The sequence below is a fragment of the Pseudophryne corroboree genome, chromosome 5 (genome assembly GCF_028390025.1).
Source record: "Pseudophryne corroboree isolate aPseCor3 chromosome 5, aPseCor3.hap2, whole genome shotgun sequence".
In the NCBI taxonomy this organism is placed as follows: Eukaryota; Metazoa; Chordata; class Amphibia; order Anura; family Myobatrachidae; genus Pseudophryne; species Pseudophryne corroboree.
Genome location: NC_086448.1, coordinates 611,032,736 through 611,321,093, shown reverse-complemented (window position 1 = coordinate 611,321,093; position 288,358 = coordinate 611,032,736). Strand labels below are relative to the sequence as shown.

The 288,358-nt window shown below is 45.5% G+C and overlaps 1 long non-coding RNA gene and 2 pseudogenes across 5 annotated transcripts; 1 reads left to right on the top strand and 2 right to left on the bottom strand.

Annotated features, from left to right (window-relative positions):
* Positions 1-68,247: 68,247 nt before the first annotated feature.
* LOC134929260 (uncharacterized) lies at positions 68,248-251,666 on the bottom strand. 5 transcript variants are annotated; one of them, XR_010178423.1, is made up of 7 exons: positions 251,585-251,666; positions 117,195-117,276; positions 72,567-72,607; positions 72,440-72,482; positions 69,932-70,039; positions 68,700-68,759; positions 68,248-68,610 (listed from the first exon to the last, which is right to left on the bottom strand). It is a non-coding gene; the product is annotated as an uncharacterized LOC134929260 (long non-coding RNA). The 5 variants fall into 5 exon arrangements; XR_010178424.1 differs by having other exon boundaries at positions 72,455-72,482; XR_010178422.1 differs by lacking the exon at positions 72,567-72,607.
* Positions 142,237-142,355, bottom strand: LOC134930272 (5S ribosomal RNA; annotated as a pseudogene).
* Positions 144,410-144,528, top strand: LOC134930270 (5S ribosomal RNA; annotated as a pseudogene).
* Positions 251,667-288,358: the final 36,692 nt, after the last annotated feature.

Below are 288,358 nucleotides of genomic sequence, written 5' to 3'. Positions count from 1 at the left end.
TATACGTCTAAGTCTAGGGGAGTAGTTATTATGTCACGACGTACATTACCATGTGAACTGACAAAAGTGGTATCAGATATTGAAGGTAGATATGTTATTGCTAATGTTTTACTTACCTCCCAGCCCTACATGTTGTGCAGTGTCTATGCCCCGCCTGTCTACACTACCAAATTCTTTAGTACACTACTTGCTGAACTGACACCTCACATGGGAGGGGAACTGATAGTATGCGGGGATTTTAATCTACAAATACCTTGACAGATCCTCTGCCCCCAAAAAATCATTTTCTTTACCAAAATTTGGGATCCCTCAATTCCTATCCCAATTATCCCTAGTTGATGCTTGAAGGGCCGTCAACCCTACCACCAGGAAATACACTTGCCTCTCCTCTGTTTATCACACTCTATCGAGAATCGACTATTTAATGGTCTCCCAGACTTTGTTCACAAGGGTATCAGACGTCGAGATTGAGCCGATATCATTATCGGATCACTCCCTGCAGCGATTTTCTTTGCGTGTCTCTGATGAACCGTCTCCCAGACGGATCTGGAGATTTCCTTCACATTTATTGGTCTCTCCTGAATTTCAAACTATGCTAGTCGAATGCTGGGAGGAGTTCTGCTCCAACCCTCCTCTATTCTGGCAAACAGCGAAATCGGTCTTGAGGGGCGCAATTCTCTCATATATGGCTAAACTAAACAAAGCCTATGCTTCTTCCTACCTCAGGTTGCAAAATCAACTGTCCTCTACTTACTCTGCTTACTGCCGTAGCCCTACTGTGTCCAATAAGCGTAATTACACCATCGCTAAGTCCCACTTTAACGAATACTTGACCAATAGGGGCAATAAATCTATCTACAAGGTCAACTATAAATATCACCGTTTTGGAAACAAAATGGGAAAGTTACTAACTAACATACTGAATGGCACTAGGCCGTCTGCTGTCGTCCACCCCCTACAGAGAGAGGATGGCACACTCACCTCCTCCAACGCACAGATATTGCAGATCATGACTGATTACTATTCCGCTCTTTACTCTCATACGTATCCAGCTCCTGCAGCGGATGTGCACTCTGACCCTATGTGTGACCCCTCTGTGCCTACGGTCCCCTCCCCGCAAATGAACTCTGCACTGGAACCTGCACTGATTGGTCCTGTCACTGCTGCGGAAGTCACATCTGTAATTAAAAATCTGAAACACGGTAAAATTCCTGGCCCAGATGGGTTTGGGAGTAGCTTCTACAAATTCATGCTTCCCCATTTTCTAGACACACTGGTGGCTACCTTTAACCATATGTTACGATCTGGCCTCCCCCCTCTATACTTTAATGCAGCCTATGTTAAAGTTCTGCCTAAACCGGGTAGGGATTTCACCAACCCAGGATCTTATAGGCTGATATCACTACTGGATTCGGACTATAAGATCTTGGCAAAAATACTAGCGGACAGGCTTAAAGTGGTACTACCGTCTATTATTCACCCTGACCAACCGGGGTTCATTGTGGGCAGACACTCTGTGGTCCATGTGAGGAAGGTCATTGTTGCTGTCCAACATCTCCAACAATCTGTTGACCCCTCCCCTCCAGGTGTCATTTTATCCCTAGACACCGAGAAGGCCTTTGACCTGGTGCTTTGGCCCCACTTATATTCCGCCATGGCCCGATTTGGTCTTCCCCGACTTTTATTTCCTATGTCAAATTGCTGTATTCCACCTCACTTTCACAAATTATTTGCAATGGCCAAATATCAGACTATTTCCCCTTGTACAAAGGCACTAGACAAGGATGTCCTCTGTCACCCTTGCTCTTTGCCATCACCATTGAGCCTCTGGCTATTCTGCTACGTAACTCAACTGAGTTTCATGGGATCAGGATTGCATCGAATGAATTGAAGGTATCACTTTTCGCAGATGATATGCTGCTATTTATTACTGACCCCCTGACCTCCATTCCTCACATTATGGCATTGATTGATGAATTTGGTAAATCCTCAGGGTATAAAATCAATGTCAATAAATCTGAACTTCTACCAATAGGCAAGTACTCACTAGATCTTGCTTCCTCCCCAATTTTTTCACGTTTTAAAATTAGTACCTCAATGATTAAATACTTGGGTATATCTATCACTAACAAAACTGAGACATTATATAAGGCCAATTTCACCCCGTTGATACAAAAGATAACCACATTAATGTTATCCTGGGATGCGCTTCCACTCTCCCTACTGGGTAGGGTCGCAGTAGTTAAATCAATTATCTTCCCTAAACTGTTCTACACTATCCAATCGTTACCACTTGCTTTGACTAACTGATATTTTGCGAATTAACTCCTCTATTTCCTCCTTTCTTTGGAAGGGCCAACGAGCTAGAATTGCGCTCCCCAAGCTAATGCTTCCTCGGTCACTAGGTGGGCTGGGTATACCAGACTTTAAATCTTATACCGTGTCGGTATTCTTTCGCTATGCAGGGGATTGGTTGTTGGACAGATCTACCTACACTGATATAAGTTTGGATCAAGCAGTCCTTTCACCTTATTCACCCTCAGCATTGCTGCATCTCCCATCCTCAGTTATTCCGAAACATATCTATTCTAATGTACTTTTCCATGATACTTATCTCCTATGGATTAGTTTAAATAAGAAATTGAAGAGAGACTTTCGTTTCTCTCCTTTCCTTAACCTTTGGGGCAATCCCGCTTTCCCCCCTTCAATTTGCAGTCCGTTGCTCCAAGTCTGGAAAAGTAAAGATATCGCCCTTGTGAACAAAGTCTTTGACCCAGGGGGCACAGTTTGCACGTTTGCTGACTTACAATGCCGACATCACCTCCCCAACAGCCACTTCTACTTATACCTACAGGTGAGGCATTATGTTCAGTCACTCCCCTATGCTCAACTCACTGACTCTATGGCACAGGGTTCCCATGTTATCCTGAAAGTTTTACTTCATAGAACCTCCGCAAAGTACACTTATACCCTTACTTAGTAGAGGCCAGGATTGATATACCTTTATACTCACGTAAATTACTCACTCAATGGACATTGGATTTGCCCACCATTTCCAGTGTCTCAAATGATCTTCTAGTGCAATATAATAAATACACTAAAGGTTTACACTCCGCCTATCTACAGGAAACGCACCTCAGATTTTTCCATAGGGCATATATCTCCCCTGCCCAGCGGAAGTATATGGGGGGTGGGGACACTGGGTCCTGTACTAAATGTACTATGCAAAATGCCAAGCTACTTCACTGTTTCTGGGAATGTTCTAAAATACGTAGGTTCTGGTGTAAATTAACCTCCTTTCTGAGCTCTATCCTTCATGTGCCCCTTACTCCCAACCCTGAGACTTGCCTTTTGCTCCACTTTCGCAAATGGCAGTTTGGAAAGCACTCTCCTTGCTGCATACCGCTTATTGTCCTCATACTGACTCTTGCCAAGAAATTGATACTAATACACTGGACCAAGAAATCTGCACCCATGCTTCAGGAATTGAAGGTTCGACTTCTAATGTTCTTGTACTTTGATATGCGCTCTCTTTTGCTGAACGAAGTCTTCTCATTGAGGACTTTCCACCACAAATGGGACTTATATATTCTTACCCTGGTTGCTGATTCCATACATACTATTTCATCTTATTTTGGTACTCGTGACTGGTCGAAAGTGAAGCTCTGCCTCGCTCCTTAGATTATCCCCTTAATTTCCAGTTACCTGAATGTGGTTTATTTATCTTAGAAAATGTTATTATGTTATTTGACCTTCCTGCTGTAGGACCCCATACATGTTTAGCAGCTATGTGAAATGGTACCCATGAGCTTTCTTTCTTTTATCTTTCTTTTATCTCCCTTTCCCCTCTACCTACCCTTGTCTTATTCCTTTATGTGTGTGTCTTGTTTGTGTTTATGCTTATTATATGTTATTACTAGAATGGTCAGAAATGTAATGATTATTCTGATTTGTTGAAATTTGTTGATTCGTTGTACTCCTGACCTTGATTGTACACCTCCCCTTGATAAAAACTTCAATAAAATGTTATAATAAAAAAAATCTTGTCTTCCTCTTGGAATTAGTTTTATCTTCCAATTCTTTACTAGGTTTAATTAAAAAAATTATTAATTTAAAAATCTGTTAATTTCCTGGCCACATATCATCAGTATTACTGTGGAAAAGATCTTCTGTCAAGGAGCGGTTTACTCAAAGTGCACACTTTTAATTTATATGCCCCTGAAAAAAAGGCAGTTAAAGATAATATGAGACTGTGAACATTGAAAAAGGGTTAATCAGACCTCAAGATCTGCACTGGATGCTGGACTATTCTTCATGGCCAAAAAAGATGGTGGTCTCAGCCCTTGCATAGTCTACAGAGGTGTCAACAAAATAATGGTCAAAAATAGGTATCCATTGCCTCTTATCTCTAAACTTTTTGACTATCTGAAGGGTACCTCCATAATTATTAAAATTGATTTGAGAGGCACCTAAAATTTTGATGTGTATTCGCAAAGGGGATGAGTGGAAGACCACTTTTACTAAATATATGGGACATTAGAAGTGCGCTGTGATGCCTGTTTCAGTATTTTGTTACTGATGACTTCCATGAATTTCTAGGGAGGCTTGTAGTTGTGCACTTAGATGATTGTAGATTCCATGTCCATCAGGTCCTGCAAAATCTCTGTGCGAACTGCCTTTATGTAGTTTATGCAAGTTAGAGAAATTTGAATTTATTCAAGTCCCAGGTCACTTTTCTTTCTTTTTTTGCCATTACTCTATTAACTCATCCAGACTTGGAGTTGCCCTTTATTATAGAGGTTGACACTTGTTGAAGCTGAAGCAGTACTCTCTCAGGTTAAACCTTGTGACAACAGGCTTCATCCTTGTGCTTTCTTTTTAAGCAAAATTTCTGTATCAGAGATAAATTACAATGTAATTATCCATGAGTTGATATCTATAAAAATGGCATTGGAAGAGTGGAAACACTTGCTGGAAGGAGCTAAGTATAGTGTTGCCATTTATACACATTACAAAGACTTTCAATATACATGGGAAACCAAGAGGTTGTATTTTAGACAAGCTAGATGGGGAGTTTTTGGAATGCCCTATCTCAAAGTTTTTGCATATACATCCTGAGTCCCTACTCAAGACCGCAATTATTCCACCCTATAAGATCTTAGTGGGTATGACAAAAGAATTAGCTGAATGGTTACCTTCTGTCCTGTCACAAGTTCCTCCTGAGTTTCCTGCCAACTAGCTTTTGTTCCAGATCCTTTTTGGATGGCGGTTCTCCTTAAGGTACACTCTGCCCATCTTGGTATTTTAAAGACTTTAAAAAGCTGCTGTTATTGCAATTTCTGAAGGTAAATAATCACACTGACACTTTGGAGAAAATATTTTTGTTTGTGAATCGAGTGGTACTAACCTTTTGAGATAGGACAGCAATGATGGATGGTTGACCAAATTAAAAAACAATATTGCCACATTTAATGCTGAATTACTTGTTTTTATTTCAAAAATATTTTTTTATTGAAACATTGTAGATAATAAACAAGCAATACATAACACACAAAGTAAGTCTTGCACAGGACAATAGTATGTCAGTCACAGTTAAACCAAATACATAATAGTATACAACTATACATGCAGTAAGTATAGTTAAGGAGTTGCAAAACAAACGATTTTTTCATCATACTACAATACCAAAATTCATTAACACATGAATTTGTAGAACAGATATGTAAAAACCAGACCATTTTGGGAAAAAGAAAAAGAAATACATGAAATAAATCAAATAAAAGAGAAAAGCAATATATATATATATATATATATATATATATATATATATATCTACTCCCCCCCAGAAATTCCACAAAACCCATCACTCAGGCATCATTTGAGTTAAGTGCAATAGATGGGTCATTATCCATCAGGCATAACGTGTACCAAGAGGTATTATGGAGGGATGGTCTTCAGTATGCCGCCGGCCAGGATCCCGGTGACCAGCATACCGGTGCCGGGATCCCGACCGCCAGCATACCGACACATATTCTCCCTCTTGGGGGTCCACGACCCCCCTGGAGGAAGAATAAATAGCGTGGCGTGCGTAGTCCGCCACCGTGTCCGCAGCATGGCAAATGCAGCGAGCCCGCAAGGGGCTCATTAGCGCTCGCCCGGCTGTCGGTATGCTGGCAGTCGGGATCCCGGCGCCGGTATGCTGTCCCCTGGGATCCCGGCCGCCGGCCAGTCATACTACATCCATTATGGAGAACATGGTCAATTTGGTGTTTCATTTTAATAGATATTGTGGCGATATAATTCTCCCACATCTTAGAACAAATTTCCACCTTTTGCTCCTTTTCCAAAGTTACCTCCACCCAGTCCATACAAACAAATAGAAAAGCATTGACCTAGATAAGGATAATGATGGGGATGATAAAAAGATCCATTCATGCAGTAATTTTGCGAGAGGTTGCGCTAATGGTCAGGAGTAATCGCCTACCAAACTACTTGCTTTTAAAAGCTAAATACAAGAGAGTTAGACAGTTACGATTAACTGTGAAAATATCCTTGGCTACCTAACTTGCTATAAAAGAATATTTTATGACCTCAACCAATTCCTAATAAAGAGAAATTGACTGTGGTACAGATGGGTTAGACTAATGGATGGAATGATGTATATTTTGCCCAAAATAGATAAATAATTGACCCAGCCTTTCAGCAAACATATTATCTCTTCATGGGGTTCTCTGAGTCAGTCATTGTCTCAGTATGTTGATTTTTTTTTTGCAGCCAGTGGTTTAAAACACTCCAGTAATACCTCTAACTTTCTTGTAAAATTAAGAAATGTTGGTTCACCACTCATCAGTTGCTTACATGTGACACTTGATATCAATAGTTTGTATACCAGTATTGCTCATCAAGAGGGATTGGACAGAGCAACTGGGACAGGGTCAAATATGGCCCCATTATATGCCAATTTGTTTATGTCTAATTATGAGAAGGTTCATATTACAGAAAACAAATTGTTTTAAAAATATATTGCATTTTATGCACGATTCATTAAAGACCTATTTTTTGGGTGGACTGAAGATTTCAACAAACTCAATTTGTTCAAAGCCTCAATAACATTCCAACATTTCTATCTTTATGAATATTAAAAAAAAAAAAAAAAGATGAATAAATTAGTGTTGGCCAGCAGTTTTCATCCACAGCCTCTCTACAAATCTTGCCATTCTCATAATTAGTTTGTGTTGTGACAGTTACATCCAACAGGAATGAGCTCCCTAAGGCTCTCAATAAAATGGGACAGAACTTTAAAAATAGAGGATGCTGTGCTATCTGCAAATAATAATAATGATTTTTAGGCAGATTCATTTTTGGACAGTTTTTGCCAGAAGGCAACTTAATTAGCTTCTTGCATCAATAGGTTGCAGAAATAAGTCAGGAGGTGAGGGGAAATCCTCTATTGTGGTCCACTAGGAAATTATGACATATATATCACCATCAGTACAATTTAAATGCACATATGTCCTTGTTCATGAAATTCCTGAACAACCCTGATTTTCAAGATGGACTTGAATCCTCTCCTTTTCCATTATGATGGAGGGAGGGAGTGAAAGATGTGGGTAACATTGTAGATATAGCTAACAAACGTCTTCTGACATTTGAGCAAGCCAGAGTATCTGATACTCTGATAATTTCCCTTGGCATTCTTTCAAGCGCAACATTACGTTCTGTTATCAGGGGGTTTTCGGATCAGGATTGATGGAATAAGATTGATGTGACGCTTAGATCTCCTCCACCTGCTAGGAAGGCTGCATTGTTACATAACACTATTCTGAGAAAGCAGATAGAAGAGCAGATTACATCAGGGGTCAGTCAATTGTTGCCCTCTTTTCCTTCACTAATGTGTGAGATTTTGCTCAAATATCTGTGTAGCTTATGTAATGAATTACTTGCAATGCAATACCAAGAAATAATTATAAATATTTTTCACAGGTCCTACTTTACACCTCATAGGCAATATCAAGCAGGTATGACCTCTTCACATAACTGTCTATGATGTCAGGCTACACAAGCAGATTTCCTCCATTGTTTCTGGTACTGACCATTATTATGTCAGTTTTGGCGCTTTATAGGGATGATATCAACTACGCAAAAACGAGATTTATGGTAAGAACTTACCTTTGTTAAATCTCTTTCTGCGAGGTACACTGGGCTCCACAAGGATTGGACAATGGGGTGTAGAGTAGGATCTTGATCCAAGGCACCAACAGGCTCAAAGCTTTGACTGTTCCCAGAATGCACAGCGCCGCCTCCTCTATAACCCCGCCTCCCTGAACAGGAGCTCAGTTTTTAGTTAACCAGCCCAATGCAGTAGCAGGAAAAGAGACGACAATGGTTAGTAGCCACATACACCACACTCTCATGACAAGAGAAGTGTCAGCGGCTAATGCCATATCAACCCAAAGAAGCTAAGTGCGCCAGGGTGGGCGCCTTGTGGAGCCCAGTGTACCTCGCAGAAAGAGATTTAACAAAGGTAAGTTCTTACCATAAATCTCATTTTCTGCTGTGGGGTACACTGGGCTCCACAAGGATTGGACAATGGGGATGTCCTAAAGCAGTTCCTTATGGGAGGGGACGCACTGTAGCGGGCACAAGAACCCGGCGTCCAAAGGAAGCATCCTGGGAAGCGGCAGTATCGAACCTTATGAACGTGTTCCCGGAGGACCACGTAGCCGCTTTGCACAATTGTTCAAGGGTCGCACCACGTTGGGCTGCCCAAGAAGGTCCAACAGACCGAGTAGAATGGGCCGTAATGTGAGCAGGAGCTGACAGACCAGCCTTCACATAAGCATCTGCAATCACCATTCTAATCCATCTGGCCAGGGTCTGCTTGTGAGCAGGCCAGCCACATTTGTGAAATCCAAACAAAACAAAGAGAGAATCGGATTTTCAAATAGAAGCAGTTCTCTTCACGTAGATACGGAGAGCCCGTGCCACATCCAAAGACCGCTCTTTGGGAGACAAATCAGCAGAGACAAAGGCCGGAACCACAATCTCCTGATTAAGGTGGAACGAAGAAACCACCTTAGGTAAATATCCGGGACGAGTCGTAAGTACCGCCCGGTCACGGTGAAAAATCAGATATGGGGAACTACAAGACAAGGCACCCAGATCTGGCACTCTTCTAGCAGAGGCAATAGCCAGCAAGAACACCACCTTAAGGGAAAGCCACTTAAGGTCAGCTGAACCCAGGGGTTCAAACGGAGGCTCCTGCAACGCCTCCAAAACCACCGACAAGTCCCAAGGAGCCACAGGCGGGACATAGGGAGGTTGGATACGCAACACACCCTAAGTGAAAGTATGAACATCAGGTAAAGTCGCAATTTTTCTCTGAAACCACACCGACAAGGCTGAAATATGAACCTTGAGGGAGGCCAGACGCAGGCCTAAATCTAGGCCCTTCTGCAGAAAAGCCAAAAGTTTGGCTGTACTAAACTTGGAAGCGTCATAATTATTAGATGCGCACCAAACAAAGTAGGAATGCCAGACCCTATAGTAAATCTGAGCAGAAGCCGGTTTCCGGGCCCGCAACATAGTTTTAATGACCTCTTCAGAAAAACCCTTAGCCCTCAAGGCGGAAGCTTCAAGAGCTACGCCGTCAAAGACAGCCGGGCTAGGTCCTGGTAGACACAGGGGCCCTGAACGAGGAGGTCTGGACGTTGTGGAAGCAGAAGTGGACGCTCTGACGATAGGCCTTGCAGGTCTGAGAACCAGGGCCGTCTGGGCCACGCCAGAGCTATGAGAAGCAGATTTCCTTTTTCTTGCTTGAACTTCCGAATTACCCTGGGCAGGAGTGACACCGGAGGGAACACGTACGGCAAGCGAAACCTCCACGGCACTGCCAGCGCATCCACGAATGCTGCTTGAGGATCCCTTGTCCTTGCTCCGAAGACTGGAACCTTGTGATTGTGTCGAGACGCCATCAGATCTACATCTGGAAGACCCCACTTTTCCACTAGGAGTTGAAACACTTCTGGATGGAGGCTCCACTCCCCGGCATGCACGTCCTGATGACTGAGAAAGTCCGCTTCCCAATTCAGGACTCCCGGAATGAATATTGCCGATATGACCGGTAGATGGCATTCCGCCCAACATAGAATCCGTGAGACTTCCTTCATTGCCAAACGGCTTCAAGTGCCGCCTTGATGATTTATGTAAGCCACTGTGGTGGCATTGTCCGACTGTATTTGAACAGGACGGTTCTGAATTAAATGCTTGGCCAGGTTCAACGCATTGAAGACCACCCGCAATTCCAGAATGTTGATCGAGAGGAGAGATTCCTCCTTGGTCCACTGACCCTGAAGGGAGTGTTGCTCCAGCACCGCGCCCCAACCTCTTAGACTGGCATCTGTCGTCAACAGGACCCAGTTGGATATCCAGAAGGGACGGCCCCTGCACAACTGTTGGTCCCGTAGCCACCAAAGTAGCGACAGACGGACCTCCGGAGTCAATGAGATCATGTGAGACCTGATCGGGTGAGGCAGACCATACTACTTGGCTAGAATCAGCCATGTCGAATGCTGAGACCATGAGGCCCAGCACCTGCATCGCCGAATGTATCGACACTTGCGGATGAGAAAGGAAGCAACGAATCCTGTCCTGAAGCTTCAGGACTTTCTCCTGAGACAAGAACAACCGCTGGTTGTGAGTGTCCAATAGTGCTCCCAGGTGCAGCATGCTCTGAGCAGGGACCAGGGAGGATTTCTTCCAGTTGATGAGCCACCCGTAGGCTTGTAGAAACCAGACTGTCATATCCAGATGACACAGAAGAAGTTCTGGGGAATTTGCCAGGATTAACAAGTCGTCCAGGTATGGCAGTATCCTGACCCCTTGACGGCGGAGTACCACCGTCATCACCGCCATTACTTTGGTGAAAACTCGCGGAGCCATTGTTAAACCAAAAGGTAACGCCCGAAACTAGTAATGAAGGTTGCCAATAGCGAACCTCAGGTATTGCTGATGTGACGCTGCTATAGGAATATGCAGGTAAGCATCCTGTATATCCAGGGAGACCATGTAGTCCCCAAGTTCCAAGGCCAGAACTATAGAGCGAAGGGTTTCCATACGGAACTTGGAAACCTTCACAAACTTGTTCAATGCCTTGAGGTTGAGAATGGGCCGGGAGGACCCATTCGGTTTCGGGACTAGAAACAGCGGGGAATAGTACCCCCGGCCCCTCTGAGCAAGAGGCACCTGTACTACAACTCCTGTATCCAGGAGGGTCTGTACCACCGAATGCAGAGTGTTTGCCTTTGTCTGGTCCGACGGGACGTCTCTCTGGCAAAATCGATGAGGGGGTCGGTTTTTGAAGGCTATGGCGTAACCTCGAGTGACGACTTCCCGTACCCAGGCATCTGAAGTGGTCTTCAACCATTCCTGGGTATATCCTAGAAGCCGGTCTCCCACCCTGGGATCTCCCAGGGGGAGGCCCGCCCCATCATGCGGCAGGCTTATCGGTCTTGGAAGCTGGCTGACGGGCAGCCCAGGCTCTTTTGGGCTTCGGCTTACCAGGTTTGGAAGTGCGGGCTTGCTTGTGGTACGCCTGACCTTTTGCTTTACCTGAAGGGCGAAAGGACGTACCTTTAGCCTTTGACACAGAAGGAGCGGTATTTGGTAGACAGGCAGTTTTAGCAGTAGCCAAGTCAGCAACTATCTTATTTAAGTCCTCCCCAACCAGAATATCTCCCTTGAAAGGGAGTACCTCCAGGGTTTTTCTAGAGTCCAGATCCACAGACCAGGATCTCAGCCACAATATCCGGCGAGCCAGGACTGACGTAGTAAAGGCCTTGGCTGCTAGGATACCGGCATCCGAAGCCGCCTCTTTAATATAGCGAGAAGCTGTGACAATATATGACAAGCATTGTCTAGCATGGTCAGAGGAGATTTCAGTATCTAACTCCAAGGCCCACGCTTCAATAGCCTCGGCAGCCCACGTAGCTGCAATAGTGGGCCTTTGAGCAGCACCCGTGAGGGTGTAAATCGCTTTCAGACAACCCTCCACACGCTTATCCCTGGGCTCTTTTAGAGACGTGACAGTAGTGACAGGCAGAGCTGAGGAAACCACCATCCTGGCCACATGTGAGTCCACTGGAGGAGGCGTTTCCCAATTCTTAGACAGCTCTGGGGCGAGGGGATAGTGAGCCAGCATCTTCTTGTGAGGCACAAACTTCGTACGCGGGTTTTCCCAGGGTTCCTGACGTATATCCACTAGGTGGTCAGAGTGAGGTAAAACTTGTTTAACCACCCATAGGGGTCCCATAGGGGGTGTTAGTTTATGAACTAGCGTATGCAGAAGCGTGGAAAAAGTGGCCCACGGTGGGTCAGTATGTGCCTCCGTTGCCACAGTCCCACTGGGGGGCAAAGAGCCCCCAGAACCAGAGCCCACAGCTGCTATATTCTCCTCATATGGGTCTGTGGCTTCAGCAACAACGGCAGTGTGTTCAGCCCCAGAACCGTTACCCTCAGAAGCAGACATGATATAACTTGCAGTATGAGGTAACGCAGTACAATTATCAGCAGCACTATATCTCTAAACCCAAACCCCTGCGCAGTGTAGTCAGCACTAGCAGAGATAAAGGAGAGATATGGTGACTAAATCACAGAGAAAAATACGTAATACAGTATATCTTTGTGAAAAGCCTATATTAGATAAAACCTGACGAACCAAGCCCCCTCAGGTTATAGAATATAGGGATAGCAGGTTGAGTGAAAGACACGAAATGGACACCACTCAGCTATCAAATGCACACACAGATAGTCACAGTTTGTACAATGCAGAGGTTATTACTGACAATAATACTGCACTGGACTAGCTTACACAGCTATATAACAAATGATATAACAGTACACAGTAAGAACTGGATGTATATCACAGGGTAATTGTACTAGAAAACCCTGACTAAATTCACTCTTTCTTACTAACACTGACTAAAAAAGGCAGGTAGAATACTTAAGTGTCATGATTGTAAAGTCACAGCACTGACAACCAGGCGGCTTTACATAGGAGGATTTGCCCAAGCAGTCCCAGGAACAGTGAGCTGAGGGATAATGGCGCCGCAGACACTGACAGGGAGTGAGGAAAACACAGATGTGCAGCTCCAGGGCGAGAACACTTGCTAGAAATGGCGCCCTGGGGCTGGGGGAGGGGCTTCAGGTCTAAGCCTTATCCCCTATGCTGGCAAAACCACCGGGTACTGTGGGCGATATAAGAATTGGTTTAGAGAGAAAACCTGACCTGCGCCCATGCCCTGGTGATCTAGTGGGATTGCCTGTATCCACAGTGTCCACCGCCAGCGCACGCGGCCCGCCTCCCACTGACCGCACCGGATCGCGATAAAGACCGGGTCCCGCAAGCGGGACCCACTTACCACCTCCCGAAGCGTGGCCACGCGATCCTGGAGAGCCCCAGCCGTGTGTGTCTAACGTGAAGAAAACCGGAGCCTCCGCTGTAGGTACCCGGCAACCAGGGCTCGGGAGTGTACAGCGCCGCTGGGGAGAGCTGGAGCTGCAGCAGTGAATGTCACAAGACATTTACCACCGCTGCTGCCCTTGAAGTCTTCACTTTTTACCTCATAAAAAGCTTTTCTTAGGGCTGCCTGGAGCAGCCCCTCTGTTCAGTGCCTGCTTACTGCAGCACCAACTTACAAAACTGAGCTCCTGTGCAGGGAGGCAGGGTTATAGAGGAGGCGGCACTGTGCATTCTGGGAACAGTCAAAGCTTTGAGCCTGTTGGTGCCTCGGATCAAGATCCTACTCTACACCCCATTGTCCAATCCTTGTGGAGCCCAGTGTACCCCGCAGCAGAAAGACTGCTAAGGGATGTAGGAAATTGCTTTTAGCCATTAGTGCTGCTGTCCGAAAATACATTTTGCAGAACTGGATTTCAACTTCTCCGCCATCCTTGCAAATGTTTCAGAGTAAATTATTCCATGTTCTTAACGTAGACTGGATAGAAACTTCTTTGAATAAGGAGCGCTTAACTCCACAATTTTTTAATCCACGGGAAAGCTATATTTTCACTTTACCTGGGGATTTTCATAGAGATGTGCACTTGAAATTTTTCGGGTTTTGTGTTTTGGTTTTGGGTTCGGTTCCGCGGCCGTGTTTTGGGTACGACCGCGTTTTGGCAAAACCTCACCGAATTTTTTTTGTCGGATTCGGGTGTTTTTTTCAAAAAACACTAAAAAACAGCTTAAATCATAGAATTTGGGGGTCATTTTGATCCCAAAGTATTATTAACCTCAAAAACCATAATTTCCACTCATTTTCAGTCTATTCTGAACACCTCACACCTCACAATATTATTTTTAGTCCTAAAATTTGCACCGAGGTCGCTGGATGACTAAGCTAAGCGACCCTAGTGGCCGACACAAACACCTGGCCCATCTAGGAGTGGCACTGCAGTGTCACGCAGGATGGCCCTTCCAAAAAACACTCCCCAAACAGCACATGACGCAAAGAAAAAAAGAGGCGCAATGAGGTAGCTGTGTGAGTAAGCTAAGCGACCCTAGTGGCCGACACAAACACCTGGCCCATCTAGGAGTGGCACTGCAGTGTCACGCAGGATGGCCCTTCCAAAAAACACTCCCCAAACAGCACATGACGCAAAGAAAAAAAGAGGCGCAATGAGGTAGCTGTGTGAGTAAGATAAGCGACCCTAGTGGCCGACACAAACACCTGGCCCATCTAGGAGTGGCACTGCAGTGTCACGCAGGATGGCCCTTCCAAAATACACTCCCCAAACAGCACATGACGCAAAGAAAAAAAGAGGCGCAATGAGGTAGCTGTGTGAGTAAGATAAGCGACCCTAGTGGCCGACACAAACACCTGGCCCATCTAGGAGTGGCACTGCAGTGTCACGCAGGATGGCCCTTCAAAAAAATACTTCCCAAACAGCACATGACGCAAAGAAAAATGAAAGAAAAAAGAGGTGCAAGATGGAATTGTCCTTGGGCCCTCCCACCCACCCTTATGTTGTATAAACAGGACATGCACACTTTTACCAACCCATCATTTCAGTGACAGGGTCTGCCACACGACTGTGACTGAAATGACGGGTTGGTTTGGACCCCCACCAAAAAAGAAGCAATTAATCTCTCCTTGCACAAACTGGCTCTACAGAGGCAAGATGTCCACCTCATCATCATCCTCCGATATATCACCGTGTACATCCCCCTCCTCACAGAATATCAATTCGTCCCCATCTCAGCTCCCTGTGTACTTTGTGGAGGCAATTGCTGCTGGTCAATATCTCCACGGAGGAATTGATTATAATTCATTTTAATGAACATCATCTTCTCCACATTTTCTGGAAGTAACCTCGTACGCCGATTGCTGACAAGGTGAGCGGCGGCACTAAACACTCTTTCGGAGTACACACTTGTGGGAGGGCAACTTAGGTAGAATAAAGCCAGTTTGTGCAAGGGCCTCCAAATTGCCTCTTTTTCCTGCCAGTATAAGTACGGACTGTCTGACGTGCCTACTTGGATGCGGTCACTCATATAATCCTCCACCATTCTTTCAATGGGGAGAGAATCATATGCAGTGCCAGTAGACGACATGTCCGTATCCGTAATCGTTGGCAGGTCCTTCAGTCCGGACCAGATGTCAGCATCAGCAGTCGCTCCAGACTGCCCTGCATCACCGCCAGCGGGTGGGCTCGGAATTCTGAGCCTTTTCCTCGCACCCCCAGTTGCGGGAGAATGTGAAGGAGGAGATGTTGACAGGTCGCGTTCCGCTTGACTTGACAATTTTCTCACCAGCAGGTCTTTGAACCCCAGCAGACTTGTGTGTGCCGGAAAGAGAGATCCAAGGTAGGTTTTAAATCTAGGATCGAGCACGGTGGCCAAAATGTAGTGCTCTGATTTCAACAGATTGACCACCCGTGAATCCTTGTTAAGCGAATTAAGGGCTCCATCCACAAGTCCCACATGCCTAGCGGAATCGCTCTGTGTTAGCTCCTCCTTCAATGTCTCCAGCTTCTTCTGCAAAAGCCTGATGAGGGGAATGACCTGACTCAGGCTGGCAGTGTCTGAACTGACTTCACGTGTGGCAAGTTCAAAGGGCAGCAGAACCTTGCACAACGTTGAAATCATTCTCCACTGCGCTTGAGACAGGTGCATTCCACCTCCTATATCGTGCTCAATTGTATAGGCTTGAATGGCCTTTTGCTGCTCCTCCAACCTCTGAAGCATATATAGGGTTGAATTCCACCTCGTTACCACTTCTTGCTTCAGATGATGGCAGGGCAGGTTCAGGCGTTTTTGGTGGTGCTCCAGTCTTTTGTACGTGGTGCCTGTACGCCGAAAGTGTCCCGCAATTCTTCTGGCCACCGACAGCATCTCTTGCACGCCCCTCTCGTTTTTTAAATAATTCTGCACCACCAAATTCAAGGTATGTGCAAAACATGGGACGTGCTGGAATTTGCCCATATTTAATGCACACACAATATTGCTGGCGTTGTCCGATGCCACAAATCCACAGGAGAGTCCAATTGGGGTAAGCCATTCCGCGATGATCTTCCTCAGTTGCCGTAAGAGGTTTTCAGCTGTGTGCGTATTCTGGAAACCGGTGATACAAAGCGTAGCCTGCCTAGGAAAGAGTTGGCGTTTGCGAGATGCTGCTACTGGTGCCGCCCCTGCTGTTCTTGCGGCGGGAGTCCATACATCTACCAAGTGGGCTGTCACAGTCATATAGTCCTGACCCTGCCCTGCTCCACTTGTCCACATGTCCGTGGTTAAGTGGACATTGGGTACAACTGCATTTTTTAGGACACTGGTGAGTCTTTTTCTGACGTCCGTGTACATTCTCGGTATCGCCTGCCTAGAGAAGTGGAACCTAGATGGTATTTGGTAACGGGGGCACACTACCTCAAGAAATTGTCTAGTTCCCTGTGAACTAACGGCGGATACCGGACGCACATCTAACACCAACATAGTTGTCAAGGCCTCAGTTATCCGCTTTGCAACAGGATGACTGCTGTGATATTTCATCTTCCTCGCAAAGGACTGTTGGACAGTCAATTGCTTACTGGAAGTAGTACAAGTGGTCTTCCGACTTCCCCTCTGGGATGACCATCGACTCCCAGCAGCAACAACAGCAGCGCCAGCAGCAGTAGGCGTTACACACAAGGATGCATCGGAGGAATCCCAGGCAGGAGAGGACTCGTCAGAATTGCCAGTGACATGGCCTGCAGGACTATTGGCATTCCTGGGGAAGGAGGAAATTGACACTGAGGGAGTTGGTGGGGTGGTTTGCGTGAGCTTGGTTACAAGAGGAAGGGATTTACTCGTCAGTGGACTGCTTCCGCTGTCGCCCAAAGTTTTTGAACTTGTCACTGACTTATTATGAATGCGCTGCAGGTGACGTATAAGGGAGGATGTTCCGAGGTGGTTAACGTCCTTACCCCTACTTATTACAGCTTGACAAAGGCAACACACGGCTTGACAAATGTTGTCCGCATTTCTGTTGAAATACTTCCACACCGAAGAGCTGATTTTTTTGGTATTTTCACCAGGCATGTCAATGGCCATATTCCTCCCACGGACAACAGGTGTCTCCCCGGGTGCCTGACTTAAACAAACCACCTCACCATCAGAATCCTCCTTGTCAATTTCCTCCCCAGCGCCAGCAACACCCATATCCTCCTCATCCTGGTGTACTTCAACACTGACATCTTCAATCTGACTATCAGGAACTGGACTGCGGGTGCTCCTTCCAGCACTTGCAGGGGGCGTGCAAATGGTGGAAGGCGCATGCTCTTCACGTCCAGTGTTGGGAAGGTCAGGCATCGCAACCGACACAATTGGACTCTCCTTGTGGATTTGGGATTTCGAAGAACGCACAGTTCTTTGCTGTGCTTTTGCCAGCTTGAGTCTTTTCATTTTTCTAGCGAGAGGCTGAGTGCTTCCATCCTCATGTGAAGCTGAACCACTAGCCATGAACATAGGCCAGGGCCTCAGCCATTCCTTGCCACTCCGTGTGGTAAATGGCATATTGGCAAGTTTACGCTTCTCCTCCGACAATTTTATTTTAGATTTTTTAGTCCTTTTTTTACTGATATTTGGTGTTTTGGATTTTACATGCTCTGTACTATGACATTGGGCATCGGCCTTGGCAGACGTCGTTGCTGGCATTTCATCGTCTCGGCCATGACTAGTGGCAGCAGCTTCAGCACGAGGTGGAAGTCGATCTTGATCTTTCCCTATTTTTGGAACCTCAACATTTTTGTTCTCCATATTTTAATAGGCACAACTAAAAGGCACCTCAGGTAAACAATGGAGATGGATGGATACTAGTATACTTATGGATGACGAGCGACTGCCGACACAGAGGTAGCTACAGCCGTGGACTACCGTACTGTGTCTGCTGCTAATATAGACTGGATGATAATGAGATAAAATTAAAATATATATATATATCACACTAGTACTGCAGCCGGACAGGTATATATTATGTAATGACGGACCTGCTGGACACTGTCTGTCAGACTCAGCACTGCAGACTCCTAAAGTAAGCTACTAGTATCAAGAAGATAGAAAGAAAAAAAAACCACGGGTAGGTGGTATACAATTATGGATGGACGAGCGACTGCCGACACAGAGGTAGCTACAGCCGTGGACTACCGTACTGTGTCTGCTGCTAATATAGACTGGATGATAATGAGATAAAATTAAAATGTATATATATATCACACTAGTACTGCAGCCGGACAGGTATATATTATGTAATGACGGACCTGCTGGACACTGTCTGTCAGCACTGCAGACTCCTAAAGTAAGCTACTAGTATCAAGAAGATAGAAAAAAAAAAAACCACGGGTAGGTGGTATACAATTATGGATGGACGAGCGACTGCCGACACAGAGGTAGCTACAGCCGTGGACTACCGTACTGTGTCTGCTGCTAATATAGACTGGATGATAATGAGATAAAATTAAAATATATATATATATCACACTAGTACTGCAGCCGGACAGGTATATATTATGTAATGACGGACCTGCTGGACACTGTCTGCAGAATGCGTTTATAAAAACACCACACGACGAGTGTTTAACTTTTTCAGGCAGACAATCACAATATACTGGTGGTCAGCAGACAATCACAATACTGGTGGTCAGTGGTCACTGGTCAGTCACACTGGCAGTGGCACTCTGGCAGCAAAAGTGTGCACTGTACTTAAAATATGTACTCCTGCTATAACTGCTCCCCAGTCTCCCCCACAATTAAGCTGTGTGAGCAGTGAGCACTCAGCAAAGTCAAATAATGATATACAGTATTACATATGATGCAGCACACTGGGCTGAGCACAGATATGGTATGTGACTGTGTCACACTGTGTATCGTTTTTTATCAGGCAGAGAACGGATTAATTAAACTGGTGGTCACTGGTCATACTATCAGCAGCAAGTAGTACTCCTCCTAATAATATGCTCCCCAAAATTTGTGTCTCTCTCTAGTACTCTAGTCTAAACGGAGAGGACGCCAGCCACGTCCTCTCCCTATCAATCTCAATGCACGTGTGAAAATGGCGGCGACGCGCGGCTCCTTATATAGAATCCGAGTCTCGCGATAGAATACGAGCCTCGCGAGAATCCGACAGCGGGATGATGACGTTCGGGCGCGCTCGGGTTAACCGAGCAAGGCGGGAAGATCCGAGTCGCTCGGCCCCGTGTAAAAAAACCTGAAGTTCGGGCGGGTTCGGATTCCGAGGAACCGAACCCGTTCATCTCTAGATTTTCAGCGTACAATTGAAAATTATCTCAAAAATACCACTTGGTGTCAACAAAAGATAGTTTTGGGAGATCATCCAATAAACAATAGTTGTTTTGGATTCTAATCTCCTTTTTGGCCCTGAGGAGACCTTTGGGATCATGTCTTATTGTGCTCTATGGCTCCCCCATTACCTCTGTGTTTTGGCTTTTTGACACTCATACAGTATTAACATTGATGCTGTTAATATTACAACAATGGTCCTTACATGATTATTCATTGTAATAATTTCTGATATATGGCTACCTGTATTTTTGTTTACTATGACTATATGTAGATTGATATTATTGAATGTCTATTTTAAATTCCGGTCAAATTCTTAATGATAATTAGCTAGTTATGTGTATGCCAATGGTCATGAGCATGTGATATCTTTATAGCCTACTGGACTGTATGTCATTGGTACTTGTTTTGTGGTGCTTTACACAATATAATTTTTTTTTTTTTAATTTGAGGATGCAATCCCAAAGAGGTAAAAGAGGCAATTTCAAAATGTTTACCGCTAAATAGAGATGAGTTACTCAATCCTAAAACTAATAATGATGAGATGGAGAGGGACTTTTTTTCCACTACATATTTAATATCTTCCAGCATAATACACAAGGTCAAACTGAAATTTTGGCACATCATCAAAACTAATTCAGTGTTGGGTACAAAAGTAGTTGTCGAATGGACCCAATATTTTGTTATAAATGAAGTTCCAGTAGAAAAGATTGCATTATTTATGCCAAGATTAGATCAAGGGTCAATTTAAGCTTCAATTAGTTAAAGCTGAAAAATGGAGCATTCAAAAAATAGGATTTTGGTTACCTACCAGTAAATCCTTTTCTCATAGTCCGTAGAGGATGCTGGGGTCCACATTAGTACCATGGGGTATAGACGGGTCCACTAGGAGCCACTGGCACTTTAAGAGTTGAGAGTGTGGGCTGGCTCCTCCCTCTATGCCTCGAGGAGATGGACATCTTCGAGAGAAGGATTTTACACAGATAGTGGCGAGATTCACACCAGCTCACACCAGCTCTCACACAAGCTAACAAGCTTGAAACGCTGCAACCGCTGAAACATTACCTACCAAGTAACAATGCAGCACTCAACTAAAATTAACAAGAAGCAAAAACAAAAGATTGCCAAAAAGCGCCTTAGATAACGGTGCCGAGAAATATTGTTAATATAATTAAAATTGCTCTGCCACGTGCGCTGCCACAGAACACTGTGTGCGTGTTCAATATAAAATGAATAAGGTAAGGGAAGGGAATGGCTGCGCAATGTGTTAGAGCAAATTAATACTAATTAGGAGCTGACGTGTAAAAATTCAAAAGGTTTTATTGTTTAGATAACATCAAGTTTAACACATAGAAAGAATAAAAGTAATATAATAAAACCAAAGTTAGAAGCAAGACACCTTGAACTTGTAAATATATATATACTGGAGATAATACCCTCCGATTTTGGTGAGGAAACAGATCCAATTAAATAGCCATATGGAGATCCACAATCAGGTAAGCAGCTGATCCACAAGTGTCTATTAGTGATTGCCGTGGTGAGGATCTAAGTGCGGCAATGCAAGAAACTGCTGTAGGAATGAATAAGTACCTCTCCGTGGGCTGGTCCCGACCGAGCGTCCTCGGTCGTAGGTTCCTGCAGTGCCCAGTGCTTGACAATACAGCAGAAGAGGGGACGTACTTATCCCTGGGTTGGTGATGCAGTTTATCAGCGGCGTGCTGGCAGGGGTCACCGGCAGCGACTGGAAAGGCCGGGACGGGAGCCGAGGTATCTCTATGGCTCAACCTGATGGTAGAAGTCACCGTCGGCAGATGGAGTAGCCGGGACGGGAGTCAGAGTCTGACTGGCTCAGCATGCAGGTAGAAATCACCGTCTGTGAACGGAGAAGCCGGGGTGGGAGCCGAAGTGTCACGGGCTCAAACAGCAGCTTGCTACCTGTATGGTAGGTGAAGTCAAGGTGTGTAAACAGGCTGGGTCCTAACGCGTTTCGTCACAGACCATGTGACTTTATCAAAGGTGTATCCCAGCCTATGAGACTATCAGTATTTAAAGCCCAAATGTAATAGGCAACATGTGTAAACAGTTGACAATCAATTAAACATAAATTATACGTCAGCTCCTAAAGACTTTATTGATTACTGATCCACATAAAGAAATAAATCATCAGTAAATATATATATATATAAAAACATTATACAATAAGAAATAAATCTATATAAATTAACATGACATAATCTAAAATATATATAAATGATTTCACTTTATATCCTTATTAAGGGTTGAGTCCCAGTTAAAACGGTAAATGAGTTTTTACACAGAGTCAGCTAACATGATGGATGAGAGGTAAATGGCTATAACACCTCCAGAAGTGAGAATATATAATAATAGTATACCAAAACATGACTACAACATATGAAAATATATTAAAAGATGCAAGACAGCATAAAATAAAAAAATAAAAAATAACAGATAGCAGCTAAGGATCGAACACCCGGCCACGCCGGAAAAATTAGAGTTCACGGAGAGGGATTAGTCGTCCAACACGTTAAGCCACAAGGCTTACTGATAGGTTACATAGTGCAATAAAAATATTTAAGGTAGACAGAGAACCCGCAAATGCTCTAAATCTATAGTTAAGAGTGGACTAGTAAATATAGCTTATGTAACCTAAAGGGAAGCTTCCGAAACGTCTGCACACTTGAGACAGACTAATATATATTATTTACTAAATGATAAATGATAAAGGGACCTCTCGCTAAGATGGATGTTAATAAAATAATGAATGGATTAACTACCATATGTAGCATAGACACAAGAATAATAAATAAAAAAATGAAAAAATATATAAATGTAATAAATGAATAAAAAAGGGGAGAGGATTACAAAAAAAAAAAAATTACAATATTATGTACTGCGATGGATGGTGTTTATGAGAAACAGATGAAAAATACGGTCATTAATCTAATGAAGAAAGTAAGTAATTCATCAATATAATTAAAATTTGTTCAGGTTATCTGATGTGTTTCAATTTTATTATGAGATGAAAGAGAGGACCAGATTATATAATTATACAGGAAGAGGAGGACTGCAGGAACAGTATCAGGGTTAGCATAAATCCATTTCAATGGATTCATTCAGTCCCTCGGGGACAAGAGTTTTGAGTTTATGTATCCAATAGTTTTCCCTGAGGCATAGCCTTCTATATCTATCACCGCCACGGGCGGTGGGAGATATAGTCTCAATGCCAATAAGTTTAATTTCCTCGGGATTTTTCTGATGTATTTCAGAGAAGTGTCTTGAGACACTATGAAACAGGAATCCCTTGAGAATATTCCGTCTATGCTCTAGGAATCTAATACGTAATTTGCGTGTCGTTCTGCCTACATAAATGAGATTGCAGCTACAGATTAATATATATATTAAGAAAAGTGAAGGTAGTGTGGGTTAGATGGCGCTATCGCTCAAGCAGTGATGGTAAAAGTGAGAGTGCTGGATAGATACTTAACTTTGCCGTTTCACAGTGGGTGATCAATGATGTTCTATGTTCAATATTTGTTGAAAAAACTCGCCGTATTCAAGGATAGGAGAAAAGGAACAAAAATAGACAATGTGTATTATCGTCATAGAAAAAAGGAAAGATGGAGGCAATTTTCAATGTGAACTGATGAACTTTCCTAATTAACGTGACGGGAATTCATGATTTATTTAATGAGAACACACCTGACTTACACGTAAGGCAGGCATAAATAGGCCCATAAAGGTATCTTTTCAAAGTGTGATATTCTCTTTATCTGTGAATGAATGTTTTCTAGTATCAACAGGAGGCGTACCTAACACTCACGTGAAAGGTAGTGGTTGTCCTCATGTAGCGGTTTCTTTCGGAGACTTAGTTCCGAAGGAGTTATGACCAGGCGATTATGCTCGTCCAGATATATGAGAAATGAGAAGAGTACACAATGTGCAGTTCCGTCGTACTTCAGAGAAAATCCCACCCTGTCGAACCATAGGGTTCCTATAGACACACCTGACTCACATGAAGGCAGGTGTCTAGACGTTCATAAAGGTATCTTTTGTAGGATTCCTGATTTTCTATCATTAAACACAGAATGCCCCAAGCTTTTATAAATGGAGGGCGTACCTCACACTCACGTGTTCGGTGGTTGGTATCCTCATATAAAGGTTTCTTTTAAAAGACCTCGATCCAGACGTAGTAAAAAATATATATAAATTTATTTCGAAGTGTATTACATAAAAAAAAACTCGTATATCCCAGCATCAAAATCCGGCTCTGTTGGAAGTGAGAACCGTCTTGGAACAGTAAGTGGCCAACTTTTTAGGTTCCAAAAATAAATAAATATGACAAGGTCCTACCTTCCTTCAGAGTTCAAAGACAGATCTGCTGCGGTAATAGTCCCTCCAAGCCGACGCGTTTCGAGTCAAGAGACTCTTTTTCAAGGCATGAGGGTCTGAACAAACAGGATGCTCTATTTATGGCAAAAGTGTGGTTACATCACTTCCGGTCACATGACCGGGACTTACATTGTGAAAATGTCTAAAAGATGATAAAAGTCCTCATTGCAATTAAGATTGCAAATATTTAAGTACAGAGCATCATTAATTGTAAAATACTATGTTAATCCAAAGAGATAAAAAAGTGAAAATTTGTTAGCACAAAGAATTCTGGGATGCATAAACAGTTGATTGGTCTAAAACTACTCCGTGACCGGAAATAGATAAGTCTCATAGGAAATGTAGTCTTTTGTGATTAAACTAAAAAATTCCAAGATTAAGGTTAGGATTCTGAATAAAATACTAATCTATGTGATCTCCCCCATTTAGCAGATTCCTTTTTACTGGGGATAGCTAAGTGGTAAATATACAAACTTATTACTATAATTGCAAAGCCGTCCGTGACCGGAAGTTGCTTTGCCTGCTGGGTAATGTAGTTTTTGCATGCGCTCTCGGTAGCCGGAGCGAAAAGACTTTATTCAAAGAGTTTGAGAATTCACCTATATAGAGAGCGCATGCAAAAACTACATTACCCAGCAGGCAAAGCAACTTCCGGTCACGGACGGCTTTGCAATTATAGTAATAAGTTTGTATATTTACCACTTAGCTATCCCCAGTAAAAAGGAATCTGCTAAATGGGGGAGATCACATAGATTAGTATTTTATTCAGAATCCTAACCTTAATCTTGGAATTTTTTAGTTTAATCACAAAAGACTACATTTCCCATGAGACTTATCTATTTCCGGTCACGGAGTAGTTTTAGACCAATCAACTGTTTATGCATCCCAGAATTCTTTGTGCTAACAAATTTTCACTTTTTTATCTCTTTGGATTAACATAGTATTTTACAATTAATGATGCTCTGTACTTAAATATTTGCAATCTTAATTGCAATGAGGACTTTTATCATCTTTTAGACATTTTCACAATGTAAGTCCCGGTCATGTGACCGGAAGTGATGTAACCACACTTTTGCCATAAATAGAGCATCCTGTTTGTTCAGACCCTCATGCCTTGAAAAAGAGTCTCTTGACTCGAAACGCGTCGGCTTGGAGGGACTATTACCGCAGCAGATCTGTCTTTGAACTCTGAAGGAAGGTAGGACCTTGTCATATTTATTTATTTTTGGAACCTAAAAAGTTGGCCACTTACTGTTCCAAGACGGTTCTCACTTCCAACAGAGCCGGATTTTGATGCTGGGATATACGAGTTTTTTTTATGTAATACACTTTGAAATAAATTTATATATATTTTTTATTACGTCTGGATCGAGGTCTTTTAAAAGAAACATTTATATGAGGATACCAACCACCGAACACGTGAGTGTGAGGTACGCCCTCCATTTATAAAAGCTTGGGGCATTCTGTGTTTAATGATAGAAAATCAGGAATCCTACAAAAGATACCTTTATGAACGTCTAGACACCTGCCTTCATGTGAGTCAGGTGTGTCTATAGGAACCCTATGGTTCGACAGGGTGGGATTTTCTCTGAAGTACGACGGAACTGCACATTGTGTACTCTTCTCATTTCTCATATATCTGGACGAGCATAATCGCCTGGTCATAACTCCTTCGGAACGAAGTCTCCGAAAGAAACCGCTACATGAGGACAACCACCACCTTTCACGTGAGGGTTAGGTACGCCTCCTGTTGATACTAGGAAACATTCATTCACAGATAAAGAGAATATCACACTTTGAAAAGATACCTTTATGGGCCTATTTATGCCTGCCTTACGTGTAAGTCAGGTGTGTTCTCATTAAATAAATCATGAATTCCCGTCACGTTAATTAGGAAAGTTCATCAGTTCACATTGAAAATTGCCTCCATCTTTCCTTTTTTCTATGATGATAATACACATTGTCTATTTTTGTTCCTTTTCTCCTATCCTTGAATACGGCAAGTTTTTTCAACAAATATTGAACATAGAACATCATTGATCACCCACTGTGAAACGGCAAAGTTAAGTATCTATCCAGCACTCTCACTTTTACCATCACTGCTTGAGCGATAGCGCCATCTAACCCACACTACCTTCACTTTTCTTGTTCTATTTTTTGGACTGTTTGGGATAAGTCCATTGTGGGATTCAAGAAGGCAGCAATCGATCGTCTAGAAGCGCCTAATAGGATTACATCCCTTGTTTTTTCCTAATATATATATTACATGGGTGCTGTTACAGTTAATGAAAGAACGTATGTTAAATTGTAAGTTATCGGATGAAGAAAACATCTTGGAGTTATTCTGAATATAAGAGCAAGAAATGCATTGTCTAGCACTGCATTTAAAGCAGCCTGTAATTTTAGGAAGCCATTGTGACGTTTTGTCTGTGATAGCAGAAGTTTTGGAAGTCCTTTTATCTATAAAAAAACTAGGGGCAAGATGTCGCTGGAGACTGTTCGAATTTTTAAAGATGACTGACGGAGTGTCACTTAATTCAGTTCTTAGAACTTGATCCGTAAGAAGAATGGAATAATTATTATGAATGATCTTCCTAATCCTTGAGAAGGAACTATTATATTGTGACATGAAATGTGGTTGGTCATGGTCAAATCTTGAATGATTTTTCTTATTATAAGTTAGCAACTCTTTTCGATCTAGAGCATCAACTTTTTCACGAGCTTTTTGGATGAGAGACAATGGGTATCCTCTGTCACAAAGTGAAAGAGAAAGATCGTCTGCCTGTGATCTGTAATTATCTTCATTGCTACAATTGCGTTTGATACGTCTTAGTTGACCATAAGGGATATTGTTTATCCAAGGTTTGTAATGTGAGCTATCATAATGTAGAAAATTTAAAGTATCGACATCTTTCCTAAAGGTTTTGGTAGAAATTTCACCATCAATTATGGTCAAAGAAATATCCAGAAAGGAAATAGAGGATTTATCCATAGTGCTAGTGAAACACAAATTGAAAGCATTGTCATTAAGTATGTTGGCAAAATTAGAAAATAGTGAAATATCTCCATCAAAAATAAAGAAAAGGTCATCTATGTAACGGCCATAGTAGACGAGGTCCGCGCCGAAGTCCCGCCCCCACACATGGGCAACCTCATAGGCGCCCATGTACAGGTTGGCGAAACTCGGCGCGAACCTCGTCCCCATGGCCGTTCCAAGTGTCTGTAAATAATATTGTTTGTTGAAAATAAAATAATTATGAGATAATATAAAAGAAATAGAATCAAGAATTAATTGCTGTAGTTCCATATCTATGGATTCTGATTTCACAAGATAATCAGCAATAACAGAGATGCCCTTCTGATGGGGGATATTGGAATAGAGCGCCTGAACATCGCAAGTTAAAAAGAAAAAAGAATCTTTCCATTTATTATTAGAAATCGCATTTAAAAAAGAGGTGGTATCTTTGATGTGTGAACGGAGTGAAGATGCTATCGGTTGTAAAAAGTGATCAACAAAACGTGATAAATTAGAAGTGAGGGACCCAACACCAGAAATAATTGGTCTCCCTGGGGGTGCAGTGAGTGATTTGTGAATCTTGGGTAAATGATAATAAGTGGGGGTGATAGGGTGAGTAGGTAATAAATATCTCGATTCCTGTTTGGATATAGTTCCCTTAAGTAGAGCATCATTAACCATTGTAGTCAATAGTTTATGAAATTCCTGAGAGGGATTAGTAGACAGCTTGACATATATTTTATCATTGCCAAGCTGTCTAAGGGCCTCCTTAAGATAATCTTCCGTATTTTGAATGATAATGCCCCCACCCTTGTCAGCTGGCTTGATGACAAGGGTGGGATCATTGGCCAACTTCTGAAGAGCGAGTCTCTCCTGAACAGATAGATTAGTTCTATATTGAAATTTTTTACTTTCTTTCTGACACAGAATATTGAAGTCATTCAGTGTTTTTTTTATAAAAGATATCAATGGGAGGACTTTTGTGGTGTAATGGAAAAAATTAGGACTTGTTCTTAAATTTTAACATGCATTCACTATTGTGTTAACATGCGTTCACTATTGCCGCACTTAGATCCTCACCACGGCAATCACTAATAGACACTTGTGGATCAGCTGCTTACCTGATTGTGGATCTCCATATGGCTGTTTAATTGGATCTGTTTCCTCACCAAAATCGGAGGGTATTATCTCCAGTATATATATTTACAAGTTCAAGGTGTCTTGCTTCTAACTTTGGTTTTATTATATTACTTTTATTGTTTCTATGTGTTAAACTTGATGTTATCTAAACAATAAAACCTTTTGAATTTTTACACGTCAGCTCCTAATTAGTATTAATTTGCTCTAACACATTGCGCAGCCATTCCCTTCCCTTACCTTACTCAACTAAAATTAAGTTGCACTGAACCAAATAACGATAGCAGGAAAACGAAGCACTGGGCGGGCACCCAGCATCCTCTACGGACTACGAGAAAAGGATTTACCGGTAGGTAACCAAAATCCTAATTTCTCTTATGTCCTAGAGGATGAGGGGGTCCACATTAGTACCATGGGGATGTACCAAAGCTCCCAGAACAGGAGGGAGAGCGCAGAGGCTCCTGCAGAACTGATTGGCCGATGAGGACCGGAAGTTTGGTCAAAGAATCGAACTTGCAGAACTTTGCAAATGTGTCTGACCCAGACCAAGTAGCCGTTCGTCAAAGCTGTGATGCCGAGACAACCCAGGCAGCCGCCCAGGAAGAACTCACCTTTACGAGTAGAGTGGGCCTTAACAGACGTAGGACACGGCAATCCTGCCGTAGAATACGCATGCTGGATAGTGAACCTGATCCAGCGAGAGATCGTCTGCTTAGAAGCAGGACACCCAAGTTTCTTGTGATCATAAAGGACAAACAGAGAGTCCGATTTTCTGTGACGAGCAGTCCTCTTCACATAGATTTTCAGAGCCCTTACAACATCCATGGACTTTGAAGAAATTGAGGAGTTAGTAGCAACTGGCACCACAATAGGTTGGTTGATATGAAATGCTGACACAACCTTCGGAAGAAACTGCTGACGTGTCCAAAGCTCAGCCCTATCTTCATGGAAGATCAAGTATGGGCTTCTACAGGACAAAGCCCCCAACTTCGACACGCGTCTAGCAGAAGCTAAGGCCAACAAAGTGACAGCCTTCCACGTGAGAAATTTGACCTCAACCTCCTGTAGAGGCTCAAACCAGTCCGACTGGAGGAACTGTAACACCACGTTAAAATCCCAGGGTGCCGTAGGCAGCACAAAGGGAGGTTGGATGTGCAGAATTCCCTTCAAAAAAGTCTGAACCTCAGGAAGGACAGCCAACTGTTTCTGAAAGAAAATGGGTAGGGTCGAAATTTTGACCTTTATGGATCCCAACCTCAGGCCCATATCCACACCTGTTTGCAGGAAGAGGAGAAAATGTCCCAGTTGAAACTCCACCATAGGAAACCTCTTGGACTCACACCAAGATACATATTTTTTCCAAATGCGATGGTAATGTTTAGACGTTACTCCTTTCCTAGCCTTGTTCGGAATGCCCTTTCGAGCTAGTATCAGGCGTTCAACCTCCATGCCGTCAAACGTAGCCACGGTAAGTCTTGATATCTTGATAGGCGAACAGCCCCTGCTGCAGCAGGTCCTCCCAAAGAGGAAGAGGCCTCGGCTCTCCTTGCAGTAGATCCAGAATATCCGCGTACCAAGCCCTTCTTGGCCAGTCTGGAGCAATGAGGATCACTTGAACCCTTGTTCTCCTTATGAGCTTCAGAACTCTTGTGATGAGTGGAGGAAACACGTACACCGACTGGAACACCCACGGAGTCACTAGGGCATCCACCGCCACTGCTTGCGGGACCCTCGACCTGGAACAATACCGCTGAAGCTTCTTGTTGAGACGAGAGGCCATCATGTTGATCTGGGGTATGCCCTAAAGATCTGTTACTTCCTTGAACACCTCCGGATGGAGACCCCACTCCCCTGGATGGAGATCGTGTCTGCTGAGGAAGTCTGCTTCCCAGTTTGTCTACTCCCGGAATGAAGATTGCTGACAGCACCAACGTGTGTTTTTCTGCCCAGAGGATGATTCTTGTTACCTCTGACATTGCTGCTCTGCTCTTCTTTCTGCCCTGTCGGTTTTTGTAAGCCACGGTGGTCACATTGTCCGACTGCACTTGAACGGCCCGATTTCCCAGAAGATGGGCCGCTTGGAGAAGACTGTTGTAGATGGCTTTTAGTCCAGAATGTTTATCGGCAGGCCGGCTTCCAGACTTGACCACCTTCCTTGGAAGGCTTCCCCTTGAGTGACTGTGTCCCTGCCCCAGAGACTTGCATCCGTGGTTAGAAGGATTCAGTCCTGAATCCCGAACCTGCGGCCCTCCAGAAGGTGAGGCAGTTGCAGCCACTGGAGGAGTGAAATCCTGGCCTTTGGTGACAGACGTATTCTCTGATGCATGTGTAGATGGGATCCTGATCACTTGTCCAGGAGATCCAGTTGGAAGGCCTCCACCAACTTCTGGACAGCTTTTTGCAGGACAGTCCTTTCCGCCAGCAGAGCTGGCAAGCCTGATTTTAAAAATCGGTAAGGAGGGAGATCTTGAAATTCCAGCTTGTTCCCCTGAGACACAATATCTTGCACCCAGGGGTCCAGGCCGGATGACACCCAGACGTGACTGAAATGCCCGAGTCTTGCTCCCACCGGCCCCACCTCCGGGGCATGCAGTCCACCGTCATGCGGAGGACTTTGGAGTACCTGAAGCAAGTTTCTGTTCCTGGGAACCTGCAGCCGCAGGTTTTCTTGGACTTGGGCCGACCTCCCCGAAAGAAGGTGTTGGACGGTTTGGCCTTTCTGGGCTTGGTAGACAGAAAGGGCTGTGATGCAGCTGAAGAAAAGGGTTTCTTTGGAGCAGGTGTAGCTGAGGGAAGAAAAATAAGAATTTACTTACCGATAATTCTATTTCTCGGAGTCCGTAGTGGATGCTGGGGTTCCTGAAAGGACCATGGGGAATAGCGGCTCCGCAGGAGACAGGGCACAAAAAAGTAAAGCTTTACTAGGTCAGGTGGTGTGCACTGGCTCCTCCCCCTATGACCCTCCTCCAGACTCCAGTTAGGTACTGTGCCCGGACGAGCATACACAATAAGGGAGGCATTTTGAATCCCGGGTAAGACTCATACCAGCCACACCAATCACACCGTACAACTTGTGATCTAAACCCAGTTAACAGTATGACAACAGAAAGGGCCTCTTAAAGATGGCTCCTTAACAATAACCCGAATTAGTTAACAATAACTATGTACAAGTATTGCAGATAATCCGCACTTGGGATGGGCGCCCAGCATCCACTACGGACTCCGAGAAATAGAATTATCGGTAAGTAAATTCTTATTTTCTCTATCGTCCTAAGTGGATGCTGGGGTTCCTGAAAGGACCATGGGGATTATACCAAAGCTCCCAAACGGGCGGGAGAGTGCGGATGACTCTGCAGCACCGAATGAGAGAACTCCAGGTCCTCCTTTGCCAGGGTATCAAATTTGTAAAATTTTACAAACGTGTTCTCCCCCGACCACGTAGCTGCTCGGCAGAGTTGTAATGCCGAGACCCCTCGGGCAGCCGCCCAAGATGAGCCCACCTTCCTTGTGGAGTGGGCTTTTACAGTTTTAGGCTGTGGCAGGCCTGCCACAGAATGTGCAAGTTGAATTGTGTTACAAATCCAACGAGCAATCGACTGTTTTGAAGCAGGTGCGCCCAACTTGTTGGGTGCATACAATATAAACAGCGAGTCAGATTTTCTGACTCCAGCCGTCCTTGCAATGTATATTTTTAAGGCTCTGACAACGTCCAACAACTTGGAGTCCTCCAAGTCGCTAGTGGCCGCAGGCACCACAATAGGTTGGTTCAGATGAAATGCTGATACCACTTTAGGGAGAAAATGCGGACGAGTCCGCAGTTCTGCCCTATCCGAATGGAAGATTAGATAAGGACTTTTATAAGATAAAGCCGCCAATTCAGATACTCTCCTGGCAGAGGCCAGGGCTAGTAACATAGTCACTTTCAATGTGAGATATTTCAAATCCACCTTTTTCAATGGTTCAAACCAATGGGATTTGAGGAAATCTAAAACTACATTTAGATCCCACGGTGCCACCGGAGGCACCACAGGAGGCTGTATATGCAGTACTCCCTTGACAAAAGTCTGGACCTCAGGGACAGAGGCCAATTCTTTTTGGAAGAATATTGACAGGGCCGAAATTTGAACCTTAATGGATCCCAATTTGAGACCCATAGATAATCCTGATTGCAGGAAATGTAGGAAACGACCCAGTTGGAATTCCTCCGTCGGAACCCTCCGATCCTCGCACCACGCTACATATTTTCGCCAAATGCGGTGATAATGTTTCACGGTGACTTCCTTCCGTGCCTTAATCAAGGTAGGAATGACTTCTTCTGGAATGCCTTTCCCTTTTAGGATCTGGCGTTCAACCGCCATGCCGTCAAACGCAGCCGCGGTAAGTCTTGAAAAAGACAGGGACCCTGCTGTAGCAGGTCCCTTCTCAGAGGTAGAGGCCACGGTTCGTCCGTGAGCATCTCTTGAAGTTCCGGATACCAAGTCCTTCTCGGCCAATCCGGAACCACTAGTATTGTTCTTACTCTTCTTTGCCGTATGATCTTCAATACCTTTGGTATGAGCGGCAGAGGAGGAAACACATACACTGACTGGTACACCCAAGGAGTTACCAGTGCGTCCACAGCTATTGCCTGTGGATCTCTTGACCTGGCGCAATATTTGTCCAGTTTCTTGTTGAGGCGAGACGCCATCATGTCTACAATTGGTCTTTCCCAACGGTCTATTAACATGTTGAAGACTTCTGGATGTAGACCCCACTCTCCCGGATGAAGATCGTGTCTGCTGAGGAAGTCTGCTTCCCAGTTGTCCACGCCCGGGATGAACACTGCTGACAGTGCTATCACGTGATTCTCCGCCCAGCGAAGAATCTTGGCAGCTTCTGCCATTGCACTCCTGCTTCTTGTGCCGCCCTGCCTGTTTACCTGGGCGACCGCCGTGATGTTGTCCGACTGAATCAACACCGGCTTTCCTTGCAGGAGAAGTTCCGCCTGGCTTAGAGCATTGTAGATTGCTCTTAGTTCCAGAATGTTATGTGAAGAGACTTTTCCAGACTCGTCCATACTCCCTGGAAGTTTCTTCCTTGTGTGACTGCTCCCCAGCCTCTCAGGCTGGCGTCCGTGGTCACCAGGATCCAATCCTGAATGCCGAATCTGCGGCCTTCTAATAGGTGAGCCTTCTGCAACCACCACAGAAGTGACACCCTTGTCTTTGGTGACAGGGTTATTCGCAGGTGCATCTGCAGATGCGACCCTGACCATTTGTCCAACAGATCCCTTTGGAATATTCTTGCATGGAATCTGCCGAATGGAATTGCTTCGTAAGAAGCCACCATTTTTCCCAGGACTCTTGTGCATTGATGTACTGACACTTTTCCTGGTTTTAGGAGGTTCCTGACCAGATCGGATAACTCCTTGGCTTTTTCCTCTGGAAGGAAAACCTTTTTCTGAACCGTGTCCAGAATCATTCCTAGGAACAGCAGACGAGTTGTCGGGATTAAATGGGATTTTGGAATATTCAGAATCCACCCGTGTTGTCTTAGCACCTCTTGAGATAGTGCTAAAGCTGTCTCCAGCTGTTCTCTGGACCTTGCCCTTATTAGGAAATCGTCCAAGTATGGGATAACTAATACGCCTTTTCTTCGAAGAAGAATCATCATCTCGGCCATTACCTTGGTAAAGACCCGAGGCGCCGTGGACAATCCGAACGGCAGCGTCTGAAACTGATAGTGACAGTTTTGAACAATGAACCTGAGGTACCCCTGGTGTGCGGGGTAAATCGGAACGTGTAGATACGCATCCTTGATGTCCAAGGATACCATAAAGTCCCCTTCTTCCAGGTTCGCTATCACTGCTCTGAGTGACTCCATCTTGAACTTGAACTTTTTTATGTAGAGGTTCAAGGACTTCAGATTTAGAATAGGCCTTACCGAGCCATCCGGCTTCGGTACCACAAATAGAGTGGAATAATACCCCTTTCCTTGTTGTAATAGGGGTACTTTGACTATCACCTGCTGAGCGTACAGCTTGTGAATGGCTTCCAACACCCTCTCCCTTTCGGAAGAGACGGTTGGTAAGGCAGACTTCAGGAAACGATGAGGAGGATCCGTCTCTAATTCCAACCTGTACCCCTGAGATATTATCTGCAGGATCCAGGGGTCTACCTGCGAGTGAGCCCACTGCGCGCTGTAATTTTTGAGACGGCCCCCCACTGTCCCCGAGTCCGCTTGAGAGGCCCCAGCGTCATGCTGAGGTTTTTGCAGGAGCCGGGGAGGGCTTCTGTTCCTGGGAAGGAGCTGCCTGTTGGTGTCTCTTCCCTCTTCCTCTGCCTCGTGGCAGGTACGACAAGCCCTTTGCTCTCTTATTTTTGTAGGAGCGAAAAGGCTGCGGTTGAAAGGTCGGTGCCTTTCTCTGTTGGGGAGTGACTTGAGGTGAAAAAGTGGATTTCCCGGCAGTAGCCGTGGCCACCAAGTCTGATAGACCAACTCCAAATAACTCCTCCCCTTTATACGGCAAAACCTCCATGTGACGTTTTGAATCCGCATCGCCTGTCCACTGTCGTGTCCATAAGGCTCTTCTGGCTGAAATGGACATAGCACTCACCCGAGATGCCAGTGTGCAAATATCCCTCTGTGCATCACGCATATAGATAAATGCATCCTTTATTTGTTCTAACGACAGTAAAACATTGTCCCTATCTAGGGTATCAATATTTTCAATCAGGGATTCTGACCAAACTACTCCAGCACTGCACATCCAGGCAGTTGCTATAGCTGGTCGTAGTATAACACCTGCATGTGTGTATATATTCTTTTGAATAACTTCCATCTTTCTATCTGATGGATCCTTAAGTGCGGCCGTCTCAGGAGAGGGTAACGCCACTTGTTTGGATAAGCGTGTGAGCGCCTTGTCCACCTTAGGGGGTGTTTCCCAGCGCGCCCTAACCTCTGGCGGGAAAGGGTATAATGCCAATAACTTTTTTGAAATTATCAACTTTTTATCAGGAGCAACCCACGCTTCATCACACACGTCATTTAATTCTTCTGATTCAGGAAAAACTGTTTGTAGTTTTTTCACACCATACATAATACCCTGTTTTACGGTATCTGTAGTATCAGCTAAATGTAACGTCTCCTTCATTGCCAAAATCATATAACGTGTGGCCCTACTGGAAAATACGTTTGAATTTCTACCGTCGTCACTGGAATCAGTGCCCGTGTCTGGGTCTGTGTCGACCGACTGAGGCAAAGGGCGTTTTACAGCCCCTGACGGTGTTTGAGGCGCCTGGACAGGCATTAATTGATTGTCCGGCCGCCTCATGTCCTCAACTGACTGTTTAAGGGAAGATAAACCATCACGTAATTCCACAAATAAAGGCATCCATTCTGGTGTCGACCCCCTGGGGGGTGACATCTGCATATTTGGCAATTGCTCCGCCTCCACACCAATATCGTCCTCATACATGTCGACACCACGTACCGACACACACCGCAAACTCACAGGGAATGCTCTAATGAAGACAGGACCCACTAGCCCTTTTGGGGAGACAGAGGGAGAGTCTGCCAGCACACACCACAAAGCGCTATATATACAAGGGATATCCTTATATTAAGTGCTCCCTTATAGCTGCTTTAATATATATATATATAGCCATTAATGTGCCCCCCCTCTCTGTTTTACCCTGTTTCTGTAGTGCAGTGCAGGGGAGAGACCTGGGAGCCGTTCTGACCAGCGGAGCTGTGACAGAAAATGGCGCCGTGTGCTGAGGAGATAGGCCCCGCCCCTTTTTCGGCGGGTTCTTCTCCCGCTATTTTTCCAGTCAGGCAGGGGTTAAATATCTCCATATAGCCCCTATGGGCTATATGTGAGGTATTTTTAGCCTTGTATAAGGTTTATATTTGCCTCTCAGAGCGCCCCCCCCCAGCGCTCTGCACCCTCAGTGACTGCCCAGTGAAGTGTGCTGAGAGGAAAATGGCGCACAGCTGCAGTGCTGTGCGCTACCTTATGAAGACTGAGGAGTCTTCAGCCGCCGGTTTCCGGACCTCTTCACGCTTCAGCATCTGCAAGGGGGTCGGCGGCGCGGCTCCGGGACCGGACTCCACGGCTGGGCCTGTGTTCGATCCCTCTGGAGCTAATGGTGTCCAGTAGCCAAGCAGCAAATCCACTCTGCATGCAGGTGAGTTTACTACTTTCCCCCTAAGTCCCACGTTGCAGTGATCCTGTTGCCAGCAGGACTCACTGTAAAGAAAAAAACCTAAACTAAACTTTCTCTAAGCAGCTCTTTAGGAGAGCCACCTAGATTGCACCCTTCTCGTTCGGGCACAAAATCTAACTGGAGTCTGGAGGAGGGTCATAGGGGGAGGAGCCAGTGCACACCACCTGACCTAGTAAAGCTTTACTTTTTTGTGCCCTGTCTCCTGCGGAGCCGCTATTCCCCATGGTCCTTTCAGGAACCCCAGCATCCACTTAGGACGATAGAGAAAGGTGACTTACCAGCCATAGCCGTGGAGATCCACGCATCTAATGCTTCCCCAAAGAGAGCCTGACCTGTGTAAGGTAGGGTCTCCACACTTCTCCTTGATTCCGCGTCGGCAGACCACTGGTGCAACCACAGTCCTCGACGAACTGAGACAGACATGGAAGAAATTCCTGCAGCCATGGAACCCAGGTCTTTCATGGATTTTACCAGAAATCCTGCCGAATCCTGAATGTTAAGTAAAAACAATTCAACATCACATTTCTCCATAGTATCCAAGTCTTCAAGTAACGTGCCTGACCACTTTACTATAGCTTTGGCAATCCAAGCACTGGCAATAGTGGGACGTAGTATTTCCCCAGAAGCCGTGTAAATGGATTTGAGCGTATTATCAATTTTACGATCAGCCGACTCTTTCAAGGCGGTAGATTCGGGAACCGGTAAAACCACCTTTTTTGAGAGTCTGGATAGTGACGTGTCAACAATAGGCGGGTTTTCCCATCTTTTCCTATCCCTTACTAGGAAAGGAAATGTCACCAGAACCCTTTTAGGTATCTGGAATTTTTTATCCGGTTTTTCCCAAGCCTTTTCAAAAATAGCAGGGAAGGTTAGCGAGGCTTTCTTATTTTCAGTGAAGTAAGCCTCCTCAACCTGCTCAGGTGTTGTATCAGCAATATTCAACACATCTCTAATAGCCTCTATCATCAACTGCACCCCTTTAGCAAGCGATGCTGTCTCCCTCAACACATCCCCATCACCGTCTGCAGTGTCAGAATCTGTATCCGTATCATCCTGCATGATCGGCGCAAGAGCATGTTTATGTGAATATACAGTGGGGAGCCCTGAGGTACCAGAACTGGGCCAGACTGCCATAGATTTCTGTAAAACCTGAGCTGCAGATGCATTTTGTGCAACCCTATTTGAAATCTGAGAAATCATAGATTTGATAGAGGATAACCACTCAGGCTCCCTTGCTGGTATCTGTGCTAAACCAAGGCAATCCTGATTACATGGAATGAGATCATCCTGAGAGGACATATCCTCTGCAGCATATGACACAGAGTCCCTGGACATTGCTTAATGGAGACCACAGACACTCCACACACACACACACACACACACACACACACACACACACACACACACACACACACACACACACGGGAGGACAGAGAGTTTCACCCCCAAGAATGGCAAGAGAGACACAGAGATTGGAGCCAACCCACACACAGCGCTTATAATGTAAAGGGAGACCCCTACTAGCGCTGACTTTGCACCTTAATAGGTTACACAGTCTTAATGCAGCCTCCCCCCCCTTCTAAAACCCCCTGGTACTGTGAGGGATAGCTGGAGTTGCTGTGGAGGGACTTGCTCTTCCTGGACAGCGCTGTGCAGGCAGGAAAATGGCGCTGAAACGCTGCTGGGTCCGCTCTGAGGAGAAGCTCGCCCCCCAAAATGGCGCTGTCTTCCCGCTCTTCACAAGGATTATACTGGCCTGAGGTAAAATGCTGGCTGAGATCCACGGACCCTGACAGGATTGCTGACCAGTGCAGGGTTCAGGCGCTGGATCAGGGCGCCCCTCACAGTGCCGCACTAAGTACCACTGAGACTCCGGAGAGCAGTTAGTACTGCGCTCCTACCCTGTTGCCGCCTATTTCACACCGGCCCCCCACTTGTTAGGGGGGTTGGTGACTCACTCGCCACTGATCTTCAGCTCTGTAAGGGGGTGGCGGCATGCTGCTGGGGTGAGCGATCCCCTGTGGCGGGGAACGATCTATCCCCTTAGGAGCTCAGTGTCCTGTCAGTGGAGATAGTGGCTCAGACCCCGCAGGACGGACACTACTCCCTCCCTTAGTCCCACGAAGCAGGGAGGCTGTTGCCAGCAGCCTCCCTGTAAAATAACAAACTCTAAAATAAAACTTTACTAAAGAAGCTCTGTAGAGCTCCCTTAGCTGTGACCAGCTCCTCCGGGCACATTTTCTAAACTGAGTCTGGTAGGAGGGGCATAGAGGGAGGAGCCAGCCCACGCTCTCAAACTCTTAAACCGCAAATGGCTCCTGGTGGACCCATCTATACCCCCATGGCACTAATGTGGACCCCAGCATCCTCTAGGACGGAAGAGAAAAAGCCTCTATTATTGCACGGGGAACACCACCTACAGCTAAACATTTTGCTACATGCAGCCATACAGTTAACGCCAGTGGATCATATTCCTCCTCTAAGCAGATGTGAAGACAGACATAAATTAATTTAACTACTGCAAGTGGCAATGGAAACATAAACTTAAGTTAACACTATCTTGTACTCTTTTATATTTACATTTTGAAGTAAACTTACTAAAGCTTCTAAAACAGAAAATTTGTGATGTTGCCCATAGCAACCAATCAGATGCTGTCTATCATTTTCTTAAATAGAGAAATAGATGGACAGCATCTGATCGGTTGCTATGGGCAACAAGAAGCTTTAGCAAATTTACACCTTTGTGTAAAGAGTAGGGGTGAGTGGGTTTAGTTCTCGGTGAACCAAACCCACCCAAACACTGCGATCCGATCCGGGACTTCCCACCTTACGTGAATCCCAAAGCGAGGCCGAATGTCACCTTCCTGCAGTCAGATTCTTATGGGTTTTGGATTCTATATACATGTGTAGAGTGTACTGGATGGATGTGTCTGTCTCCAGTACTGTGTTGTCTGGAGTGGCGTGGGGCAAGGGTGCTCTGTCTACTGTATCTGAAAGGGATGCTCTCTCTGCTGTATCTGAGAGGACTGCTCTCTCTGCTGTATCTGAAAGGAGTGCTCTCTCTGCTGTAACTGAAAGGGGTGCTCTCTCTGTCTGCTGTATCTGAAAAAGGGGTGCTCTCCCTGCCTGAGATATCTGAAAAAGGGGTGCTCTCTCTGCTGTATCTGAAAGGGGTGATTTGTCTGTCTATCCAAGGGCTCCGCCCTAGTGTAAAATTAAAATAAAAAAAGCTAAAAACAAAAAGCCAATTTGACCCAACTTGTGACAGGGCAGAAGGTAACCATTCAGCAAATTCTTTTGTGCAGCCACTGTACATGTGGGTATAACTTGGTGCACACTATGCACCAAGTTATACCCACATGTAGCAGCACCACAAGCCACACAGCAACCTGCCTGGTAATATTAATAGTAATAATGCCCCTTCCATTACAGTGATCTGATATACTCAGTGCCATCCCGGGTCAAAATGTGCACCAAATTCTACCCACATGTAGTAGCAACACAAGTCACACAACAACCTGCCTGCCAAAAATTATGCCCCTTCTATTACAGTGTTATGTATACTGTACAGAGCACCATACCCTGCCATCCTGATCTGTACTAGTACTGCTCGGTGCCGCTGAGGAGCCCCAGTGTATGTATATATACTGTATATATATATCCCATATATTGACATTTATACACTATATACCCTTATCTAATTGTAGAGACAATGACATTTTTGAACAATAATAAAAAATAGCTGTGATTTTCCTTTTTTATTTATTTTGTTAAAGTTAAACAAGTTTGTGGTTGTTTTTTTTAAATGTATAAATAGCAGTCACCGCTAGTATAACTTAGAATAACACACTACTGTACTTCTTTCAATTAAAAAAACTCCCGCACCCCACCCATGAAACCCCCACATGCGCCACACACAGTGCAGCTTGATGCATGCGCTTATGTGTTAATTTTGGGCGCTATTATATTCAATTACTCAATTATGTCACCCTATATATCAACACCAATACAATATAAATTGAAAAAAAAAAATAGAATAGGTGTATATATATATGTACAATATGTGATTATACACGCATTATAACACTATTTCTCTATTTTAATTGCATTTCATTTTTGTATCACTTTCTCTATAGCTTCGGCTTCCTAAATACTAATTTATTAACACTATAGTTTTTTCACTGGTATGCTACGCTGGGCTTTCTGGCTTATGCTGGTGTTTTGGGGTGCCACACCCTGCACCTAGATATAGCGCTAGGGACCCCAAATATACAGAGACGCCTTGATGCGGCTTTGGGGCTTATTCACACATTTGCGCAAATATGTGTAATGAAGATCTCTGAATTCTATTATCATGTGGAATTTATATCTGGTTACGGTTATCATTCAGGGTGCTGGGGGAAACAAATGCCTTTTTTTCTTGTTTAGAAATACCCCTCCCTTTCGAGCACCTGAATGATATCACTAAGCTAATTGAGCATCTACCAATATATATGTTTGTTGTGAGAGGCAGAGAGGTTCCTGCATTAGGAGGAGGTGCAGGCACTGACATGCCACATGGAGCATTATGGGGTTGCTCCAAGGTAAGTAGCTCTTAGCTTAGACATATTGTAGTAAGGAGCCATTATCATGTGGCTCCTTGCTGGTTAATCTTAGACCCAGATTGGGGTAATGGAGGTGTGAGGTGTGGTGCCTCTGGACTGGCTGAGCTGGATGGCCTTAGTGTGGCATACCTTTACATTCTATTAACACTTTTCACATATTAATTTTTTAACACTATTTCTCTATTTTAATTGCATTTCATTTCTGTATCACTTTCTCTATAGCTTCGGCTTCCTAAATACTAATTTATTAACACTATAGTTTTTTCACTGGTATGCTACGCTGGGCTTTCTGGCTTATGCTGGTGTTTTGGGGTGCCACACCCTGCACCTAGATATAGCGCTAGGGACCCCAATTATGCAGAGACGCCTTGATGCGGCTTTGGGGCTTATTCACACATTTGCGCAAATATGTGTAATGAAGATCTCTGAATTCTATTATCATGTGGAATTTATATCTGGTTACGGTTATCATTCAGGGTGCTGGGGGAAACAAATGCCTTTTTTTCTTGCTTAGAAATACCCCTCCCTTTCGAGCACCTGAATGATATCACTAAGCTAATTGAGCATCTACCAATATATATATGTTTATTGTGAGAGGCAGAGAGGTTCCTGCATTAGGAGGAGGTGCAGGCCCTGACATGCCACATGGAGCATTATGGGGTTGCTCCAAGGTAGGTAGCTCTTAGCTTAGACATATTGTAGTAAGGAGCCATTATCCAGTGGCTCCTTGCTGGTTAATCTTAGACCCAGATTGGGGTAATGGAGGTGTGAGGTGTGGTGCCTCTGGACTGGCTGAGCTGGATGGCCTTAGTGTGGCATACCTTTACATTCTATTAACACTTTTCACATATTAATTTTTTAACACTATTTCTCTATTTTAATTGCATTTCATTTTTGTATCACTTTCTCTATAGCTTCGGCTTCCTAAATACTAATTTATTAACACTATAGTTTTTTCACTGGTATGCTACGCTGGGCTTTCTGGCTTATGCTGGTGTTTTGGGGTGCCACACCCTGCACCTAGATATAGCGCTAGGGACCCCAAATATACAGAGACGCCTTGATGCGGCTTTGGGGCTTATTCACACATTTGCGCAAATATGTGTAATGAAGATCTCTGAATTCTATTATCATGTGGAATTTATATCTGGTTACGGTTATCATTCAGGGTGCTGGGGGAAACAAATGCCTTTTTTTCTTGCTTAGAAATACCCCTCCCTTTCGAGCACCTGAATGATATCACTAAGCTAATTGAGCATCTACCAATATATATATGTTTGTTGTGAGAGGCAGAGAGGTTCCAGCATTAGGAGGAGGTGCAGGCCCTGACATGCCACATGGAGCATTATGGGGTTGCTCCAAGGTAGGTAGCTCTTAGCTTAGACATATTGTAGTAAGGAGCCATTATCATGTGGATCCTTGCTGGTTGATCTTAGACCCAGATTGGGGTAATGGAGGTGTGAGGTGTGGTGCCTCTGGACTGGCTGAGCTGGATGGCCTTAGTGTGGCATACCTTTACATTCTATTAACACTTTTCACATATTAATTTTTTAACACTATTTCTCTATTTTAATTGCATTTCATTTTTGTATCACTTTCTCTATAGCTTCGGCTTCCTAAATACTAATTTATTAACACTATAGTTTTTTCACTGGTATGCTATGCTGGGCTTTTTGGCTTATGCTGGTGTTTTGGGGTGCCACATCCTGCACCTAGATATAGCGCTAGGGACCCCAAATATACAGAAACGCCTTGATGCGGCTTTGGGGCTTACTCACACATTTGCGCAAATATGTGTAATGAAGATCTCTGAATTCTATTATCATGTGGAATTTATATCTGGTTACGGTTATCATTCAGGGTGCTGGGGGAAACACATGCCTTTTTTTCATACTCAGTGCCATCCCGGGTCAAAATGTGCACCAAATTCTACCCACATGTAGTAGCAACACAAGTCACACAACAACCTGCCTGCCAAAAATGATGCCCCCTTCTATTACAGTGTTATGTATACTGTACAGAGCACCATGCCCTGCCGTGTCATCCTGATCTGTACTAGTACTGCTCGGTGCCGCTGAGGAGCCCCAGTGTATGTGTATATACTGTATATATATATCCCATATATTGACATTTATACACTATATACCCTTATCTAATTGTAGAGACAATGACATTTTTGAACAATAATAAAAAATAGCTGTGATTTTCCTATTTTATTTATTTTGTTAAAGTTAAACAAGTTTGTGGGTTTTTTTTTTAAATGTATAAATAGCGGTCACTGCTAGTATAACTCACTACTGTACTTCTTTCAATTAAAAAAACTCCCGCACCCCACCCATGAAACCCCCACATGCGCCACACACAGTGCAGCTTGATGCATGCGCTTATGTGTTAATTTTGGGCGCTATTATATTCAATTACTCAATTATGTCACCCTATATATCAACACCAATACAATATAAATTGAAAAAAAAAAATAGAATAGATGTATATATATATATGTACAATATGTGACTATACACGCAGCTCCAAGGAGACACGCTGGTGTGTCAATAGCAATAAGATAAATAGATATCCATATAATACAATATATAGAGAGCAGGGAGCGCATAAGATTACACAGTTGTTTTAATATTTAAAAAGGTTATAAACATACTGTACATAAAATGCCAACATAATAACCAGTTTGCAGAATGGTAATAGGTGTGCTGGAAAAAGTCCCATGGACCTTACACAGGGTTGGAAATAACGGGGTTAAACTTCCAGATGTTCACTTAAGCTGTTCAGTATTCACCCTATGCTCCAACCTCTATGAACTCACTGCTTCTCTGTAGTAATCACTAGACTGGAGACACCAAGGTGTTGTTGTTATAGTCTCTGCATACCTCCCAACATGACCCTCTCCAGGAGGGACACAATGCTCTGCTTCTGGACTTTTCTCTTAATTTATGATTGTCTGCACCTGTTTTGAACAGGTTAATGGATACGAAAGGTGTTTCAGCACAGGTGATGGCAATCATACATTAAGAGGGAAGTCCAGGAGCAGAGCATTGTGTATCATCTGGTGAGGGTCATGTTGGGAGGTATGGTCTCTGTATGATTCAGACAGCAGGAGGAGATGCATGCGCTTCCCTACTGTAGATATCGAGCGGGACAGACTGATAAAGAGAGTGCTTCACTAGGTCGTCTCTCACAGCCCCATAGGAAATGCTTGGGAGGAGGTACGCACTGCAGCTCCCCCTAGCTTCAGCTAGCTGCCATTGCCAGCTGTCTCTGTGGTTTCAAAGAGGCAGCTGCATCATAACCATACCTCCCAACATGACCCTCTCCATTAGGGACAGAATGCTCTGCTCCTGGACTTCCCTCTTAATTTATGATTGCCGACACCTGTGTTGAAACACCTTTCTTATCCACTAACCTATTCAACACAGGTGCAGACAATCATACATTAAGAGAAAAGTCCAGAAGCAGAGCATTGTGTCCCTCCTGGAGAGGGTCATGTTGGGAGGCGTGGCATAACTCCTCGGTCGCCAAAAAAACCCCAAACATCGGACAGCTGCGGCGATGAATGGGTGGCCAGTGGGGTTTCTAGGTACTCAAACCCCCCCTCCCCCCCCCCTGCGTGCGCTAGTGCCGTGGGGTATGAGAAGACATGTGTAGGGTAAGATAGGGACAGTTTGCCACATTACATGCGGGCTGGAGTCCAAATTTTTGTTTAAAGAACCTAAACATTGTTATTACATTTTATAAACGTATTTTAATATTTTCACGCAATTTTCTACTTCATTATACTTTTTTTTATATAATATATACATACACAGATTTTATACATGATCTTCTACCTCTTTTATATTTATGCACCCCTTATATGCACATGATGCAGGGGTGGGATGTTTGGAGGAGCGGATGATGAGGGGGGGAGCTCGAGGGCAGTTATGGGGGGCCCCCATAGATATCAGTGTACCGGGCCCCAAGCTTTCTGTTGCCGGCCCTGAGTGTCCCTATAGACCACCTAATTTTGATAAATGTGTATAACACATGGAACTTTGACATGGAAGGTGGACCCCTCTCAGCTCTGGGCCACATAGCAACGGTCATCCCTACACCTATGGTAGCTAACAGAATATAGGATCAGGAAAGAATAATAAAAGTAAACATAGTAACATAGTAACATAGTATCTAAAGTTGAAAAAAGACAATTTGTCCATCAAGTTCAACCTATTTCTGATCTCCTATGCAGGATTATTTTGGTCTAAATTTGGTCTGATGCTGATGTCAGCTGTTGTGTTTTATTCCTCTTTTCATAGTAACTATAGTGCATGACTACGCACCATAACCCTGGATATCCTTATCCACTAGGAATTTATCTAACCCATTGTTAAGGGTGTTGACTGAGTCCGCCATTACAACTCCCTAAGGCAGGGAATTCCAAACACGTATTGTCCTTACTGTGAAAAAACCTTTACACCGCATTGTGCGGAATCTCCTCTCCTCTAACCTAAGCGAGTGTCCACATGTCCTCTGTGCTGACCTTACCAAAAACAGGTCCCGCGCAAGCTCTGTGTATTGTCCCCTTATATATTTGTAGATGTTGATCATATCCCCTCTTTTCCAGTGTAAACATGCCTAGCCTTGCAAGCCTTTATTCGTATTCCAGCGTCTCCATTCCCTTAATTAGTTTGGTCGCCCGCCTCTAAACCATTTCTAACTCCAGGATATCCTTTTTGTAGTAAGCCACAGAACTTTGTTCCATGTCTATATTCAAACAATCTACTGATACCAAGTCCATGCTGCTGTGTAACTGGATCGCATAGCCTTGCTAAACAATTTTTCCATTGCAATCTGGCTGTACCAGTGTACAATCTATGGCAATGAGTTGCTTGTATCAAATTCATATTTTCCTATACATTTGAAACTTACAAGCAGAACCCTCATTGTCTGTTTGTTATTACCCGGTCTTGTTTTATTACTGTTTTCTCTTATGTCCTAGAGGATGCTGGGGTCCACATTAGTACCATGGGGTATAGACGGGTCCACTAGGAGCCACTGGCACTTTAAGCGTTTTAGAGTGTGGGCTGGCTCCTCCCTCTATGACCCTCCTACCAGACTCAGTTTAGAAAATGTGCCCGGTGGAGCTGGTCACAGCTAGGGGAGCTCTCCAGAGTTTTTCTAGTAAAAGTTTTCTTAGAGTTTATTATTTTACAGGGAGACTGCTGGCAACAGCCTCCCTGCTTCGTGGGACTAAGGTGGGGGAGTAGTGTTCGCCCTGCGGGTTCTGTGCCACTATCTCCACTGACAGGACACTGAGCTCCTGAGGGTGCTGATCGTTAGCCAATCCAGGCGACCGCTCACTCCCGCAGCATGCCGCGACCCCCTTACAGAGCCAGAAGACTTCGTGGGAGTGAGTCACTGGCCCCCCTGGCAAGCGGGGAGCCGGTGTGAAGATGGCGGCAACAGGTTAGGGAGCGCAGTACTAACTGTGCTCCGGGGCTCAGCAGTACATAGTGCGGCGCTGTGAGGGGCACCCTGAGCCAGCGCCTATACCCTACACTGGTCAGCAAGCCTGTCAGGGTCCCCGGATCGCTGCCAGCAGAAATCCTCAGGCCAGTATAATATAATGAAGAGCCGGAAGCAGCACCATGTTCAGGGGCGGAGCTTCAGCTCAGAGCGGACCCAGCCGCGTTCAGCGCCATTTTCCTGCCTGCAGTTCCTGTACAACAGATGCTGACAGGGAGAGCTGTCCCTCCAAGCAACTCCAGCTATCCTGTGCGGTACCAGGGGGTTGTAGAAGGGGGTGGGGGGAGGCTGTGTAAAGTCAGTGTAGTCTATTAAGGTACACAGACAGCGCTGGTAGTTTCATTAGTTCTACCTCAAAAAGCGCTGTGTGTGGGTTGGCTCCAATCTCTGTGTCTCTCTGTGGCATACTTGGGGGGGAAACTGTGTCTGACATTTCCGTGTGTGTGTGTTTAATATTTCACATAGCCATGTCTAGAGACTCTGTATCATATGCTGCAGAAGATGTTTCCTCTCAGGAGTGATCCATTCCATGTACACAGGATTGTAATGCTTTGTCTCAGATCCCTATTGTTGAACATGAGTGGTTAACCTCTATCAAAGGAATGATCTCTCAGATTTCTACTAGAGTAGCTAATACTGAGACTGAAACTCAGGTGTTGAAGAAGTCTATGGCAGTTTGGTCAGGCTCTGTCCCTATTCCTGCAAAATCTCCTAGCCGACCTAGCATGTTCCCACAGAAATGTGCACTTGCCCAAATTATGCAAGATGACACGGATACCAATTCTGATACTGCAGATGGTGATGGGGAGGTGCTGAGGGGGGCGGCATCCCTTGCTAAGGGGGTGCAGCTCATGATTGAGGCCATTAGAGATGTGTTAAATATTAATTACACCACACCTGAGCAGGTTGAGGAGGCTTACTTCACTGACAATAAGAAAGCCTCGCTAACCTTCCCTGCGTCTAAAGAATTAAACGCTATATTTGAAAAATCCTGGGAAAACCCGGAGAAAAAAATCAGATCCCAAAAAGAGTTCTGGTTGCTTTTCCCTTCGCTGAGGAAGATAGGAAAAAATGGGAAAACCCACCCATTGTGGACGCATCTGTCTCCAGACTGTCTAAAAAGGTGGTTTTACCTGTCCCTGGATCTACCGCGTTAAAAGAACCGGCTGATTGTAAAATTGACACTACGCTCAAATCCATTTACACTGCTTCAGGAGTGGCATTAAGGCCCACTATTGCCTGTGCATGGATTTCTAAAGCCATAGTAAAGTGGTCAGGCACATTACTAGAGGATTTGGACACAATGGATAGAAGAGACATTGAATTGTTTTTACGTAACATACAGGATTCTGCGGGGTTCATGGTGGAATTCATGAAGGACCTCAGTGGCAAACGCAGGATTTGCATGGGGGGGTTTCCAGAACTGGGCGGAGCCAATCATGGGGGTGCGGACTGAGGTGACCCAGTATATGCTGGGTCCGTAAAATTAGTGTGTGTGTGTATATATATATATATATATATATAATGTGTATATATCTATATATATATATATATATCTACACACATATATACATATATATACATACACACACATACATATACACATATACATAGCATATTAAACATATATATATATATATATATATATATGTACACACACATACAGTATACATATATATACACATGTATATATATATATATATATATATCATATGTGTGTGTGTTTATATGTATGTATGTATATATATACATGTGTATATATGTATGCACATGGATATATATGTACTATAATTAAAATAAAGTAAACTTTTATTGCACTTACAAGTTCCACCAGGAAGACAGCAGGCTGCAGAGGACGCTAGACAGCCATTAATAATACTCATGCAGCTAAAGAAAAGAAAAAAAATTATTGGAGGGGGGTTTCTGGGTGCTCGGAACCCCCCCCCTGGGTGCGCCACTGACCTGGGTACGCTGACTGCACAGATATCTTCCATGTCGGTCTCAGCCCGCAGGGGACTCTTGCTATGCCAATGGTCTGCAGACACGGAATCCAGGAGAAGTGTGCAGAACCTACCCTACACAGGTCAGGCTCTATTTGGGGAAGCGTTGGATGTGTGGATTTCCACGGCAACCACGGGTAAGTCACCTTTCCTTCCATCTACTACACCTTCTACGAGGAAACCTTTTTCTTCAGCTGTGCCGCAGTCCTTTCGGACCACTAAGGCAAAAAAGTCCAAGCCTCCTACCACTTTCTTTAGAGGTGGTTGGGCAAAATCCAAAAAGCCTGCACCCGCAGGCTCCCAGGACCAGAGACGTGCTTCTGGTTCCTCAAAATCCTCAGCATGACAATGGACATAAAAGCCTGGAGGACGAGCTGGTGGGTGCGAGACTCAGACATTTCAGACACGTCTGGGTGTCGTCCGGCCTGGATCCCTGGGTACAGGCTATTGTGTCACAGGGGTACGGACTGGAGTTTCAAGAACTCCCGCCTCACCGATTCTTCAAATCAGGCTTGCCAGCTTTGCTGACAGACAGGGTTATCCTACAGGAAGCCATCCTAAAATTGGAAAAGTCACAGGTCATTGTCCCAGTTCTACCTCATATGCAAAACAAGGGTTATTATTCAAACCTTTTCGTGGTACCGAAACCGGATGGTTCGGTCAGACCGATTTTCAACTTGAAATCATTGTACCCTTACCTGAGGGTGTTCAAATTAAAAATGGAGTCTCTCAGAGCAGTGATGTCAGGTCTGGAGGAGGGAGAGTTTCTGGTATCCCTGGATATCTAGGATGCGTACCTCCACATTCCGATTTGGCTGGCTCACCAGGCTTATCTCAGATTTGCACTGTTAGACAGTCACTATCAATTCCAGGCACTGCCATTCGGCCTCTCCACAGCACTGGGGGTGAAAATAAAGGCATCATCCAGGGAGAAGTTGTTGCAGTCCATTGTTCTCACGACTCATCTGTGTCACTGACCTAGGTTGGGGGTGTTGTGAACTCTGGGGTTCTCCGGATGGTAGGGGAGATGAACCGCAGTTGGGTCGGAACAGGGATGGCTTGATATAGGTCTTCCTCATACAGGACACTGACAGAAAAGCTTGGTGAAAATATTAAAGGACTTTATTGCAGGAAGAGAGCAACACAATGTCACATAACAGAGAAGGAGCGTATGGAGAAATGTCCAGGAAGTACTTGTGAGTGATGGTAAAAGATACTGGTGACTGAAGAACTTGAGAGCGGTGGTTAAAAGACACTGATGATTTGAAGAACTTGAGAGCGGTGGTTAAAAAACACTGATGATTTGAAGAACTTGAGAGCGGTGGTTAAGACTCTGATAATTTGAAGAACTTGTGAGCGGTGGTTAGAGACACTGATGATTTGAAGAACTTGAGAGCGGTGGTTAAAGACACTGATGATTTGAAGAACTTGAGAGCGGTGGTTAAAGACACTGATGATTTGAAGAACTTGAAAGCGGTGATTAAAGACACTGATGATTTGAAGAACTTGTGAGCGGTGGTTAAAGACACTGATGATTTGAAGAACTTGAGAGCGGTGATTAAAGACACTGATGATTTGTATAACTGGAGAGCGAGGGTTAAAGACACTGAGGACTTGTATAACTTGACAGCGAGGGTTAAGACACTGAGGACTTGTATAACTTGAGAGCGAGGGTTAAAGACACTGAGGACTTGTATAACTTGAGAGCGACGTTTAACCTGCAGCCCACGCTGACTCCAAGGAAGCACTGGTGACTAGAGCGCAGTGGAACCCAGCAGCGGCAGGGAACGCTGGAAGCTGTGCAACAACTGACACCTGGAAATGCCGGAGACACTGGGGTATGCTGCAGAGAGATCCGCCGAGGACAGAAGCACTGGCATCCACTTCAGGGGAAAAGAGGATACTCAGGCACCGAGGCGCTGCCCGGCGTCTGCCTTTGAATCTCCCGCCTCTGCTGGATTGGCGGAACAGTCTGATGACATCACCTGCTCCCTGCCCACGTGATGCCGGGTGTCATGGCGGCGCCCCTGCCCCGGGGAACCGCCGGGAGCCGCGCCAGCCAGGCACCGGAGCCCGTGGACCACCGAAGGCGGAGGCCGCAAAACACAGACCAGCAGGCACGCAGGGGTAAGCGCGGTGAACGCCGCCTATGGCATGTGACAGTACCCCCTCCTCCAGGAGTGGCCCCCGGACACTTTCCAGGTTTTGTTGGATGTCTGGAATGGAAAATCCGCACCAGTCGGGGAGCCATAACTTCAGTAGCCTTGACCCAGCTCCTCTCCTCGGGGCCAAAACCTTTCCACTCCACTAAATACTGTAGATTCTTGTGAAGATAACAAGAGTCAAGAATAGCTTTGATTTCAAAGTCCGTTCCAGCTTCAGACTCTGCAGAGGTTGGCCTCGGGGACTTTAAATGGAACCGGTTTAAAATAAGGGGGCGAAGGAGAGAGACATGAAAGGAGTTTGGTATCCGGAGGTGGGAAGGCAATCCCAATTTGCAGACAACCGGATTCAGGACTTGTAACACGGGGTAAGGACCAATAAACTTTGGGGCGAACTTCATAGTGGGCACCCTTAACCGGAGGTTGCGGGTGGAGAGCCATACCCTTTCACCAACCTTGTATTGGGGAGCTGCTCGTCGCTTCCTATCCGCAAAGAACTTATAGCGGCCGGAGACTCTCTTGAGATTAGCATGAACTCGACTCCAAATTTGGCTGAAGTGCTGAAGAGTAGAGGCTGCAGCAGAAACCTCCTCCGGAGGACAAATGGGTAATTCAGGAACTTGAGGATGGAACCCATAATTAATGAAAAATGGGGACTCACCAGTCGAAGAGTGGTACAGATGATTATGGGCTAACTCGGCCCATGGCAACAGTTCCACCCAATCATCTTGCGAAGGAGAAAGATAAACACGGAGAAAAGTCTCTAAATCTTGATTGACGCGTTCAGTTTGCCCATTGGTTTGTGGATGGTAAGCGGATGAAAACTTGAGTTTTATTTGTAAGGCCGTACAGAGAGCTCTCCAGAATCTTGCAGTGAATTGTACCCCCCGGTCAGAGACGATTTCCTGAGGTAAGCCGTGCAGGCGGAAATGTTCTCGGATAAATAACAAAGCCAACTTGGGAGCTGATGGTAACCCAGTCAAAGGTACAAAATGTGCCATCTTAGAGAAACGGTCGATAATTACCCAGACAGTATTGTGACCCTTGGAGAGGGGCAATTCGGTGACAAAGTCCATAGAGATATGGGTCCAAGGCCTCTGAGGAATGGACAGTGGATGCAATAACCCCACAGGAGGCAAACGAGGAATTTTGTGCTGAGCACACTGAGGACATGAGTTGACATAATCTTGAATATCCTTCTTCATAGTGTCCCACCAGTAAGACCTTCGTAGAAACTCCCACATCTTTTGAACTCCAGGATGACCGGAAAACTTGGAAACATGAGCCCACTGCAACAACCTTGGTCGAAATTTAGCTGGCACAGACATTCTCCCAGGAGCAGGACCCAAAGCGGTGGGAGCCGCTGACATAGAAACTGGACTGAGAATCAAAGCCTTCTCGATGGAATTCTCCTCATCCGAAGCTGTTAAGGAACGGGATAAAGCATCAGCCTTGGTGTTAAAAGTCCCAGCCCGGTACTTAATAACAAACGAAAACCGGGTAAAGAAGAGCGCCCATCTAGCTTGACGGGGATTCAAGCACTGGGCCGTCTTGAGGTACAGCAAATTCTTATGATCAGTGAAAATTGTAATTAGGTGTTTAGCACCTTCCAAAAGATATCTCCATTCCTCCAAGGCAGATTTTATTGCCAAAAGCTCTTTGTCTCCAATGGTGTCATTTTGTTCCGCAGGAGAGAATTTGCGAGAGTGGAAACCACATGGATGTAACTTCCCATCTGGAGCGTACTGCGAAAGTACGGCACCTATGCCTACCGAGGAAGCATCAACTTCCAAGAAGAATGGTTTTGAAAAATTTGGTTGTTGAAGGACTGGAGCGGACATAAAGGCTGCCTTTAACTGAGCGAACGCTGCTACAGCTTCGGAGGACCAATGACTTGGGTCAGAACCCTTCTTGGTTAGGGCAGTAATGGGTGCCACGATGGTAGAGAATCCCTTTATGAATTTCCGGTAGCAATTTGCAAAGCCCAGAAATCATTGTACCGCTTTTAAGGAAAGAGGCTGAGTCCAGTCCCGGATGGCAGTGAGTTTCTCTGGATCCATACGAAGCTCCGTGCCCGAAATGATGTAACCAAGAAATGGAATAGAAGGAACCTCAAAAGTACATTTGGAAATCTTGCCATAAAGATGATTCTCTCGCAATCGAAGAAGTACCTCTTTGACCTGTATTCTGTGCTCTGTGAGATTTTTAGAAAATATCAGAATGTCATCCAAATATACCACTACACTTAGGTATAGCATATCCCGAAAGACTTCGTTAATGAATCCCTGGAAGACGGCAGGGGTGTTGCTGAGGCCAAACGGCATTACCAGATACTCGTAATGCCCGTCCCTGGTATTGAAGGCCGTCTTCCATTCGTCCCCCTGTCGGATACGTATCAAATTATAAGCTCCCCTTAAATCAAGCTTGGTGAAAACTCGGGCTCCGCGAACTCTATCAAAAAGCTCCGTAATGAGCGGCAAAGGATACTTATTCTTAATAGTGACATCATTTAGACCACGATAGTCAATACATGGTCTCAGCCCTCCGTCCTTCTTCTTCACAAAAAAGAAACCCGCCCCCGCCGGTGAAGTAGAGGGGCGGATGAATCCTTTCTGTAGATTAGACTTGATATAGTCCGACATAGCTTGTGTCTCGGGCAATGATAAGGGATAAGTGCGACCCCGAGGTGGCATTTTCCCGGGAATGAGCTCAATGGGGCAGTCCCAGGGTCTATGCGGTGGTAGCTGATCACCGCTTGCTCCAAGAACACGTCAGAAAACTCCCGATAGGCCTCCGGAATGAGCCCTTCATCTGACTTGGAAGATACACGGAGCGGATAGACTGGGGTGAGACAATTTGAATGACAAAAAGAACTCCAAGATGTTATTTGTGTCGAACTCCAGTCGACGTGAGGGTTGTGAAGTTTAAGCCAAGGAAGGCCAAGAACCAGATCGTGGGGCATCTCCCGAATCACTAGGAACTCTAGGTGTTCTTGATGCAGAGCTCCCACTTGCAGTTTGATTGGTACTGTACAACTTGAAATCAGACCGTTAGAAATTTGGGTACCATTGATAGCAGTCAACGTAATAGGTCATTCGACCGACCGTAGCTGACAACCCAGATCCTGGGCACAGGAAAGGGAAATAAAATTCCCTGCAGCCCCTGAGTCCAGCAGAGCCTTAATGGGTTTGGCTATTGACTCGGAGAACAGAGACACGGAGAGTAAACAGTCCACTGGCGGAGAAGGTTTAGAGGAAACTCCTAGCTCGACTCCTCTGGAACAAGCTAGGACTGCCCGTTTCCCGGGCGAGACTTGCAAAACTTGAGAAAGTGATCCGCGGCTCCACAGTAGAGGCAGAGTCTACCCTCACGACGACGCTGACGTTCTTCTGGGGACAGGCGGGATCGATTAATCTGCATGGGTTCATCAGGACTTGGAATAATCGTTTGCTTAGACGGAAGAGATCGGACCCTTGATCGATCTGACCGACTACGTTCGCCACCTCGTTCCTGCATGCGAAGATCCACCTTTACACAGAGCGAGATCAACTGTTCTAAAGAATCCGGCAAATCTCTAGTGACCAACTCGTCCTTTAGACGATCGGAGAGCCCGTTCCAAAAGGCAGCCCGAAGGGCATCATTATTTCAGCGCAGTTCTGAGGCTATGGTCTGAAAATGAATCACATACTGTCCCACTGAACGAGAGCCTTGTCGGACATGAAGCAAGTCTGCAGAGGCAGCGGTCGTCCTGCCGGGCTCATCAAAGATCCTCCGGAATGACGTAATGAAATTGGTGTAACTAGAAACCATTGGATCAGATCGCTCCCATAACGGAGACACCCAATCCAACGCTGAACCCTCGAGCAAAGAAATAATGTATGCCACCTTGGACCGATCAGTAGGGAAGTTATGTGAAAGCAGTTCAAAATGTACCTCGCACTGATTGAGAAAACCACGGCAATTCTTTGGATTCCCATTATAGCGAGAAGGAGTAGGGAGCTGAAGGCGTGACCTGGTTCCAGAGGAGGATGGAATATTACTGGAGACAGCCACTGGAGCGGGTACTGGAGCTGGGGCCGGTACTACTGAAGCCAGAGAAGTCTGAATTTGATCCAGCCGGCCAGATAATTCCTGGAGATAATGCATCACCTGGCCCTGTGCTGCTTCCTGACTTTGTACTCGAGAAATCAAGTCCTGGATGCTACTTGCCTCTGGGCTCCGATCCCCCGGATCCATGAGGCCTGAGTATACTGTCACTGACCTAGGTTGGGGGTGTTGTGAACTCGGGGGTTCTCCCGATGGTAGGGGAGAGGAACCGCAGTTGGGTCGGAACAGGGATGGCTTGATATAGGTCTTCCTCATACAGGACTCTGACAGAAAAGCTTGGTGAAAATATTAAAGGACTTTATTGCAGGAAGAGAGCAACACAATGTCACATAACAGAGAAGGAGCGTATGGAGAAATGTCCAGGAAGTACTTGTGAGTGATGGTAAAAGATACTGGTGACTGAAGAACTTGAGAGCGGTGGTTAAAAGACACTGATGATTTGAAGAACTTGAGAGCGGTGGTTAAGACTCTGATAATTTGAAGAACTTGTGAGCGGTGGTTAGAGACACTGATCATTTGAAGAACTTGAGAGCGGTGGTTAAAGACACTGATGATTTGAAGAACTTGAGAGCGGTGGTTAAAGACACTGATGATTTGAAGAACTTGAAAGCGGTGATTAAAGACACTGATGATTTGAAGAACTTGTGAGCGGTGGTTAAAGACACTGATGATTTGAAGAACTTGTGAGTGGTGGTTAGAGACACTGATGATTTGAAGAACTTGAGAGCGGTGATTAAAGACACTGATGATTTGTATAACTGGAGAGCGAGGGTTAAAGACACTGAGGACTTGTATAACTTGAGAGCGAGGGTTGAAGAAACTGAGGACTTGTATAACTTGAGAGCGACGTTTAACCTGTAGCCCACGCTGACTCCAAGGAAGCACTGGTGACTAGAGCGCAGTGGAACCCAGCAGCGGCTGGGAACGCTGGAAGCTGTGCAACAACTGACACCTGGAAATGCCGGAGACACTGGGGTATGCTGCAGAGAGATCTGCCGAGGACAGAAGCACTGGCATCCACTTCAGAGGAAAAGACGATACTCAGGCGCCGAGGCGCTGCCCGGCGTCTGCCTTTGAATCTCCCGCCTCTGCTGGATTGGCGGAACAGTCTGATGACGTCACCTGCTCCCCGCCCACGTGATGCCGGGTGTCATGGCGGCACCCCTGTCGGGGAACCGCCGGGAGCCGCGCCAGCCAAGCACCGGAGCCCGTGGACCACCACAGGCGGAGGCCGCAACACAGACCAGCAGGCACACACGGGTAAGCGCGGTGAACGCCGCTTATGGCGTGTGATAATCTGCTCAGGGAACACGGTTGGATCCTGAATCTTCCAAAATCACATTTGGAGCAGACCAGGAGGTTGTCTTTTCTGGGAATGATCCTCGACACGGAAGGGTGTTTCTCCCAGAGGAGAAAGCATTGGTAATACAAACAATGGTCCGGGATGTCCTGTAGCCAGCCTGGGTTTCGGTTCATCAGTGCATTCGCCTTCTGGGGAAGACGGTGGCCTCTTACGAGGTTCTGCAGTACGGAAGGTTTCATGCTCGGCCCTTCCAACTGGATCTCCTGGACATGTGGTCGGGATCTCATCTACACATGCACCAGAGAATACGTCTGTCACCGAAAGCCAGGATTTCACTCCTCTGGTGGCTGCAACTACTTCACCTTCTGGAGGGCCGCAGGTTCGGGATTCAGGACTGGGTCCTTCTAACCACGGATGCAAGTCTCCGGGGCTGGGGCGCAGTCACTCAGGGGGAAACCTTCCAAGAACGGTGGTCAAGCCTGGAATCCAGCCTTCCAATAAACATTCTAGAACTAAGAGCCGTCTACAACGGTCTTCTCCAAGCGGCCCATCTTCTGTGCGATCGAGCCATTCAAGTGCAGTCGGACAATGTAACGTCAGTGGCTTACATAAACCGACAGGGTGGAACGAAGAGCAGAGCTGCAATGTCAGAGGTAACAAGAATCATCCTCTGGGCAGAAAAACATGCGTTGGCGCTGTCAGCAATCTTCATTCTGGGAGTAGACAACTGGGAAGTGGACTTCCTCAGTAGATACGATCTCCATCCAGGAGAGTGGGGACTCCATCCGGAGGTATTCACGGAGGTAACAGATCTTTGGCGTGTACCTCAAATAGACATGATGGCCTCTCGTCTCAACAAGAAGCTTCGATGCTATTGTTCCAGGTCGAGGGACCCTTAAGACGTGGCAGTGGATGCCCTAGTGACTCCGTGGGTGTTCCAGTCGGTGTACGTGTTTCCTTCACTTCCAATCATTCCAAGAATTCTAAAAATCATAAGGAGAACAAGAGTTCAGGCAATCCTCATTGCTCCGGACTGGCCAAGAAGGGCTTGGTACGCAGATCTTCTGTATCTACTGCTTGAAGAGCCGAGGCCTCTGCCTCTTCGGGAGGACCTGCTGCAGCTTGGGTCATTCGCTTATCAACACTTACCATGGCTACGTTTGACGGCATGGAGGTTGAACGCCAGATATTAGCTCGGAAGGGTATTCCGAACATGGTTATTCCTACCCTGATACAGGCTAGGAAAGGAGTAACGTATGTATCTTGGTGTGAGTCCAAGAAGTTTCCTATGGTGGAGTTTCAACTGGGACGGTTTCTCTTCCTGCAAGCAGGTGTGGATATGAGCCTGAGGTTGGGATCCTTTAAAGGTCCAGATTTCGGCCCCATCCATTTTCTTCCAGAAATAGTTGGCTTCCCTCCCTGAGGTTCAGACTTTTCTGAAAGGGAGCTCTGCACATCCAGCCTCCCTTTTGTACCACATACGGCGCCCTGGGATCTTAACATGGTGTTACAGTTCCTGCCGGAGGTTGAGGTCAAATTTCTCACGTGGAATGCTGTCACTTTGTTGGCCTTAGCTTCTGCTAGACGTGTGTCAGAGTTGGGGGCTTTGTCTTGTAAGAGCCCCTACTTGATCTTCCATGAAGATAGAGCTGAGATCCGGACACGCCAGCAGTTCCTTCCGAAGGTTGTGTTGGCATTTCATATCAACCAACCTATTGTGGTGCCAGTTGCTACTGACTCCCCAATTTCATCAAAGTCCTTGGATGTTGTAAGGGCTCTGAAAATCTATGTGAAGAGGACTGCTCGTCACAGAAATCGGACTCTCTGTTTGTCCTGTATGATCCCTAAAAACTTGGGTGTCCTGCTTCTAAGCAGACGATCTCTCGCTGGATCAGGTTCACTATCCAGCATGCGGATTCTACGGCAGGATTACCGTGTCCTACGTCTGTTAATGCCCACTCTACTCATAAGGTGGGTTCTTCCTGGGCGGCTGCCCGTGGTGTCTCGGCTTTACAGCTTTACAGCTTTGCAAGGTTCTACAAGTTGAATACTTAGGCCGCTGAGGACCTAAAGTTTGGTCAATCAGTTCTGCAGGAGTCTCCGCGCTCTCCCTTCCATTCTGGGAGCTTTGGTACATCCCCATGGTACTAATGTGGACCCCAGCATCCTCTGGGATGTAATATAATTAATAATAATTCATAATAATAATAATAATAATAATAATTTTATTTATATAGCGCTCTTTCTCCAATAGGACTCAAGGTGCTTAACAGATACATAGCATAATATAGTACAGAAAAGAATGAAGCACATTTTCATAAAATACAGAAGCATGAAGATACTAAAAGGGACACTATGGAAATGCTTGAGTAAACTGGAAAGTCTTGAGTCTACTTTTGAAGGATTCTATAGTTGGGGCCTCTCGCACTGTGCGGGGAAGTGAGTTCCATAGAGTCGGAGCCGCATGACTAAAAGCTCGACCCCCAGATGAGTTACGGGAGATTCTAGGTACTGCTAAAAGTCCTTCATCTACAGATCGCAGTAATCGAGTGGGGCAGTATGGGGTCAGAAGCTGCTTCAGGTACCTTGGGCCCTGGTCATGTAATACTTTGAAACTCAGTAAGCCAATCTTGAAGATGATTCGCCATCTTACAGGCAGCCAGTGAAGGGAGTAGAGGATGGGTGTTATGTGGCTAGAACGGGGCTGGTTGGTTAACAGCCTGGCAGCTGTGTTTTGCACCAGCTGTAAGCGTTGCAATTCTTTCTCTGGGAGACCAAGGTAGAGGGCATTACAGTAGTCTAATCGAGATGATGTAAGAGAAAATAGGATTTTAATTACTTACCGGTAAATCCTTTTCTCGTAGTCCATAGAGGATGCTGGGCACCCGTCCAGCGCTTTGTGATCCTGCAGTGGTTACTTAGTTCAGTACTGCTTAGTTCTTGGTTAAGTACTGTTTTGTTACTTGGTTAAGTAATATTGTTCAGCCGTTGCTGATGTTTCAAGCTAGTTAGCTTGGTTTGCCTTGTGTGTGAGCTGGTGTGAATCTCGCCACTATCTGTGTAAAATCCTTCTCTCAAAGTTGTCCGTCTCTTCGGGCACAGTTTCTAGACTGAGTCTGGTAGGAGGGGCATAGAGGGAGGAGCCAGCCCACACTCTCAAATTCTTAAAGTGCCAGTGGCTCCTAGTGGACCCATCTATACCCCATTGTACTAATGTAGACCCCAGCATCCTCTACAGACTATGAGAAAAGGATTTACCGGTGGGTAATTAAAATCCTATTTTTTCCCAATTGTAAAGTACTGCATAGTATGTTGGTGCTATATACCATAAATGTTAATTATGTAGAAACAGGTCTATATGTGACATGACTTACATTCATATCAGGTATGCATAGAAAGGCAATAAAAATGAATGCATATAAATGTACACAGCACTCGAATAAAAAATTAGCCTTTAATGTCTGAAATCAGTATTTAACATGTATTCAAACAAATTGTGCATTCACAATTTGTATAGAAGTGCACTCAGAAAATTTTGCATCTACAAAAGTAGCATTATAAAACATTTCTATGGTATTTACAGCATTGCCGGGTTTTCTTATATGTAACCATTTTAGAAATGTATCACTGAATGACATGCAATTTAATATAATGCTATTGTAATACTAAAAAACAGTTCCAGAGCTTTTCAGTTTTTTACCTGAAAAAAAATATTACTACCGCTGCTATTGAAATATGTCCAACATAGTTTTGTAAGTGCTGCTTACAATTAGTTGGAAATCATTTATTTAGATATCAGTTGAGTGTTTCATATTATGACAATGGCTATATCACTGCAGTCCCTTACATTTTAGTAGCTTTTGAGCTATTTTATGTCCTGTTTGTCTGTTTCCAAGCAAAGCCAAGTACAAAATGTCAAAAATCACATTTATATATGAAAAATTGCTTACAACCTTTACTTTCTTTTACTGTTGATACATTTCCCTTTTCAAACCACCGGCGAATGACATACACCAATGAGCTTCTCTCTGACCAACACAAACTATTTCCAAATTCACATATGGATGTCACCAAATTAGTCAGACCTCTTGACTCTAAGGCATACTTGCCTACTCTCCCGGAATGGCTGGGAGGCTCCCGAAAATCGGGTGACCCTCCCGGCCCCCCGGAAGAGCAGGCAAGTCTCCCGGAATCAGGGGTCCCCCTGCCAGTCCGCCCACTTAGTGTGTAAAGTGGGCGGTCCGGGCAGTTGATGACGTGATTCTTGCTGAATCGCGTCATCGTAGCAACGCCCCCTGCAGTGTAATGCCGGGGATCGTGGCATTACAGAGTGGGGGGCGTGGCTTAAAGGATGTGCCACCGAAACTCTGCCCCCATCCCGCCCCTGATCCACCCCCGTCCTGCCTCCCGGTCCACCTCCTCCCCACCTCCCCTGCGCCCTTGCTGAGTCAACCTGGCTGCTCTCTCCCGCAGAGAGCAGCCAGAATGTCGGCAAGTATGCTCTAAGGCAGCAGGACTTCATGAAGTGAAGTTTTATTAGAGCTGCTGATGAACAAGCAGACAGGCAGTAGTCATCTGAAAACTACAGCTATGGGCAATTATTTTTGTTTATCACACCTATTTTGGGGCCAGACACAATGGTAATGGGCTACTGCAAGATAAAGACTGTGCGTCTTATGCGTTACACGAAAGTCTGAATGATGATGCATCATGTGATTTGTAGCTAACGATGCATGCATTGCAGCTTACATACAGTATGCATTTCATAAGCATGCTAGGAGCGATTGTAAGAAATACCGTATGCATCTCAGCCATTTCTCACGGATGGCTGATATACTAGGTGGCAACTGAGAGGTAACGGGACATTCACACAATAGAGAAACATTCCGTGGGCGTTTACCCAGAGATGCCACCTATACATATGCACAAGTCGCACCATTTTAAGAATCATCTTCTGCGCCTAGCATGGGGTAACATAGTAACATAGTATCTAAGGTTGAAAAAAGACAATTGTCAATCGGGTTCAACTTATTTGAGGTCTCCTATGCACGATTATTTTGTATAAAATTTTGACTGAAGTTGCTGACTGCCATTCCGATTAACCCCTCTTTTTTATAATAACCATAGTGCGTGACTATGCCCCGTAACCCTGGATATCCTTATCCATTAGGAATTTATCTAACCCATTCTTAAAGGTGTTGACTGAGTTGGCCATTACAACTCCCTCAGGCAGGGAATTCCAAACACGTATCGTACTTACCGTAAAAAAGCCTTTACGCCGTATTGTGCGGAATCTCCTCTCCTCTAACCTGAGCGAGTGTCCACGAGTTCTCTGTGTTGATCTAACCAAAAACAGGTCCTGCGCAAGATCTGTATATTGTCCCCTTATATATTTGTAAAAGTTGATCATGTCCCCTCTTAATCTCCTCTTTTCCAGTGTAAACATGCCTAGTCTTGCAAGCCTTTCCTCGTATTCCAGCATCTCCATACCCTTAATTAGTTTGGTCACCCGCCTTTGAACCTTTTCTAGCTCCAGGATATCCTTTTTGTCGTAAGGTGCCCAGAATTGTACACAGTATTCAAGGTGTGGCCTCACAAGTGATTTATATAACGGGAGTATAATACTCTCGTCCCTAGCATCAATTCCCCGTTTTATGCATGCTAATATCTTATTAGCCTTCTTTGCTGCAGTCCTACTTTGGGTACTACTGCTTTGTTTGCTATCTATGAGGACACCTAAGTCCTTTTCCAGTACTGAATCCCCTAATTTTACCCCATTTAGTAGGTAGGTGTTATTTTTGTTCTTGTTACCACAGTGCATTACCTTACACTTGTCTGTATTGAAGCGCATTCTCCATTTCGCTGCCCAAGCTTCTAATTTAACTAAGTCATTCTGAAGCGACTCAGCACCCTCCTCCGCATTTATATCTTTACACAATTTGGTATCATCTGCAAAAATTTACACCATGCTCTCTAGACCTTCTGTTAGGTCGTTAATGAAAATATTGAACAATAGCGGTCCTAATACTGAGCCTTGCGGCACACCACTTAGCACTTCAGTCCAAGTTGAAAAAGATCCATTAACCACAACGCGCTGCACCCTATTATCTAACCAGTTTTTGACCCAAGTGCATATTGTGCTTCCTAGCCCTGATTCTTGTAGCTTGTAGATAAGTCTCATGTGTGGCACAGTATCGAACGCTTTGGCAAAATCTAAAGAGATTACATCCACCTCTTTACCCTGATCTAGGTTTGCGCTTACTGTTTCATAAAAGCCAAGTAAGTTGGTTTGACAGGATCTGTCCTTCATAAACCCATGTTGATTCCTTTTAATGACCTTATTGACTTCAAGGAACTTCTGAATACTATCTCTTAGAATACCTTCCAATACTTTCCCCACTATAGATGTGAGTGCCATACTAGTGATGAAGGCTACTCTTGGGACTGTAGAGCTCTGTCCACTCTAATCTGTCCTCAATGCTGCTGCCCAGGTCATCTTTGTCTCCAAATATTCTTCATCTGCCTCCCCTCTACTATAAGACCTACACTGGCTCCCCTTCCCTTCGGAAAGCAATTCAACTTCTCACACTCACTTACAAACCCTTACCCAATCCTTTCCTATTTACATCTCTGACATTATCTCCCTACTTTGTTCCACAAATGAATGTTGCCTTTCCTCCAAACTGATTAATTCCACTCCCACCAGACTCTTGTGACTCCATATAAATAAAGCATAACAATAATAATAATGATATTATTATTATTATTATAATCATCAACAACAATAGTTCTACTTTAATGGTGTCCAGTTTATACTAGGGCACGTTAAAATACTCCTCTCCATCCCTCCAGAATATGCTTCTTCAGGTATACACCCCATCCTCCCAACACACACACACACACACACACACACACACACACACACACACACACACACATAGTACGAGGATGTTAGAGTTAGTGCTGCACTTAATGCTTCGAGCTGCGCTTCTGTGTCAGTGACAGGGTGGGAGTGTGGCACCCAATCAGTGACCCTGATTAGCAGTAACCAACAGCATCACAGTACAATGTAGGCAAATGGTGTGGTAGGTTTTGGAAATAAACACACAATCTCTTCTCCTTTGTCATTGAGGAAGGGAGATTGTTTAATATAAGAACCAATATCATTTGGTATTTAGTACAGGGGCACAGGAAAAAAATGAAAACACAATATCAAACAGTATTTTAAGCACCAACCAAATGTTTGTGCTCTAGGCCACCACCTAATGGTAGTGCTGACCCTAGAATATACTTTTTCACTGAAAATCCACCCTATGTGACCATGAGTCTGTGAGGATAATACACATACAGTGCTGGAAATTTTGCAATCTCATACATTGGTCCCACCTTTCGGAATACAATGTTCTAAAGATAATGTACAGGGGGGTTTGCTCTGCACACAGAAGGGTCTATTCTGGGAGCAGAGAGTGTGTCATGGGACACCCCTGTATCTCATGACTCCGGAGCTAGTACTATCTACTGAGAGCTCAGTAACCATAATATAGACAGAGTCGGGATGACCTACAGAGGACAAGGGGATTCTCAGTTGGGCCCCACTTACTGAGGGCTCTATCCCCTCATATAATGTCAGGTTCCTGACTGTGCACTCAAATGATACATTGTTATTCTATTAGAGGGTCAGTTACCTGCTGGAGCAGGAACATGGATGAATATGGGTGCTTGGTTTGTTTCTATAGAAACTACCCCAAGATTTGCCCTCCTGACAATCAAAATTAATGGTTAGATTACAAATCTAGTGTTTTCTTTTATGAAAATAACATTTAATATAACATATTACAAACTAAAAATTTAGTTGTAAAAAAAATAGAGTAACACACACTTATGTCATCAGTGGTAACAACTTAAATTAATGAAACAATTAAACATGTTTTTATTTTTTATTACAGTGTAATGTATTTGGGCTTTACTAGACCTAATGCAGTTTTTATTGAGTTTTAGACACTGGCTTGTGTGTATGGGGCTTTCCCTCCATGACTAAACAGGGCAGTAATGTGGTATATATAGACTGGATCACCATAACATGCTGTGTTATTGTTCATATGATACATTGCCAGGACTGTGGTGTATTTACTACAGTACATAATCTGGTAGATTATTCTGCATGAACTCTCAGTATTTGCTATATATATTTATAAAGAGGCACAGATAATGCACTGAATTAGGCTATTATGTAGGCAATATTCTCCCTAATGGCTGACCAAGCCTCTGTGGTGACTGGCCACATCCCATCTGGTGGCTAGTTACAAACCTTAGGCATAGGTCCCTACCACTGCCCTTCATGCCCCAGTCCAACACTGAATATAGAAATCTATTCAATAGGCACTTCTTTGCGGGAGATTATTTTATTTGGGGCACAGACCACTTGCCTTCTCTGCTTATTTATCTTATATATTCAAAAATAATTCATCAACAGATAGGGGTCTATTTAAAAGCTTTTCACTTTGTAAGTATCTCCTTATTTACATTGTTAAAATCCACCACCCAGCTCACTGTCAGTGAAGCCAGAAGCAGTCCGTGACTGCACTGGCTTCACTGTGACTGGCAGGATCTTCCTATTGGAAGTCCTACCTGGCAGTCACAGACACTATAAGCAATCCCATTGGGAGGTGCTTACTTCCTCCAGGACTGCCAGACCGGGCTGCAATAGGCAGAGTGCTGTAGGAAGCCAGCTCCCTGACTCGTCAGACATAGCCGGCTTCTATGGGCTGCAGCTGATGCAGTCCATAGAAGCCGTGGTTTGGACATGTGCTGTGCCGTCGCCGCCCGGCGTCTGTAAACTGCACATAGCACAGGCACCAGGACCCAGGCGGCAGCGGGGACAAGGAGGGGAGGACCGGCAACATTGCCAGCGTCAGCCCTCCTCCTCCAACTATGTAGGAGCTGTCACTGCTGATTTATATTTTTGAAGTGTTGGGTCAGCCCTTACATTAAAGGTCTGTCCTGGTCAGGAGATTCTGCATTTGCATTTGTGAAAGATGTCTGCATGCTCCAGCGTGATCCACATTAGATTAATTCAGATCAACGCTGAACAGGGAGCTGGCCAAGGAGAGCAGAGAAAAGTGGTCTGGCCAGGAGAGCGGGGAGCTGGCAGAAGAGTGGAAAAAATGGAGCCTGCCATCGCAGTGGAAAAAAGCATGAAAAAAACTGCCTCTTGCCTGCTTTTCTCCATTTCTACAGGTAAGAAGACACCAACGCCATCTAGAGATGGGGTCAGATTTGTGACAAATGGGGTTAGATAAATGACAAATTTTACATACTTGCAGAAATAATAGTTTAGGCCTCCAATGACAATGCTGGAATAAATCCTATTTCAGTTTGTTTAATAGACCACACAGCCATAGCAATAGCCTTTTTGATATTTAACGTTTTAGACTGGTCCCACTCTGTCCATTTTTGCAGCACTTTGTATTGCATTTAAAATGTGTGTGATGTAAACTCATAGCGTATCTCCATAAGGGGGTGACATACTCTATCTCTAGCTGCTTTTCTTACCTATGTACATTGTATGGATTAATTCTAGGGAAAGTCTAAGGCACTACCTCAGACTGTGGGTAAATCCAAACACTGTACTCCCAAATCACAGTCTGCTAGATACTCTCCTTTCATACAAAAAGGGGAAAGGGGGTGGGGAAGGGGAAGAAGGGAGAGGAGATTCTGCACAGGAATAATTTATAGTATATATTAACCTGCAATCAAATGGTATGCTATGGGTATCACAAAATGACGGCAATATTTGGGTGTTGGTGGTGCTCCCAATAGTCAGAAAATAGTATACTAAGAAGGACAAAATTACCCTTCTGATCAATCAGTCAGGTAACAGAGAAGACTCTTTCTTTTGGGCACACTTATACCAAAAAAATAGGTCTGCTAACCTAAAATATAACTTTTATTGATCTACCTTAAAAAATACTACAGACAAGACAACAACCAAAAAACACATCCATGTAAGTGATATTTTTATCACCTCGTGTGTATGGATTAGGGTGGTGTAAATTATTTCATCCCCCTAATTTCAGTCATGAGATGATTTTATTAACAGCTGAAAATTCTACTAATAGTGTAAATAATCTACACTTAGCAATTAGTGGTAGTACATGGGACTAACCCCACTGAAAATCAGTTTTGCTTATCCAAGCTTGGTGAATTTTATTTACATGCAGGGGCGGATTGGCCATAGAACTCACCAGGAAGATTTCTGGTAGGCTGACATATCTGTGGCCTGTTTTGTGTGTTGTCATGTGGCTCCACACCCCACATGAGAGGTAGCCCACCATACTCAGTATACTGCATTGTCCCCATTCATTCTGTTATTCCATCTCAGCAGTACAGCAACTTCCATGGCTACACAATATGTTATACCTCTTGTGCTGCCCATGTCTGGCCACTTCTACAATATTTTACAGGGCCATTTTTAGTTTCCAATCTGCCCTGGTTTCAGACACAATTGCAGCAAAAGAAGAATGAAAGGCCGCAATTGCGTAGAATCAGGCCCTTTGAGTAGAGATCTGCACTCTCTCATCAGACCGCACCCCCATTAGGTCTGCTTCCATAAATTTCCCAGGGTGGTTTTTCATCCTAATCCATCTCTGTTTTTATGTTACATATATATTCAATTTTATTCCCCTAGGTATATTCTACCATATGGGAATTATACATATGGATTTATTGACGAACAGAGCGGTTTTTGAGAAATTTTAGGACTGATTCGTCCTAGATAGTACTGAGCGATTTTAATTAATCACCTCAGATCAGAATTATTAGTACATGTTTTTACTGCATAAGGGGGTAAATGTATTAAGAAAGCTTTTTTTCCCCCATCACATCCATTCCTTAGATATACCCCTGCCAGACCTGGGTTGTGCAGAGCCACCTCTGGTGCGGAATGTCCAATTGGGTGGTGTGGTTACAGGGGTAGTGGTGTGGCGTACTGTTATTGGATGTGCTGGGGTTACCTTCTGGTAAGCATGCTAAATGTTGGGTACCCATACTCAAAATGGTTGCCTTAAGGTCCCAGGCAGTATTAGTCTGGAACTCGAGCATTCTCAGGAAGGTGTCCTGGTACCTATATATTGGAATCACTAATCTGGTCTAGGCTGTTGTGACGCTGATAGCTTCAGCCTTTATACCTGTTAAGCTGCGATTGTGCCTGCATATATTTTTATTAAAGTTTGGCAGTTTCTGCACTTGGGTTGTTAGAAGTGCCAGCTGCTGAACTTGACAATCAGACAGACTTTGCCAAAAATGATTTTCTGACTGGACAGAAGGAGGCCTAGAACTTATTTGAGGTTGTGGAGTGTGTGCCTTGGGGGTGGTTGGCATTGGTTGGGTCATGGGATACAGTTGCAGTGTTATCATCTCCTTTTCTGCCTCTAAAGGGTTGACATCTGCCACTGGATCCACAGATTGTGCTTCCTTGTCTCCAGAACCTCAAGTGGGTATGTATTGGATATGTATTGTTGGCAGAATCAAACTTGCAATATCCACATAGTATTCTACTAACTTTGTGTGAATACACAAAAATAGGCCGTTTGTTAACCTACTTGCCTGGCAGGGTCACGTCATTTGCGACCACACTAGGCAGTGTGTTATCTGATCTGGTCGCAAACAATGTGACCAGTCAGAAACACAAAGTGGTCAGAATTTTCCTGCAGGTGCTGCTCTCATAGGGACCTCCCATCCTCTCTGCTTCCTGGTAACCTCCCCTCATTGCTGATCAGTCTGCACAGCAAGACCCCCCACCCGGTGGCTGCACAGAGGAGCATCCACCTGGGAAATGTACATTAACCCCCCCCCCCCCTCCATCCCCCCAGTGTGTACCTTGCAATCAAAAGTAACCGAAAATTCAAAGTTGCAATGTTATAATGGTGATGATCCAATGCTCAAATTAAATAAAAAAACAATAAAAAAAGTTTTGATTTATTTTATAAAAGTGTTTTAGATAAGTTTAAAAACATGTTCTTCAATGAATACACTCATTTTTTTTTTTTTTATTACAATTTCTGAGTGGATTTTTGAAGAAAAAAAAAAGTTGTAAATGGTTAAAAAAACACCAGTGTGGCCTACATTGCACCCTCTATTTTTCCAAATTTATCTTTCTCTAAATACAATGTATAAGCACATTATTGTCATACTTGTTGTCTGGCTTGTTTGAAGAAAAACGTTGGCCTGAATCACCTCTAACCCCTGCAAAGCTACTGATTTAGTCTTCAGAAAATTTGCAAGTGTGGTAGTGTTGCAAGTGGGGAATTAGGGCCAGAAGGACCTACAAAACAAACATTGAACCAATCACGATTTGCGACCAAGCTTTGGATTTTAATATGAAAGACAAAGACTTTTCTCAAAATACTTTACCTGACTCTCCTCATCCGCAGCCTCGAGCTGGCTTCTGTCAAAGGAGCTGGGGGTTGTGCTCTGAATTGGAAACAACATGTGAAACATTAATATATCTGCCTTGTGATTATGCAAACCATGCTTTTTCTGTACAGTAAAAAGCATTCATACAGTAGTGTCCTTTTATGCTGTGGCTAAAATGCACACAACCCGTGGCATTATAGCGAGGTATACGCTCCCGCTATGCTCACTTTACAGTGGGTTGTCAGTCGCCATCCATTGATTTGAATGGGAGCCAGCTGCGATGTGTATGCATTTGGCATGCCTTCTGTGTTGTGGGTAATTTAAAAACCTGTCAGGTAGAATATGACTGGTTGCTCCTGGCAACATGGGCAAGGGACAACCTTTCTAAAACTTAGTCAATAACCTAGAAGAACTGCAAAGTTCAGAGGTGGGACAACACTATTAGCCCATACATGCCAGTGCAATGCTGCAACATTGTTAGAAGTGTGCAATCCATAATTAAGAAGCACAAAACAGGCAGCAGTGTAATAATACTTTACAGTAGAATATGGTTGTTTTTCAGGGCCACAAGTTCTTACACAACACAAACAGGCAGTATTTAGCACAACATGGGCACTCACCAGGCTGCCTGTGGGCATCGGTGGCACGCACGTGAATGCAGGTGATGACCTCTGGTGGTATAATGATCCTCAATGGCTCCTCACATTCAAGATAGTCAGCCTGGTAAGGAGAGCCAACACCCATCTGCCATATTGCTCTGGGCTCCTTGGCCATATTGTCATTCACCCTTCTTTAAATGTTGCTGAACCTCTTTTTTACAATGGTCAGCTGTAGTGCGTGCAGCCAGGCAGCCACATATCAAATCATGGGATTTCATCACTTCTGTGACCAATGCCATTCTCCAGAAACGTGAAATAACATTCCACCCAGTTTTGGTCCTACTCCGCTCGGTTTTACCCATACTGTACATGGTACCAACTATGTTGCAGTATTAATGCCATATACTGTACAGTATGTACAGTATACAAAACAGACTTTGCTATTGGCAATAACAATAATATACTGCAAATCTGTGTGTATCTAGCAAATAAATGCATGAGGATTTTGTTCATATTTTGATAAAAACATTTAAGATTGCAGCCTGTCGTCAAGGAACTCAAATTCTCTGCAAATCTCTACACTAGCATATATGCCTACCACACCATTACATTGTAGTTAAATGTACTCACCTCTCAGCTACAGAGGGTAACAGTTATACAAGGGCTAGCTTGTAAGTCACACCCATCCAGCCCTTTTGTAGCCTTGAATGAAAGCAGCCATGATATTATAGACAAAATCTTTAAACAAAACAGAAAAGAAATATGTCAGCGATTGGCTTTACCCATTTTGTACATGGTACTAGCTGCGTGGCAGTATTAATGTCATATGGTATATGTACACTATATATATATATATATATATATAAAGGAGCTTCGAGGGGTATATTTTACTCCATCACCAGCAGTGGTAATTTCTTCACCAAGCCTTATATGTTGAGTGATGAATCATGCAACAAATTTTTCTCCTAGCACACATGCATTTTTTGCTAATAAAACAAATTACAACACATTTTTGCACCGAGTAGGTACACTAGGTTGATGTCTTATTTTGCTAGCACAACTGTGTACATCAGACAGCACTAACATGATTACTTATTGTTTTTCGATAATTGTCCTGTTGTCTTGGAGCCCAGTTTAACTCATTGTGCTCCAGCAGTTCACACTAACATTTTTTTAAACAATGTATTCTTGCTATACGTGTGTATTTTGCCAGCTGGATCCCATTTTTATCTTCTGTATTGCATGTATTGTCTTGTTTTACTGTATTTGTATTAGGGACGTGCAGCCCTCCCACATCCAGCTCCGGCCAATGGGTTTTGGCAGAGCGATTGCCATGGCAACCTCTAGGGAGCAGCTGGATGATGTCATCAATGGGCACCAACCCTACATCCCCACCCCTGTGGATGGCCATGCTGACTGGTGAGAGCACATGTCCTCGGGTTATAAGGTAAGATTTTGTACACTGTGTATTCACTTATGCTTGAAAAAGGGGATTAATTCTCAGAAAGGTTGCACAATAAATTGCACTAATTGAAATAAGCCTTGGAGTGTTGTGCATTGACTCACCTTGCAAAGTTTGATCATCACAGGATTTTATATATATATATATACACACACACACACACACACACACACACACACACACACACACACACTTCACATTTTGCCTGTATGTCTCTATGTACTGTATACAGTATATTCAGAGTAAGTCTGTATGTATATCTGGTGTCTTGTCGTCCAACATCCATTGCGTATCTTTCTACATGACCACCTTGAATGACTGCTGCCACCTTAATTCATTAGGGAGAACTTTTTTGGTGGGCCTTGATACCATTTATAGTCACTATTTCTACACTCTATCGTACATTTTCAAAGTATTTACATATATTTGTTAAGTAATTTACATATTGTGACTCTGAAAATTGTGTTATAAATTTAGATCTAGTGCCACTATCCCCTGAAGACATTAGTATTTTTGATTAATATTTAGGAATTCCCATTCCCAAAATAAAGGGTGATAAAAAATCAGCCACTCTTGTACGAGGCTAATTATACTTATAGTGACTAATTTTTCATGGAAATATTAACAAAATGAAAGCAGTGTTATTTATTACGACCTTTGACACAATTTTTTTGCTCTTTCCACCATATGCAGCATTTCCAGTTAGACAAAAAGAAGATATAGATTTATCTTTTGTGGGCAGCTGCCAAAATCTGAATGTAGCCTTATACCTCTGAATGTGGCATTCAAATTGGTAGCATTTCTTTCATATTAATTCAGGATTTATAGTAATAGATGATAGATAGATAGATAGATAGATAGATAGATAGATAGATAGATAGATAGATAGATATTATTATTATTATTATTATTAGGTTTTTTTTTAAACAATTTTTTTTTAACAACATCTAGAACCCAAAAGATGATATGCTGTTTCTCAGTCCACTTCATAAAGATAACAGCAATATAAAGTTACAGGTTGAGTATCCCTTATCCAAAATGCTTGGGACCAGAAGTATTTTGGATATCTGATTTGTCCGTATTTTGAAATAATTTCATACTATAATGAGATATCATGGCGATGGGAACTAAGTCTAAGCACAGAATGCATTTATGTTTCATATACACCTTATACACACAGCCTGTAGGTAATTTTAGCCAATATTTTTAATAACTTTGTGCATTAAACAAAGTGTGTGTACATTCACACAATTCATTTATGTTTCATATACACCTTATACACACAGCCTGAAGGTCATTTAATACAATATTTTTAATAACTTTGTGTATTAAACAAAGTTTGTGTACATTGAGCCATCAGAAAACAAAGCTTTCACTTTCTCAATCTCACTCAGAAAACTCTTATTTCGGAATATTCCGTATATCGGAATATTTGGATATGGGATACTCAACCTGTATTAATTTCTGGACATAATCAGTTTTTCATGAGTTAACGATTCCAAACTGACTAGTTCTAGACAGAAGTGACTAATGGGCTACAGGGCAAGTCAGTAATAAAGGAGGCTGTAAATAACTTTGTATAGACAAGAAAGTGATTGATATGAATATAAAGGGTTTTCGAAAACAACTTGTATAAATAGCAGCACACAACTAAATACTAATAACATTGTTCTTACAATTCCATGATTCACCTTGAAAGAGAATTACTTTCATAATTGCCTAAGTAGAAAACAGAGAACTCAGTCAGGAGAACCCAATTACATACACAAACCAAGAATGAAAATACTTAATTGATCTACACACATTTCAGTTTTAAGGTTTTGAGGTTTGTTTTGTTTCTCCTCCTATTATAAAAAGAAAAAAAAATGCATTTTACAATTTAAATTGCTTTGCTTCTAAACTTTCTTTTCATCACATATTCCAGTAAATCAAATCAAAATCTTAGAAATGAAGTAATTATTATTTGCAATTAATGCCATCGTTTTCAGAAAGTACATCGAAAAGCAATTCCTCATCTCAAGGGTACTGAAAAGTGTGAATACAAAACAGAGCTAATAAGAAAGCAGATTGTCAACATAATAAAAGACAAAGATAGCCAGCAACATCCAATTCAATGTAAAAATCACATAGTATTTATTACTGCATGTAGTAATGAAAAAGTGCAGTGCATTTCAAAAAAGTGCATCAAAGCATAGGAGACTGGATATTCGCATATCATAATCAAAAAAACATCATAACAGGAGTTCTTATCCAAAAGATGTCAGGGTGGTAAAGCAGTGCCATTCATCCTAAAAGGTTTAACAGCTCGACAGACGTTTCAGTGCTACAACAGCACCTTAGTCATGAGCATACTAAACTATTGCGTAGCCATCTCCTATATACACAGAACATGATGGTTTCCATGGTAGCGCTGATGCTATTTTGGCCGCGTGATTTTCGCTTGTACGGGACCCATTATATTATGCTTTTGGATGCCCGGACAATGCGGGATTACTGGCCGCATCACTTCCAGTTACATGTGATCTAGTATTTTATGCTTTGACAACACGGGACCACGTCCTGCATCGCTCCCCTGTAGCTTGGTGATGTGACCGTCACTTCCTGTCCAGCCGCATCACTTCCGGTTGAGCGGGACTCACAGTGTTGCTAGGTTGTCCTGACAACCTGGGACAACAATTTTTGATTTTCAAAGATTCAGTTATATCAGGTATGGCATATAGCGGAGGTGGTGCCAATATTCAAAGAGGGAAGTAAAGTCGAACCGGGTAATTATAGACCAGTTAGTCTTACATCTATAGTGGGGAAAGTATTGGAAGGTATTCTAAGGGATAGTATTCAGAAGTTCCTTGATGCCAATAAGATCATTACAAGTAACCAACATGGATTTGTTAAGGATAGATCATGTCAAACCAACTTACTTGGCTTTTATGAAATAGTAAGTGCGAACCTTGATCAGGGTAAGGAGGTGGATATAATCTTTTAACTTTGCCAAAGCTTTTGACACAGTACCACACATGCGACTTATCTATAAGCTACAAGAAATAGGGATAGGGAGCACAATATGCACTTGGGTCAGAAATTGGTTAGATAATAGGGAGCAACGTGTTGTGGTTAATGGATCATTTTCAAATTGGACTGAACTGCTAAGTGGTGTGCCACAAGGGTCTGTACTTGGACCACTATTGTGTAACATTTTCATTAATGACCTAACAGTAGGTCTATAGAGCGTGGTGTCTATCTTTGCAGACGATACAAAATTGTGTAAGGTTATGAATACGGAGGGGGGTGGCGAATCTCTTCAGAATGACTTAGTGAAACTAGATGCATGAGCAGCTAAATGGAGAATGAGATTCAATACTGACAAGTGTAAGGTAATGCATTGTGGTAGCAAGAGCAAAAACAACACCTACATACTAAATTGGGTAATATTAGGGGATTCTGTACTGGAAAAAGACTTGGGTGTTCACATAGATAGCAAACTAAGTAGCAGTACCCAAAATAGGATTGCAGTAAAAAGAAGGCTAATAAGATATTAGCATGCATAAAACGGGGAATTGATGCAAGGAACGAGAGTGTTATACTCCCATTATATAAATCACTAGTGAGGCCACATCTAGAATACTGTGTACAATTTTGTGCACCATATTTCAAAAAGGATATCCTGGAGCTTGAAAAGGTTCAGAGGCGGGTGACCAAACTAATTAAGGGAATGGAGACGTTGGAATACGAGGAAAGGCTTGCAAGGCTAGGCATGTTTACACTGGAAAAGAGGAGACTAAGAGGGGACATGATCAACATCTATAAATATATAAGGGGACAATACACAGAGCTTGCGCGGGACCTGTTTTTGATAAGATCAGCTGAGAGGACACGTGGGCATTCACTGAGGCTAGATGAGAGAAGATTCCGCACAATGCGGCAAAAGGGTTTTTTCACATTAAGGACAATACATATTTGGAATTCCCTGCCTGAGGAAGTAGTAACGGTGGACTCAGTCAACACCTTTAAGAATGGGTTAGATAAATTCCTAATGGATAAGGATATTCAGGGTTATGGTGCTTAGTTACGCACTATAGTTATTAAAACAAAACTGCTGTCTTTAAAACAAAACGGCTGACATCAGCATGAGGCAAAATTAGTCCTAAAAGAAAACTGCATAGAAGACCACCAATAAGTTGAACTCGATGGACAAATTGTCTTTTTTCAATCTTAGATACTATGTTACTATGTAACTTCCTGTTCTGTTCTATTGTCATTTGACGCACTTGCGGTCTCGTGGAAGCGGGGACGCAGGTGTGGTTTGCTGTCCTCAGGTAAGTCTATTGATTAAATCATGTTCTGTGTATATAGGAGATGGCTATGCAATGGTTCACTATGCCAATGACTAAGGTGCTGTTGTAACACCGAAATGGCTGTTGAGCTGTTAAACCTTTTAGGATGACTGGCACTGTTTTACCACCCTGACATCTTTTGGATAATTACTCCTGTTATGATGTTTTTTTATTATGATATGCGAAGATCCAGTCTCCTATGCTTTGATGCACTTTTTAGAAACGCACTGAACTTTTTTTTATTGCTGCATGCAGTAATAAATATTTTGTTATCCCTAATGCACACTGAGTGAAAAATAATACTACATAATAATCAGATAATACGGATATTTTAATTGCGTATATCTGCAGATATAGGGTTAAGCCCCCACGCCGATCGGCAAGGCGTCTCCGTCACTGGGGGTCCCTACTAGGTATGGGTCCAGGGTGCAGGACCCCATCACGTCGGTATAGGTCAGCTGATTGAGCAGCTTGCCAATATATGTGCAGTAATAAATACTATGTGATTTTTTTAATTAAATTGGATGTTGCTGCCTATCTTTGTCTATATTGAAACCTTTATGAGCCTTGCACTCCGCTCGATTGTGATGTGTGCTGCTTGCCTCATATATATATATATATATATCCTACCATGCTTAATCGCACCTGCCAGTCCCCCATGTATAGTGAATGGGTAGCGTTTGTACTTTGTATGCGTACATACGCTCCTTTTATCCAGTGCCATGCATGCAACGATGACAACAAACTAGGAGGACACATACCTCCCAACATGAGCCTCATCTGGGGTGACAGAATGCTCTGCTACTGGACTTTCCTCTAAATTTATGATTGCCACCACCTGTGCTGAAACACCTTTCTTATCCATTAAACTACTCAAGACAGGTGATGGTAATCATAAATAAAGAAAAAAGTCCAGCAGCCGAGCATTTTGTCCCTCCTGGAGAGGGTCATGTTGGGAGGAATAAGATTTTATTCCTTTTTGAGAATCCTTTGAAGGCAATCACTGCCTGAAGTCTGGAACCCATGGACATCACCAAATGCTGGGTTTCCTCTGCTAGTCTTTTCTGCAGATGTCTTCAGTTACTGTTTGATTCTAATATTAGTTTTGACTTCAGCAAGTGAAATGAAGGCTCAATTGGGTTGAGATCATGTGACTGATTCAGCCACTGCAGAATATTCCACTTTTTTGCCTTTCTCAATATGTTTTGGGTAATTGTTAGAGATGAGCGGGTTCGGTTCGTTGAGATCCGAACCCCCCCGAACTTCACCTATTTTACACGGGTCCGAGGCAGCCTCGGATCTTCCCGCCTTGCTCGGTTAACCCGAACGCTCCCGAACGTCATCATCCCGCTGTCGGATTCTCGCGAGATTCGTATTCTATATAAAGAGCCGCGCGTCGCCACCATATTCACTCGTGCATTGGAGATTGAATGGGGAGGATGTGGCTGCATTCTCTCCCTGAAAAGCTCTGTATCTGTGCTCAGTGTGATGCAAATATCTGTGCTCAGTGTGCTGCAAATATCTGTGCTCAGTGTGCTGCAAATATCTACGTTCTCTGCCAGAAAACGCTCCATATTTGTGCTCAGTGTGCTGCAAATATCTGTGCTCAGTGTGCTGCATTGTGGGGACCACCAGTATATAATTATAGTAGTACAGTACAGTAGGCCATTGCTGTATCTTGCAGCTCTGTGTCAAGTATACTATCCATATCTGTGCTGCATTATTGTGAGCAGTATATAGTAGGACAGTGCAGCATTTTGGTGACCAGCAGTATACATATAGTACAGTAGGCCATTGCTGTATCTTGCAGCTCTGTGTCAAGTATACTATCCATATCTGTGCTGCATTATTGTGAGCAGTATATAGTAGGACAGTGCAGCATTTTGGTGACCAGCAGCATACATATAGTACAGAACAGTAGGCCATTGCTGTATCTTGCAGCTCTGTGTCAAGTATACTATCCATATCAGTGCTGCATTATTGTGAGCAGTATATAGTAGGATAGTGTAGCATTTTGGTGACCAGCAGTATACATATAGTACAGTACAGTAGGCCATTGCTGTATCTTGCAGCTCTGTGTCAAGTATACTATCCATATCTGTGCTGCATAATTGTGAGCAGTATATAGTAGGACAGTGCAGCATTTTGGTGACCAGCAGCATACATATAGTACAGAACAGTAGGCCATTGCTGTATCTTGCAGCTCTGTGTCAAGTATACTATCCATATCTGTGCTGCATTATTGTGAGCAGTATAAAGTAAGACAGTGCAGCATTTTGGTGGCCAGCAGTATACATATAGTACAGTACAGTAGGCCATTGCTGTATCTTGCAGCTCTGTGTCAAGTATACTATCCATATCTGTGCTGCATTATTGTGAACAGTATATAGGAGGACAGTGCAGCTTTTTGGTGACCAGCAGTATACATATAGTACAGTACAGTAGGCCATTGCTGTATCTTGCAGCTCTGTGTCAAGTATACTATCCATATCTGTGCTGCATTGTTGTGAGCAGTATATAGTAGGACAGTGCAGCATTTTGGTGACCAGCAGTATACATATAGTACAGTACAGTAGGCCATTGCTGTATCTTGCAGCTATGTGTCAAGTATACTCTCCATATCTGTGCTGCATTGTTGTGAGCAGTATATAGTAGGACAGTGCAGCATTTTGGTGACCAGCAGTATACATATAGTACAGTACAGTAGGCCATTGCTGTATCTTGCAGCTCTGTGTCAAGTATACGATCCATATCTGTGCTGCATTGTTGTGAGCAGTATATAGTAGGACAGTGCAGCATTTTGGTGACCAGCAGTAGAAGTACAGACAGTACAGTAGGCCATTGCTATTGATATATTACTGGCATATAATTCCACACAATAAAAAATGGAGAACAAAAATGTGGAGGGTAAAATAGGGAAAGATCAAGATCCACTTCCACCTCGTGCTGAAGCTGCTGCCACTAGTCATGGCCGAGACGATGAAATGCCATCAACGTCGTCTGCCAAGGCCGATGCCCAATGTCATAGTAGAGAGCATGTCAAATCCAAAAAACAAAAGTTCAGTAAAATGACCCAAAAATCTAAATTAAAAGCGTCTGAGGAGAAGCGAAAACTTGCCAATATGCCATTTACGACATGGAGTGGCAAGGAACGGCTGAGGCCCTGGCCTATGTTCATGGCTAGTGGTTCGGCTTCACATGAGGATGGAAGCACCCATCCTCCCGCTAGAAAAATGAAAAGACTTAAGCTGGCAAAAGCACAGCAAAGAACTGTGCATTCTTCTAAATCACAAAACCCCGAGGAGAGCCCAATTGTGTCGGTTGCGATGCCTGACCTTCTCAACACTGGACGGGAAGAGGTGGCGCCTTCCACCATTTGCACGCCCCCTGCAAGTGCTGGAAGTAGCACCCACAGTCCAGTTCCTGATAGTCAAATTGAAGATGTCACTGTTGAAGTACACCAGGATGAGGATATGGGTGTTGTTGGCGCTGAGGAGGAAATTGACAAGGAGGATTCTGATGGTGAGGTGGTTTGTTTAAGTCAGGCACCCAGGGAGACACCTGTTGTCCATGGGATGACATGCCTGGACAAATGACAAAAAAAAAATCACCACTTTGGTGTGGAATTATTTTAACAGAAATGCGGACAACAGGTGTCAAGCCATGTGTTGCCTTTGTCAAGCTGTAATAAGTAGGGGTAAGGACGTTAACCACCTAGGAACATCCTCCCTTATAGGTCACCTGGAGCGCATTCATCATAAGTCATTGACAAGTTAAAAAACTTTGGGTGACAGCGGAAGCAGTCCACTGACAACTAAATCCCTTCCTCTTGTACCCAAGCTCCTGCAAACCACACCACCAACTCCCTCAGTGTAAATTTCCTCCTTAGACAGGAAAGCCAATAGTCCTGCAGGCCATGTCACTGGCAAGTCTGACAAATCCTCTCCTGCCTGGGATTCCTCCGATGCATCCTTGAGTGTAACGCCTACTGTTGCTGGTGCTGCTGTTGTTGCTGCTGGGAGTCGATCATCATCCCAGAGGGGAAATCGGAAGACCACTTGTACTACTTCCAGTAAGCAATTGACTGTCCAACAGTCCTTTGCGAGGAAGATGAAATATCACAGCAGTCATCCTGCTGCAAAGCGGATAACTCAGGCCTTGGCAGCTGTGTTGGTGTTAGATGTGCGTCCGGTATCCGCCGTTAGTTCACAGGCAATTAGAGAATTTCTTGAGGTAGTGTGTCCCCGGTACCAAATACCATCTAGGTTCCACTTCTCTATGCAGGCGATACCGAGAATGTACATAGGTGGTCATTCCGAGTTGTTCGCTTGGTAATTTTCTTTGCATCGCAGCGATTTTCCGCTAATTGCGCATGCGCAATGTTCGCACTGCGACTGTGCCAAGTAAATTTGCTATGCAGTTAGGTATTTTACTCACGGCATTACAAGGTTTTTTCTTCGTTCTGGTGATCGTAATGTGATTGACAGGAAGTGGGTGTTTCAGGGCGGAAACAGGCCGTTTTATGGGTGTGTTTGTAAAAACGCTGCCGTTTCTGGGAAAAACGCGGGAGTGTCTGAAGAAACGGGGGAGAGTCTGGGCGAACGCTGGGAGTGTTTGTGACGTCAAACTAGGAACGAAACTGACTGAACTGATAGCAGTGGCAGAGTAAGTCTGGAGCTACTCAGAAACTGCTAAGAAGTGTCTATTCGCAATTGTGCTAATCTTTCGTTCGCAATTTTACTATGCTAAGATTCACTCCCAGTAGGTGGTGGCTTAGCGTGTGCAAAGCTGCTAAAAGCAGCTTGCGAGCGAACAACTCGGAATGACCACCACAGAGGTCAGAAAAAGACTCACCAGTGTCCTACAAAATGCAATGCGAAAAGAAATGGAAATTACCCTAGGGTAACTACCTCCCGGCGCTAGATGTGGAGATTCAACACAGCAGCTAAACAAATAGAGGTTGGTCAGACCTCAAAAGTAGAAATACACAAAAAACAACATATGAAGCGCTTTTGGTCACATATGAAATGAGTAGGTCTAAGCAATCCACATTCTAGAAAATTTAAAATTTATTCCAACAAAAATCATTAAAAAACAAAATATTCCACATTTAGAATATCAATAAAATTGCAATAAGATGTAATAGAATTGCTGCTTAAAGTCCTGCTCCCAAATGGAACTGATAGTCTGAATTAGATAGACTGCGAGTGACCTGTTCCTTTTGATTAGTCCCCTTTTTGATCCCAAATGGACCCCAGTGCTGGTATACAACCGTGAATAGTTACCACTGATGAACTCAAGGTGTTTAAGCGGTTCAGCGTCCCGCAGAATGGCAGTCCCTTGATGCAAATGTGGATAGATTAACACGGTTTCATGGGGATCCCTCTAGCACGGTCCAGGGGTGGTGAAATGTGGGGACTTGGTCCAGGTCCTTGTCTCTTCCAATAATGTCCACGGGAGTAGAAGCACAAATAGTGAGTAGCAGCTTTCACCAACGCGTTTCGTTGCGTTCACACAACTTTTTCAAGGTGCTCACAGTACTGCAGATAAGGCTTTATATACCCTAACATCATGGCTGCTCATTTGCATATGTGATTGAATCTGACCCACTCATCTCATAATGTGACCAAATAATGACAGACACTAATCATACCATAAAATCTTATTCACTAATGGTCCTCTATGGCCGCTATATTGATGACCTTTTTATCATTTGGGATGGGGATTCTTCATCAGCACTACAATTTGTTTCTTCTTTGAATTCTAATAATTTTAATCTTCATTTCACCCACTCCTTTCACCCTTACACTATTAACTTCCTTGACATAACTCTGGAAGCCAGGGGTGGATGAATATACACTTCCAATTATAACAAGGAGGTTGCTACTAACTCCTATCTGCACTACCAAAGTGCTCATTACCCCCGTTGGAAGAGGAATATCCCTAGGGGACAGTTCCTACGTCTGAGACGTAATTGTACAGAAAAGGCCAAATTCATGGAACAAGCTGATTCCATGATGGAAGCCTTTGGTAACAGAGGTTATCCACTCTCACCTTTGAAAGAAACTATTAGAGAGGTCCCTGATTTAAACAGAGATACCCTATTTAGACCAGACAGAGTGGATAAGAGAGATGGGATCTGCGATAATAAGGTGAAGGGAGAGGATATAACCTTTATATCCACTTTTAATAATGAAAGTATGCAGATTAAAAGAATTGTCTGTAAAAATTTTAAGATTCTTAACCAAGATGCTCTACTTAGGGGCCATATAACGGATAGACCTAAATTTATTTTTAGGAAAAATAGATCTCTTAAAAATATACTTGCCCCTAGTTTCATTAAGAAAGTAACTCCCGGAGAGAATGAAGTGACCCCACAGGAAAACTGGTTACCCTCTAGACCAAAAGGTTTCTTCCGCTGTGGAGCGACTAGGTGTACTACTTGCAAACATATGTCCAGAAAAACAACGCATCTTTCAGTTAGGGATGGAGAAGAATACATGCTCACTAGCTTTATGAATTGTGATGCAACGTATATTATATATCTTCTGTCCTGCAGCTGTAATCAGAGATATGTAGGACGCACTACAAGAAGTATAAAAGTGCGATTTATGGAACATCGCCGAAATATTATCAATAAAGTCCCCACACACAGTGTGTCGAAGCATTTTAGGGATTATCATGGCGGTGATCCAGCCTCCCTTCACTTAGTAGCGATTGAACATATAGAGGTGACAAAGAGAGGAGGGGATCGCTATAGAACTTTATGTAAACAGGAGTTATACTGGATGTTTAAGTTGAACACAATTTACCCATCAGGGTTAAACGAAGCAGTCGAACTCAATTCAGTGCTGTGATCCTCCACAAATATTGTCCATCCCCTGATATCTGTTTATTGTTTTTTTTTTTTATATATGATTTTTATTTTACATTTTTATTTTATTTATTACTTTTTAATTCCAAGCCCCCCTATTGGTTTTTAATGGTGGATATGTGGAATACACGATATTGTAGCTATATTGAAACACTATTCCAAATCAGATGACAATATGGGTGCTACCACATGTTTTTTGATGCATTATATATGTCCATTTTCTAGCCTTGGATACTGTAGGTTTTTATGCTATATAGATTTTCACAACAGATTATTGAGACAACTGCTGCTTAGCAGATTTACCTGTATATCATTATAAGCTTAGCCCTGAGATGGGAGATCTATATGAACTATTGATCAAGTATATATTTATATATGTGTAGAGGTAAACCTTGAGCTATATATATTATACTGTTATTTTAAGAACTGCCCAGATACAACGTAAGAAAGATGTATGTGTACAGAATTTACTTCCTGGTTGGCACTCTGGCTGGCAAGTTTACGTATATGCCGCCGGGAATGACTTGTTTCCGGGTTTTTCAGCTGATTGCTGATGATACAGTGGCTGTTAGTTTCCCTGGCAACGGAGGGAGCTTTCCGCCGCGTCACTGTGCGCATCCGCGCCCTGTAGTGACGCGATACGTACACGCTCACGCATAGCAGTGACACGGCGTGTGCGTGATGGATGTGACGTCACCCGATGCGCGACTTGACGCGGCCGGGTGACGCGACGGGAGTTATCCTTAGAGACTAATGGCCCAGCAGTTTCTAATTTAGTTTAAATCCATTAGGAGGCGGACTTCAACTGCGGGGGTACCTGGAATATGTGGAGCAGTTTGATGTGAGCATCTACATCATCGGTATGATTAAAATCCACTAAGCAATACTCCATATTTTCCTGAAGACATTCTATTTCATGAGAACTAGTGGTCATGTGACCAAATTATATAAATAAATGTTATGTTGAATATGAATAATATGGTTAATTATTTTATATATAGGATTAAATTAGTGAATAAGATTTTATGGTATGATTAGTGTCTGTCATTATTTGGTCACATTATGAGATGAGTGGGTCAGATTCAATCACATATGCAAATGAGCAGCCATGATGTTAGGGTATATAAAGCCTTATCTGCAGTACTGTGAGCACCTTGAAAAAGTTGCGTGAACGCAACAAAACGCGTTGGTGAAAGCTGCTACTCACTATTTGTGCTTCTACTCCCGTGGACATTATTGGAAGAGACAAGGACCTGGACCAAGTCCCCACATTTCATCACCCCTGGACCGTGCTAGAGGGATCCCCATGAAACCGTGTTAATCTATCCACATTTGCATCAAGGGACTGCCATTCTGCGGGACGCTGAACCGCTTAAACACCTTGAGTTCATCAGTGGTAACTATTCACGGTTGTATACCAGCACTGGGGTCCATTTGGGATCAAAAAGTGGACTAATCAAAAGGAACAGGTCACTCGCAGTCTATCTAATTCAGACTATCAGTTCCATTTGGGAGCAGGACTTTAAGCAGCAATTCTATTACATCTTATTGCAATTTTATTGATATTCTAAATGTGGAATATTTTGTTTTTTAATGATTTTTGTTGGAATAAATTTTTAATTTTCTAGAATGTGGATTGCTTAGACCTACTCATTTCATATGTGACCACAAGCGCTTCCTACAAAATGCAGTTGTACCCAATGTCCACTTAACCACGGACATGTGGACAAGTGGAGCAGGGCTGACTCAGGACTATATAACTGTGACAGCCCACTGGGTAGATGTATTGCCTCCCGCAGCAAGAACAGCAGCTGCGGCACCAATAGCAGCATCTCGCAAATGCCAACTCGTTCCTAGGCAGGCTACGCTTAGTATCACCGCTTTCCATAAGAGGCACACAGTTGACAACCTCTTACGGAAACTGAGGAACATCATCGCAGAATGGCTTACCCCAATTGGACTCTCCTGGGGATTTGTGACATCGTACAACGCCACCAATATTGTGCATGCATTAAATGTGGGCAAATTCCAGCACGTCCCATGTTTTGCACATACATTGAATTTGGTGGTGCAGAATTATTTAAAAAATGACAGGGGCGTGCAAGAGATGCTGTTGGTGGCCCGAAGAATTGCGGGCCACTTTGGGCATTCAGCCACCGCGTGCCGAAGACTGGAGCACCAGCAAACACTCCTGAACCTGCCCCACCATCAGCTGAAGCAAGAGGTGGTAACGAGGTGGAATTCAACCCTCTATATGCTTCAGAGGATGGAGGAGCAGCAAAAGGCCATTCAAGCCTATACATCTGCCTACGATATAGGCAAAGGAGGGGGAATGCACCTGACTCAAGCACAGTGGAGAAAGATTTCAACGTTGTGCAAGGTACTGCAACCCTTTGAACTTGCCACACGTGAAGTCAGTTCAGACACTGCCAGCCTGAGTCAGGTCATTCCCCTCAACAGGCTTTTGCAGAAGCAGCTGGAGAGATTGAAGGAGGAGCTAAAACTAAGCGATACTGCTAGGCATGTGGGACTTGTGGATCGAGCCCTTCATTCGCTTAACCAGGATTCATGGGTGGTCAATCTGTTGAAATCAGAGCACTACATTTTGGCCACCGTGCTCGATCCTAGGTTTAAAGCCTGCGTTGTATCTTTCTTTCCGGCAGACACAAGTCTGCAGAGGTTCAAATACCTGCTGGTGAGAAAATTGTCAAGTCAAGCGAACGTGACCCGTCGTCAACAGCTACTCCTTCGCATTCTCCCGCAACTGGGGTTGCGAGGAAAAGGCTAAGAATTCCGAGCCCACCCGCTGGCAGTGATGCAGGGCAGTCTGGAGCGAGTGCTGACATCTGGTCCGGACTGAAGGACCTGCCAACGATTATTGACATGTCGTCTACTGTCACTGCATATGATTCTGTCACCATTGAAAGAATGGTGGAGGATTATATGAGTGACGGCATCCAAGTAGGCACGTCAGACAGTCTGTACGTATACTGGCAGGAAAAAGAGGCAGTTTGGAGGCCCTTGCACAAACTGGCTTTATTTTACCTAAGTTGCCCCCCCTCCAGTGTGTACTCCGAAAGAGTGTTTAGTGCAGCCAGTCACCTTGTCAGCGATCGGCGTACGAGGTTACTTCCACAAAATGTGGAGAAGATGATGTTCATCAAAATGAATTATAATAAATTCCTCCGTGGAGACATTCACCAGCAATTGCCTCCAGAAAGTACACAGGGACCTGAGATGGTGGATTCCAGTGGGGACCAAATTAATACTCTGTGAGGAGGGGGATGTACACAGTGAAAGGGGTGATGAATCGGACGATGAGGAGGAGGTGGACATCTTGCCTCTGTAGAGCCAGTTTGTGCAAGGAGAGATTGATTGCTTCTTTTTTGGTGGGGGCCCAAACCAACCAGTAATTTCAGCCACAGTCGTGCGGCAGACCCTGTCGCTGAAATGATGGGTTTGTTAAAGTGTGCATGTCCTGTTTATACAACATAAGGGTGGGTGGGAGGGCCCAAGGACAATTCCATCTTGCACCTCTTTGTTTTTTTTTATTTATCTTTGCATCATGTGATGTGTGGGGCTAATTTTTTTAAGTGCCATCCTGTCTGACACTACAGTGTCACTCCTAGATGGGCCAGTTGTTTGTGCCGCCCACTTGGGTCATTTAGCTTAGTCATCCAGCGACCTTGGTGCAAATTTTAGGACTAAAAATAGTATTGTGAGGTGTGAGGTGTTCAGAATAAACTGGAAGTGAGTGGAAATTATGGTTATTGAGGTTAATAATACTATTGGATCAAAATTACCCCCAAATTCTATGATTTAAGCTGTTTTTGAGGGGTTTTTTTAAAAAAAACACCCGAATCCAAAACACACCCGAATCCGACAAAAAATTTTCAGGGAGGATTTGCCAAAATGCGTCCAAATCCAAAACACGGCCGCGGAACAGAATCCAAAACCAAAACACAATTTCCGGTGCACATCTCTAGTAATTGTCCATCTGTATTGTGAAGCACTGTCCAATTAACTTTGCTGAATTTTGCTGAATCCGAGCAGGTGGTATATCCCTATACACATCAGAATTCATTTGGCTGCTTCTATCTTCTGTCAGATCATCAGTAAACATAGTGTCCCAGTGGCATTGGAAGCCATGCATGACCATGCCATCATTCTGCCTCCACAATGTTTTACATTCTTTGAATCATGAGTCATCACAAGCCTTCACTGTATTGTTTTGTTCCAATCATTCTGGTACAGGTTAATCTGAGTTTCTTTTATACAAAGAATGCTATTCCAGAACTGGGCTGGCTTTTTTAGATGTTTCATGGAAAAGTCTATTCTGGCCTTTCTATTGTTGAGGCTTATGAATGGTTTGCACCTTGTGGTGAAACCAGTAGCGGATCTTGCCACGGGCAAGCAGGACTTTTGTCCGGGGCGCCGCCTTCCGGAGGGCGCAGGGCGCCGCACAAGGGCAAGATCCACCAGGGCAAGATCCGCTGCTGCTGTGTGCCCCCCGCTGCCCCCCTGCTGTCGCTGGCCGCTGCAGCTGTGAAGGGAAACTAGACGCGTACGCTTTTAGTTTCCCTTCGTGGAGAGGTCCTTTACTGTGCGGTGCGCGATGACGTCATCGCGCACCGCACATAATTTCAGTCTGTACAGGGGGCGTAAATGACCACGCCCCCTGTACGAAGCCACGCCCCCTATTGCCACCCGGGTCGCACAGAGCGCCAGAACCGGCCCTGGGTGAAACCTTTGCATTTGCTCTTGTGAAGTCTTCTCTTTGTGGTAGATGTGGATAATGATATTCCTACCCCTTACAGACTGTGCGTCACTTGGCTGGATGTTTTGAAGGTTTGGTCTTTTTTAGCATGGAAAGGATTCTGCAATCATCCACCACTGTTGTCTTACGTGGACGTCCAGGCCTTTTTGTGTTGGCGAGCTCACAAGAGCATTCTTTTTTTGTCAGAATATACAACACTGTTGATTTGATTTAAGGTTCCTGCTATCTCTCTGTTAATGGATTCTGTTTGTTTTTGCAGCCTAAGGCTAGCCTGTTTCACTTGTATTGTGAGCTTTCTTTAAATGCATGTTATGTGTGCACTGCAACAGCTTCCAAATGCAAATGCCACACTTCATCTCCAGATATTTTGCCTGCTTATTGTAGTTTCTAAAAAAAAAATATAACAAAGCAATAACCCACATCTGTCCATAACATAGTCCATTTTGATTCAACTGTCCAATTACATTTGGTCCCTTAAAGAAGATGTGGCTACATGGATTAACAATGGAGCTGCAGGTCCAAGTCCCCCAGTGCAAATAGGCCCACATGATCCCCTGCCGTGCAGTCAGTGTTGACAGGACCAAAAAAAATTCCTGTCACCACCAACAGCTCAGCTCACTCACCTCCGGATGCCCAGCGTATCATCGTTCATTCACTATTACCCCAAAATGGCTTTTCGAAGTCCGAACCACATCATGGCCTGTCTGTAACTTTGCCCAGAATCAGTCAGAGGCTCTGCACCAAACTCATCTAAAGTTCCACCACCAGACCCATCCGATGCTCCACCACCTATACCACCTGAAGCTCCACCCCATCTGAAAGTATTTCTAACCATGCCCACGTCAATCAGATACAGTATGAAATAAGGAATGGGCCTGGTGGAGGAGGCTACCTTTTGAGGAGAGCCAGGTCCGTGGATGTCAAAGCGGAGCAAGCATGAAACACCTGGAAAGATGCAGCGAACACCAGGCTTGGGGGTCTCCTCTCTCCCTGTTTAGGTAAGCGGTGTTCTGTGTCAGTAAATTTATCTGTGTGGTGTCTGTGTAGGCAAAATAGAAACATAGACTTTGATGTCAGATAAGAACCACTTGGCCCATCTAGTCTGTTTTTTTTTACATGAGGCCTTATTAAATGTAAAAAGTTTGAAAAGAAGGGAAAGGGGGGGGGTTCCTCCTGATGCAAGACAATGTTAGACCTCATGTGGCTGGAGTGTGTCAGCAGTTCCTGCAAGATGAAGGCATTGATGCTATGGACTGGCCCGCCCGTTGCCCAGACTTGAATCCAATTGAGCACATCTGGGACATCATGTCTCGCTCCGTCCACCAACGTCCAGGAGTTGGCGGATGCTTTAGTCCAGGTCTGGGAGGAGATCCCTCAGGAGACCATCCGCCCAGGGCCGGTTCGAGGGCCCTTGGCGCCCCGGGCAGGGAATGGGGGTGTGGCTTAATACAGGGGCCGTGACCAGTTATGCCCGCTGTACAGTAGAAGCGCCGCTTAAATGCTGAGCGGTGCGCGATGACGTCATCGCGCACCGCACAGCAAAAGGTCCTCTCCGCGAAGGGAAACTAGTCTAGTTCCCTTCACAGGGGACCACAGCCGCAGAGCCGGGGGACTCAGCGGGCAGCGGAGGGCACAGCAGTGGCGGATCTTGCCATGGTGCGGCGCCCTCCGGATGGCGCCAGCGCCCTCCGGAAGGCGGCGCCCCGGGCAAAAGTCCTGCTTGCCTGTGGCAAGATCCGCTACTGCATCCGCCACCTCATCAGGAGCATGCCCAGGCGTTGTAGGGAGGTCATACAGGCACGTGGAGGCCACACACACTACTGAGTCTCATTTTGACTTGTTTTCAGGACATTACATCAAAGTTGGATCAGCCTGTAGTGTGTTTTTCCACTTTAATTTTGAGTGTGACTCCAAATCCAGACCTCCATGGGTTAATAAATTTGATTTCCATTGATAATTTTTGTGTGATTTTGTTGTCAGCACATTCAACTATGTAAAGAACAAAGTATTTCATAAGAATATTTCATTCATTCAGATCTAGGATGTGTTATTTTAGTGTTCCCTTTATTTTTTTGAGCAGTGTTCATATATATATATAAAATATGTAATTGTTATGATCACTAGAAGATTTTGAACCCTTGTTGTAGTTTATGTTTTGATTTGTATTGTATTTGCAGTGAACATCTGCGTTGCCCCGGTAGCGCAGAGGGTGGCATCACGGTGTGTGTTCCAGGCTGTGTCACTAACGCACAGCGTCATCCCACATTGAAGCCGTTAGGAAGTGTCTACTGGGGATGCCGGGAGATGACATCATTCCCCTGGTGGTGGGTGGGATTGTGTAGTTGACACTGTCCCTTGTCATTGGAGGATTCTTGTTATATAAGGAATGTCATGTTTTGTTATCACTTGGGTTCTTGATAAGGGTCCATAGGATATAACAACCAAGATCTAAAACTGACAAACATCAAATATGTTCCACTTGATCAATATATTTATTTAAAATTCATAACATATAGCAATAACAATGTCCATTGATCAACAGAAATCCTTTTTTCCTCCTTCTATTCTTGTAGAATAGAGGTCACAAATAGAAACAGATAATCCAACGCATTTCATCTCTTGCCGAGACTTCATAAGGGGTACATCTTACTATGAGTGAGGCAATCATCAAAATCAGAAGTGGATAAAAATAGGATTTTGATAACTTACCGATAAATCCTTTTCTCCTAGTCCGTAGAGGATGCTGGGGACGACATCAAGACCATGGGGTATAGACGGGATCCGCAGGAGACATGGGCACTCCAAAGACTATTCATTGGGTGTGAACTGGCTCCTCCCTCTATGTCTCTCCTCCAGACCTCAGTTGTAGGAACTGTGCCCAGGGAGACTGACATTTCGAGTAAAGGAATTACTTAACTAGTGGTGAGATATCTACCAACTCACACCCTCAACCATGCTGCACACATGGCATTCAACATAACACACGCCAACAGGCATGAACTAATGGCAGCAACATGCTGAAACCAAGATAAAACAACTTGTGTAACTGTAATAACTAAACTGCAGGTAAAGTACGCACTGGGGCGGGCGCCCAGCATCCTCTACGGACTAGGAGAAAAGGATTTACCGGTAGGTTATCAAAATCCTATTTTCTCATACGTCCTAGAGGATGCTGGGGATGACATCAAGACCAAAGCTCCAGTATGGGCGGGAGAGTGCGGATGACCAAACTTTAGGTCCTCATCGGCCAAGGTGTCAAACTTGTAGAACTTAGCCAATGTGTTTGACCCTGACCAAGTAGCTGCTCAGCAAAGTTGTAATGCCGAGACCCCCCGGGGGCAGCCGCCCAGGATGAGCCCACCTTCCTAGTGAAGTGGGCCTTTACCGACGTTGGTAACGGCAATCCAGCCATAGTATGAGCTTGCTGAATCATATTTCTAATCCAACGTGCAATAGTCTGCTTGGAAGCAGGACAGCCAATCTTGTTGTGATCATACAGGACAAACAGAGCCTCTGTTTTCCGTATACGAGCTGTTCTAGCAACATAGATTTTCAAAGCTCTAACCACATCTAGAGACTTTGAATCAGTGAATGTGTCAGTAACTACTGGCAACACAAGAGGTTGGTTTACATGAAAAGCAGAAACCACCTTTGGAAGAGAATGTTGGCGAGTTCGCAACTCTGCCCTGTCTTCATGGAAAATCAGGTAAGGGCTCTTGTGAGACAAGGCCCCAAATTCCGACACCCGCCTTGCGGATGCCAATGCCAAAAGCATCACCACTTTCCAAGTGAAAAACTTCAACTCTATCTTTTGTAGAGGCTCAAACCAATCCAATTGAAGGAACTGCAATACCACGTTAAGGTCCCATGGTGCCACTGGAGGCACGAATGGAGGCTGGATGTGCAGAACCCCTTTCACGAAGGTATGAACCTCTGGAAGATAGGCCAATTGATTTTGAAAGAACACTGACAAGGCCAAAATCTGGACCTTGATTGATCCCAATCGTAGGCCCGTCTCCACACCATCCTGCAAAAAATTGAGAAAACGTCCTAAGTGAAACTCTTCCGTAGGAGCCTTCTTGGATTCACACCAAGACACATATTTTCTCCAAACACGGTGGTAATGTTTTGATGTTACTCCCTTTCTGGCCTGAATAAGGGTGGGGATGACCTCCTTAGGAATACCCTTCCTGGCTAGGATACGGCGTTCAACAGCCATGCCGTCAAACGTAGCCATGGTAAGTCTTGGTACACACACGGCCCCTGCTGCAGCAGGTCCTCCCGAGGAGGAAGAGGCCGAGGATCTCCTATGAGTAACTGCTGAAGATCTGGGTACCAAGCCCTTCTTGGCCAGTCTGGGGCATTGAAGATTGCTCAAACCCTTGTCTTTCTTATGATCCTGAGTACTTTTGGGATCAGCGGAAGTGCTCTGCTTTTCGTTCCGCCCTACCTGTTTATGTATGCGACTGCTGTTACATTGTCCGCCTGGATCTGCACGGGACGGTCTTGAAGAAGATGTACCGCTTGTTGAAGGCTGTTGTAAATGGCTCTTAGCTCCAGAACGTTTATGTGAAGGCAGGCTTCCTGTTGTGACCAACGTCCCTGGAAGTTTTCTCCCTGAGAGACTGCTCCCCAGCCTCGGAGACTTGCATCCGTGGTTACTAGGACCCAGTCCTCAATCCCGAACCCTGCGTCCCTCTAGCAGGTGAGAGCTGTGCAACCACCACAGGAGCAAAATCCTGGTTTTTAAAGACAGGATTATCTTTCTGTGCATGTGTAGGTGTGACCCCAACCACTTGTCCAACAAGTCCCACTGGAATACTCTGGCATGGAATCTGCCAAACTGTATGGCCTCATAGGCCGCCACCATCTTCCCCAACAACCGAATGCACTGATGGATCGACACACTTGATGGTTTCAATATCTGTTTTACCATTTTCTGGATTTCCAGAGCCTTTTCCAGTTGAAGAAAAACTCTCTGAACTTCTGTGTCCAGAATCATCCCAAGGAAAGACAACCTTGTCGTCGGTTCCAACTGTGACTTTGGGTAATTTATGATCCACCCGTGTTGTTGGAGTATTGACAGGGAGAGGGATATGTTTTGTAATAACTGCTCCATGGATCTCGCCTTTATCAGGAGGTCATCCAGATAAGGGATTATATTGACTCCTTTCTGACGAAGGAGGACCATCATCTACGCCATCACCTTGGTGGATACCCTCGGCGCGATGGAGAGACCGAAAGGTAATGTCTGGAATTGGTAATGGCAATCCTGAACCGCGAATCTCAGATAAGCCTGGTGAGGAGGATAAATGGGAATATGCAGGTAAGCATCCTTTATGTCCACCGACACTAAGTAGTCCCCCTCCTCTAGACTGGCAATCACCGCCCGAAGTAATTCCATCTTGAACTTGAACCTTTTCAGGAAGAAATTCAGATCTTTTAGATGTAGGATCGGTCTGACCGAGCAGTCCGGCTTCGGAACAACAAAGAGGCTTGAATAAAAACCCCGCCCTTGTTGTGACAACGGTACCAGGACTATAACCTGGTATTGACATAATTTTTGGATTGCCACTGTTACTGCTTCTCTCTCTTGCGGAGAAGCTGGCAAGGTCGATTTGAAAAATCAGCATGGGAGATACTATTTGCAACACCCAGGGATCCAGGCCAGACAGAACCCAATCCTGGCAAAAGAGTTTGAGATGTGCCCCCACCCGAGCGGCCTCCTGCAAGGGAGTTCCAGCGTCATGCTGGGGATTTGGCAGAATTAGGGGTAGACTTCTGCTCTTGGGAACCTGGAGCCGGTGTGGGCTTCTGTCCCCTTCCCCTACCTGCAAAGAAGGGGGAACCTCTCGCCTTTTTGTATTTATTGGGCCGAAAGGACTGCATTTGCGGGTGATAGGTCTTTTTTGCCGGTGCAGGCACAGAGGGCAAAAATGTTGACTTACCTGCGGTAGCCGCTGAGACTAACGCATCCAGGCCATCGCCAAATAAGGCCTCACCTTTACATGGGAGAGCCTCCATGTTTCTTTTGGAATCTGCATCTGCATTCCACTGGAGAATCCATAACACCTGCGTAGCCGATACTGCCATGGTAGCGGCTTGTGAACTCAAGAGTCCAATATCCTTCATTGCTTCCAGCATGTAGGCGGCAGCGTCCTTGATATTCCCTAACTTAGGGAGTATCTCATCTTTATCAATTGTGTCAATTTCTGATGACACTCTTTCTGACCATTTTTCAATAGCGCGACTCACCCATGCGCAGGCAATAGTGGGCCTGAGCAGTGTACCATTGGTAACATAAATGGATTTCAATGTCGTTTCCATTTTGCGGTCTGCCGGCTCTTTAAGAGAAGCCGTGCCAGGAGCAGGGAGAATTACTTTCTTTGTCAACGTGGAAAGTGCACTGTCTAACACAGGGGGTGACTCCCATTGTTTCCTGTCTTCAACCGGGAAAGGATAAGCTATGTGAATCCTTTTGGGAATACAAATTTTTTTTATCAGGATTCACCCACATCCCTTCAAACAGAGCATTTAGTTTGTGTGAAGGAGGGAACGTGACTTTGGATTTCTTTTCCTTACATAAATAAGCTTTCTCCTGAGGTACAGAAGTCCTTTCTGTAACCTCCAACACGTCCCTTATAGCCACAATCATATATTGTATACTTTTTGCCAATGTATGATCTATCTCTCTGGATTCACTATTGTCGACACAAGAATCAGAATCCATGTTGGTATCAGTGTTTACAACATTTGCAAATGGTCTCTTATGTGACCCAGAGGGGCCGCCCGCATAAGGAATAACAGCATCCTGAAAAATCACATCTTCCACAGATTTTCTCCAGCATGCAGCCTTAGATTCTACGGTTAATCAGATGCATACTGTCACGTAGCTCTTTCACCCATGCAGGCTCTTGGTGTGCCGGTAGCGCCACCACATTACAACTCTGTGTCCCTAAAATGGCTTCCTCCGGGGAGGAACTCCCTGCCTCAGACATGCCTCACACGTGTACACCACACTCACAGACACACTGGGACTTATTTTGGGGACAGACGCACAGTAAATCTGTCAGAGGGACACAGGATAGGAGCAGCCAGTTCACAAACGCAGCGCCAGTATTGCCTGTGAACACAGTATGTCCACAGCCCAAAAGCGCTTTTAAATAGTAATATACACTATCATAATCGCTTTGTGCGCCCCCTTTATAGCACCCTGTACTTGTCAGAAGTGGAGGAGAGGACCAGCGTGTTCTCTGCAGCCTGAGGAGAGAGAGAAAATGGTGCTGATTAGTGTGCTGGCTGCCTGAAGAAGCTCCGCCCCTCAGTTTCCATGACAATATTTATACTGGCGGGGGTAGGGCTGTGCCAGCGGCATCTTATTCCCCTTTTAGCCAGTTTGAGGTATATTTCTTGCTGCCCAGGGCGACCCCCCCGCTCCCTGCACCCTGCAGTGCCTGTGTGTGTGGGCAGCAATGGCGCGCTGCGCTCCCGCCAGCCGCGCCGCACCTCAGCCGTCACTTACTTGATTGAAGATCATTCTTCTCATACTCACCTGTCTTCTGACTTCTGGCTCTGCGAGGGGGGTGACGGCGTGCTGTGGGAGTGAGCATCTAGACACGGCTAGCATTCAGTTCCCTTCAGGAGCTAATGGTGTCCTGTCAGCCAGAAGTAGAGCCATGAAACTCTTTAGGAAGTTGGTTCTGCTTCTGCCCCCTCAGTCCCACGAAGCAGGGAGTCTGATGCCAGAAGATCTCCCTGAAAATAAAAAACCTAACATAAGTCTTTTCAGAGAAACTCAGTAGAGCTCATCAGAGTGCATCCAGTCGACCTGGGCACATTTCTAAAACAACTGAGGTCTGGAGGAGGGGCGTAGAGGGAGGAGCCAGTTCACACCCAATGAAAAGTCTTTGGAGTGCCCATGTCTCCTGCGGATCCCGTCTATACCCCATGGTCTTGATGTCATCCCCAGCATCCTCTAGGACGTATGAGAAATATATTTGGACATTTAGGTCTAACCAATTGTGCATACGGTTCTTATATACGTGGCCCAATCACCTGTTTAGTTCAGAAATGACGTGTGATAAATCAGATACTAAGGTTAATCAGGTTCAGGGAAAATCCCCAATGTATTCAAATTCCTGGTAATACAGTATGAGCTTTCCTACGGATCCAAGTATCTGAATCAGATACATTATCATATTTACTTGTATTACTCATCCCAACATATGCAGGAGATGCGGAAATAGTGGAAGGGATTTGTGAACATACAGTTTGTACTTCAGCCTTTTATTGGGCGCTGGTTTGTTGGTTTTGAAGGTGACACCTTTACCTTTTTTAACATTGTGAAATATTTAGATTTCAGTTGCCCTTTTTTTAAATGTTATGCCCCTTTGTACCACCTTTAGTAGATGTTGTAGTACTATCATGACTGGCAGCAACCATAGCACTAATACTTGGTTGCTGCTCCTGAGACTGATCATAATCCATATCAACTCACAGCACTTATATTATTACCGCAATGGCATGGCACCTACAGAGCATTTTTGTAACACAGTGCCACTGCCTGGCCCTGAACACACACACAAGTTGTTGTTGTTGTTGTTGTTGTTGTTTTTTTACACACACTGCTCTGACTCACTGCACTTATAGTGGGTAGTTACACACCCAGAGTGCACCCGTAATAGGTTAATGCTGCCCTGTATTAGGAGCTCTGGGCTGCACTGTGGACAGTTACAGCACCAGTTTGACTGTATAGTAGCCAATGAAGGGTTAATGCCAATGAATGCTGCCCTGTATATTAGGAGGAGTTCAGAGATGCACAGTGGGCAGTTACAACACCAGTGCACTAATAAAGGGTTAATGCTAATAAATCAGCAACAGATCTACCGGCAGTGCAGCCGCTGAGGTGACTGAGGACTAAGGGGCCATCGGCTGCCCAGAGCAGCAATGCTGCTTTGGAATATAATCTGGTGTGAGCACCCTCTGTGCAACTCATTATCAGTGACCTCATTTGTGATGTCCTGACCCCAGCTCTAAACTCAATTCCCCCTCGGCCCTCCCGATATGTGCCTGACTATTGATTGACAGTCTTGACTAAAGCAGCTGTCACCAGGAAGATTGCTGGGCCTCACAGAACAGCAAAAATAACCATGGCCAGCCGAAGCCCAGCCCTGGCAGAGATACGCATGTGGGAGATTGTATGGCTGAGAGATGCAGGGGGAGATGATGGTGTGGCTGAGATATGCAGGGGTCTGGAAGTAACACAGGTTGCATGAGTCTGGCTGAACCGCTGTTGTATGTTGATGACCTTGGTAATATTCCTACAAAAACAGGCATCTTTCTGACGATGTGATATCGTACATGAATAGTGAATACCGACTGAAGATGCCGAATAGTGAATTCTGACTGAAGACACCGTTTTCCCAGGGAGGATACATTTCTTCATAGGTTCCCCTTTGTGAGAAACCATCATATGCATATGAAATGGAAAGGAATGTTCCCAGTGTGACAAGAAACGGGTGACATGGGTGGCATGTCAAGTTGACACGCCCCATTTTCAGTGACCACGCCCCTTCTGGCATGTGACCACGCTCAATTTCCATTGCGTGCACATAGTTGGTGTGGGGCGTTCTTCATCTTGACCGGGACACCAAAGACCCTAGGCCTAAGACCTTACGCCTCTGGGAGGAGGCACAAATGATTAAACATACACAGGGGAGAGGGAACAAAAAATCATTAGGCATATATATTGTAAGTAAAGGGGTAAGGGGAACAAATGACTACATATATACAGAGGAGAGGGAAAAATAATGACTTTTATAAAAAGAATTAGTGGAGTCTGTAAGAGGAAAGAAACAGCCATTGTAAGTAAAAGAATGTTTTTTTCTTCTGTTTGTACATATAAATATAAACAACTTTGTTGCAGGGCTAAAGATAGGGGCAGGTGGTGTGTGTTGGTGGAGGGAGGCACTGTTGCTATTTATTGCCATTGGTGTAATAATTTCTAGTGCTACAGCTCTGAGTCAGCCCCACTGCCTTGAAGAGACTTATCCTGTGCTGAACTCTGTGTTTGTTCCCAGTCACCCTCTGCCTACCAAAGTTACCCACAGTCTCACGCTGCCACCCTCTGCCACTCACTGTCACCCTCTGTCTAATGGTTACCCGCTGCCTCTACTGCATCAACTTGTCACCCACTGCTTCTGTCTGTCCATCACCACTTCTCCCTATCACCCTCTGCCTCTTCCTGCAACCCACTGCCTCCTCAATAACCCACTGCCTCCTCCTGCCACCTTCTGCCACTCAATTCCGCCATCTGCCTCTCCGTTACAACATCACCCTTTGCCACTCACCATGACTCTCTGCCCTTCACAATCACCCCCATCACCCACTGCCTCTCCCTGTCACCCATTGCTTCTCCCTGTGGGGTGGAGGGGGGGGGGGGGGGCGGAAAACAAATGTTTGTACCTGGGCCCACCACTCGCAGGTTCTGCCACTGTAATGAATGCTGTCAGGGGTGTAGCCAGAACTTTGTGGGCCCCACAGCAACATTTTGAAGGGGCCCTAGTCCCAATGCTTCTAGAATGACACTTCTCTGCAGCAGTTGTTAATTTTATGCCCTATAATAGTGCCCTAGATTATTTTTTTAACCATAGTAAAGTCTTATTTAATGGTATGCCCCATAGTAGTGCCCTAGTTTGTTTTATGAATCACAGTAGTGCTTAAGTTCACTCTATATCACATTTCAGTGCTGCCAGTACACATTATGCCGCACAGTATCCCCAATTCGCATTATGATACGTAGTGCTCCCCGTTCATTTTGTGCCTCATTACAGTGCCCGGTTCATATTATATAACATTAAAATGCCCTCCAGTTAATTTTATACCACACTACAATGAGCAGGTCCAGGGGCATACCTAGATATATTGCAGGCCCCAAGGAAAAAGTTTGAAAGGACCCCTACGTACCACCCAATGGTGACAAATGTATATAACACACGTATCTTTGACAGGGTAGGTGGGCCCCTCGCAGCTGCACATGCCTGCAACTATGGTAGCTACGCCCTTGAATGCTGCCCTGTATATTAGGAGGAGTTTGTGCACCAGTAAAGAATATAATGCTGCCCTAACAGTACAGTGTGCTCTTCCTCCACCATCCCTGCCTGAATCACCATGGGAGGAACTTATATCGAATCCAAAACACACAAGATCCGACAACGGGATGAAGACGTTTTGACACGTTTTGGAATCTGTGCCTGATGGGAAAACCCAAGCCACTGCCTGGATTCCCTCAGAGCCCTGAAGTTTGGGTGGGCTCAGTTTTCAGAAAACTGAGCCTGCACATTATATATATATATATATATATATATATATATATACACATTCAGTCAGATTCCCACCCAGTGCACATCTCTCCCTATGAGCACTCTCCATTGCTTCTGGGACCTGATCCCTCTAACACTCTGCTACCGAGATGTGTCTGCAAACACCCTTGTATTGATCTGTGCTGCACAAGCAGTACCTCCCCATAAACTTCCTACCAGGACTGGGTTCATCACTGTCACTGGTACATTCCTGCATTTTTTCATACCACCTATCTACCAGGGATACATCTGCTTTAGCTTCAGTACTGAACCCCGGAGAACTGTGTCACTAATTGATCTACAGTATATACGAAAAAGCGAGGGGTGTGTTCACACTGGTATGGCGCTGCTCAATAAGGGTGATAACAATAAATAAAAGATATAAATGCTTACCATCTGCCAAACAGTCATTTTTATCTATTTTTACAAACACTGCATTTTATCCAATCACTTTCTCTGCTAATGACTACTGAACAGCAGGAGGATCCCCTTTTCCTCACTGTGTCTTCCTCATTATCTAAATATCACAGACTTAGGAATTGATATCATATCCTCATTCTCACAGCCAAAGATAAGCTTTGGAAGTGCCCTATGGCAAACTGGACCGTTGATATCCATAATGCCATAACGCCTGAGATTTCACTAAATCACTGCGGATCTATTTTAAAATATCTGCACTTAGCCAACATTTAAAATTTATTAGCAGAGCATATATTTCACCTGCTCAAAGAAGACATATGGTTTCAGAGGAGAAAGGGTCCTGGCCAAAATGTAATATGGTAAAAGCCACCTTTATCCATTGTTTTTGGGAGTGCGATAAAATAAAATTTCTGCAGCGGGATACACTGGGATTCCACAGGGAATACATCGGGTGTAGAGTTGGATCTTGATCCGAGGAACCAACAGGCTAAAGCTTTGACGGTTCCCAGGATGCACTGCACTGCCTCCTCTATAACCCCGCCTCCCGGCGCTGGAGCTCAGTTTGTAAGTTGGTGCCAGCAGAGCAGGTCACTAACAGGTGGGGCTTCGCTAGGCAGTCCTGAAAAGAGCTTTTTAAGAAGACTTCAAGGGACGTAGCACTGTTTATGTCATTATGACATTGTGTGCTGTGGCTCCATCACCTCCCCAGCAGCGCTGCATACTCCCGCTGCCAAATTCCCGGGTACTTGCAGAGGAGGCGCACCGGTCTTCAGGCACACCATCGCTGACGCTCTCCTGGATCGCGTGGCTGCACATCAGGGAGGAGGTAAGAGGGTCCCCCAGGTGGGACCCGCCGGTAAAACGCGGTCCCAGGAGATAGACCGTGCCGCTGGTGTGGACACTGTACTGCACAGGGACCCCACTATATCCACCAGGGCAGGGAGCACAGGCCGGATTTACTAAAATCCTTTTTACATAGGCTCCACAGTACCCGGTGGTGAGGACATAGGTAGGGGATAAGGTGCTGACCTATAGCCCCGCCCCTCCCCCAGCTCCGGGCGCCATCTACTGCTGGTGTTCCCGCCCTGGAGCTGCATTTCACTCTCCCTCAGACCCTAACAGAGATTTTGGCGCCATCTTTACACAAGTAGCTGGGCTGATCTCCGGGACTGCAGGGCACTGTCTCCTTTGTAAAGCCGCCTGTCTCATCAGCGCTGTGCATTTACAGGCACTTAAGTATTCTACATGTCATTTTAGACAGTGTTAGTTAAGATCAAGTGTACTGCTACCTGAATATTTAGTACAAGTATTCTGTGATATACATCCAGTATCTACTGTGCATTGTTATATCTATATACATACATATGTATATGTAGTTTTACTAGTCCAGTGCAGTTTTATTGTTTATCTATTCTGTAATAACTTCTGCATTGTACCTAGTGATGTGCACCGGAAATTTTTCGGGTTTTGTGTTTTGGTTTTGGATTCGGTTCCACGGTCGTGTTTTGGATTCGGACGCGTTTTGGCAAACCCTCCCTTAAAATTTTTTGTCGGATTCGGGTGTGTTTTGGATTCGGGTGTTTTTTTTACAAAAAACCCTCAAAAACAGCTTAAATCATAGAATTTGGGGGTCATTTTGATCCCATAGTATTATTAACCTCAATAACCATAATTTCCACTCATTTCCAGTCTATTCTGAACACCTCACAATATTATTTTTAGTCCTAAAATTTGCACCGAGTGTCAGACAGGATGGCAGATTTAAAAAATAGTCCCCAAACAGCACATGATGCAAAGAAAAAAAGAGGTGCAATGAGGCAGCTGTGTGACTAAGCTAAGCGACCCAAGTGGCCGACACAAACACCTGGCCCATCTAGGAGTGGCACTGCAGTGTCAGACAGGATGGCAGATTTAAAAAATAGTCCCCAAACAGCACATGATGCAAAGAAAAAAAGAGGTGCAATGAGGTAGCTGTGTGACTAAGCTAAGCGACCCAAGCGGCCGACACAAACATCTGGCCCATCTAGGAGTGGCACTGCAGTGTCAGACAGGATGGCAGATTTAATAAATAGTCCCTAAACAGCACATGATGCAAAGAAAGAAAGAGGTGCACCAAGGTCGTTGGATGGCTAAGCTAAGCGACCCAAGTGGCCGACACAAACACCTGGCCCATCTAGGAGTGGCACTGCAGTGTCAGACAGGATGGCAGATTTAAAAAAAATAGTCCCCAAACAGCACATGATGCAAAGAAAAAAAGAGGTGCAATGAGGTAGCTGTGTGGGTAAGCTAAGCGACCCAAGTGTCCGACACAAACACCTGGCCCATCTAGGAGTGGCACTGCAGTTTTCTAGCGAGAGGATAAGTGCTTCCATCCTCATGTGAATCTGAACCACTAGCCATGAACATAGGCCAGGGCCTCAGCCGTTCCTTGCCACTCCATGTCATAAATGGCATATTGGCAAGTTTACGCTTCTCATCAGACGCTTTTAATTTTGATTTTTGGGTCATTTTACTGAACTTTTGTAGTATACTTGACGACACAGAGGTCGAGCAGTGGACTACTGTACCGTACTGTTATATATATACTGGTGGTCACAGCAACATTCTGCACTGTCCCCTCCTACTATATACTGCGCACAACTAAAATGCAGCACAGGTATGGATGCATAGTATACTTGACGACACAGAGGTAGAGCAGTGGATTACTATACCGTACTGCTATATATATACTGGTGGTCACAGCAACATTCTGCACTGTCCCCTCCTACTATATACTGCGCACAACTAAAATGCAGCACAGGTATAGATGCATAGTATACTTGACGACACAGAGGTAGAGCAGTGGACTACTGTACCGTACTGCTATATATATACTGGTGATCACAGCAAAATTCTGCACTGTCCTCCTACTATATACTACAATGCAGCACAGATATGGAGCGTTTTTCAGGCAAAGAACGTAGATATTTTCAGCACACTGAGCACCGATATTTGCAAGCACACTGAGCACAGATATTTTCAGCACACTGAGCAGATATTTGCAGCACACTGAACACAGAAACTGAGAGAACGCAGCCATGTCCTCTCGCTATCATCTCCAAAGCACGAATGAAAATGGCGGCGACGCACAGCTCCTCATATAGAATATGAATCTCGCGAGAATCCGACAGCGGGATGATGACGTTCGGGCGCGCTCGGGTTAACCGAGCAAGGCGGGAAGATTCGAGTCTGCCTCAGAACCGTGTAAAATGGGTGAAGTTCGGGGGGGTTCGGATCCCGGGGAACCGAACCCGCTCATCACTAATTGTACCTGTGACTGAGTGTGCCTGTAGCTGCTGTGTGGATGTCATTCTAGTGTATCACACGACTTGCTATCACTATATTGTGTACCCTGGGGGGCTAGGTGCGTCAGGGTCTCATATATATATATATATATATATATATATGTATGTAGAGAAGTGGAGAAGCCGGCGCTTAGGTAATGTTTGTGGTACTAGTTTTACAAAATTACATAGAAACACCTAATTCTAGCATATAACACGTCTCAATATTTCTTTGAGTGGCAGGTTATGAAACAGAAATTTGTGTTTGTTAGACACATAAAGGTGAATATAAGAAGAGGAGAACACAAGCGCCAAAATGTGTTTTTTAAAATATATAAAAGGTGAACACGGATAGGTGAGGTGGTAGGTTTGACTTGATCACTTATCTGATTTAGATATGCAATGATCTGTCATCCTTCATTTGGATTCAGTACATAGAAATAAAAACAAAGCAAAACATAGTGTGTACCATTCATAAAACATATCGCATATACACTGTCTGGATCAGAGCGGCATCATTAGGGATTTAGCAAATTCCCATTAGTAAATATTTCTTAGCCACATCAGTGTAAAATTTAAAAACATAAATTTAATACAATAATATAAGAATGGCTGAATGACACACGTACAAGAAATAAAAACATATAAAGCTTATCTGTCCATAAATTGGATATCTGCAAAGCGTCCCAACGAGTTTCGTCCGTCAATAGTTGGACTTCATCATGGGGATAACAACAGTGAGTCTGGAGGTCCTATTTATACCAGAGAGGGGTGATTCCTAATGTCCATTAGTTATGACCTCACTTGCTGTACTCCGAGTGCAGCAATTTACCTCTTATCATATTATATGTATATATATATATATGCACCAGGAAGATGAGCCGCACTCACAGACTAGTAGATGGCATAAACACTCCGGCGTCAGACCAAAATAAGTCACATAGCCTGGATATATTTCCAACGTTTCATGTCTTTATGACATTTTTTCAAGGATAAAACAAACAATGACATGTATCACACTTTTAAACACTCACCCAGGTTCGTGCGCCGGCTGCCGTCCCGCTCAGTGGAGAAACGTAATGACGTCACTAACATGCGACTAGCGCTGACGTACCGTCTCTAGGCAACGCGGACCTAATGCTAATAGTGCTCCCATCACCATAGCTACATACAATAAACAAAACAAAAACACGTAGAAGCTGTCACCACACTGCAATCAGACCCTGCAGCTAAAACCATCTACTTGATACGATGTATATACAATACTATTAGACTGACTGCATGAAAAAATACTATTAATACAGACTAGGTGAAAAAACTGCTATTAGTACAAACTAGAAGACGAACTATTCTCAAACAAAGCAGGATCATATTCAAACAAAGCAATTGAAGGAACATTGCTCATTTAACCCTAACGGGTGCAGAGTCTGTAATTTATATATCCACATTGATTCCTTTTGCAATAATAGACGTCCCCTGTCACCCCCTCTATTGTTGAGGGGTACATGGTCTATCATTTTATACTTTAAGCTCGCCAGATTGTGTCTGAAGTTCTTAAAATGTCTGGCGACTGGTTGATCTTGATCCGTTCCTTCTAGGGCTTGTCTGATGGCCGTTCTGTGCATGGCCATGCGTTCCTTGAATTGTCTAATCGTTTTACCGATGTATAATAGTCCGCACGGACATTTAATGTAGTATATAACATACTTAGATGAACAAGTTAAAGAATATCTGATCTTATACAATTTGCCTGACCTGGGGTGTGAGAACGTGTCTCCCGTGTCGAGATAGCTGCATGTAGTGCACCCGAGACAGCGAAAGTTACCCGGTTTTCTGGATAGAAAATGTTCCGAAGGTGTACCCTTTAATTTGGAAACATCATTGTGTACTACATAATTCTTTATGTTCTTGCCCCGTCGTTGGCCAATCATCAAATGTTTGTTGTAGAGAGCTGGTAACTCTTGTTCTGAATTCACCAAGGGCCATAATCTTTTGGCAGCTGAATTGATCTCTCCACTAGCCGTGGAAAAATCCGTGACCCAGATCATTGAGTCATGATGATCAGAAGCAGGTTTTTCTTCCAAAGATTTATTCCTAGACATGGATAACACTTGAAGCATGATTTTCTTTAAGGATATAGGATTGTATCCCCTTGCAATGAATTTATTCATCATCAAGTTGAGTTGTATTTTGAGATCTTGGGGATCACTGCAGATTCTGAGGGCACGCATGAACTGTGAAAATGGCAATCCTTGTTTTAAAGACCACGGATGATGACTTTCAGCTCTCAAAAGTGTATTGCGGTCAGTTGGTTTGTGATACACTGTCGTGTTGAACCGTCCATCCTGCATTGTAATGGAGACGTCTAGAAAGTGGATAGTACAGTTGCTGATCGTGTATGTAAATTTGATGCTATCATCCGCTTGATTGATAAATAGCATCATCGAGGAAAACTGTTCTTTACTTCCTGTCCATATGACAAAAATGTCATCTATGTATCTGTGGAAACTGTGGATGGGTAATCCAAATCTGGGGTCTGAAAAAAACAAATCTTGCTCTAAGGCAAACATGAACGCATTAGCGTAGCTGGGTGCTACGCAAGAACCCATCGCACAGCCAAGTCTTTGGATATAAAATTTCCCATCATATTGGAAATAGTTCCTAGTCAAGGTCAGTTCAAGAAGGGACATGAAAAAATCTAAATCAGGACCATTGTACGATGAATTATTGGTAAGAAGCCTCCTAGTGGCAGCCAACCCTCTATCGTGCGGAATGCTGGTATAGAGGCTTACCACATCAATGGTGGCCATCCACCAATGAGACTCCACCTGAGGAATGTTTAATAATTTTAATAAAAAGGATGTGGTGTCTTTCAGATATGTTCTTTCGTTCTGAATTACGGGCTGCAAATAAAAATCAAGGAATTTTGAAATTCCATAAAACAAAGAGTCTCGGGCGGAGATGATCGGCCTACCCGGAGGGTTACTTGCATCTTTATGTAGTTTGGGTATAGTATAGATCAACGGGATCTTGGGATGATCAACAGTAAGTGAGTCATGTATCTTCTGTGTGATGATGTTATTCACAACAGCTGCAGAGAGGAGAGTATCAAGTTCCTTCTTGAAGATGAAAGTGGGGTCAGCATCCAATGGGCCATACACCTTAGGATCATTTAGCTGTCTTTCAATTTCAGATTTATATTGAGAAAGATTCTGGATGATAATGCCCCCGCCTTTGTCGGCTGGGCGGATGGTGATATCGGTGTAGGCACTCAAATTCTTGAGGGCAATTTTCTCACCCTTAGTCAAATTGCTGTGTGTAGAATGCTTCACCTCAGCACATTTTTCCAAAGACTTTCCCAGCTGAGAGGTAAAACATCTAATGGCTGGATTATTTGATATGGGATCAAAGGTTGAAGGTTTCTTGATACCTAATTTCTGTATGCGTGGCGGCTGTGTGACACCAAAGTATTCTTTAAGTCTGAGCTGTCTGTTCAGGTGATAGAGGTCCACTTTGTTCTTAAATTCGTTGGGGTGATTAGTGGGCACAAAGGATAAGCCTTTATTTAGCACCGATATTTCATCTGGAGTGAATTCTCTGGTTGACAAATTGAATACTACGTTTTCTTCTTGTATTTGTGCTTTCCTTTGCCTTGCCCACTCTCCTCCGCGTCTGGTCCGAGATCTTCCACCGAGCTGGCTTTGGCTCAGGTGGTCACCCCTAAAGGGAGTTTTTTCTTCAACTGGGATTTAGACCGCGCCCCTGTCGACTCTCCTTCACTTGTAGTAGCTCCCCCACTGGAGATGTCCGTATCCGATCGATCTGGATTCCTAAATCTGTTAGGGTATCTCTTCCTTTGAGGATAATGAGGTTTTTGATTCACCCATGAGTAGACCCGTTGCTCTTCGTAGTCTTTGTCGACTGTAATTCGTTTCTTTTTCTTCAGACCCCAGATTTGGATTACCCATCCACAGTTTCCACAGATACATAGATGACATTTTTGTCATATGGACAGGAAGTAAAGAACAGTTTTCCTCGATGATGCTATTTATCAATCAAGCGGATGATAGCATCAAATTTACATACACGATCAGCAACTGTACTATCCACTTTCTAGACGTCTCCATTACAATGCAGGATGGACGGTTCAACACGACAGTGTATCACAAACCAACTGACCGCAATACACTTTTGAGAGCTGAAAGTCATCATCCGTGGTCTTTAAAACAAGGATTGCCATTTTCACAGTTCATGCGTGCCCTCAGAATCTGCAGTGATCCCCAAGATCTCAAAATACAACTCAACTTGATGATGAATAAATTCATTGCAAGGGGATACAATCCTATATCCTTAAAGAAAATCATGCTTCAAGTGTTATCCATGTCTAGGAATAAATCTTTGGAAGAAAAACCTGCTTCTGATCATCATGACTCAATGATCTGGGTCACGGATTTTTCCACGGCTAGTGGAGAGATCAATTCAGCTGCCAAAAGATTATGGCCCTTGGTGAATTCAGAACAAGAGTTACCAGCTCTCTACAACAAACATTTGATGATTGGCCAACGACGGGGCAAGAACATAAAGAATTATGTAGTACACAATGATGTTTCCAAATTAAAGGGTACACCTTCGGAACATTTTCTATCCAGAAAACCGGGTAACTTTCGCTGTCTCGGGTGCACTACATGCAGCTATCTCGACACGGGAGACACGTTCTCACACCCCAGGTCAGGCAAATTGTATAAGATCAGATATTCTTTAACTTGTTCATCTAAGTATGTTATATACTACATTAAATGTCCGTGCGGACTATTATACATCGGTAAAACGATTAGACAATTCAAGGAACGCATGGCCATGCACAGAACGGCCTTCAGACAAGCCCTAGAAGGAACGGATCAAGATCAACCAGTCGCCAGACATTTTAAGAACTTCAGACACAATCTGGCGAGCTTAAAGTATAAAATGATAGACCATGTACCCCTCAACAATAGAGGGGGTGACAGGGGACGTCTATTATTGCAAAAGGAATCAATGTGGATATATAAATTACAGACTCTGCACCCGTTAGGGTTAAATGAGCAATGTTCCTTCAATTGCTTTGTTTGAATATGATCCTGCTTTGTTTGAGAATAGTTAGTCTTCTAGTCTGTACTAATAGCAGTTTTTTCACCTAGTCTGTATTAATAGTATTTTTTCATGCAGTCAGTCTAATAGTATTGTATATACATCGTATCAAGTAGATAGTTTTAGCTGCAGGGTCTGATTGCAGTGTGGTGACAGCTTCTACGTGTTTTTGTTTTGTTTATTGTATGTAGCTATGGTGATGGGAGCACTATTAGCATTAGGTCCGCGTTGCCTAGAGACGGTACGTCAGCGCTAGTCGCATGTTAGTGACGTCATTACGTTTCTCCACTGAGCGGGACGGCAGCCGGCGCACGAACCTGGGTGAGTGTTTAAAAGTGTGATACATGTCATTGTTTGTTTTATCCTTGAAAAAATGTCATAAAGACATGAAACGTTGGAAATATATCCAGGCTATGTGACTTATTTTGGTCTGACGCCGGAGTGTTTATGCCATCTACTAGTCTGTGAGTGCGGCTCATCTTCCTGGTGCATGTCTATTACACTGAGCGGGCACCACAGCAGTTATCAGAGGTGTTGGAGTGCCGGACAACCATCTGGGCTATATATCAGAACGTCGTTTTCTGGTCAAGGCACCCCTTGTTTCTTACTACATTTGCGGACACTTTCAAAGGTTTTTGTGTGGGTTGTTGAACCAAGCAACCACATTGTTTTTAAACTACACGCAGCATGTCTCTCCCCACTGCTGAGGCCAATGTGGAAGGATTTTCCAGAGTAACTTTAGTGCCTGATGCGGTTTTGAGTTTTTCAGAACCAGAGGCTGATGCCATCCTATTTAAGGATAACATGGTCAAAGCAGGGGGTGACCTGGAATCCACACAGCAACTATATTTACAATTACTGCATCTCCATCAGAAGGAGATTGATTACTATCTCCATGGAGTCAGTCTATCGGACTATTACAGAGATAAGAGGATCCCTAGAGGCTTCCGTATCAGGAACATCCCCACCATTGGACGCTTTAATGTCGACTTTTGCCGTCGGTGGGCGGCAATATTAAACAAATGCTCCTATGACCTCATTCTCCTAGTTGTGGAGGAAGCAGGGAGGGAGCTGAAGAATTATCAAGTTAAGAGACAGTCCTTCGAGAACCTCTATCTTGAGAAGCTTCAGGGTGACTCTGAAAACAAATGGATGGAAAAGTTGTCTGAACAGATCTCAAAATACAAAACAGATCTGGTTGCCTTCAAGAAAAAGAAACGAATTACAGTCGACAAAGACTACGAAGAGCAACGGGTCTACTCATGGGTGAATCAAAAACCTCATTATCCTCAAAGGAAGAGATACCCTAACAGATTTAGGAATCCAGATCGATCGGATACGGACATCTCCAGTGGGGGAGCTACTACAAGTGAAGGAGAGTCGACAGGGGCGCGGTCTAAATCCCAGTTGAAGAAAAAACTCCCTTTAGGGGTGACCACCCGAGCCAAAGCCAGCTCGGTGGAAGATCTCGGACCAGACGCGGAGGAGAGTGGGCAAGGCAAAGGAAAGCGCAAATACAAGAAGAAAACGTAGTATTCAATTTGTCAACCAGAGAATTCACTCCAGATGAAATATCGGTGCTAAATAAAGGCTTATCCTTTGTGCCCACTAATCACCCCAACGAATTTAAGAACAAAGTGGACCTCTATCACCTGAACAGACAGCTCAGACTTAAAGAATACTTTGGTGTCACACAGCCGCCACGCATACAGAAATTAGGTATCAAGAAACCTTCAACCTTTGATCCCATATCAAATAATCCAGCCATTAGATGTTTTACCTCTCAGCTGGGAAAGTCTTTGGAAAAATGTGCTGAGGTGAAGCATTCTACACACAGCAATTTGACTAAGGGTGAGAAAATTGCCCTCAAGAATTTGAGTGCCTACACCGATATCACCATCCGCCCAGCCGACAAAGGCGGGGGCATTATCATCCAGAATCTTTCTCAATATAAATCTGAAATTGAAAGACAGCTAAATGATCCTAAGGTGTATGGCCCATTGGATGCTGACCCCACTTTCATCTTCAAGAAGGAACTTGATACTCTCCTCTCTGCAGCTGTTGTGAATAACATCATCACACAGAAGATACATGACTCACTTACTGTTGATCATCCCAAGATCCCGTTGATCTATACTATACCCAAACTACATAAAGATGCAAGTAACCCTCCGGGTAGGCCGATCATCTCCGTCCGAGACTCTTTGTTTTATGGAATTTCAAAATTCCTTGATTTTTATTTGCAGCCCGTAATTCAGAACGAAAGAACATATCTGAAAGACACCACATCCTTTTTATTAAAATTATTAAACATTCCTCAGGTGGAGTCTCATTGGTGGATGGCCACCATTGATGTGGTAAGCCTCTATACCAGCATTCCGCACGATAGAGGGTTGGCTGCCACTAGGAGGCTTCTTACCAATAATTCATCGTACAATGGTCCTGATTTAGATTTTTTCATGTCCCTTCTTGAACTGACCTTGACTAGGAACTATTTCCAATATGATGGGAAATTTTATATCCAAATACTTGGCTGTGCGATGGGTTCTTGTGTAGCACCCAGCTACGCTAATGCGTTCATGTTTGCCTTAGAGCAAGATTTGTTTTTTTCAGACCCCAGATTTGGATTACCCATCCACAGTTTCCACAGATACATAGATGACATTTTTGTCATATGGACAGGAAGTAAAGAACAGTTTTCCTCGATGATGCTATTTATCAATCAAGCGGATGATAGCATCAAATTTACATACACGATCAGCACCTGTACTATCCACTTTCTAGACGTCTCCATTACAATGCAGGATGGACGGTTCAACACGACAGTGTATCACAAACCAACTGACCGCAATACACTTTTGAGAGCTGAAAGTCATCATCCGTGGTCTTTAAAACAAGGATTGCCATTTTCACAGTTCATGCGTGCCCTCAGAATCTGCAGTGATCCCCAAGATCTCAAAATACAACTCAACTTGATGATGAATAAATTCATTGCAAGGGGATACAATCCTATATCCTTAAAGAAAATCATGCTTCAAGTGTTATCCATGTCTAGGAATAAATCTTTGGAAGAAAAACCTGCTTCTGATCATCATGACTCAATGATCTGGGTCACGGATTTTTCCACGGCTAGTGGAGAGATCAATTCAGCTGCCAAAAGATTATGGCCCTTGGTGAATTCAGAACAAGAGTTACCAGCTCTCTACAACAAACATTTGATGATTGGCCAACGACGGGGCAAGAACATAAAGAATTATGTAGTACACAATGATGTTTCCAAATTAAAGGGTACACCTTCGGAACATTTTCTATCCAGAAAACCGGGTAACTTTCGCTGTCTCGGGTGCACTACATGCAGCTATCTCGACACGGGAGACACGTTCTCACACCCCAGGTCAGGCAAATTGTATAAGATCAGATATTCTTTAACTTGTTCATCTAAGTATGTTATATACTACATTAAATGTCCGTGCGGACTATTATGCATCGGTAAAACGATTAGACAATTCAAGGAACGCATGGCCATGCACAGAACGGCCATCAGACAAGCCCTAGAAGGAACGGATCAAGATCAACCAGTCGCCAGACATTTTAAGAACTTCAGACACAATCTGGCGAGCTTAAAGTATAAAATGATAGACCATGTACCCCTCAACAATAGAGGGGGTGACAGGGGACGTCTATTATTGCAAAAGGAATCAATGTGGATATATAAATTACAGACTCTGCACCCGTTAGGGTTAAATGAGCAATGTTCCTTCAATTGCTTTGTTTGAATATGATCCTGCTTTGTTTGAGAATAGTTCGTCTTCTAGTCTGTACTAATAGCAGTTTTTTCACCTAGTCTGTATTAACAGTATTTTTTCATGCAGTCAGTCTAATAGTATTGTATATACATCGTATCAAGTAGATGGTTTTAGCTGCAGGGTCTGATTGCAGTGTGGTGACAGCTTCTACGTGTTTTTGTTTTGTTTATTGTATGTAGCTATGGTGATGGGAGCACTATTAGCATTACGTCCGCGTTGCCTAGAGACGGTACGTCAGCGCTAGTCGCATGTTAGTGACGTCATTACGTTTCTCCACTGAGCGGGACGGCAGCCAGCGCACGAACCAGGGTGAGTGTTTAAAAGTGTGATACATGTCATTGTTTGTTTTATCCTTGAAAAAATGTCATAAAGACATGAAACGTTGGAAATATATCCAGGCTATGTGACTTATTTTGGTCTGACGCCGGAGTGTTTATGCCATCTACTAGTCTGTGAGTGCGGCTCATCTTCCTGGTGCATGTCTATTACACTGAGCGGGCACCACAGCAGTTGTCAGAGGTGTTGGAGTGCCGGACAACCATCTGGGCTATATATATATATATATATATATATATATATAGTGCTACACAGTACTATACTGTTTGGCATTTTTTACTGTGTATTTCAGTCACCTCACACCGCTTTAATCCTCTGTTTGTGCAAATACAGGATTTACTATCACATAAATCAAGGGGTTATTTGCAGGTATTGTGTTTGTCTGGCTATATTGTACTGTTACGCTCTAAGGCTACATTCCCTATAATGTCTGCCACACAGGGCTGGAAATCCGCGGACGCTTCTGCATCATGCAGTGCTGGCACCTGAGGGGGAAGTTTACCTGAGGGGGAAGTTTTAGCTGATGGTTCAGGCACCTGGTGCCATACATATCCCAGTCAGCCTGCGGCACCTGTGGCCAATCAGGAACCACCTTGGGCAGCGTTCTCAAGTATCCTGTGCCATTGCAGCCACATATTGTCCCTGTAGTTACTCCGCCCTGGGTGGACACTCTGTCTACCAAGTTACAACAATTAAATCAATCTTTGGTTAGGCCAAAGTCTACCCCATGCCCCTCTGGGGTCAAGGGGTCAGCTAAGCAGGCCATTTCTTCCTCACAATCCACTAATATTTCAGATAATTCTTCTGATGAGGATGGGGAATATCCTGATCCGTCAGACACTATACAGTTGCTTCTGATGAGGAATCTACAACCCAGGTTGATATTCCTGACCTAGTGGAGGCTAATAAGCTAATTCTCCAAATTGATGATGCAATCGATCCCACTACTGCGTCTAAGAAACCTGAGAAGTTCAAACGTCAGAAGGTTACTAAAGTGGTCTTACCACATTATGACCATTTAATTGACATATGTCAGGAATCCTGGTCATCTCCAGGAAAGAAATTTTCCCTGTCTAAAAAGATGCTAGCTAGTTATCCTATCCCTGCGGAGTTGAGTAACAAGTGGGAAACTCCACCGCCGGTAGACTCTCATGTTGCCCGTCTTATGGTGTCACCTACTCTGCCTGTCACCACTGTCACCTCACTGAAAGAACCAATGGATAAGTGTGTGGAGGGATGCCTGAAGTCTATTTACTCTCTTACCGGTGCTGTACATAGACCCACTATAGCAGCCTCCTGGTGTGCGAAATGAATTGAAGCATGGGTTCAGGCAATTGAGGATAAGCTGCCTCAGGATATTTCTGACACTTCCAGACAATATCTGTCGTATATTACCACAGCCTCCCACTTTACTCAGGAGGTGGCCTCTGAGGCAGTTGTAATGGCACCCAAGGCATCTACTACGTCGATACTGGCTCACTGAATTCTGTGGTTGAGGTCCTGGAAGGTGGACCTAGACTCCAAAAAGACCTTGGAAGTGCTCTCTTTTAAGGGAGACATCCTTTTTGGGGAGGATCTGAATAAGATTGTGACTGACTTGGCAACTGCTAAGACTGCGTTTCTCCCAAGTACTAATCCTTCTACACCGAAGGCAAAGAATACCACTTTTTGTTCCTTTCGACTTCCAGGGAAGACAAAGGGTCAGGCGTACCAGAGACAGGATCATACTTCCAAATCCACTAAGCCCAAACCTAAACAATCCTGGGCCGCCCGTCAGCCTGCTTCCAGACAAGACAAGCCTACTGCATGACGGGGCGGAGCCCATCCTGGGGGACCCCAGGGTGGGAGGATGACTTCTGCAGTTCACCCTGGCCTGGTGAAAGATCACTTCGGATGCCTGGGTGCGGGAAGTTGTCTCTCACAGGTACGCAATCTCTTTCAAGAGAAGTCCCCCTCGCCAGTTCTGCTTTACGGTTATCCCTTCGGATCTGTTGAAAGTGTACTTGGTTGTGCATTCCCTCCTGGACACAGGAGTGGTAGTGCCGGTACTTCTGTCCCAGAAAGGCAGGGGATACTATTCTACCCTGTTTCTAGTTCTGAAGCCAAATGGGTCCTTCTGGCCTATACTCAACCTCAAAGCATTGAATCAATTTGTGAGAGTGTCCAAATTCCATATGGAAACTCTGCGCTCTATTGTACTGGTCATGGAACCCGATGACTACATGGTATCCCTGGACATACAGGATGTTTACCTACATATACCTATTGCTGTATCGCCTCAACAATATCTGCAGGTTGCTATTGGCAACCTCCATTTTCAGTTCCAGGCTCTGATGACTTCTCGGCCATCAGGGAATCAGGATCCTGCCATATCTTGATGATTTGCTGATCCTGGTGAACACCCAAGATGTTCTCCTCAGTCATCTGGAACTGATGATCCAATTCCTACAGGCCCACGGGTGGCTCATCAACTTGAAAAAGTCTTCGCTGGTCCCTGCTCAGAGTATGGTGCACCTGGGGGCACTACTGGACACACACAGCCAGAGATTGTTTCTGTCTCCAGAGAAAACTGTCCTGAAACTTCAGGACATGATCAGATACTTTCTCTCTTGCCCAAGAGTGTCGATACACCCGCTGATGCAAGTACTAGGCCTCATGGGGTCGGCTTTCGACATGGTAGAGTACGCTCTATTTCATTCCCGCCCTCTACCCTCTACAGAGGTTAATCCCTTCCAAGTGGGATGGCCTGCCCCATTGGATCAAGTCTCAAATGATCTCCTTGACTCCGGAGGTTCACCTGTCACTGAGATGGTGGCTACAGGACCAACAGTTGAGCAAAGGCCGTCCTTTCTGAATCTCCAACTGGGTCCTCCTGACAATAGATGCCAGTCTGAGTGGTTGGGGTGCAGTGTTGGAGCAACACTCTCTCCAGGGTCGGTGGACCGGGGAGGAATCTCTCCTCCCGATAAACATTCTGGAATTGCGGGCAGTGTTCAATGCGTTGACTCTAGCCCTGCCTCTGGTACAGAACAGGCCTGTTCAAGTACAGTCAGACAACGCCACCATGGTGGCGTACATAAATCATCAAGGCAGCACTCGAAGCAGCATGGCAATGCTGGAAGTATCAAAAATCCTCCGTTGGGCGGAACACCATCTGCCAGCAATATTGACAGTGTTCATTCCTGGAGTCCTCAACTGGCAAACGGATTTCCTCAGTCATCAGGACGTTCACGCCGGAGAGTGGAGTCTTCATCCGGAAGTCTTTCAACTCCTAGTGGACAAGTGGGGCCTACCAAATGTAGACCTGATGGCGTCTCGTCACAATCACAAGGTTCCGGTCTTCAGATCAAGCACAAGGGATCCTAAAGCAGCGTTCGTGGATGCACTGGCAACTCCATGGAACTTTTGGCTGCCATAAGTGTACCCTCCAGTGTCACTCCTACCCAGGGTACTACGGAAGTTCAAGCAAGAAAGAGGAATACTACTTATAGTCGCTCCAGCGTGGCCCAGACGGCATTGGTTCTCAGACCTGCAGGGTCTATTGATAGAGCGTCCTCTTCTACTTCCTCAATGCCCAGACCTCCTTGTTCAGGGCCCTTGTGTCGACCCAGACCTGGCCAGACTGGCTTTGACGGCGTGGCTCTTGAAGCTTCACTCCTGAGGGCCAAAGGATTCTCTGAGGTGGTTATTTAAACTATGTGGAAGGCCTTCAAACCGGCTTCTGCACAGATTTATTACAGGGTCTGTAATGCTTACTTCACATGGTGTGCTGCTAAGAATTATGATGCCTATTCGTTCAGAACTTCCAGGCTTTTGGCATTTCTGCTACAAGGCCTAGATTTAGGCCTTTGTCTGGCCCCCCTCAAGGTTCATATATCTGCCTTGTCGGCGTGGTTTCAGAGAAAAATTGTGTCTATTCCTGACGTTCATACTTTCACTCAGGGTGTTTTACAGATTCAGCTTACTTATTTCCCTCCTGTGGCTCCATGGAATCTGTCTGTTGTCTTAAATGCCCTACAAGAGTCTCCATTTGAACCTCTTGAGTCTGTGGACCTTAAATGCCTTACGTTTAAGGTAGTGTTTCTGCTAGCTATTGCCTCTGCTAGGAGGGTGTCGGACTTAGGCACTTTATCCTGTCGTCCACCCTTTTTGATTTTTCACCGTGACAGGGAAGTTCTTTGAACTCGCCCTGGTTATCTGCCTAAGCGGTATCTTCTTTCCATCTTAACCAAGAGATTGTGGTTCCAGCTTTTATCTCTTCTGGTTTGTCTTCCAAAGAGCGGTCTTTGGATGTGGTATGGGCTCTACGTATCAATGTGGAGAGGACTGCCTCTATCCGGAGGTCAGATACCCTTTTTTCACTCTTTGGTTTTCACAACGTGGCTGGCCTGCGAATAAGCAAACCTTGGCCAGATGGATGAGAATGGTGATTGCACAAGCTTATGCGCAGGTTGGACTCCCAGGTCCTGCTGCTATCAAAGCCCATTCTACTCGGTCTGTTGGACCTTCTTCGGTGGCCCGTCGTGGTGCGTTCGCTAAACAATTGTCAGGGCGGCTAAGTGGTCCTCCGTGAACACGTTCATAAGGTTCTATGCCTTTGATACTTCCACCTCCCAGGATGCTTCCTTTGGACGCCGGGTTCTTGTGCCCACTACGGTGCATCCCCTCCCTTGAGGAACTGCTTTAGGACATCCCCGATGTATTCCATGTGGAATCCCAGTGTACCGCGCTGCAGAAAAGGTGATTTATGGTAGATTTACCATGGTTAAATCTCTTTCTGCGAGGTACACTGGATTCCACAGGGCGCCCACCCTGATGCACTTAGCTTCTTTGGGTTTGTATGGCATTAGCCGCTGGTCCCTTCTCCTGTCGTGAGAATGTGGTTCTATGTGACTAACATCTGCCATCTCTTTTACCTGCTACTGCATTGGACTGGTTAACAAACTGAGCTCCAGTGCCCAGAGGCGGGGTTATAGAGGAGGCGATGCAGTGCATCCTGGGAACAGTCAAAGCTTTAGCCTGTTGGTGCCTCAGATCAAGATCCAACTCTACACCCAATGTATTCCCTGTGGAATCCCGTGTACCTCGCAGAAAGAAATTTAACCATGGTAAGTCTACCATAAATATCCTTATTTTTGGAATGAACTGATTGGATATTTTAACTGCCTGTTCTCATAACATTTGGTTGCACACCCTATTCCATGCCTGTTTTTGCATTTTTCTAACTGGTATCTATAGTAGGTCCTGATAAAAAGATACTTATTCCCTTGTTAAGTGTAATACTAACTAACTTAAGTGTTTCCTCCACCTCTTTTTTTCTTCACCACTTTTTTATTCATTTTCATATTTCTATCTAAAATGAGAAAACATTTTCATGTTTATTCCGTATATGTTTCATAGCAAATGTTGACAGTATGTTTTTGTATAGCTGGTATAGATATGAATATAATCACCGAGATTCTAGTGAGGTCACTGGCTGGTCTCAATTTCCGTTTTGAATATTCTGTACAATTTGAATAACCATCTGTACATCTTTATATTTTTGCTGCTCTTGTATTTTGTATCTCTGATATATTTACTGTATTGCTGTATGTCTTGTATCAACAAAGAACTGACATGGAAATTCTTAATAAAATTGTTTACAAAAAAAAGATATAAGCGCTATAAATGTATATGTAACAGTGGCACCTATCCCAGAACCGGCATGATAACGTTGTCCTCCCAATGTTTTGGGGGTAAAGCAATAGCTGGCCCTATCGGAAAACATTAACATGCTGAGTCTAGGAATGTGAGCAATACCCAGCAATCACTCTATTACTTACTTCTCAAAAAAACTATACACAAATACACTAACAACGATATTTTTACATGTACCACTGTTTGCATATTCAATTCTAGTGGTCACATCTTTTTTTTAACCAGTAATTGAGTGGCCACACCTCCTGTATATATATCCCAAGTCGGCGGCACTCACAGCTCACGTAGAAATAAAGACCAGACCACTGGTTTCTTAAGTCAACGTTTCAATGTTCAAATCGACATTTATATCAGGACAAATACAGAAAGAACCTACTCACCTAAATACCCCCGTCCAACAGACCAATCTGATGTCATCACTCAGAACACCGGTGTCAGCGTCATGGAGGAGGATCGGAGCACCTGTGTAAACATGTGTAACAACACTTTAATATACATAATCAAAGACAACACAACATAAAAAATTACAAAACAACCTTACTACAGAAGGATATCTGCTGGTAACTGAAACTGGCACTAGAACATAGCAACATAGCAATTCAAAAAATTACCTTCAAACTCTAAAATCATCTGTATACACACAGTTATTATAAGATACACTTGCAGCATAAGGTAGAACATAGGTCAATATAGTTAGATTAAAGCACTAAGTCTACTGTATACAGCATGGAGCTCCGAGAAATACTGATAAAACAGACTGTTCATTTATCCCTCTAGAGCAGGGGTGGTGAACCTCAGGCCCGCGGCCCATATAAGGCCCGCAGAGCCATTTGATCCGGCCCAGCCAGGCTCACCTATAACTGTGGAGATGCCAGGCGCCCGCTGAGATTTTGTTACTAGCGGGCGCCTGGCTTCTTCCCCTCAGCAGCAGCCAGAGGCAGGAGCTTACTCCTGAGTTCCGGCTCTGGCAGTGTGCATGTGCGGCTGTGTGGTACTATGGGAGAGATGTCATGACGTCTCTCTCCTATACAGTAGTTCTGAGGTGCGGGCGGCCAAGCAGAGAGCAACGGTCTGGAAGCAGGAGCAGGGCTGGTGAGTATTGTGGGTTTTTTTTTCTTTTAATGTCTGTGTGTAAATGGCGCTACTACAGGGCATATCTAATAGGGCATATTTAATGGGGCATAACAAGTGACTGGGGGCATATCTAATGGGGAATAACAAGTGATTGGGGGCATATCTAATGGGGCATAACAAGTGACTGGGGGCATATCTACTGGGGCATAACAACTGACTGGGGGTATATCTACTGGAGGCATAACTACTGATTGGGGGCATAACTACTGACTTGGGGCATATCTACTCGCGCATAACTACTGGGGGCATAACTACTGGGGGGCAGGCTAATTTTTAAGTTCATAATTTTTGTATGGCCCCCGAAGGATTTTATAAATATCCAAATGGCCCTTGGTAGAAAAATGGTTTCCCGCCCCTGCTGTAAAGGGAAAGTGTATCCAAGAGGAAAATCCACTTGAATTCTACTTTCTCTGACGTCCTAGTGGATGCTGGGAACTCCGTAAGGACCATGGGGAATAGACGGGCTCCGCAGGAGACTGGGCACTCTAAAAGAAAGATTAGGTACTATCTGGTGTGCACTGGCTCCTCCCACTATGACCCTCCTCCAGACCTCAGTTAGATTTCTGTGCCCGGCCGAGCTGGATGCACACTAGGGGCTCTCCTGAGCTCCTAGAAAGAAAGTTTATTTTAGGTTTTTTATTTTACAGTGAGACCTGCTGGCAACAGGCTCACTGCATCGAGGGACTAAGGGGAGAAGAAGCGAACCTACCTGCTTGCAGCTAGCTTGGGCTTCTTAAGCTACTGGACACCATTAGCTCCAGAGGGATCGACCGCATGGAACTGGCCTTGGTGTTCGTTCCCGGAGCCGCGCCGCCGTCCCCCTTACAGAGCCAGAAGCAAGAAGAGGTCCGGAAAATCGGCGGCAGAAGACTTCGGTCTTCACCAAGGTAGCGCACAGCACTGCAGCTGTGTGCCATTGCTCCTCATGCACACTTCACACTCCGGTCACTGAGGGTGCAGGGCGCTGGGGGGGGCGCCCTGAGGGCAATATATGACACCTTGGCTGGCAAATCTACATCATATATAGTCCTAGAGGCTATATAGATGTAAAATTACCCCTGCCTGTATTCCAGAAAAAGCGGGAGAAAGTCAGTTGAAAAAGGGGCGGGGCTTCTCCCTCAGCACACTGGCGCCATTTTCTCTTCACAGTGCAGCTGGAAGACAGCTCCCCAGGCTCTCCCCTGTAGTTTTCAGGCTCAAAGGGTTAAAAAGAGAGGGGGGGGGGGGGGGGCACAAAATTTAGGCGCAATATTGTATATACAAGCAGCTATTGGGAAAAATTCACTCAATATAGTGTTAATCCCAAAATTATATAACGCTCTGGTGTGTGCTGGCATACTCTCTCTCTGTCTCCCCAAAGGGCTGTGTGGGGTCCTGTCCTCAGTCAGAGCATTCCCTGTGTGTGTGTGTGTGCGGTGTGTCGGTACGGCTGTGTCGACACGTTTGATGAGGAGGCTTATGTGATGGCAGAGCAGATGCCGATAAATGTGATGTCGCCCCCTGTGGGGCCGACACCAGAGTGGATGGATAGGTAGAAGGTATAAACCGACAGTGTCAACTCCTTACATAAAAGGCTGGATGACGTAACAGCTATGGGACAGCCGGCTTCTCAGCCCGCGCCTGCCCAGGCATCTCAAAGGCCATCAGGGGCTCAAAAACGCCCGCTCCCTCAGATGGCAGACACAGATGTCGACACGGAGTCTGACTCCAGTGTCGACGAGGTTGAGACATATTGTTATGCACACCAGTGCCTGCAGGAAAGTACTGGTGTCAGAACTGTTATGCACTCCAGTGTCTGCAGGAATGTACTGGTGTTTGAACTGTTATGCAAAACAAATGGACTCACAGACAAACTGGGGAATATGACATAACGTACACAGAAGGTGATAGGGTAACAAAATACACACAAAGTGAACAGAGAAGCCCAGAGGCTAAGGAACTGGGTATCTCCCTTGTATTAGAACTGCTCAGATAGAAAAAGCAAGATGTTGTGTTTTAATACGTAGAGAACCCGAAATGCTGTTGCTAAGGGCAACAGCAAAACCCTAAAGGGTTACCAACGGGTGTGGCAGTAAACTCCTTGGTCAGAGATGGAATGATAGACACAAGGAGAGTCTCCACAATCCTATTTCTCACTTGCAGTGCACAGGTTTTAGCTTACTGCCACTAAACTGACCCCTGACACCTAGCACAGTGAGACAGGATTAGACAGGCAAGTCTTAGAATACAGCCGCAAACTTGCTAAGTTCACAGAGTAGTAACAGAACCCCAGCAAGCTAAACGACTGACTCCAGTCTTACTGCTAGGTCTGGATTGGCAGAGTGTAATACCAAATCCCCAGGCCTATTTGCAGTAAGCAACAAACAAATACAAAGCTACACAGTACTGGCTAACTTTCATGAACTGACTAACCAACAAAGATTCAGCAGCATCTGCTTACTCTGAAAAGAGGCCTTATAAAGCAGGTGCTGTCCACGCCCCACTCAGACCTCACAGACTGTGAGCACAAAAACCAGCACCGGATCCCCTGCCGTGCACAGAGCCTATAACCACTGCACAGCAAAAGACCCGAACCGGAGTATCAGCTGCGCTCAGGTTACTCCACTAGCACTTGTCTCCCGGTTGCCATGACAACGTGGCAGCACAGGGCAGGAGACCCTAACAGTACCCCCCCTCTGACGAGGGGTCAAAGAACCCCTACCACCGGGTTTATCGGGGAACTGCGAGAAGAAAGAGCGTATCAGTCTGGGGGCATGAAGATCACAACTGCGCACCCACGACCGCTCCTCCGGGCCATACCCCTTCCAGTGCACCAAAAATGACAGCCGACCCCGAACCACCTTGGAGTCAAGAATCCTTTCAACAACAAACTCCCTCTGGCCACGTATCAGAAGAGGGGAAGGTCTTCCACTGGAAGAAGGATTACTAATCGCCCGTTTTAAAAGGGAACAATGAAATGTTTTATTGATACCCAAAGAACGGGGCAGATCTAACTGAAATGCCACCGGATTGATAACCCTGGTGATCTTATAAGGGCCGATGAACCGAGGGCCTAACTTATGAGATGGCTGTCTCAACTTCAAATTCTTGGTAGACAACCAGACGAAGTCTCCTAATTTGAAGCTGCAGGGTCTTTTCCGCTTATCAAAAACCCTTTTGGTCACTAATGACACAGACACAAGGGCTTTCTTCACTTTCCGCCAAATACCTCTAAGGACCGAAACCACAGAGGAACCACCAGGCGTGGAGTCCAGGGTCAAAAGAATTGGCCTTAGGATGATGCCCATACACACAAAGGAAGGGAGAGATCCCTGTAGCAGAGTAAGCCGCGTTGTTATAGGCAAACTCCGCCATGGACAGATGAGCAACCCAGTCAGTCTGACACTTGGAGACATAACACCTGAGGAACTGCTCCAAGGACTGGTTCACCCTTTCAGTCTGCCCATTAGACTGCGGATGGTAGCCTGATGACAAGCTGACAGAAATCTGGAGATCGGAACAAAATGCCCTCCAGAATTTGGCCACAAACTGGGATCCGCGGTCAGAGACCACATCAAGTGGCAACCCGTGGAGACGCACAACATGCAGCATAAATAATTCAGACAGGCGTCTGGCTGATGGCAGCCCAACCAGTGGAACGAAGTGCGCCATCTTCGAAAACCTGTCAACGACAACCCAGATGGCTGTCATCCCCGAGGATTTGGGCAAGTCCACCACAAAATCCATTGAAATGTGGGTCCATGGCTTAGATGGAATAGAGAGTGGATGTAATGGGCCAACAGGAACCCCTCTAGGAGTCTTATTTCGGGCACAGATGTCACATGCCCGAACCCACTGATCCACATCCTTAGCCACCGAGGGCCACCACACCGCCCTAGATAGCAACTCCCGAGTTCTGGCAATACCCGGGTGACCTGCCGACTTCTTGGCATGGAATTCCAGGAACACTCGCTGTCTTAACCTAGGAGGCACAAACAAAAGACCTACCGGAAGGTCTGGAGGAGCCTGCTCCTGTGCTCTAAGGACTAATGATAAGAGGTCCTGGGTAATGCCCACTTTAATACATGATGGGGAAACAATGGGCAACGGCTCCTCGGTGGTCTCCTGGATTGGAGCAAAACTCCGCGAGAGCGCATCAGCCTTGATGTTTTTTGACCCAGGGCGATATGTTATCAAAAAATTAAAGCGAGCAAAAAACAAAGCCCATCGTGCCTGCCTGGCATTGAGACGCTTCGCTGACTCTAAATATGCCAGATTCTTATGGTCAGTGAGAATTGAGACCACAAACTTAGCCCCCTCAAGCCAGTGTCTCCACTCCTCGAGTGCATCCTTAATAGCCAACAATTCCCGGTTACCCACGTCATAATTCATCTCGGCAGGCGAAAATTTACGGGAAAAGTAAGCACAGGGATGAAGGCGATTATCAGACACTCCCATCTGAGAAAGCACTGCCCCAATACCCATCTCAGAGGCATCCACCTCCACCACAAAAGGACGCTCTGGATCTGGGTGTCGCAGCACCTTGGCCGAAACAAATGCCCTTTTGAGACGGGCAAAAGCCGCTTTAGCCTCACAAGACCAGTGAGCAACATCCGCCCCTTTCTTAGTGAGTGCCACCAAGGGCGCCACTATAGACGAAAATCCAGCGATAAATCGTCTATAAAAATTCGCAAAGCCCAGGAAACGCTGAAGCGCCTTCAAACTAGTGGGCTGCACCCAATCCAGGACTGCCTGTACCTTGGAACCCTCCATTTGGAAACCTTCTGGGGAGATAATATATCCTAGAAATGCGATTTGCTGAACTTCAAATTCGCACTTCTCCAGCTTCGCCCCAAGCCGGTGGTCTCTGAGTTTCTGGAGGACTAAGCGTACATGCTTCCGATGTTCCTCCAGGGAATGGGAGAAGATTAGGATGTCATCTAAGTATACAACTAAGAATCTATCCAAATATTCCCTGAGCACATCATTCATGAAATCCTGGAAGACTGCCGGGGCATTACAGAGCCCAAAAGGCATCACCAAATATTCATAATGCCCTGAGTGGGTATTAAAGGCAGTCTTCCATTCATCCCCCTCTCTTATTTGGATTAGATTGTACGCACCGCGTAGGTCAATCTTAGAAAAAATGGTGGCAGTACGAAGCTGGTCAAACAAGACCGAAATGAGAGGCAGTGGGTATGAGTTTTTAATCGTGATACGGTTCAATTCCCTGAAGTCGATGCAGGGTCGCAACGAACCGTCCTTTTTACCCACGAAGAAGAACCCCGACCCAACTGGAGACTGTGAAGGTCTGATAAATCCCTTAGCCAAGTTCTCCTGAATGTACTCCGCCATAGCCTGAGTCTCAGGACGTGACAGGGAGTACAACCTGCTCTTGGGAAGCTTAGCATTTGGCAACAAATCAATGGCACAGTCATAGGGGCGATGGGGAGGTAGTACCTCTGCAACTTTTTTGGAGAACACGTCCGCAAAATCTGCATAACACCCTGGTAATCCTGGCAAACTTAGCTGCGAGAGCCTGACTGGAAGGCTCAAGCAACTCCTGAAACAATCAGTACCCCAACTAAGAATCTCCCCAGAGACCCAGTCAAATTGAGGACTGTGGGCCCTTAACCAGGGTAACCCCAACACCAATGGGGCAAAAGTACAGACAGTCACATAAAAGGACAATTTTTCAGAGTGTGTGGCTCCAATAAACAAAGAAATCTGGCTAGTGCAAGAGGTAATTTTACCTTGGGATAATGGTTCCCCGTTTAACCCACAAATCTCAATTTCCGATGCCAAGGGTACCAAGGGAACAGAGTGTTTCAGGGCGAATTGGCAGTCCATAAAAACCCCGTCGGCCCCACTGTCCACAAAGGCCTCAGTCCTGACAGTTTGACCGAGGATCTTCAAGGTCACCGGAATGATAAAAGTCTTCTTGGGAAATTCTGACTTCTGGCCTGACAGGATATTTCCCATCACCCTCAGGCCCTGAAGTTTTCCGGCTTTTCTGGGCATGATACTACCACATGACCTTTATTCCCACAGTACAAACACAACCCCTGCTGTCTCCTCCGCGTCTTCTCATGCGAGGAGAGGCGGGTAGCCCCAATCTGCATAGGCTCCTCAGAAAATTCCTCAGAGTCTGAGGTTCCCTTGGGAAGGAAGGAAATCTCAGTCTCCCTTTCAAGCCTACGCTCTCTCAGCCGTCTATCCACCCGGATGGATAACTGCATGAGCTGATCCAAGCTATCAGGCAAGGGATATTGTACCAGTTGGTCCTTTATCTGGTTAGAAAGACCTCTTCGGTACTGGTGTCTCAGGGCTGGGTCATTCCACTGGGTATCATGGGCCAACCTCCGAAACTCCGTACAGTAAACCTCAACTGGCCTTCGCCCTTGCTTAAGGATCGAAATCTGAGCCTCGGCTGAGGCCGTCTTGTCAGGGTCATCATACAACATGCCCAGTGCCGTAAAAAAAACATCAACACTTTTAAGCGACGGACAGTCAGGCTGCAACCCATATGCCCAGACCTGTGGGTCTCCTTGTAGCAAGGAAATCACTATGCCCACCCGCTGAATCTCCGACCCAGAAGACTGAGGCCTAAGCCGGAAGTATAGCTTGCAGCTCTCCTTGAAACAAAAGAACTGCGAGCGATCTCCAGAAAAACGATCCGGGAGATTTACTTTCGGCTCCTTAACCCCTGCAGGAGCTGCGGGAGCTCCGCCAGCAGCCTGGGAGGTGTGCATTTTAATAGACAAATCATTAAATTGTCGAGTCAGGACCTGCACCTGATCGACCACCTGTTGCAACGTATTTTGAGGGGTATGCTCCATATTCCCACAAAATTTCAACAGGAGTATTGGGCTGCTGAATATGTTATGCACACCAGTGCCTGCAGGAAAGTACTGGTGTCAGAACTGTTATGCACTCCAGTGTCTGCAGGAATGTACTGGTGTTTGAACTGTTATGCAAAACAAATGGACTCACAGACAAACTGGGGAATATGACATAACGTACACAGAAGGTGATAGGGTAACAAAATACACACAAAGTGAACAGAGAAGCCCAGAGGCTAAGGAACTGGGTATCTCCCTTGTATTAGAACTGCTCAGATAGAAAAAGCAAGATGTTGTGTTTTAATACGTAGAGAACCCGAAATGCTGTTGCTAAGGGCAACAGCAAAACCCTAAAGGGTTACCAACGGGTGTGGCAGTAAACTCCTTGGTCAGAGATGGAATGATAGACACAAGGAGAGTCTCCACAATCCTATTTCTCACTTGCAGTGCACAGGTTTTAGCTTACTGCCACTAAACTGACCCCTGACACCTAGCACAGTGAGACAGGATTAGACAGGCAAGTCTTAGAATACAGCCGCAAACTTGCTAAGTTCACAGAGTAGTAACAGAACCCCAGCAAGCTAAACGACTGACTCCAGTCTTACTGCTAGGTCTGGATTGGCAGAGTGTAATACCAAATCCCCAGGCCTATTTGCAGTAAGCAACAAACAAATACAAAGCTACACAGTACTGGCTAACTTTCATGAACTGACTAACCAACAAAGATTCAGCAGCATCTGCTTACTCTGAAAAGAGGCCTTATAAAGCAGGTGCTGTCCACGCCCCACTCAGACCTCACAGACTGTGAGCACAAAAATCAGCACCGGATCCCCTGCCGTGCACAGAGCCTATAACCACTGCACAGCAAAAGACCCGAACCGGAGTATCAGCTGCGCTCAGGTTACTCCACTAGCACTTGTCTCCCGGTTGCCATGACGACGTGGCAGCACAGGGCAGGAGACCATAACACATATACACAATCCACTAGGAACATCCGTTACATGATCCCGGCAATAAAAAATGTGTTACACATTTCTGACATTAACCCAAGTACCACTAAAAAAGGGTTTTATGTTTGGGGAGAAAAAGCAGGCAGTGTTTTGTTCCCCCATCAAATGAGTGAATGAAGTGTGAAAAAGCGTGGGTTCCCCCGATAAGAAACTGGTAATTTCTAAAAAGTTACTGATGGCGTACCCTTTCCCGCCAGAGGATAAGTTACGCTGGGAGATATCCCCTAGGGTGGATAAGGCGCTCACACGTTTGTCAAAAAAGGTGGCACTGCCGTCTTAGGATACGGCCACTTTGAAGGTACCTGCTGATAAAAAGCAGGAGGCTATCCTGAAGTCTGTATTTACACACTCAGGTACTAGACTGAGACCTGCAGATAGTGGTCTGTAACCCTGTCAAACAGGGATACTATTTTGCGAACATAAGACGTCGTCTTATATATGAGGGATGCAGAGAGGGATATTTTGCCGGCTGGCATCCAGAATTAATGCAATGTCCATTCTGTCAGGAGGGTATTAGAGACCCGACACTGGACAGGTGATGCTGACTTTAAAAGGCACATAGAGCCTTATAAGGGTGAGGAATTGTTTGGGGATGGTCTCTGGGACCTCGTATCCACAGCAACAGCTGGGAAGAAAAATTTTTACCTCAGGTTTCCTCACAGCCTAAGAAAGCACTGTATTATCAAGTACAGTCCTTTCGGCTTCAGAAAAGCAAGCGGGTCAAAGGCGCTTCCTTTCTGCACAGAGACGAGGGAAGAGGGAAAAAGCTGCACAAGTCAGCCAGTTCCCAGAATCAAAATTCTTCCCCCGCTTCCTCTGAGTCCACCGCATGACGCGGGGGCTCCACAGGCGTAGCCAGGTACGGTGGGGGGCCACCTCAAAAATTTCAGCGATCAGTGGGCTCGCTCACAGGTGGATCCCTGGATCCTTCAAGTAGTATCTCAGGGGTACAAGCTGGAATTCGAGGCGTCTCCCCCCCGCCGTTTCCTCAAATCTGCCTTGCCGACAACTCCCTCAGGCAGGGAGGCTGTGCTAGAGGCAATTCACAAGCTGTATTCCCAGCAGGTGATAGTCAAGGTGCCCCTACTTCAACAAAGACGGGGTTACTATTCCACACTGTTTGTGGTACCGAAACCGGACGGTTCGGTGAGACCCATTTTAAATTTGAAATCCTTGAACACATACATAAAAAAATTCAAGTTCAAGATGGAATCGCTCAGGGCGGTTATTGCAAGCCTGGAGGAGGGGGATTACATGGTATCCCTGGACATCAAGGATGCTTACCTACATGTCCCCATTTACCATCCTCACCAGGAGTACCTCAGATTTGTGGTACAGGATTGCCATTACCAATTCCAAACACTGCCGTTTGGACTGTCCACGGCACCGAGGGTCTTTACCAAGGTAATGGCAGAAATGATGATACTCCTTCGAAAAAAGGGAGTTTTAATTATCCCGTACTTGGACGATCTCCTTATAAAGGCGAGGTCCAAGGAGCAGTTGTTGGTCGGAGTAGCACTATCTCGGGAAGTGCTACAACAGCACGGATGGATACTATACATTCCAAAGTCACAGCTGGTTCCTACCACACGCCTACTGTTCCTGGGGATGGTTCTGGACACAGAACAGAAAAAAGTGTTTCTCCCGCAGGAGAAAGCCAAGGAGCTGTCATCTCTAGTCAGAGACCTCCTGAAACCAAAACAGGTATCGGTGCATCACTGCACACGAGTCCTGGGAAAAATGGTAGCTTCTTACGAAGCAAAATTCCATTCGGCAGGTTCCATGCAAGAACCTTTCAGTGGGACCTCTTGGACAAGTGGTCGGGATCGCATCTTCAGATGCATCGGCTGATAACCCTGTCTCCAAGGACCAGGGTATCTCTACTGTGGTGGCTGCAGAGTGCTCATCTTCAAGAGGGCCGCAGATTCGGCATACAGGACTGGGTCCTGGTAACCACGGATGCCAGCCTTCGAGGCTGGGGGGCAGTCACACAGGGAAGAAATTTCCAAGGACTTTGGTCAAGTCAGGAGTCGTCCCTACACATAAATATTCTGGAACTGAGGGCCATTTACAATGCCCTAAGTCTGGCAAGGCCTCTGCTTCAAAACCAGCCGGTACTGATCCAATCAGACAACATCACGGCAGTCGCTCATGTAAACCGACAGGGCGGCACAAGAAGCAGGATGGCGATGGCAGAAGCCACAAGGATTCTCCGATGGGCGGAAAATCACGTCTTAGCACTGTCAGCAGTGTTCATTCCGGGAGTGGACAACTGGGAAGCAGACTTCCTCAGCAGACACGACCTACACCCGGGAGAGTGGGGACTTCATCCAGAAGTCTTCCAACTGTTGGTAAACCATTGGGAAAGGCCACAGGTGGACATGATGGCGTCCCGCCTAAACAAAAAACTAGATATTGCGCCAGGTCAAGGGACCCTCAGGCAATAGCTGTGGACGCTCTAGTGACACCGTGGGTGTACCAGTCGGTTTATGTATTCCCTCCTCTGCCTCTCATACCAAAGGTATTGAGAATAATAAGAAAACGAGGAGTAAGAACGATACTCGTGGTTCCGGATGGGCCAAGAAGAGCTTGGTACCCAGAACTTCAAGAAATGATATCAGAGGACCCATGGCCTCTACCGCTCAGACAGGATCTGCTACAGCAGGGGCCCTGTCTGTTCCAAGACTTACCATGGCTGCGTTTGATGACATGGCGGTTGAATTCCGGATCCTAAAGGAAAAGGGCATTCCGGAAGAAGTCATTCCTACGCTGATAAAAGCCAGGAAAGAAGTAACCGCAAACCATTATCACCGTATTTGGCGAAAATATGTTGCGTGGTGTGAGGCCAGGAAGACAGAGGAATTTCAGCTGGGTCGTTTTCTGCACTTCCTACAGTCAGGGGTGACTATGGGCCTAAAACTGGGTTCCATTAAGGTCCAGATTTCGGCTCTGTCGATTTTCTTCCAGAAAGAACTGGCTTCACTGCATGGAGTTCAGACATTTGTAAAGGGAGTGCTACATATTCAGCCCCCTTTTGTGCCTCCTGTGGCACCTTGGGATCTCAACGTGGTGTTGAGTTTCTTAAAATCACATTGGTTTGAGCCACTTAAAACTGTGGATTTGAAATATCTCACGTGGAAAGTGGTCATGTTATTGGCCTTGGCTTCGGCCAGGCGTGTGTCAGAATTGGCGGCTTTGTCATGTAAAAGCCCTTATCTGATTTTCCATATGGATTGGGCAGAATTGAGGACTCGTCCCCAGTTTCTCCCTAAGGTGGTATCAGCTTTTCACTTGAACCAACCTATTGTAGTGCCTGCGGCTACTAGGGACTTGGAAGATTCCAAGTTACTGTACGTAGTCAGGGCCTTAAAAATTTATATTTCCAGGACGGCTGGAGTCAGGAAAACTGACTCGCTTTTTATCCTGTAGGCACCCAACAAAATAGGTGCTCCTGCTTCTAAGCAGACTATTGCTCGCTGAATTTGTAGCACAATTCAGCTGGAGCATTCTGCGGCTGGATTGCCGCATCCACGAGGAAAGTGGGCTCATCTTGGGCGGCTGCCCGAGGGGTCTCGGCTTTACAATTTTGCCGAGCTGCAACTTGGTCAGGGGCAAACACGTTTGCTAAATTCTACAAAATTGATACCCTGGCTGAGGAGGACCTTGAGTTCTCTCATTCGGTGCTGCAGAGTCATCCGCACTCTTCCGCCCGTTTGGGAACTTTGGTATAATCCCCATGGTCCTTACGGAGGTCCCAGCATCTACTAGGACGTCAGAGAAAATAAGATTTTACTCACCGGTAAATCTATTTCTCGTAGTCCGTAGTGGATGCTGGGCGCCCATCCCAAGTGCGGATTGTCTGCAATATTTGTATGTAGTTATTGCCTAACTAAGGGTTATTGTTGAGCCATCTGTTGAGAGGCTCAGTTATATTTCATACTGTTAACTGGGTGTAGTATCACGAGTTATACGGTGTGATTGGTGTGGCTGGTATGAGTCTTACCCGGGATTCAAAATTAGAGATGAGCGGGTTCGGTTTCTCTGAATCCGAACCCGCCAGAACTTCATGTTTTTTTTCACGAGTCCGAGCGACTCGGATCTTCCCGCCTTGCTCGGTTAACCCGAGCGCGCCCGAACGTCATCATGACGCTGTCGGATTCTCGCGAGGCTCGGATTCTATCGCGAGACTCGGATTCTATATAAGGAGCCGCGCGTCGCCGCCATTTTCACACGTGCATTGAGATTGATAGGGAGAGGACGTGGCTGGCGTCCTCTCCGTTTAGACACTTGATTTACTAATTTTGGGGAGCATTAGGAGTACTCAGTAGTGTACAGTGCAGAGTTTTGCTGATAGTGACCAGTGACCACCACTTTTATTTATAATCCGTTCTCTGCCTGAAAAAAGCGATACACAGCACACAGTGACTCAGTCACATACATACCATATCTGTGTGCACTGCTCAGGCTCAGGCCAGTGTGCTGCATCATCTATATATATTATATATCTGTCTGACTGCTCAGCTCACACAGCTTATAATTGTGGGGGAGACTGGGGAGCACTACTGCAGTGCCAGTTATAGGTTATAGCAGGAGCCAGGAGTACATAATATTATATTAAAATTAAACAGTGCACACTTTTGCTGCAGGAGTGCCACTGCCAGTGTGACTAGTGACCAGTGACCTGACCACCAGTATATAATATTAGTAGTATACTATCTCTTTATCAACCAGTCTATATTAGCAGCAGACACAGTACAGTGCGGTAGTTCACGGCTGTGGCTACCTCTGTGTCGGCACTCGGCAGCCCGTCCATAATTGTATATACCAGTGACCTAACCGTGGTTTTTTTTTCTTTCTTTATACATACATACTAGTTACGAGTATACTATCTCTTTATCAACCAGTCTATATATTAGCAGCAGACACAGTACAGTGCGGTAGTTCACGGCTGTGGCTACCTCTGTGTCGGCACTCCGCAGCCCGTCCATAATTGTATATACCAGTGACCTAACCGTGGTTTTTTTTTCTTTCTTTATACATACATACTAGTTACGAGTATACTATCTCTTTATCAACCAGTCTATATATTAGCAGCAGACACAGTACAGTGCGGTAGTTCACGGCTGTGGCTACCTCTGTGTCGGCACTCGGCAGCCCGTCCATAATTGTATATACCACCTAACCGTGGTTTTTTTTTCTTTCTTTATACATACATACTAGTTACGAGTATACTATCTCTTTATCAACCAGTCTATATATTAGCAGCAGACACAGTACAGTGCGGTAGTTCACGGCTGTGGCTACCTCTGTGTCGGCACTCCGCAGCCCGTCCATAATTGTATATACCAGTGACCTAACCGTGGTTTTTTTTTCTTTCTTTATACATACATACTAGTTACGAGTATACTATCTCTTTATCAACCAGTCTATATATTAGCAGCAGACACAGTACAGTGCGGTAGTTCACGCTGTGGCTACCTCTGTGTCGGCACTCGGCAGCCCGTACATAATTGTATATACCACCTAACCGTGGTTTTTTTTTCTTTCTTTATACATACATACTAGTTACGAGTATACTATCTCTTTATCAACCAGTCTATATATTAGCAGCAGACACAGTACAGTGCGGTAGTTCACGGCTGTGGCTACCTCTGTGTCGGCACTCGGCAGCCCGTCCATAATTGTATATACCACCTAACCGTGGTTTTTTTTTCTTTCTTTATACATACATACTAGTTACGAGTATACTATCTCTTTATCAACCAGTCTATATATTAGCAGCAGACACAGTACAGTGCGGTAGATCACGGCTGTGGCTACCTCTGTGTCGGCACTCGGCAGCCCGTCCATAATTGTATATACCACCTAACCGTGGTTTTTTTTTCTTTCTTTATACATACATACTAGTTACGAGTATACTATCTCTTTTTCTTTGCGTCATGTGCTGTTTGGGGAGGGTTTTTTGGAAGGGACATCCTACGTGACACTGCAGTGCCACTCCTAAATGGGCCCGGTGTTTGTGTCGGCCACTACGGTCGCTAATCTTACTCACACAGCTACCTCATTGCGCCTCTTTTTTTCTTTGCGTCATGTGCTGTTTGGGGAGGGTTTTTTGGAAGGGACATCCTACGTGACACTGCAGTGCCACTCCTAGATGGGCCCGGTGTTTGTGTCGGCCACTAGGGTCGCTAATCTTACTCACACAGCTACCTCATTGCGCCTCTTTTTTTCTTTGCGTCATGTGCTGTTTGGGGAGGGTTTTTTGGAAGGGACATCCTGCGTGACACTGCAGTGCCACTCCTAGATGGGCCCGGTGTTTGTGTCGGCCACTAGGGTCGCTTATCTTACTCACACAGCGACCTCGGTGCAAATTTTAGGACTAAAAATAATATTGTGAGGTGTGAGGTATTCAGAATAGACTGAAAATGAGTGTAAATTATGGTTTTTGAGGTTAATAATACTTTGGGATCAAAATGACCCCCAAATTCTATGATTTAAGCTGTTTTTAGTGTTTTTGGAAAAAAACACCCGAATCCAAAACACACCCGAATCCGACAAAAATAATTCGGTGAGGTTTTGCCAAAACGCGTTCGAACCCAAAACACGGCCGCGGAACCGAACCCAAAACCAAAACACGAAAAATTTCAGGCGCTCATCTCTATTCAAAATCCTTCCTTATTGTGTCAGCTCTTCCGGGCACAGTATCCTAACTGAGGTCTGGAGGAGGGTCATAGTGGGAGGAGCCAGTGCACACCAGATAGTACCTAATCTTTCTTTTCGAGTGCCGAGTCTCCTGCGGAGCCCGTCTATTCCCCATGGTCCTTACGGAGTTCCCAGTATCCACTACGGACTACGAGAAATAGATTTACCGGTGAGTAAAATCTTATTTTTTTAAGTAACAAACCACAATCCCCTCCTCTCTTTAATGGGGGATATGATCTATAATACGATGTCTCAATACAGACATGGAGTGAAGGGCATTCAGAAAATGTCAGGCCACAGGCTGATCGCTTTGCCCCAAACTTAGAGCTGCTCTGATGGCATGTCTGTGACCAGCAATTCTTTCCTTCAGCATGCACTCAGTCTTTCTGACGTAGTGCAAGCCGCACGGGCAGCAGAGCAAATACACCACAAACTTTGTTGTGCAGGTGACCCAGTGGCGTATTTTATCATTTTTCCCCAGAGTAGGGATGACAGAAAGTGTCCCCAGCCAGCATATGGCTACAGGTGATACACCCCAAGCAGCGGAAACAACTAGGGCATTGTGGGGTAAGAAAATAGGAGTTCTTAATATCACTTTTCCCCAAAGGGGAATATTTTTGCCGCGCTTCTACGCTGGTATAATCCGACATTTAGAAAGACAACTTAATTGTTTATCTGTCTGAACAGTGGGACAAAATGCCTTGCTAATTTTGGAAAGATCATTGCTCTGTACATTAAACCTGTTGACCCACAGCAATCTATCCTGTTTCTCAGTGCGGTTCACAGCTTGAAGTGTCTTACACTGGGGATATATGTTGGGCAACAGTACATGCTGCTACCGGAAGTCACCGGCTGATATATGTTTTACACCTTATAAAGGAAATGGATTGCTGCTGACTCCATTTGAGTATGTTCGTTACCAGGGCCGTTTCTTGGGGCAGGCGAGCAGTGCAACCGCACTGGGCGCCCGCTGCTCACTAACTGTGGCTCCCTGCTTCCCCCTCGTATTTCTCCCCGAGTAACCCGCTCGGGGGGCGGAGTTTCACGGAATGATGCAGTTGCATCGTTACGTCACAACGCAGCCCCGTCACTCCGCGAAACTCCCCCCCCCCCCTCGAGGGGGATCCAAGTTAGGAAGAGGGAAAGGCCGGCGTGAGGAGCGACTGGTGAGGCGGGCCGAAGAGCGGTAATCGCCTCTGTAAGTATTCTCTATCTCTCTCTCTCTCTCTCAATGTGTAACATGGGGACACCTGCCGTAATGTGTGAAATGGGGACTCTTGCCTGCCGTAGTGTGGGGATTTAATGTATCAAGGGCATTGCGGTGTGTGGCATAATATGGTGCAGGGGGCATTACTGTGTGGGGCTTAATATGGTAGAATTTTTTTTTCCTGTGGTGGTCGTGATCTGTTGGAGCAGGGTCAAAAACTGGATTGTGAGGTAGTCTTTTCAGACGAGGCCATGCCCATTTAAATGAGACCACACCCATTTAGATGAGGCCACGCCCCCTTGCCGGGTGCGCGCGCAAGTTTTTTTTTTATCTAGGTGTGTGGGGGGGGGGGGGGGGCACATTTTTTTATATCATGGGGGGCGCATTTTTAAATCTTGCACTGGGAGCCAAATTGGCTAGAAACAGCCCTGTTCGTTACACTTCAGGAACACTGGTCCGTCGGCTGAGACGCTGAATTGATTATACACCTGCCAGCGCTGTGGCTCACTGCAAGCTGCTCCAGAGGCAGCAGGGATTCGTCTGCATGCTGGTGATCTTTTACCTCGATGTATGTGAGCTTGTTACTTTGTAGTAAAATCCTTTGATACTTTTACTCACTGAGTGCGCCTTCATTTCTTTCAGCTCTAATGGATTAACAGTGTTGGTTACACTGTTTATTGGAAGTGCTTGCGCTCACATCTTGGACATTACGGACCTGATACATTTTAAGGATAAGACATTGATTGCACAACCATCTGTCTAATTTGGATATATACTGTATATATTTATGAAAAATATCCATACAAAAACAGCACTCAGAGGCTTTCATTAAAGCAAATCAGCTGTAATCAAAAGCAACATGTCATAGAGTTAAACGTTGTGTCATAGAGTCATAAGGTCAAACGTTTTTGGAAACGCAGCACTTTCTCAGGACCACAGACAAAGCATATAGTAACACATTAAAGACAACCCCCACCCCCATAAATACCTTCACACTCAAACATATTCACCTGTGGCCACACTGTGCACCTGGGTTCCATACCTCCCAACATGACCCTCTCCAGGAGGGACAGAATGCTCTGGTCCTGGACTTCCCCCTTAATGTATGATTGCCATCACCAGTGGTGAAACATCTTTCTGATCTATTAACCTGTTCAACACAGGTACCGGAAATCAGAAAAGTCCAGGAGCAGAGCATTTTGTCCCTCCTGGAGAGGGTCATGTTGGGAGGTATGGGTTCCCCGGCCACCAGCCACCAGTCCCGCAGTACTTCCGGTTCCTGCATTCCAAATGGCTCAGGAAGTCTGCGTTCCACCAGTGGAAACAACACATGCTGAGAAGTGTACACCCATAAAAGCTGTACAGCTCAGCCACAGGATCTGAAACAAAGCAAATCTAAATATAAACATCACCAAAAAAATTATATAACTTAGAGATGAGCAAGTTCGGTTCCTGAGGAACCGAACCCCCCCACACTCCACCCCGAACATCCCGATCCGAGCCAGGAACCAAGTCCTGCTCGGGACTTCCTGCTTTCCTCGTAACGCAAAACGAGGCAAAACGTCATCCCACTGTAAGATTCTCGCGGGTTTAGTATTCTATATATGTCCTGGTGATTGGTGACATCTTCACTCCGGCTTTGGATGTTGTACAGCACGGATGAATCCGTGCTGTCTGCTGCTGTGGGCTCACATTTAGGGGCTGTTGTGTCCTCATACAAGGGCTGCTGTGTTCTCCAGGGGCTGCTCTGTCTGTCAAGGAGGTGATCTGTCAAGGGGGTGCTCTCTGTCAGTTCATTCAGGGGCTTTGTCCCAGTGGGAAAAAAAATGTAATTCTATTTTGTGCTGTACCCCAGTATATATCCAGAGGCTGCTGCTGTGTCCGTCCATCAAGGGGCTGCACCATCCATTAGGGGTGCTCTGACCATCCATCCAGGGGCTCTGTCCCAGTGTTAAAAAATAAAAAATATTCTATTTTGTGCTGTACCCAATCCAGAGACTGCTGTTGTGTCCGTCCATCAAGGGACTTCTCTGTCCATTAAGGGGTGCTCTGTCTGTCCATCCAGGGGCTCTGCCCCAGTGTTAAAATCATAAAGAAATTTATATTCCATTCTATTTTGTGCTGTACCCCAGTATACATCCAGAGGCTGCTGCTGCTGCTGCATCTGTCCATCAAGGGGCTGCTCCGTCCATTAAGGGGTGCTCTGTTCATCCATCCAGGGGCTCCGCCCCAGTGTAAAATTAAAATAATAAAAGCAGAAAACAAAGAGCCTAAAATTATAATTATAAAAAAAACCTATTAAAATAAATAAATAAATAATGCTGCTCCGTCCAGCTACCTTGGTGCAATTTTTTGGCCTAAACTGGATGCAAACAAAATTGTGAGCTGTGAGATGTTCAGAACAGTCTGTAAATTAGTGGAAATTAATGTTATTGAGGTTAATAATACTGTAGGAACAAAAACAACCCCAAATTACATTATTTTAGCTGTTTTTATGATTTATAAAAAAAAAAAAAATAGAGTTCCATGGTGTGTAAGGAGCGCTGCTGTGTAGCGTAAGATGTTTAAGGTGCACTGCTGTGTGGCGTAAGGTGTGTAAGGAGCGCTGCTGTTTAGCGTAAGATGTTTAAGGTACACTGGTGTGTGGCGTAAGATGTTTAAGATACACTGCTGTGTGGCATAAGGTGTGCAAGGAGCGCTGCTGTGTGGCGTAAGGTGTGTAAGGAGCGCTGCTGTGTGGCGTAAGGTGTATAAGGAGGGTACTATTGTGTGGTGATGCCCCTTCTCAATGAGACCAAACCCCATTTTTTGGGTGGTCCCTATTTAGATTATGGGAGGAAGAAAGAAGGGAAGACAGGTGGAAGAACAGGGGAAGATGGGAGGCACCCGGGGGATGGGAGGAAGAATAGGGGCTATATGGGAGGAAGATGGGAGGGAGATATGAGAAGAACAGTGGAAGATGGGAGGAAGAATAAGGGCTATATGGGAGGAAGATGGGAGGGAGCTATGGGAAGAACAGTGGAAGATGGGAGGAAGAATAGGGGCTATATGGGAGGAAGATGGGAGGGAGCTATGGGAAGAACAGTGGAAGATGGGGGGAAGAATAGGGGCTATATGGGAGGAAGACGGGAGGGAGATATGGGAAGAACAGTGGAAGATGGGAGGAAGACAAGGGGAAGAACAGTCAGGTGTTCTGGTGGGGGGGGGGGGTGGATGGAATCAGCCTGGTGATGAGGGAGGAGGGGGATTAGCCTGGTGACAAGGGTGGAAAGGGTATTCGCCTGGTGAGGAAGAGGAGGGGGGATTAGTCTGGTGAAGGGGTGGGTTAGCCTGGTGACAGGGGGAGGAGGGGGATTAGTCTGGTGATGGGGAAGATGGAGGATTAGGCTGGTGGGGGGTTAGCCTGGTGACAGGGGGAGGGGGGGAATAGTTTGCTAAGGGCTAGCCTGGTGACAGGGGGAGGAGGGGGATTATTTTTGTGAGGAGGGTTAGCCTGGTTATAGGGGGAGGAGGGGGATTTGCCTGGTGACAGCTGGAGGATGGGAGGATTAGCCTGGTGAGTGGGGGCAGGTTAGCCTGGTGACAAGGGTAGGAGGGAGGATTAGTCTGGTGAGGGGGTCGGTTAGCCTGGAGACAGGGTAAGGAGGGTGGATTAGGCTGGTAATAGGGGTGGATTAGCCTGGTGACAGGGTGAGGAGGGTGGATTAGGCTGGTAAAGGGGGTGGATTAGCCTGGTGACAGGTTGAGGAGGGTGGATTAGACTGGTATAGGGGGTGGATTAGCCTGGTGATAGGGGGAGGAGGGTGGATTGGGCTGGTGAGGAGGGAGGGTAGCCTGGTGACAGGGGGAGGAGGGGGATAGCCTGGTGACGGGGAGGGGGGGGGGGCTAGCCTGGTCTGGGGGGGGGGGGAATTAGCCTGGTGACGGGGAGGAGAAGGATTAGTCTGGTTAGGGAGGGGAGAGGGGAATAGCAGAGCTCTGGGTTATGTAATTTATTCTGTATATGACAGTACCTGACACTTGCAGATGGTGGCTCCAGTAATGCAATAATAGGGGTCTCCGGGGTTTCTGACCTACTTGCACCAAAAGGTGAGAACAACAGGGGACACCCGGCTTTCCACGGATGCCAATCATGGCACAGCCGCCGACGGCCCGCCTGGCATCTAGAGTAAGCAGCGGCTGAGAAGAGAACACCACGGGAGCCGCCAGAATAGGGAATGCAGCATGAGCTTCCCGGTAACTTGAGGTCGTGGTCCATGCTGCCCGGCGAGTACCTGGTGTAATGGTGGGGCCTGTCCTGTCCCCTCCCACTCATCCCCTCATCTACACTGCGGAGATGCCGGCAGCAGAGCAGTGCTGGGTCTTAGAGCCGCTGGCTGGATCCTCGTGCCCTGCAGTCGGCAGTAAATAGAGGTGCTGGCAGGGTGGCTCTGCACTGCAGCTGTGCTCACCGCACTGCAGCGTCACTGGCAAGAAGCTGCTGTAGCAGGAATTTTTTTTCTTCCTGTTTACAGCAGTATGTAGTTGCTGTGGGCCTATTTTGAAGGTGGGCCTGGAGCTGCAGCTCCATTAGCCCCATTGTTAATCCGGCCCTGAGTACTGGGACGGACAAGGCTTTGCAGTACACTCTCGACAGCCGGAGTGAAGATGGCGCAGATCACCAGGGACTTTTATAGAATCCAAAACCCGTGAGAATCCGACAGCAGGAAGATGACGTTCGGCCTCGCTTTGGGATCCAAGTAAGGCGGAAAGTCCCAAGCCAGACTCAGATCCCAGCTCGGATCTCAATGTTCGGGTGGGTTCAGTTCTCCACTTATCTCTATCATATAGTATTCCAATGTATTTTTTCATGTAACCCTCCTGGGATAGTTGGTACCTAACCCCAAATCCTCTTTGTTTCCTTAATTAAGAGGCATTTACCCCTATCGTCCCCACAGTGGCGGAACTACCACCAGTGCAAGCGGTGCCTTGCACTGGGGCCCGCCACTGTGAAGGGGCCCAAAGTCAGCGGCATGTAATGAGTCAAACTGACTCATTACAAGCCACCTGCTGCTGTGTGCTGCGGGCGGTCCGCCGAAGAGGAGAGCGCAGGGACACAGCCACGGGGAGAAGGAGGAGGAGAGAGGTGGAGGAGGGAACTGCAGCAGCGCAATGTATTTGGTGGAGGCAACGCTGCAGCTGTCCCTCTCCTTCCGCCACTGTGAATGCTGGGATGCGCTTTCCTCATCACAGGAGTGGCGGCCAGCCTATGTGGAAGGAGAGGGACAGCTGCAGCGGTGCCACTACCAATTACATTGCACTGCTGCGGCTCCCTCCTCCCCCTCCTCCTCCTTCTCCCCTTCCCATGCTCTGCCAGAAGCTACACCGAGGAGCCTGACTGCCTGAGACAGCGGAGACAGTAAGTATCATCTGTACTTTCTATAAGTCTGTCTGTCTGTCTATCTATCTATTCTGTCTGCCATAATGTGTAAAAAGGGGACGCTGTCTGCCGTAATGTGTAAAAAGGGGACGCTGTCTGCCATAATGTGTAAAAAAGGGGGACTGTCTGCCGTAATGTGTAAAAAGGGGACGCTGTCTGCCGTAATGTGTAAAAAATGGGACTCTGTCTGCCGTAATGTGTAAAAAGGGGACGCTGTCTGCCGCTATGTGTAAAAAGGGGACGCTGTCTGCCGTAATGTGTAAAAAGGGGACGCTGTCTGCCATAATGTGTAAAAAAGGGGGACTGTCTGCCGTAATGTGTAAAAAGGGGACGCTGTCTGCCGTAATGTGTAAAAAATGGGACACTGTCTGCCGTAATGTGTAAAAAGGGGACGCTGTCTGCCGTAAAAGTGTGAAAAGGGGACTCTGTCTGCCTTAATATGTAAAAAGGGGACGCTGTCTGCCGTAATGTGTAAAAAGGGGACGCTGTCTGCCTTAATGTGTAAAAAGGGGACGCTGTCTGCTGTAATGTGTAAAAAGGGGACTCTGTCTGCCGTGATGTGTTAAAAGGGCTCTACCTGGTGTAGTGGCACTACTGTGCGCTGTAATATTTGAATAATGGAGACTACTGGGCACCGTAATATGAATTGGTATTATTTTGTGGCCACACCCCTTCCCCATGAAGCCATGCCCCTATATTTTGTGTGCACGCCTACGGCGCGCACTGCCCCTATTTTACATAAGGGGGGGGGTTGATGCCGTTCCTTGCACACAGCGCTAAAATGTCTAGTCACAGCACTGTTGCTAGTTATCCATTTCCATGGCCCTGAGCAGGTCACCCTCACCAGATCCTCGCCAGCACAGTGCCCCCATTGCATCCAAATAATCCCCCCCCATCTCTACATCCTAAATCTAGGACACATCCACATCCTAAACCTGAATGGATCCCATCTGTATGTGTATCTCTACCCTGTTATGTCATACTGTACTTTGCATCCCTGAGTGCCGCTGAATATTGTGTATATATATATATACACACACACACACCCGTGTGGCCAGCAATCCCTTATATATATACATTATACGGGAGCATGCAAAGAATCCCTAATTCGGAGTTGGGGGTGAGGGGGTGGACTTGGACGGGATGAGAGGGAGGCCCAAAGCATTTTGTTGCACCTGGGCCCACCGCTCACTAGTTCCGCCACTGCGTCCTCATGCATAGGTGTAGGGATGTAGTCAATTATAAAATATATCAATGATTCTAGGGGATGTCCCTGCTTTTTAAAATGTTTTGCAATCAGCTGGTCATTTATTCTACCGTCTTTTATATATAGTGTCAAGATAGAGATAATACTCTTTTTAGTTGCTCTATCTCCTCCGTCTCCACAGCCCTTCTCCATCTGCCTCCAGGGCCCTCCTCTGCAATGAACCTAGCATTCTAAATGGAAACATTCACCAAGGCAATCCATAAAACTGATCAGTTAACTCACGCAGTGTGGCATCCTGCTATTTAATAAGTAGGGCTCATTATAGCTCCTCTCTCTAATTAGGACAATATGAATAAAAGCATTTCAGTAGTGATAGCTTGGCATGACCTAGCTGAAGCTGTAACTTAGGGGGTCATTCAGACGCTGCATTTTTTCGCAGCCATGCAATCGGGTCTGTACTGTGCATGTGTGTGACCCGCAATGCGCAGGCGCGCCGACCACCGGCAACGGCCGTTACCGGGCAGTGACGAAACGGACAAAGAAAGCGATCGCAAGATGACTGACAGGAAGAAGGCGTTCGTGGGCGGCAACTCACCGTTTTCTGGAAGTGTCCGGAAAAACGCAGGCGTGCCCGGCCATTTCCAGGGAGGGTTCCTGATGTCAACAACATCCCGGATCGTCGCAACGGCTGAGTAAGTTCTGGGCTGTGCAGAAACCGCACAAACTTTTGTTTGTGCATTTCTCTGCACAACTGATCGCACCCCTGCACAGCGATTACCCCAGTGGCGGAACTAGCGAGCGGTGGGCCCAGGTGCGACAAAATGCTTTGCCTCCCCCACCACATCCCATCCAAGTCCACCCCCTCACCCCTGGAGAGGATCTGGTGAGGGGGACCTGCTCAGGGCCAGGGAAATGGATACCTAGCAACAGTGCCGTAACTAGACATTTTAGCACTGTGTGCAAGAAACGGCATCGGAGCCCCTCCCCAGCATGCAAAACAGGGGCAGTGCACAAAAATACATAGTGGCGTGGCTTCATGGGGAAGGGGTGTGGCCACAAAATAATACCAATTCATAAAACGGTGCACAGTAGTCTCCATTCTTCAAATTACGCCGCACAGTAGCACCACTACACCAGCTAGAGACCCTTTTACACCTTACGGCGGACAGATTCCTCTTTTTACACATTACGGCAGACAGCGTCCCCTTTTTACACATTACGGCAGACAGCGTCCCCCTTTTTACACATTACGGCAGACAGCGTCCCCCTTTTTACACATTACGGCAGACAGTGTGCACTTTTTACACATAACGGCAGACAGCGTCCCCTTTTTACACATAACGGCAGACAGCGTCCCCTTGTTACACATAGCGGCAGACAGCGTACACTTTTTACACATAACGGCAGACAGCGTGCCCTTGTTAAACATATGTATCTACAAGGAGAAAAAGTATGACTCTAGTTTGGGCGCACTCTTATTATTGTTTACTTTTCAATTATGATCAAATGAGAAATGATAATGACATCTTAAGCTTGTACTCTACACCTCATTAGAAAACTCGAAACTGGATATATACTGCACGTATGACCATGTATGAAAATTGTATCAGGAAGGAACACCATTAAGTGTTACACAATAATGTGTGGAATGTTCAGATCCTTAATTATACCTGGATAATTGCATAATGGAGGGTGGCTACATCACAAGCAACCTCCGTCTGCCAAGAATCTGTACAAACTTGGTTTGTATTAATACAACCCTGAATAGGGTAGGGTTAGTGAATGAGAGAGCCCACACACTATGTGCTGATATCTGGTAGTTAGCCACTGTCTTAGATTGGTAAACTTATTAAGGATTAGGAAAATAGTAGGAATCAGTAAAGTAGTGATACTGCTGTTGGCGTTATTGCCCTAGGTAGATCTTCCTACTTCACCGGGTATTCCCTAGTAGTCACCCGTCTAGGTACTGACCCAGCCCACCTCCGTTTAGCTTCCAAGATCGGACGAGATTGGGCGTGAACGGAGGGGTATGGTCGTAGAGAGAAATTGCCCTACATCGCCAATGAGAGTGCACCGAAGCGGAAGGGTGGATTCCTTCTCGGGAGAGAATATGATAAGAATGTATAGATAATAAGATGTGAATCTGCTGTCCCCGTTAGACTGGCGTGACGTGTCCCGTAGGGGACTAGTCCGCCTGAATCGTGGATGAGAGTTCACGGAAGGAAGGAAAGTGAGAATGTAGAAAAAGAATTACAAAGTCATATAGGACACATATTTGGACGTTCTTAATTTCTTGCGGTCACCTGTTGGATTTCAATTAGATATGCGTCTTGGTGATGATAAGCAGTATCGTACAGATGATACAATTAAGAAGAGAAGCATAAGGTGCCGAGAGATAAACACACTAAATATTCACTTATGACAGTGGAAAAGTATGAATTTTTTAAACAGTGGTGGGCACACGGTATTTACCTAGAAAATGTGTGTATTTTTTGTTTGAAAAATAAATATACACACAGAATTGATTGAGTATGCACTCCTATGAGAGGGTATTGCAGGTAGTGTTCCTGCTTGGAATACCTGCTAGTCTTGCAGGAAAATAAGTTGTTTTAATATACACACAGACTTGTTTATATATACACACCTATGAGAGGGTATTGCAGGTGGTGTTCCTGCTTGTTAGAAAAATCCTGTGTTTTTCTTAACAAGGGTCTGATTGTGTGCCTGCTGGAACAGCAGGAAGACAAATTGTTTGAATATGCACACCTATAGTAGGGTATTGCAGGTAATGTTCCTGCTAACCAAAAAAAATTGAAACAAAAATAGTTAAAGAATACATATTAAGTATCACATATTCAGATGTCAGACATAGGAGGTGCCCCTTAGAGGACACACCTGTTGTAGGGAATAAGATATATACTATTTCAATGACAGATGGGCAAAAAATGCCCTAAACGAGATAAAAAGAATATTGGATATCACCCATTCCTGATGTCAGACATGAGAGGTGCCCCTTGGAAAAACGCGTTTCACCCGGTAACGGGCTTGTTCACTTTCATTCTGAGCAGCTGCTCAGAATGAAAGTGAACAAGCCCGTTACCGGGTGAAGCGCGTTTTTCCAAGGGGCACCTCTCATGTCTGACATCAGGAATGGGTGATATCCAATATTCTTTTTATCTCGTTTAGGGCATTTTTTGCCCATCTGTCATTGAAATAGTATATATCTTATTCCCTACAACAGGTGTGTCCTCTAAGGGGCACCTCCTATGTCTGACATCTGAATATGTGATACTTAATATGTATTCTTTAACTATTTTTGTTTCAATTTTTTTTGGTTAGCAGGAACATTACCTGCAATACCCTACTATAGGTGTGCATATTCAAACAATTTGTCTTCCTGCTGTTCCAGCAGGCACACAATCAGACCCTTGTTAAAAAAAACACAGGATTTTTCTAACAAGCAGGAACACCACCTGCAATACCCTCTCATAGGTGTGTATATATAAACAAGTCTGTGTGTATATTAAAACAACTTATTTTCCTGCAAGACTAGCAGGTATTCCAAGCAGGAACACTACCTGCAATACCCTCTCATAGGAGTGCATACTCAATCAATTCTGTGTGTATATTTATTTTTCAAACAAAAAATACACACATTTTCTAGGTAAATACCGTGTGCCCACCACTGTTTAAAAAATTCATACTTTTCCACTGTCATAAGTGAATATTTAGTGTGTTTATCTCTCGGCACCTTATGCTTCTCTTCTTAATTGTATCATCTGTACGATACTGCTTATCATCACCAAGACGCATATCTAATTGAAATCCAACAGGTGACCGCAAGAAATTAAGAACGTCCAAATATGTGTCCTATATGACTTTGTAATTCTTTTTCTACATTCTCACTTTCCTTCCTTCCGTGAACTCTCATCCACGATTCAGGTGGACTAGTCCCCTACGGGACACGTCACGCCAGTCTAACGGGGACAGCAGATTCACATCTTATTATCTATACATTCTTATCATATTCTCTCCCGAGAAGGAATCCATCCTTCCGCTTCGGTGCACTCTCATTGGCGATGTAGGGCAATTTCTCTCTACGACCATACCCCTCCGTTCACGCCCAATCTCGTCCGATCTTGGAAGCTAAACGGAGGTGGGCTGGGTCAGTACCTAGACGGGTGACTACTAGGGAATACCCGGTGAAGTAGGAAGATCTACCTAGGGCAATAACGCCAACAGCAGTATCACTACTTTACTGATTCCTACTATTTTCCTAATCCTTAATAAGTTTACCAATCTAAGACAGTGGCTAACTACCAGATATCAGCACATAGTGTGTGGGCTCTCTCATTCACTAACCCTACCCTATTCAGGGTTGTATTAATACAAACCAAGTTTGTACAGATTCTTGGCAGACGGAGGTTGCTTGTGATGTAGCCACCCTCCATTATGCAATTATCCAGGTATAATTAAGGATCTGAACATTCCACACATTATTGTGTAACACTTAATGGTGTTCCTTCCTGATACAATTTTCATACATGGTCATACGTGCAGTATATATCCAGTTTCGAGTTTTCTAATGAGGTGTAGAGTACAAGCTTAAGATGTCATTATCATTTCTCATTTGATCATAATTGAAAAGTAAACAATAATAAGAGTGCGCCCAAACTAGAGTCATACTTTTTCTCCTTGTAGATACATATGTACTTCCTTTTTATGACCCTGGGCGCACCGCCATACGGACAGATAGGGATTTCCAATATATGATCGTCCATTTCTGGCTTCTATATCATTCCCTGTATTTTTGAATCTATTTCTGTGCAAGATCAACAACCTGTGTTTTTTCTTGTTAAACATAGCGGCAGACAGCGTACACTTTTTACACATAACGGCAGACAGCGTCCCCCTTTTTACACATTACGGCAGAGCAGACAGCGTGCACTTTTTACACATGACGGAAGACAGTGTCCTCTTTTTACACATAACGGCAGACAGATTCCCCCTTTTTACACATAGCGGCAGGCAGTCCCCCATTTTTACACATTGCGGCAGGCAGTCCCCCATTTTTACACATTGCGGCAGGCAGTCCCCCATTTTTACACATAGCGGCAGGCAGTCCCAACAAAGAAAGAAAGAGACAGAAAGAAAGAATTATACTTACCCTCTCCGGCATCTCCGCTAGCTCAGGCTCCTCGGTGCAGCGTCAGACGATTCCCGGGCTGGTGAGAAGGAGGAGGAGGGAGGTGGAGGAGGGAGCCGCAGCAGCGCTGTGTCATTGGTGGAGGCGCTGTTGCTGCTGCCCCTCTGCTTCACTATAGGCTGTTCTCGGAAGACAGCCTATAGTGAAGCAGAGGGGCAGCAGCAGCAGCGCCTCCACCAGTAGTAAAGCGCTGCTGCGGCTCCCTCCTTCGGCTCCCTCCTCCTCCTTCTCCCCTGTACCACTGCTCCTCTCCTCTCTCCGGGCGGCTGTGCGCTGCGGGCAGTGGTTGCCCGCAGCGCACAGCGGCATGTAATGAGTCAGTTTGACTCATTACATGCTTTGGGCCCCTGGACAGAGGCGGGCCCCAGTGCAACGCACTGGTTGCACTGGCGGTAGTTCTGCCTCTGGATTACCCCCTCCCCTGTAGGCGGCGGTTACCTGGTTGCAGCAGTGCAAAAAAATAGCCTGCGTGCGACCAGGTCTGAATTAGGCCCTTAGTTATTGTGTGTTTACTTACTTATACAGCGGCTGCCAATGCTGTAAGTGGGCGCAGAGCACCCACCACACCCAGGGGTTAAAAATGCTGCACTCTATGTCCAGCGCCAGCATCTGTAGATGCCATCCGCCCAGTCCGAGCTCAGAATCCCCAAGCCACACATTTCATATTCAACATGGCCGCATCATGAGGTCACTACGTAATGAAGCATGCTGCACATTACAGAAACTCCACTCACTGAGCACAGTGCCTCTCGGGAGGCTCTTCTGCTTCGTCTTGAGTGGGCCTGCGTACGGACTCTGTCGACATTCAAAACATTGAGAATCATAATGTTGACACCACAGTGTTGCCAATTATGATGTAGACATTTCAACAATGTCATCTGCAGAATGTTGACATGTTTACAATATCAACATTCTGCAGGTAGCGGAGGGTTTGAGTTAGGCTGCGTGAGGGGTGGGGTGGGTTAGGGTTAGGCACTAGGAGGTGGGTTAGGGGCATTGCTCAGTGACAGAACTGCTGTAGGATGAGCCGGAAATCATCATGATCTCACCTCTGAACCCAGGAGAAGAAATGGACAAGATAAGGTTCCACTGGACCACCAGGTCAAGGTAAGGCACCACTCGACCACCAGGAACTTATTATTGACATTTTCCTCCTGCCGACACATCAAGCATGTTGACATAATAGCCATTTCAACAGTCTCATACTCTCATGTCAGTATTATGAATGTCGACAAAATGTACCACACCTTTCTACCACTTCTGCACCTTTCATTTATATATTAGGGCAGGACAGGGGAAGCATAGTTCTAAAACGGCATGTTTATATAAATATGATATGATCACAGGTGTAAACAGCCACAGCATATTTACTCAATCTTCAGAAATTTCTGGGCTACTCACAAATTTGGGTGAGTACTCCAGTGTCCCAAGAGAGTGTGCAACTCTCCAGGTCATACCTTTTTAAACTGCTTAACACCTGGTGCAAAGACCCATGCAGATGATGTTGACTGATGACCGTTAGCACAGACATTTGCAGTGTGATAGAAGTGCCAGCATGCTAGGGCATAAAAAGGGCAAATACTGTAGGCACTTTTATTTCTACAACTGCTAACATAACCAATAACAAAGCAGGTTTGGCTGCTAAAGCTTGATGAGTCGATAATGCCATGTGCAAAATAGAGATGAGCGCCTGAAATTTTTCGGGTTTTGTGTTTTGGTTTTGGGTTCGGTTCCGCGGCCGTGTTTTGGGTTCGAACGCGTTTTGGCAAAACCTCACCGAATTTTTTTTTGTCGGATTCGGGTGTGTTTTGGATTCGGGTGTTTTTTTCAAAAAACACTAAAAAACAGCTTAAATCATAGAATTTGGGGGTCATTTTGATCCCAAAGTATTATTAACCTCAAAAACCATAATTTACACTCATTTTCAGTCTATTCTGAATACCTCACACCTCACAATATTATTTTTAGTCCTAAAATTTGCACCGAGGTCGCTGTGTGAGTAAGATAAGCGACCCTAGTGGCCGACACAAACACCGGGCCCATCTAGGAGTGGCACTGCAGTGTCACGCAGGATGTCCCTTCCAAAAAACCCTCCCCAAACAGCACATGACGCAAAGAAAAAAAGAGGCGCAATGAGGTAGCTGTGTGAGTAAGATTAGCGACCCTAGTGGCCGACACAAACACCGGGCCCATCTAGGAGTGGCACTGCAGTGTCACGCAGGATGGCCCTTCCAAAAAACCCTCCCCAAACAGCACATGACGCAAAGAAAAAAAGAGGCGCAATGAGGTAGCTGTGTGAGTAAGATTAGCGACCCTAGTGGCCGACACAAACACCGGGCCCATCTAGGAGTGGCACTGCAGTGTCACGCAGGATGTCCCTTCCAAAAAACCCTCCCCAAACAGCACATGACGCAAAGAAAAAAAGAGGCGCAATGAGGTAGCTGTGTGAGTAAGATTAGCGACCCTAGTGGCCGACACAAACACCGGGCCCATCTAGGAGTGGCACTGCAGTGTCACGCAGGATGTCCCTTCCAAAAAACCCTCCCCAAACAGCACATGACGCAAAGAAAAAAAGAGGCGCAATGAGGTAGCTGACTGTGTGAGTAAGATTAGCGACCCTAGTGGCCGACACAAACACCGGGCCCATCTAGGAGTGGCACTGCAGTGTCACGCAGGATGTCCCTTCCAAAAAACCCTCCCCAATCAGCACATGATGCAAAGAAAAAGAAAAGAAAAAAGAGGTGCAAGATGGAATTGTCCTTGGGCCCTCCCACCCACCCTTATGTTGTATAAACAAAACAGGACATGCACACTTTAACCAACCCATCATTTCAGTGACAGGGTCTGCCACACGACTGTGACTGATATGACGGGTTGGTTTGGACCCCCCCCAAAAAAGAAGCAATTAATCTCTCCTTGCACAAACTGGCTCTACAGAGGCAAGATGTCCACCTCATCTTCACCCTCCGATATATCACCGTGTACATCCCCCTCCTCACAGATTATCAATTCGTCCCCACTGGAATCCACCATCTCAGCTCCCTGTGTACTTTGTGGAGGCAATTGCTGCTGGTCAATGTCTCCGCGGAGGAATTGATTATAATTCATTTTAATGAACATCATCTTCTCCACATTTTCTGGATGTAACCTCGTACGCCGATTGCTGACAAGGTGAGCGGCGGCACTAAACACTCTTTCGGAGTACACACTTGTGGGAGGGCAACTTAGGTAGAATAAAGCCAGTTTGTGCAAGGGCCTCCAAATTGCCTCTTTTTCCTGCCAGTATAAGTACGGACTGTGTGACGTGCCTACTTGGATGCGGTCACTCATATAATCCTCCACCATTCTATCAATGTTGAGAGAATCATATGCAGTGACAGTAGACGACATGTCCGTAATCGTTGTCAGGTCCTTCAGTCCGGACCAGATGTCAGCATCAGCAGTCGCTCCAGACTGCCCTGCATCACCGCCAGCGGGTGGGCTCGGAATTCTGAGCCTTTTCCTCGCACCCCCAGTTGCGGGAGAATGTGAAGGAGGAGATGTTGACAGGTCGCGTTCCGCTTGACTTGACAATTTTGTCACCAGCAGGTCTTTCAACCCCAGCAGACTTGTGTCTGCCGGAAAGAGAGATCCAAGGTAGGCTTTAAATCTAGGATCGAGCACGGTGGCCAAAATGTAGTGCTCTGATTTCAACAGATTGACCACCCGTGAATCCTTGTTAAGCGAATTAAGGGCTGCATCCACAAGTCCCACATGCCTAGCGGAATCGCTCCCTTTTAGCTCCTTCTTCAATGCCTCCAGCTTCTTCTGCAAAAGCCTGATGAGGGGAATGACCTGACTCAGGCTGGCAGTGTCTGAACTGACTTCACGTGTGGCAAGTTCAAAGGGCATCAGAACCTTGCACAACGTTGAAATCATTCTCCACTGCACTTGAGACAGGTGCATTCCACCTCCTATATCGTGCTCAATTGTATAGGCTTGAATGGCCTTTTGCTGCTCCTCCAACCTCTGAAGCATATAGAGGGTTGAATTCCACCTCGTTACCACTTCTTGCTTCAGATGATGGCAGGGCAGGTTCAGTAGTTTTTGGTGGTGCTCCAGTCTTCTGTACGTGGTGCCTGTACGCCGAAAGTGTCCCGCAATTCTTCTGGCCACCGACAGCATCTCTTGCACGCCCCTGTCGTTTTTTAAAAAATTCTGCACCACCAAATTCAAGGTATGTGCAAAACATGGGACGTGCTGGAATTTGCCCATATTTAATGCACACACAATATTGCTGGCGTTGTCCGATGCCACAAATCCACAGGAGAGTCCAATTGGGGTAAGCCATTCCCCGATGATCTTCCTCAGTTGCCGTAAGAGGTTTTCAGCTGTGTGCGTATTCTGGAAAGCGGTGATACAAAGCGTAGCCTGCCTAGGAAAGAGTTGGCGTTTGCGGGATGCTGCTACTGGTGCCGCCGCTGCTGTTCTTGCGGCGGGAGTCCATACATCTACCCAGTGGGCTGTCACAGTCATATAGTCCTGACCCTGCCCTGCTCCACTTGTCCACATGTCCGTGGTTAAGTGGACATTGGGTACAACTGCATTTTTTAGGACACTGGTGAGTCTTTTTCTGACGTCCGTGTACATTCTCGGTATCGCCTGCCTAGAGAAGTGGAACCTAGATGGTATTTGGTAACGGGGGCACACTGCCTCAATAAATTGTCTAGTTCCCTGTGAACTAACGGCGGATACCGGACGCACGTCTAACACCAACATAGTTGTCAAGGCCTCAGTTATCCGCTTTGCAGTAGGATGACTGCTGTGATATTTCATCTTCCTCGCAAAGGACTGTTGAACAGTCAATTGCTTACTGGAAGTAGTACAAGTGGGCTTACGACTTCCCCTCTGGGATGACCATCGACTCCCAGCGGCAACAACAGCAGCGCCAGCAGCAGTAGGCGTTACACGCAAGGATGCATCGGAGGAATCCCAGGCAGGAGAGGACTCGTCAGAATTGCCAGTGACATGGCCTGCAGGACTATTGGCATTCCTGGGGAAGGAGGAAATTGACACTGAGGGAGTTGGTGGGGTGGTTTGCGTGAGCTTGGTTACAAGAGGAAGGGATTTACTGGTCAGTGGACTGCTTCCGCTGTCACCCAAAGTTTTTGAACTTGTCACTGACTTATTATGAATGCGCTGCAGGTGACGTATAAGGGAGGATGTTCCGAGGTGGTTAACGTCCTTACCCCTACTTATTACAGCTTGACAAAGGGAACACACGGCTTGACACCTGTTGTCCGCATTTCTGGTGAAATACCTCCACACCGAAGAGCTGATTTTTTTGGTATTTTCACCAGGCATGTCAACGGCCATATTCCTCCCACGGACAACAGGTGTCTCCCCGGGTGCCTGACTTAAACAAACCACCTCACCATCAGAATCCTCCTGGTCAATTTCCTCCCCAGCGCCAGCAACACCCATATCCTCCTCATCCTGGTGTACTTCAACACTGACATCTTCAATCTGACTATCAGGAACTGGACTGCGGGTACTCCTTCCAGCACTTGCAGGGGGCGTGCAAATGGTGGAAGGCGCATGCTCTTCACGTCCAGTGTTGGGAAGGTCAGGCATCGCAACCGACACAATTGGACTCTCCTTGTGGATTTGGGATTTCGAAGAATGCACAGTTCTTTGCTGTGCTGCTTTTGCCAGCTTGAGTCTTTTCATTTTTCTAGCGAGAGGCTGAGTGCTTCCATCCTCATGTGAAGCTGAACCACTAGCCATGAACATAGGCCAGGGCCTCAGCCGTTCCTTGCCACTCCGTGTGGTAAATGGCATATTGGCAAGTTTACGCTTCTCCTCCGACAATTTTATTTTAGGTTTTGGAGTCCTTTTTTTTTCTGATATTTGGTGTTTTGGATTTGACATGCTCTGTACTATGACATTGGGCATCGGCCTTGGCAGACGACGTTGCTGGCATTTCATCGTCTCGGCCATGACTAGTGGCAGCAGCTTCAGCACGAGGTGGAAGTGGATCTTGATCTTTCCCTAATTTTGGAACCTCAACATTTTTGTTCTCCATATTTTAATAGGCACAACTAAAAGGCACCTCAGGTAAACAATGGAGATGGATACTAGTATACAATTATGGACTGCCTGCCGACTGCAGACACAGAGGTAGCCACAGCCGTGAACTACCGTACTGTACTGTGTCTGCAGCTAATATAGACTGGTTGATAAAGAGAAGATGTCTATGTAACTATGTATGTATAAAGAAGACTGAAAAAAATCCACGGTTAGGTGGTATACAATTATGGACGGACTGCCTGCCGAGTGCAGACACAGAGGTAGCCACAGCCGTGAACTACCGTACTGTACTGTGTCTGCAGCTAATATAGACTGGTTGATAAAGAGAAGATGTCTATGTAACTATGTATGAATAAAGAAGAATGAAAAAAAACCACGGTTAGGTGGTATACAATTATGGACGGACTGCCTGCCGAGTGCAGACACAGAGGTAGCCACAGCCGTGAACTACCGTACTGTACTGTGTCTGCAGCTAATATAGACTGGTTGATAAAGAGAAGATGTCTATGTAACTATGTATGTATAAAGAAGAATGAAAAAAATCCACGGTTAGGTGGTATTACAATTATGGACGGACTGCCTGCCGAGTGCAGAGACACAGAGGTAGCCACAGCCGTGAACTACCGTACTGTGTCTGCTGCGACTGGATGATAAATGATATAAAAAATATATATATATCACTACTGCAGCCGGACAGGTATATATTATATATTATATAATGACGGACCTGCTGGACACTGTCTGTCAGCAGAATGAGTTTTATTTTTATAGAATAAATAAAAAAAAAAAAAAAAACAAACAAGTGAAGTCACACGACGAGTGTTTAACTTTTTCAGGCAATCACAATATAAGTATACTACTAACTATACTGGTGGTCAGTGTGGTCAGGTCACTGGTCAGTCACACTGGCAGTGGCACTCCTGCAGCAAAAGTGTGCACTGTTTAATTTTAATATAATATGTACTCCTGGCTCCTGCTATAACCTATAACTGGCACTGCAGTAGTGCTCCCCAGTCTCCCCCACAATTATAAGCTGTGTGAGCTGAGCAGTCAGACAGATATATAATATATATAGATGATGCAGCACACTGGCCTGAGCCTGAGCAGTGCACACAGATATGGTATGTGACTGACTGAGTCACTGTGTGTATCGCTTTTTTCAGGCAGAGAACGGATATATTAAATAAACTGCACTGTGTGTCTGGTGGTCACTCACTATATAATATATTATGTACTCCTGGCTCCTGCTATAACCTATAACTGGCACTGCAGTAGTGCTCCCCAGTCTCCCCCACAATTATAAGCTGTGTGAGCTGAGCAGTCAGACAGATATATATAATATTATATATAGATAATAGATGATGCAGCACACTGGCCTGAGCCTGAGCAGTGCACACAGATATGGTATGTGACTGACTGAGTCACTGTGTGTATCGCTTTTTTCAGGCAGAGAACGGATATATTAAATAAACTGCACTGTGTGTCTGGTGGTCACTCACTATATAATATATTATGTACTCCTGGCTCCTGCTATAACCTATAACTGGCACTGCAGTAGTGCTCCCCAGTCTCCCCCACAATTATAAGCTGTGTGAGCTGAGCAGTCAGACAGATATATATAATATTATATATAGATAATAGATGATGCAGCACACTGGCCTGAGCCTGAGCAGTGCACACAGATATGGTATGTGACTGACTGAGTCACTGTGTGTATCGCTTTTTTCAGGCAGAGAACGGATATATTAAATAAACTGCACTGTGTGTCTGGTGGTCACTCACTATATAATATATTATGTACTCCTGGCTCCTGCTATAACCTATAACTGGCACTGCAGTAGTGCTCCCCAGTCTCCCCCACAATTATAAGCTGTGTGAGCTGAGCAGTCAGACAGATATATATAATATTATATATAGATAATAGATGATGCAGCACACTGGCCTGAGCCTGAGCAGTGCACACAGATATGGTATGTGACTGAGTCACTGTGTGCTGTGTATCGCTTTTTTCAGGCAGAGAACGGATTATAAAGTAAACTGCACTGTCCTCACTAGTAAACTCTCTCCACTCAGTCTCTACACTTCTACAGTAACAGTACTCCTCCTAGTCAGCTCCAGTAAATCTCTCTCAGTCTCTTATAATCTAAATGGAGAGGACGCCAGCCACGTCCTCTCCCTATCAATCTCAATGCACGTGTGAAAATGGCGGCGACGCGCGGCTCCTTATATAGAATCCGAGTCTCGCGATAGAATCCGAGCCTCGCGAGAATCCGACAGCGTCATGATGACGTTCGGGCGCGCTCGGGTTAACCGAGCAAGGCGGGAAGATCCGAGTCGCTCGGACCCGTGAAAAAAAACATGAAGTTCTGGCGGGTTCGGATTCAGAGAAACCGAACCCGCTCATCTCTAGTGCAAAAGTGCAATATCTCAACTATTTAAGACCATTACCCCAATACTGACAGGCAGGAAACTACCCCAACACTGGCAGGCATGGTCAGCCACATGCTTACCAAGCTGGGACTGCGTTTCTTTATAACAGGGAGTAAGCCTATCATAGCCTAATACTTGCTGAGTGCAGGCCCGACGCTACCCGCTCAGCGAAGGGATGCAGTGCAGGCAGGCGCTGGGACGGAGAGGCGCTCTCATGCTCTGCATCCCTTCCCTGCTGCTGCGCCATCCTGTCCCCCCTGCTGCTGCTGCCAGCTGCTGTGCCTGTCACTGTATGACAGGCAGCGGCGCCGGCAGCATGAAAAGCCTCCGCATCCCCCCCCAAAAAAAAATCACCTGTGACAGCAGCTGTGTAAGATCAGAGGAGGGGGCACAGCTACATGGGATGGAAGGGGCGAAGCTAAACGGACCAGGCTGCTGTAGAGAGAGGGACAGCCAGACTTAGGTAAGTGGAGGGTGAGAGAAATGTATGTATGTATGTGGGTATGGTATGTGTGTGTGTGTGTGTGTGTGTGTGTGTGTGTGTGTGTGTGTGTGTGTGTGTGTGTGTATGTATATATGTAGCGCCATAACTACCTATGGGCAATCGGTGCCTGGCACACAGCGCAAAAGCACTGTGGGCGCAGGACCGCCGCCAGAAACCGGGGGGAGGGGGGTGCGATCACCGCCAATCGCTGCAGCACTGGCAGTGATGACTGGAGATATATGCCTGTACCCTTCTCCTTCAATTGCCGCTGCCACCAGCACTGTAGCTGTCCGCCCCCTCCCGGCTTCCTACATCCAGCCGCAGCTAATCCTACACTCAGACGCCGTCTGTAGACCCCGCCCACTGCCTCGTGAACCCTACACCCAATGTCTGTCTGCTGTATGCAGATCATTCCACTCACAGCAGCAGCCAGGCAGTGACAGAGTGCTTCCCATGCACTCTGATCACCGCTCCCTGCGCCACCCGTCTTCTACTGCAGTGTGTGGAGAGGGACTCCTGGGGGACAGGACAGAAGTCGGCAGCTGAATAGACAAGTAAACAGTGCAGTACACACTCTCATGCAGTACACACTCTCACTCTCTCTCTAGTCTCTTCACACACACACACACACGCTCTCTCTTTCCACACATACACACACACACACTCTCTCTCCCCTCTACCTAGCTAGTGTAACATGGCTCTTATATGATGTAACATGTATAAGGTGACGGACGGACGCTGCTGCTCTCTGTAATGTGACTGACGGGTGCCACTGTGCGGTGTAATGTGACTGGCGGGCGCTACTGTGCGGTGTAATGTGACTGACGGGCGCTCCTGTGCGGTGTAATGTGACTGATGGACGCTACCGTGCGGTGTAATGTGAAGCATGCTACTGTGTTGTGTAATGTGACTGAATGACTGACGCTACTGTGCGGTGTGGTGTAATGTGGCTGGCAGACGCTGCTGTGCGGTGTAATGTGACTGATGGACGCTACCGTGCGGTGTAATGTGAAGCATGCTACTGTGTTGTGTAATGTGACTGAATGACTGACGCTACTGTGCGGTGTGGTGTAATGTGGCTGGCAGACGCTGCTGTGCGGTGTAATGTGACTGATGGACGCTACCATGCGGTGTAATGTGACTGATGGACGCTACTGTGTGGTGTAATGTGACTTATGCTACTGTGTGGTGTGCTGTAATGTGGCTGGCGGATGCTGCTTTGCGGTGTAATGTGACTTATGCTACGGTGTGGTGTAATGTGACTGGCGCTACTGTGCGGTGCGGTGTAATGTGGCTGGCCGGCGCTGCTGTGCGGTGTTATGTGACTGATGGATGCTACTGTGTGGTACAATGTGACTTATGCTACTGTGTGGTGTAATGTGACTGACTGACGCTACTGTGCGGTGTGGTGTAATGTGGCTGGCAGACGCTGTTGTGCGGTGTAATGTGACTGATGGATGCTGCTTTGCGGTGTAATGTGACTTATGCTATGGTGTGGTGTAATGTGACTGACTGACGCTACTGTGCGGTGTGGTGTAATGTGGCTGGCGGACGCTACTGTGTGGTGTAATGTGACTACTGTGTGGTGTAATGTGACTGACACTACTTTGCGATGTGGTGTAATGTGGCTGGCAGACGCTGCTATGCGGTGTAATGTGACTGATGGACGCTACCATGTGGTGTAATGTAACTGACTGACGCTACTGTGTGGTGTAATGTGACTGATGGACGCTACCATGCGGTGTAATGTGACTGACTGACGCTACTGTGTGGTGTAATGTGACTGACTGACGCTACTGTGCGGTGTGGTGTAATGTGACTGACTGATGCTACTGTGTGGTGTAATGTGACTGATGGATGCTACTGTGTGGTGTAATGTGACTGATGCTACTGTGTGGTGTAATGTGACTGACGGACGCTACTGTGTGGTGTGGTGTAATGTGACTGACCACTATTTTTGGCACAGGGCACCAAAATGTCTAGTTACCACTAAGGCCTGCCTAATGTCTAAAAAAGGGGGACTGTCTGCCATAATGTGTAAAAAGGGGGACCCTGCCTTATGTGTAAAAAAGGGGACCCTGCCTTATGTGTAAAAAAGAGGGACTGCCTGCTTAATGTGTAAAAAGGGGGACTCTGCTGCTGCAAAGTGTAAAAAAGAGGGACTCTGCCTGCCTAATGTGTTAAAAGTGGACTCTGCTGCTGTAATGTGTAAAAAGGGGACTCTACCTGTCGTAATGTGTAAAAAGGGGGACTCTGCCTGCCATAATGTGTAAAAGGGAGCTCTGTGGCCACATCCCTTCCCCATGAAGCCACACCCCTATATTTTTGTCGCGCACCTATGGCACACACTGGCTTTATTTTATATATGGGGGGGGCAATGCTATTTCTTGCACACAGTGCTAAAATGTCTAGTTACAGTACTGTATATATGTGTGAATTGTGTGTGTGAGGTATGTCTGTGTGCACACACATTATGGACGCTACTACAGGGGGGCAATTACATGTAAGGACGCTACTACTACATGGGGGCCAATACATGTAAGGATGCTACTACTACTGGGGGGGTCATTACATGTAAGGACGTTACTACTACTGGGGGGGGCTTTACATGTAAGTACACTACTACTGCTGGGGGGACATTATGTATAAGGACGGTACTATTACTGGGGGGGCATTACATGTAAGGACGCTACTACTGCTGGGGGGGCATTACGTATAAGGATGCTACTACTGCTGGGGGGGGCATTACATGTAAGGACGCTACTACAGCTGGGGGGACATTACGTATAAGGACGCTACTATTACTGGGGGGGCATTACGTATAAGGATGCTACTACTACTGGGGGGGGCATTACATGTAAGGACGCTACTACAGCTGGGGGGAATTACTTATAAGGACGCTTCTGCTACTGGGTTTGCACTACGTATAAGGACGCTACTACTGGTGGGCATTACGTATAAGGACGCTACTACTACTGGGGGGGTATTACGTATAAGGAAGCTACTACTACTTGGGGGCATTACGTATAAGGACGCTACTACTACTGGGGGGGCATTACGTATAAGGACGCTACTACTACTGGGGGGCATTACTTATAAAGACGCTTCTGCTACTGGGGGTGCACTACGTATTAGGACGCTGCTGCTACTACTACTGGGGGGGGCATTACGTATAGAGACGCTTCTACTACTGGGGGTGCACTACGTATAATACGATACTACTACTGTGGGTGCATTATGTATAAGGATACTACTACTGGGGTGCATTACATATAAGGACGCTACTACTATGGGTGGGACATTACGTATAAGATGAATAAGATTGTGCTACTGTGTGGCGTAATTTTAAATGGTGGTAATATTGTGTGGCCATGCCCCTTACTTGTGAGACCACATCCCTTTTCCCAGCGTGCACCAAAGGCGAGCACTGACCCTTTGTTGAATATGAGAGGGCGCAAATTTATAGTTTGCAGGGGGGCGCCGAACACCCTAGCACCGGCCCTGGCTGTGTGTTTTCAGATGGCAAGCCAGATGCATCATCGCTTGGAAAGTGATAAAATTGGGAGTGAAAAAGTACCAGCCAATCAGCTCCTAACTGCCATTTTTCAAACACAGCCTGTGACATGGCAGTTAGGACCTGATTGGCTGGTACTTTATCACTCTCCATTTTATCACTTTCCAAGCGATGATGCATCTAGCTGGGCAAGTCTTAGCCTCAAACTCCGTACTATATTTAATAAATATCTTTTGCAAACACACATAATATCACAGCGAAAACGATAACATCATGAAATAGCAGTCATTAGCTAATAATTAATATTCACATGCACACATACAAATCAATCAAATGTATATTTGTTCCAAACTAAAGGAGATAATAGCTAAAGTTCATAAATAATTACACTGCAGATCACAACAAATTTGAAGCAGTCTGCCACATGTCTACTTACTAGCAATATCTCAGCAATTAAAACTTTACAGTAAAAATCACCAGCAACTGTCATTTAATATGAGTACTGTCATGGCCCAATACTGCCACCCACAGATGATGGATTTAAAAGCAGTTGTGGCTTCCACATACAATCACTTTCATATACACAGTTTTTATTTTACATATCAACGAGAAGAAACATTTAAACTAAACAAAGCTAAAACAATAAAAAATAAAAAAAGACAAAAAATTATCCAGAAATCAGTATGTATTGGTATTGGTATGTTGTGAACAAAGCCGACCCTAACCAATAAGATGCCCTAGGCAAGATCTTGGCTGGTGCCCTCTAGCACCACAGCCAGTTCAGCCTCTGACCCTGCATCCCTTTCCCAGCACCTCTCACCCATAGCAGTCCTCATTTTGGTGTTCTTACCCCTTATATTTTAAAGAGGAACAGTGCACACATTCAGTGCACAGCCCAAAAAGGGGTGTGGTCTTGCTGAGAAGGGGCATGGCCACACAATAGTAACTGCAGTTCAAATTATGCCACACAATAGTGCAACTTTATTCACATTTTATCATGCAATACGGTCGCTAATTCACATTATATCACACAGTAGAACCACTTTAACTTATATACTGTACGTTACGCCTCACAGTAGTGCTCCTTATTCATGTAACATCACACTGAATTGCTCGTTTTTCACATGATACCACACCATATTGCTCTTTATTCACATTAGACCACACAGTAGTGCCCTTTCTATACATTATGCCACACAGTAGAGCACCTTATACACATAATGCCACACAGTAATGCCTTTATACACACAGTAATGCCCGTTACGCATATAACACACATTATTAATGTCCTTATAACATAATGCCCTTTACACATTTGCTGCACATTATTAATGCATTTATACACATGACACACATAATGCCCCTTACACATATGCCGAACACTACTGCACAGACATCCCGCCCGCACACAGCACTCACACGGCCACTAACACTGTGGCCTCTGCCTCTGCTTGGATACAGATGTGTCCACATACATCTTGCCTCAATACACAATGCAGCAGGAGATGCCTTGTGTGAGTCAGCTGGCAGCTCTGCTAACGTTGGGCACCTTTTTGATGAAAATGCATCTTATTTGCATTACTATGTGGCTAGAATGCACAAGTAGCTTCTGCTGATTAAAATGAGATGCGGTATGCCCATATTTTGTGTGCTACTGTGGCTGTATCTGCATACAAATTGCTACGTTAAAGTGATTTCTAGGAATACACTATAATGTAGCATTTTGTATGCAGCTACAGCCACAGTCGCACATAGAATATAGGCATGCTGCATATCATTTTAATCAGCAGAAGCTGCTTGTGCCCCTAGGCATACCAAGTACCCTAGGCATTTGCCTAGTTTGCCTATGCCTAGGGTCGACTCTGGTTGTGAATCTAATGAGGAATTAAGATGAGTATATTCAGATATCAAGAAACTAGATCCAGGATGGTATTCCTAAACTTGGTACTCTTTTGAATCCAAAATTAAAACTCTGAGAAATTGCCTATAATTCAGTGTAGCCTTGAATAGAAATTGTCACGGAACACCTTAGACCATGGGTCTTCAACCTGCGGCCCTCCAGCTGCTGTGGAACTGCACATCCCAGCAAGCCCTGCCACAGTTTTGCTATTATGGCATGCTAAAACTGAGCAGGGCATGCTGGAATGTGTACTTCCACAACAGCTGGAGGGCCACAGGTTGAAGACCCATGCTTAGACAATGATGAAATATTTTGAGCAAGCAGTTGAGAATAAATTAAGCTCCTAACTAGAAACCTATAACAATTTAAGTGTTGGTGAAACTAAGAAGTATAATAACTGATTACATATTCTCTCAGCTATCATCATTGCACACAGAAAGGGCCGTTTCCAGGGGCTGGCTGGCCAGGGGGGCTGGGTGCCATCTGCCGCCTGGGCCAGTGCAATGTAAGTGCTCCAGGGCCATTTTTATATTGAATTCCCTGCCAAGCTGCAGCAGCACATTGTGACATCATAGTACACACGTGTCACAATTAGAGATGAGCGGGTTCGGTTCGTCGAGATCCGAACTTTCCCCCCGAACGTCATGTGGATTATACGGGTCCGAGGCAGCCACGGTTCTTCACGCAAAACCCGTCATCATCCCGCTGTCGGATTCTCGCAAGATTCGGATTCCATATAAAGAGCCGCACGTCGCCGCCATTTTCACTCGTGCATTGTCGATTGAGTGGAGAGGATGTGGCTACATTCTCTGCCTGAAATGCTCAATATCTGTGCTCAGTGTGCTGCATTGTGGGGACCAGTATATAGTAGTACAGTGCTGCACTGTGGTTACCACCAGTATATAGTAGTACAGTACAGTAGGCCATAGCGTTATCTTGCAGCTCCATGTCAGACTCAGTTCTATTCTCCAGATCAGTGCTCAATATCTGTGCTGCATTGTGGGGACCAGTATATAGTAGTACAGTGCTGCATTGTGACCACCAGTATATAGTAGCACAGTACAGTTGTCCATTGCTGTATCTTGCAGCTCCGTGTCAGACTCAGTTCTATTCTCCTGATCAGTGCTCAATATCTGTGCTGCATTGTGTGGACCAGTATATAGTAGTACAGTGCTGCATTGTGGTGACCACCAGTATATAGTAGTACAGTATAGTTGTCCATTGCTGTATCTTTCAGCTCTGTGTCAGACTCAGTTCTATTCTCCGGATCAGTGCTCAATATCTGTGCTGCATTGTGGGGACCAGTATATAGTAGTACAGTGCTGCATTGTGACCACCAGTATATAGTAGTACAGTACAGTAGGCCATAGCATTATCTTGCAGCTCCGTGTCAGACTTAGTTCTATTCTCCGGTTCAGTGCTCAATATCTGTGCAACATTGTGGGGACCAGTATATAGTAGTACAGTGCTGCATTGTGGTGACCACCAGTATATAGTAGTACAGTACAGTAGGCCATAGCATTATCTTGCAGCTCTGTGTCACACTCAGTTCTATTCTCCGGATCAGTGCTCAATGTCTGTGCTGCATTGTGGGGATCAGTATATATAGTAGTACAGTGCTGCATTGTGGTGACCACCAGTATATAGTAGTACAGTACAGTTGTCCATTGCTGTATCTTGCAGCTACGTGTCAGACTCAGTTCTATTCTCTGGATCAGTGCTCAATATCTTTGCTGCATTGTGGGGACCAGTATACTACAGTACAATAGTCTAGTGCTGTTCTCGCTGCTCAGTGTCAGTTCTCCGTAGTATCATCAGTGATCAGTATAATCAGTTCTCAGTATAATCAGTGCGCTGTTAGACGTGCGCCCGTTTTCCGCCATTAATGCATTGGGATTTAGACAATTGATGAAGTTAGTGTCCCCGGTACAAAATCCCATCTAGATTCCACTTCACTAGGCAGGCGATAGCGAGATTTTACCAATTAATATCAGTGATTTATAATTATTAATTACAGTGATCTTGCCAAATAATTCCAGTGATTTTGTAATTTTCTTCCAGTGATTTGAACCAATAATACCATTGATCAGAACGAATAATTCCTGTGATTTTGTCATTTTCTTCCAGTGATTTGGACCAATAATACAATTGATTAGAACAAATAATTCCTGTGATTTTGTCATTTTCTTCCAGTGATTTGGACCAATGATACCATTGATTAGAACGAATAATTATTGTGATATTGAGGTGTTTGTGTCGCTTAGCTTAGCCATCCAGCGACCACAGTGCTCCTCTTTTTCTCTTTTCTTTGCATCATGTGCTGTTTGGGGACTATTTTTTTTTAAGTGCCATCCTGTCTGACACTTCCGTATATGTCCAGTGGTACTGCCATTTGATATAATTCCCGACATTACTGCCATTTCATTCCACTGATTTTGTCATTTTCTTCCAGTGATTTGGACCAATAACACCATTGATTAGAACAAATGATTCCTGTGATTTTGTAATTTTCTTCCAGTGATTTGGACCAATAATACCATTGATTAGAACGAATAATTCCTGTGATTTTGTCATTTTCTTCCAGTGATTTGGACAAATAATACCATTGATTAGAACAAATAATTCCTGTGATATTGAGGTGTTTGTGTCGCTTAGCTTAGCTATCCAGCGACCACAGTGCACCTATTTTTCTCTTTTCTTTGCATCATGTCATGTTTGGGGCCAATTTTTTTAAGTATCATCCTGTCTGACACTGCAGTGCCACTCCTAGATGGGCCAGACGTTTGTGCTGGCCACTTGGGTCGCTTAGCTTAGTCATCCAGTGACCTCGGTGCAAATTTTAGGACTAAAAATAATATTGTGAGGTGTTCAGAATAGACTGGAAATGAGTATAAATTATGGTTATTGAGGTTAATAATGCTATAGGATCAAAAAATACCCCCAAATTCTATGATTTAAGCTGTTTTTGAAAAAAACCCACCCGAATCCAAAACACACCCAAATCCGCCAAAAAAATTTAAGGGAGGTTTTGCCAAAACGCGTCCGAATCCAAAACACGGCCACGGAACCGAATCCAAAACCAAAACCCAAAAAATTTCCAGTGCACACCACTAGTCACAATGAGCAGAAGCATTCTATAGGCCTGCAACTGCTTACAGGCTTGGGTAGGGGGAAGGAAGAGGGTGTTATGCCATGAGAAGCATAATTTTTTTTTGCTGACTCCTTCTAATGGAGTAAATTTGCGCCTCTCGTGGATGAACTGATAACAAACAATGCAAAAAGTGAAGGCCAGAAAAGACAAAATACAAAAAAAAAAAGAGAAATTACCAGCGCTGGCTGATCATATAAAAAATTTAGGAATTAGTTCTATATAATCCGAAAGGCTTGTAAAAAATAAACAAATTTATTACTAGCACATATTAAAATACACACATTGAATTAAAAATATAAAATAAATTATGCCACATTATGCCTGGATAGGATATCGTTATTGTAATTTCCACAGTATTGGCTGGAAGACACTCAGAAAGGACTAATGTCACCGGATATGATCATCAATAATCGGTTATTTGGCATGCCTGTCTTGATATCCACCACTACTGCTGGCATCCATTGGACACTCTTGCGCAAAAGACTGGACATTCCTATTGCAGTATCCACCCATCTGGATTTTCTTCACATCTGCCAAGGAGAAATAAACCTTCCAGTTACTTACCAGGTGGACATTATCTGCATTTGGATTACTGGTACCTAACCATAATTGCAAAGTATCGGTTTTATGCCAAATAACCGATTATTGATGGTTATATCCGGTGACATTAGTCCTTTCTGGGTATCTTCCAGCCAATACTGTGGAAATTACAATAACGATATCCTATCCAGGCATAATGTGGCATATTTTATTTTATTTATTTAATTGAATGTGTGCATTTTAATATGTGCTAGTAATAAATGTGTTTATTTTTTACAAGCCTTTCGGATTATATAGAACTAATTCCTACATTTTTTATATGATCAGCCAGCGCTGGTAATTTCTCTTTTTGTTGTCTACTATCCTAAGGGGAATTTACCACCCCCTTAACAGCTGCTATTGATAGCGCACCCTTATTTCTTCTCTAAAATACAGGGGGGAAAAGTAATGAATTAAGTAATTAATTCAGAGCTGGCCCTAACCAATATGATGCCCTAGGCAAGATTTTGGCTGGTGCCCCCTAGCACCACCACTGGTTCCGCCTCTGACCTTGCGCCTCTTTCCCAGCACCATCACCCCTCACCCATAGCAGTCCTTATTTTGTTGTTTGTACCCCCTATATTTTAAATAGGAAAAATTTGCACATTTGGCGCACAGCCCATAAAGGGGTGTGTTTTTGCTGGCAAGGGGCATGGCCACACAATAGTAATTCCAATTCCGCCACACAGTACTGCAACTTCATTCACATTTGATCATGCGATAGTGTTCATAATTCATATTACATCCCACAGTAGTATCACTTTACCTTATAAATTTTACTACAGGTTGAGTCTCCCTTATCCAAAATGCTTGGGACCGGAGGTATTTTGGATATCGGATTTTTCCGTATTTTGGAATAATTGCATACCATAATGACATATCATGGCGATGGGACCTAAATCTAAGCACAGAAGGCATTTATGTTTCATATACACCTTATACACACAGCCTGAAGGTCATTTTAGCCAATATTTTTTATAACTTTGTGCATTAAACAAAGTGTGTGTACATTCACACAATTCATTTATGTTTCATATACACCTTATACACACAGCCTGAAGGTCATTGAATACAATATTTTTAATAACTTTGTGTATTAAACAAAGTTTGTGTACATTGAGTTATCAGAAAACAAAGGTTTCACTATCTCAGTCTCACTCAAAAAAGTCCGTATTTCGGAATATTCCGTATTTCGGAATATTTGGATATGGGATACTCAACCTGTACTCACAGTAGAGTCCCTTATTCACATTACATCACACCCTATTGCTCTTTATTCAAATTAGATGACACAGTAGTGCCCTTTCTATACGCAACGCCGCACAGTAGAGCACCTTATACACATAATACCACACATTAGTAATGCATTTATACACATAATTCCACACAGTAATGCCCCTTACACATATGAGACACATTATTAATGTCCTTATAAACATAGAAACATAGAATTTGACGGCAGATAAGAACCACTTGGCCCATCTAGTCTGCCCATTTTTTTTATCCTTTAGGTAATCGCAACCCTCTTTGAACCTTAATTCCTTGTAAGGATATTCACATGCCTATCCCAAGCATATTTAAACTGCTCCACAGTCTTAGCCTTACACCTTACAACTTACACATTATGACAACCTTTATTAATGCCATTTTACACATAATGTCCCTTACACATAAGCCGCACATTATGAATGCTCTTATACACATAATGACACACATAATGACCCCTACACATTTGCTGCACATTATTAGCGCCCCTATACACATAATGACACATATACAGTAGTACCCTTTTACACATATGCCGCACATTATTAATGCTCTTATACACATAATGACACGCATAGTGCCCCTTACACATGTTGCACATTATTAATGCATTTTTACATGACACACATAATGCTCCTTACACATATTCCGAACACTACTGCACAACCAACCCACTCACATGCACACAGCAATCACACTGCCACTAACACTGTGACCTCTGCCTCTACTTGGATACAGATGTGTCCTCATAAATATTGCCACAATGCTAACATCTGGCACCTTTTTTTAATGAAAATGCATCTTATTTGCATTGCAATGTGGCTAGGATGCACAAGCAGCTTCTGCTGATTAAAATGATATGCAGCATTCCTATATACTGTGTGAGACTGTGGCTGTATCTGCATATGAAATGCTACACACAGAATATAGGCATGCCACATATTTTAATCAGCAGAAGCTGCTGATGCCCCTAGGCATATCAAATGCCCTAGGCAATTGCCTAGTTTGCCTATGCCTATGGCCGGCTCCGAATTAATTTATAAGTAGGAAATTAACTTAGTTCATTCACAAAAATAAGTAAGGCATCAAACCTAGGTAGGCCTCGCATCCTGCGTGCTCATACTACCATTGTGCTGTATAAAAACGCTTTAAATAGAGGCCGGGAAATAAAAAAGAAACAAGAACTAGTCACAAAACGGTACTTTGCAGAGCATTTTCCAGATTTCGTTATCAGTTGTTACATTTAGAAATTAAAGAAACTATTTAATGCAAAGGTGCACTAAAGTAATTCATTTGCCAAATAACTTTAGGAAACACAAGACATTTGAAAAAGCGCAGACAAGCACATGTGACAATGAAAGGCAGTCACTGTCTATTTGTTTGGATAACAGAATAGGAAAGGTGCACTGTTCCTGGAAGTACTGCAATACCTGTTCTCAGGGGTGGATTGGGATCGATCACCAGCCCGGGAAATAATTGGAAGCAGCCCTAATGGGGGTGGAGTCTGTTGAGGGAAAGGGGCCTGTCAAGAGGGCGGGGTCACACTTCAGAGGTCCTGATTCTGAGATAGACACAGTTGGGCTTTATGTTATGCTAATGTTTACCTGCGACTTTATGCATATGCTGCTACAATGCCCTTCCCTGATGTACATCTGTATGTCTGAATATACAAGGACTTATAAGCCCACTTTCAGTATCTACCAACACTGCTCTCATGCCTTTAATCTACTTCTGATTTTAGTGATTTTTCATTCTACAAACCCCTTTTTTTTAACCTTATATGTTTCAAAGTACAGGGAGGGGGAACACACACTACATACAGCACAGTACAGGGAGGGAGAGCACACAAGTAGTGAAACACAGACACAGGGGATCAGGCAGCAGAATCTGTCCCAGTGGCCAATCCACCCCTGATTACATACATAGCCACCACATTATTACATGAATAGCACCACATTGCATGAATAGCACCACATTACACGTATAGCACCGCATTAAGGCCCTCTTTCCGAGTTGATCGCTCGCTGCCGTTTTTCGCCGCGCAGCGATCAGGTGGAAAAATGGCAATTCTGCGCATGCGCATGGTACGCAGCACACATGCACTAAGTACTTTCACACAAAACTTTGTAGTTTTACCCAAGCTCAAGCGATGCTTTTCAGTCGCTCGAGTGTTCGTTGTTTGATTGACAGGAAGTGGGTGTTTCTGGGCAGCAACTCAGCGTTTTCAGGGAGTGTGCCAAAAAACGCAGGCATGCCAGGTAAAAACGCAGGAGTGGCTGGAGAAACGGGGGAGCGGCTGGCCGAACGCAGGGCGTGTTTGTGACGTCAAACCAGGAACTAAACAGACTGCAGTCATCGCAAGATAGGAGTAGGTCTGGAGCTACTCAGAAACCATGACATTTTTCCTGTGCAATTCTGCTAATCTTTCGGTCGCACTTCTGCTAAGCTAAGATACACTCCCAGAGGGCGGCGGCTTAGCGTTTGCACTACTGCTAAAAACAGCTAGCGAGTGATCAACTCGGAATGAGGGCCTAAATGTATAGCACCGCACTACATGTAGCACCTCATTACACAAATAGCACCACATTGCATACGTAGCCATCACATTACATAAATAGGCCCATCATCATGGACAGACATTGGGCAGCTATAGGGCTGAAGGACTTTCCATTAGCGATTGTCCCAGGGCTGGCTGTGAGTGCAGCCTGATCAGCTGGCATCTTGATAAGAAGGTACATCCTGCTCCTGTCCAGTCTCCAAAACATACACTGTGACCGATGACGCCCTAACGCTTACACCATCATGATAATGCAAATAATGTAATTAAAAAGAACCTCTCTGCCGGGTCCCCTTCATTGCTCAGTTGCCGCTCTGGCCAGTTCAGTGAGAGTGCAGGAGCTAGGATGGCGGCTAGGGTTGCCACCTCATCCCTTTAATCCTGGAGACCTATGAATAATACAGGTTCTGTGGCTGATTAAATTCAAGCCTGCATTCCACCTGGTTTTAATCAGCAACAAAACCTGTGTAAATCACAGATCTCCAGGATTAAAGGGATGAGGTGGCAATCCTAGTGGCGGCGAGTGTAGTGAACCCGGCTCCGACCATCGCTGTGCTGCTGCTCCCATGCTGGGCTCGTTGAAGAGACATTTGGCCAGGGCCAGAGAGAGGATGCTGCTGGTCTGGTTAACTTTCTCCAGGTCCTCCGTTGGTAGAACAGCTTCACCACTTTTCATGGCTATAGGCACCTGGAAGTGCTCGCTAGTCTAACTTCCGGATTGTGTTCCAATGAACCGCAAGTTCTGGAAGCAGTGTGAGCCAGCCCAGCCTGAGTGTGAATCAGCCTGGCTGAGGGGGATATGGGACTGGCCCATCGGAATCTGTTGTGGTGACCCTGCCTGTTTTAAAAAAACATAAAATATATGGCCCCCAGATGGGGGGAGTTTTGATAAGAACAGATTAGAGATGAGCGGGTTCGGTTCGCCGAGAACCGAACCCTACCGAACTCCACGTGTCAAACCTGGCTCGGTTATTACCGCCTGACTCGGAAAACCTGAACGAGGCAAAACGTCATCATCCCACTGTTGGATTCTCGCGAGATTCGGATTACATATAAAGAGCCGCGCGTCGCCGCCATTTTCACTTGTGCATTGTAGAGAGAGCAGAGAGGACGTGGTTACGTTCTCTCAGTGGAAATCTCAATCTCAATATCAGTGCTTAGTATAAGTACTTACTTATTGCTGCTCAGTAATACTAGTAGTGTGTCACTCCTGGTCAGTGTCAGTTCTAGTATCCTCATCAGTGCTCAGTATCACTGCTCATTGTCTTGTGCTGCATTGTGGTGACCAGTATACTACAGTGCATTACTAATAGTCCAGTGCTGCATCTTGTTGCTCTGTGTCAGTTCTAGTATCCTCATCAGTGCTCAGTATCACTGCTCATTGTCTTGTGCTGCATTGTGGTGACCAGTATACTACAGTGCATTACTAATAGTCCAGTGCTGCATCTTGCTGCTCTGTGTCAGTTCTAGTATCCTCATCAGTGCTCAGTATCACTGCTCATTGTCTTGTGCTGTATTGTGGTGCTCAGTATACTACAGTACATTACTAATAGTCCAGTGCTGCATCTTGCTGCTCTGTGTCAGTTCTAGTATCCTCATCAGTGCTCAGTATCACTGCTCATTGTCTTGTGCTGCATTGTGGTGACCAGTATACTACAGTACATTATTAATAGTCCAGTGCTGCATCTTGCTGCTCTGTGTCAGTTCTAGTATGCTCATCAGTGCTCAGTATCACTGCTCATTGTCTTGTGCTGCATTGTGGTGACCAGTATACTACAGTACAATAGTCCAGTGCTGCATCTTGCTGCTCTGTGTCAGTTCTAGTATGCTCATCAGTGCTCAGCATCACTGCTCATTGTCTTGTGCTGCATTGTGGTGCTCAGTATACTACAGTACATTACTAATAGTCCAGTGCTGCATCTTGCTGCTCTGTGTCAGTTCTAGTATCCTCATCAGTGCTCAGTATCACTGCTCATTGTCTTGTGCTGCATTGTGGTGCTCAGTATACTACAGTACATTACTAATAGTCCAGTGCTGCATTTTGCTGCTCTGTGTCAGTTCTAGTATCCTCATCAGTGCTCAGTATCACTGCTCATTGTCTTGTGCTGTATATGTGGTGCTCAGTATACTACAGTACATTACTAATAGTCCATTGCTGCATCTTGCTGTTCTGTGTCAGTTCTAGTATCCTCATCAGTGCTCAGTATCACTGCTCATTGTCTTGTGCTGCATTGTGGTGCTCAGTATACTACAGTACATTACTAAAAGTCCAGTGTCTTGTGCTGCATCTTGCTGCTGTAGGGTGCTGTGGTAGTGTCCTGTCACTGTGCATAGGTCATCATCATTCCAGTCACAGTGGTATCTGGTATCTATCTAGTGGTATCTAATGCCAGACATTACTGCCGTCTAATTCAAGATATATTACTGCCATATAATTCCACACATAAAAAAATGGAGAACAAAAATTGGAGGGTAAAATAGGGAAAGATCAAGATCCACTTCCGCCTCGTGCTGAAGCTGCTGCCACTAATCATGGCAGAGACGATGAAATGCCATTAACGTCATCTGCCAAGGCCGATGCCCAATGTCATAGTAGAGAGCATGTAAAATCCAAAAAACAAAAGTTCAGTAAAAAGCCAAAAATCTAAATTAAAAGCATCTGAGGAGAAGCGTAAACTTGCTAATATGCCATTTACGACACGGAGTGGCAAGGAGCGGCTGAGGCCCTGGCCTATGTTCATGGCTAGTGGTTCAGCCTCACATGAGGATGGAAGCACTCATCCTCCCGCTTGAAAAATTAAAAGAGTTAAGCTGGCAAAAGCACAGCAAAGAACTGTGCATTCTTCTAAATCACAAATCCCCAAGTAGAGTTCAATTGTGTCGGTTGCGATGCCTGACCTTCCCAACACTGGACGGGAAGAGGTGGCTCCTTCCACCATTTGCACGCCCCCTGCAAGTGCTGGAAGGAGCACCCACAGTCCAGTTCCTGATATTCAAATTAAATATGTCACTGTTGAAGTACACCAGGATTAGGATATGGGTGTTGCTGGCGCTGAGGAGGAAATTGACAAGGAAGATTCTAATGGTGAGGTGGTTTGTTTAAGTCAGGCACCCGGGGAGACACCTGTTGTCCGTGGGATGAATAAGGCCATTGACATGCCTGGTCAAAATACAAAAAAAATCACCTCTTTGGTGTGGAATCATTTTAACAGAAATGCGGACAACAGGTGTCAAGCCGTGTGTTGCCTTTGTCAAGCTGTAATAAGTAGTGATGAGCGGGTTCGGTTTCTGAGAAACCGAACCCCCCCGAGCTTTACCTTTTTTACACGGGTCCGAGCCATACTCGGATTCTCCCGTATGGCTCGGTTAACCCGAGCGCGCCCGAACGTCATCATCCCGCTGTCGGATTCTCGCGAGATTCGGATTCTATATAAGCAGCCGCGCGTCGCCGCCATTTTCACACGTGCATTGGAGATGATAGGGAGAGGACGTGGCTGACCTCCTCTCCGTTTAGTAGAAGACAGTTGATTTGATTGCTTGTTTATCACTATAATTGTGGGGAGGATTGAGGAGCAGCTGTTAGGAGGAGTACAGTGCAGAGTTTAGTTTTTATCCGTTCTCTGCCTGAAAAAAATGCTCCATACCATATCTGTGCTCAGTGTGCTGCATGATATATCTGTGCTGAGTGCTCACACTGCTTAATTGTGGGGACTGGGGAGCAGCTATAGCAGGAGTACAGTGCAGAGTTTTGCTGACAGTGACCACCAGTATACGTTTGTCTGCCTGAAAAACACTCCATATCTGTGCTCACAGTGTGCTGCTTTATTATGGGGACTGGGGACCACCAGTATAATTAATATTATATAGGAGGAGTACAGTGCAGAGTGCACTGCTGTACCTACCTCTGTGTCGTCATCCATTAAGTATACTATCCATCTACATTCCTATACCTGTGGTGCATTTTAGTTTAGCAGTTTGCTGACAGTGTCCACCAGGTCCAGTATACTGTATATAGCAGACCGGTAGGCCACTGCTGTACCTACCTCTGTGTCGTCACTCGTCATCCATTAAGTATACTATCCATCCATCTACATTGTATACCTGTGGTGCCTTTTTTTTAGACTAGTTTAGCAGTTTGCTGACAGTGTCCACCAGGTCCAGTATACTGTATATAGCAGTACGGTAGGCCACTGCTGTACCTACCTCTGTGTCGTCACTCGTCATCCATTAAGTATACTATCCATCCATCTATATTGTATACCTGTGGTGCCTTTTTTTTAGACTAGTTTAGCAGTTTGCTGACAGTGTCCACCAGGTCCAGTATACTGTATATAGCAGTACGGTAGGCCACTGCTGTACCCACCTCTGTGTCGTCACTCGTCATCCATTAAGTATACTATCCATCCATCTACATTGTATACCTGTGGTGCCTTTTTTTTAGACTAGTTTAGCAGTTTGCTGACAGTGTCCACCAGGTCCAGTATACTGTATATAGCAGTACGGTAGGCCACTGCTGTACCTACCTCTGTGTCGTCACTCGTCATCCATTAAGTATACTATCCATCTACATTCTATACCTGTGGTGCATTTTAGTTGTGCGCAGTAAATATAGTAGTAGGCCATTGCTAATGATACTGGCATATAATTCCACACATTAAAAAATGGAGAACAAAAATGTGGAGGTTAAAGGGAAAGATCAAGATCCACTTCCGCCTCGTGCTGAAGCTGCTGCCACTAATCATGGTAGAGACGATGAAATGCCATTAACGTCATCTGCCAAGGCCGATGCCCAATGTCATAGTAGAGAGCATGTAAAATCCAAAAAACAAAAGTTCAGTAAAAAGCCAAAAATCTAAATTAAAAGCATCTGAGGAGAAGCGTAAACTTGCTAATATGCCATTTACGACACGGAGTGGCAAGGAGCGGCTAAGGCCCTGGCCTATGTTCATGGCTAGTGGTTCAGCCTCACATGAGGATGGAAGCACTCATCCTCCCGCTTGAAAAATTAAAAGAGTTAAGCTGGCAAAAGCACAGCAAAGAACTGTGCATTCTTCTAAATCACAAATCCCCAAGTAGAGTTCAATTGTGTCGGTTGCGATGCCTGACCTTCCCAACACTGGACGGGAAGAGGTGGCTCCTTCCACCATTTGCACGCCCCCTGCAAGTGCTGGAAGGAGCACCCACAGTCCAGTTCCTGATATTCAAATTAAAGATGTCACTGTTGAAGTACACCAGGATTAGGATATGGGTGTTGCTGGCGCTGAGGAGGAAATTGACAAGGAAGATTCTAATGGTGAGGTGGTTTGTTTAAGTCAGGCACCCGGGGAGACACCTGTTGTCCGTGGGATGAATAAGGCCATTGACATGCCTGGTCAAAATACAAAAAAAATCACCTCTTTGGTGTGGAATCATTTTAACAGAAATGCGGACAACAGGTGTCAAGCCGTGTGTTGCCTTTGTCAAGCTGTAATAAGTAGTGATGAGCGGGTTCGGTTTCTGAGAAACCGAACCCCCCGGAGCTTTACCTTTTTTACACGGGTCCGAGCCATACTCGGATTCTCCCGTATGGCTCGGTTAACCCGAGCGCGCCCGAACGTCATCATCCCGCTGTCGGATTCTCGCGAGATTCGGATTCTATATAAGCAGCCGCGCGTCGCCGCCATTTTCACACGTGCATTGGAGATGATAGGGAGAGGACGTGGCTGACCTCCTCTCCGTTTAGTAGAAGACAGTTGATTTGATTGCTTGTTTATCACTATAATTGTGGGGAGGATTGAGGAGCAGCTGTTAGGAGGAGTACAGTGCAGAGTTTAGTTTTTATCCGTTCTCTGCCTGAAAAAAATGCTAGAGATGAGCGGGTTCGGTTTCTCTGAATCCGAACCCGCCAGAACTTCATGTTTTTTTTCACGGGTCCGAGCGACTCGGATCTTCCCGCCTTGCTCGGTTAACCCGAGCGCGCCCGAACGTCATCATGACGCTGTCGGATTCTCGCGAGGCTCGGATTCTATCGCGAGACTCGGATTCTATATAAGGAGCCGCGCGTCGCCGCCATTTTCACACGTGCATTGAGATTGATAGGGAGAGGACGTGGCTGGCGTCCTCTCCGTTTAGAATAGATTAGAGAGACACTTGATTTACTAATTTTGGGGAGCATTAGGAGTACTCAGTACAGTGCAGAGTTTTGCTGATAGTGACCAGTGACCACCAGTTTTATTTATAATCCGTTCTCTGCCTGAAAAAAGCGATACACAGCACACAGTGACTCAGTCACATACCATATCTGTGTGCACTGCTCAGGCTCAGGCCAGTGTGCTGCATCATCTATTATCTATATATAAATAATATTATATATATCTGTCTGACTGCTCAGCTCACACAGCTTATAATTGTGGGGGAGACTGGGGAGCACTACTGCAGTGCCAGTTATAGGTTATAGCAGGAGCCAGGAGTACATAATATATTATATAGTGAGTGACCACCAGACACACAGTGCAGTTTATTTAATATATCCGTTCTCTGCCTGAAAAAAGCGATACACACAGTGACTCAGTCAGTCACATACCATATCTGTGTGCACTGCTCAGGCTCAGGCCAGTGTGCTGCATCATCTATATTATATATCTGTCTGACTGCTCAGCTCACACAGCTTATAATTGTGGGGGAGACTGGGGAGCACTACTGCAGTGCCAGTTATAGGTTATAGCAGGAGCCAGGAGTACATAATATTATATTAAAATTAAACAGTGCACACTTTTGCTGCAGGAGTGCCACTGCCAGTGTGACTAGTGACCAGTGACCTGACCACCAGTATATATAATATTAGTAGTATACTATCTCTTTATCAACCAGTCTATATTAGCAGCAGACACAGTACAGTGCGGTAGTTCACGGCTGTGGCTACCTCTGTGTCGGCACTCGGCAGCCCATCCATAATTGTATATACCACCTAACCGTGGTTTTTTTTTCTTTCTTTATACATACATACTAGTTACGAGTATACTATCTCTTTATCAACCAGTCTATATATTAGCAGCAGACACAGTACAGTGCGGTAGTTCACGGCTGTGGCTACCTCTGTGTCGGCACTCGGCAGCCCGTCCATAATTGTATATACCACCTAACCGTGGTTTTTTTTTCTTTCTTTATACATACATACTAGTTACGAGTATACTATCTCTTTATCAACCAGTCTATATATTAGCAGCAGACACAGTACAGTGCGGTAGTTCACGGCTGTGGCTACCTCTGTGTCGGCACTCGGCAGCCCGTCCATAATTGTATATACCACCTAACCGTGGTTTTTTTTTCTTTCTTTATACATACATACTAGTTACGAGTATACTATCTCTTTATCAACCAGTCTATATATTAGCAGCAGACACAGTACAGTGCGGTAGTTCACGGCTGTGGCTACCTCTGTGTCGGCACTCGGCAGCCCGTCCATAATTGTATATACCACCTAACCGTGGTTTTTTTTTCTTTCTTTATACATACATACTAGTTACGAGTATACTATCTCTTTATCAACCAGTCTATATATTAGCAGCAGACACAGTACAGTGCGGTAGTTCACGGCTGTGGCTACCTCTGTGTCGGCACTCGGCAGCCCGTCCATAATTGTATATACCACCTAACCGTGGTTTTTTTTTCTTTCTTTATACATACATACTAGTTACGAGTATACTATCTCTTTATCAACCAGTCTATATATTAGCAGCAGACACAGTACAGTGCGGTAGTTCACGGCTGTGGCTACCTCTGTGTCGGCACTCGGCAGCCCGTCCATAATTGTATATACCACCTTACCGTGGTTTTTTTTTCTTTCTTTATACATACATACTAGTTACGAGTATACTATCTCTTTATCAACCAGTCTATATATTAGCAGCAGACACAGTACAGTGCGGTAGTTCACGGCTGTGGCTACCTCTGTGTCGGCACTCGGCAGCCCGTCCATAATTGTATATACCACCTAACCGTGGTTTTTTTTTCTTTCTTTATACATACATACTAGTTACGAGTATACTATCTCTTTATCAACCAGTCTATATATTAGCAGCAGACACAGTACAGTGCGGTAGTTCACGGCTGTGGCTACCTCTGTGTCGGCACTCGGCAGCCCGTCCATAATTGTATATACCACCTAACCGTGGTTTTTTTTTCTTTCTTTATACATACATACTAGTTACGAGTATACTATCTCTTTATCAACCAGTCTATATATTAGCAGCAGACACAGTACAGTGCGGTAGTTCACGGCTGTGGCTACCTCTGTGTCGGCACTCGGCAGCCCGTCCATAATTGTATATACCACCTAACCGTGGTTTTTTTTTCTTTCTTTATACATACATACTAGTTACGAGTATACTATCTCTTTATCAACCAGTCTATATATTAGCAGCAGACACAGTACAGTGCGGTAGTTCACGGCTGTGGCTACCTCTGTGTCGGCACTCGGCAGCCCGTCCATAATTGTATACTAGTATCCAATCCATCCATCTCCATTGTTTACCTGAGGTGCCTTTTAGTTGTGCCTATTAAAATATGGAGAACAAAAATGTTGAGGTTCCAAAATTAGGGAAAGATCAAGATCCACTTCCACCTCGTGCTGAAGCTGCTGCCACTAGTCATGGCCGAGACGATGAAATGCCAGCAACGTCGTCTGCCAAGGCCGATGCCCAATGTCATAGTACAGAGCATGTCAAATCCAAAACACCAAATATCAGTAAAAAAAGGACTCCAAAACCTAAAATAAAATTGTCGGAGGAGAAGCGTAAACTTGCCAATATGCCATTTACCACACGGAGTGGCAAGGAACGGCTGAGGCCCTGGCCTATGTTCATGGCTAGTGGTTCAGCTTCACATGAGGATGGAAGCACTCAGCCTCTCGCTAGAAAAATGAAAAGACTCAAGCTGGCAAAAGCAGCACAGCAAAGAACTGTGCATTCTTCGAAATCCCAAATCCACAAGGAGAGTCCAATTGTGTCGGTTGCGATGCCTGACCTTCCCAACACTGGACGTGAAGAGCATGCGCCTTCCACCATTTGCACGCCCCCTGCAAGTGCTGGAAGGAGCACCCGCAGTCCAGTTCCTGATAGTCAGATTGAAGATGTCAGTGTTGAAGTACACCAGGATGAGGAGGATATGGGTGTTGCTGGCGCTGGGGAGGAAATTGACCAGGAGGATTCTGATGGTGAGGTGGTTTGTTTAAGTCAAGCACCCGGGGAGACACCTGTTGTCCGTGGGAGGAATATGGCCGTTGACATGCCAGGTGAAAATACCAAAAAAATCAGCTCTTCGGTGTGGAGGTATTTCACCAGAAATGCGGACAACAGGTGTCAAGCCGTGTGTTCCCTTTGTCAAGCTGTAATAAGTAGGGGTAAGGACGTTAACCACCTCGGAACATCCTCCCTTATACGTCACCTGCAGCGCATTCATAATAAGTCAGTGACAAGTTCAAAAACTTTGGGTGACAGCGGAAGCAGTCCACTGACCAGTAAATCCCTTCCTCTTGTAACCAAGCTCACGCAAACCACCCCACCAACTCCCTCAGTGTCAATTTCCTCCTTCCCCAGGAATGCCAATAGTCCTGCAGGCCATGTCACTGGCAATTCTGACGAGTCCTCTCCTGCCTGGGATTCCTCCGATGCATCCTTGCGTGTAACGCCTACTGCTGCTGGCGCTGCTGTTGTTGCCGCTGGGAGTCGATGGTCATCCCAGAGGGGAAGTCGTAAGCCCACTTGTACTACTTCCAGTAAGCAATTGACTGTTCAACAGTCCTTTGCGAGGAAGATGAAATATCACAGCAGTCATCCTACTGCAAAGCGGATAACTGAGGCCTTGGCATCCTGGGTGGTGAGAAACGTGGTTCCGGTATCCATCATTACTGCAGAGCCAACTAGAGACTTGTTGGAGGTACTGTGTCCCCGGTACCAAATACCATCTAGGTTCCATTTCTCTAGGCAGGCGATACCGAAAATGTACACAGACCTCAGAAAAAGAGTCACCAGTGTCCTAAAAAATGCAGCTGTACCCAATGTCCACTTAACCACGGACATGTGGACAAGTGGAGCAGGGCAGGGTCAGGACTATATGACTGTGACAGCCCACTGGGTAGATGTATGGACTCCCGCCGCAAGAACAGCAGCGGCGGCACCAGTAGCAGCATCTCGCAAACGCCAACTCTTTCCTAGGCAGGCTACGCTTTGTATCACCGCTTTCCAGAATACGCACACAGCTGAAAACCTCTTACGGCAACTGAGGAAGATCATCGCGGAATGGCTTACCCCAATTGGACTCTCCTGTGGATTTGTGGCATCGGACAACGCCAGCAATATTGTGTGTGCATTAAATATGGGCAAATTCCAGCACGTCCCATGTTTTGCACATACCTTGAATTTGGTGGTGCAGAATTTTTTAAAAAACGACAGGGGCGTGCAAGAGATGCTGTCGGTGGCCAGAAAAATTGCGGGACACTTTCGGCGTACAGGCACCACGTACAGAAGACTGGAGCACCACCAAAAACTACTGAACCTGCCCTGCCATCATCTGAAGCAAGAAGTGGTAACGAGGTGGAATTCAACCCTCTATATGCTTCAGAGGTTGGAGGAGCAGCAAAAGGCCATTCAAGCCTATACAATTGAGCACGATATAGTAGGTGGAATGCACCTGTCTCAAGTGCAGTGGAGAATGATTTCAACGTTGTGCAAGGTTCTGATGCCCTTTGAACTTGCCACACGTGAAGTCAGTTCAGACACTGCCAGCCTGAGTCAGGTCATTCCCCTCATCAGGCTTTTGCAGAAGAAGCTGGAGGCATTGAAGAAGGAGCTAAAAGGGAGCGATTCCGCTAGGCATGTGGGACTTGTGGATGCAGCCCTTAATTCGCTTAACAAGGATTCACGGGTGGTCAATCTGTTGAAATCAGAGCACTACATTTTGGCCACCGTGCTCGATCCTAGATTTAAAGCCTACCTTGGATCTCTCTTTCCGGCAGACACAGGTCTGCTGGGGTTGAAAGACCTGCTGGTGACAAAATTGTCAAGTCAAGCGGAACGCGACCTGTCATCATCTCCTCCTTCACATTCTCCCGCAACTGGGTGTGCGAGGAAAAGGCTCAGAATTCCGAGCCCACCCGCTGGCGGTGATGCAGGGCAGTCTGGAGCGACTGCTGATGCTGACATCTGGTCCGGACTGAAGGACCTGACAACGATTACGGACATGTCGTCTACTGTCACTGCATATGATTCTCTCAACATTGATAGAATGGTGGAGGATTATATGAGTGACCGCATCCAAGTAGGCACGTCACACAGTCCGTACTTATACTGGCAGGAAAAAGAGGCAATTTGGAGGCCCTTGCACAAACTGGCTTTATTCTACCTAAGTTGCCCTCCCACAAGTGTGTACTCCGAAAGAGTGTTTAGTGCCGCCGCTCACCTTGTCAGCAATCGGCGTACGAGGTTACATCCAGAAAATGTGGAGAAGATGATGTTCATTAAAATTAATTATAATCAATTCCTCCGCGGAGACATTGACCAGCAGCAATTGCCTCCACAAAGTACACAGGGAGCTGAGATGGTGGATTCCAGTGGGGACGAATTGATAATCTGTGAGGAGGGGGATGTACACGGTGATATATCGGAGGGTGAAGATGAGGTGGACATCTTGCCTCTGTAGAGCCAGTTTGTGCAAGGAGAGATTAATTGCTTCTTTTTTAGGGGGGGTCCAAACCAACCAGTCATATCAGTCACAGTCGTGTGGCAGACCCTGTCACTGAAATGATGGGTTGGTTAAAGTGTGCATGTCCTGTTTTGTTTATACAACATAAGGGTGGGTGGGAGGGCCCAAGGACAATTCCATCTTGCACCTCTTTTTTCTTTTCTTTTTCTTTGCATCATGTGCTGATTGGGGAGGGTTTTTTGGAAGGGATATCCTGCGTGACACTGCAGTGCCACTCCTAGATGGGCCCGGTGTTTGTGTCGGCCACTAGGGTCGCTAATCTTACTCACACAGTCAGCTACCTCATTGCGCCTCTTTTTTTCTTTGCGTCATGTGCTGTTTGGGGAGGGTTTTTTGGAAGGGACATCCTGCGTGACACTGCAGTGCCACTCCTAGATGGGCCCGGTGTTTGTGTCGGCCACTAGGGTCGCTAATCTTACTCACACAGCTACCTCATTGCGCCTCTTTTTTTCTTTGCGTCATGTGCTGTTTGGGGAGGGTTTTTTGGAAGGGACATCCTGCGTGACACTGCAGTGCCACTCCTAGATGGGCCCGGTGTTTGTGTCGGCCACTAGGGTCGCTAATCTTACTCACACAGCTACCTCATTGCGCCTCTTTTTTTCTTTGCGTCATGTGCTGTTTGGGGAGGGTTTTTTGGAAGGGCCATCCTGCGTGACACTGCAGTGCCACTCCTAGATGGGCCCGGTGTTTGTGTCGGCCACTAGGGTCGCTAATCTTACTCACACAGCTACCTCATTGCGCCTCTTTTTTTCTTTGCGTCATGTGCTGTTTGCGGAGGGTCTTTTGGAAGGGACATCCTGCGTGACACTGCAGTGCCACTCCTAGATGGGCCCGGTGTTTGTGTCGGCCACTAGGGTCGCTTATCTTACTCACACAGCGACCTCGGTGCAAATTTTAGGACTAAAAATAATATTGTGAGGTGTGAGGTATTCAGAATAGACTGAAAATGAGTGTAAATTATGGTTTTTGAGGTTAATAATACTTTGGGATCAAAATGACCCCCAAATTCTATGATTTAAGCTGTTTTTTAGTGTTTTTTGAAAAAAACACCCGAATCCGACAAAAAAAATTCAGTGAGGTTTTGCCAAAACGCGTTCGAACCCAAAACACGGCCGCGGAACCGAACCCAAAACCAAAACACAAAACCCGAAAAATTTCAGGCGCTCATCTCTAAAAAATGCTCCATAACATATCTGTGCTCAGTGTGCTGCATGATATATCTGTGCTGAGTGCTCACACTGCTTAATTGTGGGGACTGGGGAGCAGCTATAGCAGGAGTACAGTGCAGAGTTTTGCTGACAGTGACCACCAGTATACGTTTGTCTGCCTGAAAAACACTCCATATCTGTGCTCACAGTGTGCTGCTTTATTATGGGGACTGGGGACCACCAGTATAATTAATATTATATAGGAGGAGTACAGTGCAGAGTGCACTGCTGTACCTACCTCTGTGTCGTCATCCATTAAGTATACTATCCATCTACATTCCTATACCTGTGGTGCATTTTAGTTTAGCAGTTTGCTGACAGTGTCCACCAGGTCCAGTATACTGTATATAGCAGACCGGTAGGCCACTGCTGTACCTACCTCTGTGTCGTCACTCATACCATTAAGTATACTATCCATCCATCTACATTGTATACCTGTGGTGCCTTTTTTTTAGACTAGTTTAGCAGTTTGCTGACAGTGTCCACCAGGTCCAGTATACTGTATATAGCAGTACGGTAGGCCACTGCTGTACCTACCTCTGTGTCGTCACTCGTCATCCATTAAGTATACTATCCACCCATCTACATTGTATACCTGTGGTGCCTTTTTTTTAGACTAGTTTAGCAGTTTGCTGACAGTGTCCACCAGGTCCAGTATACTGTATATAGCAGTACGGTAGGCCACTGCTGTACCTACCTCTGTGTCGTCACTCGTCATCCATTAAGTATACTATCCATCCATCTACATTGTATACCTGTGGTGCCTTTTTTTTAGACTAGTTTAGCAGTTTGCTGACAGTGTCCACCAGGTCCAGTATACTGTATATAGCAGTACGGTAGGCCACTGCTGTACCTACCTCTGTGTCGTCACTCGTCATCCATTAAGTATACTATCCATCCATCTACATTGTATACCTGTGGTGCCTTTTTTTTAGACTAGTTTAGCAGTTTGCTGACAGTGTCCACCAGGTCCAGTATACTGTATATAGCAGTACGGTAGGCCACTGCTGTACCTACCTCTGTGTCGTCACTCGTCATCCATTAAGTATACTATCCATCTACATTCTATACCTGTGGTGCATTTTAGTTGTGCGCAGTAAATATAGTAGTAGGCCATTGCTATTGATACTGGCATATAATTCCACACATTAAAAAATGGAGAACAAAATGTGGAGGTTAAAGGGAAAGATCAAGATCCACTTCCGCCTCGTGCTGAAGCTGCTGCCACTAATCATGGTAGAGACGATGAAATGCCATTAACGTCATCTGCCAAGGCCGATGCCCAATGTCATAGTAGAGAGCATGTAAAATCCAAAAAACAAAAGTTCAGTAAAAAGCCAAAAATCGAAATTAAAAGCATCTGAGGAGAAGCGTAAACTTGCTAATATGCCATTTACGACACGGAGTGGCAAGGAGCGGCTGAGGCCCTGGCCTATGTTCATGGCTAGTGGTTCAGCCTCACATGAGGATGGAAGCACTCATCCTCCCGCTTGAAAAATTAAAAGAGTTAAGCTGGCAAAAGCACAGCAAAGAACTGTGCATTCTTCTAAATCACAAATCCCCAAGTAGAGTTCAATTGTGTCGGTTGCGATGCCTGACCTTCCCAACACTGGACGGGAAGAGGTGGCTCCTTCCACCATTTGCACGCCCCCTGCAAGTGCTGGAAGGAGCACCCACAGTCCAGTTCCTGATATTCAAATTAAAGATGTCACTGTTGAAGTACACCAGGATTAGGATATGGGTGTTGCTGGCGCTGAGGAGGAAATTGACAAGGAAGATTCTAATGGTGAGGTGGTTTGTTTAAGTCAGGCACCCGGGGAGACACCTGTTGTCCGTGGGATGAATAAGGCCATTGACATGCCTGGTCAAAATACAAAAAAAAAATCACCTCTTTGGTGTGGAATCATTTTAACAGAAATGCGGACAACAGGTGTCAAGCCGTGTGTTGCCTTTGTCAAGCTGTAATAAGTAGTGATGAGCGGGTTCAGTTTCTGAGAAACCGAACCCCCCCGAGCTTTACTTTTTTTACACGGGTCCGAACCATACTCGGATTCTCCCGTATGGCTCGGTTAACCCGAGCGCGCCCGAACGTCATCATCCCGCTGTCGGATTCTCGCGAGATTCGGATTCTATATAAGCAGCCGCGCGTCGCCGCCATTTTCACACGTGCATTGGAGATGATTGTGAGAGGACGTTGCTGACCTCCTCTCCGTTTAGTAGAAGACAGTTGATTTGATTGCTTGTTTATCACTATAATTGTGGGGAGGATTGAGGAGCAGCTGTTAGGAGGAGTACAGTGCAGAGTTTAGTTTTTATCCGTTCTCTGCCTGAAAAAAAAAGCTCCATACCATATCTGTGCTCAGTGTGCTGCATGATATATCTGTGCTGAGTGCTCACACTGCTTAATTGTGGGGACTGGGGAGCAGCTATAGCAGGAGTACAGTGCAGAGTTTTGCTGACAGTGACCACCAGTATACGTTTGTCTGCCTGAAAAACACTCCATATCTGTGCTCACAGTGTGCTGCTTTATTATGGGGACTGGGGACCACCAGTATAATTAATATTATATAGGAGGAGTACAGTGCAGAGTGCACTGCTGTACCTACCTCTGTGTCGTCATTCATTAAGTATACTATCCATCTACATTCCTATACCTGTGGTGCATTTTAGTTTAGCAGTTTGCTGACAGTGTCCACCAGGTCCAGTATACTGTATATAGCAGACCGGTAGGCCACTGCTGTACCTACCTCTGTGTCGTCACTCGTACCATTAAGTATACTATCCATCCATCTACATTGTATACCTGTGGTGCCTTTTTTTTAGACTAGTTTAGCAGTTTGCTGACAGTGTCCACCAGGTCCAGTATACTGTATATAGCAGTACGGTAGGCCACTGCTGTACCTACCTCTGTGTCGTCACTCGTACCATTAAGTATACTATCCATCCATCTACATTGTATACCTGTGGTGCCTTTTTTTTAGACTAGTTTAGCAGTTTGCTGACAGTGTCCACCAGGTCCAGTATACTGTATATAGCAGTACGGTAGGCCACTGCTGTACCTACCTCTGTGTCGTCACTCGTCATCCATTAAGTATACTATCCACCCATCTACATTGTATACCTGTGGTGCCTTTTTTTTAGACTAGTTTAGCAGTTTGCTGACAGTGTCCACCAGGTCCAGTATACTGTATATAGCAGTACGGTAGGCCACTGCTGTACCTACCTCTGTGTCGTCACTCGTCATCCATTAAGTATACTATCCATCCATCTACATTGTATACCTGTGGTGCCTTTTTTTTAGACTAGTTTAGCAGTTTGCTGACAGTGTCCACCAGGTCCAGTATACTGTATATAGCAGTACGGTAGGCCACTGCTGTACCTACCTCTGTGTCGTCACTCGTCATCCATTAAGTATACTATCCATCCATCTACATTGTATACCTGTGGTGCCTTTTTTTTAGACTAGTTTAGCAGTTTGCTGACAGTGTCCACCAGGTCCAGTATACTGTATATAGCAGTACGGTAGGCCACTGCTGTACCTACCTCTGTGTCGTCACTCGTCATCCATTAAGTATACTATCCATCTACATTCTATACCTGTGGTGCATTTTAGTTGTGCGCAGTAAATATAGTAGTAGGCCATTGCTATTGATACTGGCATATAATTCCACACATTAAAAAATGGAGAACAAAATGTGGAGGTTAAAGGGAAAGATCAAGATCCACTTCCGCCTCGTGCTGAAGCTGCTGCCACTAATCATGGTAGAGACGATGAAATGCCATTAACGTCATCTGCCAAGGCCGATGCCCAATGTCATAGTAGAGAGCATGTAAAATCCAAAAAACAAAAGTTCAGTAAAAAGCCAAAAATCGAAATTAAAAGCATCTGAGGAGAAGCGTAAACTTGCTAATATGCCATTTACGACACGGAGTGGCAAGGAGCGGCTGAGGCCCTGGCCTATGTTCATGGCTAGTGGTTCAGCCTCACATGAGGATGGAAGCACTCATCCTCCCGCTTGAAAAATTAAAAGAGTTAAGCTGGCAAAAGCACAGCAAAGAACTGTGCATTCTTCTAAATCACAAATCCCCAAGTAGAGTTCAATTGTGTCGGTTGCGATGCCTGACCTTCCCAACACTGGACGGGAAGAGGTGGCTCCTTCCACCATTTGCACGCCCCCTGCAAGTGCTGGAAGGAGCACCCACAGTCCAGTTCCTGATATTCAAATTAAAGATGTCACTGTTGAAGTACACCAGGATTAGGATATGGGTGTTGCTGGCGCTGAGGAGGAAATTGACAAGGAAGATTCTAATGGTGAGGTGGTTTGTTTAAGTCAGGCACCCGGGGAGACACCTGTTGTCCGTGGGATGAATAAGGCCATTGACATGCCTGGTCAAAATACAAAAAAAAATCACCTCTTTGGTGTGGAATCATTTTAACAGAAATGCGGACAACAGGTGTCAAGCCGTGTGTTGCCTTTGTCAAGCTGTAATAAGTAGTGATGAGCGGGTTCAGTTTCTGAGAAACCGAACCCCCCCGAGCTTTACTTTTTTTACACGGGTCCGAACCATACTCGGATTCTCCCGTATGGCTCGGTTAACCCGAGCGCGCCCGAACGTCATCATCCCGCTGTCGGATTCTCGCGAGATTCGGATTCTATATAAGCAGCCGCGCGTCGCCGCCATTTTCACACGTGCATTGGAGATGATTGTGAGAGGACGTTGCTGACCTCCTCTCCGTTTAGTAGAAGACAGTTGATTTGATTGCTTGTTTATCACTATAATTGTGGGGAGGATTGAGGAGCAGCTGTTAGGAGGAGTACAGTGCAGAGTTTAGTTTTTATCCGTTCTCTGCCTGAAAAAAAAAGCTCCATACCATATCTGTGCTCAGTGTGCTGCATGATATATCTGTGCTGAGTGCTCACACTGCTTAATTGTGGGGACTGGGGAGCAGCTATAGCAGGAGTACAGTGCAGAGTTTTGCTGACAGTGACCACCAGTATACGTTTGTCTGCCTGAAAAACACTCCATATCTGTGCTCACAGTGTGCTGCTTTATTATGGGGACTGGGGACCACCAGTATAATTAATATTATATAGGAGGAGTACAGTGCAGAGTGCACTGCTGTACCTACCTCTGTGTCGTCATTCATTAAGTATACTATCCATCTACATTCCTATACCTGTGGTGCATTTTAGTTTAGCAGTTTGCTGACAGTGTCCACCAGGTCCAGTATACTGTATATAGCAGACCGGTAGGCCACTGCTGTACCTACCTCTGTGTCGTCACTCGTACCATTAAGTATACTATCCATCCATCTACATTGTATACCTGTGGTGCCTTTTTTTTAGACTAGTTTAGCAGTTTGCTGACAGTGTCCACCAGGTCCAGTATACTGTATATAGCAGTACGGTAGGCCACTGCTGTACCTACCTCTGTGTCGTCACTCGTCATCCATTAAGTATACTATCCATCCATCTACATTGTATACCTGTGGTGCCTTTTTTTTAGACTAGTTTAGCAGTTTACTGACAGTGTCCACCAGGTCCAGTATACTGTATATAGCAGTACGGTAGGCCACTGCTGTACCCACCTCTGTGTCGTCACTCGTCATCCATTAAGTATACTATCCATCCATCTACATTGTATACCTGTGGTGCCTTTTTTTAGACTAGTTTAGCAGTTTGCTGACAGTGTCCACCAGGTCCATTATACTGTATATAGCAGTACGGTAGGCCACTGCTGTACCTACCTCTGTGTCATCACTCGTCATCCATTAAGTATACTATCCATCCATCTACATTGTATACCTGTGGTGCCTTTTTTTTAGACTAGTTTAGCAGTTTGCTGACAGTGTCCACCAGGTCCAGTATACCGTATATAGCAGTACGGTAGGCCACTGCTGTACCTACCTCTGTGTCGTCACTCATCATCCATTAAGTATACTATCCATCCATCTACATTGTATACCTGTGGTGCCTTTTTTTTTAGACTAGTTTAGCAGTTTGCTGACAGTGTCCACCAGGTCCAGTATACTGTATATAGCAGTACGGTAGGCCACTGCTGTACCCACCTCTGTGTCGTCACTCGTCATCCATTAAGTATACTATCCATCCATCTACATTGTATACCTGTGGTGCCTTTTTTTTAGACTAGTTTAGCAGTTTGCTGACAGTGTCCACCAGGTCCATTATACTGTATATAGCAGTACGGTAGGCCACTGCTGTACCTACCTCTGTGTCGTCACTCGTCATCCATTAAGTATACTATCCATCCATCTACATTGTATACCTGTGGTGCCTTTTTTTTAGACTAGTTTAGCAGTTTGCTGACAGTGTCCACCAGGTCCAGTATACTGTATATAGCAGTACGGTAGGCCACTGCTGTACCTACCTCTGTGTCGTCACTCGTCATCCATTAAGTATACTATCCATCTACATTCTATACCTGTGGTGCATTTTAGTTGTGCGCAGTAAATATAGTAGTAGGCTATTGCTATTGATACTGGCATATAATTCCACACATTAAAAAATGGAGAACAAAAATGTGGAGGTTAAAGGGAAAGATCAAGATCCACTTCCACCTCGTGCTGAAGCTGCTGCCACTAGTCATGGCCGAGACGATGAAATGCCATCAACGTCGTCTGCCAAGGCCGATGCCCAATGTCATAGTAGAGAGCATGTAAAATCCAAAACACAAAAGTTCAGTAAAATGACCCAAAAATCTAGATTAAAAGCATCTGAGGAGAAGCGTAAACTTGCTAATATGCCATTTACGACACGGAGTGGCAAGGAGCGGCTGAGGCCCTGGCCTATGTTCATGGCTAGTGGTTCAGCTTCAAATGAGGATGGAAGCACTCATCCTCTCGCTAGAAAAAAGAAAAGACTTAAGCTGGCAAAAGCACAGCAAAGAACTGTGCGTTCTTCAAAATCACAAATCCCCAAGGAGAGTCCAATTGTGTCGGTTGCGATGCCTGACCTTCCCAACACTGGACGGGAAGAGCTTGCGCCTTCCACCATTTGCACGCCCCCTGCAAGTGCTGGAAGGAGCACCCGCGGTCCAGTTCCTGATAGTCAAATTGAAGATGTCACTGTTGAAGTACAACAGGATGAGGATATGGGTGTTGCTGGCGCTGGGGAGGAAATTGTCAAGGAGGATTCTGATGGTGAGGTGGTTTGTTTAAGTCAGGCACCCGGGGAGACACCTGTTGTCCGTGGGAGGAATATGGCCATTGACATGCCTGGTCAAAATACTAAAAAAATCAGCTCTTCGGTGTGGAATTATTTCAACACAAATGCGGACAACAGGTGTCAAGCCGTGTGTTGCCTTTGTCAAGCTGTAATAAGTAGGGGTAAGGACGTTAACCACCTCGGAACATCTTCCCTTATACGTCACCTGCAGCGCATTCATCATAAGTCAGTGACAAGTTCAAAAACTTTGGGTGACAGCGGAAGCAGTCCACTGACCACTAAATCCCTTCCTCTTGTAACCAAGCTCCTGCAAACCACACCACCAACTCCCTCAGTGTCAATTTCCTCCTTACCCAGGAAAGCCAATAGTCCTGCAGGCCATGTCACTGGCAAGTCTGACGAGTCCTCTCCTGCCTGGGATTCCTCCGATGCATCCTTGAGTGTAACGCCTACTGCTGCTGGCGCTGCTGCTGTTGTTGCTGCTGGGAGTCGATCGTCATCCCAGAGGGGAAGTCGGAAGACCACTTGTACTACTTCCAGTAAGCAATTGACTGTCCAACAGTCCTTTGCGAGGAAGATGAAATATCACAGCAGTCATCCTGCTGCAAAGCGGATAACTGAGGCCTTGGCAGCCTGGGCGGTGAGAAACGTGGTTCCGGTATCCATCGTTAATTCAGGGCCAACTAGAGACTTGATTGAGGTACTGTGTCCCCGGTACCAAATACCATCTAGGTTCCATTTCTCTAGGCAGGCGATACCGAAAATGTACACAGACCTCAGAAAATGACTCACCAGTGTCCTAAAAAATGCAGTTGTACCCAATGTCCACTTAACCACGGACATGTGGACAAGTGCAGCAGGGCAGACTCAGGACTATATGACTGTGACAGCCCACTGGGTAGATGTATTGCCTCCCGCAGCAAGAACAGCAGCGGCGGCACCAGTAGCAGCATCTCGCAAACGCCAACTCGTTCCTAGGCAGGCTACACTTTGTATCACCGCTTTCCAGAATAGGCACACAGCTGAAAACCTCTTACGGCAACTGAGGAAGATCATCGCAGAATGGCTTACCCCAATTGGACTCTCCTGGGGATTTGTGACATCGGACAACGCCAGCAATATTGTGCGTGCATTACATCTGGGCAAATTCCAGCACGTCCCATGTTTTGCACATACCTTGAATTTGGTGGTGCAGAATTATTTAAAAAACGACAGGGGCGTGCAAGAGATGCTGTCGGTGGCCCGAAGAATTGCGGGCCACTTTCGGCATTCATGCACCGCGTATAGAAGACTGGAGCACCACCAAACATTCCTGAACCTGCCCTGCCATCATCTGAAGCAAGAGGTGGTAACGAGGTGGAATTCAACCCTCTATATGCTTCAGAGGATGGAGGAGCAGCAAAAGGCCATTCAAGCCTATACATCTGGCCACAATATAGGCAAAGGAGGTGGAATGCACCTGACTCAAGCGCAGTGGAGAATGATTTCAACGTTGTGCAAGGTTCTGCAACCCTTTGAACTTGCCACACGTGAAGTCAGGTAATTCCCCTCATCAGGCTTTTGCAGAAGAAGCTGGAGACATTGAAGGAGGAGCTAAAACAGAGCGATTCCGCTAGGCATGTGGGACTTGTGGATGGAGCCCTTAATTCGCTTTACCAGGATTCACGGGTGGTCAATCTGTTGAAATCAGAGCACTACATTTTGTCCACCGTGCTCGATCCTAGATTTAAAGCCTACGTTGTATCTCTCTTTCCAGCAGACACAAGTCTGCAGAGGTTCAAAGACCTGCTGGTGAGAAAATTGTCAAGTCAAGCGGAACGTGACCCGTCACCATCTCCTCCTTCACATTCTCCCGCAACTGGGGGTGCGAGGAAAAGGCTAAGAATTCCGAGCCCACCCGCTGGCGGTGATGCAGGGCAGCCTGGAGCGAGTGCTGACATCGGGTCCGGACTGAAGGACCTGCCAACGATTACTGACATGTCGTCTACTGTCACTGCATATGATTCTCTCACCATTGAAAGAATGGTGGAGGATTATATGAGTGACCGCATCCAAGTAGGCACGTCAGACAGTCCGTACGTATACTGGCAGGAAAAAGAGGCAATTTGGAGGCCCTTGCAGAAACTGGCTTTATTCTACCTAAGTTGCCCTCCCTCCAGTGTATACTCCGAAAGAGTGTTTAGTGCAGCCGCTCACCTTGTCAGCAATCGGCGTACGAGGTTACTTCCAGAAAATGTGGAGAAGATGATGTTCATTAAAATGAATTATAATCAATTCCTCCGTGGAGACATTCACCAGCAGCAATTGTCTCCAGAAAGTACACGGGGACCTGAGATGGTGGATTCCAGTGGGGACAAATTAATAATCTATGAGGAGGGGGATGTACACAGTGAAAGGGGTGAGGAATCGGAGGATGATGATGAGGTGGACATCTTGCCTCTGTAGAGCCAGTTTGTGCAAGGAGAGATTGATTGCTTCTTTTTTGGTGGGGGCCCAAACCAACCAGTCATTTCAGTCACAGACATGTGGCAGACCCTGTCGCTGAAATGATGGGTTCGTTAAAGTGTGCATGTCCTGTTTATACAACATAAGGGTGGGTGGGAGGGCCCAAGGACAATTCCATCTTGCACCTCTTTTTTCTTTCATTTTTCTTTGCATCATGTGCTGTTTGGGGACAATTTTTTTGAAGGGCCATCCTGCCTGACACTGCAGTGCCACTCCTAGATGGGCCAGGTGTTTGTGTCGGCCACTTGTGTCGCTTAGCTTAGTCACATAGCCACCTTGGTGCGCCTCTTTTTTTCTTTGCATCATGTGCTGTTTGGGGAGTATTTTTTTGAAGGGCCATCCTGCCTGACACTGCAGTGCCACTCCTAGATGGGCCAGGTGTTTGTGTCGGCCACTTGTGTCGCTTAGCTTAGTCACACAGCGACCTTGGTGCGCCTCTTTTTTTCTTTGCATCATGTGCTGTTTGAGGAGTATTTTTTGGAAGGGCCATCCTGCCTGACACTGCAGTGCCACTCCTAGATGGGCCAGGTGTTTGTGTCGGCCACTTGTGTCGCTTAGCTTAGTCACACAGCCACCTTGGTGCGCCTCTTTTTTTCTTTGCATCATGTGCTGTTTGGGGAGTATTTTTTTGAAGGGCCATCCTGCCTGACACTGCAGTGCCACTCCTAGATGGGCCAGGTGTTTGTGTCGGCCACTTGGGTCGCTTAGCTTAGTCATCCAGCGACCTTGGTGCGCCTCTTTTTTTTCTTTGCATCATGTGCTGTTTGGGGAGTATTTTTTTGAAGGGCCATCCTGCCTGACACTGCAGTGCCACTCCTAGATGGGCCAGGTGTTTGTGTCGGCCACTTGGGTCGCTTAGCTTAGCCATCCAGTGACCTCGGTGCAAATTTTAGGACTAAGAAAAAAATTGTGAGGTGTGAGGTGTTCAGAATAGACTGAAAATGAGTGGAAATTATGGTTATTGAGGTTAATAATACTATGGGATCAAAATGACCCCCAAATTATATGCTTTAAGCTGTTTTTGAGTTTTTTTTGAAAAAAACACCCAAATCCAAAACACACCCGAATTCGACAAAAAAATTTCGGTAAGGTTTTGCCAAAACGCGTCCGAATCCAAAACACGGCCGCGGAACCGAACCCGAAACCAAAACACAAAACCCGAAAAATTTCCGGTGCACATCACTAGTAATAAGTAGGGGTAAGGACGTTAACCACATAGGAACATCCTCCCTTATATGTCACCTGGAGCGCATTCAATCCGAAGTCATTGACAAGTTCAAAAACTTTGGGTAACAGCGGAAGCAGTCCACTGACAACTAAATCCCTTCTTCCTCTTGTAACCAAGCTTCTGCAAACCACCCCACCAACTCCCTCAATGTCAATTTCCTCCTTAGACAGGAAAGCCAATAGTTCTGCAGGCCATGTCACTGGCAAGTCTGACGAGTCCTCTCCTAACTGGGATTCCTCCGATGGATGCTTGAGTGTAACGCCTACTGCTGCTGTTGCTGCTGCTGGGAGTCGATCGTCATCCCAGAGGGGAAGTCGGAAGACCACTTGTACTACTTCCAGTAAGCAATTGACTGTCCAACCTTCCTTTGCGAGGAAGATGAAATATCACAGCAGTCATCCTGTTGCAAAGCGGATAACTCAGGCCTTGGCAGCTGTGTTGGTGTTAGACGTGCGTCCGGTATCCGCCGTTAGTTCACAGGGAATTAGAGAATTGCTTGAGGTAGTGTGTCTCCAGTACCAAATACCATCTAGGTTCCACTTCTCTAGGCAGGCGATACCGAGAATGTACACAGACGTCAGAAAAAGAGCCACCAGTGTCCTAAAAAATGCAGTTGTACCCACTGTCCACTTAACCACGGACATGTGAACAAGTGGAGCAGGGCAGACTAGAGACTATATGACTGACAGCCCACTGGGTAGATGTATTGCCTCCCGCAGCAACAACAGCAGCAGTGGCACCAGTAGCAGCATCTCGCAAACGCCAACTCGTTCCTAGGCAGGCTACGCTTTGTATCACCGCTTTCCATAATAGACACAGCTGACAACCTCTTACGGAAACTGAGGAACATCATCGCAGATTGGCTTACCCCAATTAGACTCTCCTGGGGATTTGTGACATCTGACAACGCCACCAATATTGTGCGTGCATTACATGTGGGCAAATTCCAGCACGTCCCAATTTATTATATAGCCCCCAGATGGTTGGAGTTCTGATGAGAACAGATACTACGCTTAAACTTAGATTCATTTCCTACTGAGAAATTCATTACTCAATTCATCACTTACTTTATTTCCGCATTTTGTCTTTTACAGCCTTTACTTTTGGGCATTGTTTTGTTATCCAATCAGCTGCGGGAGGTGCAAATTTACTCCATTAGAGGAAGTCAGCAAAAAAAACGTGTCATAATGAGCAGCAGCATTCTATTGGCCTGCAGCTGTTTACAGAAATCAGTTGGGGGGAGGAGAAGGATGGTGTTATGCTATGAGAAGCAACAATTATTTGCTGACTCCTTCTAATGGAGTAAATTTGCGCCTCCCGTGGATGAACGGATAAGAAACAATGCCAAAAAGTGAAGGAAAGAAAAGACAAAATACAGAAAAAAAGTAAGTCATGAATAAAGTAATTAATTTTTAAGTAGGAAATTAAGTTAGTTCATTCACAAAAATAAGTAACGCATCAAACATAGGCAGTCCTCACAGCCTGCGTGCTCATACTACCATTGTGCAGTTTAAAAACACTTTAAATAGAGACCAGGAAACAAGAACTAGTCACAAAACGGTACTTTGCAGAGCATTTTCCAGCTTTCGTTATCAGTTGTTACATTGAGAAGTTAATGAATTTTTTTAATGCAAAGGTGCACTAAAGTAATTAATTTGCAAAATAACTTTAGGAACACAAGACATTTGAAAAAGCGCACACAAGCACATGTGACAATGAAAAGCAGGAACTGTCTATTTTTTTGAATAACAGAATAGGAAAGGTGCACCGTTCCTGGAAGTACTGCAATACCCTCCCTGTTTGAGAAATGTATTTAATATATGGCCCCCAGATGGTGGGAGTTCTGATAAGAACACATACTACACTTAAACTTTGATTAATTTCCTTCTTAGAAATTCATTACTACTTTATTTCTGCATTTTGTCTTTTACGACCTTCACTTTTGGGCATGGTTTTGTTATCCAATCAGCTGCAGGAGGTGCAAATTTACTCCATTAGAGGGAGTCAGCAAAAAAATGATGCTTCTCATAGCATAGCACCCTACCCTTATTCCCCGGGTCTGGGACTCCAGGTCGACAAGAAAAAGGTCGACACACCTTAGGTCGACACACCTTAGGTCGACATGGACAAAAGGTCGCCATGGACAAAAGGTCGACATGGGCAAAAGGTCGACAGGAACAAGGTTGACATGGAAAAAGGTCGACATGAGTTTTTTGTTTTTTTGGTGTCGTTTACTTCGTAGAGTGACCGGGAACCCCAATTAGTGCACCGCGTCCCCTCGCATGGCTCGCTTCGCTCGTCATGCTTCGGGCACGGTGCCTTTGTTCTGCTCCGCTTCGTTCGGCACAGATTACCGTTCCAATCGTAGTCCATGTGGATTGTTAAGTATGAAAAGGTTCCAAAAAAGAAAAAAATTGTGAAAAACTCATGTCGACCTTTTTCCATGTCGACCTTTTGTCCATGTCGACCTAAGGTGTGTTGACCAATTGGCGTCGACCTAAGGTGTGTCGACCTTTTTGTTGTCGACCTGGAGTCCGGATACCTTATCCCCCTCCTAATGTTCTCTGTAAGTAGCCTCAGGCCAATAGAATGCTGCCAAGCTGCAGCAGCACATTGTGATATTTTTTAACACAAAATAAGTAAGGCATCAAACATAGGTAGTCCTCACATCCCGCGTGCTCATACTAACATTGTGCTGTTTAAAAATGCTTTAAATAGAGTTTGGGAGTTAAATAGAAACAAGAACTAGTCACAAAATTGCACTTTGTAGAGCATTTTCCAGCTTTCGTTATCAGTTGTTACATTTAAAACTTAAACAAATTATTGATACAAAACTTCACCAAAGTAATCCATTTGCAAAATAACTAATTTAGGGAACACAAGACATTTGAAAAAGCGCACACAAGCACATGTGAAAATAAAAAAAAGAAGGAATTGTCTATTTTTATGGATAACAGAATAGGAAAGGTGCATTGGACCTGGAAGTACTGCAATATCCTCATTGGTATAAATATCCATTTTATATATGGCCCCCAGATGGGGGGAGTTTTGATAAGAACAGATACTACACTTAAACTTTAATTAACTTCCTACTTAGAAATTCATTACTTAATTCATCGCTTACTTTATTTCTGCATTTTGTCTTTTCCGGCCTTCACTTTAGGGCATTGTTTTGTTGACCAAATCAGCTGCGGGGGGTGCAAATTTACTCCATTAGAGGGAGTCAGCAAAAAAATGATGCTTCTCATAGCATAACACCCTACTCCTATTCCCCTCCTAATGTTCTCTGTAAGCAGCCTCAGGCCAATAGAATGCTGCCAAACTGCAGCAGTACATTGTGACATCATAGGACATACGTGTTACAATGAGCAGCAGCATTCTATAGGCCTGCAGCTGCTTACAGAAATCAGTTTGGGGGGGGGGGGGGGGGAGGGGGGAGGAGAAGGATGGTGTTATGCCATGAGAAGCATCATTTTTTTGGTGGTTCCTTCTAATAGAGTAAATTTGCGCCTCCCGTGGATGAACTGATAAAAAACAATGGGGGTCATTCCGACCTGATTGCTCACTGCAGTTTATCGCAGCGCAGCGATCGGGTCAGAACTGCGCATGCGCCAGCACCGCAGTGCGCCGGTGCATGCCAGACGGCCGGACCATTGGGGGGGTGGGCCGCGGCGGCTGCGTGATGTCACACGCAGCAGCCGCGACCCGGGGCAATGAAGGGTTGCTCCCGGCCAGCCGCGGGAGCTGCGCTGGCCAGGAGTAACTCCTGAGATGCAAAAGCATTGCCGCTATGCGATGCTTTTGCATTTCTGCGGGGGGGGGGGGGCGGCACTGACATGCCGGGTGGACTAGCCGTGTGCCGGGCGTCCCCCCGCATGTCTGAGTGCCTGATCGTAGCTGTGCCAAATTTAGCACAGCTATGATCAACTCGGAATGACCCCCATTGCCAAAAAGTGAAGTCCAGAAAAGACAAAACATAGTAAAAAAAGTAAGTCTTAAATTAATTTTTAAGTAGGAAATTAAGTTAGTTCATTCATAAGAATAAGTAAGGCATCAAATCTAGGTAGGCCTCGCATCCTGCATGCTCATACTACCATTGTGCTGTATAAAAATGCTTTGAATAGAGGCTGGGAATTTAATAGAAACAAGAACTAGTCACAAAACGGTACTTTGCAGAGCATTTTCCAGCTTTCATTATCAGTTGCTACATTTAGAAGTTAAAGAAATGATTTTATGCAAAGGTACACTAAAGTAATTCATTTGCAAAATAACTTTAAGAAACACAAGACATTTGAAAAAGCGTACACAAGCACATGTGACAGTGAAAGGAAGTCACTGTCTATTTGTTTGGATAACAGAATAGGAAAGTTGCACCGTTCCTGGAAGTACTGCAATACCCTCCCTGTTTTAAAAATACATTAACTATATGGCCCCACAGATGGGGGGAGATTTGATAAGAACAGATACTATATTTAAACTTAGCTTAACTTCCTACTTAGAAATTCATTACTTAATTTATCACTTACTTTACATTTTACATTTTGTCTTTTACGACCTTCACTTTAGGGCATTGTTTTGTTATCCAATCAGCTGCGAGAGGTGCAAATTTACTCCATTAGAAGGAGCCAGCAAAAACAATGATGCTTCTCATAGCATAACACCAGGGGCTGGCCGGCCAGGGGGGCAGGGTGCCATCTGCTCCCCCGTGCCAGTGCAATTTAAATGTTCCAGGGCCAGTGGCGGAACTAGCGAGCGGTGGGCCCAGGTGCGACAAAATGCTTTGCCCCCCCCCCCCACATCCCATTCAAGTCCACCCCCTCACCCCTGGAGAGGATCTGGTGAGGGGGACCTGCTCAGGGCCAGAGAAATGGATACCTAGCAACAGTGCCGTAACTAGACATTTTAGCACTGTGTGCAAGAAACGGCATCGGAGCCCCACCCCTGCATGCAAAACAGGGGCAGTGCGCGCCGTAGGCATGCGCAAAAATACATAGTGGCGTGGCTTCGTGGGGAAGGGGTGTGGCCACAAAATAATACCAATTCATAAAACGGTGCACAGTAGTCTCCATTATTCAAATTATGCCGCACAGTAGCACCACTACACCAGGTAGAGGCCCTTTTACACCTTACAACGGACAGATTCCTCTTTTTACACATTACGGCAGACAGCGTCCCCTTTTTACACATTACGGCAGACAGCGTCCCCCTTTTTACACATTACGGCAGACAGCGTGCACTTTTTACACATAACGGCAGACAGCGTCCCCTTTTTACACATAACGGCAGACAGCGTGCCCTTGTTACACATAGCGGCAGACAGCGTACACTTTTTACACATAACGGCAGACAGCGTGCCCTTGTTAAACATAGCGGAAGACAGTGTACACTTTTTACACATTGCGGCAGACAGCGTCCCCCTTTTTACACATTACGGCAGACAGCGTACACTTTTTACACATAACGGCAGACAGCGTCCCCTTTTTACACATTACGGCAGACAGCGTGCCCTTGTTACACATTACGGCAGGCAGATTCCCCCTTTTTACACATAGCGCCAGGCAGATTCCCCATTTTTACACATAGCGGCAGGCAGTACCCCATTTTTACACATTGCGGCAGGCAGATTCCCCCTTTTTACACATAGCGGCAGGCAGTCCCCCATTTTTACACATAGCGGCAAGCAGATTCCCCCTTTTTACACATTGCGGCAGGCAGATTCCCCCTTTTTACACATAGCGGCAGGCAGTCCATTTTTACACATAGCGGCAAGCAGATTCCCCCTTTTTACACATTGCGGCAAGCAGATTCCCCCTTTTTACACATTGCGGCAGGCAGTCCCCCATTTTTACACATTGCGGCAGGCAGTCCAAAGAAAGAAAGAAAGAAAGAAGAATTATACTTACCCTCTCCGCTGGCTCAGGCTCCTCAGTGCAGCTTGACGATTCCCGGGCAGGAGAGAAGGAGGAGGAGGGAGGTGGAGGAGGGAGCCGCAGCAGCGCTGAGTTATTGGTGGAGGCGTTGCTGCCCTTCTGCTTCACTATAGGCTGTTCTCGGAAGACAGCCTACAGTGAAGCAGAGGAGCAGCAGCAGCAGCGCCTCCACCAGTAACAAAGCGCTGCTGCGGCTCCCTCCTCCACCTCCCTCCTCCCCCTTCTCCCCCCCCCCCCCGTACCGCTGCTCCTCTTCTCTCTCCGCACAGCGGCATGTAATGAGTCAGTTTGACTCATTACATGCTTTGGGCCCCTGGACAGAGGCGGGCCCCAGTGCAACGCACTGGTTGCACTGGCGGTAGTTCCGCCTCTGTCCAGGGCCATATTTGCATTGCATTCCAAGTGAAAAGCTGAGCCACTTGCTTGAGTCTGACCCCCAGGCTGAAAGTTGCCAGCCAGCCCTTGCATAACACACTCCTCCTACTCCCTTCCTACTGTTTTCTGTAAGCAGCTGCAGGTTATTAGAATGCTGCCAAGCTGCAGCAGCACATTGTGACATCATAGAACACACGTGTCACAATGAGCAGCAGCATTCTATTGGCCTACAGCTGCTTACAGAAATCAGTTGGGGAGGGGAGAAGGAGGAGGGTGTTATGCCATTAGAAGCATCATTTTTTTGCTGGCTTCTTCTATTGGAGTAAATTTGCGCCTCCCGTGCATGAACTGATAACAAACAATGCCAAAAAGTGAAGGCCAGAAAAGACATAATAATTTTTTCAGTAGGAAATTAAGTTAGTTCATTCACAATAATAAGTAAGGCATTAAACATAGGTAGGCCGGGGGCGTGGCTTGGCAGTGGAGGAGAGAAGTCGCAGATTCTCACAGCTCCTGCTTCTGTGTCACCTTTATCCCTCCTAGCCCGCTCAATACTGCTATTTCAGCCCCCTCCACTTCTCTCCTACTCCCCTCTTGTCCCCCCACTGCTGAATACCTGCGGCCGCGGAGTCGGGGAGCAGATTGGACGCTCCCGCGGACTGCGGCCTACAACGTGTGCACAAGCCGGGGCCTCAATTTGGGAGCACGCCCGCCGGACCTCCGGACGCTCCGAATTGGCGGCGTGTAGACCCGTTCTCTATCTGACCCGGGTCGCTGGCCGCAGCTGGTCTCCCTCGGCCCACGACCGCAACCATCGCGGGAGGACCCGCTACAGGAAACCGCACTGTGCCTTGCCTTGGTGACGGCTGGACCTGGCGGCCATCTTCCCGCCACTGCTACAGACGGCTTTGTGGAGTCGGAGGGGAGGACGCCACTGCCACATAGCCAGCCTGGGACCTGGTAAGGTGTTCCTCCCTATTCCACCTCCTACACCTCCGACTGCTGTCCGCTGACCTGACCAGCGCGGAGGACACCGACGGGCACCTCCTGCCTCCCCCTGCGGCCGCCCGGTGAGCCAGACTGCTGCACCTATATATTGGCCCCTGTCACCTCGTCCCCTCAGCCGGCCACCTTCCCTCCACCTGGAAACTGCTTGGGGATCCTACGAGGGTGGGAGACGGGAGCCGCACTGTCGCCGTTGGGACCTACCGATGGTGCGGTGAGGAACTCTCCCTCCTCCGCTCTATATGTATGCATGGCTCGACACCCTCATTGCCTCTAACCCCACAGCTAGTTATATTAGAGCTTGGGCCCACCGCTTCCAGACTGCACTGGAGCTGCAGAGCCTCCTCAATAAACCTCCATTAGTCCTATGCCACGGCTGGGGGCCCCATTACTGACCCCCGCTACTGGATGCTCGGAGTTGCTCTCCGGCGCCAAAGGGCCTCACAGAGAGAGTCGCCCCATTCTAGACATGTCTTCTCCTCGTGCCTGACCTCCTCCGTGGATGTATTCAACGCTGAGCCTGACGTGATGTGAAGGCGTGGTGGTCCGGCGCTTTGCATGTGAGACCCGATACGCTTGCGACATATCTTGCTCTCTGTACGCCCTTACCAATGGTGGCATCTCTACGACTGCGTGGAAAAGTTCCTGATTCCTTCATCAATGACCTCTACTGGGGCTCCATTGCCGACCTGTGCTGGAACTCCTGGTGGCAACTCCTCCGACTCTGACTGCTCGACCTCGCGCTCTGCATCCCGACGCACACGTAGAACCAGACCACCCGCAAAACAGCCGAAGATGATACGCAATGATTTGGTGGCTGTTTTGGGTCCCTTGTTGGACGAAAAATTGGCTGGCATCAAGGAGGCCATTGAATCCACGCTGACCCAACTCAGCCAACACTCTACTCGCCTAGATGAAGCAGAGCAGCGAATATCCACGCTGGAGGAAGACCTATCTACAGCCCAGCGAACCATACACGCCAATCAATCCGAAATTGCTGACCTATCAGAGAAGATCAACGACCTTGAAAATCGTAGCACGCATAAGAACCTGAGGGTCATCGGCACCCCGGAATCGGTCAAGGGGCATGAACTTATGGATCTCCTCGCATCTGGCATCCCGGAGCAATTAGCCATGAATCTTAAAGGAGTCCCACTACTTATCGAGAGAGCCCATAGGCTTGGACCGAAGCGAAGGAACCCCAGTGGGCGGCCCCGTCCCGTCATCATGAGAATCTTGAACTATGCTGACAAGATGAAGCTCCTCGATCATTATCGTAAAACGGCCTCCTTATCTTACAATGGAGACCGTCTCCTCATCTTCCAGGACTTCTCCGCCCTCGTAGCTGCCAAACGTAGAGAGTTCGCTCCCATTTGCAAGCACCTTTTCGACACCAAAGTCAGGTTCTCCCTCCTTTACCCAGCCCGCCTCCGAATCTTTGAGAATGGTAAACCGCTGTTCTTTGACGACCCAGGAGAGGCAAGAATGCACTTCTCTTTAGCTAATACTTGACTGTAATTGTCATATGCTTGCTTTTCACTCATCACTGGACCTTTCTCTACTTTCGGGTCTCATGTGTGGGGAGCCGTGTCTGTGAGACATGACTACCCCTAGTTCCTCTACTTCCAGTTTTATGTTTCTGATATTTGTAGCAATGTTTCTTTGTTTTTTTATTTCTTTTCTAATTTGTTGTGTCTGCCTGGCCTGGGGACTCCTCCCCCTCCTGGGTTGCCTTTCCCCCGCTCACTGGGACGGGATGAGGCCCTGTTTTGTCTTTTTCGTAATCACCATGTTCTTTCCGACTGTAGGTGTGGGTTGATATGGCTTCTCCAGCCACCCCACACTCCCATGACACTGGAGTCTCTAACACTGCCCCATTGCGCATAATCTCCTGGAATGTAGAGGAACTTAACCATCCCGTTAAAAGAAAGAAAGTAGCCTCACATTTAAAACGTATGAACCCCCAAGTAGTGTTCCTTCAGGAGACACATTGGCTAGCCGACCCTCGGAACTCCTTACGAGCTCCTTGGATAGGGGAATGCATCTCGGCCCCATATCACACCAAATCTCGAGGAGTGGCCATTATTTTTCACGCTAGCTTACAACACTCGATTAGTAGGAAACATATCGACCGATGGCCGGTTCGTCTTGCTTGACACATTGATTGACAATACTGTATATACTTTTCTTAATGTGTATGCCCCCAATGTTTCCCCTGACTCTTTTTTTGCAGCTCTTCTACCGGTGCTCCTACAATGGGGCGGCCACAATTTGGTTGTGGGTGGCGATTTCAACTTGGTGTTCGACCCATCCATGGACAGATGCTCCCACCTCTCAATTGCTGACTTCTTTCTGTACGCAACTAGACTTACTCGACCCCTGGCGCATCTTTCACCCGACTCAGAAAGATTTTTCCTTTTACTCTCATCCCCACTCGTCCCACTCTCGCATAGACTACATCTTCACCTCAACATCCCTCTTTCCTAGGGTTACACACTCATTTATCGCAGACATCATCATCTCTGACCATGCTCCCATTTCAATAGACATCCGGCTTAACCGGCCTCCTCGCACCGCCCCAAGCTGGCGCTTTCCTGCATACCTCCGCCACTCTACTGACTTTCTTCTCCACCTCAAACAATCTTGGCTCAATTACACCCTAGACAATACTGATCAGTCACTAGACTTCCCTGTATTTAGGGGCGCAGCTAAGGCGGTCTTGAGAGGTCATGTCATGTCCTACACACACTCCAAGAGGAAAAAAATTTCCTCGCAGCTGCAGGCTCTGAGCACGTCGCTAACCTCCTCGTATCGGAATTATAAATGACACGACACTCCAGCCCACAAAGAAGCGTATCTCTCAGCAAAACTCATATACGACACTTTCCTCACTGAACGAGCTCAGCTCTCTTATGATTACCAAAGGAATAAGTTTCACAGGTGGGGCAATAAGTCGGGTAGATTGTTGGCGAACTTGATTAAGGGACCCAAGTCACGCACTTGGATTAACACCATAGCTGTCTCAGGTGCATTGACTTCAGACCCTGAATCTATTTGTTCTGAATTTATGCATTTCTATCGTTCCCTGTACACTAAAGGCCCTGATGACCCCGCTGCTAACTACTCCTTCCTTGAGTCGGCTGACCTCCCGGCCCTCTCCCAGGAAGAAAGAGAACTCCTAGACAGCCCAATCACTGCCGAGGAGGTTATAGATACTATCAAGAGCTTGCCCAACAACAAGAGTCCTGGCCCTGATGGCTTTAGCGCAGAATTTTACAAGATGATGCGTGATGAACTAGCGCCCACACTTACATCCCTTTACAACCACATTCTCTCTTCTAAACAAACTCCAATTAGGTTTAATGAAGCCAAGATAATTGTTATAGCGAAGCCTGGTAAAGATCCCTCCCTTCCTGGCTCCTACAGGCCAATATCCCTCCTGAACCAAGACTTCAAAATCTTGACTAAATTAATGGCCACTCGCCTACAACTATGTCTCTCTCGAATCATATCCCCGGCCCAACTGGGCTTCCTTAAAAATAGACAGTCGGTTAAGGGCATCAGGGAAGCCCTGGCCGCCGTCACCTATTCCTGCTCTCACAATCTAGTTGATAATATTTTAATTAATCTCCACGCTGAAAAGGCCTTTGATAAGATCGCCTGGCCACACCTTGATCGGGTCTTATGCCATCAACACTTTGGAGACAAATTCTGTGGTCTTGTCACCTCCCTTTATACTAACCCCACCGCCCAGGTGTTGGTTAACAATATCTCCTCCGCCCCCTTTGCCCTCGAGAGAGGAACCAGACAGGGGTGCCCTCTCTCTCCCCTACTTTTCAATCTAGCCCTCGAACCCTTTATACGATACATTGTAAACTTGAATAATTTTAAAGGCATCCAAATAGGCACCCAGGAACTAAAAATTATAGCGTTCGCGGACGACATCCTACTTCTCACCTCAAACCCTAAACAGTCCATTCCGATACTACAGGAAACTATAACCTGCTTTTCTTCCTTTGCGGGATTCTCGATTAATTTTGACAAATCGGAAGCTCTAGCCATCTTTCGGCAGGCCACGGTTGGCTGGGAACCCCCCTTTCCGTTTCGATGGGCCCCCACCCACCTCACTTACCTAGTGATTCAGTTACCCGTGGACCCCTCCCTCCTCTATTCCCACAATGTCCAACCTATTCTTACCAAAATTCAGACTGAGCTTGGTCTCTGGCAAAATCTTCCCCTCAACCTCTTAGGACGCTGCAATCTTGTCAAAATGGCAAGCTTTCCCAAACTGCTCTATGTACTTCAAATGATCCCCATTTTGCTTACAAAATCGGACTTGTCCCTTCTTAACTCACATATATCTTAGTTTATATGGGCCAATAAACGACCCCGGATAAGTTTCCTCAAACTATCCCAATCAGTTCAAAATGGGGGGTTAAATTTGCCCAACATAGAGCAGTACAATAGAGCCTGTCTTCTTTGCATAGCCATGGACTGGCTCAGTGCTAGGAATATCTTCACCGACTCACAGCTAGACTCTCAACTATGTGCCCCTCTATCTCTAAGCCAGGACCGGTTCCGGGGCTTCTGGCGCCCCGGGAGGCATTAGGGGCGTGGCTTCATACAGGGGGCGTGGTCAGTTACGCCCCCTGTACTGTTGTAGGATGTGCGGTGCGCGATGACGTCATCGCGCACCGCACAGCAAAGGTCCTCTGCACGAAGGTAAACTAGACGCTAAGCGTCTAGTTCCCTTCGTGGAGAGGACCTTTGCTGTGCGGTGCGCGATGACGTCAACGCGCACCGCACATCATTACAGTGAAGGTCCTCTCCAGGAAGGGAAATTAGACGCGTAGCGTCTAGTTTCCCTTCACAGCGGGCAGCCCACGAAGGGAAACTAGACGCGTAGCGTCTAGTTTCCCTTCACAACGGACAGCGGGCCGCGGCAGCGGGGGGCACCACAGCAGCAGCGGATCTTGCCATGGTGCGGCACCCTCCGGAAGGCGGCGCCCCGGGCAAAAGTCCTGCTTGCCCGTGGCAAGATCCGCTACTGCTCTTAGCTACATCTTACACGCCAGTAATACCACTCTGAAGGAACCTCATTTAGACAATACCCTCTTAACCTCTGCTATTCTGGCTTGGAAGAGATCTAGAAATTTATTGAATATACACGGCCGTCATTCTCCGTTTCTCCCTTTTCTGGGAAACTTAGACTTTCATAATGGCCACGCTTCCTTTCCTTTTAATAGATGGCATATGGCGGGTATCACACACGTTCGTGATCTCCTTAACTCCTTACACGAACCACTCACTTTCATTGAGGCCATGGATAAATACAACATTAGTCCTAGCCATAGGTTCTACTTCTTCCAGGCCTCTCACTATATCCGCTCGGTCTTGACACAACTTGATAAAAAGGATTTCCTCAACCACCTAGACACGCTTATGCACTCCGGCACATATTCCATTTCGACTATTTACGCCCGAATCCGCACAGACATCGTTCCCTCTGTTGACCTATTACAGCTGGAGAAATGGTCATCTCAACTCCCCTCTATGTCCCCGGAAGCAGTGTTGGATTCTTTTAACTTATCTCTGAAACTTATTCCAGCAAGTATATACCAGGAAATGTCGTACAAGATTTTGCACAGGGCTTACATCTCCCCGAAACGAGGTCACCTGATGGGCATCTTTGAGTCTGCAGCGTGCATCAAATGCTCTGCGCCAGTAGCTGACATTATGCACTGCTTCTGGCATTGCCCTCATATACAAAAATTTTTTGGGGGGAATTACAGACATATAGCTCCTCTACACTTGGCATTGATTTTCAATGTCCTGCACCTTGGACCCTTTTTGGTTACCTCCTAGATCAGCAAGACATTCCCTCTTCTGACAAAAAACTAGTGACACTCTTATCGGCTGTGGGGAGGAAGGCTGTTCTTCAACAATGGATACACGACACTCCCCCCTCCCTAACCATGGCCACCTCTAGGCTGCTCCTTCTCTTTACCATGGACTGGTTGGAGACCACTCTTGATAAAGAGACTCTGACCCCTGCATTGTTCCAATGCTGGGGAAAGTTTATACACACACTGCCCACTCCTACTAAAATTGCCATTCAACACTGCTTCCATCACACCATGTGGTACTGCCTTCAACGTTTGGATCAGAGACCCCCCCATCTCCCTCCCATAACTCAGTGCTGCAAACACCCTCTCCGTATTCTCCACACAAATCTTCCTTCTTTCTGTTTTTCTCTCTCTCTCTCTCGATCTCCACCTCCCTCTACCCCTTTTCTAACTTCTCTCGGACCTCCAGTGCCTGAATCTTTCCCTTTTCCTGGCTCGGACGCTCTTTCCATGGATGGGTCGGTGGCCCCCTGGCCTAGATAGACACTGTTTTTGTTTGTTATATTTACTTCTTGTTTTAATTTATGTTATGCGCCCTTCCTGTTGTAGGACGCTTGTATGTAATTATAGCTTCTATATCTACTTAGACCAGTTGCTATTTTGGTAGAGGTGATTATATCAGCCTCTTATTATACTGAATTTTCTGTACAATGTTCTGGTCACCTTTTTGGTAACTATGTTATTTGTTTGAAAATGGAAAATGTGAGGTATTTTTGAGATTATTCAGGTACCCAGTTTTAACTCTCTATGGGTGGGCTTTTATTTCAATACACCGGGCCCTGTATCTACTGTGCATATTGTTTATTTGGCTTGTTTCTAGTGATGAGCGGATTCGGTTTTACTCGGTTTTACTCGGTTTTACTCGGTTCTCAAAACGGCATCTTATTGGCTCACGGATGTCACGTGTTTTGGATAGCCAATAAGATGCCGTTTTGAGAACCGAGTAAAACCGAGTAAAACCGAGTAAAACCGAACCTCGCTCATCACTACTTGTTTCATTACCTCAATAAAATATATTTTTGAAAAAAAAAAAAACATAGGTAGGCCTCGCATCCTGCGTGCTCATACTACCATTGTGCTGTTTAAAAAATGCTTCAAATAGAGACTGGGAAATAAAATAGAAACAAGAACTAGTCACAAAACGGTACTTTGCAGAGCATTTTCCAGCTTTCGTTATCAGTTGCTACATTTAGAAGTGAAACAAATTTTTGAATGCAAAGGTGCACTAAAGTAATCCATTTGCAAAATAACTAATTTAGGGAACATAAGACATACGAAAAAGCGCACACAAGCACATGTGACAATGAAAAGCAGGAATTTACTTTTTTTGAGGGGATAACAGAATAGGAAAGGTGCACCGTTCCTGTAAGTACTGCAATACCCTCCCTTTTCTAAAAATCCATTTAATATTTGGCCCCCAGATGGAGGAGATCTGATAAGATCAGATACTTCTCTTCAACTTAGCTTAATTTCCTACTTAGAAATTCATTACTGAATTAATGACTTACTTTATTTCTGCATTATGTCTTTTCCGGCATTGTTTTGTTATCCAATCAGCTGTGGGAGGTGCAAATTTACTCCATTAGAGGGAGTCAGCAAAAAAATGATGCTTCTCATAGCATAACACCCTCCTCTTATTCCCCTCCTACTGTTCTCTGTAAGTAGCCTTAGGCTCAGGGGCGTCAGAACTGGGGGGGCAAGGGGGCAGCTCCCCCGCCCCCCCAAACATAGAGAGGCGCCGATCTGGATGGGAGGACCGATGTGTGGTCAGAGGAAAGACCGCACATTGCATCCTCCGCTCTGTGCAGTGTATATGAACAGTAGCCGCAGCATTGTGACCCTCCTCCTACTCCCTGGTGGTCCCAGTGACAGGCTCACCTACAACGCGATGCACTGCTGCTGTGCATCGCTCCCAGGCTCCTCCTCCCGATACCGCAGCGCATCCAATCACAGAGAGGCGCCGGTCATGTACGGGACGGGAGGAGCGATGTGCGGTCAGGTGAATCAGTGGCAGTGCATGGAATGTGTAGCCAGCACCGCAGCATCATTGTGCCCCTCCTACTCCCTGTTGTCCCGGCAGCCAGCCTCACCTATAACGCTGCGTCGCACCCAAGCTCCTCTTCCCGCTCCCGCCACCACACTGCCTCTGACTCCATCCCTCGGACCCCCAGTCTCTTCTCAATTATGCCACCAGCCATCTTCTTCTCTTATCCTGGTACCGCCTCCGCTTCCTCGGTGGCTCCGCCCCCAGGTCAGTTTGAGGACACCTCACAAGGCACTAAAAAGGCAGGGTAGATGCTAGATCCAAGTGGCCTAAAGGACCTTTGACGTCAGGGGGAGGAGCCACAACACCAGGAGGAGGAGCTAGGCCAGTGGGATAGTTCTTCTACTATCCACGCCACCAACTATTACCTTCAGTAACCCGGTGGCGAGCATAGCGAGCCACCGAGCCCGAAGCGTGGCGAGCAAAGCGAACCTTCGAGGGTACTTTTCGGGTACCCTGTTCGGCAGTAGCTCCTCCCCCTGGTGATGTGGCTCCTCCCCTAGTGACATCAGAGGTCCCTTCTCCCACTCAGATTTAGAACCAACCGGCAGGGTAGATGCAGCAGGAGCACCATAGCAACACCATCGAAAGAAGGTATTCTGACCCATGCTGTCCCAACAACAGGTATGTTGAAAGGGTGGTTGGTTAAAGGATAAATGATAAATATAAATAAACATAAGGGGCTTATTATTATTATTATTATTATTATTATTATTATTATTATTATTATTATTATTATTATGGGGGGGTAATGAGAGCGTTAATATATTAATTAAATTAATTGATTAATAAGGGCTAATGTTAGTAATGAGATGGGATGTAGTTAATCCAGACGCCGAAATCCCGACAGCCAAGAATGTCAACAGCACTCACCACGGGTATTCCTACTTGTGGGTGTCCATGACACCCGTAGAGTGGGAATAAAAAAAGTGGACTCTTTGCGCTTGCCCGGTATTCTGGCAGCCGGAAATGCTGCAGTCGGTATATTGACAGCCGGCATCTCGTCCGCCAGGATATCATTACCATCCCAATGAGATAACTAGTTAAGAAGTAAAAAAAAAAAATCACTCTATTATATGGTGGTTCCACTACTGCTCTTTAAGGGGGTGATAAGGATATACAGATGTACACACACACACTCATCGTTGCCGCAATTTACATTTACTAAGCAGTGATAAGAGCGGAGAAGTGAGCCAGTGGAGAAATTTCCCCATCAACCAATCAGCAGCTCTGGATCATTTTATAGTATGCAAATTATAGATGTTACTTCAGTGCTGATTGGTTGCCATGGGCAACTTCTCCACTGGCTCACTTCTCCACTCTTTTCACTGCTTAGTAAATGTACCCCTAAGTGCAGTCGGCAATCACACGATTGAAGTCTATGGCATGTGCGTGCGTATGCACACGTGCTCCATAGACGTTGGCTCACTAGTGCCACACATTACGGCAACGATGAGTGTGGCTACATCTGTAGGGTAATGATTGCTAAGGTTCTTTCAAAAAAGTGTAGTGTAAAATATATGTTTATGTATATGCTGTGATGGCACCTGTAAAAAAGAAAAGAAGGTGCGGCAACTTACAGTAGTTGTTCAGTGCCGCTCGTTTTCCCCAACAGTTCTCCTACCAGCAGAAACGGGTGGTGACACTAGCCATAGCTGACCGTACCGCATGTGGTAGTTTCAGAGCGTTAGCCCCCGTCTTAGGTGACCGGTAGCTAATTCAAGTATTTGCGCAACTAGCCCTGTGCCAGATCGCGGTGGCAGTATTCATTTCAGGAAATTAGCTGTGTTAAGCGGCTTCTCTCTTCTAAGTGATGGACATGCTGCAGTTACAGCACACCCAGCAGTTGCCGCAGGTCTAACCAGCCATGGCCACTACTGTCAGTCACCTCGGTGCCAGCACTGCACTGGTCACTGCTAGTGCTTGATCTACTCTCCCTGCTACGTGGGGCACATGGTGGGAAACTAGAGTGACATCAAACAACCAGATATTCAGCTAGCGATTGCACAATTGAAGTAAATGGCATGCACGCCATAGATGCAGGCATACTAGTCATGCCATCCATGTTGTGATGATGAGCGTGGCTAAATTTGTACATGAGGCAGCCAAAAAAATAGTATGTACTGTATTCGGCTTTTCTGGGTGTGGGAATTTACGGGTAAATGTATTATCTTGCGATATGGGGGAGTAGCGGTATAGCGCACGTTATGCGCTATATGACCCTGTCCATATCGGCACTGCCATCTGAAAGATAGCAGGCCGATATGCACGGGCTGTGTATGCTGACCGTTCCGACACCTGCAGCTGTCGATTTCGACAAGTGCAGGTGGGGATGCCCATAGACCACAGCAGGGACAGAGCTGTCCCTGGCTGTGGCGGGTGCCGACTCTGGAGTGCGCTGGGGATTCCGTGCGAGTAGCGAGATCCCGCACATGCGCAGAGGAGTCGTCCAGGAAGGAGATACAGCGCGTCAGCTCTGAGCTGATTAGTTGTGAGCTCAGGGGGACCTTGCCGGAGGCGTGAGCTTTCACTACCCCGCTCCGTCAGACAAGATGTTGATACATCTTGACGATGTCTCTTCCTGCTTCGCCTCGGTAATGAGGTGAAGCAGGAAGTATTATAGCGGCACGATGCACGCCGCTATAATACATTTATCTATTAGTGTGGATCTGGCATTTTCAATGTATTTCATGTAGATCTGGCATTTTCAATGTATTTTGTTTGGGCCTGACTATTTTCAATGTATTTTGTGTAAACCTGGCCTAATGTCCTAATAGCAAAATGATGTCAGGGCATGCTGGGATCTGTAGTTCTGCAACAGCTGAAGGGACCACATGTGGAATACCCCTGCTGTATTTTATGTCAGTGTCAAACATTTACCTATACTTAATTTTGTATGGCAGTCTCCTAAAGGCACTCTTGGGGGGGTGACATTTAGCGATTCAGCAATTTAGGGGCACCGAAGTGAGATTATATCTTGCCCCCCCAACCTAAAAACGTACTGACGCCCCTGCTTAGGCTAATAGAATGCTGCCAAGCTGCAGCAGCACATTGTGACATTTTAGACACACGTGTCACAATGAGCATCAGCATTCTATTGGCCTGCAGCTGCTTACAGAAATCAGTTGGGGGGGGGAGAAGGAGGGTGTTATGCCATGAGTAGCATCATTTTTTTTTGGCGGTTCATTCTAATGGAGTGAATTTGCGCCTCCCGTGGATGAACTGATAACAACCAATGCCAAAAAGTGAAGGCCAGAAAAGACGAAATAAAGTAAAAAAAAGTAAGTCATGAATTAAGTAATTAATTTTTAAGTAGGAAATTAAGTTAGTTCATTCATAAGAATACGTAAGGCATTAAACCTCGGTGGGCCTCGCATCCTGCGTGCTCATACTACCATTGTGCTGTATAAAACTGCTTTGAATAGAGGCTGGGAAATTAATAGAAACAAGAACTAGTCACAAAACGGTACTTTGCAGAGCATTTTCCAGCTTTCGTTATCAGTGGTTACATTGAGAAGTTAATTAAATTATTTAATGCAAAGGTGCACTAAAGTAATTAATTTGCAAAATTACTTTAGGAAACACAAGACATTTGAAAAAGCGCACACAAGCACATTTGACAATGACAGGCAGTCACTGTCTGTTTGGATAACAGAATAGGAAAGGTGAACCATTCCTGGAAGTACTGCAATACCCTCCCTGTTTTAAAAATACATTAAATATATGGCCCCCAGATGGGGGGAGTTTTGATAAGAACAGATACTATGTTTAAACTTAGCTTAACTTCCTACTTAGAAATTCATTACTTAATTCATCACTTACTTTATTTCTGCATTTTGTCTTTTACGGCCTTCACTTTAGGGCATAGTTTTGTTCAGGGCCGGTTCTTGGGTGCTGTGCGCCCCGGGCGACAATAGGGGGCATGGCTTCGTACAGGGGGCGTGGTCATATACGCCCCCTGTACAGACTGAAATGATGTGCGGTGCGCGATGACGTCATCGCGTACCGCACAGTAAAGGACCTCTCCACGAAGGGAAACTAGACGCGTACAGCGGCAGCGGGGGGCAGCGGGCAGCGGGGGGCACAGCAGCAGCGGATCTTGCCCTGGTGCGGCGCCCTCCGGATGGCGCCCTGCGCCCTCCGGAAGGCGGCGCCCCGGGCAAAAGTCCTGCTTGCCCGTGGCAAGATCCGCTACTGGTTTTGTTATCCAATCAGCTGTGAGAGGTGCAAATTTACTCAATTAGATGGAGCCAGCAAAAAAATGATGCTTCTCATAGCATAACACCCTTCTCCTACTCCCTCCCTGCTGTTTTCTGTAAGCAGCTGCAGGTTAATAGATTGCTGCCAAGCTGCAGCAACACATTGTGACACCATAGAACACGCGTGTCACAATGAGCAGCAGCATTCTATAGGCCTGAAGCTGCTTACAGAAATCAGTTGGGGGGGGGGAAGGATGGTGTTATGCCATGAGTAGCATCATTTTTTTTGCTGACTCCTTCTAATGGAGTAAATTTGCACCTCCCATGGAAGAAATGATAACAAACAATGCCAAAAAGTGAAGGCCAGAAAAGACAAAATACAGAAAAAAGTAAGTCATGAATGAAGAAATTAAGTTAGTTGTTTCCTAAAAATAAGTAAGGCATCAAACCTAGGTAGGCCTCGCATCCTGCATGCACATACTACCATTGTGCTGTTAATAAATACTTTAAATAGAGACCGGGAAATGAATAGAAACAAGAACTAGTCACAAAATGGTACTTTGCAGAGCATTTTCCAGCTTTCGTTATCAGTTGTTTTTTTGCAGTAAAACAAATTATTGAATGCAAAGGTGCACCAAAGTAACCCATTTGCAAAATAACTAATATAGGCCCTCATTCCGAGTTGTTCGCTCGGAGATTTTCATCGCATCGCAGTGAGAATTCTCTTAGTGCGCATGCGCAATGTTCGCACTGCGACTGCGCCAAGTAACTTTACTATGAAGAAAGTAAGTTTACTCACGGCTTTTTCATCGCTCCGACGTTCGCATTGTGATTGACAGGAAATGGGTGTTACTGGGCGGATGCACGGCGTTTTAGGGGCGTGTGGCTGGAAACGCTACCGTTTCCGGAGAAAACGCAGGAGTGGCCGGGGAAACGGTGGGTGTGCCTGGGCGAACGCTGGGTGTGTTTATGACGTCAGCCAGGACCGAAAAGCACTGAACTGATCGCACAGGCAGAGTAAGTCTGAAGCTACTCAAAAACTACTAACTCGTTTGTAATCGCAATATTGCGCATACATCGGTCGCACATTTAAGAAGCTAAGATTCACTCCCAGTAGGCGGCGGCTTAGCGTGTGTAACTCTGCTACATTCGCCTTGCGAGCGATCAACTCGGAATGAGGGCCATAGGGAACACAAGACATACAAAAAAGCGCACACAAGCACATGTGAAAATGAAAAGCAGGAATTGTCTATTTTTTTGGGATAACAGAATAGGGAAGTTGCACCGTTCCTGGAAGTATTGCAATACCCTCCCTGTTTTAAAAATACAGTAAATATATGGCCCCCAGATGGGGGGGGGAGAGTTGATAAGAACAGATACTACGCTTAAACTTAGCTTAACTTCCTACTTAGAAATTCATTACTTAATTCATCACTTACTTTATTTCTGCATTTTGTCTTTTATGGTATTCCCTTTAGGGCATTGTTTTGTTATTCAATCAGCTGCTGGAGGTGCAAATTTACTCCATTAGAGGGAGTCAGCAAAAAAGTGATGCTTTCATAGCATAACACCCTCCTCCTACTACCTCCCTGCTGTTCTCTGTAAGCAGCTGCAGGTTAATAGAATGCTGCCAAGCTGCAGCAGCACATTGTGACATCATAGAACACACGTGTCACAATGAGCAGCAGCATTCTATGGGCCTGAAGCTGCTTACAGAAATCATTTGGGGGGGAGTAGAAGGATGGTGTTATGCCATGAGAAGCATCATTTTTTTGGTGGTTCCTTCTAATGAAGTCAATTTGCGCCTCCCGTGGATGAACTGATAACAATCAATGTCAAAAAGTGAAGGCCAGAAAAGATAAAATATAGTAAAAAAAAGTACGGTAAGTCATGAATTAATTACGGTAAGTAATTTATTTTTAAGTAGGAAATTAAGTTAGTTCATTCATAAGAATAAGTAAGGCATCAAACCTAGGTAGGCCTCGCATCCTGCATGCTCATACTGCCATTGTGCTGTATCAAAATGTTTTGAATAGAGGCTGGGAAATTAAAAGAAACAAGAACTAGTCACAAAACGGTACTTTGCAGAGCATTTTCCAGCTTTCGTTATCAGTTGTTACATTGAGAAGTTAATGAAATTATTTAATGCAAAGGTGCACTAAAGTAATTCATTTACAAAATAACTTTAGGGAACACAAGACATTTGAAAAAGCGCACACAAGCACATGTGACAATGAAAGGCAGTCACTGTCTATTTGTTTGGATAACAGAATAGGAAAGGTGCACCGTTCCTGGAAGTACTGCAATACCCTCCCTATTTTAAAAATACATTAAATATATGGCCCCCAGATGGGGGGAGATTTGATAAGAACAGATACTATGTTTAAACTTAGCTTAACTTCCTACTTAGAAATTCATTACTTAATTCTAGAGATGAGCGGGTTCGGTTCTCCGAGAACCGAACCCCCCCGTACAGCACGTGTTTTACACGGGTCCGAGGCAGGCTCGGTTGTTCCCGCCTGACTCGGAAAATCCGAACGAGGCAAAACGTCATCCTCCCGCTGTCGGATTATTGCGAGATTCGGATTCCATATAAAGAGCCGCGCGTCGCCGCATTTTCACTCATGCATTGTAGAGGGTATAGAGATGACGTGGCTACGTTCTCTCAGTGGCAAATCTCAATATCAGTGCTCAGTATCAGTGCTTATTGCTGCCCAGTAATACTAGTACAGTGTCTCTCTTGTGCTGCATCTTGCTGCTGTAGGGTGCTGTGGTAGTAGTGTCCAGGCTGTGACTGTGTAGCGTTCATCATCATTCCAGTGACAGTGGTATCTGGGGTGTGACAATTCCAGAGTGCTTTGTGCTGCTCAGTAATAGTTACTAGTACAGTGTCTCTCTTGTGCTGCATCTTGCTGCTGTAGGGTGCTGTGGTAGTAGTGTCCAGGCTGTGACTGTGTAGCGTTCATCATCATTCCAGTGACAGTGGTATCTGGGGTGTGACAATTCCAGAGTGCTTTGTGCTGCTCAGTAATAGTTACTAGTACAGTGTCTCTCTTGTGCTGCATCTTGCTGCTGTAGGGTGCTGTGGTAGTAGTGTCCTGTGACTGTGTATCGTTCATCATCATTCCAGTCACAGTGGTATCTGGGGGGTGACAATTTCAGAGTACTTTTGTGCTGCTCAGTAATACTAGTACTGTGTCTTGTGCTGCATCGTGCTGCTCAGTGTCAGTTCTCCGTAGTATCATCAGTGCTCAGTATCATCAGTGCTCAGTATCAGTGCTCAGTATCATCAGTGCTCAGTATCATCAGTGCTCAGTATCATCAGTGCTCAGTATCATCAGTGCTCAGTGTCTTGTGGTGCTCAGTAATACTACATACTAATACTAGTACAGTGTCCTGTGCTGCATCTTGCTGCTGTAAGGTGCTGTGGTAGTGTCTTGTCACTGTGCATAGGTCATCATCATTCCAGTCACAGTGGTATCTGGTATCTATCTAGTGGTATCTAATTCCAGACATTACTGCCGTCTAATTCCAGATATATTACTGGCATATAATTCCACACATTAAAAAATGGAGAACAAAAAATTGGAGGGTAAAATAGGGAAAGATCAAGATCCACTTCCACCTAGTGTTGAAGCTGCTGCCACTAGTCATGGAAGAGACAATGAAATGCCATCAACGTCGTCTGCCAAGGCCGATGCCCAATGTCATCGTAGAGAGCATGTAAAATCCAAAAAACAAAAGTTCAGTAAAATGAGCCAAAAAACTAAATTAAAATCATCTGAGGAGAAGTGTAAACTTGCCAATATGCCATTTACGACACGGAGTGGCAAGAAACGGCTAAGGCCCTCTCCTATGTTCCTCATGACTAGTGGTTCAGCTTCACATGACGATGGAAGCACTCATCCTCCCACTAGAAAAATGAAAAGAGTTAAGCTGGCAAAAGCACAGCAAAGAACTGTGCGTTCTTCTAAATCACAAATCCCCAAGGAGAGTCCAATTGTGCCGGTTGCGATGCCTGACCTTCCCAACACTGGACGGGAAGAGGTGGCTCCTTACACCATTTGCACGCCCCCTGCAAGTGCTGGAAGGAGCACCCACAGTCCAGTTCCCGATATTCAAATTGAAGATGTCACTGTTGAAGTACACCAGGATGAGGATATGGGTGAGGTGGTCTGTTTAAGTCAGGCACCCGGGGAGACACCTGTTGTCCGTGGGATGAATAAGGCCATTGACATGCCTGGTCAAAATACAAAAAAAAAAATCACCTTTTCGGTGTGGAATTATTTTAACAGAAATGCGGACAACAGGTGTCAAGCCGTGTGTTGCCTTTGTCAAGCTGTAATAAGTAGGGGTAAGAACGTTAACCACATAGGAACATCCTCCCTTATACGTCACCTGGAGCGCATTCATCAGAAGTCATTAACAAGTTCAAAAACTTTGGGTGACAGCGGAAGCAGTCCACTGACAACTAAATCCCTTCTTCCTCTTGTACCCAAGCTCCTGCAAACCACCCCACCAACTCCCTCAATGTCAATTTCCTCCTTAGACAGGAATGCCAATAGTCCTGCAGGCCATGTCACTGGCAAGTCTGACAAGTCTTCTCCTAACTGGGATTCCTCCGATGGATCCTTGAGTGTAACGCCTACTGCTGCTGGCGCTGCTGTTGTTGCTGCTGGGAGTCGATCGTCATCCCAGAGGGGAAGTCGGAAGACCACTTGTACTACTTCCAGTAAGCAATTGACTGTCCAACAGTCCTTTGCGAGGAAGGTGAAATATCACAGCAGTCATCCTGTTGCAAAGTGGATAACTCAGGCCTTGACAACTATGTTGGTGTTAGACGTGCATCCGGTATCCACCGTTAGTTCACAGGTACTTAGAGAATTGCTTGAGGTAGTGTGCCCCTGCTACCAAATCCCATCTAGGTTCCACTTCTCTAGGCAGGTGATACCGAGAATGTACACAGACGTCAGAAAAAGTGTTCTCAGTGTCCTAAAAAATGCAGTTGTACCCACTGTCCACTTAACCACGGACATGTGGACAAGTGGAGCAGGGCAGACTAAGGACTATATGACTGTGACAGCCCACTGGGTAGATGTATTGCCTCCCGCAGCAACAACAGCCGCGGCACCAGTAGCAGCATCTCGCAAACGCCAACTCGTTCCTAGGCAGGCTACGCTATGTATCACCGCTTTCCATAAGAGGCACACAGCTGACAACCTCTTACGGAAACTGAGGAACATCATCGCAGATTGGCTTACCCCAATTGGACTCTCCTGGGGATTTGTGATATCGGACAACGCCACCAATATTGTGCGTGCATTACATGTTGGCAAATTCCAGCATGTCCCATGTTTTGCACATACAATTAATTTGGTGGTGCATAATTTTTTGAAAAATGACAGGGGCATGCAGGAGATTCTGTCGGTGGCCCGAAAAATTGCGGGCCACTTTCGGCCTTCAGCCACCGCGTGCCGAAGACTGGAGTGCCAGCAAACACTCATGAACATGCCCTGCCATCAGCTGAAGCAAGAGGTGGTAATGAGGTGGAATTCAACACTCTATATGCTTCAGAGGATGGAGGAGCAGCAAAAGGCCATTCAAGCCTATACATCTGCCTACGATATAGGCAAAGGAGGGGGAATGCACCTGACTCAAGCGCAGTGGAGAATGATTTCCATGTTGTGCAAGGTTCTCCAACCCTTTGAACTTGCCACACGTGAAGTCAGTTCAGACACTGCCAGCCTAAGTCAGGTCATTCCCCTCATCAGGCTTTTGCAGAAGCAGCTGGAGAGATTGAAGGAGAGGCTAAAATGGAGCAATTCCGCTAGGCATGTGGGACTTGTGGATGGAGCCCTTAATTCGTTTAACCAGGATTCATGGGTGGTCAATCTGTTGAAATCAGACATTTCGGCCACCGTGCTCGATCCTAGGATTAAAGCCTATGTTGTATCTCTCTGCAGATGTTCAAAGACCTGCTGGTGAGACAATTGTCAAGTCAAGCGGAAAGTGACCCGCCAACAGCTCCTCCTTCATTTTCTACCGCCACTGGAGCTGCCAGGAAAAGGATAAAATTTCCAAAACCACCTGCTGGTGGTGATGCAGGGCAGTCAGGAGCAAGTGCTGACATCTGGTCCAGACTGAAGGACCTGCCAACGATTACTGACAGGTCGTCTACTGTCACTGCATATGATTCTGTCACCATTAAAAGAATGGTGGAGGATTATATGAGTGACAGCATCACTGTAGGCATGTCAGACAGTCTGTATGTATACTGGCAGGAAAAAGAGGCAATTTGGAGGCCCTTGCACAAACTGGCTTTATTTCACCTAAGTTGCCCCCCCCCCCCCCCCTCCAGTGTGTACTCCGAAAGAGTGTTTAGTGCAGCTGGTCACCTTGTCAGCGATCGGCATAGGAGGTTACTTCCAGAAAATGTGGAGAAGATGATGTTCATCAAAATGAATTATAATTTCCTCCATGGAGACATTTACCAGCAATTGCCTCCAGAAGGTACACAGGGACCTGTGATTGTGGATTCCAGTGGGGACGAATTAATACTCTGTGAGGAGGAGGATGTACACAGTGAAAGGGGTGAGGAATCGGAGGATGGAGGTGGACATCTTGCCTCTGTAGAGCCAGTTTGTGCAAGGAGAGATTGATTACTTCTTTTTTGGTGGGGGCCCAAGCCAACCAGTCATTTCAGCCACAGTCGTGTGGCAGACCTTGTGACTGAAATGATGGGTTTGTTAAAGTGTGCATGTCCTGTTTATACAACATAAGGGTGGGTGGGAGGGCCCAAGGACAATTCGATCTTGCACCTCTTTTTTTATATATCTTTGCATCATGTGCTGTTTGGGGACCATTTTTTAAGTGCCATCCTGTCTGACACTACAGTGCCACTCCTAGATGGGCCAGGTGTTTGTGCCGCCCACTTGGGTCGCTTAGCTTAGTCATCCAGCGACTTTGGTGCAAGTTTTAGGACTAAAAATAATATTGTGAGGTGTGAGGTGTTCAGAATAGACTGGAAATGAGTGGAAATTGTGGTTATTAAGGTTAATAATACTATAGGATCAAAATTACCCCAAAATTCTATGATTTAAGCTGTTTTTGAGAGTTTTTTTTTTTTTAAAAACACCCGAATCCAAAACACATCCAAATCCGACAAAAATCCGAAAGGGTGGTTTTGCCAAAACGCGTCCGAATCCAAAACGAAAAAATGCCCGCTGCACATCTCTACTTACTATAATTCATTACTTACTTTATTTCTGCATTTTGTCTTTTACGGCCTTCACTTTAGGGCATTGTTTTGCTATCCAATCAGCTGCGAGAGGTGCAAATTTACTCAATTAGAAGGGGCCAGCAAAAAAGTGATGCTTTCATAGCATAACACACTCCTCCTACTACCTCCCTGCTGTTTTCTGTAAGCAGCTGCAGGTTAATAGAATGCTGCCAAGCTGCAGCAGCATATTGTGACATCATAGAACACACGTGTCACAATGAGCAGCAGCAGCATTCTATAGGCCTGAAGCTGCTTACGGAAATCAGTTGGAGGGGAGGAGAAGGATGGTGTTATGCCATGAGTAGCATCATTTTTTTTGCTGACTCCTTCTAATGGAGTAAATTTGCGCCTCCCGTGGATGAACTGATAACAATCAATGCCAAAAAGTGAAGGCCAGAAAAGACAAAATACAGAAAAAAAGTAAGTCATGAATTAAGCAATTAATTTTTAAGCAGGAAATTAAGTTAGTACATTCACAAAAATAAGTAAGGCATTAAACATAGGTAGCCCTCGCATCCTGCGTGCTCATACTACCATTGTGCTGTACAAAAATGCTTTGAATAGAGGCTGGGAAATTAAAAGAAACAAGAACTAGTCACAAAACGGTTCTTTGCAGAGCATTTTCCAGCTTTCGTTATCAGTTATTTAGAAGTTAAAAAAATGATTTAATGCAAAGGTGCACTAAAGTAATTAATTTGCCAAATAACTTTAGGAAACACAAGACATTTCAAAAAGCGCACACAAGCACATGTGACAATGACAGGCAGTCACTGTCTATTTGTTTGGATAACAGAATAGGAAAGGTGCACCGTTCCTGGAAGTACTGCAATACCCTCCCTGTTTTAAAAATACATTAAATATATGGCCCCCAGGGGGCGTGGCCAGGACAGGCATGGAGTAGCACACACATTGTGCAACTCTCCAGCCAAAATATCCTGCAACTCTATCCTGCGGTTCCCCCTGGGACTGTCCTGTGGACTAGGGCTGGGTGAATGACTGGTGCCCCCCCTGGAGTGCCCCGGACCGGCTGCTGCTGTCTCCCCGGCCGTCTGGAGCCGTCCTGTGTCTGTGGCCTGGTGAGCGCTGGACCCACTTGCGACGCCGCGGGCTCGCGCTTCCACTTCTCCCGGAAGTTCGGCCTCGTAACCTCTGACCGCCGCCTGCTGCGGCCGCTGCAAGGAGCGAGTGCACACCGCTCCGTTCAGCCGTGTGGGCGCCTGGAGCGTCCTCTGAGCGGTGCTCTGCCCGGCCTGCAGTGTCTGCCCTCGCTAGCCCGCGGACCGCTCCCCGGACCCCTGCTGCTCTCTATGCCGACACTATCCACTCCACAGGGATACAAGGGATTGTTTTACTGCTGCGGGGGGTGCTCATGAAGGGAGTTAGTGCTGGAATTGTCACCCTCTCTCCCCCTTCTCTATCCTGGATGCTATAAATATGTACTCCTGCCCATATTAATACAGGGATTGAGCTCCCCTGTCAGGCCCAGGATTATTGCGGGACTTGCTTCACTGTGCCTTAAAGGGATAGCGACTGTTCAGGTGGGATATTGCCTAATTCCCTGCTTCAGTCCACAATTCTCAAAATCCACTGTGCCGACATTCAGCGATACAACCGAGAACACTGGTCCTTCTATATATATATATATATATTCTTCCCGCACCTCTTGGCCCTCTCACAGTGTGCTGGTGCCTGCGCCTCCTCTCTCTACCTGCATTTGCTTTGATATATAACTGGTCGAGTGCTGCGGCATTGTGTTATCCAAAATGGTGAAAGGCCGCCAACAGAATGCGGCGGCGGGCGCGATGGAGAAGTTTGTCCGCAATCCCGGTCCTCAACAGCAGAGGAGGGAGACTATGCAATCTGAAGCGTCGCCCCCATCTCCTGCATATAGTTCTGCTTCGTCTGAACCGCCCGATGCTGCATTACAGAGAGTGTTGGATGCCGTGACTGCTAGTGAGGCCCGCTTGGCTGATAAAATTGGGCAGGTGCAGTCTGACCTCTCCATTATCCATCAAGACCTTCAGCGGGTGAGGGAGAGGGTGGGTGAGGCCGAAACCCGTATCTCCAATGTCGAGGATTCTGTCACCCCGCTGGGACGACGTACTGATGCTTTGGAGTCTCAGATGACTGATGTGCGCAAAAAGCTAATGGATATGGAGGGACGCTTACGGCGCAATAATGTCCGCTTCATTGGTTTGCCCGAGAAGGAGGAAGGCTCATCTCCTGAAGAATTTCTAGAAAAATGGCTTAGGGATGCATTTGGGTCCGAAGAATTCTCGCCTCACTTCACAATAGAACGAGCTCATAGAGTTCCGATGCGCCCATTACCTCCGGGGGCCCCGCCCCGTACCTTCATCGCCAAATTCCTCCATTTCCGTGACCGGGACACTGTTCTGAAACTTGCTCGCACGAAAGGCCCTCTAAAATGGAACGGGTCGCCGATATCGGTCTTCCCGGACTTCGTGGTGGAGGTGCAGAAGGATAGGGCTCAATTTCTACCTGTTAAGAGAAGACTCTGTGAACTCGACCTGCCATACGCTATGCTCTTTCCATCGAGACTGCGAGTAGTGGCTGATGGTGAAACAAAATTTTTTGCGACTCCTCGTGAGGCGTTGATGTGGCTGGATAGACGCTTCCCGGCGGGACGGGCTCTTGCTGATCCTTCAAAACACAAGAAATTTGAAATACTGTCGTACACCACAAGCGCTAAGGTAAGTAGAATATCACCATAACATCCCTTTTGAGTTGCATGGAAGGTTCTTAGGTCGAAAATTGTGTCTCCAGTTCTGATCAATTGTATGTACGGTCTCCAAACATAGTTGACATGAAAGACAGGATAACAAAAAACAACCAATGTGTGGTAAATGTTATCAACACTTAAGCAATAGAAAAAGAAATCAGACTCCTCTATAAAACTAGGGTGGATCCAAAGCGTACCCCACTCACACTCTAAAGAGGAGGCATTAATCGCATCATAGTTTCTTTATGTGGTTAACCTTTCAATTTCTTATAACACCCAGTGTGATGAATAGGGAATTCAGCCCAACACCTCAATCGTTTGTTGTGAATTCCCAATGGAGGCAGATGATGCGTACCCCCAACACTCACACTCAAACGGTTGATGTAAAACACATAAAGCTATCTTTCTCTCCTAGGGGATAATAGTAGTCTGTAATGGCGTACCACAACTCACAGTTTGGACTGTTGTACACCTCCTATCAAGGTATCTTTAGGTCCTGGACAGAGATTTCAGTTTGCGGTTTTGGCTTTGTTCATGGAAACTCCCAATGTGCATCATATGAAAAAAGAAAACAAGCAAACCAATGTGTAGTAGGTTTTGCGAATCTTAAATGCAATGTGTAAATAAATCTCTGAGGCAGATAGGTTCAATGCGTACCCCACTCACATATAAAATGGGGGTTCTAAATATATAGCGGTATCTTTGGGGAGATTCTATTTGATGGTGCAGTATATACTGGACTCAAATAAACCACAGATGTAATTCCACTAGAAGGTAATTGTGTGCGTACCCCAACACTCACACTCGGGGAGCTGATAAAAGGCCATAAAGGTATCTTTAACTTCACAAAGTGGGGGTGATCAGTCAATATGGCGTACCCCAACTCACAATTCGATGTGCTGTGTATCTCCCATCAAGGTATCTTTAGGTTCCAGGTGGGAAATATGGCTTGTAGTTCGGACCATGTAGTTATCCGCACACCCCAAAATTGAAAAAAAATATTGGCACTCACAATGGAGTAAGAAGGAAGGTTTACAAATATTTATTTAACAATACACGGGGGGAAAAAAATTTGAGGAAAGTGTATGAAAAAGATCATACAGCATTACATGGACCAAACCATAAAAGTGGCAAAGAGAAATAAAATCCTCCTTTTTAAATAAAACCAAAATTTAAAAAAATAGATAAAATCCAGATGGTATGCTACTCACACTCCTTTTTGTCGACGCGTTTCAGCCCTAAACTGGGCCTTTATCAAGACAAGACATCATCTGCCTCCATTGGGAATTCACAACAAACGATTGAGGTGTTGGGCTGAATTCCCTATTCATCACACTGGGTGTTATAAGAAATTGAAAGGTTAACCACATAAAGAAACCGTGATGCGATTAATGCCTCCTCTTTAGAGTGTGAGTGGGGTACGCTTTGGATCCACCCTAGTTTTATAGAGGAGTCTGATTTCTTTTTCTATTGCTTAAGTGTTGATAACATTTACCACACATTGGTTGTTTTTTGTTATCCTGTCTTTCATGTCAACTATGTTTGGAGACCGTACATACAATTGATCAGAACTGGAGACACAATTTTCGACCTAAGAACCTTCCATGCAACTCAAAAGGGATGTTATGGTGATATTCTACTTACCTTAGCGCTTGTGGTGTACGACAGTATTTCAAATTTCTTGTGTTTTGTTTGTTTATTTAAATGTGGTGACATTTAATTCGAAATCTGTTACATCTGAGCTGCACAGCGCCAGTTTGAACCACCCCCTACATCTTTGTTTCTACATCTTGCTGATCCTTGATTGTTTCCTGTGACTCTAGTTGCAAGAAATTTCCTGTGTAGGATATGATTATATGTATATTTACTGTGGGGCTGCAGGATAAGGAAATGTTTAACTATATATGTGCTGTTCTTTGTGGATGTGGGGGTGGAAGGATGGATAATTTTTGCCTGTTTTTTCCTCTCTCATATAGGCCAATTATATTTCTATTGATGGGTGGCGGGGGGTGGGGGGGGATATATATGTGGTCCAAATATATCCGATAGTATTTTGTTCTTAAGTCCCGGGGGGAGACTTTATATGTTTCGCCCCTTTTTCTACTTTTTAGGGGTGATCTAGTTTAATGGCTGAGAGTGTTTTTGTTTGTGTTTTGTTTTTCTCTTTTCTCAGGGCCATTATATTCTTGGCTCCACCCAGAATATAGCTCGTTGTGTGCTTTGGGTTTGAGTCAGTGTTCTGTTTTGGGATCCAGGTATGCTGCAGGTTGGGAGTAGTGTACAGGGCGGGGGGAGAGGGGAAGTTAAAGGCTATGGTTGTTTTTTGTATGGATGTTTAGGGTTTGTGTATGTGTTGCTTACGAATCTATTCATTGAGCATTGGTGCCTTACGATTGCGTGCCGCGAGGGTGGATCATGCTGGCTGCGGGCTGTAGCCCCTATTATCATTATGACTTCTCATGGTTGGACTTAGGATGTTATCATGGAATGTGCGGGGACTTAACGATAAGATTAAGCGATCTCTGGTGCTTAGACAAATCAAACAGTATGCCGCTGATGTAGTATGTCTTATGGAGACTCACCTGGTGGGCAGTAGGACCCTTGCCATTAAGAGACCTTGGGTAGGTTGGGCATTCCATTCTACGCACACTTCTGCCTCTCGGGGGGTCTCTGTCCTTATAAAGAGGACCGTTCCCTTTGTGCTGGATTCAGTACAATCGGATCCATGGAGGAGATATGTGTTTTTAAAGTGTAGAATTCATTGTACCCCTCTGCTTTTATTGTCCGTATATGTGCCTCCCCCGTACTCCTCCGATGTCCTGAAAAAAGCTGCAGGGTTTATGGCCTTGTCACCGGGAACACCTGTAGTTTGTCTGGGGGATTTCAATAATGTGTTAGATGTAGCGATGGATAGATTCTCTACTACTCCCTCTGGTCCACATTCTGGAAGGAATGGCTTTGCTGATGTTGTGTCGGGGTTGGGCCTGGTCGATCCCTGGAGACTGAGACATCCATCTGTTAAACAATATTCATGTTTCTCACACTCCCACTCCTCGTTCTCTAGGATTGACCTGGCCCTTCTTTCGAGCGACCTGGTTCCTAGGGTTCGGGATACTAGATATGAGACTAGAGGTATATCGGATCACTCCCCTTTAACCTTGGTCTTGGATTTTAATTGCTCCAGAGGCCAGGCTGTGTGGAAGTTTAATCCGTTCTGGCTTGTACATATGGGCGATGGCTCCAATTTGGTGGCTGCATGGCGGGAATTTTTTGAGATAAATAAGGCTGGGCAGTCTATCTCTATTTTATGGGATGCGTTTAAGGCCTTTTTGCGGGGAACCTTAATTAAACGAGTGGCTAATTTAAAGTCCTTTTTTAGGCACCGGGAGTCCGAATTGGAGACCCTAAGTGTTGCTGCAGAAGCACAATATTTACAGGATTGTTTGGATAGTTACAAATCTGCATGGTTGTCGGCCCAGGGGGAGTGGAGGGATTATCTCATGGAAAAGACTCAGCATAGACTCCTTTTCTCCTCTCATGCCTTTTATGCTTCTGGGGATAGGCCGGGATCATATTTAGCCTCTCTGGCACGGGGTGAGAGATCCTCTAACACCGTGGTTGAAATTGAGGCCTCAGATGGTACCATTTTATTGCAGACTCCACAGATTGCATCGGAATTTGTGTCCTATTATAGGCGTTTATATAGCTCTAAATTAGACTGTACCTCGATGCAATTAGAGGAATATTTACAGACTATACAGATCCCCTTGCTGACTTGTGAGGCACATGACTTCCTCGAGGCACCTATTTCGCCAGAGGAGATTGTGGCTGCTATCAAGGCTGCTCCCAATGGGAAGGCTTCGGGACTAGACGGCATACCGTCTGAGCTCTATAAATGTCATTTAGATTTTTTTGTCCCCCAATTACTTGAGTTATACAATCAGATATTTACACAGGAATCCCTCCCATTGTCCATGGCGGAGGCATTGATTGTTGTCCTTCCGAAGCCTGACAAGGATCACAGGAAGGTTGATTCTTATCGACCTATCTCCCTTCTGCCGACTGACATTAAAATTCTGGCCAAAGTCCTGGCATGTAGACTGAATCAAGTCATTACGCAGCTTATACACCCCGATCAGACAGGGTTTATGCCCAATAAATCAACATCCATTAATCTCAGACGTTTATTTACCCATTTACAGATCCCCCGTGAGGCACCCTCCTCCATAGTTGTATCATTGGACGCCGCTAAAGCCTTTGATTCCGTGGAGTGGGAGTACTTGTGGAACATCATGCGTAAATTTGGTATAGGCCCCAACTTTATTAAATTTGTTCGGTTGATGTATTCCTCTCCCCTGGCCAGAGTGGCGGTGAATGGTTTTGTATCACACTCCTTCCCTTTGTCTAGAGGTACAGGTCAGGGGTGCCCACTGTCCCCTACCCTGTTTGCTATGGCCATTGAACCCCTTGCATGCCTTCTGCGGGCGAACTCTGAGATTTTTGGTTATAAAGTGGGCACCAGAGAGGAGAAAATAGCTCTGTATGCCGATGATATTCTGCTATTTGTGGATCGCTATGCTGAGTCTATGCCTAAGATTTTAGAAATTATTAACAAGTTCGGGTGTTACTCTGGGCTCCTGATTAATTGGGAGAAATCCTCCATTATCCCGTTTCAAGGCGAGGTCCCTGCCTCCCCATTGGTTGCTCTCCCATTAAGATGGGTGAACTCCTTTAAATATCTGGGCATTTGGGTATCTAATGACCCTCACAAATTTACCTCCCTCAATGTCACACCGCAAATAACTTATCTTCGCAATAAAGTGAAGGTCTGGGGGAAATTGCCCCTGACAGTTACAGGGAGGGTTAACATGGTGAAAATGGTCTTTCAGCCCAAACTCCTGTATATTCTACAACAATCCCCTGTATACATCCCTCAGAAGACTTTTAAACGAATTGATGGTCTGCTATCTTCATTGATTTGGGCTAGTAAACGGGCACGGTTGAAACTTGATACTTTGACCAGGTCAAAAACTTCAGGGGGTTTGGCTCTTCCCAACTTTCATTTTTATTACTTTGCAACACAATTAGCACATCTCTAGGAATGGGTTAATGACTCTGACACCTCGAGTCTGCACTCACAGTTGGTATTACAGGAATACCCAGGTGGTTCCCCGTTGAGACTGCTTCTCTGGGGAAACGTCAAAATGTCAGCATTACCACTCATAAAACAATATATTATTATTTGGAGGCTGGTGCACCTTATACTGCAAGGACAGGGTATTGACCCTGACACTCCACTGGACAATAAATATGGATTGCCCAAGTTGTGTCAGCTTCAAATCAGGGGGGTATGGGAGCCATGGGGAGTGATTTCACTGGGACACTTATACACTAATGGGAGTTTTAGATCCTTTCAGCAGCTTCAACATGAATTTAATGTGCCCTCTGCATATTTTTTTCGCTTCCTCCAATTGCGACATGCTATGTCTGCCTAATTCCCTGATGGCCCTCCGGCTCTTACTGATTCCCCGGTCAAATTACTATTGCAAACGGTGGGACCCGGACATTTAGTCTCCAAAATATACGGCCGTTTACTTCAAATGCATCATATAGACCCCCTTGTCTCCCTCAGGACTAAGTGGGAGTCTGATCTGGGTCCATTGTCGGACGACATATGGGAGGGTGCTCTGGGATCGTGCCGGTTTTCAACTTCATCTGTCCGATATCAGCAAATTCAGTTGTTCGTACTACATAGGGTATATATGACCCCAGTGAGGCTGTCACATATAGGGGGATCCCATAGCTCAAAATGTCCCAGATGTGGTAGTCTGGGAGCAGACTTTTGGCATATGCTCTGGCTATGTCCCATGGTGTCGGTTTTTTGGGAGGAGGTTATGCGTGCTATAGTTGATACGGGTGTCCCTTCTTCCGTACTTACACCTATCTCTTGTATATTAGCGGCTATAGATGAGGAGGTTCTGGATCCACCCGGTCGACGCTATGTTGTGAACCTCTGTGCTTTGGCCAAAGTTTGCATAGCCAGACTGTGGTTGGCTAATGAAGCCCCAGCCCCGCAATCCTGGATTTCTCTGGTTAACACCTCTGTTACACATGAAAAATTTGTATTTCTGGCCAGGAATGCGGAAAAAAAGTTTATTGCTATATGAGGAAAGTGGATGAGTTCTCGCTATTTCACGGATAAGTACTGTTGAGCCCTAGAATTATTTAATCAACTGTTATGAGTGCCTTCTGTGAGAGATTTGTGGGGTGTGTGGCCCGCGGCCAGCCGGGTTCAAATGAATGTTAATACCGTGGCAACGTGATGCGATGTGTAAAATATATAGTAACGCTATGTCACCAATGCTCTATTGATATATGACTTTGACTGGGATCCGTGTCCGCACGTCCCGCTATGCTCTTTATGTACAACCGTAAGCCTGTTGTTGATTTTATTGCTTTTTATTTGTTTTATTTTATATTTTTGTTTTGTATTGCCCTTGGCAATGTTTAAATGTTAAATCAATATAAAACCCAATAAAAATTTATTGAAAAAAATATATATATATATGGCCCCCAGATGGGGGGAGTTTTGATAAGAACAGATTTTATGCTTAATCTTAGCTCAACTTCCTACTTAGAAATTCATTACGTAATTCATCACTTACTTTATTTCTGCATTTTGTCTTTTACGGCCTTCACTTTAGGGCATTGTTTTGTTATCCAACCAGCTGTGAGAGGTGCAAATTTACTCAATTAGAAGGAGCCAGCAAAAAAGTGATGCTTTCATAGCATAACACCCTCCTCCTTCTCCCTCCCTGCTGTTCTCTGTAAGCAGCTGCAGGTTAATAGAATGCTGCCAAGCTGCAGCAGCATTTTGTGACATCATAGAACATACGTGTCACAATGAGCAGCAGCATTCTATAGGCCTGAAGCTGCTTATAGAAATCATTTGGGGCGGAGGAGAACGATGGTGTTATGCCATGAGTAGCATCATTTTTTTGCTGACTCCTTCTAATGGAGTAAATTTGCGCCTCCCGTGGATGAACTGATAACAAACAATGCCAAAAAGTGAAGGCCAGAAAAGTTAAAATACAGAAAAAAAGTAAGTCATGAATTAAGTAATTAATTTTTAAGAAGGAAATTAAGTTAGTTTATTCATAAAAATAAGTAAGGCATCAAACCTAGGTAGGCCTCGCATCCTGCGTGCTCATACTACCATTGTGCTGTTAAAAAATGCTTTAAAAAGAGACCGGAAATTGAATAGAAACAAGAACTAGTCACAAAACGGTACTTTGCAGAGCATTTTCCAGCTTTCGTTATCAGTTATTTTTTTGCAGTTAAACAAATTATTGAATGCAAAGGTGCACTAAAATAATCCATTTGCAAAATAACTAATTTAGGGAACACAAGACATACAAAAAAGCGCACACAAGCACATGTGAAAATGAAAAGCAGGAATTGTCTATTTTTTTGGGATAACAGAATAGGAAAGGTGCACCATTCCTGGAAGTACTGCAATACCCTCCCTGTTTTAAAAATACATTAAATATATGGCCCCCAGATGGGGGGAGATTTGATAAGAACAGATCTACGCTTACTTCCTACTTAGAAATTCATTACTTAATTCATCACTTACTTTATTTCTGCATTTTGGGGGTCATTCCGAGTTGTTCGCTCGCAAGCTGCTTTTAGCAGCTTTGCACACGCTAAGCCGCCGCCTACTGGGAGTGAATCTTAGCTTATCAAAATTGCGAACGAAAGATTAGCAGAATTGCGAATAGACACTTCTTAGCAGTTTCTGAGTAGCTCCAGACTTACTCGCATCTGCGATCAGTTCAGTGCTTGTCGTTCCTGGTTTAACGTCACAAACACACCCAGCGTTCGCCCAGACACTCCTCTGTTTCTCCAGCCACTCCCGCGTTTTTCCCAGAAACGGTAGCGTTTTTTCACACACACCCATAAAACGGCTAGTTTCCGCCCAGGAACACCCACTTCCTGTCAATCACACTACGATCACCAGAACGAAGAAAAAACCTTGTAACGCCGTGAGTAAAATACCTAACTGCATAGCAAATTTACTTGGTGCAGTCGCACTGCGGACATTGCGCATGCGCATTAGCGACTAATCGCTCCGTTGAGAGAATAAAAAATAACGAGCGAACAACTCAGAATGACCCCCTTTGTCTTTTACGGCCTTCACTTTAGGGCATTGTTTTGTTATCCAATCAGCTGCGAGATTTGCAAATTTACTCCATGAGAAGGAGCCAGCAAAAAAATGATGCTTCTCATATTATAACACCAGGGGCTGGCTGGCCAGGGGGGCAGGGTGCCATCTGCCCCCCGGGCCAGTGCAATTTAAGTGTTCCAGGGCCATTTTTATATTGCATTCCCTGTGAAAAGCTGGGCCACTTGCTTGAGTCTGCCCCCCAGGTTGAAAGTTGACAGCCAGCCCCTGGCTGCTTCTGAAATGGGAGCAAAGCAGATAAACGTAAGTAACCTAGGGGCAGATGTATTAACCTGGAGAAGGCATAAGGAAGTGATAAACCAGTGATAAATGCAAGGTGATAAATGCACAAGCCAATCAGCTCCAATATATAAATTAACAGTTAGGAGCTGATTGGCTGGTGCATTTAATACCTTGCATTTATCACTAGTTTATTACTTCCTTATGCCTTCTCCAGGTTAATACATCACACCCATTATACCTTGGCAAAGCCATGTTGCATTTCAGATGAGGCAGATTTAAAATATGCAAAGAGAATAGGATTTGAAAAGGGTGTGTCTAAAGTCAAACCTGTCCAGGATTTCCGGGTTCCATTCAAAAGTAGCCTGCATGCAGTAAATTAATATATGTATTTGTACCCCTTTCATTGCAAGTTTGTCCAGATGCAAAGTTACTTGCTCTTTTTTTGCTATGCTTCCAAATCAGTGGCAGACATGTTTAACTGCAGATATTTTTTTATTTACCCACATATGAATTTTTTATTGTTTCATATTATCATTATCATGTATTATATGGAACCAAACATTCCACATTATTCTGTATCATATTTGTATATTATTATTATTTAATAACCTATAATTCAGTAGGAAAATAGAGCATAGTGTATACCACATTTAAATACAATAACAAAAAATTATTGTAGAACAAGCACAGACAACTTCAGAACATTCAAGAAGTATAAAAACAATAAATCCAAGAAAGATGTAATAGGCATGGTACAGGATATGATGAGATGTTTATACTGGATACTGTAGGGAACAGGTAGCAGTATAAAGGTGTGTACACACGGTGAGATCCTTGCTATACCCGATTTTGACTATGCGATTTCCCTTGAACTCCCCCAGAGCCCAGATAGCACAGATTTTGACTATCTGTACTTGAGATTTTGTCTATGTACGATCTAAGTGCCAATTTTGACTATATTTTGTACTAGATAGTACACTAGCTAGTCAAGATTGACTTTCCTGCACAGTCTATCTAGCCTTGCAATACCGCCCCCATGGGAGTGCGCATCAGGACCGAATCAGTATCGCAAGCTGCCTAACACCTTGAGATATGCACTAACTTTCCTTAAGATTTTTACTATATAGTCAAAATCTTACAGATTTATCTCACCATGTGTACACACCTTTAAGGCGCATATACACAGTGGGATTCGGGCTAACCCTGATTCTCACTATGCGACAGGGGCTAGGTCAGCATCGCAAGCACATAATGACTGTGCTTGCGATACTGACTATGTGCAATTTTGGCTAGTGTTAATTTTGACAAGCTTTTCTACGAGATACTCAAAATTTACTTGCCTGCACAGTCTATCTAGGCTTGCAATGCCGACCGCGCAGGACCGCGCATCGGCATCGCATCGGGATTGTAAGGTGGCTTTCCCCTTGCGATCTGCACTAACTTTTCTTACAATTTTGACTATATAGCCAAAATCGTAATAAAATATCTCACCGTGTGTACACACCATTAGGCTTGCAAGAGCAGGAGAGGGAAAGTGGAGCAACAGAAAAAAGCTAGTGTATTGCGCTTAATGTACTGATTAGATAAAATAAATGAATACAATTATGTGTCTGCTTTTACTCAAATTAGCACACATGCAACTTACTTTCATAAAATTCTATCAAGACTTTAATAACAACACACATATATAGCATAAAATTCCAGAAATAGTTTAGTATGCTCAAACACACTGAAGGAAACACTCTAAAGGCCCATACACACTTGACGATAAAATGAACGACGTCGTTCATTTCAGCCCTAATCAACGACGTCGCTCATTATATCGTCAAGTGTGTATGCATCCGACGACCACCGATGCGCGGCCCCGCGGGACGTTAACGACCCTCGCTTATCTGTGGAGCATGTATGCTCAATTTCCACTATGGTCGTTACCGACCAGAGACGTCGTTCAATGTGTATGGTGTGAAAGACCAACGACCAAGCCACTGTTCACCAGCCCTGTTCCCAGCTCATTATTTTAATAAACTGTTCAGCTTGGATGCTTCAACGATGAATGGTCTATGGTCTTTGGTCTTTCGTCTTTGGTCTTTCATCTTTGGTCGTTGGTAGTGTGTATGCTCATGTCGTTTGCTCAGCTGTTCAAGGGAAGTCGTTAACGACGGTCGTTAACGATGTGTGCATCTCAAGTGTGTATGGGCACTATTAGTTAAGTAGTAGCAGTGTCCTTAAGCAATATCAGATAAATGGCAACAAAGTGTCTTATGAAGTGCTAAACAGACATGCCTGGTCTGTTACATACGGTGCATCAGAAACTGCAACAGTTGCTATTGCCTATAAGGAATGGTGTATAGTATCTCCAATCCTCCTGCTACTGGCGTCCCAGTGCAGAGGAGTGCTGCTGTAATTATATTTACCTGAACCAGCGGGATTGTCCAGATATACAGGGCAGATGTGCAGGGAGATATCCTTGTGGCATGCAGCCACGGCACCCGCCGCCAGCACTATTCGTGGTGCAGGAAGAATCTCTGTCGTGGCAGGCGGGTAAGGACGCTCCAGATGCCGCTGTCCTAACAAGCGGATATAAAGACCCCGAATGCCTCTCCGGGGATAGACGCCGGCAACAGACACTTTTGATGGACGCTGGCAATAGCGCTTGTGCTGATGTTGCCGGCAGTGTGTAGATCAGAGCGGGGAGATGATGTCAACGCGTTTCGTCCCGTCACAACTCAGGACTTCCTCAAGACTATAGGGCTCACTCCATCTTAGCCGTTATTTAACTCCTCATAAGGACCGCCTTGATTGTAATTAAAAACATCAGTGTACTACGGTCTGACTATACATATAGTGACAATACTATTAAAAAGCAAGTTCCATGTGCTTACTAAACAGCTGATATATATCAATAAATATACAGAAACACACCCATAATAAAATCTATACTTAAAATTAAAATATTCATTTTAATAATGCGCAATGTTAGGGTCTCCTGCCCTGTGCTGCCACGTCGTCATGGCAACCGGGAGACAAGTGCTAGTGGAGTAACCTGAGCGCAGCTGATACTCCGGTTCGGGTCTTTTGCTGTGCAGTGGTTATAGGCTCTGTGCACGGCAGGGGATCCGGTGCTGGTTTTTGTGCTCACAGTCTGTGAGGTCTGAGTGGGGCGTGGACAGCACCTGCTTTATAAGGCCTCTTTTCAGGGTAAGCAGATGCTGCTGAATCTTTGTTGGTTAGTCAGTTCATGAACGTTAGCCAGTACTGTGTAGCTTTGTATTTGTTTGTTGCTTACTGCAAATAGGCCTGGGAATTTGGTATTACACTCTGCCAATCCAGACCTAGCAGTAAGACTGGAGTCAGTCGTTTAGCTTGCTGGGGTTCTGTTACTACTCTGTGAACTTAGCAAGTTTGCGGCTGTATTCTAAGACTTGCCTGTCTAATCCTGTCTCACTGTGCTAGGTGTCAGGGGTCAGTTTAGTGGCAGTAAGCTAAAACCTGTGCACTGCAAGTGAGAATTAGGATTGTGGAGATTCTCCTTGTGTCTATCATTCCATCTCTGACCAAGGAGTTTACTGCCACACCCATTGGTAACCCTTTAGGGTTTTGCTGTTGCCCTTAGCAACAGCATTTCGGGTACTCTACGTATTAAAACACAACATCTTGCTTTTTCCATCTTAGCAGTTCTAATACAAGGGAGATACCCAGTTCCTTAGCCTCTGGGCTTCTCTGTTCACTTTGTGTGTATTTTGTTACCCTATCACCTTCTGTGTACGTTATGTCATATCCCCCAGTTTGTCTGTGAGTCCATCTGTTTTGCATAACAGTTCAAACACCAGTACATTCCTGCAGACACTGGAGTGCATAACAGTTCTGACACCAGTACTTTCCTGCTGGCACTGGTGTGCATAACATATTCAGCAGCCTAATACTCCTGTTGAAATTTTGTGGGAAAATGGAGCATACCCCTCAAAATATGTTGCAACAGGTGGTCGATCAGGTGCAGGTCCTGACTCGACAATTTAATGATTTGTCCATTAAAATGCACACCTCCCAGGCTGCTGGCGGAGCTCCCGCAGCAGCAGCACCTGCAGGGGTTAAGGAGCCGAAAGTAAATCTCCCGGATCGTTTTTCTGGAGATCGCTCGCAGTTCTTTTGTTTCAAGGAGAGCTGCAAGCTATACTTCCGGCTTAGGCCTCAGTCTTCTGGGTCGGAGATTCAGCGGGTGGGCATAGTGATTTCCTTGCTACAAGGAGACCCACAGGTCTGGGCATATGGGTTGCAGCCTGACTGTCCGTCGCTTAAAAGTGTTGATGCTTTTTTTACGGCACTGGGCATGTTGTATGATGACCCTGACAAGACGGCCTCAGCCGAGGCTCAGATTTCGATCCTTAAGCAAGGGCGAAGGCCAGTTGAGGTTTACTGTACGGAGTTTCGGAGGTTGGCCCATGATACCCAGTGGAATGACCCAGCCCTGAGACACCAGTACCGAAGAGGTCTTTCTAACCAGATAAAGGACCAACTGGTACAATATCCCTTGCCTGATAGCTTGGATCAGTTCATGCAGTTATCCATCCGGGTGGATAGACGGCTGAGAGAGCGTAGGCTTGAAAGGGAGACTGAGATTTCCTTCCTTCCCAAGGGAACCTCAGACTCTGAGGAATTTTCTGAGGAGCCTATGCAGATTGGGGCTACCCGCCTCTCCTCGCGTGAGAAGACGCGGAGGAGACAGCAGGGGTTGTGTTTGTACTGTGGGAATAAAGGTCATGTGGTAGTATCATGCCCAGAAAAGCCGGAAAACTACAGGGCCTGAGGGTGATGGGAAATATCCTGTCAGGCCAGAAGTCAGAATTTCCCAAGAAGACTTTTATCATTCCGGTGACCTTGAAGATCCTCGGTCAAACTGTCAAGACTGAGGCCTTTGTGGACAGTGGGGCCGACGGGGTTTTTATGGACCGCCAATTCGCCCTGAAACACTCTGTTCCCTTAGTACCCTTGGCATCGGAAATTGAGATTTGTGGGTTAAACGGGGAACCATTATCCCAAGGTAAAATTACCTCTTGCACTAGCCAGATTTCTTTGTTTATTGGAGCCACACACTCTGAAAAATTGTCCTTTTATGTGACTGTCTGTACTTTTGCCCCATTGGTGTTGGGGTTACCCTGGTTAAGGGCCCACAATCCTCAATTTGACTGGGTCTCTGGGGAGATTCTTAGTTGGGGTACTGATTGTTTCAGGAGTTGCTTGAGCCTTCCAGTCAGGCTCTCGCAGCTAAGTTTGCCAGGATTGCCAGGGTGTTATGCAGATTTTGCGGACGTGTTCTCCAAAAAAGTTGCAGAGGTACTACCTCCCCATCGCCCCTATGACTGTGCCATTGATTTGTTGCCAAATGCTAAGCTTCCCAAGAGCAGGTTGTACTCCCTGTCACGTCCTGAGACTCAGGCTATGGCAGAGTACATTCAGGAGAACTTGGCTAAGGGATTTATCAGACCTTCACAGTCTCCAGTTGGGTCGGGGTTCTTCTTCGTGGGTAAAAAGGACGGTTCGTTGCGACCCTGCATCGACTTCAGGGAATTGAACCGTATCACGATTAAAAACTCATACCCACTGCCTCTCATTTCGGTCTTGTTTGACCAGCTTCGTACTGCCACCATTTTTTCTAAGATTGACCTACGCGGTGCGTACAATCTAATCCGAATAAGAGAGGGGGATGAATGGAAGACTGCCTTTAATACCCACTCAGGGCATTATGAATATTTGGTGATGCCTTTTGGGCTCTGTAATGCCCCGGCAGTCTTCCAGGATTTCATGAATGATGTGCTCAGGGAATATTTGGATAGATTCTTAGTTGTATACTTAGATGACATCCTAATCTTCTCCCATTCCCTGGAGGAACATCGGAAGCATGTACGCTTAGTCCTCCAGAAACTCAGAGACCACCGGCTTGGGGCGAAGCTGGAGAAGTGCGAATTTGAAGTTCAGCAAATCGCATTTCTAGGATATATTATCTCCCCAGAAGGTTTCCAAATGGAGGGTTCCAAGGTACAGGCAGTCCTGGATTGGGTGCAGCCCACTAGTTTGAAGGCGCTTCAGCATTTCCTGGGCTTTGCGAATTTTTATAGACGATTTATCGCTGGATTTTCGTCTATAGTGGCGCCCTTGGTGGCACTCACTAAGAAAGGGGCGGATGTTGCTCACTGGTCTTGTGAGGCTAAAGCGGCTTTTGCCCGTCTCAAAAGGGCATTTGTTTCGGCCAAGGTGCTGCGACACCCAGATCCAGAGCGTCCTTTTGTGGTGGAGGTGGATGCCTCTGAGATGGGTATTGGGGCAGTGCTTTCTCAGATGGGAGTGTCTGATAATCGCCTTCATCCCTGTGCTTACTTTTCCCGTAAATTTTCGCCTGCCGAGATGAATTATGACGTGGGTAACCGGGAATTGTTGGCTATTAAGGATGCACTCGAGGAGTGGAGACACTGGCTTGAGGGGGCTAAGTTTGTGGTCTCAATTCTCACTGACCATAAGAATCTGGCATATTTAGAGTCAGCGAAGCGTCTCAATGCCAGGCAGGCACGATGGGCTTTGTTTTTTGCTCGCTTTAATTTTTTGATAACATATCGCCCTGGGTCAAAAAACATCAAGGCTGATGCGCTCTCGCTGAGTTTTGCTCCAATCCAGGAGACCACCGAGGAGCCGTTGCCCATTGTTTCCCCATCATGTATTAAAGTGGGCATTACCCAGGACCTCTTATCATTAGTCCTTAGAGCACAGGAGCAGGCTCCTCCAGACCTTCCGGTAGGTCTTTTGTTTGTGCCTCCTAGGTTAAGACAGCGAGTGTTCCTGGAATTCCATGCCAAGAAGTCGGCAGGTCACCCGGGTATTGCCAGAACTCGGGAGTTGCTATCTAGGGCGGTGTGGTGGCCCTCGGTGGCTAAGGATGTGGATCAGTGGGTTCGGGCATGTGACATCTGTGCCCGAAATAAGACTCCTAGAGGGGTTCCTGTTGGCCCATTACATCCACTCTCTATCCCATCTAAGCCATGGACCCACATTTCAATGGATTTTGTGGTGGACTTGCCCAAATCCTCGGGGATGACAGCCATCTGGGTTGTCGTTGACAGGTTTTCGAAGATGGCGCACTTCGTTCCACTGGTTGGGCTGCCATCAGCCAGACGCCTGTCTGAATTATTTATGCTGCATGTTGTGCGTCTCCACGGGTTGCCACTTGATGTGGTCTCTGACCGCGGATCCCAGTTTGTGGCCAAATTCTGGAGGGCATTTTGTTCCGATCTCCAGATTTCTGTCAGCTTGTCGTCAGGCTACCATCCGCAGTCTAATGGGCAGACTGAAAGGGTGAACCAGTCCTTGGAGCAGTTCCTCAGGTGTTATGTCTCCAAGTGTCAGACTGACTGGGTTGCTCATCTGTCCATGGCGGAGTTTGCCTATAACAACGCGGCTCACTCTGCTACAGGGATCTCTCCCTTCCTTTGTGTGTATGGGCATCATCCTAAGGCCAATTCTTTTGACCCCCTGGACTCCACGCCTGGTGGTTCCTCTGTGGTTTCGGTCCTTAGAGGTATTTGGCGGAAAGTGAAGAAAGCCCTTGTGTCTGTGTCATTAGTGACCAAAAGGGTTTTTGATAAGCGGAAAAGACCCTGCAGCTTCAAATTAGGAGACTTCGTCTGGTTGTCTACCAAGAATTTGAAGTTGAGACAGCCATCTCATAAGTTAGGGCCCCGGTTCATCGGCCCTTATAAGATCACCAGGGTTATCAATCCGGTGGCATTTCAGTTAGATCTGCCCCGTTCTTTGGGTATCAATAAAACATTTCATTGTTCCCTTTTAAAACGGGCGATTAGTAATCCTTCTACCAGTGGAAGACCTTCCCCTCTTCTGATACGTGGCCAGAGGGAGTTTGTTGTTGAAAGGATTCTTGACTCCAAGGTGGTTCGGGGTCGGCTGTCATTTTTGGTGCACTGGAAGGGGTATGGCCCGGAGGAGCGGTCGTGGGTGCGCAGTTGTGATCTTCATGCCCCCAGACTGATACGCTCTTTCTTCTCGCAGTTCCCCGATAAACCCGGTGGTAGGGGTTCTTTGACCCCTCGTCAGAGGGGGGGTACTGTTAGGGTCTCCTGCCCTGTGCTGCCACGTCGTCATGGCAACCGGGAGACAAGTGCTAGTGGAGTAACCTGAGCGCAGCTGATACTCCGGTTCGGGTCTTTTGCTGTGCAGTGGTTATAGGCTCTGTGCACGGCAGGGGATCCGGTGCTGGTTTTTGTGCTCACAGTCTGTGAGGTCTGAGTGGGGCGTGGACAGCACCTGCTTTATAAGGCCTCTTTTCAGGGTAAGCAGATGCTGCTGAATCTTTGTTGGTTAGTCAGTTCATGAACGTTAGCCAGTACTGTGTAGCTTTGTATTTGTTTGTTGCTTACTGCAAATAGGCCTGGGAATTTGGTATTACACTCTGCCAATCCAGACCTAGCAGTAAGACTGGAGTCAGTCGTTTAGCTTGCTGGGGTTCTGTTACTACTCTGTGAACTTAGCAAGTTTGCGGCTGTATTCTAAGACTTGCCTGTCTAATCCTGTCTCACTGTGCTAGGTGTCAGGGGTCAGTTTAGTGGCAGTAAGCTAAAACCTGTGCACTGCAAGTGAGAATTAGGATTGTGGAGATTCTCCTTGTGTCTATCATTCCATCTCTGACCAAGGAGTTTACTGCCACACCCGTTGGTAACCCTTTAGGGTTTTGCTGTTGCCCTTAGCAACAGCATTTCGGGTACTCTACGTATTAAAACACAACATCTTGCTTTTTCCATCTTAGCAGTTCTAATACAAGGGAGATACCCAGTTCCTTAGCCTCTGGGCTTCTCTGTTCACTTTGTGTGTATTTTGTTACCCTATCACCTTCTGTGTACGTTATGTCATATCCCCCAGTTTGTCTGTGAGTCCATCTGTTTTGCATAACAGTTCAAACACCAGTACATTCCTGCAGACACTGGAGTGCATAACAGTTCTGACACCAGTACTTTCCTGCTGGCACTGGTGTGCATAACACGCAATTAGTGCAGTAATAATACTACAGACCACAATAGATATAAATTGTAATAATCACAATATGATCATTATAACAAAATGAACATAATAGCATAGTGAACATATTGATACTCCCAGTATTAACCCTTTGGCCACCATTATTCCCTATACTCACTAATAACTAATCTAAACAGGTATAATCAATGGCCTCATTAAGCCCCTTAGGACTCAAAGTATCTAATTTAAAAATCCATGCGGACTCACCAATACATAACTGTCGAAATCTATTCCCACCCCTCCTAGTATGACAGAACTGTTCGACCACCATTAGGGACAGCCCCTTAGGGTCCCCATTATGATATCTAGCAAAGTGTCTAGAGACACTATGTTTAATAGATTTGTTAATAATGTTACACCTATGTTCTCTAAAATGACTTTTAATGGATCTAATAGTCCTGCCAACATACTGCAGTTGGCAGGGACATTGTAGAACATACACAGAATATGTGGATTCACAATTTAAATATTGTTTAATGGGAAAACTAACGCCACTGCTATTAGAAATAACATTAGTTGATCCATTTCTCATATAACTGCACGTAAGACAAATAGATTTATTGCACCTAAAACTACCTAGAGGTCTGGTTGGAAGCCATGATTTTTGAAGATCTTCACTACAATGTGTGGCTTTCACCGATCTCAAATCACTTGGTGCTAATATAGTCCTAAAATTGGTATTCTTCTTATAGATTATCCTTGGTTTAACACCAATGTGTTTATTCAGTATCGGATCCTGTTTTAAGATTCCAAAATTCATATTCACAATCCTTCTTATCCTACTGGATTTTGAATTGTACTTCGATATAAACCGTACCTCTTCTGATAAACTGGAGTCACAATTTGACACCAGCGAATCAGTGACCACCATGGAATCAGAGGGATCCTTACTCCTAGATGTTTCCACATGGGGACCTAATGGCTCTAATGATGAAACAGACATCAAAGCCTCCTCTAATAACTTTTGGGGATAGCCTCTTCTTTCAAAGTGACTAATCATAGTCCTAGATTGTTCAGCAAAATCCTCATCTCATGTACAATTTCGTCTTATACGCATTAATTTGTTCTTAGGTATATTTTTAATCCAAGGTAATTAATCACATTATAATCAAAAATGTGCGTAAATGTAAGATTGTGAGTGTTATTGTTTAGAAAATTAACAAAGTCCTGTGCTAATGTGGGGCCCCCTTTCCAAATAATAAATAAATCATTGATAAAACGGCCATAGAGGACCAGGTTATCTCTATATGGGCCGCTCCATATAAATTCCTCCTCGAAGCGGCCCATATAGAGATTCGCAAAACTCGGTGCGAACCTGGTCCCCATGGCCATGCCTAGTGCCTGTAAATTATGTGTCCCCAAATAAAAAATAATTGTGAGTGAGAATAAACAAAATAGACTGAATGATAAAATCACATAGTTCAATTGACAGATTGTGATCTTTATTTAAATAATGATTAACTGCATCAATACCAGCTGCATGTGGAATGTTAGTGTAAAGGGCCTGGACATCAAGCGTGAGGAAGCCCCACCCTTTAGTCCAGCTCCTCCCCACCACTTTTTGTAAAAAAATGCTTAGTATCCTTAATATGTGACTGTAAATTAACAACGTGATTTTGTAAGTGTACATCCACCAAATGTGACAAATTAGATGTAAGGGAACCAACACCTGAAATTATGGGACGCCCGGGAGGTGAGATAAGTGTTTTGTGAATTTTAGGGAGGTGGTAAAAAACAGGAGTGATAGGATGTGTACATAATAAAAAGTAAAATTCATCATCTGTTATGGCCTTCTCGTTCTTTGCAAGATCCAACATAGTTCTACACTCTCTTTGGAAGGAAACTATGGGGTTACCAGGCAGAGATGTATAATATTGAGTATCATATAATTGTCTATTTGCCTCCAAGATATAATCCTCCCTATTCTGTACAATAATCCCCCCTCCCTTGTCAGCCGGCCTAATGACAAGGGAGAGGGTTTCCCTCAGTTCCTTCAAAGCTAACCTCTCCTTTTTGGACAAATTATGATTATATTCATAATGATGTGAACTATGTTTTTTCCCAGGTTTACCACATAATGACTTAAAATCACTAAGAGTTTTATTATAAAAAAATGGTAATAGCTGAACTTTTATGTTCAAGAGGAAAAAATTGAGATTTCCTCTTGAATCTAGGTAAACAAGATGATTCTTTCACTGTATCTATATCAAATATTTTAACTTCTTCTGAAGACTCACTTAATAGTTGTTCTAAACAGTGTAATCCCTCTCTATCGGAATCATCCAGAATAATCGGTACTTCAGTAGACTCCTGATCATCAGGATTTCGATTAAGTCTTTTAGCAGCGAAGTATCGTTTTCTACATAAATCCCTAGTGAATTTATTTAAATCTAAGAACAATTCAAAGATATTAGGCTCTTTAATGGGGGCAAAATGTAACCCTTTTTGCAACAAAGAGATTTGGTCATTCGTAAGTTTATGGGATGACAAGTTAAAAATTCCACTTTTATCTACATGAATCTCGCTCGTCTGCTTTCTTTTTCTTCCTCCTCTGCTCCTACCAATTATACCTGTTTAGATTAGTTATTAGTGAGTATAGGGAATAATGGTGGCCAAAGGGTTAATACTGGGAGAATCAATATGTTCACTATGCTATTATGTTCATTTTGTTATAATGATCATATTGTGATTATTACAATTTATATCTATTGTGGTCTGTAGTATTATTACTGCACTAATTGCGCATTATTAAAATGAATATTTTAATTTTAAGTATAGATTTTATTATGGGTGTGTTTCTGTATATTTATTGATATATATCAGCTGTTTAGTAAGCACATGGAACTTGCTTTTTAATAGTATTGTCACTATATGTATAGTCAGACCGTAGTACACTGATGTTTTTAATTACAATCAAGGCGGTCCTTATGAGGAGTTAAATAAGGGCTAAGATGGAGTGAGCCCTATAGTCTTGAGGAAGTCTTGAGTTGTGACGGGACGAAACGCGTTGACATCATCTCCCCGCTCTGATCAACACACTGCCGGCAACATCAGCATAAGCGCTATTGCCAGCGTCCATCACCAGTGTCTGTTGCCGGCGTCTATCCCCGGAGAGGCATTCGGGGTCTTTATATCCGCTTGTTAGGACAGCGGCATCTGGAGCGTCCTTACCCGCCCGCCAGGACAGAGATTCTTCTTGCACCACGAATAGTGCCGGCGGCGGACGCCGTGGCTGCATGCCACAAGGATATCTCCCTGCACATCTGCGCTGTATATCTGGACAATCCCGCTGGTTCGGGTAAATATAATTACAGCAGCACTCCTCTGCACTGGGACGCCAGTAGCAGGAGGATTGGAGATACTATACACCATTCCTTATAGGCAATAGCAACTGTTGCAGTTTCTGATGCACCGTATGTAACAGACCAGGCATGTCTGTTTAGCACTTCATAAGACACTTTGTTGCCATTTATCTGATATTACTTAAGGACACTGCTACTACTTAACTAATAGTGTCTAAAGACAGTTAGAGTGTTTCCTTCAGTGTGTTTGAGCATACTAAACTATTTCTGGAATTTTATGCTATATATGTGTGTTGTTATTAAAGTCTTGCTAGAATTTTATGAAAGTAAGTTGCATGTGTGCTAATTCGAGTAAAAGCAGAAACATAATTGTATTAAATTTTCTCTGACGTCCTAGTGGATGCTGGGAACTCCGTAAGGACCATGGGGAATAGCGGCTCCGCAGGAGACTGGGCACAACCAAAGAAAGCTTTAGGACTACCTGGTGTGCACTGGCTCCTCCCTCTATGACCCTCCTCCAGACCTCAGTTAGAATTTTGTGCCCGGCCGACCTGGATGCACACTAGGGGCTCTCCTGAGCTCCTAGAAAAGAAAGTATATTTTAGGTTTTTTATTTTCAGTGAGATCTGCTGGCAACAGACTCACTGCTACGAGGGACTTAGGGGAGAGAAGCGGACCTACCTGCTTGCAGCTAGCTTGGGCTTCTTAGGCTACTGGACACCATTAGCTCGAGAGGGATCGAACACAGGCCCAGCCTCGGTCGTCCGGTCCCGGAGCCGCGCCGCCATCCCCCTTGCAGAGCCAGAAGCAAGAAGAACGTCCAGGAAATCGGCGGCAGAAGACTCCAGTCTTCATTAAGGTAGCGCACAGCACTGCAGCTGTGCGCCATTGCTCCCTGTGCACACCACATACTCCGGTCACTGATGGGTGCAGGGCGCTGGGGGGGGGCGCCCTGGGCAGCAATTAGAGTACCTTAAGAGTGGCAAATCACACATAATATAGCCTAATAAGCTATATATGTGTAAAATACCCCTGCCACATTATGATTATAAGAGCGGGAGAAGTCCGCCGAAAAAGGGGTGGGGCTATCTCCCTCAGCACACTGGCGCCATTTTCTCTTCACAGTGCAGCTGGAAGACAGCTCCCCAGGCTCTCCCCTGTAGTTTTCAGGCTCAAAGGGTTAAAAAGAGGGGGGGCACTAAATTTAGGCGCAAATCTGTGTATTATAGCAGCTATAAGGGAAAAATCACTGTGGGTAGTGTGAATCCCTGCATTATATAGCGCTCTGGTGTGTGCTGGCATACTCTCTCTCTGTCTCCCCAAAGGACTTTGTGGGGTCCTGCCCTCAGTCAGAGCATTCCCTGTGTGTGTGCGGTGTGTCGGTACGGCTGTGTCGACATGTTTGATGAGGAGGCTTATGTGGAGGCGGAGCAGATGCCGATAAATGTGATGTCACCCCCTGCGGGGTCGACACCTGAGTGGATGGACATGTGGAAGGAAATACGTGACAGTGTCAACTCCTTACATAAAAGGTTTGACGACATAGCAGATGTGGGACACCCGGCTTCTCAGCCCGTGCCTGCCCAGGCGTCTCAAAAGCCATCAGGGGCCCTAAAACGCCCACTACCTCAGATGGCAGACACAGATGTCGACACGGATACTGACTCCAGTGTCGACGACGATGAGACTACTGTACATTCCAATAGAGCCACCCGTTACATGATTACGGCAATAAAAAATGTGTTGCACATTCTGATATTACCCCAGGTACCACAAAAAAGGGTATTATGTTTGGGGAGAAAAAAGCTTCCAGTGGTTTTTCCCCCATCTGATGAACTAAATGTGTGAAGAAGCGTGAGTTTCCCCCGATAAGAAACTGGTAATTTCTAAAAGGTTACTAATGGCGTACCCTTTCCCGCCAGAGGATAGGTCACGTTGGGAGACATCCCCTAGGGTGGATAAAGCGCTCACACGTCTGTCAAAGAAGGTGGCACTACCGTCTCAGGACACGGCCGCCATAAAAGAGCCTGCAGATAGAAGGCAGGAGGCTATCCTGAAGTCTGTATATACACACTCACGCATTATACTGAGACCAGCTATTGCTTCAGCATGAATGTGCAGTGCTGCAGCTGCGTGGTCAGATTCTCTGTACCTTAGACAAGGACACTATATTGCTAACCATAGAGCATATTAAAGACGCAGTCTTATACATGAGAGATGCACAGAGGGATAATTGCCGACTGGCATCTAAAATAAACGCAATGTCCATTTCCGCCAGGAACTCGGCAGTGGACAGGTGATGCTGATTCTAAAAGGCACATGGAAGTTTTGCCTTACAAGGGTGAGGAGTTGTTTGGGGATGGTCTCTCGGACCTCGTTTTCCACAGCTACAGCTGGGAAATCAACATTTTGCCCCATGTTCCCTCACAGCCAAAGAAAGCACCGTATTATCAGGTACAGTCCTTTCGGCCCCAAAAAGGCAAGCGGGTTAAAGGCGCGTCCTTTCTGCCCAGAGGCAGAGGTAGAGGGAAAAAGCCGCAGCATACAGCCAGTTCCCAGGACAAAAGTCCTCCCCCGCTTCCTCTACGTCCACAGAATGACGCTGGGGCTCCACAGGCGGAGCCAGGTACGGTGGGGGCCCGTCTCAAGAATTTCAGCGACCAGTGGGCTCGCTCACGGGTGGATCCCTGGATTCTACAGGTAGTATCTCAGGGGTACAAGCTGGAATTCGAGACGTCTCCCCCTCGCCGTTTCCTCAAATCTGCCTTGCCGACAGCTCCCTCAGACAGGGAGGCAGTGCTGGAGGCAATTCACAAGCTGTATTCGCAGCAGGTGATAGTCAAGGTACCCCTTCTTCAACAGGGACGGGGTTACTATTCCACAATGTTTGTGGTACCGAAACCGGACGGTTCGGTGAGACCCATTTTAAATTTGAAATCCTTGAACACTTATATACGAAGGTTCAAGTTCAAAATGGAATCGCTCAGGGCGGTTATTGCAAGCCTGGACGAAGGGGATTACATGGTATCACTGGACATCAAGGATGCTTACCTGCATGTCCCCATTTACCCCCCTCACCAGGAGTACCTCAGATTTGTGGTACAGGACTGTCATTACCAATTCCAGACGTTGCCGTTTGGTCTGTCCACGGCACCGAGGGTATTTACCAAGGTAATGGCAGAGATGATGATACTCCTTCGAAGGAAGGGAGTTATCATTATCCCGTACTTGGACGATCTCCTTATAAAGGCGAGGTCCAGGGAACAGTTGTTGATCGGAGTAGCACTAGCTGGGGCAGTGCTACAACAGCACGGCTGGATCCTGAACATTCCGAAGTCGCAGCTGGTTCCTACAAAGCGTCTACTGTTCCTGGGGATGGTTCTCGACACAGAACAGAAAAAAGTGTTTCTCCCGGAGGAGAAGGCCAAGGAGTTGTCATCTCTAGTCAGAGACCTCCTAAAACCAAAACAGGTGTCGGTGCACCATTGCACGCAAGTCCTGGGAAAGATGGTGGCTTCTTACGAAGCAACTCCATTCGGAGGGTTCCATGCAAGGATCTTTCAGTGGGATCTGTTGGACAAGTGGTCCGGATCGCATCTTCAGATGCATCGGCTGATAACCCTGTCTCCAAGGGCCAGGGTGTCGCTGTTGTGATGGCTGCACAGTGCTCATCTTCCAGAGGGCCGCAGATTCGGCATACAGGACTGGGTCCTGGTGACCACGGATGCCAGCCTTCGAGGTTGGGGGGCTGTCACACAGGGAAGAAACTTCCAAGGACAATGGTCAAGTCAGGAGACTTCCCTACACATAAATATTCTGGAACTAAGGGCCATTTGCAATGCCCTAAGTCAGGCAAGACCCCTGCTTCAAAGCCAGCCGGTGCTGATCTAGTCAGACAACATCACGGCGGTCGCCCATGTAAACCGACAGGGTGGCACAAGAAGCAGGATGGCAATGGCAGTAGCCACAAGGATTCTCCGATGGGCGGAAAATCATGTGTTAGCACTGTCAGCAGTGTTCATTCCCGGAGTGGACAACCTCCACCCGGAAGAGTGGGGACTTCATCCAGAAGTCTTCCAAATGATTGTACACCATTGGGTAGGGCCACAGGTGGACATGATGGCGTCCCGCCTCAACAAAAAGCTAAAATGTTATTGCGCCAGGTCAAGGGACACTCAGGCGATAGCTGTGGACGCTCTGGTAACACCGTGGGTGTACCAGTCGGTGTATGTGTTCCTTCCTCTGCCTCTCATACCCAAGGTACTGAAAATAATAAGAAGGAGAGGAGTAAGTACTATACTCGTGGTTCCGGATTGGCCAAGAAGATCTTGGTACCCAGAACTTCAAGAAATGATCTCAGAGGACCCATGGCCTCAGCCGCTCAGACAGGACCTGCTGCAGCGGGGGCCCTGTCTGTTCCAAGACTTACCGCTGCTGCGTTGACGGCATGGCGGTTGAACACCGGATCCTAAAGGAAAAGGGCATTCCGGGTAAAGTCATTCCTACGCTGATTAAGGCTAGGAAAGATGTGACCGCAAAATATTATCACCGCATATGGCGAAAATATGTTGCTTGGTGTGAGGCCAGGAAGGCCCCAACGGAGGAATTTCAACTGGGTCGATTTCTGCACTTCCTACAGTCAGGAGTGACTATGGGCCTAAAATTGGGTTCCATTAAGGTCCAGTTTTCGGCTCTGTCCATTTTCTTCCAAAAAGAACTGGCTTCATTGCCTGAAGTTCAGACTTTTGTTAAGGGAGGGCTGCATATTCAGCCCCCGTTTGTGCCTCCAGTGGCACCGTGGGATCTCAAAGTGGTGTTGGATTTCCTAAAGTCGCATTGGTCTGAACCACTTAAAACCGTGGAACTAAAATATCTCACGTGGAAAGTGGTCATGCTGTTGGCCTTGGCTTCGGCCAGGCGTGTGTCAGAATTGGCGGCTTTGTTTTGTAAAAGCCCTTATCTGATTTTCCATATGGATAGGGCGGAATTGAGGACTCGTCCCCAAGATCTCCCAAAGGTGGTTTCAGCGTTTCATTTGAACCAGCCTATTGTGGTGCCTGCGGCTACTCGTGACTTGGAGGACTCCAAGTTGCTGGACGTAGTCTGGGCCCTAAAAATCTATGTTTCCAGGACAGCTGGAGTCAGAAAGACTGACTCGCTATTTATCCTGCATGCGCCCAACAAGTTGGGTGCTCCTGCTTCAAAGCAGACTAATGCTCGCTGGATCTGTAGCACGATTCAACTTGCACATTCTGCGGCTGGACTGCCGCATCCTAAATCTGTAAAAGCCCATTCCACGAGGGAGGTGGGCTCTTCTTGGGCGGCTGCCCGAGGGGTCTCGGCTTTACAACTTTGCCGAGCAGCTACTTGGTCGGGGTCAAACACATTTGCTAAATTCTACAAGTTTGATACCCTGGCTGAGGAGGACCTAGAGTTCGCTCATTCGGTGCTGCAGAGTCATCCGCACTCTCCCGCCCGTTTTGGAGCTTTGGTATAATCCCCATGGTCCTTACGGAGTTACCAGCATCCACTAGGATGTCAGAGAAAATAAGATTTTACTCACCGGTAAATCTATTTCTCGTAGTCCGTAGTGGATGCTGGGCGCCCGTCCCAAGTGCGGATTGTCTGCAATACTTGTATATAGTTATTGTTTAACTAAAGGGTTATTGTCGAGCCATCTGTTGAGAGGCTCAGTTATATTTCATACTGTTAACTGGGTATAGTATCACGAGTTATACGGTGTGATTGGTGTGGCTGGTATGAGTCTTACCCGGGATTCCAAATCCTTTCCTTATTGTGTCAGCTCTTCCGGGCACAGTATCCTAACTGAGGTCTAGAGGAGGGGCATAGAGGGAGGAGCCAGTGCACACCAGGTAGTCCTAAAGCTTTCTTTAGTTGTGCCCAGTCTCTTGCGGAGCCGCTATTCCCCACGGTCCTTACGGAGTTCCCAGCATCCACTACGGACTACGAGAAATAGATTTACCGGTGAGTAAAATCTTATTATTTTATCTAATCAGTACATCAAGCGCAATACACTAGCTTTTTTCTGTTTTTTTGTATCTGTGAGGATATTGCCAGTCCTTTAGTGTGTGCAGCTGGTGTACTGATAAGTATTAATTGTAACTATATTTGCGCCAGGAGTTGGAGTGTTAATCACTCCAAAATATCTGTCAAAGTGGAGCAACAGGACAGGTCTTTTTATGGTGTTAAGTATGAATTAAATTGGGGATATAAGAGGGGTGCCATACACAAAGATATTATAGTACTCAAAGCCAAAGATAATATCAGAGTAATGTTTTGATGATCAAAATAACATGCTCAGGAAAGAGATTAGCTAAAGGGAGAAATATAGGGGGTAATTCCAAGTTGATCGCAGCAGGAATTTTTTTAGCAGTTGGGCAAAACCATGTGCACTGCAGGGGGGCAGATATAACATTTGCAGAGAGAGTTAGATTTGGGTGTGGTGAGTTCAATCTGCAATCTAAATTGCAGTGTAAAAATAAAGCAGCCAGTATTTACCCTGCACAGAAACAAAATAACCCACCCAAATCTAACTCTCTCTGCACATGTTATATCTGCCCCCCCTGCAGTGCACATGGTTTTGCCCAACTGCTAAAAAATTTCCTGCTGCGATCAACTTGGAATTACCCCCATAGACCGATTGAAAAGCTGAAGGTGACAAATGTTGCATGCGATGGTGGTGGGGTTGGACTGGCCCGCTTGGGTATAGGGAAACCCCTGTTGGGCCCCACTGTCTGCGGGCCCAGCACCTCCTCCTCTAGGGATCTGGTTCCAGACTGCACTTAGACAAAACAAATATAAAGTGTCGCGATAAAGAACCAATAAAAAATATTCAATAGTGCCGATGGTTCCAATTTATTTCATACATGATAAAACAATTTGTTAAAATATACTCATTACTGAGAAAAGGATAATATTGAATACATATAACAGTGTAAAAAGTAACAATAAAGATGTGGTTACTGAATCTGCTACATATGTTGCAATTCGAACTGTGCATGTATATTATTTCACATTAAGATCCAGAGAAATTAGCTGATGATATTTTAATATTTTAATGGGCAATTTAACCCACTGAGGTCCATACAAGCTGCTGTGAGAAATGATGATGGATCCAAACAAAGGCTCTAATTAGAATTCACAGGTCGTCTCCAACCACAATTGAATATGTAAGCCGCTGTTAGGAGCCGCTACTCACTTTATCCCTGCTGTCCGGGACCAGTAAATGGTAAGTGAAGAACCTGAGCGTTCTCGGGTGATGTAGCTGTCAGTAGCGGCAACCATCCAGATCGAGCGGCTACCTCTGGCTGATCGCAGCCAAGCAGGAGTAGGTGGACGTGGTGCAGTTATGAATGTCAGTCGCCGTATAAAAGCCGCGGCTGACTCCGGCCAGACACAGCCGACGAGGAAGCGGTGGATGCTTGCAGCTGTACGCGGCTTGGTGCAGGAGCCGTCATTGATAGAGCTGTGATTGAAGGCAGCTTGTAATGGAATCCACAATCTTCCAGCTAATACAGGGAGTCCTAAGTGCGTTTTGTCACTTCCTGTGACTTTCTCAATAGGCAACGCAATACAGACTACACTTGAATTATACATATGTTACCTTATACTGCACAGGACTATGGTGTATTCTTTACAGTGCAGTCCTGTTATTAATCTGTTACATTATCATGATGCACTTCCAGTATTTACTACATATCAGTGACGTGCGGTGAGGTCAATGGTTGGGGAGGCACTGGCTACTAATAGGGTCGGATTTACACCAATGTACAGTGTATGAACTTGATGGTTCTGTGGGCATTATAAAAAGGTGCAACAGTATCTACTGTATTCAAAGTTGCACCACTCTCATTTTAAATATGTTATACAATCAGCAGATTTATAACAGTTTGGAGTATAATGTAATGAAATTACTTTATAACAATTTTCTTATAAATTTTCCCTAACTGTCCTGTGGCATCAGCTGAACACTGAGGAAGAAGGATGCCAGTAATTTTGATGGGTGGTCTTCAGGTTGCCGACTGTCGGGATCCTGGCGCACAGTATACCGGTGCCGGAATCCTGACAGCCGGCATACCGACAGTTTTTCTCCCTCGTGGGGGTCCACGACCTCCCTGTAGGGAGAATAAATAGCATGGCGCGCGTAGCGTGCCTGCAAGGGGCTCATGTGCGCTCGCCAGTGCCGTAACTAGACATTTTAGCGCTGTGTGCAAGAAACAGCATCGGCGCCCCCCCCCCCAAAAAAAATAAAAAAAATAATTGAAAGTAGGGCCAGTGCGCGCCGTATTCGCGCGACAAAAATATATACGTGAGTGGCTTCATGGGGAAGGAGTGTGGCCACAAAATAATACCAATTTATATTGCACTGTACAATAGTCTCCATTATTCAAATGACACCGCACAGTAGCGCCACTTACACACATTACACCAGGTAGAGCCTCTGGCACACATTACGCCCGGTAGAGCCCCTGTCACACATTACGGCAGGCAGAGTCCCCTTTTACACATTATGTCAGGTGGAGTCTCTGTTTTTACACATTACAGCAGTTGAGTCCCTCTTTTTACATATTACAGCAGGCAGATTCCCTCTTTTTACACATTATGGCAGGCAGAGTCCCTCTCTTTACACATTATGGCAGGCAGAGTCCCTCTTTTTACACATTACAGCAGCAAAGTCCCTCTTTTTACACATTACAGCAGCTGAGTCACCTTTTTATCCAGATGCTGCAAGTACTGTACTTGTGCTACATAAGTACTGAAACAGTGGTAGATAGCCATAGTTGGTGCAACACACCTCTGCGCCGCTCCCCCGGCCACCGCCGTTCTCACACAGAAGTAGGACCCAGCCACCGCCGCTTTCATACCTGGCACTGCTGGACAATTTGCGGAAAAATTATTTCACAGAAAGGGTAGTGGACAAGTGGAATAGCCTCCCATCAGAGGTGGTAGAGGCTAAGACAGTAGAGCAATTTAAACATGCATGGGATAGACATAAGGATATCCTTACAAAGAAATAAGGATCAAATAAGGTTAGAGATAAAAATAATATATAAAAAAAAAAAGGGGCAGACTAGATGGGCCAAGTGGTTCTTATCTGCCGACAAATTCTATGTTTCTATGACACTCAAACCTCCATTTGTGCACCTTTGCCCTGGCGATCTACAATTGCACTCGGCAGCAAGACCTGACCATAGTTGCTTTTTAAACGCCACTTCACGGGACACACACACCACCACCACCACCTGTGAGCCACTCCCCCAGAAGGCCGTGCAGATCTCAGCTCACATACAGTACAGCGCTGCCTGCTGTCATCTCCAGGGTGGCCAATTGGGGACACGGTGCACAATGCGCTCCCAGTACAGAATTACCTCCCCCTATATCCCGCACCTTCACTATCCCGACTGTCGGCATGCAGACCAATAGGGAATATTCCCACTCGTGGGTGTCCACGACACCCATAGAGTGGGAATAGCTCATGCTCGTACAGTTACGGGGCAGTGTGCTGCAAAGAGTTATGGAGTTTGTTCTTCTAGTCTGGGGAATATGTGAATAAACTCTCAGTGGTTAGGTGAGTAAAAGCTGTATCCTACATGTCAGGACAGGTGGATATTTGTATACCAGATACTGTAGATGTTTTATAGCTATCCACAACACAGCACAGAGTAGCTACCATACACATGCACAGTATAACAGATGCTACAACTCTCTGCCCACCAAATAAAACATACATTCATTAGTATGTGCACTATATACACTACAAGTACACATTGCATTCTTCACCAGCACAGACTCCCTCCCTCCTCCTCCCCCTGCACGTGAATAGTGTCCGGTGAATGCTGATAAATAGCTGTCAACTGCAACCCCCGTCCTATCCCCCCACACCTCCCCCTCCCTTGTAACTTACTTTATGATGTTGCTTATAGTCTGGAGTGGACGGCCCTGCACTTCACGATTTCAGCTAGGCTCCTCTCCTGCTCTCTGCATGTGACGTGAGATGTCACATGCAGGAACCAGGAAGTTTCACACACAGCGCAACTTCACAATCCACTGATGTGAGTGCACACAGGCAAAGACAAACTGCAGATAGAGCCAGAGAGCAGCTCGTTCAAGAGGCAGAGCAGGCACCCGGCAGCTGTCACACTTAAAGCAACGTGCTGACAGTCTGCCGGGGAATGGATTTAAAAATGCATTCTGTTAAAGAGCTCTGCGGGCGGGAGGTAAATAAGCTACTGGCCGTGCGGGTGTGCTGCTAGATGGTGCGCCCTCAGCGTATTTGCGCTGTGGGCAAGGCACCATTAGCACACACCTAGTTACGGCCCTGGCGCTCGCCACGCTGTCGGTATGCCGGCGGTTGAAAGGATTGCCCCTATATTCTTTAACCCTCGATGTGATGGCCTCTCAGACGTCCGTGAGTGTAAACCTTTAGCCACAAGTTACATGCACAACACAAGCAGTAAAGATTCACACTGTTTATTGTTCGTTTAACAAAAGTATAAAAGACAACGTATATGGGTGTAACTGACATGTTGTTACACTCTTATTGGCTCGTTAGTAGTTACCAGGCAGAATGTATAAGGCGGATGTCCATATATGGGTTTTCTACAAGTTTCTCAAAACATTTATCAAAGTCTGTAACACAGGATATTTGGTAACACACAGAAGTAGAAATAACAGGTTTGATCTGGTATGGAACTGCCCTTGAAAACCAGGCTCATACAAGCCTGGTATTTGTATGAGCAGACAAAGCTACCCGGCACAGGGTAGTACGTATCTATGCAAACACATAACAGTTCATATAGCATGTTTTAACCCTTCATTAGGGAAGTAGAAATATTCACTTTTGCACTGTAACTATTATAAGGAAATTGATCATATAAAAAGTAATATTTACAAAGCACAGAAGAGTTAACCCTTCAATCCCCTCTTAGAATCATGATTGTTATATAACATGATTCTTGGGTGAGGCTCCTTTCTTGTTCCTCCAGTTCTTGAGATATTGGACATAATCGTCGGGTCCCTTACTATCAGAGGAGGTGACAGGACTGGTGGTTATATCATAGTACATCAGGGCCTTATCAATGCCTTTGGAGGTAAGTTTCTTTCCACAGAGAATTACACAATAAACTATAATGCCTACAAGAATTAAAGTTACAAGTATGAATATGCTTATTTGCACAAGAGCCTGTTTCCAATTTTCAAACCACCCAAAATATTGGCTCCATGGGTTATCAATACCTGAATTTTTCTTAAGTTCTATGGATAAGGTTTCTAACTTGTTTATGGCTAAAGTAACCTTACCATTGGGACCAGTGTTGTCAGGAATATATGTACAACAGCCTTCCACCTTACTAATGTAAACACATGTACCGCCTTTTTCTGCTAGAATCATGTCAAGGGCCATTCTATTTTGGAATGTCATTTGGGAAGTGGCTTCTAGCTGTTCAGCTATACCTTTAAGAGCATCTTTGGTATCATTAACAAATCTTTGTTGATTATAATATATATAATTAATCCAGGCTACGTTTTTATTTACAGTTACTATAGGAAACAATGACTCAAAACCCGCAGCCACCTCATCTCTAGCTTTGAACTCATTTGGAACACCTCTTGGGACCCCTATAGCATCAATGTATACGTGGGGGTCAAAGCTACCTCCTGGGAGTGCTCTTTTCTTTCGATTAGCAGGAGTATTAGAGGGAGGAGTGGGGTCATCGGTGATCATTAGGAGTGGCATTATGACTTTGGCCAGGGCACACTCACCATACCATGGTGTGTCTAATTTAATTCTAAGCTTCATATCCCCACATATGTAATAAATGTCGCCTAATGATCTAGTTTGGTTGACTAAAACAGTTGTTCTTTTATTTGCACAATACCCTGGTGGGAAGGTTTTTAAATTTCTCCCTGTGGTGGTGTTAGATGTATAACAGGTATAGTTTCCAGGATATATGGTTATGGTGCTTCCTGGGTTGGGATTTTTTGACAATATGGGATATTCCCTTTTCCACATTTCGCACTGACTGTCATTTGTTTTGGTGTCATTAAAAAGGCTGAAAAAACAATTTTCCTGTTCTAGGGGTATATTAAGGGGCACTGTACCTAGGTGGGGCCTAGATTTGCCACAGACATAACAGTTGCTTTTATTGTGTTTGTTAGCACTATACTTCATCCATTCCAACCAAAAATTAATGTCAGAGAAACCAGTTTCAATAGCTAGGGTGTCTTCAAAGGTAGGGTTAGTAATAGCCACCATATCTTTAGAAGTGGCAATATGGGGCTTTAAAGGTTTGTTTTGGGGAGCAATTTTAGGCTGGTATTTTGGGTTTTTATACATGTCCCACAAATAAAACATTTGCCTTGCACTATAGTACCCTGCTTGCCACCATATACCAAGTACATAAGTCTCATTGTCGCTTCTGCTAGGGTTCACTATGTTTAGTCTAAACCTGTATGAATTTGGGCCTTCATCCATCTTATGAATGGATAGTCTAGAAAGTAGGGGTACTCCATATTTGCTCCATCTATTTTTTTGCAAATGATGGGCCATATTTCCAATCTGCTCCTGTATTCCACCCCACAGATTCCCAGTAATCACAGTTGGATCCATGATAGGATATTTCCATCCACCATTCATCAGTGACACAAATGTACATTGTCTCAGACATCCCTGATTTTCTTTTCTGCTGTATGAAATGTTTGTTGTCAGCAAGTTTAGGGAACATGAAATAATCAAGGATGTATGTGGCTACGTGTGTATTGGAGGAATTGTACCACAAAGTGGGGACCCCATCTGTTTGTGTGATGTCGACTTCACATATTGTGAGGTGAATGAGGGCCAGTAGGGCTATCGAGATAGTCCCCAGGATAGAGATAGGGGGCAGGTTCTTCATCGTTTTCTGTTCTTCTGTCTTCGCTAGGTGGGAGGTCAGGGCTGTCTGCCCCGGTTCGTACCTCACTGGAATCACTTGCTTCCCTCTCTAGGTCTGGTCTAGGAACCTTTTTTACTCGGGATGCATGGATCCAGGTAGGACTTTCCTCTGTCAGGACTGCTGTTCGGGTAACTGCTACGACCTCTGTCTCTGGACCATAGGTGAAGTCTCCTGGGCTCTTGTTCCTGGGGAGCACCTTCACCACGACTCTGTCTCCGACTTTAAAGGGGTGTGTAGGTTCCTGTGGATTCAAAGGGTTTTTACAAACAACCTCATGTTCAATTTCATTCAGTTTTGTTATCAGGGACCTGACATACTCTTCTCTGATGAGTTCTAGATCTCCTTCCTGTATTACTAGTGGTTTCTTAGCCCAGGGTGTAGGAAAAGGCCTGCCCATTAGTATTTCAAATGGGGAGTAACCCAGAGTCTTTTGTGGGGTATTCAAGATGCTGGTGTTTAGCTTTATTAGGGTTGTTCCTGAGGCAAGTGATGCATCTGCTAACATACTGGTCCACAAGTGATTTGGCATTAGTAACATAAAAATCATTGGTTAGTAGGAGGAGTGTTGTGGCTTCACCACGGTGACCAACACCACGGCACTGGGCAACGAGCAAAGGGGCACTGGACTGGGGTATACAGGGTTTCCCCTCTTTGCAGATTAATCCCGATTTAGGATTTTTTCTGCAGAATTGGGTAAGTCCAGTCGGAGAGATCAGCACTAGTCGCAGCAGCTTGAAGTTGAGTGAGCAGATGGACGTTGTCAAGGGAGGGACATGCTCTAGTGAGTGCAATGAGTTCTGCAGCTTGCGCGGACTGATAAGGTATTGGCAGGGTTTCCAACACAGTGTCAGGGAGGGTGACAATGGCATAGCCAGCCTGGTATGTATTGTCATTGGGCCTACTACAGGAGCCGTCAACAAAAACAATGTCTGCGCCTGGTATGGGAACGGGAGACATGTCAAGTCTGGGAGAAGTTTCAGCTTCAATGGAAGCAGCACAGTCATGTAGGTCGGGTGGTTCATCCTCGGGACCTTTCAAGCCTAAAAGGGCATTGAGAATGGGTGCAGGGCCAGAAGAACTAGCAGTGTACTTAATGGTAAGGGTAGGGTTACTCAAAAGGAGTACTTCATATCCACTAAGGCGTTGTGCTGACATGTGCTGTGTGTGCAAGCCTTTAAGTATTGCCAGGACATCATGTGTGGTGTGGAGTACTGTGATGTGGCCTAAAGTGAGGGTAGTGGCCATTTCTGCAACCATTGCACAGGCTGCCAAAGCCCTGAGGCAGGCAGGCATACCTTGCACAGACACTGGCATGACTTTGGAAAAAAAATGCCACGGGGCGCAACTTCCCTCCATGAAACTGTGTGAGCACCCCCGCCATGGTTTTACAATTGTCCCTTGCATATAGATGGAAAGGTAGTACATAATTGGGGAGGCCAAGTGCCGGACTTTTCATCAACATACATTTTAAACTTTCATATGCAGTTAACATTTCTTGTGACCATTGTACAGTTTTAGGTTTGTCCTTCAGTGTGGCTTGTCTCAAAATGTTATCATAATAAGAGCAATCAGAAATCCACTGTCTGCAGTAATTTACCATACCCAGGAAGGACAGTAGTTCCTTCTGGGTAGTTGGGGTGACCAGGCCCAATACAGACTGTATGCGTTGTGGACTGACTTTCCTCTCTCCCTGAGTGAGCACAAAACCTAAGTAATCAACATGCTTTTTACACCATTGCATTTTTATTTTGGACACCTTGTGTCCACATTCACAAAGCCAGTTTAGTAATGAAACACCATCCTCTCGGCAGGCCTCCTCAGTTTGACTACAGAGCAGCAGATCATCTGCATACTGTAGCAGGACTGAACCATGGTGAGGTTGCCAGGGCCCCAATGTGGCCTGGAGACAACAGGTGCGTCAATAATCTGCACCAGGTAAGTTGTTTACCCTCAAAAGAAAAGGCAAAAAGTAATTGTGTCTGTGAATCTACAGGTATGCTGAAAAAGGCATTCTTCAAATCAATTACAGAGAAGAACGCAGCATCTGCAGGGATTGCAGAATTGAGTGAGTTTACATCTGGAACAATTGGTGCAATTGGGACAATTAACTGATTGATCGCTCTGAGATCCTGTACAAATCTTATACTGCCATCAGCTTTGGCAACAGGGTTCACAGGAGTACAGTATGGTGATACAATATGTCTGAGAATACCCTGTTGTAAGAATTGCTGTATCATGGGGCGGAGACCTTCTATCTTTTCTGGTGAGAGGGGATACTGCATAGGTCAGAACACAAAACACTGGTTGTTGCACCGCTGTCCACTAAAAAGGGAATTTTACTTCCATTTATAATAAGTGGCAGCAGAGGTGAATCTTTACTATGACGGGTGAGTTGAATAAAGGCTGGGATACCCTCCTCCGGGCCCCGTCAGTGCGCGGGGTCTTTGGAATCTTCCCTGACTGCGGGGTTGGTTCTGTCTGTCAAAGCGTCTGGAGTTCTGATAGTTATGAGTGAGTGCAGGTTTCTTTACATCAAAATACCCTGCAGCCTCTTTCTCATATAAATGTTTTTTTTTTTTTTTTTAAATCTATCGTACTATCAGAAGTCCAGGAAGAGACATTTTGCTTAACAGAAACTATGACAGAAGGTAGAAGGTTGTTAATGAAGGTGGAAATGAGTAAGCTTTCTGAGTTAAGCAAAGGTAAGCCAGCGTCATCTGTCCAGCAGTCCTTAAACCTTTTCCAAAACTCAGTAACAGACTCCGAAGGTTTCTGTTTACAAGCTACAGCGACAGGCAAAAAAGCACAGGCAAAGGAGCACGGGTTTTAAAGACTTCCTTCATATGTGTATCGCTGCGTCCTTTGCAAGCTTTGCGCAAATAAGATATACAGCCATCGAGGGTAATAGTGGGCTTGGGACAGTGTTTTACTATTATCTAAACTCTGGGTTACTGGTGCGTTAGGGATAGAGCTAGTGGACGCATTTTCTAGCAGTGGAGTTGGAGGCGATCCCATCTGGTGTGAAAGGGTTACTGCTGCTAAGAGATCTGTGTCCTCAAGCGCAGGATACATTGGAATGCAAGGGGGAGGCGAGAGGGATTTCAAAGATTTACAGTTTCTCACTTCTTCGCTTCTGTGCTGTTGGGAACTGACATTTTTTTTTTTTTTTTTTAATCCTCCATATAGAAAGGGTAATTACTGCCTTCCCGTAGGAATGGGTCCTGTCCTGCTTTCTCTGTCCATCCCGCTAAATTATCCACCCATGGGTTAACTAAGTAATACTCTGAGGTAGAGTTGCGGGCGACATACATCTTGCATGTCTCACCAGGGAGGGGCGGGGGATATGTAGTTTTTTTTTTTTTTTTACTCTGACTAGAGACCATTGTCAGACAGTAATATAAATCAACAGTACAACTTTAAAAGAAAATATCTAAAATTTACAACACTCTACTATACATGCATCAGCTAACCAGTTAATTTGTCATTGACAATATCACAATATTATCTGTATAGTGAGAACATGAAATCTTTTGACGTGTACGATACTTACCATTCGTACAAGATGTCAGAAAAATACAGCGTTTTAAACAGGAAGCGGGAAAAGTGTTTGAGTAAAGATATCTGGCAGACGAAAACTTACCAGCCGTTTGACCAAATATAAGAACTTATCTCACTACAAACATACAAGAATATATAGACGATCAAATCGAGGTATTCTCTACGTTACGTATAGACTCCCAGGTCTATTTTAAGTATCCCAGATACTAACGTCACGTTATGTATAGACTCCCAGGTCTATTTTAAGTATCCCAGATACTAACGTCTTTGGAGAGTTGCGCTTGGACCCCTGGTCCCTTCTCAGACGTATCTTTAAGTCCCAGACATTAAAGATGTTTGGTCACGTGTTCCCAGAACACTGACACGGATTCAGCTTCAGTGTATGACCGCAATCCCGTATGGCAAAGACAGACAATAAATTCTCTATCTTACCATCCGGGGACGACCACTGAATCCCGGACGAGCCCCCACTTGAAAGGATTGCCCCTATATTCTTTAACCCTCGATGTGATGGCCTCTCAGACGTCCGTGAGTGTAAACCTTTAGCCACAAGTTACATGCACAACACAAGCAGTAAAGATTCACACTGTTTATTGTTCGTTTAACAAAAGTATAAAAGACAACGTATATGGGTGTAACTGACATGTTGTTACACTCTTATTGGCTCGTTAGTAGTTACCAGGCAGAATGTATAAGGCGGATGTCCATATATGGGTTTTCTACAAGTTTCTCAAAACATTTATCAAAGTCTGTAACACAGGATATTTGGTAACACACAGAAGTAGAAATAACAGGTTTGATCTGGTATGGAACTGCCCTTGAAAACCAGGCTCATACAAGCCTGGTATTTGTATGAGCAGACAAAGCTACCCGGCACAGGGTAGTACGTATCTATGCAAACACATAACAGTTCATATAGCATGTTTTAACCCTTCATTAGGGAAGTAGAAATATTCACTTTTGCACTGTAACTATTATAAGGAAATTGATCATATAAAAAGTAATATTTACAAAGCACAGAAGAGTTAACCCTTCAGCGGTCGGGCGCCCGGCTGCCGGCATACCATTCTACACCCATTTTGATGTGTTTGCTCACATACATTTTGGGACACTGCTGAGGGCATTACAATAGTGGCTACCCCATGCCTCCCAACTGTCCCTCATTCAGAGGGACAGTCCTAATTTCCAGGGACTTTTCTTTTTGTCACGCAGGGACCTTCGGCACCAGAGGGGTCCCGCTTCCCAGCTGTTCATAGTTTGGAGGTATGCTATCCTTCTCTGCCTCTCAGAACCTGGCATATGACAGCCCGGAGAGTGAGCCTGACCTTAGTATGATCACTCAGCATTCCTGGCAGTATAAAAGCAGCCTCCCTTTCTCGCACAATGGATATATTCAGTAGCTTCTAAGATAGTTAAGAGCCCAAGCCTCTGTCTTCCTCTCAGCCAGGGCTGTGCTGCAGCAGCATGTGTGTGGGAAAGGGAGGTTCTTAGGTTACTGCTCATCAGTTACACACTCTGTCCGTCCGCACGACATCTATCAGCACAAGGAGGAGAGCCGGGGGCTGTCCAGCAGCTCATGAAGCGCTGAACACCCCCCCAAAATGACGAAAATGGGTGTCACTGCAATAGGGCCAGCCCCCTTTCCAAGAGGCCCCACCCCTCTGCCCGAAGCTCCACTCCCTTTCACCCACGGTCGCGCCTTCGGTGCGGCGTGTCCCTCTTCGAAAAAGACACAATTGGGAGGTATGCTGGTACGGAGGGAGAGCTGGGGATCACCACAATGACAGCCAGATAGAGGGGCAGATTTATTAAGCTTGGTGAAGTGATAAAGTGGAAGGAGATAAAGTATCAGCCAATCAGATCCTAACTGCCATGTCAAAGGCTGGGTTTCAAAAATGACAGGAGCTGACTGGCTGGTCCTTTATCACTACACCGAGCTTAATAAATCTGCCCCACAGTCACTAGCACAGCTCAGTGCTGGGTCCACTGTCCAATAACATCAGCTTCACTAGAGAGGCGTTGCTTGATATGGGCTGAAGGCACGCCTCTCTAACTGAGGCATAAATGCTGGTGCCGCTTATCTGCTCTTTTTCCAATGGCCTTTTCCAGCACTTCGGCTTGGCTCCGCACCCTGACTGCCCCCTGCTTCAGCTAGTTTAATATTATAAACGGGAGGCAGCGCTCTCGCTGCCTCCCATCCACATTTAACACAGCAAAAATTATTAACAAAATACAAAGCAGAAATCTATGATACAGAATCTGTGTCATAAATAGCTTCTTTGTATTATTTTAATAATTGTGACAGGGGAGGCACTGCCTCCCCTGCCTCTCCTGACTGCACGTTCCTGCTACATATATCTATCAAGAGGCCCAGACCATACATACTATAATGGCTATACAGGCCTCTGTGACAGCTGACCACACCCCCAGGAGACTGGCTAAACTCCTAAACTTGGGCCCCTGACACTGCATTCTTCCAGTGGGCCCTTTGTGCCCCAGTCTGACACTGCATGGTGGCAAAGATGTTGAATGGCTGTGTGGAAATACTACAGCAAGAGAGAGGACAGTGCTGTAGTATGATGATTCTCCAGAAGTGGAGAAAGTCAGCATAAGAGCAAGGTTTCCTAATTCAAGGATTAGCAGTATGGGAGCAATAACATCACTGGGGTCGATGATACACCAAAAAGTGGGTGTGACCTTGAGGGGAGGGGGGTTTGTCCTCATTTCATGCCCCCATTTTTACACTCTGGGGTTGTGCCCAGCACTCCTGGTGATACTGGGCTGCCACCAGACACTTTCCCCGCACTGCTGGCTCTTTCTCAGTGACTGGGACTACTAACAGGGCAGGAGCAGCCTCAGCCTGGATGATCTTATAATACTCAACAGAAAATCCATCAGGGCCAGGAGATTTATGTAAAGAAACTTCATCAGTAATATCAGCCTCTAACAATTCAGCTGACGTGTTTGCTGATATTTTGTCCAGCAAAACATCACAAAGATGAGCTACGTAATCAAGAAAACTAAGCAGGAGCAACACTTTAATAGGCAATAACTGTATTTTTAGTACATGAATCCTATGGAGTGCTGGACATTGCTGTATCACCTGTGTCCTAGGACTGAGATGATAGTTCGGTTATAGAAAGAGGTAGACTGGAAAAAACAGACACTCCATCAAACACTGCCACTATCAGTACCGGTTGAGTATCCCTTATACAAAATTCCAAATCCCACATTTTTGGGTCCCCTACTGAGATAATGACATATGTATTATATACATTATCTCTAAATATATATATTTATAAATAATATATATCATATATATATAATTTTTATGTTATTATCTCAGTAGGGGACCCACAAATTTGGGATTTTGAATTTTGGATAAGGGATACTCAACCTGTAGTATTTGGTCAACATATTGAATGAAAAACATTACAGCCATTTTTAGGGCTGGTGCAAGGTCTCTCTGTACCCTAGGCAAACCTTAAGCCTAGAGCCCCCTAACATGCACACCCCATCACCACTTCTTGGAGGGGAGACGCAGGGACCATTACGTGGGCTAGTGTGAATTGCATCATTATGCATATACAGGCAAAACAGACAACACTCAAGGACTTTTAAAGTGAAAAGTATATTGTAAACAAAGTCACAAAAGTTTATATATACTTTTACTTTCAAATCCTTGAGTGACGACCATTCTTTCTGCCTATGAATATACATTTGCTGGCATGTTAGCAATTATATAGGACACTGAGGCCAATTTCATATTTTTGCTGAGTGCCAGGATTATATAGATATATGTACCATACTTACCAACCCTCCCGGAAAATGCAGGAGACTACCGATTTTTTGTGTAGTCCCCTGCAGCCCCAGAAAGGTGTGTGAGTCTCCTGCAAGCGCTCGCATCCTGCCCGCTTCCTACTAATACGGGCAGGACAAAGATAAAATTATTTTCAAAAATCATCATCAGCAAAAAAGGGGGTGGAGCTAAAGACGGAAATCGTGTCTTTAAGCTCCACCCCTACCTAAATACTCGCAAATCACAGGTATTTATCTGGCTTGGGGGCGGGGCCTAATGAGATGACAGTTCGGTCCCGCCCACAAAGTGATCTGCTGCGTCATCTCTCCGGGCTTCTCCCGGAGAGGAGCAAACTAAAGCAGGCAAGTATGATATGTACATGTACATATATATATATATATATATATATAAATATACCAGTTTGTTTTTGCTATATACACCTCGTGAGTGCCGTTTATTGGACTTGTATTTGATACTAGGATTCAGGCACTGGGGGATGCTGCTTATGTGAAAATGAGTGCCAACTGCCTTGGTGGACTATATATATATATATATATATATATATCTATATAGTCCTCCAAGTATATATAGTTTTATATATATATGCATATATATATATATATATATGTGTGTGTGTATGTATATATATATATATATATATATATATATCCCCATTGGTTACTTACTCAAATATTGTTTCCTTGTTTATCCGTATTATTGGCATGGTACATCTTACAGGTGGCAGCAACATTACAGCGACACTGCTGGGTGCAGACATGTAGTCAGGTGCTGCTTGCTGCTGTAGAGCCGGGACCTGGAGGAGGTGCATCAGGGCTATGAAGAGCGGCCATGTAGGGGGGAAGGGGGGGAAGGGGGGGGTGCCCCTCAGAAGCCATAGTTACATCCGCCTTCTATGTACCTTCACATGACTTGATGTTACACGCGTCAGCACAGAGGAAGTGCTGAGACACTATGTGGTACAGTCTGATAGTGGCGGCGCCACCTGATTAGACCTGCAGCAGCAGCCAGCACAGTGTAAAAGGAGAAGGATGCAGACAGAGACATCCTTTAGTTTTTTGCTAGATGAATTCAGTGGTGCCCTCCAGGGGCTGGCACCCCTAGGCAGTCACCTAAAGCTGCCTAATGGTGGAGCTTGCCCTGGCCATTTTACATCACACTCCAGAGAGTTTTAGAAAACATGCTCTCTGGACTGATCATTTAGATGCCAACTCCCCACTCGAAAACTATTTTGTTTGATCCAAAATTATCTCCCACAACTATAAAAATGCTGCAATGCCTACGCCAGAGGTTCTCAAACTCGGTCCTCGGGGGCCCACACAGTGCATGTTTTGCAGGTAACCCAGCAAGTGCACAGGTGTATTAATTACTTGCTGACACATTTTAAAAGGTCCACAGGTGGAGCTAATTATTTCACTTGCGATTCTGTGAGGAGACCTGCAAAACATGCACTGTGTGGGCCCCCGAGAACCGAGTTTGAGAACCTCTGGCCTACGCCAACCCACTTGTTTCACTTTCCCCGTACTGCCACCTCATTAGTTTTGACAGATGCAACTATTAAATTTTTTCAGTTAAGGTTGTTAATTGTTCTTAATTAGTTTAATTAGTGCTATGTATTATTAATCGTCTGCCTGAGCAGCTTATATCAAATTTGTTACCAATATTGTTGATCCTGTTGCTATATTTACTGATTGTGTCACTTTCCTGCTTACCTGAATGTGGGGATAAGGTGGAGCTGATTATGTCACTTTCCTGCTTACCTGAATGTGGGGATAAGGTGGAGCTGATTGTGTCACTTTCCTGCTTACTTGAATGTGGGGATAAGGTGGAGCTGATTGTGTCACTTTCCTGCTTACTTGAATGTGGGGATAAGGTGGAGCTGATGATTGTGTCACTTTCCTGCTTACCTGAATGTGGGGATAAGGTGGAGCTGATTGTGTCACTTTCCTGCTTACTTGAATGTGGGGATAAGGTGGAGCTGATGATTGTGTCACTTTCCTGCTTACCTGAATGTGGGGATAAGGTGGAGCTGATGATTGTGTCACTTTCCTGCTTACCTGAATGTGGGGATAAGGTGGAGCTGATGATTGTGTCACTTTCCTGCTTACCTGAATGTGGGGATAAGGTGGAGCTGATTGTGTCACTTTCCTGCTTACCTGAATGTGGGGATAAGGTGGAGCTGATGATTGTGTCACTTTCCTGCTTACCTGAATGTGGGGATAAGGTGGAGCTGATTGTGTCACTTTACTGCTTACCTGAATGTGGGGATAAGGTGGAGCTGATTGTGTCACTTTACTGCTTACCTGAATGTGGGGATAAGGTGGAGCTGATTGTGTCACTTTACTGCTTACCTGAATGTGGGGATAAGGTGGAGCCTGGGATTGGAAGAGGTTTTTGTGTTGGGATCTTTAAGTATTCAAAAGTAGTTGTACAGCACTGAGTTATCATCAACAGTAGACTTCCTGCCAAGGTACAACTTACAGTTGTGCAACACAATCAGAAAACCCTGTGAGCAATCATAAAAGTCTGTGTTGCTGATTTGTTGCATTGTTATCTGAACAACTTTACTACACTTACTTGCAGGAGTTCTGTAGTTCTGCAGAGCATGAGCCCAGTAATGATGGTAAAACATAGACGCTAGTTGCTTTTTCTCAACTATATCAGAATTATATTCCTCTCAATCTGTGGGCTATTGTACAATAAAATTGAATAAAGCTAAAAAGTCAGATATTTTCTTTGTTTCACCCAGTGATGTGAGTCACGTCTTGTATGCAGTATCAGCTTCATGATTCTCTGTCTACTTTTTACATAGCGGAATTTATTTTGGACCTTTTTCACCTCATTCTATTGATTGAAATTTGGAATGAAACTGAAATATTTGCTATTATAATGCATTACAAAAAATGTTTTTAAGATACTTGCATCTTCTATTTGGCCAATCAGCTTATACCATACAGTCTAAAGAGGCTCAAGGTTATACCACAGACCTAAAGGATTTTGCAATCACAAATGTTAATAAACAAGTGGGACATGATCTTGGGATAATGACAGAGGAATGTTAGTTCGTGAAGATGTCAAACTGTGTATGATAATGAGACAAAATATAACCTAATTGGAATAGACAACCTTTATATACAGATAGTTTATCTCCTGCAAGCTGAAAAGTTGATCTTTCCTTGGCTTGAATTCTTTAATCCCTATATAAAGGATTTCTTTTAGCTTCCTAATGTTCAACCATTTGAACAATTTGCAGAGCAAATGGCAAATTCTAAAACAAACTGCTCCGAGCAGTGTAAAGGCATTAGTGACCAATGAGGGTCTCCTGGAGTGCTCTCCACAGTATTACATGCCTCATTTCCTTAAGGTCGTACTCAAGAACTCTTCCACTGTACCTTAGCAATGTTCACATTAGGTTTGTCACAAGTTATTGTGCTATAATGATTGATGTGGCAGAAAAAGTGCATACTAGGTGGTTTGTATGGACTACAAAAAGCTATGGAGGCCATTGCATCATGTTCCATAGAATTCTTTTGTTTAAATCAATTTCGTGTGAATATAAGAAAATATTCAGCTGTACAAAAGTGCAATGAACAGTTTGAATAGTCAGCACAGAGGAAGGGACCTCACTAATAACACAAACTGGCAGTGGCACAGGTGCCTAATTATTGTGGAAATTGAAATTGGTATACATTTTGGTGCAAAACCTAAATCATTAGTATTAATTCCAACAATCACCTAAATGTTAGGTCAATGACAACTAATGTCTGGCTGGAGAGTAAAGGTGAAATAATATAAAAAATAATATATTATTTATCAAGCCCTAATTTTACGTATACCAATAATTATTCATTAGGCAGGGCTTGGCAAAGTCTTCCTTGTAAATCACAGTCATATACACACAAAGAAGAAAAAGTACAATATCGAGCAATGCACTCAGATATTCAGGTTTAATTTCTACTTAACTTTTAGTTGTTTATCTAACACAAATACTCCTTTACCAGAGAAACTAAAGAAAACATGTGAAATATACAAAAAAGAAAATTCACCTACATTAGTTAGTGTTCCTGCTAAGAGGTAGGTAGGGCAGGACTCTAAGGTGCGGGCATGATATCGCTGAAAAGGGGGCAATTCATGAAAAGTGGGCATGGGTGGCTGGGGGAAGGGCATGAAGAGATGCCATGCGCATGTGCACGGCATCTATTCTCCTGGTGACAATAGGAAACAGCAACTTTTCCCACCCGCAGGGTGCCACGATTAGGGCAGAGCAGAGGGTGATTAGCAGGGCACAATGTTTAGGGCAGGGATCATTTTGCCACTTTAAAATAGGACAGGGCACGACACCCTGCCTAAACAGCATAGCCTGAACACTATTAGTAGTGGATTCAAGAAACCTTTACATACACATTAAAATTCAATAGTGTATTTCCCTCCATGACCATGTGGTATTCTAATAATGTACTTAAATACATCTACAGGTATTTGTAATGCAAGTGTAATGTAGTATATTTATAATGTAAGGTTAATATAAGTGTAGTGTAGTGTGTATTATCTCCAATATTTGAAATATGATGGCTGCTGCACAGCATTGTGCTTTTCTTCGCATGCACAAGCAGAGAGGGGCCCTGTGAGGGGTCAGATGAAAGGTTGGAGACAGCTGATAGCAGAAGACGGCAGTTGGTGAATGGCAGTTGGTCTGAGGGAAGGAGAAGACCTGCTGTGGTGGCCATCTTGTGATGTGGAGACATCAGAGCTGAGTAAAAACACTTTGAGGTTAGATTGACAGAGTGACATAAACATTTAGCAAAGCCACTGGAGTATCAATAAGAAGCAGAGCTGAAAGAATATAAATAAACAAAATCATCAATCAGGACTTCCACCCATCCTGACTGCTGTGCCTGCATTTGGATGAAGAGTCTAACCTAGGAGAACAAATCATTTAGGTGAGAGCATTCCAGCTGTTAAATTCACTGTCTGCTAATCCCACACCAAGGGCTGGATGTAATGAAGTAAGAGACGGCCGGAGCTCTGAGATTCTGGCCGAACTCGTACGTTTTTTTTAAAGCAGCAATCATTTACAAAGCAAAACCAGGTGGGTTTTGTCTTGTAAATGATTGGCACTTTAAAAAAATATACAAGTTCGGCCAGAATCTCAGTGCTCCGGTCGTCATGCACTTCATTGCATCCGGCCCCAAGTGTTATACTACTGCCAGTCTTGCACTAAGTTCCATTGCTGTGATTTACCAGTAAGACTCAAATATCTTGGGGGAAAAAATTATCCACTGAAAGAAACCCTTTTGTAATGAATTAATGTTGAAGCTGGTGAGCGCTACTGTGCAGACTCCAAATTGGCTACTTTAGAAAGGCTTTAATCATTACCCAAGATGGCATCCATCTATACTTCTGCGCAAGTGACATCTTCTCACTGTGTTAGAGTGCCACAGTAGACACAGACGTATTTCATTTAGCTCCAGAGAGACCTTGCTATTACTGCTGATCCAGCCTGCTACTTTTTCTGGCACAGCTTGCATCCTGCACCGCTGTCCTAATAGAGTCACTGGCTGGTTACCAGTATGCGCCACTCCATGCTGTGAGTCTATGCATGCATACGGCTATATAATCAAAGAACAATCAAATAGAAGTGATACCCAAAAGACGGCCCTGTGTTTGGAAGGACAGAACTGTCAACTCTCGCTTTGTGACCCCCATACCCAGAGCTCCTGCACTTAACATAAAGAAAACTGAAGGCCCTCTGGTATGCCCAATCAGGCCAGTCCTTTGTAATGCCAGATCTATAAGAAACAAGACTGCAACAATTGCTGACCTTATTGAATCTGCAGATCTAGCCTGTATTACAGAGACCTGGCTAGATGAAAATGCAGCACCTATATTGGAGGCTGCAGTACCCAACAAACTACTCTGTCATCCACAACCCAAGACTGGACCGCAGGGGTGGCGGGGTGGCTATCTGCTTCAAAAAAGAACTTAAACTTAGGGTCCACCCTATTGAAATTACTCGCTCATTCGAGTGCATTGCTGCCCGGAGTTCGACAGGATTAGGTCTCAGAGTACTTCTCATTTACCGGCCACCTGGAGATGGAAAGATATTTCTACAAGAAATTGCAGACACTGTTGCTGGCCTGGTTCTGGAACATCAAAGATGGCTCATCCTCGGGGATTTCAATGTATGGACCTCCTGTGCACAATGAATGGTCTGGGCTTCACACAGGTCATTCCCTCTGCCACACATAAAAGTGGTCACACTCTCGATCTTGTCTTTCAGATTGGATTAGAAGTCACTAACCTAAAAATAAACCCAGTCATCTGGTCAGACCACTACTCCCTCTGGTTCTCATTTGCAACACCTCAAATAAGATCTCTGCCCATGGAGTTGACCAGGTATCGTCCAAGGAGGGGTATGACTCCCCAGGCTCTTGCAGTAAATCTGGATCTCTCTGCTATACTGGGTGCCTGTGAAGATCCCTGTTCCTTAGTCCGTTATTATAATAGGAATGGTATGGCTGCAATTGATATTATCGCCCCTGTGCGTATAAGACCTCGTAAACCACAACGTCAAGCTCCATGGTTCGACAACAGTGTTAGTGAGCTCAAGAAAAGGGGGCGTAGACTGGAAAGACGATGGAGGAAGACTAACCTAGTGGATTACAAAATAAAACTAATAAAGCATAACGAAGAATATCAATCGACAATCACTCATAAGAAATCACAGTTCCTGTCAAAAGAGATCACAGCAGCAAACAATAGGCTAGCTCAACTTTTCCGCACAGTGGAGATGCTTTGCAAGCCAGCATGCCTGCAGACTGATGAGACCCTCTCCCAGGCAAGATGCAACGAGTTTGCAAACTTCTTTGCAGATAAAATATCCACCATCCGGGCTGGAATCTACACAGTGCCATCAAAGAAGTGCCAAACTACAAAGCCTGCCAATATAAGCTACCTGCCTTCATGGACCAGCTTTGACCCAGTGGATGTAAAGGACACTGCTGAAATTGCTCGGATTTTGCGTCCCACCACCTGTGATCTGGACCCAGCCTCAACCAAGCTTCTGATAGGTTGTATGGATATAATTGGTCCTGTGTTTGCAAAAATTGTTCAATGCTCTTTGCAGACAGGCATTTTTCCTGGACCCCTAAAGGAAGCAATTGTTAGACTGCTTCTTAAAAAACCTAATTTAGATCCCGACTGCATGACCAACTACAGACCGGTATCAAACCTTCCTTTCCTAGGAAAGGTTATTGAGAAAGTGGTTGCAAATCAACTGGAAACCCGCCTGACAACCCATGATATTTATGATCCATTTCAATCAGGATTCAGGAAAAGACATAGCACTGAAACAGCCCTGGTGTGTGTGTTAAATGATCTTCTGATGGCAAAAGACAGAGGTGACTGTTCAATATTAATCCTTCGGGATCTCTCGGCAGCATTTGATACCGTGGACCATGGGCTTCTGATTGAGCGACTGATACATTTCTGTGGTCAGGATGGCACAGTCCTAAGCTGGTTCAAATCATTTCTCACAGGCAGGTCACAGAGAGTATCGTCTGGATTATACTCTTCACCACCAGTGCCATTGCCATGTGGTGTCCCACAAGGTTCTATACTATCCCCCATGCTTTTTGCAGTATACATGCTCCCATTGGGCGAAATAATCAGGCGCCATGGCCTGGTCTACTACTGCTATGCAGATGATACACAACTGTACTTGTCCTTTGCTCCGGGCACTGATAACCCAATAGCAACCCTAAATGGCTGTCTAGCTGAACTACAGGAGTGGATGAGCGCCAGTTGGCTGCGACTGAACCCGGATAAAACAGAGGTCCTTCTGATACGACCACGACATCAAAGGACAAGACTGCAGCATAGCCAACCAACTGGACTTACACTCGGAGATTCAGAATTACAGACCAGTGATCGTGTGTGTAATCTTGGCGTTGTCCTGGATGGTGGCTTGACACTTAAACATCAGATATCAGCCACAATCAAATCCTTATTCTTTCACCTGAGGAATATAGCCAGAATCAAGCACTTAATTCCCTCAGATGATGTGCCAAAAATCATACATGCATTTGTATCATCTCGATTAGACTACTGTAATGCCCTCTACCTTGGTCTACCAGCAAAAGAATTGCAACGCTTACAGCTGGTGCAAAACACAGCTGCCAAGCTGTTAACCAACCAGCTCCATTCTAGCCACATAACACCCATCCTCTACTCCCTTCACTGGCTGCCTGTAAGATGGCGAATCATCTTCAAGATTGGCTTACTGAGTTTCAAAGCATTACATGACCAAGGCCCAAGGTACAGCTTCTGACCCCATACTGCCCCACTCGATTATTGCGATCTGTAGATGAAGGACTTTTAGCAGTACCTAGAATCTACCGTAATTCATCTGGGGGTCGAGCTTTTAGTCATGCGACTCCGACTCTATGGAACTCACTTCCCCGCACAGTGCGAGAGGCCCCAACTATAGAATCCTTCAAAAGTAGACTCAAGACTTTTCTGTTTACTCAAGCATTTCCATAATGTCCATTTTAGTATCTTCATGCTTCTGTATTTTATGAAAATGTACTTCATTATTTTCTGTATTTTCTGTACTATATTATGCTATGTATCTGTTAAGCGCCTTGAGTCCTATTGGAGAAACAGCGCTATATAAATAAAATTATTATTATTATTAATCACATTACTGCTGAATAAACCACCCCACTGGCTAAGAATTGGCTGTTCATTGACTCCAGGCATCTACTGATATGTATTATCACTCTGCCATCCCACCGCCAGTCAAACACACCTATTTCAACACAAACACTGTATTTTTATGCTAGAAAATGTACAAAGGCCTTTAGACTGTAAGCTGTCACTAGCAGGATCCTCTTCCCTCATGTGTTTTTCCTTCTTTTACTGAAACCATCTTCGACGGAACCAAATCCCGCATTTTTTGCCACCCTGATACTTATTTCAGTGGCGTCTGCTGATGCAGCCATGTTTATTTACCCTGTTCTTGTCCTATATTGTCTCCAGCTGTAAGTCACTGTTTTCATATTTTGCTGATCTGCTTATGTACTCTGTAATTGAGCGCTGCGGATCCCGTGTGGCGCTATATAAATAAAGGATAATAAAAATAATAATAATAGTAGTATGCACTGACCAGCTGCAACTTCTTGGGGCTAATTGAGACTCAATCACATAGTGTGAATTTTTTTGTGGAGTGCGCAGTGAGATGCTATCAGCATCTATGGCAGGGGTGGGCAATTATTTCAGCTGAGGGGCCACTTGACATTTCCTGTCAGTATCCGAGGGCCACATACAACATAGCAGCTCCCCCCACTTGCCAAAAATATAGGAACATGGCTTCATGTGGAAGGGGTGTGGGCCAAAAAATAATACAGATTCATAGTATGCTGCACAATAGTCTCCATTATTCAAATTGCGCCACACAGCGCCACCTACACACATTACACCAGGTAGAGCCCCTTTTACACACATTACGGCAGGTAGAGCCCCCTTTTACACACTAACATTTTATTTCGGATAATTATTGTGCAGCAAGCAAATTATCCAGTGTCTTATGGCCCCTGGGGAAAGGTGTGACACGGTGACAGAACACGGGGGGTGTGACACAGTGACAGAACACGGGGAATGGGGGGGGGTGACAGTGACAGAACACGGGGTGTGTGACACAGTGACAGAATACGGTGGGGGTGACACGGTGACAGAACACGGGGGGTGTGACATAGTGACAGAACACGGGGGGGGTGACACAGTGACAGAACACGGGGGGGGTGACACAGTGACAGAACACTGGGAGGGGTGGTGACAGTGACAGAACATGGGGTGTGTGACACAGTGACAGAACACGGGGGGAGGGGACGACACAGTGACAGAACACTGGGAGGGGTGGTGACAGTGACAGAACACGGGGGTGTGACACAGTGACAGAGCACGGGGGTGACACAGTGACAGAACACGGGGGGTGTGACACTGTGACAGAACACGGTGGGGGTGACACGGTGACAGAACACGGGGGGTGTGACATAGTTACAGAACACGGGGGGTGACAGTGACAGAACACGGGGGGTGTGACACAGTGACAGAACACGGGGGTGTGTGACATAGTGACAGAACACGGGGGGGGTGACAGTGACAGAACACGGGGGGTGTGACACAGTGACAGAACACGGGGGGGTGACACAGTGACAGAACACGGGGGGGTGACAGAACACGGGGGGGGTGACACAGTGGCAGAACACGGGGGGTGTGACACGGTGACAGAACCCGGGGGTGTGACACGGTGACAGAACACCGGGGGGGGGGGGTGACACAGTGACAGAACACTGGGGGGGGAGTGACACGTGACAGAACTCGGGGGTGACATGGTGACAGAACATGGGAGGGGTTGGTACAGCGAGAGCTAAAGATCTCTCCCCCAAACCTAAAAACAGTCTGACGCCACTGCCCGCACACACAAATATGCGCACACTATCACACACACTCGCACACACACACACACACACACACACACACACACACACACCCTTTCTTTCTCTCACTCACTTTTCCCATTAACTTACTGATCTGGCTGGCAGTGGCAGGAAGGATGGATCTGTAGCAGTCTGGCTCTTGTCCCGTGTAGCTCCGCCCCCTGAGGTCCAGTGTAACCCCGCCCCCTCATCGGCACGTAGCTTCGCCCCCTTTTCGGCTGAACACAGCCGTGTCACTGGGGACTCTGGAGGCGGGAGGAGGAGGCTACTACAACGCAGGCGCCGTGCAGCAGCAGCAGCAGGGGAAAGAGGCGCCTCTGGCAGCTTGGAGGTACTGCAGTGCAGAGAAATGACAAGCAGCTCAGCCGGTCGGGCCGCTTGTCATTGCTCGCTGGTGGGAGGCAGTGGGCCGGGCAGAATCGGTTTGCGGGCCGTATTTTGCCCACCCCTAATCTATGGGCTGCGATCGCCTCTGCCTGATTGACAGGGAGGGACGGGAGGGGACGAGCCAACGGCGTTAGAACACCGTTGGTGGGGCGTGGTCCAGACAATGGAGGCATGTCCGGACCGTTGGGTGGGCAGGCCACGGTGGCTGCGTGACATCACACGCAGCCGCTGCGACCTGGGACGCGGTTAGTAGCTCCCTGCCAGTGAGCAGAAGCTGCGCTGGCAGGGAGCTACTTGTCAGGTACAAAAGCATTGCCGCCATGCGATGCTTTTGTACCTGTGCAGGGGGGTTTGGGTAAGGCATGACATGCGGGGCGGACTAGCCCTGTGCTGGGCGTCCCTCTGCATGTCGGAGTAAATGATCGTAGGTGTGCTAAATTTAGCACATCTACGATCAGGTCTGAATTACCCCCTAAACCATAACCCAGTTACCTAGCAAGGTCCCTGTTACTGTTATTGCATATTTGACTTTAGTGTTACCTAAAGAATTTCCTGTCAGAGTTAGGGGTGTATTCAATAATTGTCGGAAGCTGCCGTCTTGTCGGAAAGACAGCAGCTTCCGACAGAAATAGGTCGGAAGGGGTTCCGACCTATTCATTAGAGGCAGTTTTTTCCGACAAGTTGGGAATTCCCAACTTGTCGGAAAACACGTCCGCCGATCCGCTTGCTTCTGTCGGAAAGGGGGCCAAATCTGACAGGTTTTGGCCGCCTTTCCGACAAACTCAATCTGACTTGAAAACAAGTCGGATTGAGGTGAGAAGACTGGCGGGATGAACTAACCTGTCCCACCGCATTAACTGCTTTGCTCTGCACTCCCCTGATATTCTCCATGGTAACCTGCTGTCTCCACCTCCCCGTGCCCTTCCCCCCTCCTGCGCTGCTATTTGCTGCTTGTTTACACATGCACAGCTAAGGCGGCAGGACAGGTTAGTATATCCCGCGGGGAGCAGTGCAGCGGGCGGCTGGGAGAGCTGAGATCGGCGGCCGGCGGGGGGAGCTGGCGGCGGGTGGACATGTCTGCGGCGGCGGGGGGAGATAGCACCACCGACTGCCGATCTCAGCTCCCCCCGCCGCCGTCCCACTCACCTCCGCTTCCCGCCCCCCATTAATCCGCCAGCCACTGCCATCTGAACCCCCCCCGCCACTGCTGTCAGCGCATCCACAGCCGCTGACAGCAGGACTGGACCCTGTGTAGGGTCAAATCCGACAGTCAGATTTGGCCGTCCATTGAATAGGGGCTGTCGGATCCATTCCGACAACTGCATGTCGGAATGGATCCGACTCTTATTGAATATACCCCTTAGTGTGTGCTGTGAGCCTCACTGTTAATAAGTGATAACATATGCTATTAGTCCTACAATGTATAGATATTGAACTTATTTTAATACTTTAGGACGCACCTGTTAAATGTCTTTTACCACTGTTAATCTTTATTGAACTGAAGTCCTTTGAGAGTGTTAAAGCATCTTATGGCAAGGTTTATTACATACTGTACGTTTACAGTATCTTTATCCTTGAATAATTGAGCTGCACTGGCTTTACAGACATACTGGTTGCTGAATAAATACCACAGGTCTTTTACATACACCCAAATCATATCTTTTTTGTACAGTAGCTGTTGTGTTACCTCTCTGCCCGGGTGTTGTACAACAAGACTATTGGCAGAATGTAATGGCGCCCGAGTCCGGCGGCAAGGCGGAATGTCTGCTCAACTAGGGCAATCACTTAGAAGACAAAACCATGCATAAGTGATTGCCGCTTTAAAAAAACATCCAAGTTCACCCGGCATCCCACACGGCCGCCGGACTCGGGTGGCATGACAGCCCGCCAAATATCTCAGATGAGAAGCTGACCAAGAACCAAGTAACCATAAGTGGTCCAGACACACCTCTATTGTCTGAACCATGCCCCCGCAACACCACATTGATGCTCCACCCCACCCCCCGCGCGTCATCCGCCGCTGTCAATCACAGCACGATCACATCCTTCAGGGATGCGATCGCACTGTGAAGGTCTACATATGCGCAAATGTCCAAAAATGACCCGTTTGCGATATTTGGATATTTGCAATCCATATTAAATGAGGTCCTACGTTTCTAATGTAAGTGTAGTGTAGAGTAACTGGAATGTAGTAAATTTGTTAAGTAAGTAAAGTGTATTGTATTTGTACTGTAAGTGTAGTGTAATATATTTGTGATGCTAACTTCAGGTGTCTTTTTTTGCCAAAATGTGTCTTAAGGTGTGTACACACGGTGAAAATAAGAATTTACTTACCGATAATTCTATTTCTCATAGTCCGTAGTGGATGCTGGGGACTCCGTAAGGACCATGGGGAATAGCGGCTCCGCAGGAGACTGGGCACAAAAGTAAAAGCTTTAGGACTACCTGGTGTGCACTGGCTCCTCCCCCTATGACCCTCCTCCAAGCCTCAGTTAGGATACTGTGCCCGGACGAGCGTACACAATAAGGAAGGATATTGAATCCCGGGTAAGACTCATACCAGCCACACCAATCACACCGTACAACCTGTGATCTGAACCCAGTTAACAGCATGATAACAGAGGAGCCTCTGAAAAGATGGCTCACAACAATAATAACTCGATTTTTGTAACAATAACTATGTACAAGTATTGCAGACAATCCGCACTTGGGATGGGCGCCCAGCATCCACTACGGACTATGAGAAATAGAATTATCGGTAAGTAAATTCTTATTTTCTCTAACGTCCTAAGTGGATGCTGGGGACTCCGTAAGGACCATGGGGATTATACCAAAGCTCCCAAACGGGCGGGAGAGTGCGGATGACTCTGCAGCACCGAATGAGAGAACTCCAGGTCCTCCTCAGCCAGGGTATCAAATTTGTAGAATTTAGCAAACGTGTTTGCCCCTGACCAAGTAGCTGCTCGGCAAAGTTGTAAAGCCGAGACCCCTCGGGCAGCCGCCCAAGATGAGCCCACCTTCCTTGTGGAATGGGCATTTACAGATTTTGGCTGTGGCAGGCCTGCCACAGAATGTGCAAGCTGAATTGTACTACAAATCCAGCGAGCAATAGTCTGCTTAGAAGCAGGAGCACCCAGCTTGTTGGGTGCATACAGGATAAATAGCGAGTCAGATTTTCTGACTCCAGCCGTCCTGGAAACATATATTTTCAGGGCCCTGACTACGTCCAGCAACTTGGAGTCCTCCAAGTCCCTAGTAGCCGCAGGCACCACAATAGGCTGGTTCAAGTGAAATGCTGAAACCACCTTAGGGAGAAATTGAGGACGAGTCCTCAATTCTGCCCTGTCCGTATGAAAAATTAGGTAAGGGCTTTTATAGGATAAAGCCGCCAATTCTGAGACACGCCTGGCTGAAGCCAGGGCTAACAGCATTACCACCTTCCATGTGAGATATTTTAAGTCCACAGTGGAAAGTGGTTCAAACCAATGTGATTTTAGGAATCCCAAAACTACATTTAGATCCCAAGGTGCCACTGGAGGCACAAAAGGAGGTTGTATATGCAGTACCCCCTTGACAAACGTCTGTACTTCAGGAACTGAAGCCAGTTCTTTTTGGAAGAAAATCGACAGGGCCGAAATCTGAACCTTAATGGACCCTAATTTTAGGCCCATAGACAGTCCTGTTTGTAGGAAATGCAGGAAACGACCCAGTTGAAATTCCTCTGTAGGGGCCTTCCTGGCCTCGCACCACGCAACATATTTACGCCAAATACGGTGATAATGTTGTACGGTTACATCCTTCCTGGCTTTGATCAGGGTAGGGATGACTTCATCCGGAATGCCTTTTTCCTTCAGGATCCGGCGTTCAACTACCATGCCGTCAAACGCAGCCGCGGTAAGTCTTGGAAGAGACAGGGTCCCTGCTGGAGCAGGTCCTTTCTTAGAGGTAGAGGCCACGGGTCCTCTGTGAGCATCTCTTGAAGTTCCGGGTACCAAGTCCTTCTTGGCCAATCCGGAGCCACGAGTATAGTCCTTACTCCTCTCCTTCTTATGATCCTCAGTACCTTGGGTATGAGAGGCAGAGGAGGGAACACATACACTGACTGGTACACTCATGGTGTTACCAGAGCGTCCACAGCTATTGCCTGAGGGTCCCTTGACCTGGCGCAATATCTGTCTAGTTTTTTGTTGAGGCGGGACGCCATCATGTCCACCTTTGGTTTTTCCCAACGGTTCACAATCATGTGGAAGACTTCTGGGTGAAGTCCCCACTCCCCCGGGTGGAGGTCGTGTCTGCTGAGGAAGTCTGCTTCCCAGTTGTCCACACCCGGAATGAACACTGCTGACAGTGCTATCACATGATTTTCTGCCAAGGAAGAATCCTTGCAACTTCTGTCATTGCCCTCCTGCTTCTTGTGCCGCCCTGTCTGTTTACGTGGGCGACTGCCGTGATGTTGTCCGACTGGATCAGCACCGGCTGACCTTGAAGCAGAGGTCTTGCTAGGCTCAGAGCATTGTAGATGGCTCTTAGCTCCAGGATATTTATGTGAAGTGATGTCTCCAGGCTTGACCACAAGCCCTGGAAATTTCTTCCCTGTGTGACTGCTCCCCAGCCTCTCAGGCTGGCATCCGTGGTCACCAGGACCCAGTCCTGAATGCCGAATCTGCGGCCCTCTAGAAGATGAGCACTCTGCAACCACCACAGGAGAGACACCCTTGTCCTTGGAGACAGGGTTATCCGCTGATGCATCTGAAGATGCGATCCGGAACATTTGTCCAGCAGATCCCACTGAAAAGTTCTTGCGTGGAATCTGCCGAATGGAATTGCTTCGTAAGAAGCCACCATTTTTCCCAGTACCCTTGTGCATTGATGCACTGACACTTGGCCTGGTTTTAGGAGGTTCCTGACTAGCTCGGATAACTCCCTGGCTTTCTCCTCCGGGAGAAACACCTTTTTCTGGACTGTGTCCAGAATCATCCCTAGGAACAGCAGACGTGTCGTCGGAATCAGCTGCGATTTTGGAATATTTAGAATCCACCCGTGCTGTCGTAGCACTACTTGAGATAGTGCTACTCCGACCTCTAACTGTTCCCTGGACCTTGCCCTTATCAGGAGATCGTCCAAGTAAGGGATAATTAAGACGCCTTTTCTTCGAAGAAGAATCATCATTTCGGCCATTACCTTGGTAAAGACCCGGGGTGCCGTGGACAATCCAAACGGCAGCGTCTGAAACTGATAGTGACAGTTCTGTACCACAAACCTGAGGTACCCTTGGTGAGAAGGGCAAATTGGGACATGGAGGTAAGCATCCTTGATGTCCAAAGACACCATATAGTCCCCTTCTTCCAGGTTCGCTATCACTGCTCTGAGTGACTCCATCTTGAATTTGAACCTTTGTATGTAAGTGTTCAAGGATTTCAGATTTAAAATAGGTCTCACCGAGCCGTCCGGCTTCGGTACCACAAACAGCGTGGAATAATACCCCTTTCCCTGTTGTAGGAGGGGTACCTTGATTATCACCTGCTGGGAATACAGCTTGTGAATGGCTTCCAATACCGCCTCCCTGTCGGAGGGAGACGTTGGTAAAGCCGACTTCAGGAACCGGCGAGGGGGAGACGTCTCGAATTCCAATTTGTACCCCTGAGATACTACCTGCAGGATCCAGGGGTCCACTTGCGAGTGAGCCCACTGCGCGCTGAAATTCTTGAGACGACTTCCCACCGTACCTGAGTCCGCTTGTAAGGCCCCAGCGTCATGCTGAGGACTTGGCAGAAGCGGGGGAGGGCTTCTGTTCCTGGGAAGAGGCTGCCTGCTGCAGTCTTTTTCCCCTTCCTCTGCCCCGGGGCAGATATGAGTGGCCTTTTGCCCGCTTGCCCTTATGGGGACGAAAGGATTGAGCCTGAAAAGACGGTGTCTTTTTCTGCTGAGAGGTGACCTGGGGTAAAAAGGTGGATTTCCCAGCCGTTGCCGTGGCCACCAGGTCCGATAGACCGACCCCAAATAACTCCTCCCCTTTATACGGCAATACTTCCATATGCCGTTTGGAATCCGCATCACCTGACCACTGTCGCGTCCATAACCCTCTTCTGGCAGAAATGGACAGCGCACTTACTCTTGATGCCAGAGTGCAAATATCCCTCTGTGCATCTCGCATATATAGAAATGCATCCTTTAAATGCTCTATAGTCAATAATATATTGTCCCTGTCCAGGGTATCAATATTTTCAGTCAGGGAATCCGACCAAGCCACCCCAGCACTGCACATCCAGGCTGAGGCGATTGCTGGTCTCAGTATAACACCAGTATGTGTGTATATACTTTTTAGGATATTTTCCAGCTTTCTATCAGCTGGCTCCTTGAGGGCGGCCGTATCCGGAGACGGTAACGCCACTTGTTTTGATAAGCGTGTGAGCGCCTTATCTACCCTAGGGGGTGTTTCCCAACGCGCCCTAACCTCTGGCGGGAAAGGGTATAATGCCAATAATTTTTTAGAAATTAGCAGTTTTTTATCGGGGGAAACCCACGCTTCATCACACACCTCATTTAATTCATCTGATTCAGGAAAAACTACGGGTAGTTTTTTCACACCCCACATAATACCCTTTTTTGTGGTACTTGTAGTATCAGAAATGTTCAAAACCTCCTTCATTGCCGTGATCATGTAACGTGTGGCCCTACTGGAAAATATGTTTGTTTCCTCACCGTCGACACTGGAGTCAGTGTCCGTGTCTGGGTCTGTGTCGACCATCTGAGGTAACGGGCGCTTTAGAGCCCCTGACGGTGTTTGAGACGCCTGGACAGGTATTAACTGTTTTTCCGGCTGTCTCATGTCGTCAACAGTCTTTTGTAAAGTGCTGACGCTATCACGTAATTCCTTCCATACGACCATCCAGTCAGGTGTCGACTCCCTAGGGGGTGACATCACTATTACAGGCAATTGCTCCGCCTCCATACCATTTTCCTCCTCATACATGTCGACACAACGTACCGACACACAGCACACACACAGGGAATGCTCTGATAGAGGACAGGACCCCACTAGCCCTTTGGGGAGACAGAGGGAGAGTTTGCCAGCACACACCAGAGCGCTATATATATACAGGGATAACCTTATATAAGTGTTTTTCCCTTATATAGCTGCTGTATTATTAATCTGCCAAATTTAGTGCCCCCCCCCCTCTCTTGTTTTACCCTGTTTCTGTAGTGCAGGACTGCAGGGGAGAGTCAGGGAGCTTCCTTCCAACGGAGCTGTGAGGGAAAATGGCGCTTGTGTGCTGAGGAGATAGGCTCCGCCCCCTTCTCGGCGGCCTTTCTCCCGCTTTTTTAAGGAAAAACTGGCAGGGGTTAAATGCATCCATATAGCCCAGGAGCTATATTTGATGTATTTTTAGCCATCTAAGGTGTTTTTATTGCGTCTCAGGGCGCCCCCCCCCAGCGCCCTGCACCCTCAGTGACCGGAGTGTGAAGTGTGCTGAGAGCAATGGCGCAATACCTTATTGAAGACAGGACGTCTTCTGCCGCTGATTTCCCGGACCTCTTCAGTCTTCTGGCTCTGTAAGGGGGCCGGCGGCGCGGCTCTGGGACCCATCCATGGCTGGGCCTGTGATCGTCCCTCTGGAGCTAATGTCCAGTAGCCTAAGAAGCCCAATCCACTCTGCATGCAGGTGAGTTCGCTTCTTCTCCCCTTAGTCCCTCGGTGCAGTGAGCCTGTTGCCAGCAGGTCTCACTGAAAATAAAAAACCTAAAACTAAACTTTTCACTAAGCAGCTCAGGAGAGCCACCTAGTGTGCACCCTTCTCGTTCGGGCACAAAAATCTAACTGAGGCTTGGAGGAGGGTCATAGGGGGAGGAGGCAGTGCACACCAGGTAGTCCTAAAGCTTTTACTTTTGTGCCCAGTCTCCTGCGGAGCCGCTATTCCCCATGGTCCTTACGGAGTCCCCAGCATCCACTTAGGACGTTAGAGAAATAAATAGTCAAAATCTTAAGGAAAGTTAGTGCATATCTCAAGGTGTTAGGCAGCTTGTGATACCGATTCAATCCCGATGCGCACTCCAGTGGGGTCGGTATCGCAAGGCTAGATAGACTGCGCAGGCAAGTCAATCTTGACTATCTAGTGTACTATCTAATACAAAGTATATTCAAAATTGGCACTTAGTCAAAATCGTACATAGACAAAATCTCAAGCACAGATAGTCAAAATCTGTCCTATCTGGGCTCTGGGGGAGTTTAAGGGAAATTGCATAGTCAAAATCGGGCATAGCAAGGATCTCACAGTGTGTACACACTTTAAGTTGCACTTACAATAATACACTACATTACAAATACACTACACACAAGGTGCATACACACGGTGAGATCCTTGATATGCCCGATTTTGACTATGCGATTTCCGTTGAACTCCCCCAAACTCCAGATAGTACAGATTTTGTCTATGTACGATTTTGACTAAATGCCAATTTTGACTATACTTTGTACTAGATAGTATACTAGATAGTCAAGATTGACTTGCCTGCACAGTCTATCTAGCCTTACGATACCGACCCCACGGGAGTGCGAATTGGGATCAAAACGGTATTGCAAGCTGCCTAACACCTAACAGCTTGAGATGTGCACTAACTTTCCTTAAGATTTTGACTATATAGTCAAAATCTTACAGATTTATCTCACTTTGTGTACACACCTTTAGTATATTTGTGTAGTAAAAGTAATGTAAGTGTAGTATATTTGTAAGTGTAGTGTATCTGTAATGTAATGTAGTGCGTTTGTAACGTAAGTATAGTGTATTTGTACTGCAAGTGTAATGTAATTTAAATGTAGTGTAGTATATTTGTAATGTAAGAGTGTAAGTGCAACATATTATATTTGTAGTGTAAGTGCAACTAAGTATATTTGTAATGTAAAAGTAATGTAAATGTAGTATATTTGTAAAATAAGTATAGTGTAAGTGTTGTATATCTACATAATAGTGTAAGTAAAGTGTAGAATATTTTTAATATAAGTGTAATGCAAATGTAGTGTAGTATATGTGTAATGTAAGCATAGTGTAAATGCAATGTAGTATAATTGTATTGTAAGTGTAGGGTATATATAATGTAAGTGTAGTGCAAGTGTAATGTACTATATATTTGTAATGTAAGTGTGCATTTATAATGTGAGAGTAGTGTAATATATTTGTAATGTAAGTGTTGTGTAAGTCTCTCGTCATCTCTCAGTACACCATCATTTTTCCCCATGTCGTCTCTCAGCACATCATCATTTCTTCCCTGCGTCATCTTTCAGCCACATCATCAACTCCCCCCATGTGTCATCTCTCAGCACACCATCATCGCCCCCATCTGCATCATCTCTCAGCCACATTATCATCTTCCCCCCTGTGTCATCTCTCAGCACACCATCATCTCCCCCACCTGCATCATCTCTCGGCCACATCATCATCTTCCCCCCTACATCATCTCTCAGCACACCATCATCTCCCCCCTGCGTCATCTCTCAGCCACCTCATCATCTCCCCCCTGCATCATCTCTCAGCACACCATCATCTCCCCCTACGTCATCTCTCAGCCACCTTATCATCTCCCCCCTGCATCATCTCTCAGCACACCATCATCTCCCCCCTACGTCATCTCTCAGCCACATCATCATCTTCCCCCCTACATCATCTCTCAGCACACCATCATCTCCCCCCTGCGTCATCTCTCAGCCACCTCATCATCTCCCCCCTGCATCATCTCTCAGCACACCATCATCTCCCCCCTACGTCATCTCTCAGCCACATCATCATCTTCCCCCCTGTGTCATCTCTCAGCACACCATCATCTCCCCCACCTGCATCATCTCTCAGTCACATCATCATCTTCCCCCCTACATCATCTCTCAGCACACCATCATCTCCCCCCTGCGTCATCTCTCAGCCACCTCATCATCTCCCCCCTGCATCATCTCTCAGCACACCATCATCTCCCCCCTACGTCATCTCTCAGCCACATCATCATCTTCCCCCCTGTGTCATCTCTTAGCACACCATCATCTCCCCCACCTGCATCATCTCTCAGCCACATCATCATCTCCCCCTCCTGCATCATCTCTCAGCACACCATCATCTCCCCCACCTGCATCATCTCTCAGCACACCATCATCTCCCCCCTACATCATCTCTCAGCACACCATCATCTTCCCCCCTGTGTCATCTCTCAGCACACCATCATCTCCCCCACCTGCATCATCTCTCAGCACACCATCATCTCCCCCCTACATCATCTCTCAGCACACCATCATCTCCCCCCTGCGTCATCTCTCAGCCACCTCATCATCTCCCCCCTGCATCATCTCTCAGCACACCATCATCTCCCCCTCCTGCATCATCTCTCAGCACACCATCATCTCCCCCCTACATCATCTCTCAGCACACCATCATCTCCCCCCTACGTCATCTCTCAGCCACATCATCATCTTCCCCCCTACATCATCTCTCAGCACACCATCATCTCCCCCCTGCGTCATCTCTCAGCCACCTCATCATCTCCCCCCTGCATCATCTCTCAGCACACCATCATCTCCCCCCTACGTCATCTCTCAGCCACATCATCATCTTCCCCCCTGTGTCATCTCTCAGCACACCATCATCTCCCCCACCTGCATCATCTCTCAGTCACATCATTATCTTCCCCCCTACATCATCTCTCAGCACACCATCATCTCCCCCCTGCGTCATCTCTCAGCCACCTCATCATCTCCCCCCTGCATCATCTCTCAGCACACCATCATCTCCCCCCTACGTCATCTCTCAGCCACATCATCATCTTCCCCCCTGTGTCATCTCTTAGCACACCATCATCTCCCCCACCTGCATCATCTCTCAGCCACATCATCATCTCCCCCTCCTGCATCATCTCTCAGCACACCATCATCTCCCCCACCTGCATCATCTCTCAGCACACCATCATCTCCCCCCTACATCATCTCTCAGCACACCATCATCTTCCCCCCTGTGTCATCTCTCAGCACACCATCATCTCCCCCACCTGCATCATCTCTCAGCACACCATCATCTCCCCCCTACATCATCTCTCAGCACACCATCATCTCCCCCCTGCGTCATCTCTCAGCCACCTCATCATCTCCCCCCTGCATCATCTCTCAGCACACCATCATCTCCCCCACCTGCATCATCTCTCAGCACACCATCATCTCCCCCCTACATCATCTCTCAGCACACCATCATCTTCCCCCCTGTGTCATCTCTCAGCACACCATCATCTCCCCCACCTGCATCATCTCTCAGCCACATCATCATCTCCCCCTCCTGGATTATCTCTCAGCACACCATCATCTCCCCCTGCGTCATCTCTCAGCCACAAAATGGGAACTACAGTCTAGCACCACGGGCCTTGCTTGGCGGCACATCGATGGGTGGGCATTACGGTGCAAGTGTGGTGCAAAGCTGGTGGCGGCGCAGGTACGATTCCGTGGTCGATGATGCCCCCTTCTGCTGGGCCTGCCACAGTGCCCAGGACACGTGCCCTGCTCGCCCTTCCCTAGTGCCACTGGTTTTAATAGTACTGATTATTTATCATAATCTAAAAGCTATGTTATTACCATTTTAAAAGTTCCATGTTACTGAAAATGTTATCTTTAGTTGGTCTCATAAGCTGGATTGTTAGTGTTGTCAAAATAGTTAACTAGTGTACAATAAGAGAACAACAGTTTTCGGCATGCTTGCTGTGTACTTGGCCAATTCTAATAGACTTGTCATTTACTTCCTTGTAATAGTCTGGGGCACCTCATTTTACTGAAGTTCTTGCAACGTTGATGCAGTTCAAAGTGAAATATAAACGGCTTCTACTTGATTATGGGTCTGATTCTGAGTCGGATGCAGTGGCGATGTTGGACGCATTGAAGCAAATTTTCTTCCTTTTGAAGACTGTACAGTATATAGGGCCTAATTCAGCATGGATCGTTAATCTGAGAAATTGCAGTTGTTTGCAAGTAGAAAGGCGCCGCCCTGACAGAAAGAAAAAACGCCGCCCCCCCCCCCCCCCCCCGGAAATTTGCGAATACATCGCAGATCACTATACACTCGCGGATCCATACGCAAATCCTGAATCATTGAAGAGTTCTTACCGTCTGAGCAAATGTGAGTAGGTCTGAGGCTGCCACTAATCTGCAACTGAGGCGGGCTGGAAGTGGTCTGCGCTGACGTCAGAGACCCTCCCCAAAAAACGCCTGGGCACGCCCGCATTTTTCTGACACACCCAGAAAACTTGAAGGTCTGCCCACCTTTCTGCCAGTCCAACAGCTGCTACATTGCGTGTCCGATCTGTACACATTTTCTGTTGCTATTACCCCATGGTGTGCGCAATGCGAACACTACACATGCACAGTCATTCGATAATCGCTCCATTTGCAAATTCTCTAAGTAGCGATCCATGCTGAATTAGGCCCATAATTCTACATAACAGTTGTGTTCCATCAATGTATTTTTTTTTCATGTTTCCAGAAATAACTGTACTATGTAGATTTAAATATATATTTACACCAAAAGCAAATGTGTGGAGTCATCAGATGAAGTTGTAACAGGACAGAAGCAGGCTAACATTATACAAGCAATTAAAAGACCATACCCCATCTCTAAGCCTATCCTCCAGCACTGTATATCCAACAAGTTGAACAACTAAGAGGGAACATCCAATCCTCAAACCACCAGGCTGACATACTATTCTTGCTAATAGGGCAACAGCAAACCCTGAAGGTCATTATCTTATTGTGATTGCCATCCTCTGCTCCAAAACAGTAATGATATTATTTGTAAATGTCCCTACTAGTTCCACCTCCTCCATGGCCCTGCACACTAACTCCAACAGAAAAGCCCGCCCCACTATCCTTTTCAATAGATGATGTCACTGACGAGCTGCAACTACTTCCCCCTTTCTCAGTGCCTGGCAGCACCATGTTTCTCTGCCTGCTGCTTTACCCTTCCTGGTACTTACATAAGCTGTGTCTGGAGGATGGCATTCATTCCCTCTTCAGGTCCCAGTGTCTTTCTTTTCTGGCACAGCTGATGAAACAGCCTCACTACCAAGGCTGAGAAACGCGTCAAGCAGTGCCGTGATCTCATGATTCTTTGACCCTGCACCAGAGCTACATCTCAGGCTTCCAGCGCTCTACACTGACAAGCCGGCGTCAGTTACAGCAGCTTAAGCGGACACAAGCGGCTCTCAGCCATCAGTGACGGAAGCAGCTGTCTCCGTCACTCCAGCTTCCCACCGGTGCCTGATAATACGGCTCCGTTCACTAAAAGACACACTACTCCTGCATAGGAGTTTTCTAAAGCTCCATATGGCAATTTACCTGGATTCATCTCCAAACGACAGGTGAGGGGTATTTTATTATATGGAACGGTTGAAGCAAGAACCCGCTTAACAGAACTTTCTTGGAAGTGCTTGCTGCACTCAAGTTATAAATACATATCCTAAGGAGTCTGCTATATAAGCCTTACTGTGAATTTAAAGGACTGGCGCAGTGTTGTTTTTAATTGGACAGTTCAATCATTTTTAGATTTTTTACGTTTCTATTTTTATTATTTTTTGAAAAGCGCTTTCCCTTTTCTTTTCCCCTGTTTTTTACCAACAGCTGTTGTAGATATTTATCTGATATATAGAAGTCAGTTATTACTATATTTGACTTTTTATTTTTGCTTAATATATATGTTTATTATTGGGGGTAATATTGCATTCAATGAATATGTTATGTTTATGCACATGTTGCATGATCTACTGAATAAATTAAATAATTGCACCTTTGCTCTATGGATGGTGCTTCTTTAAACTCCTTTTCTTTTTGCGTGTTATTGAGATTCAGCAACTCAATCTAAGCAGCTGCAGTCCGGGGAGCAGGTGGAATTCATTAGCAAGTACCCACCAGTATTTGTGTGGTGGTTTTTTAAGTGTCTCCAAGTCATTACACTAGCGCCCACTTTTCTTCATTTCTTCCTGGTACTTACATAAGCTGTGTCTGGAGGATGGCATTCATTCCCTCTTCAGGTTCCAGTGGCTTTCTTTTCTGGCACAGCATATGTGATGTCATGCCATCACTGTTGCTGAAGTGAAGAAGTGCCACGAAGAGGAGCAGGTTTGTGCAGGCTGAAGACAAGGTGGGAGGGGGTTGGAGGGATACAGAGAGGCAGGGAATCTGCTGGAGGGACATAGGGTATGGAGCTGCTGAAGGCACATGGGCAGTGTGCTGCTGGAGTGACAATGGCAGCGATGTATATAAGGGGCATTACTATTGTGGGCATTATGTGTAAGGGGCACTAGTACTTTTGGCATTGTGTATAAGGGACACTACTGAGTGACGTAATGTGAATAAGATTGTTCTACTGTTTGTTGTCATTTGAATTTGGGGCACTATTTTGTGACCACACCCATCCTTGTGTGACCACACCCTTTTTTTGCAACCAGTTGGGTACCTAAACCCTAGCACTGGTCCTGGTTCTGCCTTAATAGGAGTGGGGGTTGGTGGTGGGGGAAATGAGTTCCACCACTTCTCCAGGACCACTTTAAGCACTGGTAATGAGACTGAGACTTGGCATCAGGAATGGATCAAGATTTGTGGGTTCCCCTGAGTAAACAATTTGTGGGGACCCCCAAAACTTTTTTTTTCCATTTTCACAGTACTCTCTTTTACAACCTGCTCCTTCCACTCCCCCTTCTTTTCCCTCCCCTCTTCCTCCTTCTCCTCCCTGAAAATAATTTACCTCGGCACAGCTCCAGAGTCTGCACCACCTAAACAGGCATCCGGTTCACGACCCACACTGCTGCCATCAGTGTGTCCTGATGGGCCCTTTAATGTCACAATGTAATTACAACATGTTTGCGACACTGCCAGTAATAGGGAAACTTCTTAGATGCCTGACACAGGTTGTAGCTCCCTGGGTGACTGCCCCGGTTGCCCTGCCTATAATACAGCCCTGCTTGACATTTTAGAGAGGTACATGCACTACGAGAGGATATCTCTAATCCATATGCAGCCCAAAAAACTGTTTATATGAAACAAATTCATCTCATCCTAGGCCAAGATTTTTATCATTTCTAATTTATCAGCGAATGTGCCATTTTTGGAAGAAAAAGTGGTTCTATCAGTGAAATTTACTGTATCTTGAGAAAGTATTAAGGTGCATACACACGGAGAGATTTTAACTATGAGAGATTTTGACTGAGCGTTTTCCCTTGAACTGGCAGAAAGAGATTTTGACTAACTTTTACAGCGATTTTGGATAACTCATTTAAGCAAGGGGATGCTTTTTCTTTTCCAGCGACCTAGCCAAAATTGACTTGCCTGCACAGTCTATTTTTAGCAGCGATAGCGACTTGGCGGGGACGCGCATCGCTATCGTTGGCTGTGTACACACAGAGCGATATGCACTAACTTTCTGAGCGATTTTGACTATATAGTCAAAATCTCTCCGCTATATCGCTCCGTGTGTATGGAC